At 40.5% G+C, this 275,358-nt stretch overlaps 7 protein-coding genes, 3 long non-coding RNA genes and 1 pseudogene across 19 annotated transcripts; 4 read left to right on the top strand and 7 right to left on the bottom strand.

The window, feature by feature from the left end:
• Window positions 1-331: 331 nt before the first annotated feature.
• Window positions 332-74,522, bottom strand: srrm3 (serine/arginine repetitive matrix 3). 2 transcript variants are annotated; one of them, XM_044371178.1, is made up of 14 exons: window positions 74,335-74,522; window positions 35,816-36,123; window positions 25,448-25,549; window positions 18,280-18,381; window positions 17,647-17,727; window positions 17,066-17,134; window positions 14,367-14,402; window positions 14,032-14,082; window positions 13,355-13,462; window positions 12,301-12,463; window positions 4,368-4,663; window positions 3,953-4,198; window positions 3,726-3,851; window positions 332-1,492 (listed from the first exon to the last, which is right to left on the bottom strand). In XM_044371178.1, exons 2-14 carry the CDS (start codon window positions 36,109-36,111, stop codon window positions 1,225-1,227), a joined length of 1,944 nt encoding a protein of 647 aa, XP_044227113.1. In that variant the 5' UTR covers window positions 36,112-36,123; window positions 74,335-74,522; the 3' UTR covers window positions 332-1,224. The 2 variants fall into 2 exon arrangements, with proteins under 2 accessions (XP_044227113.1, XP_044227112.1); XM_044371177.1 differs by lacking the exon at window positions 74,335-74,522 and adding an exon at window positions 58,350-58,516.
• Window positions 1,467-60,674, top strand: LOC122995810. Its single transcript, XR_006406860.1, has 5 exons — window positions 1,467-1,549; window positions 2,177-2,412; window positions 52,067-52,996; window positions 53,801-53,877; window positions 60,432-60,674. It is a non-coding gene; the product is annotated as an uncharacterized LOC122995810 (long non-coding RNA).
• A 1,608-nt stretch (window positions 74,523-76,130) lies between the features above and the next one.
• On the bottom strand, window positions 76,131-93,910 carry LOC122995976 (carbohydrate-responsive element-binding protein). Of its 5 annotated transcripts, none has more exons than XR_006406904.1 (17): window positions 93,379-93,910; window positions 90,939-91,045; window positions 90,727-90,809; window positions 90,421-90,510; window positions 90,287-90,328; window positions 86,943-87,117; window positions 85,445-85,525; window positions 81,587-81,738; window positions 80,849-81,461; window positions 80,694-80,767; window positions 79,815-80,085; window positions 78,951-79,066; window positions 78,729-78,866; window positions 78,364-78,491; window positions 77,874-77,997; window positions 76,550-76,674; window positions 76,131-76,457 (listed from the first exon to the last, which is right to left on the bottom strand). XR_006406904.1 is itself a non-coding variant. In XM_044371452.1 (17 exons), the coding sequence occupies exons 1-17, from the start codon at window positions 93,723-93,725 to the stop codon at window positions 76,294-76,296; spliced, it is 2,835 nt and encodes a 944-aa protein (XP_044227387.1). In that variant the 5' UTR covers window positions 93,726-93,909; the 3' UTR covers window positions 76,131-76,293. The 5 variants fall into 5 exon arrangements, 4 of the variants coding, with proteins under 4 accessions (XP_044227387.1, XP_044227389.1, XP_044227388.1 ...); XM_044371452.1 differs by having other exon boundaries at window positions 76,550-76,679; window positions 93,379-93,909; XM_044371454.1 differs by having other exon boundaries at window positions 76,550-76,679; window positions 78,729-78,851; window positions 93,379-93,909.
• Window positions 93,911-96,790: 2,880 nt separating this feature from the next.
• LOC122995207 (complement component 1, q subcomponent binding protein) lies at window positions 96,791-100,223 on the bottom strand. The gene is made up of 6 exons (XM_044370251.1): window positions 99,820-100,223; window positions 98,368-98,518; window positions 98,183-98,273; window positions 97,892-97,987; window positions 97,650-97,772; window positions 96,791-97,570 (listed from the first exon to the last, which is right to left on the bottom strand). Exons 1-6 carry the CDS (start codon window positions 100,070-100,072, stop codon window positions 97,421-97,423), a joined length of 864 nt encoding a protein of 287 aa, XP_044226186.1. The 5' UTR covers window positions 100,073-100,223; the 3' UTR covers window positions 96,791-97,420.
• Window positions 100,224-100,341: 118 nt separating this feature from the next.
• Window positions 100,342-102,753, top strand: LOC122995208. The gene is made up of 2 exons (XR_006406758.1): window positions 100,342-100,730; window positions 100,842-102,753. It is a non-coding gene; the product is annotated as an uncharacterized LOC122995208 (long non-coding RNA).
• Window positions 101,451-108,017, bottom strand: dhx33 (DEAH (Asp-Glu-Ala-His) box polypeptide 33). The gene is made up of 12 exons (XM_044370250.1): window positions 107,572-108,017; window positions 106,996-107,156; window positions 106,561-106,788; window positions 106,210-106,380; window positions 105,637-105,822; window positions 105,284-105,395; window positions 104,312-104,471; window positions 104,039-104,127; window positions 103,836-103,963; window positions 103,507-103,710; window positions 103,306-103,392; window positions 101,451-103,058 (listed from the first exon to the last, which is right to left on the bottom strand). Exons 1-12 carry the CDS (start codon window positions 107,780-107,782, stop codon window positions 102,750-102,752), a joined length of 2,046 nt encoding a protein of 681 aa, XP_044226185.1. The 5' UTR covers window positions 107,783-108,017; the 3' UTR covers window positions 101,451-102,749.
• Window positions 108,018-113,518: 5,501 nt separating this feature from the next.
• Window positions 113,519-134,888, top strand: p2rx1 (purinergic receptor P2X, ligand-gated ion channel, 1). 4 transcript variants are annotated; one of them, XM_044370063.1, is made up of 14 exons: window positions 113,519-113,596; window positions 122,962-123,106; window positions 127,629-127,700; window positions 128,066-128,135; window positions 129,359-129,446; window positions 129,650-129,730; window positions 130,109-130,250; window positions 130,430-130,575; window positions 133,127-133,217; window positions 133,311-133,376; window positions 133,476-133,571; window positions 133,966-134,055; window positions 134,199-134,243; window positions 134,369-134,888. In XM_044370063.1, the coding sequence occupies exons 2-14, from the start codon at window positions 123,029-123,031 to the stop codon at window positions 134,372-134,374; spliced, it is 1,071 nt and encodes a 356-aa protein (XP_044225998.1). In that variant the 5' UTR covers window positions 113,519-113,596; window positions 122,962-123,028; the 3' UTR covers window positions 134,375-134,888. The 4 variants fall into 4 exon arrangements, with proteins under 4 accessions (XP_044225998.1, XP_044225996.1, XP_044225995.1 ...); XM_044370061.1 differs by lacking the exon at window positions 113,519-113,596 and adding an exon at window positions 119,410-119,989 and having other exon boundaries at window positions 128,066-128,123; XM_044370060.1 differs by lacking the exon at window positions 113,519-113,596 and adding an exon at window positions 119,411-119,989.
• On the bottom strand, window positions 123,032-123,917 carry LOC122995082. The gene is made up of 3 exons (XR_006406718.1): window positions 123,592-123,917; window positions 123,222-123,294; window positions 123,032-123,122 (listed from the first exon to the last, which is right to left on the bottom strand). It is a non-coding gene; the product is annotated as an uncharacterized LOC122995082 (long non-coding RNA).
• A 65-nt stretch (window positions 134,889-134,953) lies between the features above and the next one.
• On the bottom strand, window positions 134,954-197,348 carry camkk1a (calcium/calmodulin-dependent protein kinase kinase 1, alpha a). Of its 2 annotated transcripts, none has more exons than XM_044370058.1 (16): window positions 196,922-197,348; window positions 174,906-175,350; window positions 169,183-169,230; window positions 167,176-167,229; window positions 158,863-158,914; window positions 157,765-157,898; window positions 154,028-154,064; window positions 153,623-153,644; window positions 151,671-151,759; window positions 149,161-149,360; window positions 147,849-147,902; window positions 147,541-147,614; window positions 145,419-145,506; window positions 143,610-143,738; window positions 141,408-141,511; window positions 134,954-139,029 (listed from the first exon to the last, which is right to left on the bottom strand). In XM_044370058.1, exons 2-16 carry the CDS (start codon window positions 175,236-175,238, stop codon window positions 138,957-138,959), a joined length of 1,491 nt encoding a protein of 496 aa, XP_044225993.1. In that variant the 5' UTR covers window positions 175,239-175,350; window positions 196,922-197,348; the 3' UTR covers window positions 134,954-138,956. The 2 variants fall into 2 exon arrangements, with proteins under 2 accessions (XP_044225993.1, XP_044225994.1); XM_044370059.1 differs by lacking the exon at window positions 196,922-197,348 and adding an exon at window positions 182,075-182,189.
• Window positions 189,451-192,112, top strand: LOC122995763 (annotated as a pseudogene).
• A 5,066-nt stretch (window positions 197,349-202,414) lies between the features above and the next one.
• On the bottom strand, window positions 202,415-252,954 carry atp2a3 (ATPase sarcoplasmic/endoplasmic reticulum Ca2+ transporting 3). Its single transcript, XM_044370301.1, has 21 exons — window positions 252,572-252,954; window positions 238,125-238,142; window positions 237,693-237,775; window positions 229,895-229,999; window positions 229,200-229,338; window positions 224,250-224,330; window positions 224,060-224,145; window positions 223,253-223,717; window positions 217,555-217,643; window positions 216,409-216,511; window positions 214,843-214,974; window positions 213,000-213,116; window positions 212,679-212,897; window positions 211,549-211,884; window positions 210,391-210,611; window positions 210,098-210,300; window positions 208,862-208,947; window positions 208,361-208,494; window positions 207,447-207,564; window positions 206,470-206,587; window positions 202,415-206,113 (listed from the first exon to the last, which is right to left on the bottom strand). The coding sequence occupies exons 1-21, from the start codon at window positions 252,687-252,689 to the stop codon at window positions 206,070-206,072; spliced, it is 3,015 nt and encodes a 1,004-aa protein (XP_044226236.1). The 5' UTR covers window positions 252,690-252,954; the 3' UTR covers window positions 202,415-206,069.
• Window positions 252,955-275,358: the final 22,404 nt, after the last annotated feature.

Raw genomic sequence — 275,358 nt, 5'->3', positions numbered from 1 at the left:
AATTAAACAATAAATAACCCAATAAATAAGAAATAAATACAGTGTATTCACAAATAGCTGTGGTCAACACAAACGTGTGCATGGAGACTTTTGCAGACAGTTTTCCTGTACAGTACCATACTGCAGCCTTAGTTGCAGGCTACAGTGGAGCACACATAAATAATTAACTCCTTGGTCATTGCAGAGGAGGTGCAAGTCACACACACTCACATGCGCACACACTCACACACACTCTCACCCATAACATCAGGATTAGCAGAATCAACATAATCATTTAAACAGGGAAGAGAGTAAAAGTACATAATATATCCCCCCCCCTCCCCACCCCTCGTCCCATTCACCTCTGTATGCAGGCGGCTGACATACTGTATAGGTCAGAGGGGAGCACAGATGCACCCTGGCACCTTTAATGACGGCCGGGTATTCTCCTACGAGCAGCAAGTCTCCCCTGATGCATCATGCTAAGTTGCCGTCAAACAAACCTCTTCAAACTATATGGAATATACAGTGCATAGTTTACAAAGCCAGAACTTAAAAGTTACATCTATACAGACAAACCTATACAATACAATTCTTATCATAAAAAAAGGTCCTTCTTTTTTGCTTCCTATTTCATCCGCCGACTTCTCTTTTGTTCTCACTTTTGTTGATCTGTGTGCTTCAATGAAACAGAAGTCTTTGGGAGATGATTACATGATGAGAAGGAAAAACAACAACAAAAAAAAAAAAGTCCAGTTTTCTGACATGTACAGTAAGCTGTTTACCGTTGATGTGTCCTCTTTTTGTCTTCTACTCAGCTCCTATTTTTAGGATATATACATTTATATAGTATATAGTTTTTATGTTTTTAATGGATTCATTTTTGGTTGCTTTGTGGAAGAAGAGAAAGAAAGTGCTAACATACAGCGAGATTTGTTCTTTGGGCTCTACCAAATTAATTTTTGACACATGATAACCCATTTCCTTGTATGTGAAGACATGAACAGTGACAGCCAATTTCATAGTAATGTGCTATATCAAAATACATTTCTCCTCTTTGATCCGGGCTCTGCATTAGAGAGAGATAATGGTCTAGGGGTCGAGGAGTTTGGGCCCCTGGACTGTACAGCAGTGTGGGCACTGTCGAGGGCTTGTTAGAAATACATAATGACTGAACCGGAGCACAGTAATTTTGAACTTCTCCTCTGCTTGTTTTTTTGTTTCCCTTTCTGTGCCGCGTTCCGCTCAGAAGCCGGGGCTGTCGTAGCTGCTGCGGCTGTAGTAACTGTGGTGGCTGCGGGAGCGGCTCCTGCTGCGACTCCAGCTCCGGCTCCGGCTCCAGCTTCGACTCCGGCTCCTGCTGTGGCTTCGGTTGTGGCTGCGGCTGTGGCTTCTGCTGCGACTATAGCTGCTGTAGCTGCGGCTACGGCTGCGACTGGACCGCGAGGGGCTGCTGTCGTCGCTGGACGACGAGGGACTGGGTCGGTAGTACGGGATCGGCCGCTTCCGGGCGCTGCGGAGACGAGAGGGAGGGTGTTAACATAGGACAAAGACAACAACTGTTTGACGAGTTAGTGTCAGCAGCATCTTCAGGCATTTATTTGATGCTGATGTCAACACACATGATGTATTAAGAAAAGATTTGGTTGGATGAGAGCAAATCAGTGTTAGGTTACAGAGGTGGTAGACTTATGATCAGTACAGGATCTGAAAGAGAGCAGTTATGTGGGTTAAAAAGTCCAAGCTGTCTAACCCCACACACACACACACACTACAGTTGCACACATACATATAGCAGAGAAATGCATGTGGTTAGTTTAAGCGCTTAGATTGCCTTGTTAATAGCCACCCTGGAAGTGCTTCCTGTAAGGTAATTAGCTGTTAGCGCCCAAAAGAACTTCTTCTTCACAGTGGAGGCCAACACCCAGGAAAATCAACATTCAACAGTGTGGATAGAGATGAACGCTATCAAGGTGTCCCTGCTGCTACAAGTCATTTCAGCAGCGCTGTAGATAACTCTTTAGCCTTGTATTCTACAATATATCTGCCATGGGAATCCACAGCCGGTGCAATAGAGAGATATGCACTTAAACAAACCTTGATAGCATTTTAATCTCTGTATCCCTGTGTTATAACATTAGCGCATAACCGTAGTGGGGTGTAGCTTTTAGAGTTGGTTTATTTGTGTAAATTTCAGGAAGGAGATGAATGAGGAGAGAGAGAGGACAGGGGAAAAGAAGAAACAGGAGGAGGCCACGTTTACTCTGGGGAGCTCTGATGGTTTTGCTGTTCAGCCAAGCTTCTGGAGTCAGACTAGCAGGGTCCTGCTGCACGGCAACTGTTACCAGGGTAACTAGCCAGCAGCTCAGTTCAGCAGCAGCATCCCGTTGTCTCGGCATCAGGACCTTTAGGACTGGAGTGGAAGATGACAAGGTACACACGTTTCACCCATGTCTATTTGCACTTGTATGAGAGAGCATAGAGGTGACACGGTGAGTCATCTTTAACACCACAGAAACACTTCACAGGGATGTGTGAGCTTTTCTTTTTATGTTTTTAATAATGAACTACAAGCCTCAAAGAAGTTTCTGTGGGGAAAAGATAAAATGATCAAATCATGAATAAGAAGCCAGTTCACTAATAAAATAGTTTTGTAGAAAGCTTAGATGACTGCAGATATGTTAAGTCTAATTCAAACATATTGTCATCAGCAGAGGATACCAAATACAGAACTGCAGACTTGTAAATGGTTGTAAAGAAATTCACTGATGAATGTTTAATGGCACACAATAAAATCAAACAAATCAGTAAATCAATACATAAAGATATCAAACAGACTAAATCAAGCAATGGAGATTAATTCAATACATATAATCCTTTCATTGTATTTCTGTTCATGATTTCTGTATTGACTTTATCTCCTTATGTACATTGTCTCAGGCTTACTCTGTTCTCTTATTTTAACTTCATGTTTCAAAAAGCAATATACTGTTATAATTGATGTTAATATCTAAATACATTAATATCTAACTAAATATGGAATTTATAAATGAGCTGAATTCACTGATGAATCTTACAATTCAGTTTTTAACGAGGGAAGTATTTAATTCCTATAGAAAATCAACATGGCTCAAGTCACGTATTTAGTTAATCTTCTAAGTTTTACATTTACAGACATTTAGTTCTGATACTATTGGTCATAGTTTTGTGATTTGTTTTCGCAAACTAAAAATTAACATCAGCCTCTATGTCTCTTGCCACCAGCTGTGTAATCACCACATCCATTTGCTCCGGCACGTTTTCAGTTTTACTTTGCACAAAAGATTTAATGGATCATAACATGGTTCTTAAAATTTCCCCTTGTGAGTTAGAGCAGGGACAACTCCCCTCATTTTATTGCGTTTGCTTGTCATTGTTGTAATTTGAAGTTATAACAGAACGACTTTTGCCCCATCATGAGTGCATAGCTGTAAAATTACGCTTAAAATTAAAATTGTGTTTTAAGTGCAGAGTGTAACCTACATTAAAGTGTGTCATATTTAAGTGCTGCTAATCCCAGACATAAAAAAGCTGAACATAAAATTCAAACCGGTCAGACTCACTATGACAGACTGACAGAGTCTCTCAGGGCAGCCTGCATTGCTCTGGTGCTCTGCTTGAGGAAGGTCCACATAAGTTGTGAATAAATATATGTCCAAATGGAAATCTTAAAAACATCAGGAGGTGTTTATGGACAGCTGTGTTACCTGGTGATCCTGCGCGCCTCCATGAAGCTGGGTGAATCTCTTCTCCTTTTGCGAATGGGTGAGTAGCTGCGAGAGCGGCGGCGAGCCCGGCTGTCGGTGTCGGAGCGGTTTGGACTGTCCCTCTCTCTGCGTGAAACACAGAACACCGTCAGAACAGGAACAACAAAGCACATGAGAATGAAAGCTAACTGTGATGCAGGAGGGGGGGGGGGGGGGGGGGGTCTCACCTGGAGTTGTTCTGTCTATTGTGTGGGGACTTTGCCTTGCTGGGGCCTCTGTCTCTGGAGGCAGAGGATGAACGCCCGCTGCTCCAGGAGCTGCTGCGCTGTCGGAGGTTCTGTTTGCTCCGTGTCTCCTCTTTCTTCTTGCCCGACGTGTGTGAGTGGCGTCCTGGAGATGCTGATGGGCTCCGGTGGTGCGCCTGCCCCCGACTAGAGCGGTGGTGACGTTTGGAAGAATGGCCACCTTTTGTCCTGGGGTAATTGGCAGAATTGTAAGTTTCTAAATGCAGGAAATGTCAAATAATTCTCTAACAATAATAATAATTTAACAGCTAGGCTAAAGTGGGAAATTCCAGCCGTGATAAGAGTCTGAAAATGTGGGCACCTACAGTGAGAGACAAATGAGGGTTTTTGTGCTTACTTTCTCTGGTGACGGGAGGTCCTCCCTCTGTGAGTGTGGTTATGCTGGGAGTGAGCCGAGTCGCTGCTGTTTGCAGGGGAGTGGGGGCTCTTATTCTGGCCTCTCTGGCTCCCTCTCCTCCCTGACGCCTGGGTTACGGAGCTCCCTACAGCTGTGTTCCTGCTGTCCACACTCCCAGCCTCTCCTGCTGTGCACATCTGTCCTGTTTGGCTCCTGCTGGGGGCGCTGTGGAGCTTGTGCTCTCTCAGCAGAGTGGACTGGATGCCTGCAGAGCCAGCAGTCAGGAGACGGAGCTTCTGTAGAGAAATGATGACCAACAAAGGAAAAAAAGAAAAAAAAAAAAGAAAAAAGGACATAAAGAGCATTAGAGTGTTTCCAGGTTGGTGATTGAGTGCTACGGTGTACTTGCCAAAAGAAGGTAAACATCTAAAAGAAAAAGATCTAGGTTTTCTCCATATGGCTTATAGATAGTCCTCTATGGTGCAGCGCATGCAATACTTGGCATGCAAAACCATAATGAGTTGAATAAATCATAATTGCAAAAACAAACAAACAAAAAAAAAACTAGGAAGAGGAGGAAGAGAGGGAAAAAATAAAAAAACTGTGAACCAAATAAGTTTAAGAGCAGAGGCAGAAAGTACAGAGCTACAGATTTTGTAGAGTAGAAAAAGAGGACTTCTTGAGTTTTTTAGTAATGGTTAAAAAAATGAAACAAAACAGAAAGAGAAGACAACTTGACGGAACATCACAGAAATGGAAGGAACAAAATAAAGATCACAATTATTGAATCAATCGAATCAGAAAACAAATCGTCTGCTACTCAATTTTCTCTTTCTGGATTTTTTTTTTCCTGAAGACAATTGCTGAGATGTGAACAGCGACCCATTTTCTTTGTTTTTTTTTAATGGTTACTCTTGTTTAACTCCCTTCTGGTTAACATCCACTTACCAATAAAGTGGTATTCCCTCCTTTAGTAGGTAAGGTATGAAGAAAAGGGAAAAGTGGGGCAACATAAGTGCATCATTAGATTCACAAAATGCAAGAGAAAAAGACACAAAACCCTTCCCTGCCAGTGACTCATGAGACAATGCATGGAAATCAATGGAAAAGAACTCAAAAGCAAAGAGGAAAACCACAATGTGCAGGGAATCCCTCACACAGAGAGTAAATCCTCTGGGCCCAGTCACCTTCCTAAACATCACAGAGCAACTGGCTGGTGAGAGTTAAAGGTGTTTTCTTAACCTTTTCTCTCTCTGTGAATTATCCTCCACACTTTTATTTCACTGCCTGACATGTTTACAGGGTAACTACCTCACATTTTTCTGGCTACAAACTCTTTGATACAGAACACTCAAAGTTGTTACAATAGCAAGTTTCTTTTAATGTACTTCCAGGGAGTTTTTGCTACATAACACCAGTGAGTGTTATGTTATTACTGAAATTGATTTGGGTTCATTTAATGGCAGTCAGGACTTATTTTGTGGGGGAATTGACTTTCATTTAACAGCCCTGAAAAAGCATTTAGTCAGTGAAATTGCATCTCACTGCTAAAACAATAAGAATGTGATTGGATCTTTTGGCAGATAAAGTGAAAAGCTGCTTTCAAAATCCTGAATAGACTAAATTATCTTGAAGCTAGCAGTTTTCAAATGATCACCGTCTGGAAGTATAAGGCAGGCTGTTTTTCTTATTGTCAAAAAATCTCATGAAGAGACCACAATTAACAATGAATTGATGCTACTGTGTGTATTTCTGGGTGCCGTAGAGCACAGAGTGGGTGACATGTTCCTTCATGAAAATGGGCACTACAGATACATTGTCAAGTACCAAATGTGTATTAATCTGCAGCTGAAAAAAGTCCCCAACAAATGAATGATTAACTCCTGTTGGAGTGATGTTTGATAAAATCTACACTGCCCAGCGGTTTTAGGAAATTACTGAGCTTTATCCCGAGCCACTAGCATGGCTCTAGGGATAGCAGTGTTATTCAGCCCACCACTTTGGTCCAGACAAAAATATCTTGACAACTATTGGATGAATTGCCATGAACTTGTACAGGCATTCATGGTCCAAAGACAATGGATCCTAATGACTTGGATGATCCCCAGACGTTTCTTCTAGCGCCACGGTGTGGTTGATATCTTGGGGAAATGTCTTGATAACTATTGGACGGATTACTATGAAATTTGATACACACATTTATTCCCCCCTCAGGATGAATTGTAATCACTTTGATGATCCCCTGACTTTTCATCTAGCGTCATCATCAGGTGAACATTTCAGTTTGTCCAATACTTTGGTTTCTTATCAAATACCTGTAAAACTCTTCACACTCACATCAGCCTGATCTGTACTTATTGATTAGTGCTAATTAGCAAATACTAGCATGCTTAGACACTAAACTAAGATCATGAACATGGTAAACATATATCAGCTAAACAATAGTATGTTAGCATTGTCATTGTAAGGATGTTTGCATGTTGATGTTAGCATTTAGCTCAAAGCGCTGCTGTGCCCTAAGAACAGCCTCACAGAACTGTTAGCATGACTGTAGACTCTTAGCCTTGTTAAAATAAATATTTTTTGTGAGTTTTTAAAATACTGCGTCTTCAACAGGAATGTATTGGCTTGAGACTGAGTGCCACAGACAAGATAAGGAAGGTGTAAAGTATTGACAGACAGAGTAACACATTTTTGGTCTTTTCAAATGATTTGTTGACAGTGAGAAAAAACATACTAACCTTATCCTTTAATCTGTGTATGGTGGAGTGAAAATATATTCCAAGTCTCCATTTTAAGCATCAACAAAAACAGAACTTGGATAAGTGATTAAATATGAGTTTAGGGACTGAAACCAGTGATGCACAGTTACAAACTGCTCATTTTAAGCAGGTCATAAAAAGAGGGCAAGTCTCCGAAAGGCGTTTTGTATGAAACCAAATACAGCTGGCTCTTCCGCATGCATTATCATGTGCTGTCTGAGCTGCTTCGTAATCTAAGGTACAGCAAAAGCACCGACTGATCCTTGCGGAGAGAAGAGCCATTCTCCGCTAGAGAGAAGACCACTAAAGCGGTATAATAAGAAAACACACAACCACTGGTGCTTATGACAGTTGTTAGAAACAGTCGTGGAAATCAATATGGTGAAAATCATAAGACGAATGTACTAATTCACCAACAAACAGAGAGATGCTGGACAAACAGGAATGCATTCTACCAAAACAGAAAGAAAAGAAAAGTGGAGAGAGAAATGGACCTGGAAGATAGAGCGGGATACTGGACTTCAGAATGAAGTTAAGGAGGAAAGAGAAAAACCAGAGCTCTAAGTAATCCAATCTTCAAGAGTCAAATCATAATTGATGAAGTAAATTAATTTGTTTGAAGACCACTGATAAACAACAGAAAGAGAGAGAGAGAAAGAAAGAGAGAAAGAGAGAGAAACATTGACGTCACTCAGGCTAGGGTGCTTGTCACATTCTCATCTGCATAAAGATCACGTGCGTAGGCAAAGCATTACCTACCTTCCATTTCAATCAGTGACACGTATGCAATATCAACAAAAAAAAGGAAAGAAAGAAAAAAAGAAAAAAGGAGAAAGGAATGTTCTCCGCAGCGAAATGGGAAAAAGACAATGACCTCTTTTAGTATCAAAGCTACATATTGTGTCCAGAGACTAAGGAGAAATAAACAAACCAAAAAGTAAAAAGAAAATAGGGGAGGAAAATAAAAAATCCAGATGGAATTCAAATCAAACTAAAATTAGAAACAAAGGATGAATCTATAAACTACATGATTTGCTTTGTCTTTTTCGCTTGTACAAATGCAGCCATATTTGTATCAAAACGGAGGGGTGGGGAGAGGGGGAGGAGGGGTAGAGGTAAGCGGATAGAGTTAATTATCATATTAGTGGACATCCATGTAGAGTAGAGTAGCTAGAAGGGAGGAGGGGGGGGCAGGAGGAGGGCATGCAGAGCTGGCAGATGTGAAAGATATGTGGGAAGAAAAATGCCAGGACAACAAGAGTGAGACGTGAGTCACACATGACACAGATGAACAGGTAGGAGAGGAGGAAGAGGAGGAGGAGGGGGGGAGAAGAGTGTCGGAAGGGGGGCAGTCACTGCTAAGATGGACAACTAGAGAGTCGGCACATTTGAAAGGGACCCCAGTCACATTCTGGCCTGGGTCTTCTTCAATAGCAGCACATCTCTACTCCTGTTTGGACGTCAGCTTTCTTCCAGGCAATTTATTTGGATTTATTTATTACCATAAACTCAGGTACAAATCTGCTGTTTAAACGTGATGAGGGAGCTTATATTCAAAATGGCTTGGGTCCCTTTAAAATAACAATCATGTTAATAAATGTGTGAGTGTTGTCCTAGTTCATTTAAAGAGTCCATGTACTAGTGTTTAAAGAGTTTGAAAACATCCATTAATAATGAGCAAGAGGACGAGCAGCCCAGTTTGGGACTGTCTCATCCACTGTGTGGGATGCAGAATTCCAGATGTTTCCGATGGAAGAGCTTTGGGAAGCAGCGGTGTGCTGCTCTTTTGTCAGAGGTGGGAAAGTTAATGGAACGTGTGTTTACCAAACCAACACATTTATCCTCCTATATAAAGCAGTCTCTCTTGAAAAAACAAAACATGGCCTTAGAAAACACTTTCGATAGAGCATAAATCTTTTCCTCATGTTACTTGTCTGTGTAAGGGTTCGAGCGCAGCATCCTCTCCGCCACATTCTGGTGCGCCAGGCCATAACGGGCTCATCACTGCTGCGTGTGGCTGGACAACAGTTAACACCCACTGCACGTATGATCAGTAAGTCCACAGTTGTTATGGATGTCTTCTGTCCTCCATTGGCCACAAGGGGCAGCAAAAGAAAGAAACTTGGACAAGCTGCACAAAACTAAGATTTTAACACACTGGACTCTAACTTTAATGACCGTGCTGCTACTAGAGAGAAATAGTCCTGTCTCTTGCCCTTGATTGCCTACACCATCACTCGATTACTTGTACTACTGCTTTCATCTGTATATACTCCATAGCATCTTTTTTTTTTTACTGTAAAACCTACCATTTATTTATATATACACTGGTTCCTTTATCTATTGTAAATTCTTTATCTGTAGTAGTTTTTCTTGTCTTTTGTTTTACCTTATATCTTTATTGGTTATCTAACTGTTATTGTGTATTATTACTTTTGCCTGCAGTACTGTCCTGAGCCTCATCTTAAGCATTTCATTGTACAGATGACATGTTATTCTGCACAAATGACAAATAGAGTTGAACTTTACACTTTATCAAAATTGTTTTCTGGCACCCTGTTTCAATTTTTTCAAGAAAGAAGTCTTCAAAGTTGAGGACTAACTTGTTAGTTTGTCTGATTAACATGCCCACCTCTGATAAAGAACAGCACCAAGCTTTTCCATGGGAAGCATCCTGGACTGTCTTGAGATGAAACAGTCCCAAATGGAGCTAGAGGACATCTACAGGAACACAAACTGAACCGAAACATTCGCTAAACCACACAACTGCTGCAGTAAAGTCAAACTTCAGTTGGATCCAGCATCTTTCACACATAACCATCCTCCTGTGCAAGGATATCTGTGTGAGGATTATTATGAAACAAATATTTCAGCTTTTGGTTGAGAGAGTGGCAACATCACCTTAGGCTAGAAAGATGCTGCTTAAAAAAAGAACCAGAGCCAATTATAACGCTCCTCTTTCACTACATCCCAACTGAATGGCTCATGATCAAACAGACCTCTCACTGGCCTGAACACACAGAGTAGAAACGAAAAAACGTCAGGGTCACAAAAGATACTGCCACCTAGAGGCAACATGCACATCAACATGGTAAAGTAAAGCAGTAGAGAGGAGCGTTTTTAACCCCTGGTGGTTTGGCAGGAGCTGTTGGACGCCTGGAGGAGAAGAGGATCTATCACTGAGCAGAGCATGTGTTTGAGAGAAAGACAACTGTATTGACAAGAAGAAACTATTACACATACCCAGTTAACCTACTTGGTCCAGTTCCAAAGCATTTGAGTGCTTTTTATGTAAACGAGACAGAGAGATTTGGGCATTTATTCATGGGTAAATACCACTTAAATCGATAAAGGGAAAAAAAGGAAACAGTAATGAATGAAACAAGCAGAGAGAGAGAGAGAGAGATCAGATGAGACCTCATAGTCACATGCAAGCTGGAGTAGAAAATAGAAGACAGCAGTGCTACTTCAGTTCTCTGGAGTGAGTGTTTACAGGGTGTTTGCAGCCCATTTAGGTGCTTATTCAGCAGGAAAAAAAAATTATTTCACAAGCAGTCCTTTTGGTCTAAGTAATGTCTATTGTTTTATCACAACATAATGGCTGTCATCCTACTGTACCTCCAATGATCCATTTACAGTATGGAAGAGAAAGGTTGTGTCTTTAATAGCAGAAAGTGATTTAAAACTCATCACAGGCAGTGTCTTTCAGAAAAGGTTATTTTCAAATCATCCAAAACAAACAAGGAAAAGTTCTCTGTTGAACAGAGAGGAGTATGTGTAGGATTTATAACACTCTATGCTTTAGGGAGACAGCATGCAGTGTTGTTTTTGATGTCAAGAGCAGTTGTAACCCATTTATTGCTCAGAGGGTCTCTGTTTTGACATAATATGGATTCTGTTCTGTCAGCTCAAGTACACGGTTGGCCCCAGCAGAAACAGCTGATATAGTACTTGGAATGGTGAGCTGCACCTTATTTTAGGCATATTTTGTTACAATTCATTTTGGCATGTTTGAATGCCAAAAGAAGACTTCTCTTTAAAGGTGCATTGTGTAGGATTTAGTGGCATCTGGTGGTGAGGTTGCAGATTGCAACCAAATGAATACCCCTCACCCTCTTGTTCAAGTGTGTAGGAGAACCTACGGTGGCTGCTACAAAGGCGAAAGGCCCTCTTTAGAGCTAGTGTTTGGTTTGTCCATTCTGGGCTACTGTAGAAAGAGTGGTGCAACATGGCGGGCTCCATGAAAGAGGACCCACTTCCTATGTAGATATAAAGGGCTCATTCCAAGGTAACGAAAACACGATTCTTACTTTCAGTTGATTATACACTAATTAATAGTCATACTTATGAATATTATATTATATTTCTGCCAAGTCCCTTCTGCTAGATGCCACTAAATTCTACACACTTCACCTTTAAGTAATTGGATTAGTTGGTTCAAGGAGGAATTGCAGATTGCTATCACTTTAAAGCAGGCTTCTTATCGTGACTCTGGCAACACTAATTAAGACTTTATCTGTGGTGTAACTTAGACGTTTTCATTCCTGACAGACACATTTTGCTTTGATATTTCTTCACGGACCTGGACCTTTGGGGGGGAGCAAATGTTTGAAGTAGTCATACCTGCACCTGGCTCAACTTTTTTATTTATTTTACGCCTCAGCAGGCACCCGCTCGGAAGAAACAACACATCTTTTGGCTCATTCATTTGGAAACAACGGGTGCCTGTGCGGCTCATATTTCCTTCCAAGGTATGGTATGCTAATGCTGTGCTCTGACTCAGAGCACATGTGCGGAACAGAAACTCTAGAACCTTCTTCTCTTTGCTCCCTCCCTCTGTTGCCGGTAAACAACAAGAACAAACAAAAAAACAAGATGGCAGAGGAGTCAAGGAGAACCAGAAACAAAGCAGTAGGAGCGGCAAGTTTTACACAAGACAAGAGTGTCGTTTAGACGTCAAAAATACTGTTATTAATAGTAAAAACTGGCCTACAACCTAAGAATAACTGATAAAGGAATGAAAACAAATCTTTCAATATCAAAGACGATGAGAATTCATGTCAACCAACACAAAGACCAAGTTATAACTCATTTGTAGACTGTGGTAGATACCATTGGAGTGGGTGGGGGGAGGGTGGGGGTGTGGGAGCAAAATAGAGGAGATTACATACATCGTGCCCCTTCTCGCCCTCGGCGTGGTTGAGTCTGCCGGCCTTGCCATTGCGGCTTCGTTGGGTGTGGTCCCCATTGTGCCAGGCGGTAGGACTGTTAGGGCCCGGAGACAGTGAGGTGCCGGACGCCTTTTGCCCATCTGTCTTGTGCTTGGAGTTCAGTCTGGAAGAGCAAAGCCACATAGCGACACAGTATGTAAACCGCGGACTGCCATCTACTACAGGTAATATACTGACTATGGACGAGTACCTCATACAAGCCCATTTCAAAAAATGCCAACTATCCTTTTAAGTCAAACTTGTCAACACGTTTAAAAAAGACAGAATAAGGTAAAGTAGGATGTTCCAACCAGCATCCATGAAAACTGAAACCAGGAAATTTCAGCTGATTTGAACACACCGATTTTAAAATGGAAAAGTAAGATCTTAGTATTCTGTGCAATATGAAACATCTTACAGTGCAACCAATATTTTTTTTCATCAAACTCTATATGAGTGCAGAGAGAGATATCACATTCGTTTAATGGGAGTTATTATAAGACATGCTGAGGAGCCCCATTTGTATCTTAATCTATCCCCAGAGGACTGAAAATAAATGAGAGAGAGACTGACAATCACCAGGGCAACCGCTCGACAGCCAGTAGAAAAATATCAGTGAAAACTAAGTATATGTGTGCACTGGGAGCGGCTGTGGCTCGGGAGGTAGAGCACGTCATCCATTAATCAGAAGGTCGGTGGTTCGATCACTAGCTCCTCCAATCCGCATGTTTAAGTGTCCTTGGGCAAGATACTGAACTCCAAATTGCTCCCACAAGAGTGTGTGTGAGTTAGCATTAGAAACATTATAATTTGGCTTTGGATAAAAAAGCGCCACAGTATATTGCTCCTGATGAGCAGGTTGGCACCTTACATGGTAGCATGTGTGGGTGAATGGGTGAATGTTGGCTTGAGTTGTAAAGAGTGGTCAGTAGTCTAGAAAAGCTTTATATAAATGCAGTTCATTTACCATCCAATTACTGTATACACATGTGTTTGTGTGTGTGGAGGGGTCTACCTGGTGGGAGATTTGGATGTGCTCCGAGTGGAGGACAGGGAGGCGCTACGGGAGCTACAGCAGCTGCCTTGACGCTGTGAACTCCTACTGGGGGTCTCACCAGGGGACCTGATAGATGACAACAAATTGACACACACACACACACATACAAAGCCGTGGGTATATACGTGTACATCACAGGGACACACATGCCACAGTGAGCTCAGTAGTCAATCTCATGATATGTAAAGCAATTCATGCACTGCCAAACACTTTCAATATATATTCTAATCAGTACAGGGTGCAATGTATGGCATGGGAATTGTGTTGAAGTCACACATAATGCTTATAAGATGCACTCACTGCTTTACACTCTTTAACATTCTCTGTGAGTCTGAGCTGAGATAATGGGTGTAAAATACCAATATAAATTTATGAGAGGCCAGACGTGATTCCAATTGTACTCATTGTTGAGAACTGAGACTATTGTTCACTGTTTGTTGTACTGTGTGCAGAAGAGAAATAGTGCTGAACCTAACACATAGTGTATTATGTACTTTCACTTTCTTTCATTGAATGTAATACTTTGTTATACTCTATATATAATGACAGAAACCAGACATATACAGTATTTTTTTCTGTCAGCTTAACATTAATGACATTAGAGATTTTCCAGAGAGTGATTCGATGTCTCTCACCTCTTTTTCTGTTTGTTCTTGTCTTTGTGTTTGTTCTTTGGGCTGCCCGATCTGAAACAAAAGTCATATGTAAGATAATGAAGATATGAACATTAAAGCATAGGTAATATGAATTCCCTTTGTAAAAAAAAAAAAAACAAAAAGAAAGAAAGAAAGAAAAAGAAGAAGCTCATTGTGCTCCATGCTCACCCACATGGATTGCATTGTATTTTGAACAAACAGTATGCAGATAGCAGTTTGGGTCAATAAGGGCACTTAGAAAACACAGCATAATGCTTTGATGTACACCTTTGTGAACAATGTTGTTAACTGTGGTGATCATATTTCACACACACCTGTATCTCCTCTTTTTCCTGGAGCCAGAGGCAGATCTACAAAAATAAAAACACCACAGTCATTGTAGTGATGATATCATGATAGCTACATCACATAATACTCTACTGAATCATTCCTATATGCTACAACTGGACCAGCTCCAAGAGGGATGTTTACTGAATTATCCAGATAACTTTTTCAGAATATATCTTCAACCAAGAAAACGTATTTTTGCATCAATCTATGTTGCAAATTATTCATATAACTTGGTAAACTTGCTTCGCGGAATAAATTATATGGAAGCAAAGGTGCTGTTTTAAAAATAAAAGAATCCAAAAGACTGAACACAAACACTTATCCGTGCTGTCACCAATCTGTGCGCCACTTTTGTCATATTTTTCCATATTCTTATTTCCCTATTTTCATACTCTCCAAAGAATATCAACTACATAAAGTCGGTGAAGGTGACTAAACCTCCAATGCAGTGTAGCTTAATTTAGCAGCAGTGTGTTTACACTGACTAAACAGATAATAGTTCATATTCTGGATGAAGTCATTTGGACTATTAATATCTGTGTACATTTGGATGAGAAATACATCTCCATGTTCTCATGCATTCTACAGCTACCAGTCAAAGTCTTGTCACAGAATATGAGCGTGTTCAAGTTACTGTGAACAGAAGGAGGATCGTGTATTTTCATGTGCCAACTCCTAAATGGAATATTTCAGCATGTATTTCTGCACTTTTAATGATGTGCATGTGAGCTCCCTCATTGCTAACCAATCTGAAACACATGTAGTGTAAATCCATATGTGCAGGGATGTCCACAGGGAGCTCTCACAGCCATTTTTCTCCAGTCGCTATTCTACAAGTGCTGGATGTCACGCTTATTTTTAAAAATGTCTGGCTGTAGAAGATGCTGCTCACCGCGACAAAGCAGGAATAATGAATGTCGATGCTGAGATTCCGTGGCAGTTCCCCTTTAACCACGCTCTGAGTATAATGACGGAGAGGACGGCCATTCCTCAGTCCTCAGTGTTCAACTGACACATCACCTCCGTATCACTTTCACCCTCAATGCAGTTTCCATGGTGATTAGTCAGACCGGTCTGTGAGAGTTGTTGCTATTTTCCTGAAGAGCCCTACATCTCCCCTGCTGTTTTACACACCTACAGCATGCAGTGGAGTGGGAGGGAGCGCCAGCGCAAAGTGCGATTCACTGTGGCTCACTGAAAGAGGAGTAATAAAGCTGTCACAGCAATGTATGTGGCTGATATGTGACTTAGAGCTGTGGCCTCAGTAGCAGCTCATGTTTCCCCACTGGAGGGAATCAACTGGGAACTATACAGTATATGAGGCGTTGTTCTGGAGAGCTCATTATTCTTCTCCTCTCTCTCTGAATCCCTCACCCCACTCTCTACTATAAGGACATGGATGGTACAGTGTATGCCCCCATGTGAGACGAATATGCATCCAAATGGGCATGAGCTCAAACTGGAGCTATAACTTTAAAGTGGTAAGAATTTTATCGGGGCAGAATCGCAGTGTCCCCCCCCCCTCCCACCCCGTGCTAAAATACACCTTAAAAGGGAGACTATCATCAAGGGAGGCTGTCTCTGGGGAGGAACCCTAGTTGCTGTTCCCCTCTGCCTCACCGATACATTATTCATACATCAACAGTACCTGCAATGCAGAGCAGCTTTGGTGTGAGGCTGGTAGGGAGGCGTGGGGTTGGGTGGGGATGAGGAGGAGAGAGGACGTGGGGGACTTGGATGTGCGTGGATGGATGAGAGGTGGGAAACAAGAGCGGGGCGGCGCACTGATGCTCAGCAATTTGGTGAGAGGCTCATTTTTCTTTTTTTCTTTTTTTTTTTTGCACGTCCCCATACAGGCTGGGTTATTAGAGCAACACATTTAGCCTCACTCCCCTCCGAGTCAGGCGGAGGACGGGAGAAATTGGAGGAGGAGGGCGCTCCACAATTGCTTATTGTCGTTATGATATCCGAAGGCATTGCACAAGTATTTGTTGATGAGCTCTTTCCCTATCGCCTCTTCCCTTCCGTAATTTTTTTCTTTTTGTCCTCCCATTCCCCTCTTCCCTTCCCTTTTCTTCGAATATTTCCTCCTTTACATCTTCCCCTTCTATTTATTCATGTCTTTCTTCCTTTCCTTCATCCCTTTCTTTTGTTTCTTGTCTATCTCTCTTTCCTTTTGTTCCTGTTTGCCTCTTAACTTTCTTACTTCCTTTTTCTGTCTTTCCTCCTTTCCATCTACCCTTCCTTTTCATTCCTGTCTTTCTTTCCTTCTTTCTTTCCTTTTGTTTCCTGTCGATCTTTCTTTCCACATTCTCTCCCTTTCTTCTATATCTCTTCTTTTCCTGTATTTCCTCCTTTCCTTCTTCCACTCCCTTTTCTTAATTCCTTCCTTCCTTTGCTTCTTTTCTGCCACGACAGGCGAACAAATACAGAAAACAATGTAACCAACACAGAGAATATGAAATATCATCCATAATAAAAGAAAAGGGCAACATCTCTCACTGTGCATCTGTTCATGTTATGTAGTTTATGTTCCCAATAAGTGAAACATAAAAAGTGTGTCTACATCTCTGAACATCCATAACCGTGAGTTGACTTGAAAAGTTGTTGATCTTTCTTGTGATGATATGTCGCTGACGACGCTCACACACACACACGTACAAACACACACACACACACTCACCTGTCGCGTTTGTGTTTCTTCCCACTCTTTTTCTTCTTCTCTCTGCGAGTGGGTGACGAGCTGCCAAACCTATTGACGGAGAGAAGGAGACACATTTGCCAGCCTCAGATTGCCACTAAATGTTGTGTTTTCATCATTGTGTTACATTAGATTACACCTCAGTGGGGATCATTGTTAACAAGGCTGTCATCCGATAGTAGCTCAGCAGATTTTTCTTACAGGCTCTTTATGCTCAATTCATCTCTCTGCCTTTCCCTTCTTTTCATTCTTCCTTCTCTTTAGCACCACTGTAACTTTCTCCTTCACACACTCTCTCAGTTTCTCACTCTCTCTGTTTCTTTTGCTGACCTCGTCAAAAGAAAACAGAAGATGAGACTGTGCTTCACTAATCACTCCCTACAGATTGTTTTTTCCCGTTCTCCACAATTGCAGTATCTGATGGCTTGTTCACAAAATTCACACCAAAATAATTGGAATCCCATTTCACAGAACTACAGTGTAATTATTCTGCCAACGAGCGTAGGGGGGGGGGAAAGGAGAAAAATTGAACCACTTCATCAACAGAGGCCACTTTCACTCACCGACTCCTTCGGCGACCAGATTTCTTCTTCTTCCTTTTCTTTGGACGAGGGGATGGAGAGCTGCTTGATTTCCTCTTCATTCTGAATTGGCCGCAGAAAAAGGAAAACAAGAGTGAGATTGAGGAGGAGAAAGGCAGAAATGATTTGCAAGTGATTGTTATTATAATAATCTTCAGAAAGAATGAAATTTAGATTATAGTTATTTGCTGTCGTGTCGATAACAAGCGATAAGTGTCTATTTTCTCATTTCCTTAATTCAGTCTGCAATAACACACAATATTCATGCAATATACCTTACAATGGAAACAGGAAATCACTTTCTGGGAAATTATACTTATTAAATCTCTACTGTGATGTGACAAATGCAGGAAGCAAAATCTAAATGACCATCTGCATTATGCTTTTCAAAACATACAGTAAATAATGAGTGGGTGTTTATCTCTGAGTGCATGCATTTTTATCCTGAGACCAGCTTTATGTTTATGGATATTATCAAAGTAAATACCCAAAGGCCATGTGAGGAGATGATAGATGGATGATTTAATTAACCACTTGAGGGGTGAAGAGCTGGTCAACACATCACCATAATACAGTGTGTGTGTGTGTGTGTGTGTGCTTAAAAATGTGTTTGACCTGTTGTCGCTGTGGTAATCATGGGAATAGTCTCCATCTTCATAGCCAACCAATTCAGGGTCCTCTTCATACTCGTCAGGCCGATAGTGCAGGTGGTTGACCCTGAAAACACAAGCTGAGGGTCAGAAATGTGGAATGTGTGTGTGTGTGTCAGCTCAATGAAAACAGCAGTGATTGAATTACTTTTATTAAACTTTCAAACTCCTTTGACTAGATCATTTGTGTAAAGAGATGAAAAGTAATATAACAGCGTATTTAATTACTGGATGCTACAATCATATTACACTGGGCTGCTGTGAACCATTAAAAGTCAGGAAAATAAGCAAGTGGCCATGGCGGGAAACAGAAAGGTGAAGTCGTGTAAAAACACAATTGTTGTTGTTATGGTGCCGAGCAGTGAGATTCAGCAAAGTAACTTTAAAAATACATCTGTCAATTCGCTTTTAACTCTTTCTCTTTCACTGTTTCTGTTTGTTCATTAAAACTGTGCCGCAGATTTTACACCTGCTTTTTTCGGATGTTAAATTCCAGACGTATACTCCTCTGCCACAGTGGTTAGTCTGCGGTGATAAATCAGGTGCTGGGGGTATTTGTATAAATTTCCATGCCCTTCCTCCCACATTTTGCGCCTCTGAACAGGAACGCCTTAAAATACATATTGCATGAGACCAAACACACAATTTTCAGTGGTGTCTCGTTGCGGTCCATCACACCAATTAATAACACCGCTTGGCTGTTTTTTTGCCTAAAACAGGGATGAAAATCCTTAGTAAATTGCTCAGGCTGATGGGAATGTCATTAGTTTTGCATCTGCTAGATGGAAAGTCAGAGGATCGCCAAAATTATCACAATTCATCCTGAGGGAGGCACAAATTACATGGCAAACCAACCAATAGTTGTTGAGATATTTAACTAAAAACAGAAATGTCAACCTAATGGTGGCACTCCATCAAAAAAATGTCAAAAAATGTTCATCCATATTGTAATGAGTAAAGACTTTGCTTAGCTCCACATCCGTCACCTAACTCATAGTACACCACCTAAGACTTGGGTGTACTATACTAACATTTCACCCCAGCAGTGAGGATCATCGTCTCTCATACTTACAGCTCAGCTTGTGGGATTCATATCTTCCTACTTATTTCTCACACATACTGTATTCTATATACAGACAGATGGCAGCAGCCTCCTCCCTAATCCTCCCTGCCTCACTACCTCCTTCCCTCTTATGTGGCCTCCTCTGATCCAGCAGATCTGACCTTGCTAGCTCCACAAGAGCTTAAGAAACTGATAGAAAAACATACCATTCTGATTATTTTGCCTCATGCAGTCCCATCTCTCTGACCTTAACTCTTCCTAGTATTGTTACAAACTCACAGTGGTGGAAGAAGTATTCAGATCCTTAAAGGTGGAGTGCAAAACTTTTGTCTCCCCCTTCTGGCAGTGAGAGTAATTACAAAAACACTGTTGACAAGTGCCTATGTCATAGACTCCACCGTAGCCTACTCTGTTGGTACTGTTGCGGCTGTAAAATGGTGGATAAATTGTTTTTGAGTGTCACAACCCCAACGAAATGACTCGTTTCGCTATCAGAATTTGATCCATTCGGTCCGATAACATTTGGAAAGTGTAGAAGAGCCACACATAATTAAATTATTTTATCCCCACTCAAGGTAGCAGAGAGCTAAGTCTAGCTCCTGTGCACATGCTCTGCCCAAAGAGCATGCACAGTATGCATTCATCCAGCCAGTGCAGGAATGTCAAACCCAACACCAGATTAAAAACTCTGAATGGTGTGAAATACAGAGAGATTTATCTGGTGGTGACAGACTTAATCAGCATTGTGTGAACTCGTTTGGCAAGGGCTTCAATGGAACAGACGTTCATTTATATGTAAATGCTTTGTTCCAAAATGATTGTAATGGTGAATTTCTACTCTACACGCACTCATGAATCATTAGCAATCAAAAAAATTGATTAAAATACTTTATTATGTGTAATTTTTCTGTCTATTCCAGTGGATGGAGAATTTGAACGTGAGAAACCACCTGCAGTAAAAATAACAATAAAAAGTCTTGAGAAACCTTTTTTTCAACAAAAAACATGAGTTCATTTATTTTACATGAATGGTCAACTCATATCAATGAATAAAGTGGTGCTTTAAAACATATGGCATATATATTTTGTATTATTCTAACAAACATTAAGATCGCCTGGCCATTCCAATGGACAGATTTAAAAAAAAAAGAATCCTGAGTAAAAGCTACAAATCTTTCATATGATATTTTGACAAGTTATGTAACATCTCATATTTACTCAGCACAAATTATGTACTTAAACAATATGATTAATAGATTAAACTGTGTCATACGCTTCCTCATTGCCTCACAATCGGCCATGCTTGCTAAAAAAGGGGTTAGTGGCTCTGTTGCACCCACATGATGTGGACCACTGTGATTGGCTTATAGACATCCTATCAAATACGGTAGGTCTGTGCATTTGGGTGGAGTCAGATGATAATAATCATAGTAATCATTGTAGTAGAGTAGAAAGTACAATATTTCCCTCTGAAATGTAGTGGAGTGGAAGTATAAAGTAGCATTAAGTACAAGTACCTCAAAATTTTACTGAAGTACAATACTTGAGTAAATGTACTTAATTACTTTCCACCACTGCAAACCCAACAGGTAGTACTCTAGTAGTTTTTACATAGAGATGCAGCATATAGAAGTACAGTAGACATAGAGGTTATTTGTATTAGAGTAACAATGACACAGACATAACCCTGATGACTACCCAAGCATCCTCCATTAGTAAAAGAAAGATAAAAACAGGCAGGGGTAATGAGATGAAGACGGCGCAGCAACACACAGACAAGAATTTAATAAAGCAAAGGAGAGCGCATTGCTAGTAAGGAGATCAAACACACATGGGGCCCACTATCAGAGCAAATTTTACATCGAATCAGGATAGAGAGGAGGGGCGGACAAAGTATGTGGTGTAAAGTATCTGCATGGAGAGTGTGTGTGGCGGGTTTGAACAGGGCACAGGACTGACGGTTTGTTAGGAAGAGACGAGGCAACAGAGCCCTTAATTGGCTGAGCACTACTGGGCACACAGGAATGCCAAATACCAGCCAAATAACTTTGCTTCACAATGACAGCCCTTTCTGCACACATACACACAGAAAAATGTGAGCTCCATACCAGCTCTGATGAATAAACTTGCATTACAAAAATCATGTTAATTTGAGTTCGAGTAACAAAAACAACAGTCTCAGCAATTGAGGAGAGAAGTAAACAACTGTAGGCGGTGAGGGTGTGACACAGTTCACATAAGAGTAGGAGTTTTAACTTGAACTCTATTAAGTTAGAATGTCGTGAACAGTAGACAAGATGGCATTTCAGATAAAGCAGTAGGTTAATGGCACTCAATTTATCAATGCAAAAAGGGAGAACATCACATTGGAAAGGGAACATTTTGAGTAATGATACAACTTGGGACAAACCTAAGAACTAGCTGAAACCTATAAAGACTGGACAAACCACACATAAAGATTGTTTCCAACAACCTGTTTTTTTAGTCTTTGACAGTCAGGAAGGAGTAATTACACTGGACAACACTATGAACCAATGGTCAGTAGACGACCCTGCAAATCCTGCAAGAACACCAACTATTGTGTGTGCTTATACCGGTACGTCTCCCTCGTGTAACACACAAGTGACATCATCGGTTGCCAATGTCAGTCGCGAATATCAAACATATTTAAACAAAAACTTTATGCGTATGACTAGCAGCGACTGGATTTGAAGACTTCAGATTAGAGTCTTTACATATCACGCACTATGTGATTTTATCTGCAGACTGTCAACACCAGCTGACCTGGACTGGGACAGATTTGCTCCAACTTGTTCCCAAATCATACAGTATTCATAATTGGCTCAGCAGACGCAATGTGTGTCCTTGCTGTAAGGTGTTTCAGTAAGCATGAGGAGTTTATTCTTTTAGATCATAGTGCTCTAAAGCTAAACTTATAAAGAAAATTCATAGGACAGTGACACACTTGCATTTGGCCTTTCAAAAATGACAAGTTGCTTTTTAGCTGCCAGTTTTTGTGCCTTTTTCATAGGACCCTGTAGGGTTGAGAATGTAGTGTACTGCCAAAAATAGCAATTAACAACAATTGAAATTATCTAGTGGCCCCCACGCTGAGTCATTAGCGATAAATCAACTAATTCCCCATCCTGTCCCTAATCTTTTAAATGATGACATCCTCCAATATGCCGGAGACATCTGTCCAGCCTGGTTGTGATCAAGACAGCGTCCCTGTTAGGCAGATGAGTGAGTATCCCTGTGTTTAATGGTGTGCTGGTGAGGCAGGAGGCTCTCCTAATTCAACCACTGTGCCTGGGACGTGGCAGTGATGGGCTATGGCCAAGACCCTCCTCAGGGCTGCAGCACAAAGCAATGCAGCTCATTCACATCCCCTCTCAGACAGTCACTCAGCCACCAAAGGCTTGGATATATTTCTATTGCTGCAGAGAGTTATAGTTTGTTATTCTGGGAGGAGGTAGGTGGAGGTCAGATTGATTACTCCTCAGTATGAGGGAGGGGGCAAGTCTCGTAGCTACTTTATGGTGGTCATATTAAGATGAAGGATTGACTGTGTTGGGAGTTTAAGCTGAGCTGATCAATTCTGTGATCACAGGGGAAAAAACCTTCATGTTCTGGATGCACACTGATTAGATATCTGCACTAGTCCAATAGTAGATCCATTTTTATTGAAATGAAATATATTCCTATTAGCTGATGAAGAGACGTCGGTCTCAGGCATTTCATCAGATATTGAATGGCTATGTAAAGCCAAGGGTCAGCTCCTCCATTGATCCCGCTCTGATCGGACAGCCTAGGTGTGTAAGTCTGAACGGCTCAGGAAGGCTTTACACGCTGCATTCCTTCTCTCACTCTGCGCTCCTATCCTTTCTGCAGGAAATCAATGTGGGACATCGGTAAACAGAGTTATGAGCTGGCACATCCATGCTTACTGCTGGCTGTTTATTGCTAGTGTGTAGGAGTATTAAGCTGCAGCTGAGGGGCCTAGCCTGTCAATAGTACCAGTCCCTGTGGAAAAGATGGCATCAGAATAAAACCTCCCAGCTGAGCAAACTCAAACACACTGAAGGCAGCAGTATATTTAAGGTTATGATGGAGCCTCCTATCATTTAGAAAATCTACATAAATATCTACATCTTTATATATCTACTGGGTTTCAGTTTCAGCATTTAGCTCAAAGCACAACTAAGTATAGCCTCACAGAGCCACTAGCATGGTTTTTGTTGCTTTAAATTGAGTAGCATCATTTTGTACCTAATTTAAACTGAGATTAATGGCTACTGGGAACATAATAAAATTATAGCAGCAGGGCTTGTGGTTCTTTATTTAACAGTGGTTTCTTACACATTTGTAACACCATTAAAAAAGTTCATTAAAAACAACAACTTGATTTGTTTGTTCTTCAGTTTTCTTTTTCAGTTACTAAAACCAACTTTGTTCAGGCAAGTCACGTAAATTTGCAATTCAATCAAAATATCTCATTTTAAAGCTAGTAAAATGAAAATTAAAAAAGAAATAAACCAGGGCCCTAGTTTCAGAGACGGGGAGCGCTGTGAGACAACCTAGCTATTAAAATGAGATCACATGCATGCTGTTTACTGTCACTAAGGCCCTCCTGAGCCCACGTTAACTGATGTGAGGGTCCCTGACTGTATTACCTATTAATGCGGGGCATTGCTTATTGCCCGTGGCAGTGAGTATCGAGGGAGTCGGTCAGTTAGGGCCTATAGCGTAGATTTGCCCCAAGGCCAACCCGCGGGTTAATTAAAACATGCTTGCTATCATATTCAGATTTAGGCACTTTACTTGTAAAATCACAGTGTTGGTCAGCGGGAGGTTGATTACTGCAGATAGAGGTCTGTAGTTTTGTGTGTGTGTGTGTGTAAGGCCTGGGTGAGTGCTGAGGATGGGGAGAGCTGGGGGGATAACAACTCTGCAAATTACAACCTTCTTCAATTTTCCACATCAAGGCCTTTCTGGAGAGGCAGTGTTGCAAAATTTGAGGCAAGCTCTGACATCCCAAATTGACTCAGAAGTGCCCTTGAGAGTGAACTAATGCGAAAAACAAAACAAACAGAACTTTCTGTATCTATATAATTTTCTCTCTCTGGGCCTCAAATGTTTCTTTCACTCATTCTACTGTACATAAGCATCCTCTATAACTCTGCAGCCTGCCTCCTCATTTCAGCGTGCGCTGGTTATATGTCAGATTGGCTGAGGTGCAGAGGAGGGAGAATCATTAGTCTGGTCTGTGAGACAGGAAGCATCAGCGTCATTACCAGTCATTAGTTCACAGACAGCAGGTCACATCGCCACCACCACACTGCCTATCGCAATCATTCACACATGCGGTATGATGGAGGGCTACCACGCCTACATCCTGCTGTTGTCGTTTCTCATGTTTTTGACAGCTGAGGCGGTGGCCCTTCTGAGTGTATGTGTCTCTTTCTGGGATCTGGACAGAGACTATACAACCATTAATCTCTTTTTGGTTTCTTTAATTCTATGCTGAGACGTTCTCCCTCCCACCTCTCGTTCAAAGCTAGAACGAGACTCAATACTAAACAAATTGACAATTATCATGCCAATCTTTGCCTCATTGGCTTCCAGCAGAGATTAGAATAGACTTTAAAATGTTACTGATTATTTTCAAAGCACCAGGGTTTAACAACTCCTTGTGTATACATCATCAGTCAAAAGCCAAGGATTCGAATTAAAATATATTGCACTTTTGCAATTATGGTCAATATTCTTTGTCTGCCTGAAGACATTATTAGGCTGGCAGACCATTTCTCATAACCTCTTTTAAAATCAATTTCTGCTTGCACTGATATTTATTTTTGTCTAGTTTGTTTAGTGTCATATATTTGTATTCATTTTTAATTAATTTATCTCTAAGGATACAAAACACTGTGTGTTTCCTAAAAAGTTGCTGAAAAAAACAGTGTGAGGGAAAAGCAAGGAGAGGGAGAAAATAAATGACAAAAAGGGAGGAAAGGTGTAAAACCATGCATATACATGTTACTGATATCAAACCTGATGTCTGGTAACTTACACTGGTTGTGTGTCTGAGCCTGCTCTGGTGATGACGCCCTCTTTGTCCATCAGCATTTGTCTGAATGTGCTCACTTTCTGTCGAATCTCTTCCTCTGTGTACCTGTGGATGGACATGAACACACATTCAGAGTTAACCAGAGATCATGTAAAAGCCTATGAACATACTGTGAATTCAAGCAGCAGCATTGACTGCAGCGGGGACGTCATCAGTCACATTTGCCATATGCAGTACAGAGTCTGATGACCGTCTCCTGATTGTGTTCTGACCGAAAATTACACTCAATCAAATGATGTATATTCTGATGACACACTGACGACTCTCCCAACCCCGGCGGGTTCCTTGTTCTGAACCTGACCGTGTGTAATGTTTTATCCCATGAGCGAGCACTGTAATTCGCTGAGTTGAGAGTAGCTGTTAGGGCAGCGTGGTGAGTTTCCAGCAAGCTGACAGAATACTGCGGACTGCTTCAGTGGCACACAGGAGAAATTACTGTGCCACATTGTAGATTTATATTCATATTTTCTCAATGAGAATATCTGTCTTTTTTCATTTTCAGGTACATTGTTGCTGTCAGTGGGTGCAACAGCAGAACATCAAAATAGTTTTATTGCGATTTGGTGCAGAACATAATGAATGTATCAAACACTCCCCCACACACAGTCTTTGAAACATACAGCTTTGGGCTCCCAGTTTGTGAATAACACAAGTAACAGCCTCTGACACAGGGTTGCCGCTGTGTGAGTGGTGAGAGCTCTGCAAGGGAGACCGTAATAATTCAACCAGTCTGCCTGAACAAGTGCGACTGAGAGAATGAAGTAACTTCTGTCCCGTTCTATTCTGCAGATTCTCAAAGGATTGATACGCAGGTCAGCTCATGGCGTCTTAAGTGTGCTGTATACCGAGCCGATCGGCTGGTGTATTCACGCCATCCCCACACCATCTCTACACATTCTGCTCTGGCTGTGGTAATGAGCTGTAATGAGCTACAGAGGCAGAGAAACATGAAGGATAGAGAGGAGGAGGAGGAGGAGGAGGAGGAGGAGAGAGGAGGGAAGGAGAGAATTAATAAAGCTGTGAAAGTGTGGCCAGGAGCCAGACATCACAGACTGACTGGAAGCCTCTACCATTAATGATATACTGTAATGTTGATATCAAATTCAACAACAGTGTGTGTGTGGAGTGTCTGGGATGTGGCAGTATGTTCAGATAGAGAATCACTACTTGTACCCAAATTTACAATGTATAGAGGACCAGAATTCTCAGAAAAGTATGTATACAAAAATATATTATTGATATAATAAACTACATATACAACTATATGGCCAAATGTATGTGGACACCCATATGTGCTTGTTAAACATATCATTCAAAAACCTATACTGCTATAACAGCCTCCAGTCTTCTAGGAAGGATTTGGGCAAGATTTTATGACCTGGCTGCAGAGCATCAGTGAGAGTGGGGACTGATGTTGGGTGATAAGGCCTGGCTCGCAGTCGGCATTCCAATTCACCCCAAAGGTGTTGGATGGGGCTGAGGTCAGGGCTCTGTGCAGGCCAGTCAGTTTCATCCACACCAAACTCAGACTATGTCTGCTCTAGCGTTTGGCAGGACCAAAAGCACCTGATCAATAAAAAAACAGTTTAATCTTTTCTTCGTTCTCTTTTTAGTTGGCAAACAACAAAGCTGCACGCTACAGCCAACATCTGGCAAGGAGTAGGACAGACACAACTTAGCTGACCAGGTTTTTATGTCATGGCCTGATACACTCTGGAGACTGCTTTCGGTAAAGCTCTGTTTTGGGGTGACAAAAACAACACTTTAGTCTGGATAGAGGGCTTAAACAGAGAGGAAGAAGTTTACAAATTTAACCAGCTTAGTAGAAAACTATTTCTGTATAGACTTGGCTTCATACAGCGGGGCACTGTCATGTTAAAACAGGAAAGGGCTGCCCTGGAACTGCTGCCACAAAGTTGCAAACACATTATTGTCTAACAGATAATTGTCCGTCTTTGAAACTAAAAGACCTACAGGAGCCCAAACCATGAAAAACAACACCACAACATGTGGGTTATTATAATTTTGGCCATGCAGTTCATTTTCCTTTTATGAATAAGAGTTAACATCTGGGACATGGGATCCACTTGCAATGGGTAAAAGAACAGGGGAACTGTCCATCACTCAGTGCTGAAACATACACTCATACTTAGCAACTGAGTTTCTCTCTTTAACTGCAGCTCATGGCAAGACCAATTCTACAAACTGGATTGTAAATTAACCAGAGACTCATTTCAGTGTGGAAATGGCATTTGTCTGAGGAGTGTTTGCTTTTCTCTGATTAAATAGAGCAGCTGATATCGTGTATTCTGAGCTGGGTGCTATCAGTGCATTGACAGTGCAGAGAAAGAGATTAGGGGAAGTGTGATGGAGAACTGAAATAGTTAGAAGATGGCCCAGCCAGTGTGACAGCACCATCAGGTCCTGCTGTAAGGCAATCTCTCAGCCCAGCAGCTGTCAACTCAGCACAATGGAGGCCACAAACACACACTTTATATTCATGGCTTTCCATGCATGGTGCGGCACCCATCACCATACGTTAGTTGCTTCCAAACAACTCCACAGCAGCCGCTGCATGCTTTCAGCTGTCTGTTGTGGATCGAAGAAGGGTGTACAATAGGTATAAGGTTAAGAAGGCTCAGAAAAGGAGACCCTTTTCAAACAGACGCCAGGGCTGTAGCATTCTCTCCTTCACATTATGCTGATGATGGTGAGGATGTCAGTGCCTGCAGCTATCTCTGTTGACACTCCAGCTAAAGCAAGGAAACAGGGGTGAGAACCTGTGAAGCTAAAGCCTCTGTTGACATATGACCCACAGAATCTCCTCCTCCTCTTTCTGCTTCTCTTTCTCCTCACCTTTGCTGTCTCTCTCTCTTTCTCTCTCCATCCTCCCACTGAATTGCTCGATTCTGAAGCTCAGCACAGCTTTTCAGAGTGAAGCACAGAAAGGCTGGGTTCTTTTTGATCAGTCTAGCCTACTAAACAAAGTCAGAGAATATAAACCCAGCAGTGGTGCCGCCTTAACAAAGAGCCTGGGGTTTAGAAGTGTGGGCCGGAAGAATCCCCCACAGCACTTGAATGCATGCAGGAACCTGGCGAATGGTTGGTGGGTTCACATACAGATAAAATCTATGGAGAAAAAGAGGTCTAAACAACTCTTTGTTTCATTGTGGCCAGACTTTTGAGTTGTGTTTAAAGAAGTTAGAAAGAAATCCATAGTGAGCGCTGAGTCAATCTGTGTAAATGGCTGCATATTGGATGTTTGTCAGAAGCTATTAGGATGAGTACACTGAAACAACACATCTCTCCTCTGCACATTTAAACTGAGCATGGCACTTGTGTATTTTCATTTATTTCGGTGTGTATGTGTGTGTGTGTATGTGTGTGTGTGAGCTGGGACTGTTCAGAGAGTTTAGCCGAGTGGAGCCAAATGGAAGCCATTTAGCCCAGGCCCATTGCCTGCAGCATGCAAAGTCCCAGTGATTTGGGGTGGAGAGAGAGACAGGGGATATTGATCAGAACGAGGGGCTCCCCGCCACCCCCAGCTGTGAAAAATCACCACGATTAAAGAACTTGATTGGAGTAATTAGACAGCTCCGAGCGCCCACAGATTCCCCCCATTAACTCACAATCCTGGAAAATGAATAGTTGTGGCCCAGAGACTGTCCTTACGCTGATAGTCATCGATTTGATGAGGACGCGCCTGAACGTGTGGGTGTGTGTTTGCGTGTGTGTGATGTCTCTGTGTTTGATGTCTGAGGAGCTTTTTCCACAAGTCGTCCCCTGGCAATGCTGCACACCTATGAAACGCTTCAGCCATCAATCCCACTGCAAAGAGTACACAGAGGCAAAGGGAGGCCAATGTAGTTAGTAAGATTGAATGGTGCTGGGAACACGGGAAGGCAAACCTGATCACCCCCACATTTCTATTTCAGGGGCAGAATTAAAACGACCTACCGAGTACCACAGCGAAATGGTTTAACTCTCAGGTGGAGAGGATTTTCAATTGATACACTTTACAGTCATAGATTTTCTGGTTAGATAACAGATAGTAGAGGGACCAGACAGAAAGAGTAGAAAAGAAAGTTCACCCGTCTCTCACTATATAAAGCCGCCCTTTTCACCTGCCCCACACTGTTAGCAGATCAATGGTTAGAGCAGCACAATCTGCACTGCCGCTGGCACTCTTTCTGATTGCTCATCTTCTCTAAGACCTCCTGTAACAACAGCATTTTAAGCCGTTCTGTCTAGAATGGGACTTGCTATATTGGCTTGACAATGTATAAAATGGGTCATTCTCCTGCTGAGATGCTTTCCCTCCCGTTTCCAGTCGTCTTTCAGGACACCGGCTAATCGTCTTATGTCTTCTGACGCAGGCTTTGGCTTGCAGGGAAACCTCTATCAGAGCAGAGATAGTTATTTGCTCTGGCCTCAGAGGCTCTAAGAGCATCTCTCTTAATAAGATCCCAGCTACTCACATCTCTTGCAATTCAAAAAGTCTCACTGCACATGTTACTAAAGTAATACCACAGCAGCAGCGACCAAAATGCAGCAATATAGCTCTCGGCTATAAAGCTATAAACTTCTTTCCAATTCAGCGCAGACTGTTCTGTCTTGAAAATGATTTGCTTTTACGTCCTTATAATGTGCAAATTCATTTATACATCCTTGTGTTGTGTTTTGTTTTTTGCTTGTGCCAGGCTACACCTCTCTGGTCTACTTTAAAACAACAGATACATTTTTCAATACACACATGCACATCTAATTTTTCTGCTTGGTGAAGCAGGAAGAGCAATATCTTCCTCTTCTTTAAAATACATTCACTGTTGCTGCTACATACAGTTTTATGCATGCATAAGGAAGGCTGAACACACATTTTATGGATGGACAATATCATCTGCCTCTTTGAAGCCAATCTTTGTCTGCGTGCATGCATGGCAACATATGTGAGGTGTATAAAGGGAGCCTTGCCCTGCCTGCAGTTTAGACTGACTAAGGCGCCATGAAGAGAGCTCATTAGAGAGCTGGAAAAAGGTTCAGACACCACAGGAGTTCAAATCATGCACGATCATTATGCCTCAATTAGCGTGGAAAAACACCCCTGAAATAGAGTCTGGACCCTTGGATGCAGAGCAGCACTTGAGCTTGAAATCAGTCAGTGAGCTGTGTTATCATGAGGTAGCCAAACTTGCAGAAAATTAGACGGTAAGCATTTGTTGAAACATTCAGTATATGTAACGTAATTTTGGATTTTGTTCCAATGCGCCCATAGAGCATGTGTACCAGAGAATTCTGCTGGCCGAGCCTGTTAACTTTAGCCCTCTGCTAACTTAAATGGGATAAAATAATTCAATCGTGCAGCTCTTCTAGACTTTCCAAATGTTATTGGACAGAATGGATCAAATTCTGAGAGTGAAAAGAGTCATTTTGCGGAGGTTGTGACACTCAAAAAAATATATCCACCGTTTTACAGCCGCTCCTTTTCACATGATTGTGCATGGTAAAAATGCTTTTTGGGCCCAAGGTGGATCTGAAAGTTGTAATTCCACAGTTTGGCCACTCTGTCAAATTGGCTTCAAAGCCCGGCACACTTCCTGGGTGCTTGTAAGAGACGTCTTCCACCACATACATGTACATTTGGCCTCTTCTTCTTCTGTTGAGTTTTACGGCGGTTGGCATCAATAAGTGTTGCGTTACCGCCATCTGCTGGACTGTCCATTGCCCCATCTTTTCCAGCAACGTTCCTGATTGTAGCTGCGTGTGAATAATGAAAATTACTAGCAGTACCTGAAAGATTATCCCAGTAATTTACCGGGAACTATGTGTGAAGGCTTTATATACATAAAAGGGTAATGTTCCCTGCAGCGGCGGAGCAGTGGATGCCCTGATGAATGGGGGATGCTGCCAGGCCTTGGATGGCTGAAATGAATAGACTCCTTTAATTGCTGAGCCCGTCTAATTGGCTCCCAGGGTGAGGCCATCACTCATGACAGACTATTTATCCTGGTCTTATCTCATGAGAAGAGCACAGCTGGGTCAGGGGGGTTGTATGCAAAGGGTGGGGGGGAGTGTCTGACGATCTGCCCCACCCCCGGCCTAATCCTTCACCGAGGCCTCAGTCAGGACAGGGACTCGGGGGGTGACGTGGAGGCCGAGCCCGCTGGTTTAAATCCACAACAAATGAAAACAGACTCCAGCCACCATCTTAATTGTGTCTAATGCCTGGCATCGCTCCCCCTCTCTGTCCCTGTGTTTCATCCCCCGCTCTATCCCTTAATCCTGCACACATGCACACACACTCTCTCATTTAAAGAGGCACATTAGAAATTGGAGAGGCAGGGGGAGATGTGCTGAGCCAAGCTGGCAAATGAGAGTCTGCTTTTATTATAGCTTAACAAGATGACTTGAGTCCGCCCAGAGGCTGAGTGGTCGCCGTCCTTCAAGTACAACGGTCTGCCAGCCAGGCCTGTGCAGTCTGATGAGTGAGTGGAGCTGGTCAGCACGGGTGTCTGGTCTCCTTGTATTCTGTCATCATTAGCTGAGCGGCTGCCTGCCTCTGCACTGTTCCACTAGACATCACGACTCTTTTACATTACTCTCAAACCAGGAGCAACTATGTCTACTGCAGGCCAGGAGATGAGGGACCTTGACAGATGGCAGCAGTGCACACCCCATATTCTCTCTTCTTTTTGTAAAGTCCAGCAGTTTCTGTTAAGCTACATCAATCTATCATAGTCCTGCAGTCTTAATGAGCACCCACTGCCTGACAAGTCCAGTCATGCTCAGGGAAGGAGGGACTGGGAGAAAAACGAGTGGAAGAAAAGGGAAGGGAAGTGTAATCATAGACTGTAAAAAAATAATGGACGTAGCCACCATGGACTGCCGTTTTGAAGCCTCAAGTTTGCATTTTGACTGTTGCCATCTTGGATTTTTGGAGCCAGAAGTGACCATATTTGGACAAGATGGTGGAGCTGACCCTAACGCTAGCTGCTAGCTTGGTTAGCACAGTGCATTTATAGTCTATGGTTAACTGTGATAATGGTAATTGCTAATTTTTGCTAATGAAAAACAGGTTTAAAACCATTAAATGTACCACAAAGTTTACTTACCATAAATACTGAATATCTGACTCCTTAGGGGGTCTTTTCGTAAAACCAAACGCTGAAGACTTTTTTAGGGAACCAAAATGCTACAATTAACCTTCATGAACTGAAACGCACACTTAAATAGCAGCAGCTACGCCTATATTCTGTGAATCTGGGCCATGGTTACACCATAGTTACGTTACCTGACCAACGTTGTTGCCGTGGTAGCAACTTGTCAATCACAAGGTAGCCACACTTTAAAGCATACCCTGCTTTATCATCTATTTTACTCTAAATGGGACCATAATTTGCAAAATGAACATCATGCTGTATTGAAGAAGTCTTTTAAACTAGCGATTGAGACCATAAACTCATTAGGAAAGTGTTTATTGAGGTAATGAATCAAGTGAGAAGTAAAGTCATTTTCTCATAGACTTCCATACAATACAATCAGACTTCTTTTTGGAACCAGTGGAGTCGCCCCCTGCTGGCTATTAGGGAGAATGCAGGTTTAACTTCACTTCACTTTTCAGACCTGGAGCTACCCGCTTGAGTGTAATCTATCTCCACCTTTAAAAAAAAAAAAAACCCAACAGGAGCACTGATTTAATTCATACCGTAAAATGGTACGATCAGTGGGGGAAGGTAATGACAGAGGCTTGGTGATATCATAGTAGGTATAACTGATTTTATTAGAAAGATTAAACAGTGTTCAAGTCACCTCTCGTATCAAGCTTTGATAATTAGCTTCCCCTTTATTCAATTAAATCACCCCTCCCTAATCTATTAAGGATTAGCTAGCTTTCTATAAATGACGAATGTGATGTGAATAAAATGTCACGAGGTATCAGTGGGAAAGTGAGCTTCACAGAACTCAGCATTAATTACAGTCTCAGCTAGCCTGGAGTTTGCCTGCGAGCTGTGGTTATTCAAGCAGCATTGTGTGTGTGTGTGTGTGTGTGTGTGTGTGTGTGTGTGTGCAGATCAGCCTGAGAGAAGCCCCAGGATTGTAGATTTGAGCCGACTGCAGTCACCATAGCGTTAGTATGCAATGAGCTCTTCCTAACTTTGTGCTGGAGGACACGTATCATGCTAATGAAACAGACTAAGCCGGGCTGGCCTGTGTTCTTCCTTGACTGTCTCTATGGCAACCTCACTAATAACCATTACTTGAGGATAAGGCCGTTAATGCAAAGTTCAAGTGTTGGCTGCAAATATGCAGCAACGTCAGGGATGAGTAATGGTGCATTGGTGACACGCACAAGATTGTGAAGCATAAAAGGTTGCTGCTGATGTATGAATCTGCATGTATCTCCATGTATGAACCCTGGAAATAGTGTTTGTGTATTTGTGTGCATGTGTAGCATTTTCATCTGTGAGGTGAAATGTGTGTCACAGATGAAGCTACATGGTGCAATGTTGGTTCTAGGGATTACTAGGATTTGTCGTTCCTACCTGCTCCAGTGGTGGAAGGAGTATTCAAATCCTTTACTTTAATACAGCAATGTAAAAATACAATGAAAATCCTACTTCAAAATATAGTTAAAGTATTAAAGTAAAAGCACTTGTATGGTCCCTCTGTGATGTATTATTATATATGACAGTTCTGATACACAAATACACTTTTAGGAATTTTTCTCTAATCTTTGATTTTTGGTGAAATATTGGATCATTTGAACATTTATGGAAATGAAAGCATGTGAGGAGTTTAGAGGGAAAAATCACTATTTGATGGAGCTGTTAACAACTCATAGACATCTGAAATGTGACCCCGACTACACACTGCTTTATGTAAGACGTCAAAAGCCAAAAAGGTTGGAAACCACTGGTTTCATCTTTAACAATGTGTTGTATTTTAAAAGCTTGTTATATTATATATTGTGTCAAATCTTCATCTGAAAAGAAACTAAAGCTGTCAAATAAATGTAGTGGAGTAGAAAGTACAATATTCTCCTTTGAATAGTGTATTGTATAGTAGTGGGGTGGAAGTATAAAGCAGCATAAAAGTACCTCAAAACTGTACTTAAGTACAGTACTCGAGTAAATAGTTACTTCCCACCAGTGCCTGCTCAAACCAGTAAGTCATTTTCATGTTTTTGCCAAACTATGTACACATGAAGAGAATTTATTCAAAAGCTTGAATTCATAAGATATGTAGACTTATTTTTAATCACAACGTTTCTGCATCCACTTCTTTCTCACAGTTTCAAAGGCCATATTCCCAGCACACCCTGGTTCCTGATCCGGCTAAATCCCACTGTTGGCTAGGGGATGGTGTAGAAACCTTTGTGTCACCTCTGGTACATGTAGTTTCCCAGCCTGCTTCTCTGCAAGCAGCCAACCAGCAAGCAGGAGTCACCGGAGCAGTGACAACATGATCCTTCACTGAGTTGCTGATTGTGAACACTGCCAATTATGTTAAATGGGGGACACCTGAACAAGCAGGAAGCACCCAGGTCTCTGCCAAAAAGGTCCCTGAAGTGTCCTGATGGTTCTCTCTGACTCTTCACCTAATATTGAACTGTGTCTTATTCTGGGAAACAATTATCTTAGGACCAGAGCATCACACTGACCTAATGTGCTATCTTCCAACCAAATGTATTTAATATACTCAGCTGTGGCCTTCCTATACCACCCACATGAGGACATTAAGTTTAATTTGTGGCAGATTTGTTCCTTACTGCTCTCTCCATCACATAATTATACGAGCATCATACAAGAATGCACTGCTTTGAAAGGAAAGGGAAAAAAAGACAGCTACCACAACTGATTCCAACCCATTTCCATACCATGCTGCTCCGAAGGGCCCAAACACAGCTGCTATGCACCATTTCTTAACAAAAACACCCCCCTTACACGCACCCTACACCCCTCTGCAGGGGCTTGTTTTTTTCTTCTTCCCAATATTGCAATGAAAATGACTTTTGGCAGGCAACAGATTTTGAATGTAATGTTTCGGTGCAGCTTGTGAACTCTACACCCCTACAGGTATATACCTGTCAATGTCAAGTTCTCTATTACACCGAGAAAGCTTTCATGGCTTGCACTCAAACTAGCTCCCCAATAACTGAATTGTAAAGAAAAGATAAACAACTACCATTCCTCTGAAAACAATAATGATAGTTGACATCAAACACCCAGTGCAACTGGAGTGCTTACTAGCTTGTTGAAACAATATTTATTCAGTGCACCTTAGAGGTTTTTGGGCTCATCCCATCTCACTTACCCCTGCTCTTCCATCATCTCTTGGAGCTCCATACATTTAAGCTCAACCCTCCTCTTCCTCTCATGGTCCAGGATCTCTCTGTATGGCTTTTTCACCAGGACTGGCTCCACTTTGGGCTCCTCATCCTCCTCTGTATCTGGCTGTCCTTCTTCAGTTTTAGCTTGTAGGACTGTGGTCGGCGTTGGCGTCGGCCCTCCTGATCCTGCAGCTGTTCCTGCTCCTGCTCCAGGGACCACCGGCTGGGCCATCCCGTTTGCACCATCCTTAGGAGATGGCACCCTCGCCGCATCGTACATGATGACTGTACTCTGTGGAGACACAGATGATGAAGAGAAATTGTCAGCTGAACACTAGGCAGTCCAATGAATTTTGGCAGTCTCATTTCATGTTAATGATTTAACGTCCAATTTTTCCAAGAACCCTCATTGGGGAGGATTTTGGTTGTCAGTTTAGTACTCAGTTCTATGCACTGCTTATAGTAGTGAGAGTGAGTTATTCTTATACACAAGGAACACATTTAGTAAAATAAAATAGAAATGTAGGATATTTTTCATCTTGAAGACTGAGTAGAATCCCATGAAGGACTCTTTATAGTCCCTGGACTCCCGTTTAACAACCACAAAGCTGCCAACAGACTACAAATCTTTCCACTCATACACACCCACATTTTGTCTGTACAAAACTGTATTTGGACGGACAGCAAGCCACAAACAGTTAGATACTAGACAATACACACCGAAAGGTGAGCCGTTTGTGATTTGATGTTAATATCTCTGGACAGGCTGCAGCGTTTCTGCCTGAGCTGAGCAGTACTCTTTGCAAACACACATACACATCATCATACTGTATACACGCGCACACACACACTTTGGATCATGAGTACATTTAGACATGCATTGCTAGCGACAGCGCTGGCAGCAATGTCTGCTCCATGAGTCAACAGCCCAGTAGCGCCCACAGGCAGGTTAGGGGGGAGACAGTGAGAGTTGAATTCCTCTATAAAACTCTCTCATCTCCTGGACCAAATTGAAGCTGTATACCGTGCATACATCATGACAGTGAAAGGAGGATGTGAGTGTTAGATGCTAAGCAGCTTAACAACACAGACTGGGAGACAACAGTAAAGAGTGTGGGAAGTGTTCATCTTTAAAACTGTATCAACCCTGAATGCATTCTTCATTTTTGACTTTTTTGACTTTTCAGTTTCTGGCTCGTTTGCTGATGAAATGATGAGGTTGACATTTTGGTGAATAAAAAGTCATCTTGTACAAGTGCTGCATGGACTGGGCTCTGATTAAGATGAATTGTCCTGTTAGGGCCAGCGTGAAACATGCGGGAAAAAAGGAAGGCCTTCACGTGCCCAGGAGCCTCGGCTGCCCAGCACCCCTCCTCTCCCTCTACAACTAATGGCTTCATTTTTCACCGAGGAGCCAAACGAGCCCAGCTGAGGCACTTCATCACTGTCGCACATAGCAAACCCAAGACAGGACGACACTGAGGCTGGACGGACAAACTTGCAGGACCACAGGCACATCTTATCCCTACTTATTTTATCTGACTATTGTGAGTGTGCAAGCAGCTTGTGCCATGCAGGAAGGCGGTTCTCTCTATTTGAGCTGGTTTCTGGAAGTCTTTGACTGGTTAATAGTGATATGCTTGTTTTTGAAGTGCTGCTTGCTGGTAAACGAGCCATGGATCCGTGCGTAGCGACACGGCTCTCGGCTGACAGAACAGGTGGCAGGACAGCAGGAGGCATCGTCACTGAATCTATTATACAGTAAATCAGCACTTGATATTCCGTGACAGCAGTCTCTCATCTGCACACGCTCATCACAAAGCAACACTGTAGAAGATTCCAGGGAGAAAGGCTCTCATCGATCAAAACAGACTTGAAATGACATTCAGGTAGACAGGAACACCACAAAGGCTTCCGGTATGAGCTTGGAATGAAGTAAATTTATACAACCTTGTTTTCTATTAATTAAGCCAGAATGTCAGAGCGGAAACATGATTCTTCCTGCTTCTTGACATTCCAGTTTGTTTTAATTAAACCAGCTGGTCAGTGGCTGTGAAAGCTTGAGCTGGACTGCTTAGGTCTGGATCTTTTAGCCAGAGGGGAGAACCACGGCTAATCACATTTGTGCCGGACATCATGTCTTGGCCACTGGGTCACTCCAGGTAAAAAACCCCCCACAATTTTCACCATGTGCACCCTTCCCAACATGAGAGGCCGTTTGAAATTCAGCTGTACCAAGCTTAAACAAAATGAAGATATCATCGGGAAATCTGTGGGCAAGGACCCTCCCATCTCAAATGAAATTCTCCACAACACCAGATGTGGGAGTCCAAAGCTGCAGGCCAAGCCTCAGTCTGTGTTAAATCCATGCTGTAACTATAGAGCCGTCTCATTATACTAATGCATCATTCCGCTGCCTTTCCTTTTGTTCCCAAGGGGAAGGGGGAGGGACGCAAAAAATCTGTTCTCTTTCAAGTTAAAACAACTAAATCATTTAATTGTGTAATGAAAAAAATCAGAGCAGAAAGGGAGACTTGTCAGCGAGCTGATAAGGCAGCAGAGCACACACTTTAATTGTGTGCGAGTCCTCTACAGGGACTGAAGGTTATCTTTAGCTACTGTATTAATGGTGGCGCCAACCTCCTCTGCTATTATTGCAAGGGCGTGTTAGACTGTCACATCCCAACAAACACTGTTTGTAATTAGTCATTATGCCCAGTGAAGTTGTCCTGCCGCATGCACTGAGTGTCACCATCAGTTATAAAATGTACTTGAACATTCAATATTCCATTTTGAAGCAATGACACTAATGGCCGTTAGAAATAAAAGAGCCATCACCTCGTTCCTTCTCTCCGTCGATTGAGTGAAGATGGTTCCAGTTGTCTGTTCTTAACCTTTGCCCGTGGTTTCCTACACTGTCTGCTTGATTGGATGCCGCTGCTGTGTCGGCACTGCAGCCTGTGTTCTGCTGACATCTCACCTTATGCAACAAAACAAGCCCGTAGAGTAAAATAACACCCAGTCAGAGTGAATGCGCCCTAACTAAATGTTGAAGGTTTGCTGTTATTTCCATACGAGCATCATGATCTCTTAAATACATGGTTTCTGGTAGCCCACACATGGCTGACTCATCTGATACATACCATAGATGGATTGCGTACTTAAAGCTCAATTAATAAGGATAACATTCACCGTGGCCACACAGTGAAAAAATCTTAGTGTCATTAGGAATCTAATGTTGCATTAGGCTAATGAGACATTAGAGAGGGGATTGCCTGGACTTGAGCCACAGTGTGATTATAGTGATTTTTATTTCCTTTTTTCCATGGGGGATTTTATCTAAATATACCATTATCAAGAAGTCAGTGGCGTCATTTGTACAATACTCTGTAGTCCCTGTGAGCTGCTCTCTTTTGGGATATTTGATTATTTTGCCTGCCTACCTCTTTAGACGGATAGATTACCGGCTGAACGCCTGCATCATCAGAAGCTAATTTACACAAGGAATCAACTTCAGAGGCTCCCAAATTGGGAGAAATGAAAGCAGAAAGCAGGTCAACGATTTCCTGTTTGTAATGAAATGATTCGGTTTGTAATATAATCCATCACCAACACAAATTGTACTGATGAGAAAAACCTATTTAACATATTTACTATGACGATATTTATATTGCAATTTGTTCTCATTTTGTTTTCATTTAATTGCAGTGAAATAAACATAATTCCCAGCTATGAAATGTAGCATCATAAACCAATTACTAGTGGTAGAAAGTGGTAGAAAGTAAATTTACTTGGAGGAAATGGGGCGCCTTGTTTCAGTTGTGTAGAAGTTGTTAGCAGCTATACAAAAGAGAAATTTAGCCTCTAAATTCTCTAAAGATGGTTTCATTTAAAGTCCTCCTCCACTCAAAAATGTGTTTTGCTTGTTGTTACTTCAGTTGGATGTTTGAACTTCACTATGCAGATCGATGTATGTGCAGAGTTTGACACTAGAAGGCTGTTTTCACATTCATCTGCTGAAGAGGGAAACCTAGGAGCCTGATTTATGACATCACATTATATACACTACTACATATACTGAGAACAGACTTTGCAGTGATGCATCCAGCAGTTAAACTTTTTAAATGAAATTTATTGTGTATTCATCGAGTCTGGATTTTTCAATGAGGAAGAAGGAGTCGATTTCATTTATAAAAATGTCTAATTAAGTAAATAGAAAAACCATATCAGACACAAACTATTATTCAGAGCAGAGTACTTTTATACTTTTATACTATATTTATACTTCTATACTTGAAACATGTCTGGAGGGGATCTTTAAATAACTGTTCGAGGCTCAACAAACTAAAACAAAGTATTTTATGAAAACAAAAGCTAAGATCAACAAATCTGTGTATCAGAAATGTGTGCTTTTTTCACTCTTTCCCAGCCATTTGAACATTTGGAGGAGCCTGACCCCTGGATTAGGAACCACTGGACAAAACTTAACTGTATACATAGTACCAGTCAAAAGTGTGGACACACCTTCCTATTCACTTGAATAAGTAAATGTGTGACTAGTACTGTATATAATGTATTTAATGTAACCCTCTGCTGCAGCTTTGCAAGGAACAATCAGGGGAAACAAAAGGGGGAATTTCGTACTTAACAGACTGTAACTTTGGAAGACAATGACTCGGTTTTGCTAACTCAGATTGCAGAAGCTTAATTTTAGCATCAGCTGAACTTTCATTCATTCATTTTTGCCCATAACGAGGGCTGTGGATTATGTTCCTCATCTCTCACAGTTTAGTCACGTTCCCAAGGAAATAGCTTCAGGCTCAGTATGGAAAGAAGGAAATGTTACACAACCAAGACCCATTTCCACGTGCATAGTGGCACACCAGTATTGTATTGAGACAGACCTGAACGTATCCTTTTAAATGCTACTTGTGTATTGATGCATCAAACAATCTAATAATATCAAACTGTATATGATAATATATCACGGGACGTTTTTCTGTGGAACCTGATACTTCAAGTGTATTTTGCTGAAAATACTTTTGTAACTGTACTTAAGTAGGATTTGAAAGAAGATTTTTATTTGTAATAGAATATTTTTAATTAATAATATTTAGTGGTATTTTTACAGAATTAAAGGATCTGAGTACTTTCTCCACCACTGCCAATTACAAGATGAAACATTGCAACTAGGTATCAACTATCAATACTTATAACTATCAATACAATCACTGTCAATGGTATCGAGGGGGGAAGAGTTTAGCAATGTACTACCGCATTGTGGAAAACATGCAGCTGAGTCTTTATACAATATGTTTTCACAGTGCAGTTTTTTACACAGTGAGTCTATGCAGCAGAGCACTTTCAGTACATAACATATGTATGGCCATCTGCACATTCAGTCTTGATAGACCTGTTAGTGTAAATACTGCAGATACAGCATTGGGAGAGAGAGAAAAGATTCAGTTTGTGATTTTTTTATTCTAAAAAATATTCTTTGCAGTTTTAAATGAATATTGGGTATCAGACACAAAGAGTTTAGGCTGGTGGTTGATTGCAGGCTGCTCTGTATTGATTTGTGTATCAACCATTACACTGACATAACATCAATAAGGAAGGTAAAGATGTCTCTTAAAGATGGTTGCATTACTGCTGGACACAGCAGCAATCCAGCTACTTTGCGGGAATAATTTTACTTCCATCTTATCTTGTTGAAAGGTTAATGGATCTGCCTTTGCAATTACAGTGTAAAAACACAAAAAACAACAGCGTGCTTCAATTTCTCTTGTGCCTAAGAAAATCTTAGACTTGTTTAAGTGAATTCCATTTCACCTGCCACACTCAGAAGAAAAAAGCAGAGAAACGGGACTGGTCTCTTTGGAGCCATTTACCTCACTTAAGGCCAGCTCTCTCTGCCTCTCTCTCCCACTCTCACCCTTTGCCCCTATATCATAGCATGCTAGGTCACTCTATGTTGTGCACAAAAGCTCCAATGATTGGATTTCACTCAGCTGTGGCTACAACTCCACCATGATTGTAGGGTGGCAGTAACAGGGGGCCTGACCTTGGTTGAGACTGGCAGAGTAGCTGACAAAACATCCTGGGTGGCTATCACTCAAACTTTTTCCTCCTTGTAGAACGAGAAATATTCTGAGTCAAAGTAGGTGTTCTGGATATACTTCACATGTCTTAGTAAGACCCAACTGTATCTGCTCTAACTGACTGTTGCCAACAGTGTTCACTAAAGTTCCCCCTCTCTCTCTGTCTCCTATCTCCCGCTCTACATCACACCTTTCCTCCAAAATAATCTGCCCTTCGGCTGGAAGCTTGTGTTTTGTTTTTATCACTTTGGCACCCAGAGGATGTGTTTAGCTCTCTCAAGGTCAGCTGTCTTCATTCCAGGCACGTTGGATTGCTGTTGGGTGCCGGAAAACAAGCAGCCTCACCTTTTTTTTCTTTTTAATCGTAGCCGGATAGAAGGTGCATACAAAATGAGCAGCAGAGGTCTGAGGAATGGTAATACAAAAGAGGGCAGAGCTAGTTGTGCACAGTGGCCTTGTTTGAAGTTTAAACAGGGGATCAAAAGTTTTGATGCCAAATTTCTCTCACTCTGCTGTATATAATGAATACGGTTGGATTTCTGTGATTAAGCATGCCACAGTGAGACATACTAAATACTATAATATCGATAAACTTTTATATTATGTCATATTATTTATTTTTATTATATATTTTACAGACAATTGAGACATATTTTCAACAAACAGCTGCCCTAGTTTGGTAAATTTATGCCCAGGCACAGCCCACTGTTTATCTGCCTTTATTAAAGAGACATTGGGTTAGAGTCAGACCCACAAAAGAATGAGTAGTTTCTGTGAAATGCTTCATTTACTTTGCTGTTGGTGCTTTAGGGAGCTGTAGCACTGAGCTCATAAGAGTGCAGCTTTAGTTGAGAGAGATTTCTGCTCTATTTGGGAGAAAGAGAAAGCTAAAGCAGAGGAGGGAACAATTTCTGGAGCCTAGTTGATGTCGCTGTGTTAAAGGATTCCAGTGATAGCATTTAAAACTGCAAATGGCTCCTCTCTCAGATGCAAAGCTCTGCAAAAAACTACACTTTCATGTGTCGAGCTACTAGCAAGAACCACTTTATGCATCATTTGGAGCCAAGCAGATAACGCAAACAGGATGATAAAATGGCTCGTATCAACATACTCTGAACTAATGAGTGGTATGAGAGAGATACAGCGTGAGCCGATGATACGAGAACAATTTTGGCCTTTGGTGGAGAAACATCCTTGGCAACCTCAGAGACACAGCGTGACAGAAATAAACCAACTCATGTCCCATTTTTGACAGAGAAATACTGCGAGTTACCACAGAGGAAGACAGAGCTGCTGTCTATAATGTAACATCTGGGCTCATCCTGGCACACAGTTCAGCTGTGGGTTGACAATCCAGAGGAACACACTTTCGAACTCAGAACAGGGCTTTGAATAGTTCACCCTCCCTTGCTCCTCCGGGATCAAACTGTGCTTTTTTTAATCTCTCTTCAGCTGGTTTACGTCTGCTCCAGCTGGCTAGTGGCACAACTACAGTCACACTGCTCAAACTCATAAATGCCACTGTGTTGCCATGTGTTGTGTTGCAGGGTCTCAGGGGAGAAGTGATTAGCATAGGACTGCTTCTGATGCAATTAGTGGGGTCACTGGCAGGCGAAAGATGAACTCAGGTCTATGATTCATTTCATTTCTTAGTTGCATTTTTTTATTTACACATGTAAAAAATTTTTAAAAGGATGCAATATATAATTTGCAAGGGAATGTGAAGGAGAATTGCCTAAAAACCCTCCAGGGGCTTGATAAGTGGCATTCTCCAGGCAGCATATTACAGGACATAATTACAGCAATGTAGAATACATAATTTGAATGTATCTATCAATAAGTTTAGACATAGTAAAAATGGAGACATGATGTAGCATAGCACTTAACAACGATGCATCCCATGAACACCCATCTATTACACAAGTATAATGAATCAGTGATAGTCACACACACACACGATCTTATGGTATCAGGATCTTTATGTGAATAGAAGACACTTGTGTTATCTGCAAATAATATTTTATACAGCTTGTCTGAGACATTGGGAGGTCATTAATATTTATCAAAAGTTGAGCCTTGTGGTACCCTGCAGAGTATGGGAAGAAAAGGAGAATTGGTTCAATTATAGGGTACAAACTGCTGTCTATCTTTAAGGTAACTGGTGAACCAGAGCAGTGCATTGTTTCCATTGTTCGATTAATCGTTGATAGACAAGCTTTTCAAGTACTTTTGATATATCAGGCAGGATGGAGATGGGTCTATAATGGTTGAAGACAGCTGGGTCATCAACACAGGAATAATCTTGGCTATTTTTAGTTCAAGAAGAACAATTCCCTTTTCCAATGAGAGATTGAAAATGTGAGATAGAGGTTTCACAATGTACTCATGAATGAATATCAGTAGTTTACTGTCAATGTTATCGTAACTTGGAGAAGAATCTTTTAGATTAATTAAGATCTCCCGAACCTCATCTTCTGTAACCAGTAAGAAATGAAAATGATCATTGATTAGAGAATTCATAAACTGAAGAGGACTATGGTTGCTAGTTGCCAGAGTTGGACCAAAAGCTATTGAAATTGTTGGCAATTAATTGTGGATCAGTGATAAGACCCCCATTAACCTTAAATTCATTAGGTAACTGCTTGCATTTTTTTGTTGTTGTTGTTGTTGAGGATTAATTGTTCTCCACAGAAGGGTCATGTCATTTTTGTGTTTCGATAATTCTACATTGCAGTAGTGTTTTTTTTAGCTCCTCTGATGATGTGGTTTAATTTATGTCTATAATTTTTTAAATTGGGCAAGATTAAATAGCGTTGGACTGAGAGGATATTTTTTGTACAGTCTATGTTTAGTATTCAAGGATTTCATTATGGTTCAAGTTATCTCCGGTTTGGTCAGTTTATGATGAGGTTTGGGAGACATCACTTCAAGGGGAAAACACAGATCAGAGGCCTGAGAGATACATTCTGAAAACAAAGTAAAAGCCTTTTGCTGATCTACAGACTGAAGGATATCTGTCCATGGATACTTACTGACTGCTAATCAGAACTTTGCTATATTTGCTCCATTAAAGGTTCTCTTATATTTAGGATATAGTGTAAATGTAGGCTTAATGTGTTCCTTGAATGTTATTAGAAAGATTGGACAATGATCAGCAATGTCCATGCACAGAACTCTGATTTCATGTTCTTACCCAACACATTTGTAAAGATATTGTCTATCGGGGTGGCAGAAGTCTCTGTCACTCTGGTTGGTACTGCAATCATAGGATGAAAATAATGAGAGTACATTGTGTCAATAAAGTCCTTAATTAAATCATTATTCTTGTACTTTATAATATTGACATTTAGATCATCCACAAAGTAGCCGTTTTTCCCTTATTTAGAAATAATATCAAGAACATTTGCTAAGTCAGCACTGAATACAGACAAAGTAGAGCCAGGTGGTCTATAGATACATGCAATAACGATCTGGCAGGTTTCAACAATCACAGCCTCAGCAGAAAGAGTGAAATACCTTTCAATGTCATGTCTTTCTTTATAGACCAGGCTAGGGTTGAGATATAAAGAGACACCACCACCCATTTGGTCTTCTCTGCATCTATATATATGCTTATACTGTAGTTGTTAAATTCATACAAATCAGCATTATCTTTAGTTTCAGTTAGCCCTGTTATATTGAAAGAGAAGTCAAGGTTGGTCAGACAAAAGCATAAAGTATCATAGTTTTTTGAGGCTGTGAACATTGATATGTAGAAGGAAAAAGTCACTTTTCATTTTTTGGAGGTCAACAGAGGATTTAAATTCATTCTCACGGCAATAATCAGATATTCCTAAAGAGACTTGTTTCAGTTGAGCAAAACAGATTGTGTTAGGGTTATTATTACATAAAATGTTCGATGTTGAGGAGTCCTGAGATTCACTTTCTGATTGTTGGAAAGTATTGGAATAGTGGTCTATTCAAATGTCCATTTGCTTGATCATATAAATCAGTGTATGCATGTAATAAGCCAAAAACTGATGTAGGGAAGTTTTGGTAAAAGGTGTCAGATTGCTTGGGTGGAGATGATGTCATACTAGTTTGGTAGGGAGAAAAAAACGTGTTAAAAAGTAGTCACCATATGTGTTGGGGTCCTGCTGGCACTGATTCACTCATATTGTGTGGTTTCTGTCATCTGCTGAGGCTTTTGTGGTTTAACTACCAGTCTGTTGTAGTTAATGACAGCATAATTTCCTTGTCCCCTGGCCTGTTTCATTGCTGGAATGAGGTCTGCTCTCTTCTTCCATAGCAATTCAGAGAAGTCCTCATTTACATAAGTTGTAGTGTTCTTGAGGTGAGCTCTTGCCTTGGCAAGTATGAGTTCTTTGTCTTCGTACCTTAAGAATTTCACAACAATTGGTCTTGCTTTTCCAGAGTTCTGTTTCACATTTTCAGTGCGGTGGCTTCTTTCAATTTCAATTTGAATTTCAATAGACTTAAGATCAATTTTCAGTTTGTTATCGAAAAAATTCTCAGACCCTCTGTTCAGTATCTGACTAAGACTTATAGCCATCATCCAGTATCATTGTTTCATCAATTCTGATTTTCTAAATAATTAATTTTGAATATGATGTCTTTGCAGAGTTCATACACTGAGAGGACAGAGACTGCAGTTGTGATTCAAATGAACCAACTTTCGTCTCCATCTCTCTCAAGTCATCAATTTGGACTTGAGAGAATTGAAGGCTGGATTTGGCCTCCTGTACCTCTTTAATGATTCCATCAGTTCTACTAGTTGTAGGTTCCAGGATCATCTCAGTGAAGGACATGAAATTCATTACTTGTCTGTTAAGCAACCACACAGAATAACTAACTACTGTTCCATCATCTCTCTCATGATCTCCATAGAGACACAGTCCTCATCATTAGTGATGTTTTTTATTACTGCTACGGGACATGCTTACCCGCTGTCGTGATGGATAGATTTTCAAAACTGAAGAGATCTCCTAGGGCCTTGTCGATCCAGATTGTCCTTGTCACTTGCTTAGTGCAAACGCTGAGCAGAATTCAGAGCCAGAACATAAAACATGTTCTGTCATCAAGATGATATCCCAACTAGAGTAGTAGAGGGGCATAGTTTATTACGGTATTTTTAACATAATTTACAATTTTTAAGTTTGGACACCTCACAGTTGTTGATCTTTAGTAATACTGTATAAATGATATGGTAGTGCAACTTGTGCTTTGAAAGTGAAAATACCTGAACTACTACTTGCTATTTTATATAACACAACCATTAAAGTAATACATCAAATGATTTCTTGTGTTCCATGTGTGAAGGAAACGCCTACATACATGAATGTGTCTGTTCTACAGAATCCTTATATGATGTCTCTATAGCATTTCAAACCTCCAAATCTGCCACACAGCCACTTCAGTTACAGAATAATAGCTCTGTTGTCCCGGGAGTACAATTTACATCAAAGTGAGCAGATCTCATTAAAAGTGCTGTCTGACTTTTCCTCCCAGAGTCACGTGTGAAGAAGACAGAACTTAAGTAAGTCATAAAACAAAAAGGTCAGGCTTTTCTTTGAGATATTCCAGTATAGTCCATGTTGAATGTATTAATGGATTCAGCCTCTATCATGTGTCCTTGCTTACTCAGCAGATACTAAAGAACTTAAGTTGCATTTCAGGTTTCATCTACTAGTTTGGCCTTTGTTCAATACAATAAGCTTCAATGTTCTTTTAGCCAACAAAGCAGTTTTTTTTCTCTGATACTACCACAGTGTGCTGTTGACAGTCTGCTGAAAATTGAACTGCAACAAAATGCTGCATGGTGTTGAAAGCCTCTCTCAAAACTCAGTTTGGAGTCTTATTGCATTTTGAGAATGAGAAGCAAAAGGGAGCGGAGGCAATACATTACCCTCTTTCTCTCTAGTGCAAGTGCAATTCAATTCCAGAAGGATAAAATGATGCTTGCACGACTTCAGTAAAACTTCTCCATGTGACTGTTCATCATACTCAGAGGGCAGCAGAAATTGGACAGTGAAATTTCAGGAAAAAAAAATCACCTTCTTTCATCCAAGGATAGAGATAAGAGCAATTTCCTCAACTGTGCCCTCTTTCCCTCCATGTTTCTTTCTCATGCTGCGAATGTCAGAGAGCCATCTGGAGATTACCCCGCCCCATGCACTCTCCATCCAAACCGACCATCCATTATAAAATTTATCAAACGTCCAGCAGACATGCGAGGTTTAAATGAGCTCATCACCACACCAGCAAGTACTTTTGGACAAATCAACATGGGCTCCAAACATCATTAATTTTATTCCATGTATTGCCCGTCTTTCTGAACTCTCATTCTCCAATGGCTAAACTCTTCACAAAACCCATCAGCTACAATTATTCACCCATGAATATTTCCATGAAATTATCACGTCCTGTATGTTGAGGATCGAAATGAGCTGCAACTTCTTGCTCAGTCAGAACGGGAAAGTTTTCACAAAGGTCTCTCAGAGAGGAAAGGATGCTGGAGCACTTCTACCTTAAAACATCCATGGCACGGTCAGCTTCAAAGAAAAACCCAATTTAAAAAGTTAGTAGGACCGGCCTGCTCTGGGTATAAGGTGGCTTAAAGTGGCTTTGAGGTTCCTCCTCAAAGGCTCACTGAGGAGTCATCAGGGTGAGCAGCCCCAGAGAAATGTACACTTTGGGTTCAGCAAAGACAAACACAAATGCACTTACGTCACAGGTGGCGTTTGCAGGTCAGGTTTTAGTCCATTATTTAAAAACTGCAGCGAAGAATTCTCATAATATTCCAGCGTGCTCCGCCTATTTAATCAGGCTTTAACACTGTATGCTTTGAGAGCATCAGAAGACATGGTGCTGGTACAGATGAAATATTTTTCTTATCCACTTGCCTGCTGTGTGTAGTGATTGAACCAGTCAAAGAGAGAGTTGGCTGAATAGAGTTGGTGCCTGCAGCAATCTGAAGCCAATCTCCAGACTGCTGCAGCAAAGAAATGAGGCTGTCCTCTCTTCCACCTGCCTGCGCTGCTGCTCTTTAATTGACACAGCACTCTGGAGCGCAGAGCGATCAGCTTCCTGATACAAAGTGATGCCTGTCAGTTAGCAGCAGACGTTCATTCCCTGACTGCAATCACCCCCGGACTGCAGGGACATCCCTCTGAGGCTTCTGCACTAAGAACATCCACTTCCACCCACTTTCATCCCACATAACAACGCCGACTAACAACCACCTTCGACCACTCATAGCAAAACAACAACAACAGAATTGCTCAAACTTTCCGACAATGCCCCTTTTCATTTCCCATCGGAATGTAAGTTGTCAGGAGTTTACAGAGGTGTTGTTTTCCTCTGTGCTGCCAAAGGGTTGATTCTAAATACAGGTTTGCCGCCTACACCTTTCCAGGATTGTAATCACCAGCAGCCAGCGGCCTTCAACTGCCATCACACAGCTTTATGCATAACAGAAATCATGCAGGCTGATGAGTCATGAGCTCAAACCTCTGGTTAATTACACAGGAGATTCAGGCTCTCTGTCACTTAGCTCCAGGCGAGTGAACCAAATGATGTTGTTATTAGTTCTCTACAAGGCTACACCCAGTTTTGTTTGTTTTAGTTCAAATGTTCCGACCCAAATGTTTCTGACTGATTAGTGGAAATGGAAAGAAAGCGATTCATGACATTTCTCATTTGTCAGTGCAAAATTGGCAGTTTGGAGCCATAGTGATTAGCATGATGACCTGATTATCATCAGGTAATTTCCTCCTTGACTAGAAATTCTTCATTTAGTAGAATTACTTAGTTACAAGCAGCTTAAGTTTAATCTCTGTTTGAAGTTTTAACAGTCTTACTCTGAGAAGGCACAAGGCAAAAGAAATCTTGTCGCGTTTATTGGTTTTGCTTCTCTGTTGCTTCAAAGAGCACTTTAACATCTACAATTATATCATGTAAAAGGACACACAGCTGGTTATTGAGACTCAAAGCCATTTTATGTTATAAATTATGAATTCTTCTGTTTAGATTAACCCCTTTGTACCAAAAAACCCCATGACCCCTTAAACTGTATAAAAATGCACAGTGTATCATTAAGAAAGCAACAAACCATGTATACAGAGCTGTGTTATAAATAGTGGTGAATATGAGCAGCAATTATAGTTATTTACTGAAATGGTAAAATGTTCAGGCAGCAGCCAGTCCATTTTAACTTCCTGTTATATAGTATGAGGGCTAAGTTTTTGCCATTTTACTGTTAAAATGAAAAGAATACATTTGCTGCTTGTGTTCTCAACATACACTAAAAGAATAAATGTGGTTATTAAAATATGATTGTCACCTTGTTATTTTCTCTCAGAGTATCAGAATTACTGCCTTTAAAAGTCCATAGTTATCATTCTTGGACAAGAATAAGACTCGGAGTCTACAGCTATGCTACCAGCTCTGTTTGGTACAGCGGTGCTTTGAGCTAAATACTAATATCAGCATGCTAGCTTTAGCAGGTATAATGGTTACCATGTTCACAATCTTAGTTTAGCATGGTAGCATGCTAATATTTGCCAAATACTGTAGTACTGAGTTTTGAAGGTATTTGACAAATTCAAATTTTGACCAGATGATTGAGCTACATTAAAAGTGAAAATATCACCAAAGGTATAACTGTTCATCCTGAAGGGGAACAGGTATGTCTGGCCTAAATTTCTTGACAAGACATTGTCAAGACATTTCACCAAAACGTAACACCAAAATGTCAATCTTATGCTGACACTAGAGGAAAAGTAAGGAAATCAACAAAGTTAATAGGCTTTGTCCTCTGGGGAGCATGAATGTCTGTTCAATATGTCACAGCATTCCATCCAATAGATGTTGAGATATTTTACACTGAAGACATGTCTGTAGGTTGATGGGCACAGGTGTTACTAATAACATTAATGATGGCTCCATTCTGTTAGTACTATTCTATAAGTACAAAGCCACTAAATGGAGTTCAGCTCTCACTCATTTTGTAATTCACACCTGTGTTTTTCCTACTGTGACATGTCAGAACATCTTCCATGACAAACACATGACAGAAGACACATCCACAGTTCAACATCCTTGCAGACTATTAAGATTGTAATACTCGTAATAATCTGCTGCTGGAAAATAACATATGTCTCCAAATGGAGCACAGCCAACAATTCATTTCAGTCCTTATTAAATCTGGCATGTTGATTGAGATGCCACATTTGTATTTATAGCTGCAGCCATATGTGCTATGTCCATATGTACCACTATCTCTTGTACGGACTAATTAGATGGTTTCTTGGCCCTCTAACTTGTTTACAACTTCAAATAATATCCAGTGAAGCAGGTGGAAGTCAATGTATTTGTGTATTGTTAGATATAAAACAATGACATATCAGAATAGATACAGAAACATCAATACATCAAACACAATCCTGTTAACATTTCCAGGCTGATGTATTTAGTGTGGTCAAAAACAGTCAATGAAAGCTGACTTTTGATTAGTAAAAAAAATACAAAGCTACATCATATGCATGTTAAAACATCTGGAGCCATCTCAGCACATAATGTTTTGTCATTGATTAAAACTGAACCTAGACTCATGACAGTGATAGACCCCTACTATAGACCCTGTGTACTGTGTACTATAAAGTATATTAAATTCTCATATTGTATTGTCCTCATTGGCTGCCCGGTCATGTCACAGCATTTATGATGGACAACAATGAACCTCCTATATGAACAGTGCTACACAGCCAGAGCTTAAAATAGTGGGAGGAAGAGGAAAGAAAAATTGGTGGTGGGTTTTAGGTTAGACAAGGGCAACCATACACCATCCATCAAAGGACAGTCTGTGAGGGTGCTGAAAAAGTGCTGTACTTGGCACCACAATCTCCAACATTTTTTAAAAAAGGAAAGAATATATCTCCCCTATATATAAAAAAGACAATCAGGAGGCCTGTAGGATTGAATACGACACTGACATGATGACAAGCAATATCCCATGACTATTGTTTATCACTGTACTAAAATTAAAACTATAACAGTAGCCATATTTATGCTTTGTGTGTGCTGCTACAGTAACTATTTATTCCCATCACCGAAATGCTATTCCTTTCATTTCAGGCATACACAAAGATCCCCCCGATGGTTGCTGTGGCCCTGCTCAGTGGGCGAATCAGACTTCATAAAAAGCATGAGCTATTGGCTTGTCCTCTGAGTCATGGCATTCACAGCTGTCAGCCAAGGGCTCTCGAGCCGTGAGCCTGCACGCAAATCAGATGCGGTTTTCTCTTCTTCCAACTCTCTAAAGACAGCTTAACACAAAAAGAGGAAAAAGAGAGAGATGAAAGCAGCTATTAAGAAGGTTAGGGCCACACTGGCTGAGGATCAGTGGGCCCACTGGCCAAAGATACAAAATTGCACAAGCACGACATACTGTATTATTGTCAGACTCTCTGGCTGCAGACGGTCCACCAGGCTGCTCCAGATAGAGAAAAAAGAGGATGATGGAGAAGCATACTGTGTGCTAAACGAGACAAAGACCGCACTTGAGAGAGAGGAATAAAAAGAGAAGAGGTTTTTTTTATTTGAGGTTCGCTACAGAAGATGGAACAATTTAATGGGAAAGAGAGGAAAAGCAAATGCCAGCTCAGGAGAAAAAAAGCGAATCAAAAGGAGAGTAAGAACAATCGTTTCCAATGGAACACATTCAGAGAACAAGATTTATTGCTCTTTGGAGTACTGTTGGAGTTGTATTGACGGGAGCAGTTTACCCAATGCCTTTTAAAATTAAACAACAACCTTCAAAGCTGCCTCCGTGCTATAGCTAGTTAATTGGATAACAGTGAGACAAGCCAGTAAGATGGGGACAAGTGCACGCTGCTGTAGACGCTCAGCGAGTCAAGGTGAGGCCGCAACACTGACAGCCTCATACAACATCGACGAGCCACTGAAGAAAGATTTGACGGCTGCTCACTTTCTAACAAGCTGAACTTGCATTTCCGCTTAATTAGAATGGTTTCTTAGTTGGAGAGCAGAGAAGCCTGAAGAGTGGTAAGATACAATAAACTCATTAGAATGAGCACTATATGATTCATTAGGCAGACACCTTTCATCAGCACATTTTTCAGCACAAATTCATTCCTTTACCTTCTCAAAGAACCATATGTGTTTGCAACTTTGAGCTCTTTAAGTACTTAACTTTTTTCTGCTGACAATATTCCAATGTATCCTATACAGTTTTACATTTTGAGCAAGTTTGAAAGGAAACCAATGGAAATCTAGAATGGCTTCACATTAACATTTTTAAACCAAAGGAGCATGCTAAATGGTGACCTGTGACGCACGGTTACGTAGTGGTGATTTGTAGTAACAGTCTAAAACATGCAAAAACTCCTGGCATGATCCTTTAAATCAGTGGTTCAAGCCTGCAAGATAAATCTGAGAGGTTGCAAGATGAGGAGAGGAAAGCAGAAAACATATTTTTAATAGATAAAAGATTTTTTCCTGGGAATTATTGGATAATTTGAATTCTAAAATGATCCAAACAAGGCAAATAAAATCAGTCTGTGGTTGAAATAGTAACACAACACCTGGTAGACATGTGAAACTAGTGACAAGGGGTGGAAAGTAGACGTTCTTTCATTTTGATGGGTCACAAGCCAAATTAGTTTGGAACCACTGCTTTAAATGATGAACTGCAATATTCTGTTATGTGTTAAAGGTTTGCATGTGGGACTGAACATGTAACCCCTCTGTGTTCAGCTGTAAAGTATAGCAGGGAATGTAAATATACAGTATAGTCCTTGACAAATCAATGGCAACAACAAATTCTAAATATTTTCCTTTATTGTTCAGCCTCTTCACCGCAACCCGCAATGAATGACTCTTTCATTTCTCCAAACACAGAGGCAGCCTCTCCTACAACAGCTCAGGTGAGTTACAATGGCAGGCTTCTGCCTCAGCGTGTCTCCAAGGCAACCCCGACATTCCATTTCAAATTAATTTGGACAGTAGCGCTTTTATAAATCGAGCACACTGCGGAAGCTTCATTCCATCTTCAAGAGAAAGGAAAGACACGGGGCAAAATGTGAGTCCATTATAAAGACTGCTCTGCACTATGTGTGGCTCGTGAAGTCATGAGGCAACTGTCTGAATGTAGCTGCATCTGTCATTTGTTTGATTGCGGTTGATTTGTTTTTTTTTTTGTGACCAAATCTTTTTATCTATTTTATTCTCCACAAGGTTTGCAGGCGTACATCAACAAGTAACCTCTGTCAATAACATAACATATAGGTATACCGAGGCACTGATAGACAGGTAAATAAATAGAACAAGGAGTAATAAAATAGAGAAAAGTAACAGAAAGCATACATCTGCACCTTAACCCTGACCTACCCTGTCATGGGTCTTTCTTTAAATTCCACAATAGATGCAGCTGTATTGAGCATAACATGGCTTGCCCTGTTCACCCTAGCAACAGAGAGCTCCATAGATAAAATCCTATTAAAGAGTGATTCCACTGATGAATAGAAATAGTAAGCGGTGGTTGCTACCTAACCTCCAACATCTTTTTAGTAACAGTGCATGTTGATAGCCACAGCTGTCTTTGAGTATGGTTAAAATTCTACCCGGAGTCTAAACCAAATGCTTCAGAGAGATGTATGTTATTTGTTCCCAGTCCACATTTGATTCAAATCACATAGGGTACAGTTTGGTGAAGTGGTTCTATTTATCATAAAACGCCGCTTTGGTGTCAAATAAGTTTGATATACATATGAAGTTCAGGTTTGTTAGTTTCTGGCCCAGTCTATAGATGATTCAGAGCAGTCTTTATTCAATATTGTTATTATCGCTAATGGGGTCTCTGTAACAAAGTGTGTAAATTCTGTAAATTAAAAGTGTAAATTGAAGAGACATGTCCTTTAGTCGATCGTGATAGTTTCTTAATTTAATCTACTACTGGATGAGTAATAGATTGCCTGTCACTTAAAATACTCGCAGCACGTAAAGCAGAACGTCATTGTAAATATAGAAAAAAGAAGTTGGATGACAATTTGTATGTTTCCCTCAAACCTTGAAAGCTTCTTAACCCAGTGTCATTCATAATGTTTGCTGAGCTGTATGTATTATTAGACCATTGAGGTAAGATAAAAATATTGTCCTCCATACTTTAATAAGCTTTTATAAAATATCGGTGTGTTAGCATGCCATTTAGATTTTCAATTATTTATCTTTTCTATTTTCTGCAAATTTTGAATTGCATACGCTATTATTAGACCATACTTCAGTCTACATTTTCTAACAGAAAGACCTGTAAACAAAATGTCATTCAGTGGAACTGCAGCTACCAAATTCCTCTTGACATTGAACCATGGAGTTTAAGTATTACCATTAAACCAATTTATTAAAGGACGAAAGGTAGCCTGGAAACGCAATTTAAAATTGGGTACTGACAGCCCTCCTGACTCCTTCTTTCTTTGTAGGTTGGCCAGTTTTATTTTTGGGTGTCTGCTGCTCCATAAAAATCTAGTAATTGATTGTGTTTGTTTGCCAATGACGTTAAAAATGCTGGTCTATTACTGGTGGTTCTTTTTGTAGTAAAAGTCCCTCAGTTTGAATCAGTAGTTCTCACCCGTGTGCTGGTCGAATGCTTGTAATAAACACAGGGTGTAACCTGTCAATTGAAATTCTCCAGAGATGACCAGCTTGACCTACTGTAAAGGTTTCTATTTCACGGCTGTCTGCTCGTGGATGTAATCATCTATAAGAATAAACATGGGTGTAATTTGTATGCATGCTCCAATTAGAGATGTCGGCTGGTGATATATAGATTGAGGCTCTGCTGCTGGCTGATTCCGGCCTCCACGACAATAATAGACCAAACACAGATAGGAGAGAGAACAAGTGTCACTGGGGGAGGCTTTTCAGGGAGTACACTGTGTCTCCTGTCACATACTGCCCTTCTCCTCACAAAGATAACACACACACACACACACACACACACAAATATACCTCTCTCCTCCTCCTTTCTGATCTCTCAACCCTCGTATACGTGTAGTTCATTCACAGCAGAGGGACAGGATTGAGAGTCCTGCACTGCGCCTTCTCCCCTCTCTGCATTCGTAGCGTGTACATACAGTATATTTCTACTCTGTATGTGTAGAGATTGAGGGGAAAAATGGAGGTCGTCCACCGGGACCGCACTGAGATTGCTGACAGGAACGCTGTCTGATGCTGCACCGCAGGAGAGTGATTAGGAAAGGTTTTGTCATTTTTCCCGATATTTTTGGGCCTCGGTTGGCATCTTTTTTTTTTTTTTTTTTTTTTCCCCTCCACAATCACTGACAGGACCACTGCCTGTCACGATAAGAAAACATTCTCTTCAAAGCAAGGAGACACCGTGATTAACTAACGTCAGAGGACAGATAGCTTCCACTGAATCAAGGTCAACTTGCAAAAAGCCCTGTTTTGACAGGATTTCTCAGTAATGGTTTTCACTGAAAAATGCAAAGCTTTAAATTGGATCTGCTTGTGCAGACAAAAACTACCAAAACGGTCACGGAAGGCAAACACAGATGAGGACGGAATTAATCTGGCACACATATTGACTGAAAATGGAAACTGTAGAAGACTGAGAGATAAAGACTCAGAGAGAATGTCAGACAGGAGGCCCCATGAAAGAGAAACTGATTGGCTGATTGATTGATGAAAAACTCAGTCAATAGACAGCTCACCCCTATCGTCTCTGATCTTCAGTGACCTCGAACAAAATCAAAAAAAAACACATGGTATGGTTCAGTTCACTGAGAGAAAAACAGGCCTTCTTCAGAAGATGAGAGAGGTGGGGACCAGGACAAACTGACAGATATGTCGCTGACAGTGATGATGACCATCTGTCATCGGCTCCTCACGCACCTCACTGCCCTGCAGAGAGGCACGCAGATGGGTGCACACGTGCATACACAACACGTACACACAGCTATCGACCCTGCAGCCGGGGAGATAGGAGCTTCAAAAAAACCAAAAAAACCAAAAAAAAAAAACATTTCAGCAGCTTCCCTCAGACTGTCAAGGTGAGATCGGTCACTCCTCCCTCCCCTTGCACAGTGTTGCTCCTGTGCTTTTACATCTCAATCTGCAGCGCTCCCATATTGGAGGCCATGCGTGAAGCGCCCCGGCTGTGGCAAAAGGGAGATAACATGAGACAAACCATAATGCCACAATGGACATCCCACCTCTCTCTGCCAGCTCGGATTTCACATCTCCTCTGGCCATCTGTCAGAAAGGACTACGTGCTAGAGGGCTATGAAGCTGCAGATATTCCAGCTTTAACGCAGGCTCTACCGCTCTGCCTCCAGAGACGATACATGCATGCATGTATGAATGCAGTAATGCCTTTGATGTCTCATGAAGGCTGTTTTTGTTTTGTGTTTTTTTGAGAGGGGGGAGGGTTCCAAAGCAATGTTTCTGGGCTAATCAGTGTTGAAATGTATTTACATGCCGGGGGAAGGAGCTGATATTGAGTAAAATCTTCAAAAAGCAGGGGTTTCTAATCTGCAAGCTGGGAGCAGGATTAAGGCACCTTTCAGAGGAGGCATCCTGCTATAATCCCCAGCCTCTGTACAAACAACAGTTTGTATATTCATACACAGATTGGGAAGTGGAAGCAGATGTGAATTGCCTCTGGGCACACAATGAACTGATGAATAAGAAAAAGTAACCAGTAAGGGACAGTGGAGGTGGTTATCTATCTTAGAATGAGCTAACTTTCATTACAAGAAGTTATTTTAAAGTTATTAAAACATCTTTTTATGGATGTAATCTGCAGTGGGGTGAGAAAATAGGCTTTTCAAGAAAACCACAATTCATTTTAATGGGTCATTCAGGGACTAATGAAGCTAATTTCCTCACTTCTCCATATCAGAGTTGCTGAACGTTAACACCAGTGAGAACTGCATTCATGTAGCATGACTGTTACTGTTGCTGTGTGGATTTTAATTTAGTTCCTCTCAGGGACCTGCGGTGATGTCGGGGGCTGGAGGTCACCTTCATCTAAGCCTATTTTAACATTTCAACTGAAGAACAAAAAGCCCCTTCCACACACAATACTGTTTTTTACACCATGATAACGATGCAAAGATTGTGATTCATACGGAAAATTAAAATTCATGCATCTGTGAAAGTACAAATCAAGGAGGTCTGTGGCTGAAAGCTGTTGTGACTTGAAATAAACCTTTTTTTTTTCAAGGGTTTTGTCACTCACACATGCACACAAACACACACACACGCACGCACAGAGTGACACTGATATAGAGCGTAGCCCAGCAAAGAGGAGTCCCTGGCCTATTTGCAGTAAAGCTATCTATCTTCACTGTCTGGAAGTCAAGTTGCACTGTCTGCTCACCTCTGCCATCCTCGTCTGCAAGCCTATACCTTGAGACAGGCTGCGGAGGATCTCCGGGGAGCCCGAGGACAGCAGCAGATCCAGCTTGTCAGCACTAGACACTGGAGTCTAGAGGAGCCAGCGGACTGAGAGTTGGCTGGAGAGAGGGTGGCTGGGACACAGTGAAAGTACTCGTAAAGGTCAGGTGAGCTGGCTGCTGCTCTTCCTCTGGGCTACCACTCGGCGCCTCAAAGGTCAGATGGAGCCCTCGGCAGCACTGGAGGTGTTATGAGAATACAAGAAATGTCACCAACACCAATACAGCTCCAGACAAAGTCGATACTGACACAGCTGCAGCTACACATAATGCTGGAGCCTTTGTTAGAAAGCCACTTCAATCAAGGTAGCGGGTAAAATGTTCTGTAGAGGACAAGTTGGAGGAATAGCACAAGATAGAGGCTGCTCCTCCTTCTGTTTATGCCAGACACAAGCACGGTAACCTGTTTGGCCATGCTGGTGTAAAAATAACCTAAATAATGAACAGCAGCAGGCCTCTTAGTGCTCTCAGTGGGCCAACTCAGAGCCCTCACCTCCTGTCCCACTCTCTCTCTCTCTCTGCCCTCCATTACGAGACAAAGTGAAGCTGACTGGATTCAAACATCTGCAACATTACTGAGTTAAAGTGAGACATTATAAGACAAAATGGCCAACCAGTTACAGTAACCCCCCGAGTGTCACATCCCTTCTGTGGTTCCCCATATGGACAGCGGCTATGATGGGCTTATTAATCCCCTGGGAAGTAGCGGACAGAGGATGAGTGTGTCCAGGCTTGCTGTAATATCCTCTGGCCAGGCACTGCGTCTCTCTGTGCACCGCCCGCCCCCACTCCCTCCACCATCGCCATCTGTTTCCTGCCCAGCACTCTGGCTTAAGTCCCTGTGGAGCCTCGGTCTCTTCTGCTCTTCTGGCTCGCTTTAAAAATTTGCCCCAATCAGCCGTTATGACATCTCATATACCGCACAGTGCCTCAAAATGCATAATCTCCAGGTTGGAATAGTAAACATACAGTAATATGATGTTTCTCAAGTGGTTAAAGTTGTTCTGAGTGACTGCGGATACATTTGATTATATCAGTATGAAAAAGCTTTATTAATTAGCTTTATTTTTCATTGAAACACTTTCAATAATAGAAAATTAGAAAACTAAATTCAGTTGTAATTGTTATTTTTTCGTAAAGCTGCAACTAACAGTTATTTTCATTATCAATTAATCTACTGATTATTTTCTCAATTAATCAATTTGTCTATAAAATATCAGTAAATAGTGAAAAATGTTATAATTTCTCTACATCTCAAGGTGTTGTTTTCCAGACCAACAGTCTAAAAGCCAAACATATTCAGTTTACTATCATGTATGACATATAAAAACATCAGATTCTCACATTTGAGAAGCTGGAAGCAGCCAGGTTTTGGTTTGACATTTTTCAAGATTATTCAATTATAAAAATAGTAGCAGATTCATTTTTTTCTCGACACCTCCGGTGAAGGTTTTGAGTTATAGTTCAGTTCAGTTTCACCCAGATCATATGTATCATACGGTACACAATCGCCAACACGATCGGGCCGTATCCTGCTTCTATCATATTCCCTACAGTAACTGTGTTTGTATTCTTTCATTCCCTTTGTGATTTGAGCGATGAAAAGAGGGTTTCCTTATTCTGTGTGGTTGCTGTTATTATGTAGTTTCACTCACAGAGCGGGGGATAGAGAGCGGGGATTTCTGTGAGCAGAGGGTTTGCAGTGGAAATTGTTTTGCTAGATGTGTGTTACAGGAAAGGAGAAGATAACTAAGCCTTTTTTTCAACTTGTTTCAAGACGTCCCCACTCTCCACAATCTCTACCGGCATTAGAAACTTGTAACTGTAGGTACAACATAACCTCTTGACACACAAGTATAAATCCAGATGAAGTTACTGTACTTATATAATACCTTTCTACAAAAACTGATTAAATGCATTGAAAACCTATAGAAAATTGGAAAAGTGTACACTATATACCAAGGCTCTGCTTAAAACTTAATAATTCTCTCACTCTCTCCCACTAGTCCCCTGGGGCCCCGTTTCCAATCCAGCATCACAGGGGGTCTGCTTTGGTCATTCCGGCTGCCTGGTGGTGAAGCCAGCACCCCGTAGATCCTCTCATCTCAACTCAGGATATTCCCTCAGAACTGCTCTTCAACAAATACACAGCCTCTATAGTCGACTTTATATAAAGTACATGCTTCAATAAATGTCTTTCTACCCTCCATCTAACCTGTGTTTTGGGACAAGCAAATGATATCACTTTACTGCAGTTGATATGACTTCCAAGGTGACACACACTTTGGTTTTTGGCACTTTTTTTTTTTTTTTGATGAGGCAGTTATTTAAAGTTATTGCCAGGATTCAAATGTTATATCTTTATGGCTTGCCTCAGATGAGATGATAAGTTCAGGGATCAGAGATGCACCCTGCAGTACTTGTGCATAATTTTAAATGAATTATGAATTATGCCTTTAATCTCAGGTGTGTTGCCTTATCCTTGTAGATTGAAGTACAAAAAAAACAGCAGTATGTAGCTACAGTAGTCTTACTGCCAGGAGCAGACCCACTGACCAATCAGAACTATGACTCAGGTTCCTCCCCATTTCAGTCAACCTGCAGCATGAGAAGAAGTTCAGTGTCAGATTCTTACCCTGAAGATAACTAGATCACAGATCCATTTCTGTCTTTACTCACTCACTCTAATCCTGTCCATCTCTCATATGTCCCACTTTCTGTTGGTAATCATATTTCTTGCCACTGAATAAATGAGCAACATCCTCACAAACCCTTCTCTGTTAACAAGTGCACAGCTGTCAATGCTAGAAGGCCAGGGTCCACTGCATTTAGTGCTTCGTAGCACCTTGAACCGTATATTCATCACTGAGCCGCATATAGGTTGAGTATAGAACTTTGCGTTGCTTTCTATCTGTCCCTGGTGAGCTGTGTGACCTCACACGCTTTCTGATTCACAGCGTGAGCTTTAAGGGAGCCTATAGGGTTCACGAGCCACAACTTTTATCTGCACGCCCCCCCAAGGAGGTAGATTCTCCTGTTTCTCCCTAATGGAAAAGGCATTGGGCATGAAATTTCCCCTGACAGCTGACTCCTTTAAACCCAGCAAAAGATCTGCTCTACACTGTGGGGTTAATCGATGGGGTTGGGGGACTGAGGATAGAATACAGATGAGAAACGGAGGCAGATGTGCAGATGAGGAGAGACACGTCCTTAGAGAAAACCTATATCCGTCTTTGACAGGGCTCTGAAAAATATACAGAAATGTGCTTCATGCTTGCTTTTCAAGCTTCAGGCCTGCAAATGGACATTTCTTATTGTAGAACAAAACAAAGACAAAAAATACCACCGGGGTGCTGAGCAGTTTGGAGACGACATTCATTCGGCCTCGGCTTGGCATCCACGGGCCACTTGCCCTCACTGAGCGAGTAAAGGTCGGACACTTTTCCTGCAGCGCAGCTCTGGAGGAGGGCAGGCTCATTTGAAAAACACACTATTCTGCACTAAAAGAGTACTTTCACAGTAATATGCAGTATTATGCAAAGCGTGCCGTGGTTGCTTGCATTTGTTGTTGAAATGTGTTTCTTTGAAAACATGCTGGATATTTTTTTTTTACTTTTGAGAGGAACAAATAGTGCCCTCCAACATTTTATACTAGTGGAGCTGACTTCATGTTTGAAAAGATCTCATTTATACCAAAATCCTTCTGCCTGTTAGATAAATATTTGTTGCCAGAAAGCCAATACAGAACTATCCAACTAGAAAAGAAATTACTCATAGCTAGGAAAAAACTTTTTATGAGCAATACACTGAATATTTTCACAGCTGATTCCCAAAAATCTGATGTTTGTGACTCTCTAAGAGACACATGTATATTTGTTTATGATCCTCCTTGTGAATCCTTGAACATATTATCTCTGCTATCAGAACATATAAGGTCTACAATGCTGATGTAAGAAAGCTATAAAGCCTGTAACTTCCTGTTGCTAAGAAAGCCGCTCCTCACAATAACAACCATTCAAGATGTGAGTCAACAAAAGCTCTTTTATGGGTGTTGGGAGGCTCAGAGATAGAAAGGCTGTCAGTGCATCTCTTTTATCAGATTGGTTAATATAAGTGGGTCCCTGTGGTAAATAGTGGCACTATATTGCCAGCGACAAATGCTCTGACTCAAACACAACAGCAATAGTAAAATGTCCCACTTTATCTCCATCTTCCGAGGCTCCTGCCTGCTATCGCGGCCCCTGTGACTTAACAAGAGCGAAAGGAGCGCCGCGCCTCAACAGCCTCTCAGCTCATACCTCTGAGTCCACCGCCGACAACGCACACGTTCCTAATTCTTCCAGCAAAGGTCCACAGGGAGCAATGAAGCCAAACATTCTCCCAAAAAGAAATTGGCAGCCAGGGTCCATAAATGTAAGCAGGCTCTCTGCTGTGTGAATTGCTGCTGGTCGCCGAGCTCTCAGAACAGCTGTTTCACTGTACGTGTGTCTTTGTCTGTTTTATTTGAGCTCTTTGCATTAGTGTCACCAGTTGGCATCGCTCATTATGAGGGCTGCATTACACCCTCTTCAGTCTAACGTTCGTATGCATATACAGTTGAACTTTTTTTTTTTTTTTGCGTTCTGCTTTAACAACAAAGTGAGGATTTCTGCTGCGGCTGCGGCCATAACTGGAAACTGATTTCATCCAGTTTAATCAGCCTTATTAGCATAAGACACTGAAAATGGCATAATTTTACTAATGACTGATGTGCAAATTCTACTGATTGCAAAAGTTTAAATTGCTTACTAAATCAAGGTTGGGAAACTGTGATAGTGGCATGGTAGCAAAAAAAAAGTCACTAGTCTAATCACTAGAGAGGAGCTGCTGCAGTTTGGGTGTGCATGTGTATGTAAGAGAGAGAGAGAGGATGGCACTGACTCATAACTGAAACATGCTCATAAAAGATCTTGAATTAAACTAAAAGCCTGTTAGAAACACGGTGATATACAATTTATGCAGGTGAGATGGATGCATTAAGACTAGTTCTGTTTTACAGATCACCATGATGTAAATTATTTCCTATTTTATCTTATTTAAGAATTTCATCTAAGTAATGTAAGACTTGAATCACGACTTTAACCAGCCATCAACTAACTGCTGGTGAATTCTGATCTGTGAAACAGTCAAATTAGTGAACTGCTGTACCTCCTGTTTTATAAAAGAGCACAACTCAGTGTTACTAAAAGTCTCTGGAACATTTTTAGAAGACCTAATCAGTCATGAACAGGAATTCAATATACTGTTGAATTCCTGCAGGCAAAGCCACAACCACCACCTGCAGGACTTCAATAGTATATTGCTCATTTTACAATTTTATTGTTCAGTTGTTACTAGCAGACTGTAGCTCCCTAATATATGACTATGAACACTTTGAGCAGGGAGTGGGGATGGAAAGAAATGTTGATTCAGCTACAGAATACAATTGTTTTATTTTATGATTTTCATAAAAGCATAATAGCTCCAGGATAGATTTTTTTTTTTTAGTCTGCAAATATGAGGCATGCAATTGTTGTTTTTACTGTTAATAAAGCTGCTGAAACTACTCTGAAGTTGAGCTGAAACAACACATATACTTCCTTTATTAAGAAGCGTGCACATATGGGGAAGCACAAAGCAACAAACAGAATAATGATGCAGCAGCTGAGCTTCAACCTCAAGCGGCATCTGCTCAGGTTCAAACCAAGTTCTGATGCAACTTCGGCGTGTAAGAGGTGAATCGAGCTGTTTGCAAATGCTGTAAAAGAAAAATAATGTATTGTGTTGATACAAAACACAGATTTTGACACTGAGGAAGAAGAAACACGCTGTTCTTATTGTGGAACTGAAACTGAATATTTGTATTTGTCTGGTTACTGCATTACATGGGTCAGTAGTTGCAGGTACAGATTTCTTTGTAAACCGGTAATCACTGCTAACATGTCGTCAAAGGTAATCTGGACAGAATCTTGCAGATGGTGGCAACAATTTTCCTCTCAGAGGTCTGATGAACAGGCCTCCCAAGCTGCCAATGCTTTCATTCTGCAAATTGGATACAATTAGTCTGACTAATTGCTTGTGGTTGCTTGATCAAAGTGGTGACAGAGATTTGGAGACATAAAAGGAGGTGACAGTATGAGATGTAGAGACGATGTCCGCTATTGACAGCAGTGATGTGTTACTTCGCCATGCCTAATGCACCCTTCAGCTGAGGAGACGCTTTAACGTGTCTGCAGAATACTCCGCTAACCAGCAGCACATCTGACATCAGTTCCCTCAACCAACGAGAAGACACAAAGCCTCTCACACTCTCCATTAACACCTAACGTTCATGACAGTAAGTGCGATTCCATCTACCTGTTTTTATGCGCATTTTCAATTAGTGCATTAAAAAAACCTGGTGGAGATGGATCTTGGACAGTTTTTTACACTTGGCTGAGGTGGAGAAATTGTATCGCTAAAAACAAACAGTGTAATGGAGACAGACTTAGCAAATAAATAATGACGTACTTAAAGCATGTGACTTAAATGTCACTCAAGCTTTCACTCCGCTGAAGAGATGAAAAAGTTGCACACGTTCCTCAAAATAATTCATTCACATTCCCATTTACACATGGTTTTCCACCATTTGAGCTTCTTTTAATTGCGTAATCTCATTGCATCCTCTTCTTCTGCAATGGTTTCATGACACTGGCCTGGAGAATTAGAGCTTCACATATCAGTAGTGGATAGAAACACACTTTAACACAATAAACTTGCACCACATGTGTATGGAAACTTGACTAATGTGCAGATTTAAAGGCGCAATGTTTTCTTGTAAACAAAAGTTATGTTTAAATTCAGTGTTACTCACTAAAACACTTTGTGTGTTTCCTTGAGCTCTAACAAACAATGTTGAATGCATTTCCTTACTCATAAAACATTTGCTAAACATTTGTTCACATTCATATTTATTAGCTTGCTGTCGTTCTTGCCTGTATCTGCTGGCGCGTTGCTGTGTTATTTGGCGCGCTACCACCACCTGTCTATCACTGGAGTAGAAGCCATTGGTAAGAATATGAATCATGTCATGTCCAAATGTACAACAACAAAAAAAAAAAATCAGGACCCACTCATACAAAAACTGCTCCATAGTGCTGCCACAAGTCAAAAACTCCACAGGGTACCTTTAAGTCAGAGCTTGATTCCCCATGAGACACACATGCTGCTGAAGGGCTCTTAGAATAAAATCATTTAATGTCGTATTAAGTGGCTATAAATGACAGTAAATGCATATGATACCTTCTTTATAACATTTTGAATGAAACACTACATGCTCCAACAACTGTAGACTAACCTGTTGTACTGCTTATTCTCAAAATAGGTTGTGGATTTTCCACTGAGAGAGTCTGTCAAGCAGGAGATAGAGCTCAGTGGATATTGCACATCAGTCCAATATCAGGTTTGGATTCACAGGCTGGGACTGTGCCTGACAGACACAGTCTGATACAGCTTCTATATAATTCACTATCCACTATTGATGTCCGTTACCTGTAAACTCTCTCTCAGAAGAGGCTAGTTACCATAGACACACTTGGGCTACCGTGCTGTGTGTGGGATACAGCCATGTTAGGCTTTATCAGCGTCTGCCTTTACACACTGGAAGCAGATGTTATGGATGTGATTTTACAAACAAGGGAGGTTCCCTGCCTTTCCTTTGTGTGTATCTATTGTGAGTGACTTGGTTCGCCCAGTTTATCTGGTGCATGCTGCCAAAAAAAACATTAGGAAATATTAATACAGCTGCCAGCGCTATGTCATCAGAACGGCGCCGTGCTGTGACAGAAATAAAGAGGGAATAGTTTCTCATACAGTTAGATGCTAAAAAACATCTTGCTTAAGGAAAGTGGTCCATGACTAAATTGGGAAGCGATCAAGGGAACATGACAATGACCTGTGCAATAAGCGCCCAGGTGCTGTTTGGCCAATAAGTTATGAGGGCAATCAAAGGTAAAGTAGGAGTCAAGCTGCTGTTAATAATACACACGCTGGTCCTCTAGTCTTTCTGTTTAACAGGTTATTATTTACCAAAGCCATTTGCTCATAAGTCTGTCTGTGAAGGCATCAGATGGATCATTGTCCAATCAGACACAAACAAAGGCAATAAATACAATGAGCTCTTGAGATACACACGATTTTACATAACCGTAGAGAGACAGCGTGATTGATTCATCCCCTGTCCCATAACAGCTGTATGACTCTGACAGGGAGGAGTGTGTTGATGAGCTCTAATTTTTGAACATTTTGACTATAAAGACAGAAATAACTCAAAACCAAGCACCCATATAGATTTTATACCGAGGCCAATCTACTAAATGCATCCACCAGTGCACCAGCTCTGAGCTGAGGATAAAGAGAGCAAACTGTTATTTTAGGTCTGGCCCGCTCTAAATAGCGGAAGGCGGTGCGGCGACTGCAGCAGGCAGGGCTGATATAAATTTCCAGTATGCTCTGCGAAGAAAAGATGGAAAAGGTCAGAGACTGCATTCATCTTTTCAGCACTGTTTTCGCTCACAGCATCACCTTTTCCTGCTTTTATTCCTCCGCATCCTTGGCCTTTTTCCCATCTCTCTGGGGTAAATAAATGGAACAGTGCCACGCGGCGCAGCTCAGCACTGATGACATTTTGTCATCTGCTGGTTTCACTCAGGATGAGCCATTGTCACTCATCACACGCACCCACTGACAGCACTGTTTATCCAGAGCAATTAAACTGATGTTTATTCAAAAGATTGTACGTGATCCAAATAAATGATATTGGAATTCGACATGATTCAAATAGACCGTTTAAATTGCGAGCAGAGGCTAGCAGCGGATTACAATAGTTTACCCTTGTAAATACTGATTTTAATGAGCGAGAGAGAGGTTAGTAATTCACCAAAAAAAGCCATTATTGAGGCTCTGTCTATTTCCTCATGTGAGAGCCGCTCCCTGAGTCATCATCTTATCTTTGCCCGATCCTCTCCACCACCTCACCCACTCAGGATTATGACAGCTCTGGATGGGCTGCTGAGAGGATCATTTCTCCCACTCTCTCTTTTATTCTTTATCTACTGCACCTATCGCTGCAATAAGACTCAGTAGGCTTTCGGGGGAGCGCTACGAAACAAAAATAATCATTTCCTAAACAACTAACACCTGCCTTCACGGCATGGGCGTATGCAACAAAGCATTTCTGTGTATTTTGCAACTGTGTGTCTGTAAATCTCTTGCGGCAGAGCTGAAGAGCTCAAGTTTGGCTTTCGGGTCCTAATTTAAATTTCGTCTTTTCTTTTGTGGCTTTTGGAGAAAGTAAACTTCTTCATTAAAACATACTTCAGTCAATAATGTCTCTACGGTTTTCACACACAGAGGTTAATTGGCTTATGTTTCTTTTTTGCCACGACATCACAAAAATCGGAAGCGCTGTTCTCCTGAAAAAACACTGCTGCTGTTGCAAACTAGCTTAAAACCAATCATGTTTTTATATAGGCCTAATTCTAGAGAAAAACATATATATTTAAATATATTTTACACGTTACCCTCTTTAAAACGATTATTTGACTTTAAAAACTGCAATATTGAATGATATTTTTTGCAGTAGAAAACAGAGTGTATTTTTCTCAGCTTGTATGTAGGGTGTTGTTTGCTTGGGAGGGTGTGTGTGTGTGTGTGTGTGTGTGTGTGTGTGTGTTTGTGTGTGTGTGTATTGGTTTTCTGGAGTCAGCATGGCAGATGGTTTTGTATTGAGGGTGTGTTGGGCGCAGCAGCTGCTCTCATTGCGCCTCACCATTCTTCTCACACACACACACGTAAACACACACGGCGCTCCTGAAAAGTACACCGAGATCACCTGATGGAACCAGACACTGATCCCCCCCCTCCCCCCCCCCCCTCCATTATTCATGAGCTGACCGAGAGGAGCAACATGACCACCCTAATATGCTGTAAATTCCTAACACAGAGCTCTCCCCGCATCGAGCGATCACTCTCTCCCGTGATTTCGTACTCACCTCAACAACGCCGCCGCACTTTCTCATGTCAAACACGCTGCTCGGCCTATGACATCATTTTCAAATTATGGGGGGGGGGGGGGGGGGGTGAAGGCTTAGCGATGAGCAGAGCGAATGCGGGAATAAAAATAAAGCATTTTTCACTGTTCTCATTCTCCCACCCCCCACCCCCCCCCATTCCTCTTTGTCTCAGTTTCTCTCTCTCTCTCTCTCTCTGTTTCTCTTCCCTCCCCTTCACCTCTCCTCTGAGGAGGGACTTCAAAGCATCTCTGAAGTCAGTGGGATAGAGGAAGGGGATCCCTAGGGGACAGCACCACACACACACACACACAGAGTCCAAAGATGGCTAACAAGCAGTCAAACAGTGGCCTTTGAGCAGTAACTGGGTGACAGCTTCAAACGGACCCGACTCGAAAAGAGCGCGGTCGTTTCTCATGACTGTTTGACTTCAATAATACGGTTTCATGTGCCTTTCTTTTTTTTATTTTTTATTGCCTAAACACACACACACTTAAACACACACACACTCATATGCATGCAAACTCCACATCTGACAGAAAACAAGATTCAAATGGATAATAATAAGACTACAATACTGTAGCACTTGAGTTTCACTATGAATGAAAAGTATGGTACAAATTAAATGTGTAATTATTATCATTATTGTTATTATTATTAATATGTAATTTAGTAATAATAGATCTGAGGAAACCAATGAATAAAACATTCTCTTATTTAACAATTACCAGCATGCAGAGGATAAAGTTCATTAGAAACACCCCTCAAACCCACAGAAAAAAAAAGTTGGGTTGAATAATTCAGTTTCAGTCCTTGATCTAAATGTTATCTAATGTTTTTCTGCCTCTTGATGAGGATGAATCTGGGGCTAAGCTCCCTTTGATCAGAAGATGAAGCAGGCGTTCTCTTGATCTTCCAAGTAGCTTAAATGCTTTCCACGGTGGGAGGCTGACCTCAAACCTGAAGTTACATTACAGACGGACAGAATTCCTATCCAAACTATCCAAAGAAGAACTCAATCACCTCTGAATGTCAAGTGGTGTGGTCTCAAGAGGACGTGAGAGGACGTGAGAGGAGAGGAGAGGAAGGCTCTAAACGGATGCCCAGTGTCGTGTTTAATCTTGGCATCTTTCTCAGCATACAAGAGAATGAGTCTGATTTGGTTATAAAGATGATTCATACTTTACACCTCCAATATTTGTTGTGGTTGCAGTGTGAGCTACCTCAGTCTCACAGGGATGCAGGACGGAACAAAAATAATACAACCTCCTGTGGTGAGTTGAGTATTGCCTCACCAAGCACTGGAAATAAAATATATAATGTAAATAAAATTGACACATACACACAAACACAATAATACTTCCACTGCAAGATTGTGAGAAATGGGATAAAACATCACAAGCAAACTCCAAGAAGTATCATCCAGTGAGTGTGTGTGTGTGTGCGTGTCTGTTTGTGTGTGTGTGTGTGTGCAGTCAAAGGAGGAGGATTAAAAACGGATGCGCTTTAACATGTGAAGAGTGGCACGCTATTTTGTCATCCTGAGCGCTTTGACACAGGCCCCGCTGAGAAGCCGGGAGCGGGGGTGGGTGCGGATTTGTTTACGGAGATAATTAATCTCAGGTAACCTTAAGACAGGAAGGTGCTGCATTGTGTCTGTGAGTGGGCTGCGGGTTACGAAGACTGCGACAACACCCCACAGCAACATAACAGCCTCTCAAGGACTGCAGCCGGCGTAGAGCGTGCCGGTGTATTGATCTCTATCAGCTGCTAATAATTCTTGAAGTACAAGATAGTTGGAGGTTACAGCATCAGGAGTGCCTGGCGGGAATAAATAAATCAAATAAATCTGTTTAAACCTATTTAAATGAAATGTTTTGTTCTGGGTTTTTTTTATTTTTTCAGGAACATCCTGATCACATTCACACAATTACACATTCAAGACCTGGAAGCTGCCCAGTACAACCACAGTGTGATCTGATCAGGGTTAAAGGCCTCGCTCAAGGACACCTCAGTGGTGGTAATGAGGGAGGGGCAAATGCTGCTTCTTCACCCAGATTTATCCTGCCGGGGTCAAAGGGATTGAACCGGTGACCTTCCAGTCACAAGCTCACTTCCCCGTCATTTAGGCCACCACTTCTGGCTGTGATGGCCTAAATGATCATATTATCAATGAGGACTGAGCCGTATTATCATCATGGGGAGCTGTGAAACATGTGCGAGTGATCATACTTTTATTTCTATAAGACTTGTTCTTGGTGTTATGTTTAAGTCAAAGTAAGTTAAAATAAATGTCACAAATATGGATCTAATTTTAAAAAAAAACTGAACAGATGGTAACAAATGAAGTGATCTCAAAATCATATGCAGATTTTCTAGCTTCTCCAACGTTCCTCCATCCAATTTTGAATCTAGTATCATGTGTTACGTCCATGTTGTAGCAGCCAGGCCTGTCTAGTGGAGTTAAATTTGACTTTCTGTACATTTCTATTTATTCATTTTGTCTTAGTTACAGTAAAGGGGAATATTCAGGAATTTGTTTATAATAATACGCAGTTATTTGCTTTGTTCAAGCATCTGTAAGAGATCATTTACAGTTAGTCATTATCGTTACCATCAATCACGAACACATTGTGACTACATAATGAGAAAAACAGAGAGCTACAAAATGGGAAAAACAAAAAACAAATAATTTAAAGGCAGTGCAGAAGACAACTAAGGGAACAAAAACAAATACGCTCCACAAATCCAAGTGATTACATCTGACATATTTAAGCTTCTTTTCAGTATGAAATATATGGAATATCTTTGTAATGCATGGGGAGGGGGTCTGATTGCTTCTTCAATCCCCTCCTCTGATCACCAGGATCAAACAAATAAAACACAAATCTTAAAGTTTCTTAAAAAGACACTTCACATCCACTCCGCCCAAATGATACGGAAGTAGAACTTGACTCTTTAGTTAGGACTACGCCCTAAGTGGATTTGGATTTGAGACAGGAACAGAGACTGACGAGCCTTTTAAATAAAACATAAAGGAATTACCACCTGCAGTGAAAGCATACAGCCCAGCTACAGTCCTCGCCCAGCAGGCTGAAGAGCAGATTCAAGGAGAATCAAACACTAATGTTTCAGGCTGATTTTCCTGTTTCTTGCAGATCTGAGTCTATCTGCCGTCGCTTTCTTTGAATAAGCGGAGACACCCCTGCTGTGCTCTAACATTGCAGCAATTTGTATGTGTGTTTTTTTTTCCAAAACACATAATCAGACCACATGGAGAGACGACGTCTGGCTATTGTGCTTTGACACTTGGTAAATGCTACCTGCCTGAAAGACTTCAGCCTGAAAAAAAAAGCTACCTTTTACCCCCCCATGCAAACTGTCCCCCCCCCCCCCCTCCAGGCTCCACCAACAGCGGCTTCGCCCTTCAGGAGAAGCTGAAGAAGACGGAAGTAGGACAGGAGGAGGAGCGGTGTGTGTCTGCCAGCGGGATGAGAGGAGAGGAGAGCGCAGGGAGGCATGCACTGACAGTGGCCGCATGTGGTGATGAGGGACAGCAAGGAGAGCCGCTGGAGATGCTGCAGAGAGAGGGGGCAGTGGTGTTTGGAGGGGGGGGGAGCGGGGGGTATCACGGCTCATCTATGAACAATGTGAATGTAGAGCAAGCACTAGACAGATGCTTTGTAGAGAAAGACGGCAGGGAGAAGATATAGCGGGAGTGATTGACATTTCTCTCACACCTCTATGAGCAGCCACATCCTAATACAAGCTAATCCCTCTATCAGCCTCTTACCTCACCTGGGCCTATCTCGCCAGCAGCAGCGCTCTGACAAAATGGAAGACTGCATTCCGAGATACACTCTGTATTTTTTTTCTTTTTAGTTTGCACAGTTGTGCTCAAGTCCCATGCAGCTGAGTATCTGGTCAGCGCTGTCACCGGCCTTGTCAGTCACAAAGCTCCTGCTGACTTTTTCCTTTTTAACTCAAGCAGCATGTCACAAACTGAGCGCTGATTACTGATTCACAAGGTCTTCATAAGGACTGAGACAAACAGGCGTTTGCTATGTCGGCATGAACTGCAGTAGTCGTTTTGTCACACAGCTGTGGAACATCATGCAATTTGCAGCAGCGCGATGTATTGAGGGGTTTTTGTCATCAATTGTGGCCGAAGCTAACGAATATCTGCAGAGTATTTTCTCAAATAATCAATTGATTGTTTGGTTTATAAATTAAAAATAGTTAAAAATCAACCACAATTAACCCGAAACCTCGGGGACGTCTTCAAATTGCTTGTTTTGTCTGATCAACAATCAAAAAAAAAGTTTACAGTGAAATAAAACGGAGAAAAGCAGAAAATCTTCACATTTGAGAAGCTGAAAAAAATTCTAAAAAGCAAAAAATGCTTCGGAAAATGATTCAAACGATGAGTTGATTATTGAAATAGATGCAGAGTAAGTGTCTGTAAATCTACTAATGGATTAATCGACTAATTCTTCCAGCTCTAGTATCAATATTTTGTGTCACAATATAAATGAATTTGTTAGGAGACGGGCCAGAGCCAGTCACCGGCACTAAAACTAAGGTTCCCCCTGCAGAGATTTACTGTGTGGAATCTACAATCTCCTCTTGAATCAATATATTCAAATAGAATATAAAATTTTGCTTTCATTTCTTTTGATATTTGTTACATATTATAGAATTAATTAATACAGTTGTTTCTTAGAGGGATGTCAGAGGATCTCATACAGCCTGGAAACACTGCAGAAGCATCACAGCAGACGAGTTCAATTTATGTTTTAATCTTTCAAAAAAAAAAAAAAAAAACCCAATAATTTACAAGATCTTCTCTTTCTCTTGCTGCTTTGATCAAAGTCTCAAATGAATCAGAAGCTGTAAATATTCCCTCAGTGCACAGTTTTGTGCAATATTTTCATATTTAGGAATAATTCACAGTTTGGCTGCTGGTGAGATCTGTCACTTTCAGTCCACCAGCACACAGAGGATTCACACATTGTTAATAAAATGACACCAAGTGAACCCTGCCAATTAGAAATAGATCATCAACATTACCTAAATAATGTGTCTGTGAAAAAGTAGATCTAATTTTACTTAATAATAAAACGGGTTAAAATAATACAGCCCTTACATTTGACTGACAAAACAGATGATTTCTCATCTTTTGTCTATTTACAAAAACACTCAAAGTGTTCAACACCAAGACCGTCCAGCTTATGACAAACCATCTGTGTACACAAAAGTCAGGTCTAATTTCTGCTTCTTTTAGTGAATCCAGTGTCAGATAACTATCACCTACATGTTTAGGTGAGACCAGCAATGCAAATATATTCCTGCTGATTCGTCAGGATGCAGCCTGTGTGTATTAAACACGGTGTGTAAACTGAGTGGAGGCGGTTTAACCAGACGATACAATTCACAAAAATGGAAACAAGATCCCAGTTACATTGATATTAAATGTCCCGCAGCTAGGTCAGGAGGGGGGGAGGAATAAAGAAACGGCAGCTGGCCACAGTGCAGCGACGGAAATCGACGAGTTATAAAACACCACCATCTGCAAAGCGAGGAGAGGCTGCCAGCACAAACACGGTCTCCGCACGGCGCTTCACTAATAAAGTGTCCCTCTTCATCCCTTATAAACCAACCGCAGGAGGAATTTATGAGACACAAACAAGACAAGAAGCTAACGTAAACACCGCCTTAATACGCTCATACAGTATTTATGAACCAGGAAAGGAGAGGGGAGCTGTTTCTTCTTCAGTGATGCCCGTTATTATCCCTGCCTCCACCAACTTGATCCTATTTGAGCTTCTTCTAAAACTCTTACCTTTTCTGCAGTCTTCTGCCTCGGAGGGGTGCGCGTTTCTAGCGGGTATTTTTCAGTATTTTGGAGTCGGGTCGGTGCTGGTGCTGATGTTGAGCCGCGTCTTGTGGTCCTCCTCGCTGCCTCCGCTCGGCTTGTGGTGCTGAAGTGGACAGCGCACCGCGGAGCTCCGGGAACAAAACCCCCCACATACTGCGCTTCTCCGGCCGGCTTGCAGCACAGCGCCCCCTGTCGCAGCGGAGGAGCGGCCGTTGTAGGGAACCACATGGAGTCAAGTGCACTGGGATAGCGTCACCTAGCGCAGGGATCCCCCCAATGTCTCTTATATGTAGGGTTTTGTCTTCAGTATGGATCTCATCTGTATGCCACACTTCAGTTTCTGTATCATTTGGAAGTCATATATACAAAAATGCCTTTTTCATAAAACACATTTTGACATGACACAGTAGGAAAAGCACAGGCAATAAATAATTACTCACTCACTCGCTCAAAAATGTATTTTTCTTCTTGTTCTTTCAGTTGGATGTCTGAGCTTCACTGTGAAGAATAATGTATGTCAGAGTTTGACACTAGAAAGCTGTTTTTTAAAATTCAGCTACTGAAAGTTTCTCTGTGCTAACCTTGAATCTGAGTTGAAAGTGTGAGTATGATTTGTGACATCACAACTAGTTTGCAAGCCAATCCTGGTCCAATAGGCGACTTTCCCAGGTGTGACATGGGAACTTGAAGTCTCCACTGAAGGAGATATTTTGCATCCAGCAGTTAAACTCTTTAAATGAAAAAAAAGCATATTTATAGGTTCTGGATCATTCAAGAGATGGAGAGGATGTTATTTTAAATGTTTTAACGCAGTAATTGCATCTTTTTTGTGGAAAAACCATATCGGACACACATTATTATTCCAAGCAATGTATTTTTATATGTCTTATAACATATCTGGAGAGGATCTTTAAATTAATGATGGTTGAATTCCCTTTAGCTGCTTCAGTTTCAGGGTTCTGGTAGTGTACATGCTGGCTCATTGTCACTCTTTCATGGCTTACTGAGACACTTGAATGGAACATAGCCAAAGTCTGCCTTGCAAAAGGTCTATATATTACTGCATTCAGGGATAATGTACTTTATGTAAATGTAAATTATATCAGTTGCATGGGCTTTTGACATAACTTCAGGTTTAGTTAACTTTTGCTCTTGTTGTAAGGTATGCCACAAGATGTTTCTTATGATTTAGTGTAAAATTGCACAAATAAAAAAATTCTAATTAAATCAGCTACCCTTACACATTATCATATAATGAGCAGATAAATGCATAATTTAACTATCTTTCATTTTACTGGGCACCCTCTGGACCCCCTTCAAGGAGCCCTGGTGGTCCGCAGACTCCACTTTGAGAATGGCTGCACATTATATCCTGAAATAACCCCTGACCTCTAAAGCTGTTAGTTTTTTCTTACTTTTTGGTGTGTAGTACAGCATAAGACAAGAGTGAGTTGTATTAGGACATACTGCGTTGGGTAAGTGTCAGTTATTGAAGGCAATAATGTATTATACACAAAAAACATAACCTGAGATGTCAAAGGAAATGAGAATAAATGGAGTTGTCAACTGATGTTACTGAATTATTTCAACAGAAAATTAAGCAATTCATCACAGTCACAGTGACGGACGCCTCCTTCCACTCGCTGCTTTACCAAGAAAATGATTGTGAGGCTCAGAAATTATTACAAGTGTATGTTACATGTATGTTCAACCTTGGTAAGAATTTAAGCATAGATCACATGCAGTTCCTATGATTTTTCTTTTGGGGTGTACATTCTTTTTGCAGCCGGTGAGTTTTATTGAAATGTGATTATGCATTATTAAAAGTCTTGGAGCTGAATGTTGAGTCTTTTTTTAATCATTCCACAGGCCCTCCCCTGGCTAAGCCTTGTGGTGGGTTTCCACTGAGTCTGTTCTTCACAGTCACATGGGGTGCATATTGTCCCGAGTGGCGGGATGTAAGGAGTGGTCCAGGGCAGCAGCGGGGTCACCCTGGGTGACAGCGAGGGTGGCCTGCTCTGGCAGTAGGCTGGGGTCTGTCAGGATGGCCGTAGTGGTACTCAGGAGACGGAGTGAACTCAGAACCACTGAGGGGAGACACAAATGACAGATTACAGCTAATGTAAAAGGACATATGGGATATACATTTTGTGCTTTAGGTCAGTTGTGCTGGACTCACTGGGTCTTAGGGAGGGCAGGGAGCAGTGTTGGTCCAGCCAGGACAGAGTGGATCTACACAGGTCCTCCACGCTGGCAGTGGACACCATTCCATTATAGGACTCGAAGAGTGGCTCGATGATGATACTGAACTGACACTGAGTTGAGGAAGGAAATCTGGCTCATTCAAATGTGACACCTGAGTTCATGAATTTTCTTCAAGAAAGTGTTTAAAGGACTTAAAGGAGAAAGTTATTCTATATCTTTTACCCTCTTTAATGCATTAGTATGTCTCTCAATACTTTCTGACTACCCTACCCCATCTGTGGAACGCAGCCCAATGCTCGTTTTTTCCTACTTAAGATGTAAATCTTTAAAATTGGTCATAATAATAACATTGTTTCATTTTTTAAAAGTTGTAAGTTTTCCTAAAACAGCTGAGCACTGTAGTTTTTAGCAAACAAACAGGAGTAAATAGTGCATTTGTTGGGAATTATTTTTGGCTGCAGATTAATACACATTAGGTGCACCAGTGAATATTTACAGCAGCAGGATGGTGTATGTGGAATCACTGATGTGTTTTTGGCAAAGAGGAATCAGGCTTTAGCTACACAATACCTGTTGTAGGATCTGTTTATTGTTGGTTTTGGTCTTTTCATGGGATTTGTTCACAATAGTTTCAGTCATAACGCTGCATATGAGTGGTTTTGGAAGCAGCAGTCAGCAAAAAACTGAATGTGTCAGTTCTGGTTGGTGAATAGCACTGGAGAACATAGGAAATGCTGCTATCTTGACTATGCAAAGAGAAAATATCCTCTTGGAAAACAGTTTGTTTTTAATTTAGAATATCATCAGTTAGATAAATGCACAATCTCTCGAAGGACCGTAGAAAACACTTTAATATTCAAGTAAAGAAAAGGCCCGAAGTGTTTTAATACAACACACAAAGATGATAAAATCAAGATCTAATCTTCCTATCTTGCCTGCAAGCTAAAGGCAGCAGTGACGGATTAGGTGACCATTAAGGAAAGAATTATGGATAAAATTTGCATAATATTTTTTTAATGCAACTGGCATTTGCAACACACAAGCATTTATTTTATCTGCTTGATTACACTGAAATGATGAATAATGTGCTTAGTATAAACTGAAACTGGCGTCTTGTACTTAAATCTACACAAAGTCCAGTTTGATTATAATTCTTGTTAAATATTTATGCAGAGTTCTGTAATATAACAATACCAAGACCTACTCTGAGTTTACCGACAGGATGTAGCGACAGGATTTTTTTGGTTTTGTTTAATGATGTGATGTTTTAACTTAATCTACAATCAAAACAAGGATACGATCCAGAACTTCCAGTTTTGTAGAGTCTGTGCCTGGACGTATTCTCTGAACTTCTGCCTCATGTGGTCGAAACGCTGTCGTGTGATGGGCACACCGGTGGCTGGTAGCTGCTGCTGGCACGCGCTGCGAAAAGAAACATAACGAGTCGACAACTGTAACAGATCTCGATCAGCGTGCATATTATTACAATGGATTAGTAGATAAACAGTATAGTACCGTAACATACTGTAACTGTGTGTGGATGGTTACCAGACCTCTGCTACTTTTTAAAAAACTGTCCATTGTGATTTCAATAATGTTATAGGATTACACATTCTGATATTAAATAAAATCTTAATATCATCCTGATAGAATGTGAAACCAACATATCCATCCAATCTTTGTGGACATGCATACACTCGCATCCATGCACACACACACACACACACACACACACACACACACACACACACACAGCATGCAGAGGTCAAGCCTAGCTAAAGGTCTCACTTGATGGCAGAGTTCAGGAGCTGGATCTCCTCTCTGAGTCTCTGAGCCTCTTCGTGCAGCTGAGCTCTCTCCTGCTGCATCTTACTGATGTACTCTCCAGTCTTCTGCAGAGTGGTGGCTTTGCTGATCTGTGCCAGCAGACAGAGGGATTACTACATGTAAGCCATACGCCGCAAATACTCACAAATATTCAGCATTACTGTGGTTAACATTCATAATGATGTTTCCTCGGCTGCATTTACATGTCACATAGTGTTTCAGATACACTGTGTATCTACTGAATTGCTTTTTGGTGATGTCTTCCGCCTTCACCTTTCAGTACATCAGTTTTTAATGCAGCTGCACATCCTTTCACACTACAGTACCTTTATGCTTGGCTGAGAGCTGAGTGTTGTCACAAGGTTATGTAAAGTGTCAAATCCCAGTTTGATGTTGAAACGCCTCTTCTGCTCAGCTGAGATATGAGTTATCCTCCTGGTCTCTGTTTGCTGCAGAGAGCTCAACTTAGAAATACGCACATCACACTGAGATTTACCCGCTAAGTCAACAATCAATATATGTAAATTAAATGAGACAGTATGTCCTACCTTACTCGATTCTATCTTTCCATGTCCTGAAAACCCTGAGTGTGGGGACTCGGGGTTGGAGGCTTTGTCTAAAGCGTTTGGTGGCGATGTTTGGCCTGGATGTTGTGGGAAATTGACTAAAAGAAAGAAAGATAACTATATATGATTATATATGCAGGGAAATTAAATGACCTCTACATTGACACAAAGTTTAAATCTTTCATGTACTCTTAAAACACCTCAGAATCTCTGCATATTCAACAGCTGCTGGCACACAAAAAGTAGAAACTAAAAAGATCTACGTGTTGCTGGAAGATGCTAACATTTTAGCATAAGCACTATACTTTGTGTTAAAAGACAAGGAGCATTGTTCGAATTAACAAAAGTGGCCTTTTAGTAATTTAAACTTGTGGTTTTCTATTTATGTTTTGGGCTGCAGATTCATAAACTTTACAAAGGATTCATCATTAACTGCAGAGTTCATGTAGCCAGACTTACTTTTAGAATCATTTGGGGTATAAAAAGCACACATATTCATCTGTTACACATTAATCTTTTGCAACTGGATACTCTTTTATTGAAAAGCACCTTCACTTATGATGTTGTTGCATTACACAAGCATATTTTACCATTGTCCTCCACGATGCTGTCAGGCCAAGCTGCCTGTCATTTATCGTTTACAAAAACCCAACATGGAGTAGTATGCTTAAGTGAGCATTGAACACTGGAGCCAACAGTCTACCAGGGATCATTCACATGGATCAGCTTATCATGTCACTGTTCCTTAAATATTATACAGTGTATTCCTTGACAATCATTCGACAATTAAAAGAAGACTTGATCCATGTATTTTGGAATTGTTTCACTGGAGCAAAATGAGCATACCGGTTAAGCTGTTCCTATCTGTGCCATAGAGCTGGACAGGTGATAGTTTCTCCGTCTTGGGAATGAGGAGGGTTGTGCCGGGGTGCGCTGAGCCGTGGGTGAGCAGGGCAGACACCGCCGAGCCTCTGGAGTTGTTGGCATGGGGTCCGCTGTGACCCAGGGTGGCACTCTGGCTGTGCAGTGGTGTCAACACTGGGATCCCTGCAGGCCAGACAGCTCCATGCTGCAGCTGGGATGAAGCTCCTCCAACACAAGTGCTGCTGCTTGACTGCTGAAAAACACACAACCTCTACTTAGATGTGTCATGACCCCCAGACGCTGTTAGACAAGTTAGTCAGCATTAAGCTTTCTGGTGTAAGAAGCTTATGTTTATGTAACGCTTTCACTTGAAAAATCATTAAGTTTGATAGTAGTTTTTCACAGAAAACTTCAGATAGGGTTCCACTAGACACTTTTATCAATGCAGCAACCCCGAGAGCCAACTTATATTTACGTTAGTTGAACAGCGGAGGCCATTAGAGTACAAAGAATCCACCGATTAGCTACAAGTATCAAACTTTTAAGATAATCTTTGACAGTTTAGCTAATGGAAGGTAATTTAATGTTCATACAGAAAACCAATAAAATACTTATTTATGGCAAGAGTTGGATAACAATAACAGGTAGAAATGGTAGAAAAATGTAGGTACAAGTGAAGAGGAGAAGAGAATCTAATGACTCTGCATTTCAACAGCCAAAAAAAAGAAAATGTTACATTTCACTCTGAACAAATGTGAAACTGGCTTGATGCAACTTTTAGTTACTCAATTATTTGTTGTAGAGATGCTGTGACAGGCTAGTTATCAACACTGCTGTTGTGAAACTGAAGAACAGGCTCACCAATGTGCTGGGAGATGATGACCTCTGACCTTTGGCTGCTACAAGAGAACTATCAAATCCAAGCGATGGCTTCCCTAAAAGCACAAAAACAAATTTTGCAATTTCTTTTAGATTAATAACTATCAAAGATAGAACTAAGGAGAGAATTGACTCACGTTGGTGGGCGCCTGAGGAGAGCAGTTTAGCCAGGCAGCTAGTGGGTGTAGGTGCAGTGGACGGGGCGCCAGACGGAGCCACAGAGGGACCAGCTGTCCTCACTCCTCCTGTCTTTTGCTTGTGCTTCCCTCTGACCCCTGTGGCGGACACCTGCTCTGGGACTGAGAAGCAGTGGGCCGCTGTGACAGAGGGCAGCGCTGCGTGGACCGGGTCAGACACTACAGCCGGGTAACTGAGAGAGTGGCAGGGAGTCTGAGGGTATGCGTCTCCTGTGTGAGGGTAACCATGAACCTGATGCACAGAGCCCTGGGCCCCCGTGGTGGAGGCGGTGTGAGTGATGACAGAAGAGGTCACACTGGTGGTTGTGTGGTAACCAAACTTGTGGCACGGCAGTGGGTACAAAAAGGGAATACTTGCAGAGGCTGGCTGCTCGATGCTGGTGGTGAACGCTATAGAAACAGGTGGATCAGGGAACGACTGATGTCCATATGGCATGTTCCCTGATATAATGCTGGATGTGTGGTATTCACCGCAATCCTGGCCTGGCCTGCTCTGGTCTGGCTGGGTATTGGATGAGGAGGGCTGAGACAAATTGTCAGACGCCAAATTGGGCTGCAAAAGAAAGTCTATTTTATTGACTGTGAAGTACTATGAGGTCCTACTGCAAATACCCAGAATACAGTACTTCTGTAGTAATACGTCTTACAAGCAGGTGGAGCTCTTAACATCAGCAGTACCTGAGTCAGCTGGGTGTCAATAAGTAGCTGAGGAGTTGTTACGACAGGGGAGGTAACTGGAGCAAACGCTACGCTGGATGAGTTCTCAAAATAGCCACAGTCAGCAAAACCAGTCTGCTCAGTTGGCTGGCCCCGGTAGTTCATAAAGATATCTGTGAAAACCACACAAACACTGTCAGTCATAAAAACACTTTGAACACTGATACTATTGAAAGATAGATTGTTTTGGAAAAGAGATGAAAGAGATTCCATATTCAAAACTGCAAAATCTACTTCTTCCTTTCCTTTATTTAACCGGTGACAATCTGGCCAAGAAGTTGGCAACGTTATGACATCAAACACAATACAAACAACATGAACAGGCAGAGAAATCATATTCTACTTAACCCAGATCATGTCTACATTGCTTGTTTACAAAAGCACAAGAGAGCTCTGCTGAAATCATGTAATCTACTGTACGATCACCTCCAGAAGTACCTCACCAGACTGGAGTTTTAGTCCATACTTTGACTGCAAATATTAGATGTTAATGTCTTTATTATAGTTGTCCCTCCTATACTAAAAAATAAATTGCTTGTTGTTACTTCTACTTGGATGTTTGAGCTTCATTGTGCAGAATGATGTTTGACACTAGAAGACTGTTTTAACATACATCTGCTGGAAGAGGAAAGTTTCTCTGTGCTCACCTTCAAACAAGTTTAGGACGTGTATCTACGAGCATTATTTGTGACATCACAACTAGTGTGGAGCTAATCGTGGTCCAGTATGCAACTTACATAAGTGTGATATGGAAACTTGAAACCTCCAGTGCACAAACACTGAGAATGGACTTTACAGTAGAGTAGGAAACATCTTGTGTCCAACGGTTAAACTTTTGAAATGAACAATAATATCAACATGTAATCTTAAGAGTTTCTAACAAGGTCATTTTGGGGGGTAATTAAACACACATTAAACATAAATTATAATTCCAAGAGAGCTATATCTATTCAGAATTTTGATTCTAAATGAAAGAAATACAAATACGCTGAAGATGCTTCAGTATTAGTTCCAAAGGCTAATGATGGTTGTCGGTATTAGACTTAATCCAAAGGTTCAGCTTTTTTGAAGAACACTTGTGACAAATGAAAGTCGATTAGTTTTAAGATTAGTACAGTATGTATGTTAATAGTATGTCATTTTTGCTACTTCAAATAACGTAACACCACACAAAATGCTGTCATTCTTTAACAGATGTGACTGAAAGTAACCTGAAATACAAAAACTGTCAGTCTGGTCATGGCTTGATTTCAGAAACTCAAACAACAAAACACAAAAAAAGCAGAGTATCAAAGCTATTTGCTTCGTATCTGCCAGGTCACATATTTCTGGAGCCATACTGGCAACTGACAGTGGCAAGCTGCCATCTGTGATTACAAACTGTTTCTCCACATCTGATATTAATGAGCGCAAAACAATCTTCAGCTAGTTAAACAGACAAACATTCACTCACTTGCTTCAAACTCCGAGACGTTGATTCCAGCATTAAAGAACTGAGAGTCTATCATCAACCACCACACCGAACTCAGCATGACACAAGCACAAGACTAAAAACACAAGGCTAAAATCTGGCACAGCCTGAAAATACATACCAGTATGTCTTTGTTGTCATCTCAGTGGAGGAAATTACTGGCACAACATGCTGCCTCAGACAGGTGATCTGTGTTTCCATTTAGGAAGATCACAGTGGAAGACTGTGCATAAATTAAACTGCTCTGACAGACACTCACTAACTCCCTGGACCTTGTGACCAAAAGAGAGGCAGACAGCTGATCCCTCAGGACCCTGCCAGTGCTGTGAGAACAAACAGTTACACACACACACACACACACACATATTACAGCATTGGGCAGCAGGTTGTCTGTGGGTTACAAAGGCTGACTTGTAGCCAGAGGGCTGCTAGATTGCTTCACTGAAAGTAACACAGAGGCCAAAACAGTCTCAGCCATTGTGCCCCTGAGCAAGGGACTAAACTCCAGCCTGCTTCCTCCCTGCTGTCTGTGTTTTGCTCCAGGCTAGCTGTTTGCTCTGAAAAGGCAAGCAGCCAAAACATTCCCTTTCACACACTAAGGGATGTATCAACATGTATTAACTAAAAAAACAACTCAGTCAGTGCTCAGAGACCGAACGCTGTTGCACCAAAACATATTCAGATTCGGTCAGCATCGATTTATTTTCTTTTTCTTTCAACCTGGATTAACTGTTTCTCTAACAGTTTTGGCAGTTTACTTAGGAATTCAGCTAAAGCAGCAGGTTTGGGGTGGAAGTAAAATGTGAAGCTTTCTTTAATGAAAGGTAAGTGACTTGAAATGTTTCCTCGGTTACACATTGAAAAGCCTACTGCTTCGTGTGGCCGTCCATCAAAATTGAGAACAAATGTACACTGAGAAACTGGCTCCAGTGCAACCTCAGCATCATTGTTACTCCATCACGCTGGGTTCAATCATGCAATTTTACAGTATCCTCCAAATTCCTTAAAAAAAACCCCCAAAGTATCTGGCTATGAATATAAATGCCATGACATTCTTGACTTTAAATATTTCATGCTAGTCTTTATGCATTCCCCAGCGTACTCTGTACAAATCACTCTCTAGCCTTGCACCTTTAGCCACAAGGACATGGATTTTTCTTCTGTCTACTACAACTAGTGTCTGGAGCATGCCCAACAAAAGCATTCATTTGAAATTGTGTTTCTGGCCACTGGATGAATGTAAGTCCAATATTCACTATGACAACAACACTATGAGAGTGGTAAGAGTGAACCAAAACTGTAAAGTTGTGAGCTGAAAAAACAAAGTACTGAGCTAAAAGTCACAAGCTCCGTGAAGCTGAGGGGAACTGAAGAGACTGATAATAATATTCTATAGGCTCGTAACTACGCCTGACCCCTTTCATATAGTCATTTGATCCATTGTTAACATGTTAATGATTTGCAGGAGTCTGTCTATATCTAGTGTTAAAGCCGATACTTCAGACAAACAAAGTCAACCTTCAGAATAAAGCAAATATTAAAATCCTCTCAGGTTATCATCAGAAGTCTCTTCTTCAGAACTTGGAACAAAGGTCAAGCATGTTTTTGGAGAAGGAAATTCCACCATCTCCCAGCCCATCCCTTTATTTCCCCTGGCCTCATAGGTGGTGCCAGAGCCAGGGATAGTGGTTAAATACAGTATCAGTCAAACGTTTACATCCTCTTCCACTTCCCCATTCTCTGGCTCAACCCTGTCTTTGACCACTGTTTAGCCTTTCGGGGCCAAATTATATATGCAGACACAGCACAAAGGAGTGTCACTCAAGAGCAGAATTTTTGACTCTGGCATTAAGAAAAATAATAAACACATAAAAAATACAACATAAAAGAATCTCTGCATTAAGTCATTTAATCTCAAAATCAGTTTCATGATCTAAAAACTTAATACCAGACTAGATTATTTCTATTTTGGCTTTTTGCAGTGTGTCTCAATGGGAAAATATCTATCAGAGAAGGTGTCTACAATTATGTTCTATTGAGAATGGAGACACTAAACTCCCAAACTGAAAATCTGACATGATTTTAAACCTGTGATACCTCTTCTCATGAATCTGTCAGTTGAGGCTTTTTCTGTCAGCTTTCAAATACATTTTTCTTCACTGAATCAAGCACACACATACCACACTGTCACTGAATAATTAACTACGTTGAAGACGAGCAGTTGAAACTGGATTGATACTGCAAGGAAGCAAAATCAATGGAGGATATTGATCTTCTGCCATTCTATGACAACATGAAGATCCCACTAGCACACAAAACAGACAGACAGACAGGCGGGTAGACAGTACCTGGTATATCCATGAAATCATCCAGGTTGGGCTGCAGAGGAGTCAGGCCTGGCTGGATCATATCAGCATTGCTAGTGTACGCTGACGATGAAAAGAACATAACATCAGACATGAGAGAGACAGAAATGTGGGAGTGCATCTGTCAATGTGTCATCTTTCTTCATAGGAAGTTTCCTTATTTGTTGGGCGGGTTGTTTTTGCTTCTCAACCCATGTGACCATCTACTGCTTTATGTGGCAAAACTGTGGCAGTGGGTCAAACATTAAAGCCCCTCAAAACTTTCAAATGTTTCAAATGATATTAAAGGAACATTTAGACATTTTAGGTAATACACTTATTAGATTTTTTACTGAGAGGTAGCTGAGAAGATAGATATCACTCTCATATCTGTCCCTTCAATATGAGGCTACAATCAGCAGCAGCTGGTTAGCATAGCTTAGCATAAGTGACCGCAAGACTCCAGGAAGTAACTGCAACCGGCAAAGAAACGTTACCCCTGTAAATCCCTGGATTGATGTTTTTATACAGTTTTTGTACTGATTAAACAAACGAGATACAACGTGTTGAGTCTTACTATCAAACAGAACGAGGCTAGCCTTTTCCAAATTTAAGTTAAGCTAAACTAACCGGCTGCCAGCCTTTTATTGAATAGACATAAATGAGAGTGGTTTCAATTATCTATTCTAACTCTCTGCAAGAGAGCCAATAAGTGCATTTCCCAAAATATCGAACTATCCCTTCAAATATTGATGACTAAATAAGCAACAACAAAATTTATGGCTCGGAACAAAACATTATTAGGTATTATTTATTTAGTTTGACAGTCAAAACCTCAACTTATCTGCTTCATCAGAACTATATGGGTGCAGTTTGGTCAGATTTGATTGACAGTGGCCTATAAACAACAATCCAACTTTCATCAAATTTGATATAAAATGTTGCTCAATCATGCTTGGATTATGGAAGTACGTAACATCACGTTTTTCCAACCGAATCCCCACTCACTTCAAACCAGAAAAAACAAATATTCTGTGTTCATGTGGGAGCCCATCATTCACAGAGACACTGATTCAGAAAATTGGTTTTCAGGGGTTTTAAAATGTTTCATATGACAGATTTCCAAAGTCTGGATTCTTACAATTCACTTTGTTACGGCAGATATTCTTATACGATAGATTATATCTGTCCTTAAGTCCTATCCTCTTGGCTACTGTTTATGACAGAGATGGTAGCTAGCAATAGGAGTTTTGACAATTATTTGATGAAAATGAAAATTAATTAGCCGAGGGAATTTTTCAGCCAAAAGATGCATCCAAATGATAAACATACAATAGAAATGAAGACATACAATGTTGTCATGTAGTCCTCAGGCTATCAGTTATCATCCTTATTATTAAGCATTTTTAATAATTTGATGTTGGATTTGTGACTGGTTTGAGACCAGTACAAAGTCAAAGTCTCAAAGTCATTCTGAGCATTCAGAGGACAGATTACTCACTGTTGTGGCTGTCACTGGCCCAGGGGCATGGCTTTTGTGTCATGGTGAACAGGGTGTCGGAGATGTCAGACAGAAGGCAGTCCAGGTCAAACATGTGGGCTTCAACCGGCGCAGCCTCAGGCTCCTGATACATCTGATTGGTCCATTTCTCCAGCTTGGCCTGGCAGATTTGACCCTGGAGCACATCAGCCAGATATTAAATCACCTAAAGGACCAACTTCTATGAAGTGACACATCAAGTCAATCCCTGATCTATCCATTAGAGGGCCCTCTGCAAAAAGAACTGAAAAGGCCCAAAGTGAGGCATGGATGGCATTTGGTTCTCCCCATCTACGTCCAGCTTTAGGTGTGCCATGGAGATGAAAAGGTAGTGGCTCCTAAAAAAATGTTATATTTGTTGCACTAAGAAATGCATGTAAAACACCAAAGAGCTAAATAATATAAGATACCGTTTTTTCAACAACTGAAAAATGAATGGATCCAGTTATGCTTTTAAATATGACAATGTCAACTCACTAAAAAAAAATATCAAAGCTGCATGAAAACATTTTACATCCACACACAAAATAAATATTGCATCTAGCCAGCCAGAAACATGTCATGTCAAATAGTTCCCAGTGCCTGTTCTCTTCTCAAATCCCAATAAAGAACTCACAGGAAATGAAGCTCCAGTCCTGGTCTCTTCCTTGTGTCTGAGATGCTTTGCTTCAGCCTGATCTTCTTGTCTTTACCCTCCACCTCTAAGTCTGAGGCCACATTTATAGGGAAGCCCAGATTGGACCAGGAACTGTTTTGATTACGTCTAAGCACACGACATCCCCTCTTATAATTTATTTATTTACCTCTCGATTTGTTTTCTTTGAGAGAGAATATAAGTGTGTACAAGTACAAATGAGGTAAGATTGGTGTGTGCATACGTGCGTGTGTGTGTGTGTGTGTGCAGTGCATGATGAAAAAGCAGTTTTGACATATTGTTCAAAAACACTAGCCCCTTACAAGTTATCATTATGGCAGCTTTGTTCATTTCTTTATTTTGATGTCTCACCATCAGTAAAGCAGCAGCCTTTTGTCCCTGACCTAATTCTGGCAGTCACATTCACGTGCGGACCTGAGGCCCCAATCAACACAACCTGCTGTTGCCTTGGTGAAGAAAGAAACATACATGCATATGAGCACCTTGCAATTTGTCACTTCCGATGGGCATTATTTACAATTTTTGAGCGGTTTCCTCCAACAAGGTGGTACATTACATTACTTTAGTTTAATGTGAAATAAACAGTGATAAAGTGAGATGAGATGAAAAGAAAAGAAATAAAATATGCAGAGATTAGTCAGGAGAGATACGATGAACAGAGATGAAAGATTAGATGAAATTAAATAACATTGGCAGAGATGAGATTTCAACGCCAACAGCCTCTTACTCTTGAGCCACACCATTACTTTGCACGTTGACTGTACACACACATATAAAAAGAGTCTACAACCATGCTAGTGGCTGTGTGAGGCTGTACTTAGGCACAGCAGTGTTTTAAGGTAAATGCTCAGCATGCTAACATGCTCACATTGACAATGCTAACATGCTGATACTTAGCAGGTTAAGTTTAACATCTTCATCACCTTATTTTAGCCTATTAGCATGCTGACATTTGCTAATAAGCACAACGTGCAGCTGAGGCTGATGGGAATGTCCTTAATTTTGCAGGTATTTGGTCATAAAACAAAGTATCAGACATATTAAAATCTGATAACAGCACTAGATGAAAAGTCAGGGAATCATCAAATTCTTTGGAATTCATCCTCTTGTGACATTGATTATGTGTAGCAAATTTCACAGCAATCCCTCAAATAGTTGTCAAGATATTTCACAGTCAGTCGATCACCAAAGTCAGTAGGATTCCTCCTCTGGGGAGCATGAATGCCTGTACAAAATTTCATGGCAATACATCCAATAGTTTTTTAGATATTTCAGTTTGGACCAAAGTGGTGGACCAACAGACTGACATTGGAATCCATAAAGCCACACCTCTAAAGATCAATGGTAATATTCCATAATTACCCATGTACAGACTTCTCATTAGTTGCACAGTCAACTCCCCCTCATGAAGCAGTTTCCCTGCTACTGCTTTTGTTTATGACTTGATTCTGTAGTCTGGTAGAACTTTGTCTCATTCTCAAACTGACAGCATAGAATTTAGTTTGAATCTGTAATAAATTTGCTCACAGAATGCTTCTAAAATATGATGCCTGGTGAAAGTTGATAAAGCTACTTTACCCACGCAAATCACAATGTTGAAGATTTTATGAGAATGGGGCTGTGGCTAAAATTATAGAGCCAATTAAATTTTAGATTGATGATAGATAGGGCTTTGAGAGCTGTAAACTGTCATTAAGTAGTGTGAAAGAAGTGTTCTTTCCCAGGCATTGGAAATAAACCGTTAGGAGAAAAGCAAGATAACACAGAGCATAAAAACCTTAGAGATCTTTGACCTGTCAAGTACTTGCTGATATGTACCCTTTCAAGTGCCGTGCAATGCATATCATTTGATTTACAGACTGACAGATTATCTTAGTTTGCAGCGGTCTTAATTTTGATCTCAGGTAAAGTCTGAGGTCAAAATGACTGAATTAAACAGCACAGTAAATGATGCTGGCGACGGTGAAAGAGGGAGTAGTGGGATGGCACAGTCACACGGTGGGCTGTGACTTGAGAGGGCACATGTCACATTCTCATGTGAATACTATTATGAATGAGGTGCTTCCCCAGGGTCCCTCCCTCTCCTTTCTCCCACCACCTTTGTTGGTTTCTGCTACTATGACGTCACTGTCGTACTCGCTGCCCCTCTGCTGCTCAACTTTCACAAAGCGCTGCTGGAAGTAGGTCAGATTTGATTAAATGACATTAAATTCTGCAGCTATTTCCCTTGAATAAAGATAAAGCCTGAGGAGCTGTTAGAGGTATTGTTGCTGCTGGCAAACAATATGTGTCAATTGCCTACAAATGTCAGGGCCATGACGCAAGTTGTTTTGCACGTTTCTGTTTCTTTCTTTTTTTTTTCCACTCTCTCTTTTCCTCTCTGGTTAACCAAGGGAGGCTACATCCACATGCTAAAAATAGCCGCTTGGACAACTTTGATGATCATATGGTCAGCTGCAACTGCATTCAAAAGTAAACAGTGCTAGCAGGTCACCAACACACACACACACACACACACACACTGAAGCCTGGGTCAGTCGGCCAACTTCAGCCCTCAAGGGTCAAAATCAATGTTTATGTGTTTCCAAAACCTATAGAAAGACAGACGATAGAGTACGACTAACACAGGACTTGAATCTTTTGGTCATACCTCTTGTAGCATTGATAAAATATCATCCTTCTTTTTCTGAAGCTGCAAAGGGAAAGAAGAGAAGAAGAAGTGTGGAGTTCGAATTAGAAATAAAAAATATATATACAGGAGATGAAATGTGTGTGAGTGCTCACCCTCTTCTTATAATAGATCCTCCACTTGTGATACTCCTTGATCACCACCTCGATCCTTCGCTTCCAGTAGCTGCCCTCTAATACGATTGCCTGTTGACATGAAGCAGAAATACCGAGCGTGAGACTTTCTGCACAGAGTAAATCATACACATGTTCAACCTCATCAGTTTGCAGTACAACAATCAACATAAAGGATGTTTTATTAACTGTCAGGTGGAACATTATGTTGTTGAAAAAGAACCCAGCTGGTGTTTCATTAACCTGATTTGATTAAAAATACCTTCCCCTACGACACAAATCACTCACTTCAGGCTTTCGGTGTGCATCTGCCTCAGAGCCCTCCAGCGGGCTGACAAACCCGCACACTGGGTTCTTCCTCTTCTCCACATCTAAACACAGCGGACACAGAGCGACAAAATCAACAGAACAAAGTGGATCTGTCTTCAATTTCTCTTTTATGTTTGGTCACTTAGGCGTCATTTTCTTAGTGGAGAGATGTTAAAGAGTGGTGGACTCACACTGAATGAACCAGGCTCTCCAGATCGCGTTGTTCAGACGGATCTTATCCCTCCACAGCAGCCGCAGACCCTTAAAAGACTTCCACTTGGGAGAGACAATCTTACCACTGCAAGAAAAAAAAACCCAAACAAAAACAATCATAGTTTTGTGGTTGTTTTGTCAAATTCTAAGAATACATCACTTATGACAATGATTAATGTTCATATCACTTCTTTTTTTTATTATTTATTTCATAAAAATACCCAATACACCCCTAAAAACAATGAAAGCGAGGAGCAGACATGCGGAAATGACTAGATAGTCTTTAGAAGAAACAGGACACAGTGGAAAAAAATGCCCCAGTTGGAAACCTGTCCTGATTTTGACTAACAGCGCCTAATCAGCTTATTCACCACTATGCTGCCAGGCTGTTTGCACTTTTTTCCAGTGTCCCTTGGCCTGCTGAGTGGTGAGAAAAGGCCTCCTAATGTGAGGTGCTCTGGGAGTTGCTAGGAAGCCTGGGGAATCATTTTCAACATGCTTTTAATGGAGTGACATCGCTGCATGTCACACACTCTAAAACAGCAGAGACAGCATATTACTGCAGGAAAAACCTATTAGGAAGAGAAACAATTAACTCCAGTCTGATTAATGACAAATACTGTGCAGCAGAGCAGCAGCGGTTTGCACAAATATGATAGTTAGTCCTATCTGCTGCACATAATACCGTACATATACACATCACTTTAATAAAAAACAGTCTCCAGTATTAATATGTTTTAGGTTCTTCTTCTTAGTGGTCTGTTTTATTGCTAATCATGTCTCGCTTAGGGTTTATTGTGCAACTCTCATCAAACTATAAAAAAATACAAAATTGGCACACGGTGACTGATAGGAAAGAATGTCTTCTTCAGGCCAAAGGTTGATGGTAACTCATATAAACAAGCTGTTGAAGCAGCGCTCAAGTTGGCTACACTTTATAATAAGGGTACAAAACATATACATAACTAATGCATGAGCTGTGATGATTTAATGAATGCAGGATGTATCATGAACTCCTGTTGCTCACCATTAACAAATGATCAAGTCACTATGACAGTATGTAATTAGTTAACACTTAAAAAATCATCAGTGTTGATTCACAGTAGCTTCGTACATTAATTGATATATCACCAAATTAGTATTCCAGTTACATAGTAAAGTGTGTTTCATAGCCATGCATCTGATCAGCCTTTATAAAGCAGATCAGCATTCTCATAGAATAAACTGGAGAAATTATATAAAAGGTTTAAAATCAAACTGGTAATCAGATGCAAACATCTACATGTTGCTGCATGATCCAATGGTCTTTATGCCACATTTACAAGCTAGCAACACTAGATAGATGTATTTACCTGCTCAGGCAGTATTATGCTTCATGTTTATACCCACAGTAACTGTGTTTACAGTCTTTCTAGTTTGGCGGTACACCAATTATTGTATAATAACTGTAATAACTGTAAATTAACATTCATTAATTGATGATCTACTGATAATAAATAATAATTTAATAAATAAATAATCACATGCAGTCACAGTGATAACATCATCTGTTAATGGTGAGAAACAGGAATTCATGATACATTCTGTATTAATCCATGCATTAAATAATCATAAGTCATGCATTAGTATGTTTTTCGTACCCTTATTGTAAAGTGTTACCCTGAAGCTACATCTTCTCAAGCACACAGTCTGCATTCAACTGTATCTTTAAAAAAAACACTCACTTTAACATAGCAGGGAATACAATTAAAGTGCATACTGGCATGTTAAATCTTTATAAAATAATAAATGTAAAGTTAAAGCAAAAGGCTACAATTTAACTTAAAGAACAGTAAATAAGGCAGGGGCATCTTTCCAGGGTCTTCTCTCCTTCCCTCAGTTATATTGTAATCTTTCCTGTGCTGCCAACTAGAATCAAAGTCCAGTTTTCAGTGAAGATTTTCTAAGCTGTTGTGCAAGAGACTGCAAAATCCCTCTTCCACACACCACTAGACCCTTACTATCAGTTTTAAGAGGGAAAACTCTTGAACAACATATACCTATACGTGGAGCTCTTTTTGTGCAGTGGTCTGTGGCTCTTAAAAACATATGTTAGCTACAGAAAAGGATCACTGCAGGGGGGAAAACAATCATCAGTTATAGCCTGCAGGTTCATTTTTAAATGTGCTTTTTAATTCTTAATCAAAAAACTTTCCTCTGAAAAGTCACCCTGGTTTCAAAGATTTTATACAGATGCATGTATAAGCTCCAAATAATGCACAACGGTTTTTGCAGCTGAATTGAAAGAGTGAACTGAAGGGAACACAACAGAAAATAAGGTTCACACCAATTTAAAGAGGGCAGATCTGCAAATGAAAAAGCAGCTAATCTGAGTTGAGGTGGGTTCATCCTGTCCCTGACGAGTTTATAGAGACCCACCTGTAGGCCAGGGACATGCACTCAAACAGGCGGGTCAGAGTGGGGTCGATGCTCAGGCTCCCGGAGCTAAGCGGGCCGTACCGGTACGTCTGGCACCACGTCCGGTTCACCGTGTCGAAGTCGTATCTGTGAGACCCCCCGCTCTTCCTCCTGCGCGGCGCGGTGTCGCTGTGGGGCGACGACACCATGAAGTGTCCGCTGTGGATGACCTGCGTGCAGGGGAAAGACCCGGCGGACGGTCCGCTACCAGTCACCCGAGCAGGTTCCCCCTCAGGCTCAGACTCTGAGTCTGAGGAGCCCTGGAGCTCGCTCTGTCCGGCTGAACCAACTTTCCCTTTGCCCTCCATACTGCGTTTTCATTCAGTGTTGACTATCCGCCAAACTGTGAACTTTCTCCTCAGCTGACGCCCCCTCCTCCTCTGTCTTCAATGAGTTTAATATTTCTTCAAAGAGCAGCCGCTTGGTGAAGCCAGTGAGGCCCCTCATCTGTCAGCTGAGACTCCGTCTCCCTCTGCAGCTCTGGATACAATATGTGTGCACTGTTGTGCAAGAGCACACTATCATTATGTCAACTCCCTATGGTGGTAAAGTCCTTAAGAGAAACCGATGAGGGCGGTAATAATTAATAGACCAATCGCAAAAGAAAATAATAATGATAATTATGTTAATTATAATAATGTCATTATTATTGGGACTTATTGTTTTTATTCTGACCGTTTCATAGTTCAGGTCGGCCTATTTGAATTTTTAATAATGGAATATATTGATATCGTACAGTAATTGCACAGTAGGTTATTGGCTAGGACAGGCTTCAGTTTTTAATTTCAAGGAGCCAGAGGTAGAAAGTATTGAAGTACTGTACTTAAGCTACAACTACTACTACTACTACTACTTCGCTTGAGTATTTCTGTATTTCTGTGTGCTACTTTATAGTCTCTACATTTCAGAGATTTATTTCAGAGATTTAAATTAATTTATATATGATCAGTTCATAAAATGATACATTGTTATATGTTAAACTAACTGGCTCACCAGTATGTAATTTTGTAATTATTAGCTCCAGCTTGACTATATTAAAATGCTGCAGTGTTTACACATTAATGCATTAGTAATAATGTTTCCATAATAAAAAAAAAGTTTTTATAATTTGTTTAGATTTTACAACACTGAATGATTGGGCGTTTATTTTGTCACTGATCATCAGAAAAGTCAAATAAGTGAAAAAAAAAGATCAAAGAATACATTTGCATAAGTATTCACAGCTGAATCATTTCATACTGGTGCAGTCAATTAGTTTTAGAAGTCACATAATTAAACACACCTGTATCTGGAAGGTCCAACTTTTGTTGAGTCACTGGTGGCAAAACCTACATCATGAAGATAAAGTAACACTCTGCGACAAGGTGATTGAAAAACACAAGTCACGGAATGGATCCAAGAATTTTCAAGCTATTGAACGTCCCTTGAAATACAGTTAAATCAATCCTTAAATGTTAAGGGTATGGCACAACCACAAATCTGCCTAGAGCAGACCATCCTCAAAGACTGAGTGAGTGTGCGAGGAGGAGATAAATGAGGGAGGTCACCAAGAGACCTGTAGTCTTGACTCTGAAGTAGTTCCAAGCTTCAGAGGCTCAGATTGGAGACTGTGCATGCAACAGCAGCTGCCTGGTACTTCACTATTTGCAGTTTTATGGGAGAATGGCAAAGAGAAATTCACTCTTTATAAAAAAAACAAGAGAAAAACTCATGACATCTCAGTTTTAGTTTGCCCGAAGGCTTGCGGGAAACTCTGAAATCTGAAAATATAGCCTTTTGTACACTGGATTAAACGTTACACTGCACATCATCATAAACATGAATCATGATGGTGGCAGCATCGTGCTGTGAGGATGCTTCTCTGCAGCAGGCCCTGACAGGTTTGTGAGAGTGGAGGTTAAAGTGAATGCGGCAAAATCCTGGGAAAACCTGATGTGGTCTGCAAGAAACCTGCAACTTTGGAGATTTGTTTTCCAGCATAACAATCAGCCCAGACATAAAGCCAAAGCTACACTTGAAAAACAACGTTAATGTAGTGATGTGGCCGAGTCAGAGTCCAGCTCTCAATCTAACCAAGAAAGAATTTGTGGCTGGACTTAGAAAGGCTGTTCTCTCACAATCCTCATGCAGCCTGACAGAGCTTGGAGCAAATTTGCAAACAAGAAAGGGGAAAAAATCCAGATGTGCAAAGCTGATGGGGAACTATTCCATATTTGTAATTAATTTAGCTCACTTTGTAGAGATCTGTTTTTACTTTGACATTAAAAATAAAAACACATTAAATCCCCTCCGTTTCAATGACATGAAACAATAAAACATGGAGACCCAAGGGGGTGAACACTTTCTGTGCTGCTTAACAACTGAAAAACTGTGGCTTAGATGCAACACTAGAATTTATATACTGTAAAATGTCCTCAGCTCAGTCACTTCATGTACTTAGGAAGGTTAAAAGATTAATAAGTCTGTCTTTTCTGTGGTTTCAATTTTTTGAGTATTGATCTCAGCTTTTACACACTTGTACCACAAGAAACTCATCTAATACAGATGTCTGGAAAAGATATTTTCCTCAGTCACTGAATCTTTGACTGTAGAAAGATGTAACTTATCCTTTGCTTTATACTTTAAACCACATTTAACAGAGAAAATGTTGCAAACTGAATGCTTGGAGAAGATAGTGGACTGGTACAGCACAATCTTCTTATAGTCATATAGAAATATTCTGCAGTTTTTTAAAAACTTGGTTTCCTTCAGACCTGAAACCCTGAAAACAAAGATGTTATCATTCCTCCTGTTCATACTGACCATCAGGGAATCCCTTCATAGTGCAGTTTTCCTTCTGCACAAAAATGTATTTAAAAGCTTCAATCGTAGAGATATCTTTCAACGTTCGTCTTTTTAGTCCCAGACTTTTTGTTACTATACTTCCACTGCAGCTCAACAGGGAAACACTGTCTGAGGAAACACCAAGAGGGAATTTGATGCTAAAAAGACTGTAAATGTGGCAGATATCCACTTGATATGACTAACTCAGATTGATGAAGCCTCATATAAGCTTCACATCAACTTTTACATTTTTGCACAAAATGATTTTGGCTCCATCACTTAAATTGAAAGCACATTTGAAGAGGATCTTTTAATAGCCAGTATGAACAGGGGGAATGATTACAGCGAGGAAAACCTGACTTTTAAGACACACCTGAAAAATTGTGAGCCTATCCCTTCATTTCAGATTGGGAAAAACTCATTCAATGTTTTTAATCAACTGTTTTAGTAATTTGGGCTCTAAATAAATGCAATATAGTCACCTCTGCATTTTCAGACACCATCAAAACATTAGTAATACCTGATGGTAATAAATAAAATAAGTCATCGATAAATATCAAAGAATTTTATTGGACACTGACCTTCCTTCATCTGAACATATGTTGGCGTATGCCATTCAACATCAGACTCCATGTATTATGGTCTGACAGTCAAATCAGTATTAATTAACATGAACTCTCTTGCCAGGCTGGCTAGAAGTAAGACTCGAAGCAGGGTTATCACGCTGTAAATCCAGAAGTTGTCATACATTAAAGTAAAGACTGATTTTGTAAACCTTATTATTTTTGGATTTTCTGATTTGATTTCACACCTTAAACTCTCCCTTTATTGGTTTGAGGATAGTTGAACATTCCAAAATACTGACTGGACCATATTTAACTGTTGCACTAAAGACGGGAACTCTAAAATTGAGAGACATCTCTTATGGTTTCTGCACACTGTCATGACCTGCATTATTTATTATTTTAAGTTACAGAAAAATATAGACATATTTCATTGAAGAGAACACACACGCAGCTTAGAATTAATGTGACGACTGCTGGCAGCACAGCTCACCGTCACAAACTAAAGCAAGTCATCATCAGTCTCTTGAGAGTGCCTAATGTTTCATTCAGTGCTGCAACATTTGCTTCAGTCTTAACTGGATCATCATACCTCCAACTTTTATCTCCTAAATATATTAGTTACATTTAACAAAACCCTGAAGGTCTTCCAGGAACTTGATGTACTCTTGATGCTCAACAGCGGTGCTCAGCTCCATCAGTTCATCAGCAAAGGTGTTGTCAACCCCCCGGTCAGCCAGGAAGTCCATCAGGTGGTCGTACAGGGCCTGAAAAACCACACATAAGTGAAGTTGTCTAATATATTGTCATGTGTAACAGCATGATTTTTAGCATCTCAAATCTTACCCAGTCGAGGGAGTCTGTGTTGAGTGTATAGCTGGTCTCCTTCCAATCTGTATCTCCCTCAGGCTGGAAACTGACTTCACGAATGGCAAAGATGTCGCTCTCTTCTCCTTCACCATGGCTTATCTAGAAAAGCGAATCCAGATTTTTTATTTATCTAAAAAACTTAATTATCTGGGATCAATGGCAGAGAAGTGCTGGTGATATCTGACATGTAAATGTTCAGTATTAATCTCTGTGCTTACCTCGTCTTCAGGGAAATGGCAGTCAAACACCAGGGAATGTTTTGCTGCCTGTTTCGTTACTTCAACAACAAAGTTGGGTGTTGACACAATTTCTGGCTGTACAGAGAAGCACAGTGCACATTATTAAAATGTTGCTTAAGGATTGTGTTTATCAGTTAATTTACTGCAGCTTTCATTTTCCAAGCCAAGTGCTTTTGCACTTCTATAAGATAAAAGGTTTTTGCAGAAACTCCATTCACATCATTACAATGACAGATGTGCATACATGTTAATAGGTATGATGTGGCTCACCTCCTCCCCTGCTGGCTTCTGCTGTCCTTGTTCTGCTTCTTCCTCAAAGTTAGGAGGAATGCTGTTATTGACATTGAATGTAACAGTGACTCTGTAAAAAGAGGACAGAACATAAGCTCATTTAGAGTACCACGTTGCTTCCAAACATTGGATCATTGTGGCACCACCAGCTGCTGCAGCCTTACTTTTCTCCAGCAACGTTCCTTGTGAGTTTAGCCTCGGTGCCGTTCATCTCCAGTTCCCATCCTCCAGACATTTTAGGAAGGGTTTTGGATTTCTGGATCTTCTTCTCCTCTTTGATTTCATCAAACAGGAACTCACCAAATGCTTTGTCACCTGTATGACAGAATATATATATATATATGAGAGACTATGCTGTAAATGATATCCTTCTGTAGTTGTAACTGCTCACAGAGAGCTTTCAAGCAACCTCTTCTCTCTGTCCAGCTGGGATGTCTACAACAAGGCTACACATTATATAACGTAAAACCCCATAATCTTTGCATCTGTAATCTTTGATATGTCATTGCATGTTACATAAATGCAACTTACATCATTATGATTGTTATGATTATTATAATTATAATAATCATAATAATAATTATTATTATGATTATTATTATTATTATTATAATACACTGCAAATACTGTTTACTGCTGTTGTACATTTCATCTCATTCACTTCAATTTCAAATTTAAACCTGTAGCAGCTCTTCTCACTGAGAATGTATTTCACATGTGTTTTTATTGTAATTTCTTTTTTTCAATATTTACTTAATTTTGTGTATGTTTTGACTGTTATGCACCACAATACCCAGGCCAATTCCTTGTATGTGCAAACCTAGTTGACATAAACCTGATTCTAATACAATGCTTGGTGTTCTTGGTTTGACAGTGTAGTCAAGTTTTTTTTCCAACAGCACTTATTCCCCTCTCATGTAAATGCATAACTTCTAACATGAGGACTGATGTTAGCTACTGCATCATGGGAGATTACTCCAACATCAACTACTCCTAGACTCCTCCACACACAAACACTAACATCATGATTAATTTCATTCATTCCTGGCAATTGAAAAAAGAAACTCAACTGCTATCAACCTGGTTTACACAGCCTCATCAGCCACTCTTAGTGACTGTGTTATTGCAACTGTTAACAAAATCTTTGGATGTTACAGATTCTCCACATAACTTGTCTTCAGTCTCACAGTGAATGACCTTCCAACCTCAACCTGGATACTGACCACGCTATTTCATCAGCCTCACAATCTGTCATTCATCTAATCTAAGACAACAAATTAGGATTCATTTAAACAACAGTTATTTACTCAATCCGTTGTGTTTTTGATTTTTTTTCCGGTGGTAACTGAACACATCGTTCAAGGTGAATTCTAGCTAACATTAACTAACACTAGCGAGAAGATGCAAACGCTTGTGTGTCGTAACTGTAAGAGCTGACTTCATTTCTGGCATATATAAAGCCTACATTACTTGTTTTAGTTAAGGCCCTTTAGAAATTAGAAAAGACACGTTTATGTGAATATCTGCCGCAAGATATCCTTTATACACATAGCTGCGGTAAAGTTACACCAGCTAAGCTAGCAGATTTAAATATGAACTTCTCAATCTTCCCTTACCTTCTGTGTGCAGTCCACCGCATCCACATGACACCGAGGGACTCAACACCTTTGAACTGAACAGTTTTGGTCTGTATCCTGACGAGGCTCCGTTGTTATTCAGCATCCAGAGAGACCGGGTGAAGGGCCGAATTGTTGCCGAACTAGGAGAGCGTAGTGTTGGGCAGCTGAGCGGCAGAGCTCGCGCTGTGGACGTGGTAGCTGTTGAGAGGCGGACAGCGGCTCCCACCGCACGGACAACTGACTTCAGCATGACAGTATAGAAATATTAAGGCGTGTAACAACACAATAAATTAATTTGACACCACACAACGACCAGCTAGCTCCCCGTTACTGTTGCTTCTCGTAGAACACGTGTGGAAGGACACATTGACCTGCCGTAACGATGACCTTTACACCGGAAGTAGTATTTTAAAACCGAAAGAAATGTAGCAAAAATGTTGCCTGTATCTTAAAAACAATATAAAATATGATAATATCTTACATTACACGAAAAAACAACTTATAAAGTGAATTATATATGTAAAAGGTACGGCGTAATAGTATGTCATATGGTCATAACCTTACCAACAGCGCCACCTGTGGTTTGATGAAGTTTTGACCTCAGTAGTGACTGGAAGGTTAAAGTTCTTACATCTGTCTGTCTTCCTCTGAAACATCACCACTGGTCCATGACTCCTTACATGTGATAGAAAATATTAATGCAGCATCTGTCCACAAGAGACGAGAAGACATGGAAAAACCTATTTTGGGTCAGCAAGCATCATGACAACAAGAACAAGCGTTTAATCATGAATGTTGCTGCTCCATCAAACCCAAAATCCATGACATTAAATCGGTTTCTGGGCAACAGTGGACATCCTGGAGGAAGGTTGCATCCCTCAAAGTGCAGCATGTTCTAGTGCAATGAGGTGAATAAGTTGCATCATTTAGACATAAACCCCTGTTGCCAGAAGATGAAGCTCTTTTCTCTCTGGTGACTCTCTGACTCTGGTCTCCTCTTTTCTTTTTTTTTCCCTCAGACATTTTTGACTTCTTTTGTTACACATTCCCTGCTAGATGCACTTAGCAACACCTGGCACACACTGCTGAAAACGTAAGTTGTCCTTTGTTCTAATAACACAAATCAGTTAAATAAACATAGAATGCAGATAATACATCTCAATGAGTTGCTCAGTGTAACCCAATCAATTCATGCACTAAAGTATAAACTGTCTGTTAATTCAGTTTTGCATAATTTGCACATATGTCAAATACAAGTAAATTACAATGTTCTAGACAAGGATAACTTGTATTCTACCTCATGCTTTCTGCAACATTCATAAGACTCCTCAACACTAATTTTGGCCACTTTCAGTTCTTTAACAGACACTCACAGATCTATGCGAAACCAAACAATGGGAAATTTTACTCTACACATGAAGACTTGTGCTCTGAGTCAGAAGCTGGGTTTTTATTAGAAATAATCCCAATAGTGATTATGTAAGAATATAACAAATCAAATATAATAATAATAATAATAATAAACCTATCAAAAGGTGTGTATTTAATCTTATAAACTTTAGAACAGTACATGCAGGTCTTCAATGGTCTACCTTTTATTTGTGAATGAAACAAAATCCTGGGCAGCATGATTTGAAAGAAATTTAATCACTGAACACACAACCTCTATGTAACACAGTCTGATGAATCTCTACCCAGATGCATTTGGCGTATGATGTTTTGAAAAGTTAGAAACTGTTTATGTAATTTATTCAGATGATATATATTGTACAGTCCTGAGTCCAGTGTAAAAAAAGACGAGAGAAGCATCCTTTCTATTCCTCAACATGTTGTGACTTACATTCTACAAAGTATGAAGGACCTGAGTGATCAGATCAGTAACTATAATCTCCATGCATTGCATACATCTGTGGTTAGTCTGTGTAGGGGCTGAATAAGGATTTGTGCAACATACAACAGCAAAGAGTAGAACCTGGAGACGCTGGCATGCTGCTTCTCCCGACGTGCATGTATTTGGGAAACTGGTGACACAGTCATAGATGTGAAAAAAAGGGGCATGCACATGCTAACAAGACGAGTGCAGACTAATTATCAAAGTGAAATCATGTCAGTGTGACATGTAAAAACATTTGAACTCAACTTTGGTGTTTTTCGTGTTTTCTTGTGATTACATAACATCATAGATTGAAACCAATCTAAAGTCCTTGCATATATAAAACCTTTTAAGACCCATTTGTATAAACCCAAAACTACAGGGAAGGAAAGTTTAGGTAAGGTAATATGATGGATGCAAAATAAAGATGTGATAAATCAGTTAACTCTTAAGCATTATTCAAATTAATGCTCAAACGAACCTACATTTGCTTTCTGGAACCACTTGTTAGAAGGTGCCTTAACAATAGAGTAGAATATTTTATGAACTTAACAAATGGAGAGTGATGTTTTGACTCTACTGACACTGCTTTGATTTAAGAAAGAATGAACAGATAAATCATATCAGCCCAAGTCATTGCTTATTTGAAGAACTGTGCTCCAGTGAGGTTATCTGTGCTGTTAAAATGCATGCAAATGGATGAAAGAGCTGAAGCATAACACCTTAGAAAAAAAAAATCTACTTTTTAGGTGTTAAAGAAGTGGCTGAACAGCATGGTGAGACACTATCAGGCAGAAGAAACACAGTTTATAAAATCTGAATTACAGTCTGGAGGAAGTCAAAGTTGTGAGGCCTCAATATGCAGATTCCTGCTGCAGTGACACATGCCAGATGTTTGTCAACTGGGAGGTAGTGAAATCCAAATGTTCTGTTCTGATTTGCACTTGTATGAAATCAATAAGTGTCTTTATCCAAATTCAATTAAGATACTCTTCAATTATTTCCAGTATTATCTTCCTAGGAGAGATGTACTTCAGTCCTGTTTCTCTATTGGTTAGCTCTTGGTGGGGTGCAGTTTGCGGCCAAAGTACTCTGGCGCTGCGTCCAGCAGCCAGTCGGCGTCCACCAGACAGAGGTCTCTCATGTAGCAGCGGGACGTGTGCAGCAGCTCATTGAAGACCACGTATGCTGGTTTGGCCTGGAAAAGGACGGAGGAAGGGTGGATGGCCACAGGCTGGTGGGTGTCCAGGGCTAAGTAGCTGCCGTCGTGTTGTAGCTCTGCGGCGTTGACGAACATCCCGTGGGCAAGGCAGCGACGAACGTTCCCCGTGTCCGCCCCGCATGACTCCAGCTTCAAATTCAGCTGGTGGATGAACAAGCAGAACAGGACACGTTTGCTTAAAATTTACAGCTGTGATCCGAAATGAGATCCTCTATTCCAAATCAACTGCAACACTTCACGACATTACACGATCTCCTTTAAACCTTGTTGTTTACAAGACTGTGCTCTTACTTTTGTGTACCATCATATCACAACCACGTGTATAGTGCATCATGTCTGTAAACAGATCATTCACAGTATTGACACATATAGATTTGCAGATGTTTACCTTAAGGCAGATTTCTTTGATTTGCGCTTGGACCTCTTTCACCAGACTCATGTTCCTGCTGTTGACAAAGTTCTCTCGACACCACTCCTTTAACAGCAGACGCACACCAGATTATAAAAGGTAGCTCAGCAGCACACATTGATTTATGCATTTTGTTTAGTCACATGTACTTTCCTTCCCTACTGAGCCCGCTGTACTCACCTTATTACCACCGACTTTCTTGAACGCTCTGTAGATGTTAAGGAGGGTCATGTGGTCTCCTTCGCTGGAGGTGAACTTCTTGCGTGCTGCGAGCACCTCTTCCCGCCGCGCCGGAGGGTTATAAAGCACAGTGTCCACTGACAGCAGAGACACGATGCTCAAAATCTCCTCGGAACAGGAGTAGTCGGGGGACAACAGGATGGTCTGTGAGACGGAGCAAACAAAGGCGGGGAAGTGTTACAAAAAAGATCAGAGCAGAACCCTAGAAAACGTTTAAAAAAAAAAAAGTATTTATTTATATAATTTTGTGCATTCCCAGCACGTTTTACCTTTGCATATCTCGGCTCTAGAGGGAAGCTTGCCATCTTCTTTCCCAGAGCAGTGAGGAGAACCTGCTCATCCTTCCTCTCCACCGCTCCCAGCAGCTCTAAATGCTCCACAGCAGAGCGAACAGCCTCTGGGATAAACACATCGGGTTACTATGGCCTTCAAACCAGACCAGAGGTGCACATTGATTCATAATCAATCTTACCTGGGGACGGCTTGGACATGAAATCAAAATTCATCACATCTGGAATCCCTAGAGCCATGAGCTGCAGCATCACACCAGCTAAGTTACACCTGCAGTTCACGCACACACACACACACACACACGCATACGCAGGGGAAAGAAAATAACAGAACAGGACATTCAATCACACTGACCTACATAAATCAGTATTTGGGAGAGAATCCCACTCCTGCAGATCAGCACATACTGAGCTTTATTATCTGTATGAAAAGAAAAAAAAAAAAAGCATCCTACCTCTGGATCTCAGGCACAGTCATAGGGATGAGGTTGTCGAATTCCTGCTCGGTGTAGAGACGATAGCAGAAGCCGGAGTCCTCCCTGCCAGCCCGGCCCGCTCGCTGCCATGCCTGCGCTTTAGAAACCCGCTGCACCGCCAGCACCTCCAGTCCGCTGTCTGAGAGTCACGCAGCACATGTTTAATGAGATGAGAGCAAAATAACTGAACAAAAAATATATTTTGCAGGGTGTAATTGCTTAATTTTACAGTTAGAAGCGGGATCACGGTGGTCGAGTTGGTTAAATTAATAAGTAGAGCATCAACTTGAGGTGTGCTGAGTAGTGTGGACATTCCAAAAGAAATAATGGCCTGTCTGTGATTAAAAACTTGCTGTGATTTAAACAGGCATTCATCATTATTAGCTGTCAATAGAATGCTGTGGGGCAGCAAAGTCTGAACGTAACACTGACATCACAATTAAGTTCATATGTTGAACTTATTAGCAAACAGTTGCTTATTTATACATCCAGCAGTTACAGAGCAACATTATTATTCATTTGGAGTCGTGTTTCTGTCCACTTGGTGAATGTAGGTCGAATATTAACTCTCTTTTAGCTCCGTTTTTGCTCTCTACCAACTCATGAAGGAAATATCTGGTTCTTTAGCCGCTAAAAGCTCCACTGTGTTCACCAGCTAGTTGCTAACTGGGTGTGTTTGCCGTATGGTAGCTGAGCAGGTAGTGTACAGTGGGTTTTTAGAGCTTTTTTGCAGAAAACAAACACTATGAAAAGTGCTGAGAGTAAAGTTGCAAACAGACAGCTAAACAATCATTTAAACTTGCTATAAAGCTCTGTAAAGCTGAGGGAAGCTGTAGGCGATGACTCTCATGTTACACATTATTTAATATATTGTTAATACAAAAAAATCAATTATAGCCACTTTGAACTTAATACTGATGTGTGTGTGTGTGTGTGTGTGTATCATCTCACCAGGATTGAAACGTTTGGCCTTCACCATCCCTGTATCTATGACGTATTTGATCCCAGAGATTGTAACTGATGTCTCAGCAATGTTGGTTGACAGAATAACTTTTCTACAACCCTGGAAAAAGGTAGAGAGGACAAACATTTTGCATGAGTTATACAATCATTTCAAACAATTAGGTAATGAAAAGAAAGAAATCTGACACTTGTGGCTTTAAAGACTAAAGTAAATCTTAAACAATACCAAACATGAACTGCAGTGCACAGAGACACGGGGCTATTTTTTCACAAACATGTCCCTTTGTCTACACTTATCTGTGGGAGATCTGTTTCTCCTGCATGTTTGTTGTTGCCTTTACCTTGGGAGCTGGCTGGAAGACCCTGAGCTGCTGCACCGGGGGCAGCGACGCATACAAAGGGATAACTACCATGGGACCACAACCGTCGGGAAGATGCTTTGCAATGTCCCGGCACGTTCTTGCCAGAGCCTCGATCTCCTCCTGGCCCGTCATGAAGACTAAGATATCATGGGACGGAGGTGCCTCCTGCACACAAACAAGAAGACTGTGTTCTGTTCCAGTGTCAGAAAGAATCATCACCACCACCTTCAACTAACAAATATCAGAGCACATGAGCATGCATGCAGGAGAGCTGTTTACCCACAGGTTTGTCTTCTTCATGATGCTAAGGGAGACAGTCTATGGTTTTTGACTTTGATTTAGATTGGATTAATTTAAATACACCTGACTGCACATGAGTGAGTAAACAAGAAAAACCATATTTGTCAGGCGCCTGTAGTGATGCAGTCTGCTCTATTTCTTCAGGACTGGTTAGCGTAGCATTTCCATTGCAACACAAAATACAGTATATCAGAAGAACTAAAACAACAATTTAAAAAATCTCTCTGGTTGAGGGCAAATATTGTGGACTACCTGATGGATCTGGAAAATGGAGACGAGAGCAGCCTGGAGATAGTCTGACTGGGACTGCTTAGTGTAGTAGATCTGAATGGGATGCTGCCTGCCCTCCAGGTACAGTACAGGAGACTTGTTGAAGTACTCGGAGAACAAGTCCACATCCATAGTGGCTGACATCACTATGACCTGTGCAGGTTACACAAAAGACAGAAGCTGTGAACAAAAAGAGATGCTTCAACAGATCCACACAGCAGAGGCAAAGTGAGTTTATAGGAATTAAAAAAGAGCAAACACTTTATCTCATGAGCAAATGCAGTGAAATAAAATATCTTATTGAAGCCAAGACAACCTCAACTGTCCTCCTACCTTCAGAGGAATCTTATTAAGCTCTCTGCGCCTGCGCTGAGCGGTCTTAACCACACCAAACAGCACGTCGGTGTGCACGGTGCGCTCATGAGCTTCATCCAGGACCACCACAGTATAGCGCAGCAGTAAGGGATCTCCGATGGCCTCTCGCAGCAGCATGCCATCTGTCATGAACTTCAGCTTTGTCTCAGGGGAGGTGACATCCTCAAAACGCACCGTGTACCCGACCTGAAAACAAGTTTGTTGATGTGCCATTATGTTAACAGCCCAGTAAGACTTGACATTTACAGTATATCAACTCAAATATCCATCACAAGGATGTAATGTATTGATGTAAAATGATTCAACACATATTAAGCACAAAGTTTATTACAACAACATACATAATGATAATGGTTATTATCAAGCTGTTCTATTGTGATCTACTGTGCGTACCAGCTTGCCAAGCTGAGTCCTCTTCTCTTCTGCCACCCTTCCTGCCAGTGAGATTGCAGCAACTCGACGCGGCTGAGTGATGGCAATGATGCCCTGTCGTCCGATGCCGGCCTCATACAGATACTGTGGGATCTGTGTGGTCTTCCCAGAGCCTGTCTCCCCTGGGTGAGAGAGAAGTTAGAAAGAGTTCAGGTATTACATTGTGAATCTGTGGAGTAGAAATGACATTTTCTGTGCAATATATTAACCAAGGTGTGATACAACTCACATATTTTGTTGGGAAAATATTTCGGGCTATGACATAAAATAGACTGACTGAGCACTTTAATGAGACCAGCAATGTTCCTGAGTGTATTTCATGTCATATATAAATATTTTATATGTCATATCATATATACATATGTGATTCACTTTAGAGTTTACCGCTGTGAATTAGAGACATGCTAAAGTACGTACAGATTAAAACTGAGCTGTAGTTTAACAGAGCTGACACTATGATTCAGTTTCTTTTAAACTGAGCGCTCCAACAGTGTCTACTGTTGTGGTAGCACATGTTAAGTGTAGCAGAGACTTTACCTATCAGAATAGCGCTGTGAAGCTGCCTCAGCTGGCTCAATAGTTGAGGTTTCGCCTGATGGATTGGAAGCTGTTTCCTCTGGACGTCTATCGGAGTGGCTGCATTTCCCTTTCTCGGCAGCAACATTCCAGGTTTATTCCTATCGAGGCGGAAAAAAACAGACCCCGGCTTGAATTTTTTAGCCGGAGGAGGTGCGGGGTCGTGGGGCATGGTCTAGAAAAAGTGACTCTGGTAGCAAAACCTTAGTGGCTTTTTCTTGAGAGTCTTTATTGTCAGAAAGAAACAAAAAAAAGTTTTTTTTTCATGCTCGCTGACGAACAAGCAGGCGTCACTGCAGTTGTTTTGCTATCTCTGCAAAAAACGTCCCCACGTGGTCAACTTCGGCGCAGTTGTTTGTCGTCATCAGTCCTTGTGAAATTTAACCCGAATCTCGACTGTCAGGCAGATCCGCCTGTAAACCATGAACGTAGATGCTATGGGATGAATATAATGTCATATTTTGAAACTGAAAAAGCTTCGAAAGATTGAAACTCGGTGTTTGAAAGCTTGAACTATATTAAAATATATTTTGCGAGAACTAAGTTTTGAAGGCTTGTATAATATTTTGATAGGCTGAAAAAACATTATTTTTTTAATTTGTTTTCCGTCTTCACAACTGCAGCACTCTTTTTACAGTGTTTCTCCATTATTTGTTTTTAAACATCTTTATTTTATTGACACAATCTGGCCATTACAATAACAAGTTGGCAAAAACGTACAAACTGTACAAATCCTAGACAGAGCTATTACAGCTTATTGTAATATAACACAAAGCAGTAGAAATAAGGAATAAATAAATAAAAGAGGGTCAGAGGTTTAATCAGAAATCAATATATGTATGTTTTTGTAAATATCCAAGACCTGTTTGGGTTTTTTTTTTTTTTTTTACATTTCATTGCTTTCTTAAAATGTATTAACTCATTCATGAAGACTGAGAACAGTGGTCTGACATCAACAAATCTGCATCTGTAGAATTATTGTTTATTTATAATAATCAAGCTATTGTACATCATTTCCATTTTTTGTCCTGCATTATAACTCCAAATTTAGTATCATTATATTCTAATTTGGCCAACTGAAAATCCTTTTCAGATATCCACTTTCGAAATGTTTCCAAAAAGATTTGGTATAATCACAAGCAAAGAATGAATTTTCTAAAGTTTTGATATCAGAATAACAAAACATAAAATTGTTTTTATCAGTGTTGAATCTTTGTCTTAGAAACTCATTACAAAGATAAATATCATTTATCATTTTAAAATGAGTTTCTTTAGCTTTCGGTGAAATAGGGAGAGCGAGGTATCTGGTTCTGATTATAATCTCTTTAGGATAATCTTTTCATAGAAAAGGGAAGAGTTTGAAGGTGTGGGAACCCTTTACAATTTTGTTTGTGCATTTTTTTTCTCCTTAAAATCGAGTTTGTCTGTATAAAGTGAAGGTATCTGTGGTACTAACACATCATAAAGCAACATGCCTGTCACCATATTCACCATTACTTGTGCAATTGCCTTGATAACCACGAAGTATTGATTTTTGTACACTTCACATTGAATTTATCAATTAATTAATTTTACTCCAGAAGATTCCCTCTTGAATCCATCAAATATAAAATAGACTAGATACCTCTCTCCACCAGTCACACTAACATAAAGATTTTCTTTTCAACAAGATACATCTGTTATTCCAGATTAGAGGACTGTGTGGAGTGAAATTGTGCTTATAAATCAGATTCCAGTATAGGAGGGCCTGCTGATGAAATTTAGACAGCATAATGTGCAGTATAGCACTACAGTTATCACATCTTAACAGAAAATCTATCCAACCACATTTATCAAATATTTAAGAGGGAATATTAAACCAGGATCCATCATTATTTTGTATTAATTGTTGAAAACATTTTAGTTTTATCATTCCATTCGTCGCCTCATAGTTGATCCCCTCCTCAATTTTAGTAATAAAAACACATATAAATAAAAACAATATAAATCTCTCTGTACACAGGAATTCAGTATAGACTCACTGTTCTTTATGCCAATACAGTTTTGGGTGAACAGACCGGTTGGAAGAGTTGTGACACTCTTTGATCTCACCGCCATGTGATCACATGGTTCATGTCAACCTGTCTGACACTCAGCAGCAGGGACTATATTTACAGCAAGTTTCTGGTCATATTAATGCATAACGTGCATTGATTACTGTTGTGTTCTATCATGTATATGTCTGCTACTTCATTATTATATTATTTACATTTATTTATATTACTTACTTTACACCACTAGGCGGTAGTATGGTAAAGCAGATATAGAGATGGCTACGATACTATACCATCTACTGAGGACTATTGTTTTACTTTACATTCAGCCTGTTGAAGCAAACAGCACCTGTTAAACACTCTGGCGTTCTTTTATTCATCAGCACACATTACAATTACTACGTTGGCGACACTATATTCAATATATATAATAGCCTTTCTGGGGAGTGGCAGAGACAGCATTAATCTGTTTTTCTGTGGTTAATTTTGAAAGGAAAATGTATTCATTTATAATATGTATTTATTTATTTTTCTCCTGCTTCTATGGTCAAAATTATTTACATCCTCATGTTATCTTATGTTAAGACATTCACATAAATATGCACACAAAGTGGATATCAATCATGCCAGCAGCTGCTCAGTTCAAGTTTGGTCAATAGTACAAAATATAGAGTACATGACAATCAATGGAATTCAACAAAATACCCATAATATGTCCAGGGAGCGGGTCCAGTCTGTTCCCCCACTCATGGTCTTCCACTCCTGTTGTTGGTAGTGCTATATCTGGGCTTTGCTGTCATGACTGCCACTCAAACCTCAGACTGGACACACACACACACACACACACACACACACACACACACACACACACACACACACACACACACATATATATATCCTGGAAAACAAAACAGGGAGATGGCCTTTTATGGAGTTGATCATGCTCTCTACAATAACACACATCTTATATCTCTTCTCCATCTCTTAACATTTCCATTCCACAGCATGCAAGCATCCTGCTGCAAGAGCTTTCATAGGCACCTCAGGATTTTACCACCTCAGTTTCAGAATGATTCGATTTTATTTTATTCTATTTTATTTTATCTAATTGCTAGATTCATTTTCCATTCTATTGTTAGATTCACCTTTATTATATTGTATTTATCTAATTGCTAGCCTTGTTCTGGAGCTATAGGCACCAAAGAATTTCACTGTACATTATACAGTGTATGATTGTGTATGTGACAATAAAACTTGATTTGATTTGAATATTTAGAGTTCACCCACCACAGTTTCAGAAATTTCTATGGGGAAACTTGGTATTTTAGTATAAATATTATATATATATAACATCTAACTTAAACTAAACTACACAGACAAAAATGAAGATTATGGATCAGAGGAGACAAGCAATGTTCAGCTGCTATGTTGCTACATGCTGGTTATATTGTACTGCCACCAACAATAAAGGTAAAGTAAGTTGGTGAAAACAGTGATTTCATGGTTTTTATGACTTTATGTTGAGATATTGACACACAAAACAAGTTTAAAATATTAATAGGAAGTTAATTAATTTAACAAGAAGTGCACCAGCAAAGTGCTTTTAGAATATCATTTTTTTAAACAATATTTTTATTATACTTTTTCCTCTGTCAAAATAATCAGCTGTGAGGCCTGCACAAATATTGGGAGGTGTTTGTTGAAAGTTTATTCATTGCTATTGCAAAACAAGACTTAGTTATCACTAGTTTTATTACATCCAAGATATAAGTGCTATTCAATTAACGTCATCATTATGTGATTAAAATTTCAACACAGTGCTTAAAAGCTATGTTACGGCTGTATGTGTTGCCTGTGATTTTTGTCTCCTTCCTCTCCTATCTATTGCTCCACCCAGGCCATCTACAATCAGTCCACAGGGAGGTGCACCTGGCCCAGGGACGAAGAGGTTAAATGTTCCATGTTCCTGTAGCAGTCAGAGGTCTCTTGATTGTGGACTGCTGGTCTTACCTCTCAGCCTGGAATTTTATGTTATTTATTATTATTCTGTTGCATTTTGATTGTTTATAGCACTTATTTAGTGTCCTTGTTGTTTTGTATCTCTTTCTTAATAAATCCCATGGCTTGGTTGTTTTTAAAAGGTGTTTTACTTTGTTAAAAGAGTTTTAAATTGGGTAAATGGTGGATTGTTGTTTGCCCCACAAGGCCGACCAAGGGTGGGGCGTAACAGCTGTGTTAACATATTAATATTGGATTAAAGTTATCTTTTTGTTATGACAGAAAACAGAGGCAAATCCTGCAAAGAAGTGGAAAATTACATTTGTACTAACCGTTCTGTCAAATGGTCTTTTCTCTCAGTCGACATCTACCCCAGCCTCTCCATCTCTCCACCAGCCTGGTCATTGATCCACCAGCCTCTCCACCGCTCCACTAATGTGTCAATAAATGCTGTCATTTCATCAACTTACCAGCAAGCCCATATGGGAAACACAGAAAATGAATGGGGTTCAATGCTAGAACTATACAATAGGCCTCAATCTGCATTCTTGTCTGTACTTGTGTTCAGGGACGTTGTAACTATTTTCTGGGAGGGGGCATGGACTACTTCACCCTTCGCACCGCTATCACTACTATCTTTCTCTCTCTCTCAAGCACGTAGCTGGCTCAGAGGGAGGTTTTGAAAAGAAATCAAATATCCACTTTTATGACATTGCCTTGAACCACAAGCCTAATTTGACCCCACCTACTAGCTAACCAGGTCAACGTGCGCACGCATCAAAGGTTCCTCTGTATGTATACGTCTATGTGACTACTTCAGACTGCATATATGTGTACATCATGTTAGTATGTGCCATTTACTGACTGCAGACATTTTCATTCATTATTTTGTATTTTATGAATGCACATATAGGCTACAGCATATGTTATATTAAACATTATTCACATGGGTCAACAGTTTTTCTTGCTAGGTTGCTAAGGAGCCCTTCTTGGCTAAGATGATGTGAATTACACTGGCCTGGCTATTTGTTTACATAGTTAAAGATGCATGAAGTGCTTTGAGCATGCTTATCTTTTCTGACAATCACATCACTAGGCTATAAAAGCATATATTCTCTACATTGTAAGGAAATATGAAAGACAGAAATTAAAGTCAGATAAATTTAAGCATCATTTCTTAATTAAAAAAAAAAAAAAGTTTTCTCAGCATCCTGCAGCCAGGCAGGATACCAAGAGCTCCATCATGGGATTTCCCCTTGGTGTTATGATTGCTGTGGCCAATTCCCTCTTTCCTCCCTAAGGTAGTAAACTCCCGGACAGTGAACCAAGTGATTGAAATCATCTCATTTCAATCGGAGTCAGCCTCTGCTGTGGGTGACATAGACCTACAGACATTGTGTCCAGTAATGGTGTTAAGGGCTTACTTGACACGCACGCAGTCCCTGAAACACTCACATTCACAGTTGTTTGTCTGTTATGGTGATAACAAATAAGGCTTTCCTGTATCTAAACAGTGTCTGTCTCACTGGGTGGTCGATACCATTTCTCGTGCCTACGACGGGCAGAACCTTCCTGTCCTTGGTAATCTTGTGGCACTCTACTAGAGGTATGGCCACTTCCTAGGCTGCTTTAAGAGGGGTATCTATTTTACAGAGTCAACGTGGCTGCATGGGCACCAATGGGTTCTGCTGTACTCTCAGCTGCTGGATGGAGAAGTGATGGTATGGAGTCCTCTGTTCCTTGCGACCCTGATGGTTTAAGTCATCCAAGGTGAAGACAGTGGTGACGGTCTGAGTGAGGTCAAAATAGATCGTAAACTATGGCTTCAACTATGGATCTATGAGACCAAACGATGACCGTCACCATCTCTTGTTGCTCAGAACTGGCTAAGGTGTTCCAGGCAAGAGGAAGAGGCATGTTCACTTGGATGCTCTACGGCGAGCCAACCTCCTGAGGTCAGTCACATGATTTTGTTGACATAAGGTCTTGAGGATAGGTAGAAGGATGGCATCATCCAAAGTGAAGACCATGGTGACGGTCATCATTCAGTCTCATACATCCATAGTTATAGCCATAACTTTCGTTTGTCATGCTGAACAGACGTCTCATCGCTGTCTGTCCTTTGACTGTCTAGTATGTATGTTAATTACAAAGCTTTTCAAGAACTATGGCTGGCTGATAATTTTAATATTTACATTAAAATACGATTTTGTGGATTAAATACTTATTGAGTCCGGTCTTATGGTCTTAAAAAAAAAAAACTGTTGCCCTACCAGGCTGTGAGTTTTACAGTAGGCTAAGATTAGCTAGCTAGCTAACACAGGTTAGCTGATGACAATGATAAAATTACTGAACAAAAAGCAAAGGCGACCCCTCAGTATCTGTAGTCAACAGCAGCTCCACGCCAGTTTACAAATGCTGGTAGTGAAAATGAAGATGTATTAGTGTCCTCCTTCAGAAACTGCTGTGGTGACTCAACTTCCGACAGAGCTTTGAGGGCCGCGGTCAAGCCAAGGCAGCAGTAGTAGAGCCAAAACCATCACTGCTCTGTAACCAGTCCAGCTTTAGTTTAGGACCTCCTACCTTATTAACATATGGACACAGAAATACAGAAATAATTGAATGAATAAATGTAGGAATAAATGAATGAATGTAGGGGAGACCAGGGACAGTTGTACCATGGGATGGCTGTAATACCTTGAATTCCTCCAATCAGAAACAAGCTACAGTGATTACACTCACTCTACGCATGCTCAGTAAGATTGATCTTCTTGCTTAAAAAAAAAGGAGCCACATTTAAAACTCCCAGAGAAAGTTACCAGCGAAAGTGTTTTTTTGAGGTAAAAATTTAACTTTTCTATCAGATGTATTTTTTGGATACTGTCCTGAGATCGAATGTCTAGAAATCCAAATAAGTATTATTAGAATCACTGTTTTGTAAGCTAAAAATAGAAATGGCTAACATGTGTCAAACTAGTCAGTCAAGCTAGTTCACATGAGGTGAAAAAATGGCTGGTGATACTGGGACAGTTGTAACGCCTTGTTACAATCATCCCTGAACCAAGTTTCATTTATATTTTAAAAACCTAAAGGCCTACATAAACTAGATAGATAGATAGATAGATAGATAGATAGATAGATAGATAGATAGATAGATAGATAGATAGATAGATAGATAGATAACAAATCAGTCAGTGGAAACACGTTTGGTTACAGCATGCTAAATATCAGACAAAGGAAGACAGACAGGGGAGTCCCACTTCCCTGTGTACAGGGACAGTTGTAACAGTGGAGTGACTGTATTTAAATCAATTTTGCAACCTGTACGTATTTCATAAAACCATGGGTGTGGTAATCTCAGTTCTAAAAAACAGTCTGCAATATGCACAACTTTCAAAATAAAGAATTGCTCTTTCAAAACTCAAGTTTCAACATTTCGCAATGGATGTGCACCAGTTTTCAGATCAACATTTAAAAGGTTTCAAACCTGGAAAACAAACTAATACACCAGGAGAGCAGTGACAAGTTTGAATCTCTGAAAATGTGTTGGAGAAACACTAAAGTGAGCTGCAGTTGCTCAAATACAAAATAGTGTTTGCAGAGATTTTTTTAACAGCCTATCAAAACATTATGCAAGCCTTCAAAACTTTCAATCTTGCAAAACCTTTTTTACTAGATTTCAAGCTTTCCAAAACTGAGTTTCAATCAGAAACTTTTTTCAAAGTCAGGCAGATTCACCTACAAACCTGAATGTATATGCAAGCTACTGATTTTGATTGTACAAGCAGGACTGTAAATTTAACTCACTAACATCTTTTTTGAGAAAACAAAACTGATTTGAAAAGTTTACCACTAAAATTGTGTGGGTTAAGTTATAAAAATAATTTTAGTCCCCAAACTACACCTCTGTGGAATTGCAGATATTATGACTGTGAGAAACAAATCACTGTTCAATAAGAAGTGGATGGAAAAGGAAAAATGGTCTGTGATGCACACACCAGCTGATGGAGGGCTTTTTATGTAATTTGAAGATTTTTGTCTAAAATAAGATTTCATGGGAGACCATAATGAGTTTTACAGTGTCTTCAATGTTATTCCCTCAGTCGATGGCTTTGATGGCCCATAATGGGTTTAAAGACCCTGTCGTGGAAAACTCTCCAGATAGGCCAATAACTCTTCAGGTCTCCCATAACATATTTGTTCCAAAAAACAAGATGATCCAAACTCTAAGATTTACTGTGTATCATTTGCAATACAAGTAAACCGAGGCTTGATCCATAGATCAAAAAACCTAAATGTAAGACTACAAGCTCCATTTTATGTAATCTGCTTAAACTCCCATTGTAGAGCCTATCTTATCTGGTTTTCTTGGACTCATCCTCATTTTACCAATTCCCGGAATCTCCCACCATTTCTTCCAAGATTCCCTTGTAAGCTCCTCCCCTGGTGATGTCACTTCCAGTGAAGCTCCTCCCACAATGTCATTATTGACTTTGACATTTTGGCATTGATGCAAATATGATCCTCTTTGGAAACAATGATGTCTCAAACTTCCCTATAACTAAACATAAGAATAGCCTGTAATTAATCAAATGTCATACGCAAATAATCAGACATCACGAGCACTGACCCTTCCATGACTCTTAATGATTAACTATCCTGTACACTGTCCCTGAGATAACACTGGAATGATTATTTATACAAGGAAATTTTTCCACCACAACCCCTCACGCAGAACCAAAAGAGCAAAAAAATCTGAACCAATTATTATATCAAACTGCCTATTCCACCAAAAGCTGGGAAATCCAGTTTAAAACTTTCCCCTCAGGGTAATTTCTGAGGCAGTGATTTGGAGGGGACAGAAACTGTTGCATTGGATCATATCATTGGTTTTATGGTTTTTATGGTTTGACAACTTTTGACTGGTACTGTACATGTCATTTTGGAGTCATCTTGAAAGCAAAGAACATTAACTGATCCTGAACATCACTATTATGTACTATATAAATACTGTATATAAATTCTAAATAAATAGTGTTGTCATTTCCTTTCATCCCTAAACTTGATGAAGAAATAAATTGCCAAAAGACTGCTGAATCTGACCATGAACTTAAGTCTGAATACCCCACTTCCTTTCGCGAAGGTCGCATCATTTCTCTTGCAAGACAAATGCGAAAAACATTCACAAGTTTGTTTAGGCTTGTCTGAATTGCTGTTATTCTCTGTTTACAGGGCTCCCTTAGAACTGATTAAACATATCTACAGCTGTTCAAAACACTGCAGCCTCACCAAAATTAGACTGAGTGAACATCTCAATCTCTACACTGGCTGCCTGTAAGCTATAAATTTAATTTTATGGTGCTTATCATTTTCAAATCACCTTGCTCAAGACTACGTCATTGACCTGCTCACAGTTTATGTTCCTAACAGATCACTACATTGTGCTGAATCTCTCACATTAACTGTTCCTCAGTCCGGGATTAAAGCCTACAGTGATGCTGCATTTAATTCATACAGCCTACAGATACTGGAGCAGTAACTTTGTAGAGTTGAGAATGTGCACCTCCTCTACAACTTTAAAAAAACAGATTTTCACTAGACGTTCATTATTTTTGTAATACATTGTATTGTATTTTTGTATGAAATCATCTATATGTATAAAGTTTTATTATCATAGCCATTTTCAACAATATTCTGTTGGTACAACAATCAATAACACCCTTGACAAACAACTAAAAACCTCTCGAGTGTTTTCAGGAAACATTTACAACTGGAAAACCTAGTTGGTTACAGTATTGAACACAAAGGCAAGAGGGATATGAGAATATTTCAATATCCCCAGTGAGAATTTTTCAAGCCTCAGGAATATATTATGATTGGAAATTAATGGCTCATGCATGATATAAGATTTTAGTAAGATGTTATTTAAAGGTATACTATGCAGGATTTTCCTTTAAAAAAATTATTATATTATATTTAATTGTTTATTTATAAAGTTTTATCTGATTTACAGCTTTGTTCTCGGCAGCACTTCTCACTCTTTTTATTCACTCTCTTCACTCCTGCTCGCTCAACCACTGCTTTTCTCTCTCTCTTGCTCTCTCTCGCTCTGGTCAAGCCGGGGAGGAGGGGCCAACTTTTTGACAGTGAAATGATGTCCTCATGTTCTTCTGTAATTAATAACAATTAGACATAGTATGTCAACAGTTCTGATTTAAGCATTTACATCTAGAGCCGGGGGAAAAAAGCGTCCTTGAGAAGCTCAGTATGTAACCTTCCCTTTATAATGCCCCAGGCAGTGCAGCAGACACCTACATAGCATCATATGATCATGGAGTATGATTCATCTAAAGATTCATCATTTTACAAGGTTTTTTTGGATTGCATTTACTCAAATCTCAGGAAGCAGTTCAAGTATCAACATGCTCTAGGTGGGAGGAAAGATTATTTAGCAATACACAGGAAATGAGGTAACTCAGGCTTCGTACCTTGCTACCCATCTACAGTAGAGAGGGTTTGATTTTCAAGGAACACGTGATTCATGAGTGTAATGATCTGACTGAGGAATGGGCTCATTTAATCATTTACTTGCTGCTATCCCACACTCTGTTGTTATCAGCTGAGATACCAACTCAAGCTTCAACTTCAGAGTGTGGAAAATATCAGTCCTGCACTCATACAGTAACATCTTATTATCTGGCATAAAATGTATAGTTTTATTTTGTAAAATGTCTAGACTGAAATATCTTAACAACTACAATAACATTTAGTACAGACATTCATGGTCCCCAAAGGATGAATCCTGCTGACTTACCCTGACTTTTCCTTTATCCCCACCAAGCGGGCTTAAACTTTTTGCTTGTCAAATACCTGCAAAACTAATGACATTCCCATCAACCTCAGCTGCACTTTGTGTTTAGTGCTGTTTAGCAGATGTTAACATGCTAACACCCCGATTTAGACATTTAGCTGAAAGTACTGCTGTTCATATAATACAGCCTTTTTCCCCCCCAAAATAGAATAATTTATCTCCCGTTGTCCCCTTAAAAATAACAGTTTGTGCCAGTTGGCACACATTACATTGTATCTACTCAGGCATTTTAGGTCATTATTTAGATTGTCATGCAGCCCCTTTTTACAATCCTTGTAAAATCCTAACAATCCCACCAAATCCTTGCAATCCTATCAGATTCTAGGCATGGCCATTTTGTGGCAATGTCCAATGTATATTCATATGTCTTTTGGAATAGGCTTTAATCAGATTTAGATTTGGATTTTAAACATGATTGCAAAATAAGATGTTCCGTTTACTAATCTCTGAAGATTAGAAAGAACTGCACATAAGTGACAAAAATATTTCTCTGATTGGAAACCTTTTATGTAATATTCTTAATATTTCAACTTGTTCATTCTGAAGTGGAATGACTCACTGTCATTATATTTGTGCCACTTCCTTTCCTCTAGGAATGAAGATTAGAAATGCAAAGCACCTCACAGAAGGAGAGACAGTGAATTGTTGAGTGGGTGAGAAACCCAAAACTGTTTCACTGTGTGTCCCCCACACAAAATAACGATAAAACATAAGAGGGCTTAATGTCTGCAAATGATGACACGAGAGTGCGCAAACAGGTTGAACTGTGGCATACTCACTGTGGGTTTGTGTTGAGCTTATGTTGTTTCTATCTCTGCCTAACAAGCAGGAAGAGAGTGTCAGTGGGAACGATAAGGTTTGATTGCACAAACAGGAGGAGGTCCAGTGCGTGTGTGGCAGCTGTTGAGTTATTTGAATTTGCAAGCAAGTCAAGACTGAATTTGAAAATGCCTTTTCACTCATTTAGTGCATTGTACTTAACAAAGGAGGGAAGAGAGATGCAGTGACAAGCCAGAAGATGCAATGATGAGGTGAATGGGAAGATCCACAAATGTGGCTGACTTAAGGAAGAGTGTGGAGAGAGAGAGAGAGAGAGAGAGAGAGAGAAAGAGAGAGAGAGGGAGGGGGAGAGAGAGAGACAGAGAGGCAGCGTAGGAGGGAGGAAGTTCTACAGTTCAGGACTTCTCATGAAGCGTGTCAGACGATACTCACGAGAAGAGGGAGAGGACCTTTGCCACTAGTGAGGAACGAGTTAGAGGAAATCAGGAGAAGTGGAGTCTGGGTGTTCCTATGCAAGCGGGATGAAGTGACCCTCCTCTCTGTGGGTCAGCCAACAGAAGATGAAGAGCCAAATCACCAACGCCCTCTCTGACTTCTTCTTTGAGTATGAGACCCCACGCCAGGTGCTGGTGAGGAACAGGAGAGTTGGGGTGGTGTGCCGTCTGATCCAGCTGGGAGTCCTGGCTTACATCATTGTGTAAGAGACAACACATTCATCCTTTTTTGCTTTTCAGAGGTAAAACAGGCAGAGCGGAATGTAGAGAGGTTTGTATTGTCTTGCGTGTGTCAGCTTGTTTGGTGAGACAGTGTATTGCAAAATTACCTCTTCCCATTGACCCTGCAAATTCCAACAACTTTCTTATCACTACGGATGTTAGTGCTGGCTGGAAGTGACGTTTTAATTTTGCACTGCATGACAAAAAAACATCATGTACATATCAAATTGTTAGAAAAACACAAGGCATTTTTAAATTGTTAAAGGTAAATTCTGAAGGGTGTTACCATGTGTTCGAGGTAAATACAGTTACTTGCCAGGTACTGTTGACACAGCAAACTGGCACAGCAAACTAAATATTATAATGACTGATGTCAGACTAGCAAGAACAGAACTCTGAGATCCAAGGACAGATAATTCTTATCATCTGCCCTTCTTCAAGTTGAGACAGAAATACAGCATGCTTGTTAACTTACGCACACTGAGCCACTCACCATCTCCACACACTTGCTTTGACATGTTGGATTTATTCACTGGAGACACATTCTCATGCAGTGGAAGCCTTTTTTTCATGTCACTTCACTTCGCAACATCTAGGTTTCTGTTGCTGCTAGTTTGAAATTACTCATGGACTGTTTGTTTGTTTGTATGTGTGTGTGTGTGTGTGTGTGTGATTTTTTTTTCTTCTACTGTGTCTGAGTGTGCACCTCTGAGCAGTAGAACCCGAGGAGCTGTGTGTGATGAACAGGCTGAGGCATATGCTAACACAGATAAGGATCAACTCTTGCCCAATTCACTGCCAAATGGCACACAGATATGTTACCTTCTGCTGGTGACCAGAAATGTGACAGAGAAAGACAAATTTAAGAATGTCTTGTCTGGCTAATGGCAAAGGTATTTTAAAGGAAAACAGGAAACATCAAGCAGATATTAAACTCAGTGGTTGGCTTCTTTTTGGGTCCATATCTTGTTGTAGCGCTTCTCAACAGTCTCCAGTCATCTCTGAATAACTTCATACTGATATGCTGATAATCATATCTTTGATTTCAAACTTTGACAAACCACAGCTGACTCCAACTATGGTTTTAGTTTGTACCAATAAGAAAGAAAGAAAGAAGAAAAGGGGAACAGCTGCAGTGTCTTTTAAAGGTTTGGTCTTGTGTCTTTTAATATCAAGGATCCCTGTGTATGACAGGGCTGCCTCCTTCCCCCTGTTACCTGCCTTTTGCAGCCATCAGGAAACATTGATGATGGGCATGAAAGGCGATGTGATTATGAAGCCGTCTATTTTCTCCTCTTCAGCAGTCAAGCGGCAGGCTGAAATGTCAGAGCAGCCTGTGTGTCCGGTGAACCACTGGTTGTCTTGTTAGGAATTTTAGATTTCATTTGAACCTCAAACTTGCCACAAATACATGTACTTTTTAACTTTAAATTTTTTGTGTGAAAAAAATATATGTATGAAATTAAATATATGAAAAATTACGCATTCTTGGCCACACACAGTTCAAGGAGTGCACATACAAGAAAGTGCTGTGCATAAATAAAAAATCCTACATGAAAGTATGTTAGTTGAAAGTAAATCTCTTAACAAAGTAAAAAAAAAGTGAATACAAATTGAATTGAGAACAGCAGCTCCAGCAAACCATAATGGCTTTTCTTTTAATTAATTCTTGACTTGTCACTTTTAAGTTGACAGAAAAGCCAATCCATTGTTTGCATTTCAAAATGATTAGTTGACGGTTGATTTTTAATTTTTTCATTCTAATTTGTCTTCATAAAAATAAAAAAACCCCACTAATCTCAGCGCCACAATATGGTGGGAAGAAAAGCCCTCAGCACATCAAGGAGCCTCCTCCCTGCCTCCCTCTGTCGCAGCAGATACAGATCTCACTTAGACTGCTGTTTTGGAAGTTCCTTCCATTATTTCATGCTCACGGGTTTCTTTATTCCATTAATGTGCTCTATTTTTCTCCCCTTCCCCTTCAGTGTAAGCCCTGACTTACATAATTTGATTTGCCTAACTGATAGAGGTTGCGGGTTTTAGCTCATTGTGCATACAGTGCCTTACTTTCACAGTATTCAGTTCTGAAAGATGCTTTTGTTCATCTGTTACTGTAAAGTGCTTTAATTTTCCGCTGCATGCATGCTGTCCTTTAGGCTCTCTGCCACATGCAAATAACATTGCATGTGTGTGCGTGTGTGAATGTGTGTGGACATATGCTATATTCTCTGTATGCACACAAGTTGTTGCCTCACTTCCTGGCCAGGCACACAGATTGAGCAACACAATTAAAAACTCCATTCTGTAGTGATAAACAAGTACCGAACCTGAGCATGAAGCCACTTTTTTCAGACACTTGTTCTTAATTTAGTCAACCCATCACAAACCTGGAATATTAAGATAAACTCTGTTTGGCATATGAAATAAAACTAATAGTAGATTTCACATAGTAGATAGATTTAACCCCCCAGGTTACATCTTTATAGATGATGACAATCAGTACTCTTAAGAGAGGACAGTTTTTATTTGTTTGCACTAATGAACATTCAAGCTGTTATCTTTGTGATATAGCATATATTTACTTTCTACTTGAGCTGCTTTCAATCACTTTCTTGGCAAACATGTAACAGTTTGCTGCAATGCTCTGATAACTAACATAGTTTGCAGCTCATAGGTTGTCTCATATTAGTAAATGTCTGTACTTTAAAATCTAAAATGTCACATTTGTCCTAGTGGTGGTAAAAGGACATAAGGCCACCATGACATTTCATAACCACAGTCACACGCACATGTGCCCCTGTGAGGTGTGCTGCTGGCATGTTGAATTGCTATGTAGAATGTCGACATCACCCGTATACATGCCCTTGCCTGTGGGGTTGGAGGGTTGGCTGGGGTGTAGCGGGGGTCTGACGTGCTGACAGACCTGACAAGATGCTTGCTGTATCCTGTACAGGTGGGTGTTCATCTACGAGAAAGGCTACCAGTCCACAGACACAGCAGTCAGCTCTGTCTTCACCAAAATGAAAGGAGTGGGCTACACCAATGTGAATGGAGCTGAGAGAGTCTGGGATGTGGCCGACTACGTCTTCCCACCGCAGGTTGGTGACTGGTTGGCTGAAACATTTTTATAGATGCAAGAACATTTAGTGTGTGCTCATCACATGAGTCCTAATTAGTAAAGAATTTGTTTTGTTCCCCATATAAGTCACTGACCATTTTTAGGATTATAGAACATTTGGGTCAGCGTCGATATGATGAAGTCAACATCCACATTCCATGAATCAAACTGTCAGAGTGAATGAACATCAGGCTGAGTCAGACAAGCAACGTCAAAACACTTTGCTCCCTAAAGAAAGTTGCTTGGCGGTCAGATGGTGACAAAGATCAAGGTTTAAAAACATCTGTGTTGGCTTGATTTTATGCCAGATCCAATCAATGACGACACATGAAATGTACACACAGATTGAAAGTTAATGCTGGGCCCTGGTTTTCATATGTGGATAACAAGGTTATCCAGATTAAAATGTTGATGATCTGACATAAGTCTGGAATATTTGGTTCTTTGAAGCTGCTTAAAATTCACCTGGAACTGTTGTCACAGCAACAAGTCCTTAAGCCCAAAGCTGCTAATGTGCAGGCTCATTGACAGTTAGCTGGATCATGACCAAGACATTTTAGGGTGAACCCCAAACATGAACTCATTTTCAGATATGAATGTCTACAGGATAAGAGTATGCATGTACATCCAAATCAAAGCGGGCAGGTGCTGAGCTGAACATGAACAAACAGTGAAAAAACAAAGAAACAGCTCACTGCAGGGCTCCAATGTCCACTAGAATTTATTGCACCAAATGCACACACCTTCATCAGACTCAAGTGACTCTTGAGTCTGATGAAGAGCAGGTCTGCTCGAAACGTCATTTGGTGCAATAAATATGTATATGTATGTTTTTTCACAGATACGAATGTCTCACACACTCATATTATGCATGGTAAATATACAACAAATAAAAGCTTGTGCAAAAAGGTATCAATCCAAATTTAGTTTGAGATACCCTGAGCAAAAGACATAAACTCAACTGTAAGATTCTGACCAGTGAAGCCACAACATATGACATTTCATTTGACATTTGATACATAAAAACCTATTAAATGACAAACTTCAGAACTCACTTGCTGAAGCATGTTACAGCAATTATAACTGCTCTTTTGGGGTGTGCTAATAAGGTTACATTTTCATAACAGACATATGATTATCACCAAAGTCCCTCATATGTTCAATGAGAAGAACTGTACCAATCATACACCCAACATCACTCACAGTGTGACCACATTCACTGTTAAGCACACATAAGGAGCACACATAAAAGTAGGCTTATGTCCAAGAATCTGTTACCCCCAGTGCATGCTGGGAGGGTTCCCAACATACCTACCTCATTTAACAGTGATCACATGATCAGTACTCAACCAATAATATGAATGTTGATCATGGCTTCAACTCTCTACTCATTTTCCCTCCGTTATTTAAGATAACTTCACTCAGGGTTCACAAATCAATCCTCAAACTGCATTCACAGATCCAAATTACCAAAATGAGTATTCACATTTGAAGAACAGGGCCCACGTTTGTAGATTTGATCCTGATCATAATCTGGCTTTGTCAACATCAAGGTGTCCCTGCAGTTCCCAAAAATCAGTGCGTGCATCCTGCAAAGAACTGAGCAAATGTCCTACCAAAAGGTAGGACCCAAACAAAGAAATAACAAAGACACAATGAAGATCATCATGTTTGCTTTGAGGCGAGGGTGTGGACCTTTTAATTCAGAGCAGGTTTGATTTAGTGTTGTAGCAAGCTGGGTTGCGTTAAGAGTTATTTGTTGCAACAGCAGCAGCACAACAGTTTTGCAGCACTTCCTGTCATGAGGGGATGATGCTAGTATTGGTGCACAGAACAACACTCATGGTTTGACATCTCTTACGACTCTTACATCGACTGACTTCCTGATGTCTAGACAGTGGCAGAGCCTACTGAACACTATAGCCCCAAAGTTCTGCCCCTGATTGCTGTGCATTTCCTCAGGCACACCAAAGCGGCAGAACATCTTGTTGACCAGGCATTCCACAGTAGTGGTGGCACTCTGGTCAGGAATGGCATACACTCCAGGCCACATGGTGAAGTAGTCCACACCAAAATGTACTGGTTACTATGATTGGAGGTGGGAAAAGAGCCCAGAATGTCAACACTCTCACACTCCATGGGGCCCCCCACCTGACACTGCTGCAGGGAAGCATGTGAGCACTGAATTGGACCTTTCTGGGCTGTGCTGGAATCACACAGATGAACGAAGAGTTCCACATCATACCGACACTGTGGCCAGTATTACCTAGATCACAGCCGGTACAAATTCTGTGACTCAAAAGTGCCCAGCCCCCATCGCACCGTGGACAAGCTGAAGGTCCTGGGGTTGCAACTGGCATGGAACCAGGAGCTTGAAAACATTATGCTGGCCCCTAGGAGGCTGCCAGTGGTGGTGGATGAGGCCATTTTGACTGGTGACGCTAGACCACTTGGAGTAGAGGGCCTTAGTCTCTGGGTCTAATGCTGAGACAGCTGCCCGTGCAGGTCATTGGCCCACCCCCCACCCAAATCTGGACCCAGGAGAGAATGGTTTGGTTCTGGTCATTGCAAAGCTATTGGGGGTCGATGTTCTAAACACCACTGTCATTTGCAAACTTCGTTCCTTCACAGTCAACTTTATTTGTTGTAACAGCAGCATGGCACAACAGTTTTACAACACCTGTCCAAGAGGGGGGAATGCCATTATTGGTGCATGAAACAACACTCGTGGTTTGAAACTCTGCTGACTCTGACAACGACTGAGGAACGCTAAATATGAAACAAACTGCTACAGTATTGGCTGAACATATTATACAACAAAATGACTTTATCAACATTAACTTACAGTTATTTTCTGTTTTAAGCTGTTTGTACAACTTCATGTAACACATTCCATCCCTTAAAACTGCAGGCAGTCAATCACAAATGTAACTAAATGTGCAGTCAGTAGTAGTGTTCCTCCGGGTGGCTAGCCCACAGGAAACAGTTTTTTTTTTGTGTATGGCTCCATGATTGGACAGTTGATTGTTTTTTATTTTTGCATGAACAGTGCATTTTCAAAAAAAGAAAAAGCTCCACATCATGAAAACCAATGACAGCACTTTACATTCAAAATCTGTAGGTTTAAGTTGCTCTCCTCTGGACAACACTGAAATACAATACACCTCTTCAGTTTGTTTTTTGTGTTGTCTTTTTAACATATGTTTTTCTTTTAATTATGACAGTAAATGCATAAAAGGAAGGAAATATGTATAATAATGTGTATTTTATTTAACTTTATTCAAATGTTTGATATGTTTTAAATGTTGTATATGTAAGAATTTTGAAGCAATTTACATGTATTAATCATTCTTTATTGCCAGCGAAGGGGGGGTGCAGGGGTGGGGGGCTCACTGACCAGGAGTGAGAGATGCTTTGCTGAAACACCGTGCAAAATACAATGTCAGAGATCTTTTATGTAATTATGAGCAGTGTAAATGAGGAAAAAGAATGCACACAAGCATGCAAGCGCGAGTAACAGGATTTTAACTACAGTTCACTTAACGGCCACAGGTGTCATTAATGAGAGGGAATTTCTTACAAATAGAACCTTTAATTTAGACATTTTAAACCTTCTATATATATCAACCACCAGTTTATCTTTAAGCTGAAATCCCTTTCTTTGTCAGGGAGTATTCCCCAGATGTTCTTTGTTTTACTAATTGAGTTCATCACTTTGATGGATGTTTTCATGTTGTAATGGTTTGGTTTTGGAGAAACTTAATCAAAGAGGTCATACTTCATGTTCAGAATGTGGCCACTGTGATAATGAAATAAATGGTCAGCAAGACCAAAATAGCATATTGTAGTATAGAATCCAGCATCTTATTTCCAGTGTAACATCATCAGTTATACCACGTCACATCAAGAGCATTCCCATAGACATAAAAGAGCTTAACCATGGTTAAAAAGTATATCAAACTATACTTAAATAATTTTAAGGCTCACTGATTAACGTGTAGTATCATGTTTGATTAATACATTTAAAAATAGGTTATGTGCTGGACTATTTCTTGAGCAGGAGCAGGGACTTCCTGGACATGTTAATTAGTGAGCTTTGGTGTGAGGGGCTGATAGGGTGGATTTTCTTACCTTTCGATAAAGCCAGGCTTGCCGTTTACAACTGTTTCCAGTCTTTATGCTAACCTAAGCACACTGGCTGCTGGCTGTAACTTTATATTTACTGTACAGATTGAAGAGTGCTATCGATCATCTCATCAAAGTGTTGAACTATTCCTTGAAGATGAAAACTATGGAGAAAACAACATGTTAGTTTTTGGGATAACAAAGATTTTGTTTGAAGGAGCAGGGTCATCAGTGGGCTACAACTGATTAATGTTTCACAGGCTAAACTTTAGCATGTTGCGTAACAACCACTGCATCCTCTATCATGTAATTTTATGGCATAGATACATCAGAATACAGAATTGTAAAACATTCCATCTTTTAATCCTAAACTTCAGGGAGACTCATCTTTTGTGGTGATGACTAACTACATTATAACTGAAGGTCAGAAGATGGGAAAGTGTCCAGAGGTATGTGAAAATTCTCCTTCTTCCTTACTTTTTCTCCCTCCCTGTTTTCTCCTTCTCCCTCTGACATATACACTTCCATAAATAGTAAAACAAAACGGAAATAGGGCCTCATTCCAAGACTGTTTCTGTAATTGGGTAATTTGTGTAGCTGTCAAATTGCAGAATACATTTCTGTAGTCATTATTGTACAAGGATTACTTTGTAATTTGTACTTTGCAGTTACTCTATGTTGCAGAATATCACAATAAATGCAAAACTTTATTTTCACTGTCATGTTGTTTTCATGTTCAAAATGTACTGGTTTCTTCAAATCCACATTCCTCAGTCATGTACATACACTGACCCTAATCCCTTGTTTATAACAGCTCCCAGGCAAACACAACTGCAGCTCAGGCGCTGACTGTGAAGGAGGGAGTTTCAAACGTACGGGACATGGTAAATCCTGACAGTGTGTGACCTCAGCAGGCCTCACTGAGTAACCGTCTGTCCACCTGTGACTTTTCTTATCCTGTTTTGTTTTGCTGGTGACTTAAGTCCTTCTGAAACTTCTTAAAGCCTTCTCAGACTTTGTGACGGTCACAGGACCACAATGTACTGAGGGAGGTAGTTGATCACGTCAGGTTATGTGGCAGTGTGTTTGCAAAATGGGCTGTGGCTCCTGAGAATTGCTGTAAGACTCACACAGTAGAAGCTAAAATACACCAGCTGTGACACCCAACTGTCACTGCTAAGGTAAACATTTAGATTTAAATGCCCTTGTCCAGCACTGAGAAAAAAAAAAAGATTAAAATCAACAGCCTAAGTCTTAGCAACCAAACAGTGTGGCGTGCATGTTCCTCATCATGGCTTGTTTATCGTTGAAGTAAAACCCTGCCTTAAGCAAGCAGACACATGCATGTAAATATAAGTACAGACGTTACAGTAACTTCTGTGTGTACGAGCTGACAAAAACCATAAGCACACAGAGACATTAAAAACAAATAGTCGTGCAGACGGGAGCTTTTTTAATAGGTCTACACATATACAACATTGTCTGCAAGTTCAAAGAGCAGTTATATAAATTTATTGTCCTCCATATGTCCCAGGGTTAAATTCTGAGCCTTTCATGTCCTCCGTGCCCCACATCGACTTCAATAAGACCATTGTTAGCCAAAGCTTTAGATCTGTCTGTTTCCGACCAGTCAAATTCACCTTGAGGTGCCAGTATCCCCTCAGAGGCGTTGTACTGTCACTACGCTTGTAGACAAGTAAACATGGGGGTTGCCCTGTGGCTACACAGACTGGTGGGCTCCAGTGAAAGGTCAGAGATTGAAGCTGAATGACCGAACCATTTGTGAACTCATCTAGCACATGATGGTAGGGACTGATACCAGTAAAGCTAATCACATGGAGAGAAATTATATGTTAGGATCAGGGAGAGATAAAGGAAATGGCTATTTCAGCGTTTGCTTTGCTTCCCTTCATATCTCTCCTGCTGCTGTTGATGCTAATTCAAGATAAGTGGATGAAAAGTGGGGGCAGAAAATGTTTAGAATAGCTTTAATGTTAAAGCCTGCATCCTCTCTTTCTTTCCTGCTCAAAATGCTAATTGTACTTCCTGATTCTTGTTCCAGTTTTAAAGTTTGTTCCTAATGATGATAGTGTGTTTCCATTTCAAGGGCAAATGACGGGAGTCTGTGTGAATACTACTAAGACCTGTGAGGTTTTGGCTTGGTGCCCTGTTGAGAATGACCACAACATCCCAGAGTATGTGGAAAAACTGAATCATTCAAGCTGCAAGCTCATACTGTCATGTAATGCGTGGGATTTTTGACTTTGTTACAAGTCTGTCCTGTCAAGTGTCTTATATAATTCTCTGTACATCAGAAATATCATTTGTGTTGATTTATGTTCCTCAACATACTGGATTTGATACTCACCCCTCTTCTCTTCACTTTATTTCCATCCAGCCCTCCTCTGTTGATGTCTGCAGAGAACTACACACTGTTCATCAAAAATTCTGTAACTTTCCCCTTATTTGGTGTCACAAGGTGATGAACCTTATTCATGTCAATGTCATTTTAGTTTGGCAGATGCTACAAAAGTGACCAAATCTAGATAATTTCATAAAAAATAAGACAGATTTTTGCATATGTTGCTACAACTCCTGAAAGTGTTGCCATACTTGAGGGTTTAAGTTTTTATGTGTAAAAGTGAAATGTTACACTTTTCCTTTAAAAGAGATGCAAAAATCTATAATATCTTTTCACTCGTTATAATTACTTTTTAAATCGACATAGATGAAGCTGAAGGATAAAGGAGGATTTTAGGTGTGCAAAGAAATCAGATAGTGTCAGTTGGCAATATTGTTGCACTGGCACAAATTTTACAGTATAACTTTGCTTCATAACGCCCAATTATGTTTTCAGGAGTAACCTGGTGGAGGGTATTAATAATACGTACATCAGACAATGCCTTCATCATCCAAAGACTGCTCCACTGTGTCCCATATTCAAACTGGGGGACATAGTTAAAGAGTCTGGCTTCAATTTTACAACAATAGCTAGAGAGGTAAGTACTTTGCATGAGATCTGTACGCAACACTGAATAGATAGGAATGATTTCCAGGTGGATATTCTATTTAATCAAAGCTGCACATGTATTGTCTTTAAGGGTTTATGGTTTCTTTTTTTTTTCTCTTGTTGTAATGAAGCGTTGCTTTCATGTATTATGTACTTGTGTCCTGACAGGGAGGGGCAATTGGTATTGTGGTTGACTGGACATGTAACTTTGATGTGGATGTAAAACACTGTAAACCAACATACAAGTTCCACGGTCTGTACGGAAACCCTGATGAGAAAGACAAAGCCAAAGCATCAGTGGGCTACAACTTCAGGTGTGTAAATATAACAGGTGTTATACTGCAGAAATACTTGCCCAGGTCTATGTTCTTTGTCTTAGCTATGATGCCTCAAGCAAACGTCTGATATTTTGGGACATCCTCTCTGGGCAAGGGTTCGATGAGAGAAGATTGATATTACTGTCAATTCAATATGAATCTGGAGCCTTCAGCCAGTTAGCTTAGCTTAGCATAAAGACTGGAAACAGGAGGAAATGGCTAGCATAGTGCTAGTACTGTAGCCCAAATATAAGGTGACCCTGATTATAAGATGCCCCTCCCTTTTCCAACAACTGTTTTGGAAAAATAACTTTTTGAATATAATTGACATCATAGTATAGTTACATACTCACACACTCTCCTACCAGGCTCTTGGAAGCAGTCAAAACTTATTTTCTCTGGCAGGTAGCATTTATACAATTGCCTGTTTGTGTTTTTGAGCTCCTTATCTGTGACAGTGGTATTTGGCAGCTTGACAAATTCCGTTCCTGCGGTAGAGATATCGGAAGACACTTTGAACTTGTTTGCACTCATCATGAATTTACTTTCTCCATGACAGAAAAACATGTTACATGAGCCTTCAGAAAAATCCTGCAGGTTAAACTGGACTAACGGCACACCTTTAGGGTTAACTGACTCTAACACACTCACTATAAACAGACTTTAAGACACTTGCTAGCCTAGCAACATTAAGGCTACAAACAACCCATAAAGCAACTCCCTGTAGGAGTCGGTTTTACACCGGGACTTTATCCATTCAAAAAGAATATCTGATGTTGTGAATACGTAATTGTCTAGCCGTCAGCGGAGTGTGTATGCAAATTAAGCTATAGACTAACATGTGTAAAAATATTCTCTGCGGTTAACTGATTTAAGGTCAACTGTTGACGTCCCTATTTTGGACTTTTTCCTCCCTGTTTCCACTTATTATGCTAAGCTAAGCTAACTGTATCCTGGCTGTAGCTCCACATTGAGCGTACACATATGAGAGTGGAATTGATCTTCTCGCCTAAGAAAAAAGAAATATGAAAGAAAAGAAATAATTTCAAAATGTCAAACTATTCCTTCGATGGAGGCATAGGCGTTACCAGGAAATCATGCTTGGAGAGGCAAAAAGTCAGCAATGGTGGGGTGGGGGCAATACATAATGTGTTGCTGTTTTTTGTTTTTTTTTACAATTATTTAAAGAAAGAAATAATTTTAAAAAATTACTTTGATGAAGCCATTTATATGATCACATTGATCTAATGATTTTTCAGTCTTAATTCTACTATATCTCATGTTGTAAATTGTTACATCATATCGCAGCATGTGATGCAACAGTATTAGCATTGTAAGGCATTTCAAAAATACAATTGAAGAAGAAGTTTCATGATGCACAGGATTAAAGAGCTCTGATAATCCAATGTTGCAGAATGCTGAGTTCTAACTGACCAGTCTGAAGTGTGCAGAGGCTGCAGATTAAACAACATATGTGTTCTGCTGCCTTCTGCATGGAGAATCTTTTCATACAGTATAAAGCAGCTGTGGACAACAGATACTGTCAGAATCAATCATATTAATTTATAAATCAATGCAGACTATGTTATTGCTTTAACCACATTAAACTTTATATTTTTTATGCCGATTTAAATGCGTCTATTGGCTGGGGAGAGTTTGATTAAATATACTGAGTGACATTGACATAGCATAGCAACACCAACAACTCGCTTTGCACTGCTTCATGTGAATAAACCCCCCCCCCCACACCTGTTGGTTCCTCTCCTACCACCTGTGCACCGTGCCTGCTGAGCTTGGCACCAAAGTTCACAGACAGGAAAAACAAATTCAGGAAACGGCCCCTTAATAGCGCCGCCTATGCATGGCGGTTTGATATTTACTGTCTCTTGTTGCCCGCTCTGGTAGGACTCAGTGTGTTCAGTCTATAGCAACAAAATATCAACACAAATACTGCTGGTGTTAATTTCTATTTTCATGTTAATTAATTTGTACGAGTATCACTCACTATATTTTCTATGGACTGGACTAAACTCAATGTTTGCTCATGATATTGGTCTGGTTCTGTTGAGCTTGTTGTTCTGAATACAGAATGCCTGAAGTTTATAATGTTTACTTGTCCTCAGTCAAACAGCTCAACCTGGTGCTCTCAGACTATAAATTGTTATTATTTTACTGTATGTAACCTGAGGGCAGTCGGCAGGTTTTCTGTTCTCAGATAGGCAAAGTCATTGGTATTATTTATACCTTACAAATTGACTCAGGGGTTGTTTACTATAATTGCATCAGCAACTTTACATACTATACTATTATACATATGCATATATGCATATACTATTATATATATACATACTATATTATTATACAAATGTTTATTGGTAACAATTAATTAGAACAATTTATTACATTCTAATAGGATATATTATGTGGGAAGTGTGTTGTTGTACAGGTTCTCTAGCAACAATCACAAATGGATAATAGGAAATATATAGGAAATGTAAAAATTTACCAAATGTTAAATTTACCAAATAATATCTGCGCCTGTTTGTAGGTATGCAAAGCATTATTTGGAGGACAAGGTTCCGAAAAGAACCCTTCTCAAGGTATTTGGCATCAGGGTCGATATCATTGTGCAATCGCTGGTAAGTCACATTTAATATTTTTGTTTATATGAATTTCCTACTTGAGAAACAGTCAAAGGGAAACTTGAATCATTAGCACTCTGTCCTTCACAGGCTAGAAAATTTGATATCATCCCAACATTGACAGCAATAGGCTCTGGAGTGGGCATTTTTGGAGTGGTATGTTGTAGCCTGACTAATACATGCAGTAACTGCTTATTGCTTATGATGTGTTGTGTATACAAACTAATATAAGTCTGATTTTTATAAAATTTTCAGGCAACTGTAGTCTGTGACTTGATGATGCTCTATATCCTGCCAAAAAGGGAATTTTACAAGAACATGAAATTCAAATACACAGACACACAAATACAGGTAAGCTCTATGCTGTATATAAACTTATGTAAATCTAGTGTAAATTTTGTTGTAATCAGATCCTATCAGTTTTTACACAAGATGGCAGCACAGAGACATATAACAATAACAGTCCAGGCAGACACAGAACAGACATCAACAAAATATTTAGAGGTGTACATTTATCTGAGCATCTTTTGGATGAATTTCAGTTCTTGTGAAGGAATGACATACATCAGAACTAGAAATCCCACTAGCACACAAGAGCAGTAACCATCAGCAACAATCTGTGTTCATTCCCTTAACATTCGTGACCAGTGCAGAACCATCCATGCTAAAAAGAAGATGAACTCCCCTCCTCATTCCACCCAGAGAGCTCTTTAACTGAAACAGGCAGGATATTTTGTATTTTCAGCATGACAGCGAGTCGCTCGGTTTAGACACAAGCGTCTATTACACCCTTGAAGCAAATGCAAGACAAGTCCAAGACACTGGCCAGTCCAACGTGAGTGCATATAGAAGTCTAGACAGTGGAGTAGACTTCCCATATGTATATTCTGTCATGTGATGATAAGGAGGATCCTTTTGCACATTACCCCAAGAGGTCTAAATGGCTCCTATCCTCTGGCTTTGACTTTTATCCTACAGGACCCTGATTCAGAGGAGGCTAGCACAGTGACTGATGCATCTAATGTAAGAGCTTCACATATAAGTCTTGCTTTAAGTATATCTATCTGTATCCTGTATGAGTCATTCTAAAATGAGCTCTGATGTGTTGACTGATTTTTTTTTTTTTTTTTACTGCTATTCCTGTGTAGAAGTGACCATGGAGCAAACTTGCAAGTCAATGGCCATGGTGTTTTGAAGTGTGCTGCACTGGAACCCTGCATTTGATCCTGCAAGACAACACACACACAAACACACACACAAACTCTAAAGGGACTCTGGGGACTGGAGAGGACACGGTTAAATGACAATGCTCCACGACCTTTATTTCTTATCAATGTTCCGGAGCATCTTTTACCAACATCCTTCCACTCATCCTGTAAAGCCACCCTGAGTAGGCCGCAGATAGAGTAGCTCAGCTGTATGTGTACTTTTTTTGGGTGGAGCTTGGTTTGCTTTTGTTTGGTCTTTTGGGTGTCTCCATATCTGTACAGGCGAAAGAACAGTGTCAGGCACGTCAATGCTCATAAATCATCGACAACTCATATTTTCCCTCTGTGACTGTCCTTGTCTAAACAAGAGACACACATAATGTGTGGATGTGCCACTGTCATTGATCCTGTATGCATTTTGTGATCAACGATCGAGTTCAATAAAACATGTACAGAAATATTACAGCTTTTTTCTTTTGTTTCAAGCAGTGAAACAAGAACACAGGCAAAAAAATATCAAAAGGATTCAGATTTTCTTTTTTTATTGTCTTTGATCATGTCTATGTGTACAAAAAGCATGCAAAAAATAGCTTCTTTATATATATTGGTACATATTTACAACTGCATTCCATAGGGATGTGCCATGCTTCTGTTTTTGTACGAGCAACTTGACACAGGCCAGTGAGTACATTCTGAGAAATGCACAAAACAACACGAGACAGACATCCAGAAACACAGTGACAGCAGGCACCTTCAACACAGACACCAGGACAGTCACATACAGTAAGATACATAGCAGCGACCCCATCTTCCCTGACTTACAGTAGTATTATGTACACTCTCCCATAGTCCTCTTTTGGATATAAGTATGACCCGAAATCATGAAAAATTAGTCCTGTCACTCATTTCCTGTGCCGTGACCGTGGAAACTGAACCCTGATTATTCTTGAAGCACAGCAGCAACAACAATAAGCCAGTACGCACTCAAGAGTGAGCACATCTCTGCCAAGGCTGCACAATCAAGTACATTTGATTTTTTTTATATATATATATATTAGAAAAGTATCAAATGTATTGGACTGCATCAACTGCTTCTGGATCAGGTTCTGCAACAAATAGTGACATGCAGAGTTTTGGAGAATATGTACAACCTGTAAGCATTAGGGCTTTCTACGAAGATGAATTGTGCTGCATTTCAAGAGTCATACAGGTGACCACAAAGTGACTTAAAAAACAAAACAAAAAGAAAACTCACCTTTTGGTTTTGCTAACCTTTTTTCAAAGCCATTCAGGCATTTAGTAAAGATTGGCAACAAGGAATCCAGGAGAAATTAAAATATACTGTAAAGGGCTTCATGAATGGCCACATAGGGGTGTCATCTGCCCCAAAAATGAAACTGTTCTTCCTTAGCCCATTGTCTAATTGATTAATTAATTAATTTAATGTGAATTGTGGATATTTTTTGAGACACACAAAAAAACAGGACAGGAAACATAACCATCCTGACAGATGTAATTATTAAGATTATAAAACTGTTAAATTACAGGTGTTTGAATGGCATAAAGAGACTGTCCTATAGTTGAGAGTTAAATGTTTCAGAGGGCATCCGATCGTCCTCATCACTGCGACTCTCAAGAAGATCCTGAGCACCTGCATGACACAAAGCTGCCAAATCAAGCTGCTCCTGTGCTCTGATCCCTGCTGATATATCAGGGTTTACAGTGTTTCACCATCATGCATCATTTCAGCAGTAATACCCAAAAGTGCCCTGCCCCAGTTTTACAACAATGGATATGGATATGCGCAACAAAAAAAAAAAACAAAAAAAACAAAACCACACACTTCAAAACCAATCTTGCCACTGCAGCTGTTACAGCATTTTGACACAGGAGAATAAGTTACTGGAAAATGGAAACGTATTTTCATTAGTAAAATTCTCTAAAAACCAAGTAGCAAAGCTGTGACATGCAGATTGATGCTCAAGAGTAAAGCATTAAAACATATAGTTACGCAGTAAATATGGTCTTTTACAGGTGAGCCACAATGATTCATCATAAACTGCACAATGTTGTACAGCTGACAGGTACCAGTAGTAGTATTATATGCAATCAAAATAAGTTTAATATGTATCAGTAAGTGGAAAAGTGCAATACAGTTTTTCAGTTTAAGTAGAACAACTAAAATACAGGTCAAAGGATGAGCGGCCTGAGAGCTCTTACAGCAGGGGAATGAGCCAGTAATGCACATAGGATAAAAACAACAATATTGCACCTCTGACACTGACAAACATCTGTACAAACACACAAATGTAAAGCTGGCAACACCTAGATAAAAAAATAATTCTCATAAGAGTGTTATGAGTGTTAAAGCAAATAAAACATAACAGACCATTTCATACTTTTTGGTTCAAACAGCCCTTCATTGAAGGTTACCCTGCAAACAGACATATTACTCCAACTCCCATTACTTTCACTTACATCATCCTCAGTGGAGAAAAGGAACAAAATAAAAGGATCATCAAACTGCATATATTGAAACATTACAGACAACTACACATTAAGATATTTACGTGTACTATACAAATAGATCTTTTACTGAACAATAAAATAAAATAAAAACAGATATAAAGCTTTACATTCTCCAGTACCCACTTGATAATAAATGAAAAAGCATTCATGATCTTTTTGCACTAAGTCCCTGTCTTTATGAGGATCCCTGTCTGTCCTCTCTGCTTCAGTTAGCATCCTTCACATGGAGAACACTGGGGACTAGATTAATAGAGGAAATGCAAATCGGTGCATTCCCCGTTTCTAATCAGCCACAATGTGGATGAAGTGGATGGGAAGTGTTGTTGTTGGCAGCCTGGGCCTAATCGTGACATTGAAACGCTCCCTTTCACTGCGGTTCAAGTGATCTCTGCCCATCGACATGCTGTCTCTTGCAGGATGACATGTCAGGCCAGCAGAGAGGAACAAAGAATCAAAATAGAGTTACATAAACATTTATCTGAGGCAGAGCTGCTGCGGAGGCAGAAATATTCTCAGTGATTTGAGTTGGCAAACCCAAAACAACCACAGATGTTTTTTAATAAAATGAATGGCAAACAAGAATCAAAAAAAAAAATCACAAAAATAATCATAATGAAGCTCTATGAGCTTGCACGGCTAGTTGAAACATCAAATGGTCAGCCAGGCAAACTATCTAGCCCGGATAACTTTGTATGAGTAGACTATTTTTTCTGCAAGAGCACTCACTGATGTCCAATGTGAACAATGAGATTATTTATGCCTTTAAATCAGCTCTGCAGCCAAGAATGATGCATGTTAAAGTCTAGTCTAGGAAGGGGGATGAGGGGGGTATAGTATAACAGCCGGAGTACTTTACAGTCATCTTCTCAGTCTGTTCACACTCGCCATCAAACAGCATACACTTTGAAATGCTCCAATTTCTGTCACAGTGACTTCACATCAAATCAAACAGTACAGTATGATATGAAAGGAAAGGGAAAGCATTAGAGAACAGAAATCATCAGACAAACAACACATAACAGAGCAGAAGAAAAAGTGTGAACTGACTTCTAACACGGAAATAATTACACATCACAGGGCGGGGGGGGGGCGGGGGGGGGGTAAAAAAAGTCACTTTGAAATGCGTTTAAGCAAAACTGATGCCCTTTCTGTGTGTGATCACCCTCAGACAGCTGGCTTCCTTTCCTTACTGAAGAGAAGAGAAAGTTCAACCAGTTGGGCCTGAAGACTGTGAAGGCAGCACAGGACGGACTTCATTACCAAGCTAAAAAAAGCCCCAAAAAACTTACAAATGGCACAGACACAAGAAAAGGACTGTGAGACGATAACACTGATAACACCTCGAGACAACTATGTACAATATTAAAATGACCGATCATTGGTCAGAAATCAAAAGCCCTGTAGTTCACCGAAGAGACAATATAGTGTCATTTACATGCTGAAGTCTGTGGTGATTATTGAAGAAGGGATTTGTTTCTCTTCGTCAGGCTGGTTATGACTGTAACATAACTATTCACCATGCATATACAGGTTAAAAAAAACAGTTTTTTTGCATCAGTGCAAAGCCAGCTGACAAACATGTTGTTGTCTTTTTCCTGCAACATTCGTTTGAACTGTTAACGATCCATTCCTTCCTCTTCCTCTTGTCGGTTCACTGGTGCCAGTCACAACTGTATGTGGTTGAGCAGTTAAAACAAGCAATGTTGTAGATCAAACTTAGTGCCCAGAATTTCAACATTGAAGAAGGTAATTTCAAGGAAATTGGGGTAAAAAAAAAAAAAAAAAAAAAAAAAAAGGTTACTCTGAGGCCGACAAGAAGCAAAAACTAAAGCAAGCCTGAGCGTAAAAGTCTGAACACGAGCAATATATCAGATTTAAAACCGTGAGTCTCTTCAGTGTATAGAACGAGAAGCCTGCAGTGTCACTGATTTGAAGGAAAAACATGGATGATGTGGTGGAGGTTAAGACAAAGCTCTGCTGATGGGAGAGTCATTAAGACTCATGATGAGGGCTCATCTTCATGCAGGTCCTCCAGCTCACCTTCTCTGGGTCCATCTCCTGTGCTGCTCTTTCTGAAAGACGACATAAAAGAGAGAAAGAAAGAAGAAGAAGTCAATACTTGCAGTTCTTTCTAGCATTTCAAGCTGGACAACCGCAGTGAGGACAGAGATCTAAATGATCAAACTATTGAGCTTATGCTTTATGACTCCAAATGCAGCAGGGAAGCTCTTTTCCCTTTTTTCCATGACATGATGAAATGTTAAAAACACAACAGGCTTTATCCATGTAACACAGCGTTGAATGACAGCAGCAGGGAGATGACAAAAATCTCTGAGATGACAGCTGGGGAAGGGGCTGCTCCGTCACCTCTCATGATGGGGGTAAGCAAGAGTCGAGGGGTCTAAGATGATGATGGGCTTAGAGGCTGGTACAGCAGATGTTGGACAGACAGCGTGCCACAAAGTGTTACCTGAGTGAGGGGTGCAGTTTTAAAGAGGGCCGGAAGGGCCACGAGTCCCTGCAGCAAAGTGGGAGAAAAGATGGAGAAGTCACAGGTGAAAGGGCAAAGGTCACCTTTGGAGGTGAAAGACATGGTGGCTGGTGGAGATGACCTCCCCCCTACACACCTCCTGACCATGAAGGTGCTTTTTGTAGATTTTTACACATCAATAAAAGTGCTGAAATGCCCAGTAAATGAATCAACCAACAGAATAGTAATCAATGGCAATTCTGATAATTGATTAAATGTTTAAGTCCTTAACTTACTGTTTCTAAAATGTGAGGAATTTGCCTGTTTTTCTGTTTCATACAAAATAAGCAAAATTAAAAAAGACATCATGTTATTTTTTGACATTTTTTTAAAGGGGCACTCCACCAATTTTACAAATAAAGTTGCATTTACTAGTAATGGAGATTAATACTCAGCCTGTGAAAACAGTTGTATTAAGTCTTCAGAGGGTCTGAAGGAGCTTTACCTTAACCCTGATGATGTCATAGTGAAGTCACAGGGTTCTCTTAGCTTGGCTTTTACTTCAGTACACATTTTTGACAGAAAGCCTGTGTTACAAACTAAGGGCATGAATTTTGAAAGACATCCTCATTACAAGGCAGGAATGCCACTTGATGCCATCAAGTTGCATTATGGGAAATGTAGGATCTAGCATTTTTGGATCTTGACTCATACTAGGGACTAAAGGTCAAGATAACTCAGGTTCAGCTGCTTTCATTTTGACCATTCTTTTTAAAATGTGTCTCTTGTGGAAGTGAAATATTAAATCACCCCTTTTAATGTTAAAGGAAACACTCATTATTTGTGTTGGCGCATATAACTAAATTTGATCTGCTAATTATCTTTCACCATCAGATAATTTGAAAGCTTTAGCAGCAGTTATGTTTTGAAGTAGAGCAGCATCTTGAGGCTGCCAGAGGCTTCCCGTGTTCTTAGCCCCCTATGTGTACATTAATAATGTCTCAAAATGAAAGTGGTTGAAGCAGATGCTAAAATGCTACAAGTTAGCCTTCAGGTTGCAGTTTAGGATCTTTTTCTTAGTCCTCCCATTAATCGACAACGTTTATGTTTTATGATGCCCAAGAACATGAAACAATGAGCCAGTCCTCAGACATCGCCTCAGTTTGTGAGTCCTGGATGTACAGGGTCAAGGTTTTTTCATGTCCAGCAGGGGGCAGTATTGTTTCAAACTCCCCTCAAATTCACATCTCTGAAAACACCTTCACCTTAGATAGCAGCTCTCTGCCTGCCTACAGTGTAACAAGAAACCTAGGACTAGATAGAGGAGCAATCATCTAACAAAACCGTCACAGCAAGAAATTAGAGTCTGCTCCACATTCAGAGCAACAGTGGTATATCTTCATGGCGAAGTCTGCTGGTCACATAACACAGATTCCTGTCCCAAGGGCACCTGCTGTACAGCAGGGAGCAGCTATAGATGCTCCAATTTGCCCTTGGCTGTATATGTGGAAACTGCACAGTGGGATAAGACAATTGGCCATTTCCCCTATGATGCTTTCAATCCATGTAACAGAAAAACCAAGGTCAGCCTGAGGCACTTTGGTGTATCTGTAACATTCTCCGTCATCCTGAATCCCTCTACCCTTGAAATCTAAAAGCAACACACAAAGAAACACTTATAAAAGCTGTAAGCTCCACTGCATACAATGAAAGAATGAATTATGGTGCTATGGCAACACAAAGCAGCAGCTGCTGCTGCAGAAATGAGTACTAGTTAACCTGATACAGCAGAAAGAGGAGACAGGAGTGAGGTAACAATCAATATCAAAATCTCAAGAAATCCTTGCAATAAGATTGGGCCTGTGTGGCGTTATTGGTTTATTTGGTTTTTATTTTCACGGATAAGATATGCAAGTGTTAAATGTGTGAGTGAGAGTTGAACATGGATGTGTGTGAGGCTGCTGGACCGTGTGGGCTTACATGAGCAGGCTGCCAGGTGCAGACATGGACCTCTCCTCTCTCCTGCTCGGGCACTCAAAGGGATTACTGAAGGAGCGCTTCCTCAGCATGGCTTTTACCAAGATCTGAAACATTCACAAACACAGGACGATAACAAAGACATGCAAAAGGTTCTTTTATTTTTTTGGAGTTTGTGGTTTGGCGCAGGAAATTAGATAGGTTCGTGTTTAGAGCTTCAGTGTGTGACTTGGTGACAGTTAATAGAGGTGGCAGAAAGATGGCTTTCGATGTAAAAATGCATCAAGTTGAACGTTGAACGTAGGAGAACCTACGGTGGCTGTGAAACTTGCAAAAAGCGCAAAAGGCCCTCTCTAGGGCCAGTGTTTGGTTTGTCCATTCTGGGCTACTGCAGAAATATGGAGGTGCAAAATGGCAGCCTCTGTGGAAGAGGACCTGCTCCCCATAGGTATAATGGGCTCATTCTAGGGTGACAAAAACACAACGATTGGTATTTACAGGTGATTATACACTAATTAAAACATACTTATGAATATTATATTCCATTTCTGCCATGCCAATGCTAGATGCCACTAAATTCTATACACTGCACCTTTAACTGGGACATCTAAGTGACACTGTGAAGAAACCTTGTCCTGAGGGTGAACAAGGCTGCCTTCTAAAATGTAAAATGACTCCTTTTTCTGCTCTGTGTTGCTCCTGTAATTTGTATTCTGTCGCAATTGGTTAACAGATGGTTGGAGTTAAGTTGCAGCTACTCTTGGGGCTTCACCTTCCCTGAAAATGATGAGTGTAAATGTATCAATAGGTGTGTGCGATATGATGATATTAGATTGTGAACACTTAAAATGTCTCCACAATCTGCCTTTAAAGAGAAATTGTTAGTATTGTGCTACAGTGCACATTGTATCAGTTCAGCTCCATGACAGAGCACAGTCTGCTAGCAGGAGGCTAACAGGTAACGGCACCAACATGGTGAGCTCCTTGCACCACATTTCCAATCTGCTGGTGAAATCTACAGCAGTTTCAATGTCCTGCTAGGAAGCTCATCTGCTGCACATCATGTTAAACTGACAGCTGAGCTGCAGGTAAACGCCACCATGTAGCGGTTAGCTCACCTGCTAACTGGTAGCACCAACTTCTGTCATGCTGCAAGCTAGCGTGATGTCAGCTTAGGTGTACTGTGTTGGTGCCTTTTTTTTTTTAATGGTGCACATCATGCTAGTTATCCAAAACAACACACTAACACTTCTACACAACATCAACTGTTTGCTTTTCAGCTGTGACATTAGTGTGGTTGAACCGTTACTTTGGTTTCACACTGCAATGTCCATTTTAAACAAGGCCAAATAGACTGTCCCTACTTTTTAATGCAGATTTGCATTTATTATTTATTTATGGAATTGTTTGTGTTTTAATTTAATTTTATGTCTTTCATGGGTGTTTTTATGTTGTTTGTGAGGCTCTATCCTAAGACCTCTATTATTATGTGATAGACAATAACATTTTTTGAATCTTCAGTACTGTTCAGTTACTTGCTTACAAAACAGTAACTCAACAACACATCTACCGCCTACCTGAACTCCCTCATTCAGGTCTACGCTCCCTCCTGCTCACTACACTCTGCCAAGGAAAGGCACCTGGCACCACAATAGGGCCCTAAGTCGCTAGCCAGACTCTTCTCTTCTATAGTTCCCTGGTGGTGGAACGAGTTACCAAACTCTGTTCAATCCACAGAGTCCTTCTCAATCTTTAAGAAAAGTCTAAAGACCCAGCTCTTTTGTGAACATCTCTGCACTTGATGGACTGAAGGAAGAGAAAGAAAAAAAAAATCTGCTTCTACGCACTCTATGCATTGTCTCTGTGCCCTGCCTGTTGGCACCTACATCCTATTGGACTCAAACTTAGCTTTATGGCACTTACTCATGTTGTTTTCTCCTGATAAGATCCCTGCTTGTGTTGTATCAGCTCTCAGATGTACGTCGCTTAGGATAAAAGCGCTAAAAAGTGATAAATGAAATTGTAAATTGTAAACTTGCAAAATATTCTTAAAAACCAACATGAAAAAGAATCGTGATAAGATCGTGGATCATGATCCTGCCTGAAAAAAATCGTGATATGGTATTTTTTGCCATATCTCCCATCCCTATGCATCAATATGACACACAAGAGCTTAGTAAAAGGAGGACACTTAGCGTTCCTTACCACTGCAGAGAGACTGGGAACAAACTTGACTGAGTTCTGGATGTCTTCCTCTGTCACCTCCACCACAGAGCAGTGCTCCTCCTCCAGAGGTAAGGGGTCAGTGCCTCCCTGGGTCACCCACTGGTCCATCTAAAAACACAAACACACAAAATATGTCATAATGATCATTTAGAGGGACTGTAAAAGCTCATATCTGTCTAATCTATGATCCACAGTCAGCAGTTTGCAGCTGAAGTCTGCAGGAAGCTTGACTCTCAACGACTTTGTGTACTGTTTCATGTTTAAAATATTCCAAAAGGTGATTACAGTTTTTATTCATCATGATTTATCCTTTGTCTTTCACTAAATGCATATTTTATATTGTTATTGAGCATTTTCTAAAGCAAGGCATATTTGCTTAGATTTATAAATGAGTATTTTCTAATTCTACCAGCCAGACAGCCATCTGTTTTGATTAATTTTAATATGCTTCAAAAACCCAAGGACTTGTTGTTGTTGTTGTTGTTGAGATATACTCCATCACAGCGACCAACCTGCCTGAGTTTGTTTTTGTCAAAGTTACTTCATTGATTTCACACATTGATTTAAAGTAGAGGGCTACCAAATACTGTTTATTTGTGTGTGTCTCTCAATACATTTCAACTCCCTCTCCCTCTAATCTCCAGCCCATCCATCCTACTCAAGATGTTTAAAAAAGAGGATACAAATACACCTTTATTTCTAAAAACAGCTGGGCACTGTAGTTTTTAAGAAATGTAGCTCAAACAGAGTTGATAGTGCGTTTGTTGGGAACTACTTTTAGCTGTGGATTTGGTGCACCAGTGAGTATTTACAGTAGCATGACATTTTATGTGGGAAGATAAAATACAATACCCATGTTAATCGCAATGAGGCAGCATGTCACCCAGTGCAACAGTGTGGCTCACTGATGTGTTTTTATTAGCTTTTGGAGCTCTATGGCTCAGAGAAATGAGCCTTAAAAAGTTTTGGATAAACAGGCAATATTTGTTAGTATTATCAATTCATTATTGGTGTCGGTCTTTTCAAGGGATTTGTTGAAAATATGACAAATATAGAATATCATTACTGATCCTTTTAAATCTCTGCAAATTTGGTATTGGTTAGGAACATGGCTGATATTTTAATAACATAACTTGAATGTGAAAACAAAAACATGCTTTAATTTGACAGCAAGTAAATATACAGTGTAGCACAGGGCTAAAACATCATATTGCTTTAAATTAAATTTAAATCAATTTACATTGATAAAATGTGACTTATAATTTTTTGTAACATTATAACTTCTCTGTGATATTTTGTTATCTAAAGGGTTTTGCTGAGCTGCATCATGCTACTCGTGTGTTTACACGAGGACATGCGTGATGCCCTGACAGCCTAATTATCTCTTGTTCCATAAACACAAACAGAGTCTCTGGTGAGAAAATGACTCACTAACACATGATCGGATTGTGTCATGGAAACACGGTGGGGAGTGGGGAATGTCATCTGTCCATGGCTGGTCTTGGACCTCCCTGCCCCTCGATCACTGGCTCAGTTTTAGCACAGTCCTCCATTGGGACAAACAGGTTTCACACAGCAGCGCAGCATGTCTAATAAACCCTATTGTATGTTCCACACTGAGGTCAGAGTCAGTCACTGGAGAGAAAAGCACAGTCCTGTTGTGTCTGAACACAAACAATGATATTCCTCTTGTTGTTATTGTGTTCCAGTAAGCTGCCTGCCATCCTGACAATAAGTAACTAATCCCATGGTCACATTTTACATCTGCTTTGTTCTCTGTGACGTTACCTTGATCTCAGGGAGGGTGATCCTGGTGTCTGGGTTCTTATCCAGCATCCGCAAGATCAGGGTCCTCAGCTCTTCACTGATCTTTGGTCTGCATAATGACACAGGAACATTTTTTGGAGACCAACTTCTTTGTGCACATGCAGAAAGTGATGACACTATAGATACTAAAGTCATCCATGACCCTATTTACACTGTACCAGGTTGTTTCATGCATTTGGAGCATCTTGATTATATCATATACTCTATATTAGATAAAAAGACAGTAGTAAGAAGTTCTCTCAGGCCACCTTTCACATAGAGCAGGTCTAGACTCTTAATTCATTAAGAACAGATTGAAATTTGATTTCCTACAGCAGTATTTCCACTTGAAAGAAGCTTATCGCCCCTCATCATAGGTTGCATATTGTGTCTATATGAGCAAAATTTAACCAAAGAATAATTTTTAGAGGCCATGAGAGGTAAAGCTAGGTTTATTTATAAAGTATTAATGAACTGATTTTTTGTAAGTCCCATAAGACAACCAGAACTCCCACACAGCATCATCACCTGGAGTAGAACCAGCTTTACAATCACGCAGAACAGTGCTAGTATCAGACATTTTCTGCTGCGCATTGACTGCCAAAGGAGGTATCTTCACTCTAATATGAATAACTTTTTTGTTTCACAGCTACCAGGTTTTTCAGCAGTGCAATGCATTTGAGCTTTCAGCTTTTTCAAGCAAAATTCATGTCAGATTTCTGCATTTTCAGCAATGCTTTGCGATTTATTTAAACTGTCACCATTCACATGCATTTTCTACAGGAGAAATGCGTTTTCTAGTTAATTTAATGAATACAGAGCTACAACTACAACTACAACTTGTGTGTGTGATACCTTACTAAAAACAAAACAAGGAACAAGTAACTTTTGGAGTGGAAGTTAAAAGTGACACTGCAGCATTATTTGCTGAACTAACAAGCAGCAGGATATTTATACTCTGTGCAGTCGACCATGGTGTTCACTGGAACCAGGGAACATTAAAGTATATTCCGTGCGCTGCCAGACAGAAAGTACACACAGGTTTCAATTTTCATTTCATTCTCAAGAATGCTTTTCACTTGCTAATCCCTCAACATGCTGAGTGCATGCTTAACTGAGCAGTGGAACGAACGACAGTGATGATGATGACCCATTGATAATTCTGGCACCTGTTCTTGTTACACGCCTATCTCCTAAAACTTTGTTGCTGTTATTGCAGTTGTTAAAAGCTTGCAGTGAAAGAAATAAGTGGCTTCTGAAGTCAGTGAAAGCAATTTATGAGACATTTTATCCTTCCAAAGTGCTCTGGACTTAACAATTTACTGTAAGTGAAGTCTGACATACTTGAAACACTGAGATAAAACTACTGATATCTACACAAACTACATTTACAGTAGCAGAAGTCATTCGTATGCCAGTAAAATATGTTTTTGTGCGCTCAGCCATTGATCATGATGACAGTGGTGACATTAAATTCACTACACTTATAGTATAATGATCCTATCAGTGCTGATAACACGGTGCTGCTGACGTTGATCGGTACAGCATGGAGATGATTCCATTAGGTGATGTGATATGACGTCGACGTTTAATGAACGAGCTTTCCACACAGCCACGGAGTCTCTTGAGCCCACTGGGGGAAGAAGCTCTTATCATCACCATTACGACATGCTGTCCTGACATATACTCTAGCTGCCACTCATAGCCCCTTCACATCTGCTGTGTTTATACTTCAGTTTGTTCCCTCAGTCTATCTCGTGTTCTCTCTCTGCCCTGTCAGCATTATTCACCCGAGATAATCTCCATCTTTTTACCTTTAAGGCGAAAGGAAGATGCTTATATCTGTCCATGCTGCTGATGCCCGTGTTAAGAGTTTTCAGAGCTTTTTTTTTTTTTTTTTTTAATCACATCCAGGTGACATTTACTATGTGCTGGCACCGACTGCTCTGCTTGGAAATTCATATTTCTGTTGGTGCAGTTTGTAACCGGAAAGAAAAGAAAACGTCTCTGTGACTGAGATGATCACATGACCACAGCTGTGGACATGGCTGCTGTCTTTTTTCATGAAGCGGAGGAGAGGAAAGGAGGCAGGAGATGGACTTACATTTCTGGGAAATCCACAGGCTTGGTCCTTATCTTATTGTGCAGAGCCAATATGTACTCATCAATAAACGGGCACTGCAGGTGGAGCAGAGGAAAGAGTGAAAAACACAAGGAAGGTACATTGAATTACTGCTGTGGCACAAAAAATCTGTATCCACAAAGACCACTGAGACAAAAAAAAACCCCAACCCAAAACAAAACAACAGCAGCAGTCAGCTTCTTGCACTCATTAAAATGAATGATGCCACAACACAGCTACTGTTGACCAGATGCTGATAAATAACAGAGACAGAAATCATGTGGACTTGCCTTCCCGAAGACGAAACAGTAGAGAGTGACTCCCATGGCCCACACATCCAGCGCCTTTAAAAAAAAAAGCAGCAGTCATGTTAAACGCAACATAATAGCAAACTTACATTTAAGGACAAGCTACACAAACACATTGACCTGCCTACTTTTATTTATGGGTTATTTTTTGGGGGACGTCTACAGTCAGATACCTCAAGGATGGATTTGTGTGATCAGATACTGTTCCATCTCCAGCTCTTTGTCTTCCTCTCAGCCTCTCTCTCTCTCTGTATGAATTACCAGCTCTGCTACAAATCCATTTCTTCTCCTTGATAGATATGAAATGACTAAACTAGTCTTCTAAACCTGCGCTATCTATCTCAATGCCATTTGTTATCAGACACAGCACCATATGACTAACATGGTCTAATGGCCTGATGCACCACTGGGACAACTGAAGGGTTTTAAGCGAAGTACTACATAAGTGTCAGATATTAAATATTTCACCACTGATTTACATCAAAACCACACCTGTTGCTACATAATGGACACAAAGCTCTCTGGTACATGGCTTGAACAAATCCATTTCAGGAAGATTACGGGACTAAGCAGAGAAAAAAAGGGGGTACTGAGGCTGTGAAAGCTTGAAGAAACAGCTGGCTGAAGCACTGGAATGGCTCTTTAATCCTAATAGCTTTTTGGCTGCAACCTAATATTCTCTTCCTGCCCCCTCTTTTATTGGACATGTAAGGTCCTTCCTTGAGCAAATCCAATACCTCAGCCTGCCATCGCTGATAACCACTGGAGGATGGAAAATGACCTGTACCGACTGAATAAGAATAGGAGATCAGGGTTCAGATCTAGAGCTGGATGAGGGGGTTCTTGGTTGTCAGTTGTTCATAAATCAGCTGGTAGGGTTTATTCACAAGCCTCAACAGATTTCACAGATTTCATTCAGTTGTAATAAAGAAAATTAATCAGATCAATCAAGTGGTGAGTTATCCTCCACAAACATGACTGATCATTGCTTTACTGAAAAAGTAGAAACCGTATAGTAAACATGAAGCCTTGATTCTGGTAATGCTGCTGTTTTCAGTAGAATTGCTGACTTCCTCTGGGAAAAAGACTGAAAATTACAATTTACTCCTTGGATTATAGCAGGCCAGCAAAGGTCTCAAAACTCATCTTGGTTTAATAGTTCTCATTTCAAATCATGTTCTTAAGCTGACACCTGTGGCTGCTCTAACTACAGCAGTTCAGTTCACCAAACTGAGGCACACTCACTGAATACAGATAAAGCAGAATGTAATATACTTATATAGAATTTACTCACTTTTCCGCTGAAGCTCTTGCGCTTGTCTGAGAGGGTCTCTGGGGCCATAAATGCAGGAGTGCCAGCTGTGCCGGACAACAAGGCATCGTTGCCCTCAAACTGGTTGCTGACCCCGAAGTCTGCTATCTTCACATGACCATCGTCTCCCAGTAACAAGTTAGAGGGCTTGATGTCCCGGTGGACGATCTTCTGGTAGTGCACTGAGGAGAAGAAAGAGGAAGTTAATCGTGAGGTTTTTAGAACTACAACTTCAGAGCTGCCATGATGCCACCAGATGAACTACATCCTGATGATTAAGGGACAAGCTGAAGTAGTACCTAAAACGGTTACCACTTCCTGATAAGTCATCCTCTAGAAAAGGGTTTATATGGTGCAACTAATAGCTTTATTAATGGTTAATAAATCATTTTCTTTTACTACAAAAGAACAGGTTGCCAGGTTCCCTTTGGCTGATGTTTATTCCTTCTATTTGGTAATAATGCAGTTATAAATGTTGATAATACATTCATAAATACTTTTTATGAACCTTTAAGTCTGCAGTTACACATGCTAATAATTTGTTAATGATTTGTTAATAAATGGATTTTGGTCCAGCTTCTCTGTAGGTTTTTTTGGAGGGTATGTGGTCTATTGGAGGGTCTTCTTGATGAACTAAAGAGCTAAAAAGACAAAGTGTTCTGCTGGAGGTTTACACCTAACATCAAGGGGATTTTTACAACCTTGCAACCTTTAATAATGGCTTATGACTGATCTTATTAGAAAGGGTACCTTATTAGAAAGTGGTGCTCTAAAATGTAAAGGATTTATTCTCTGAGGAAGCCTCAATGTGCCAAGTTCATGTCATGGCAATCTGCAAATTAGATTTTTGCATTTCTCTTTCTCAATTATCCTCTGGGGAGCATTATATCTACAACCAATTTCATGGAAACTGGGTCATTTGTTGGTGAGAAACCTCATCGTGAAGTGAAATGGTGCTAGATGAAAGGTCAGGGAACACCAAAATCATTAGTAATCATGCTGTGGGGCATCATGAATATCCCCAGCAAATGTGAGGTTTAATCTGCCATCAATTGTTAAGATTACTTGCAAGAAATCAGTAAGGACTAAACTGTTGCAGACACACCAACTGGCATTTTTTCCATCTAGTGTGTAATATGAACACAAACACTGCAATGAGCTGCATGTAAGTTGCACTATAAGAGAGCAGAGTGCATTTTTAAACTAAATAGTACAGACTCAGAGGGATCTCAAGTTTCTGCAAAACAGCATGTGGGAGAGGTCATGATTCTGACACTTAAGAAATCACTGCTTTGACCTCCGTCTGATTGCTGCAGCATAAGAATGATGAGAATACTGTGAGCTTCAGTTCATCTCAGACTGAAAGTTAAGTACATCTTTAAACCTTTATACTTAACAGCCGTCTGAAGCTAAGCTCTGGACACTTCACTGATTGGATAAGTGGTGCCTTCCTGTCTGAGGAGGTCTTATTAAACATGAGGTACTTGACTTATTAAAGGTCTTGGGAATTAAACATCCTCATTGCTAATAATACCCAAATTAAAAACACACATCGACAATGACCTAAGGAATTACTAGTAATATTTCACATTAGACTTCATCAAGAGCAAATCAACACACTGTTTACTTTGGGAATTTGCAGTCACCAGATTTTGTATATGAATACAGTCCAAGTGATGTTTTCTTCAGAGTCCAAGGTTGTACTTTTCAAGAAAGTCCACAATAAAAGCCAAATGGTTACAAAAAAGCTTTTCAATCAGAGGAGCCTTCTTCATCTGCCCTGCTAAATACCTATGAGCAGCAAATTTTATGTAGTCCACTCTGAACTGGACCTCCTTGGGATCAACAAAATATAAATAAGTATTTGACATGTTTCTGTTGCACATACTTACTGCTCTGTGTGGTGTAGGCTCTCAAACATGAAAATGTGAAAATACCAAAATTGAATTGCGATTGTTCCTATGAGTCTCTGCAGCCTTGTTTTCAAGATGGGCCGCAAGGCTCAGAAAGAGGCAGCATTGATCCCTAATCATTGGTCTCATAGCCTGGCGAAATTGATCTACTACAGCAAATGAGCACACAGCTTAAGAAAGACTTTCATTGAACAGAGGCTCGATGCTGATGAGGTGGACAGCAGCACAACTGCAGCCAGACCCTGAGGGCATGGAAACAGAGGGTCAAGGACACTCTGGCCCTTTGCACTTTTAGATAGAAAAGAGAAATCCTACCAGGCCATTCCATTTTTTAAAGAGTAATGACAGAGCAAAACAGAAAACCCTTAACGCTTTGAGTATCATAATGGGTACGATAAAGAGGGAAATCTTCTAGCCACTAGAAACACTTCCAAAACTGCATGCAGGAATTCATCTCTAAAATGTGTCTATTAGTTTCATTTTGAGCAACATTTCACATATATGTTTTATAAACTCAAAGACAGGCATACTTCTGCATCATTCTCCCCTGTATGCTGCCTCCATGCTAGAGATACTCACAGTACTCGATGCCCAGTATGACGTCTCTGAAGTATAACCTCGCCTGCTCCTCTGATAAAGGATTGTCTGCTGGCACCTCCATCACTGGACTGCAGATCCACGCAAGCAGACAGATAGTCAGGCAGTGTAGAAAACACACACAGACAGAGAGGCAGACAAATCCATTGATTATGTGTATCAGTTGTTTTATTAATTGCACTGACCAAGCGTCCTGATCAAACATCACTGATACTCAGCCTCTTACAGCACCAGAAACAGCTTAGTATTTGTTTGGATCAGTGTCAATAGATAAAATACTGTGTCACAAGTCCAAACAGCTTCTAGAAAGACAGTTGGGCTATAACTCTGTTGTATCCTCCAATCTTTCATTATGCATCAACATCAATATTAATATTCTACAATGCTGTTCTTCAGTTGCCTGGTTTAATTGTCCTTAAAAAAGAAATAAATTGATACTATTCCTACAGCTACTGTAGCTGCAATTCTTATACTACGTTTGTACTCTTCAGAGCTGCAACCATTATTCGATTAATCGATTAGTTGATTGAGTCGGTCAACAGAAATCTAATCTGTTAGTATTTTCATAATCAAATAGTCCTTTTAGTCATTTTTAAGCAAAAAGTCAAATGTGAGGATCTGATGATTGTCTTTGTCATATGTGATAGTAAACTGAATATCTTCGGTTTTTGGACTGTACTGACTGGACAGACAAAACAAGACATTCAAAGTCACCATTGGTTCTGAACATATATATATTTTTAAGTTAAATGTATATTTATATTAATTGTATATTTTTAAGTATTTTCTGACATTTTATAGATGCTCATGAAAATAATAGTTAGTTTGCAGCCCAAGTACACTTAGGCAGTGTAAATTTACCCAATGCTGTATTGCCAAAGGCTACCTAAGGGCCGCCAACTAATGATTAATCACTTGATTATTTTTTTCAATTGACTAATCCTTCCATAGTCTATAAAATGTAATAAAACTGTGGAAAAATCCAATTACAATTTACCGGAGCCCAAGGTCACATGCTCAATTTAATTAATTTAAACAGAGAAAAGAAATGAAAAACTAGCAGCAAAGCAGCTTGAAATTGGTGCCCAATTTAAACAATTAATCGATCTTCAAAATTTTGGGGAATTATTTTATGGCTCGACTAAAACCCACTTCAGCCTATAGTAGCAGTATTTGCTGTGATAATAACATAGTAGCAGTAAAATCAATCTAATATTAGTGACATTTGTACCATTGCAACATCAGTGATACAAATATAAGTATTGTTGTTAGATGTGGTAGAATCTGTTGTATTATTCCAAGCAGTATTAGTATTAGTAGCTGTAGTAGTAGAAGTAGAAGCAGTAGTAGTATTACCACCACTTTGAAATGCATCTTATGTATGTGAGAAGCAGTATAAAAGAAAAATAAATTATTACTAGTAGAACTCAGATCAATAGAACCTGTATTAATCACCTCAACTGTCTATCATCTTCCTGCCAGGAGCAACAAGAGAAAACAGTTGATCTCATTATGTAAAAGCTAACAAATAGAGCATATCTTCCAATTAAAAAGGAGGCTTATTTATGCAGTGTTATGTGACGTAACACCGGCTGCCCCCCTACCACCCCCATTTTCTTATAATAACAAAAGGTCTCAGATCATTAGATTATCACAGTTTTTTAGTGGTGTGGGAAGGAACAGCTCGTGCATCAGGCCTTGAAACATTTACAGGGATGACTGCTACCGATAATAGCTGTGAAAACCTAAGAACATTATGAAACCCTTTGAAGACTGGGATGGAACAAACACCCGCACTGTTTTAGCGAGGAGTAATGAAGAACAGCAGATACCGAGGGAGGGACAGTGGGATGAAGAAATGAGGAGGTGAAGGTAGAGGAACAGAAGGGATGAGCTTTAAATTATTTAAAAAAAAGGACATGTTCTCTACTCACCCCTTGCGCATCAGCTCAAACACTGTCAGAAAAAAAGAGAGAGATAGAAATATGAACACATGAAACCAAAGAACGCATTGACTCATTCATGCAAGTTTGACCACTGCCACTTTATTGTCAATAACACTAAATGTGCCACATTAAGCATGTACAGAGTTTGACGTGTCCCACTAACAGGCATGTTAACTGTGACCTGGCACTGCTGATGGAAGGTTTCTGCATAATGTGTGAGCCTTGGAGTGATGTGGAGGGAAGCCAGAAATGATCTGAATTATGAATAAGTTATATGAACACTTGTTGGTGGCATATGTGCCGAGTGCCAAAGGCTGCGAGAAGGCAGAAATAGGGTGAAAGGGAGAGAGAAAGGGGGATAAGATTTTGAAAAATAAAATATGGTCTGCATACCCATGTGAAGGTTGTCCTCTGCAGGATCATCCAGCACCTGCAACGTTAACATAACCATCATGAACGGAGACTTTCTAGTAACAGCACAAGTGGGTGTGAACTTCTTTTCTTTTTTCAGTGTATTATTTATTTCCTTTAACTTGCTGAAAGCAGTTTGCAAAAATGGTTTTACAAATGCAACCACAGAAATGAGACACACATACAAAAGGGTGTAGAGGTAGAGAAAAATGCAATCAAAATAACATGTAAAAACCATAAAAATTCATAATAAAAACAAAAACAAAAAGCTGCATAATTAGATAACATTCATTCTGGTCATTTCATGGGCCTAAGACATGATTTCTAATAAGTCGGTGCCATTTTTCAGTTTATAGGCAATTTTTACCATCTCATACACTGCCTTCAACCTCTCTAATACTTCCTGTCAAATTCTCCTGTAGAAGGTGGATCCTCGCTGATCTGTAACCAAAAGAATATTTAATACGTATGATTGTCTACAATCTCCGTGGATTACTCCCAGTACTGTTGTTTTAGGGTTCATTTGCAAAGTTCTTAAGCTTGGGACACGACCAAAAAACATGCAGGCAGATTATTTGTTCCTCCAGTAGTCTCCTGCTCCTACGGATTTATTTCCTGTTAAAAAATACCTGTTGATAATTTTCCAATTTTCCATATTCTTTTTGCATGTTTTTTGCATTGGTAATGACACATATTTTTTGTCATGTTCTCAGACTCCCTTTTATCTTTCATTTGCATACTGTCTTGTGCCATACTGGCAATAGCTTGATATAATTTTGTCGCTTATTTTTTATTAATTCCTCTATTCTGTTTATCAATTATGTATTCTTCAATAGGTGATGGTTGCCTTTGAAGTAAACATGACACTTCCTCACAGGAACATTCAAAAAGTTGACAGTTTGCATTCAGGGCCAAACATCGAAGAATTTAAAAGTCTCTCCTTCCTTGAAATGGACTAAAGCAGAGTTATAAATGAACTGTGATGACAGCAGCCTTGATATTTTAAAAACTGGTTGAAAACAACCTTTTGGCTTTTCTTTGTGCTCATGTGAAAGCTGCTCAGAATTCTTCACAGTTAGGACAGTTCCGCAACGATTTGTGCAAATCCGCAACTTTGCAGTCGATGGTTGGCTGTGTTAATGAAAACAGGTGTTCCCACTGGACTGCAAAGCCCGTGCTTTGCTCTGCAAGACAATCGCTCACAGCTCCAACAAACCACAGGATGCATGCATCTGTTTAAATACAACATCCTGGTGAATGTAAATGACCACAGTGAAGGTAAATGTCTGTCAGGGACACACAGTACTGGAAAAACAAGGGCAGGAAATCACCTCTAAAGCAACAGGAACACTATTTACTCACGTCAATTTTAACAGGCTGTGAATCAGTCAATAGGTGAATGTTTGCTCATACTGTCACTTAAATAAACACTGTTCTTTTTGCATTGCACATTGTTTTTCTCTCTTTGTTCAGAGTAAAAGTACAAAAAGCTATAAACAGTAAATGAGCTGTTGTTGTGCTGAAAGTGCAAACCATTAGCAACCTAGTAATTTTATTTGTAGCTGTTGACTAATGCAGCGACTAAGACGCATTAAAAGGGTTGATTTGATTGTTGATTTATAGGGAAATAGAAAAAACTGAGTTTGGGATTATAATAAAAGTGTTACTCTCATAACATCTGCATGACTTGGTGAATATTGGGGCAGTTATACTGTCTCTTCCCAGCCATCTGGGACAAATGGCCATATCATTTCCATCAGTTTTAATCTGTTCCACTTGGCGTGGGCTTTAATGTTTCAAAACGAGGGAAAAAAAAAAGTCTACCCATAATTAGATGGACTGGACTGCAGTCTCACAGGAATCAGTTGGATACTCATAATGAATGTGATCCCGACCAGAGCACAGCACAAGTAAATGGATGAACAGAGAGAGAGAGAGAGAAAGAGAGTGAAAGAGAGAGAGAGGCCACATATGCCCATTATGAGAGTGAGAGCGAGGGCGGACAAAGCGGGGAAGAGATGAGTGTGTGTGTGTGTGTGTTCACTGCTTGAGTGAGCACACAGGAGCAGAAGTACTTGACTTTTACTTAGAAACTAAAACTTTCTTAAAAACTAAACATATTTCTGGCACACTCTACACCCAAGCAAGCCAGACAGTTTTCCTACCGGCTGACTCCCTGAGCTTAACTCTCAACCATGGTGGCGGTGCCCCCGCCATCTGGCCAAGATTGAAAAACACTCTGATGATATCGCGAGGGAGCGGCGGGCATCTTGAGTCACGTCTTCCAAATCGGCTCTCATCTTTCATAAACAACCGCCTCTGTAGAGACTGAAAGTCTATCCATCTTCAAAATTTCACAACTCAGTTTGCCAGCGTTGGCTGTTGAGAATAAAAGAGTCCGTTTGTCAGGTGGAAGCTTTGCTTTCTCCAGAATATGTCACCTAAAAATCCTGAAGGTCCAGCAACAGAAGTGTGATAGATGTGCTGGAGGCTAAGCCTATCTCATTTCTCCCACCTGTTTCCTGGCAGCACAGAGTTTATCCAGCTTTTTGGTCTGACAGAAACTGATGTGACATAAATACAAAGCATGAGTCAGGGTATACAGCAAGAAAGGTTATCTGGAGACAACGCTGTAAGGGATAATCCTGACCACAATGAATTTAAAACCTGTTGTGGATGTCCACATGATGCTATCAGAGAGCCAGTTATGATGTGACACATATATCTACTGCAAGATACCATTCTTCTTCATTTAACTCCAAAGATGAACAAAAAAAGTTAAATGGAAAATAAAGTGTGGAAACACTGTCTATTGAAGAGGATGTATGTATACGGCGATTCATATAACAAGAATGAGAGTCCTCTCACAAGCTAGTGGCTCTGTGAGGCTGTGCGTTAAGCTAAATGCTAACGTCAGCATGCTAACATGCTCACAATGACCATGCTTATGTTTATGCTGATGTTTAGCAGGCAGAATGTTTACTTTGTTCAGCATTTTAGTAAAGTCTGTTAGCATGCTAACATTTGCTAATTAGCACTAAATACAAAGTACAGCTAATGGAAATGTCATTTGTTTTGCAGTTATTTTGTCAGAAACCAAAATATCAGACAAATTAAAATTTTGGCCTGATATGGTGCAAGATGAAAAATCCTGGGGTCACCAAATTTATTAGAATTCATCCTGAGGGGGCTATGAGCTTTCCAATTGCTGCAGAGGCTTTTTTTCATTAAAAACTACAAATGGTCAAACTCATGGTGGAGCAAGAAGAAAAGTTAGGGGATCACCAAAGTCTTTTCAATGCATCCTCTGGACAACATGGATTACTATACCAAGTTTCAAGAGTTTCCCAGTTGTTGGGACATTTCACTTAAAAGTAAAAATGTGAACCTAATAGTACACTAGAGAATAAGTCAGGGGATCATTAAAGTCAGCATATTTCATCCTTTGGGGATCATGAATATCTGTAAAAATTTTCACGGTAATCCATCCAATAGCTGATGAGCTATTTCAGTCTTTTCCATTATAAAATGTTTATTCAGAGAACCCTCATTGAACTCTAATGAGGTTAACATTGATTGCTGCCCAAACTGGCCAGATTCCAGGATCACTTCATTTGTGAGTGTAATAGTCACTGATGAACTGGTTGGATTCTGAATACAAAAGCAGCAACTACCTTTTTGTGTTCGAAAATAGCTATGAGACAGAAAACAACTCTCACCTCCACCAGCTTAACAATGTTGACATGGTCCAGTTTTTTAAGGATGGCAATCTCTTGGTATACCCTTTCCAGGGGTCCTAAGATTTTGGGCTGCTCTCCTTGGGCTGCCTTGGGTCCTCTTGGGGGCGGACGACCTGCAGACCACCACACAAACCACATACCATTTGAATAATGGATTCATTCAATCATGATTAGACTTGACAAGGAGTCAGGTACAGATTTTTCTCTATGTTATAATGTGAGCAACGAGAAAATTCCAGTTTTAAAAACTTGAAGGCATTCCAACTACAATTATTTTTAGACAAATGGCAGAGTGCCTGCACTGACATAAGAAAATATTTCACAGTTGAAAATTACTACTCTCAGTATCTGGGGCATTGAAGATGAGTTTTAAACCTGTTTTAAATGAGTGTCAGGGACACTAAGAATAAATGGGCTAATGATGTCATCACGGTTATCCCGACTTGGGCTTGAGACTTCACATTTTTAACAGAAAGTCTGCATTACAAACTGGGGGTGTGAGGTTTGTTAGAAGTAGGCTATTGGGTTGCATTATTGGAATTTTTTTTTTTACGTAAGAGTATCTTGACCTCTGCTGCATCCACTTTGAACATTCCCCCCCCCCCCCCCCCAACTTTATGCAATACTGAAGTGCAATACTAAATTGTGATCACTATTTTGAGAACTGTTTCCCTTCACATTATGAATAATTCTGCAATGCCCCTGCAATCTGGCACAGAGGATTTCACTTCTTTGTAGCTCTGGTAGCTGTCTCACACTGCTTTGAAAAGTCACACATCAATGTGAGACTTCTTTTGTAATATGGCACACTTTCACAGCAGTGTTTGTAACTGCAGCTGTGTTACTCCAGAGGTAACATCCTTTGTAAACACTGACACAGACAGTGATGTGCATGAGTGTCTGCAGGGTCATCTCTTACCTGTTTTGCTTTGTTTCGTGGAATTTTAGTTGTGGTTGTTCTTTTGTAACTGATCGTTGATAAGTTAAATCTGGATAGACACATTTTTCTCAGGTTTCCTGTTTAACGGAATAGAATCGGATAGAAATAATAATAGAATAGAATAAATTAGGACTTACGTGGAAAACCACACTGCTTCATTAATTTCTTCTTGGACACCACTTTCATGGCCTAGGAAAGTAGAAAGTAATTTAAGTCACATAGCGTGAACACATACAGGTAACAGTAAAGATAAGTCAAGAGAAACATTCATCAGTTAAGAAATAATAACCTATGTGAACATCAAAAATAAAATAAAATAAACAACTGGTTTATATGCAACATAAATGTACATGTAAACCATCTCAAAGCAGAGAACTTTATCATCAAATAATACAATAAAACACCTTGAAGATTTAACTAGAACCATCATTGCTGATACAACTTACAGCTGTGTCCTAACATGTGCCCACATCAAAGTGGTTTGTTATCTATGTTATTATCACTTGTGAAAGCTCAAGGGAGTATCTGAATAGATAGGTCTGAGGCAACTGAATCTTTTGTGGAAAAGAGACTCTATTGCTTTCTCAGGGACAACTGTGTGTGTGTGTGTGTGTGTGTATGTGTGTGTATAAGGGGGACCAACTCAAAGTTGTAATGATGTCTCTTATGCAAAGGGTGGAGAGAGTGTAAATAACATTAACTGCATATTAGACATTTCTGTAAAACACCAAAACTAATATTCTGTCAACATGACTTCCCTCATTATTAATTCATGGTAAGCTGGGACATTTTTTGGTGATGTACAGCTCAGTAGTTTCGTTTAACTGTGGTCGCCATGGCTATGACTGTGCAGAAACTAGGTTTGGCAAAAAAGCAGTTCCTCCCTGGAACACAGTTTCCATGGTGTACTGTCTGTGTGTGTATGTATGTGTACTTGTGGGATGGTGGTTAGTGTGGGGAAATAAAGCGTCTCTCAGCCACACAGTGATCAGATAGTTAAAAATTGTCCAGTAACATTCAGATTTATTGCAGTTTTCCGTTGCAGGCCTACAAGCACTTGACAGTAACATTAATCATGACCATGCTCTATGTTTGGAGTTCATTAAACTGTCTAGGATTGGTGGTGGAGCTCCAGTAAATAGCTGCCATCTCAAAAGCCAAATTCTCACTTTGTAGGCTGGTGTAGGTGTATCATTGCAGTTTTACTCACAGTTAATGAATTTGACTAAATATAAAACTGGGAAAGACTTTGGTAATAACTGTGGACACTGTGTAAAAGATACAGTCAAAAGGTAAAGTTGTGATTATGCGGTACTGGTGAGTGGTGTGTGATGTTGATCAAAGGCAGGCAAAAACAAGAAAGCCGCAAACATATTTTGCAGGAGGTGGAACTGAATTCTTCAGCACTCTAATCTGTAGACTAACACGTCTAGTTAGGAACATGCATCATGTAAACATGATATCGATTGATGTAATTAAGGTACTTCTACCTAATACTGAGGACCTCAATATTGGGTAAAAATCATAGCCTGTATATAAAAGATAAAAATGCTGGCGTTTAGTGGAAAACACAGCACGTACTCTTTTGTGTCTTATAATTAAGCACTATCTTAACACCTTATGTGAAAGCTTTGCTTCACAGTTACATGTGCCTGGGTTTTGTTTACTATATATGGTGATGATGATTCTCTGAGTGTTAATCTTTATCTGAAAATCTGGGTTCAGAACCATCTAAGGCGGGAAATGTCATGATATGATAAGAAACATGTTTGCTTTTCCTGGGTGTGTGTTTTTGTGTAGACTGCTGTATAAAAACTAGACCAAACAGAGAGGCTCTTGCTCTCAGCCTAAGGCATATTTTGTTACAGGCTGAAGCCCATTTGCAAGTGTTTTGAATAAATAACACAGAAAGACATTCTCTCTTTGTGAGTCTCTTATTGAATAGAAAATCGCCACTACAGGCGCTACCGTTAAAGTGGACATATCATGAACATTTCCAGGTCCATTTTTTTATTCTGGGGCTATGCTGGAATATCTTTGCATGATTTACAGTTCAACAATTCTTTATTTATCTTACACTTGCTCTTTATGCAGCCACTCAGTTCAGCCTCTGCCTGAAACAGGCTGTTTTAGCAGCTTTGAAGGCTATGTAAACAAACCATGAAACAAACAATAGTAGTAGAATTTCACTTCTTTTTCCTATTCTTGACTCAAAATGGAAACTTCTCAAATACATCCATACATGTTCGAGCCTGAATCTGATCTGAAATCTGCGATTGGACAACCTGTGGAACAACCTTAGCAACAACCTTAGCAACAAAGGCTACAGGACAGATGGCCATTTGTGGGTGAACAATCTGACGTCATCATGAGGAGGAAGGAGAGGTAACGTTACAAACATTGTGTTCAGAGCAGACTGAAGCTCTGGCTTTTGACTTGCAGGATGCGTTTTACATCCATTCACCTCAAGTTTTGGAACTTTGACCATGTTTAACATCCAACATCATAACGGTATAAAATAACCAAAAAAAAAAACCATGATATGTCCCCTTTAAGACTTCACTTTCGGTAAATGTGGCAACAGCAGTGATTATTTGTGGTAACAGGAAGTGCAGTTTTATACTAACACTCGTTGAACGGCTAAAGTGAAACTGCTGTATCAATTTATAATGCAGCCAAACAAACTCACATTGTTTTCATGAAGAAGTCATTCAATAATCATTGCTGAGCATGGTGCCAGTAGTTTCCCAAATAACAGGAGGACACAGTAAGAAAAGTTAGTTATCTTGGTGAGGAGTTAATGGTGTGCAGCCTGTTGCCTTCAACTCTTCAACGCTTCATATTCAATACTCCCTGCAATATCTAAAACTGATACATTGTCAAAAAAAGCCAAAATGACATCTTTTGTTGTTTCGTTTTGTCATGATGAACAATTGCTGTCAGTGGTAACCTCAAGAAAAAAAATACATTGCGTTTCCTGTGACTGCTACAGCGTTTCACCAGTTGAATGCTTTCAGTGTGAACTAGCAGCAGCAATAACCACAGCTCTGATATGGCTGTAGGAGAGTGAACATTAAACTGTGAAGCTGATATCAATGAGATAAAATTGAATTTTTTACATTTTACATTACAAATAAAGTTACATACAATAACGCTGGATTACATGCATGCATTGTTTCCTGTGAGTCCCTTGCATGTAGGCAATTTGAATCCAATGCAGGATTGGTGGACTCTACTATAATGAAAACTACAACATAATGAGGTAATTACATAATGTACGTACACTGAGTGGCTATTGCTGAAAAAATAAACCATAAACATTATAAAAAACAGCAACTTGATTTCATGAAAATTATAGCTTTAAAGGTCTTTCTATTCCAGCTTATATTGTGATTTAGTGGACGATATTACCAAACTAATTTGGAATTAATCAATCTGATTGCAGCACAGTAAACCTGGGGTTTTTGGGGCCCCTGACAGTTTGGGGCTCTGGGACAGTTGCCCACTTTCTCCTGGAAGTGACTTGGAGAGACAGACACTCATTAAGCAAATGAAAGAGAAGTAAATATCCTGCTCCCTCTTCTCAGAGCAAATATCTGCTAATAATTACCTCTTTCAAGTCATCGCTCCACCAATTTGAAATGTGTTTAGTGAATGCTGCGTGCCATTAGGCTTACTTAAGCCCCCTAAGGCTGATAAACTGCATCATCACAATTGGATGCCTGACAATCAAGTGGTGAGCTTGGTAATAATATGACACAGGACGCCACAACAAACACGTACACAATTTAGAGACCTTTAGTAATCTGCTGATGCGTTGGACAATAAAAACATGGTTCCAGCACTTGCTTGGAAATGACTTTCATGGTAATGGATAACATTGGTAAGAATTAGTCAACATATTATCATCATATTTTATTTTTATCACAAGCTTGTCAAGTCAAAAAAAAAAAAAACTCAGTGTATTTCTGAGAAGAGGCAGAGAAAAACCAATTAATTAAATCTAGGGTAGGTAATGTACTTTAGGAGCATTTTTTGCTATATTTGTTGAAATCATCTGTACATACTGACAGTAGTCAATAAACCAAATGCTCTGACTATAAAAAGAAATGAATCCAGTATGTGTGGCTGGTGAAGGCCTAAAAGAAGTCTTTCCAATCATTTCATTTGGCCTGAATGAACTGACAGTTTGGAGGCCAGGCGAGCAGTGGGATACCGATGGACAGAAAGTGACGGGACTGCATGAATTGCAGAAGGAGAGAAGAAAAATACGAGAATATCAACAGAAAGCAGAGTGAAAAGCAACGTGCGATCATCAGACTATTGCCTGTAGTGCAGGGGAAACAGCACATAATCTTAACAACAACGGCAGAGCGAGAGACTTTCAATGGAAGTGAACTCGGTTCCCAGAAGTGAAAAGCAGTGAAAGATTTTTATGCATCATGGAGCTTGTCGCTCTAGGACTCAGTTTGGAGCTACGGGTCCAGGTCCGGCTCTCTGACAGACTGGTGACTGAGGTGGTTTTAGAGACAGACAATGAAAGAGACGCGACGTCACTAGATTTCAAGCAGGGAGATGGGACACACATTACTTTTGTGGTGGACTTCAAACAGATGAGAGATGGTCCTGTTTACCATTGACTGTTTGCTAAAGGTTGTGCCTTGAGAGGAAGTTGAGTGTGTGTGAGTGAGTGCAGTAGCACACACTGTTGAGCTGCGTGCATGTATGAAGCGTGTGCATATGCCCATGCTCATCTGGTGGGAGGGGCTTAGGACAGAGAGCAGAGGGGGCTTTTTTTTTTTTTTTTTTGCCTTTTCCAGAACACTACCTACCCCAGTTTCAAAAGCTACAGCTTAATATAAAAACAAAATAATCCCAAAACTGTCATTTCTTTTTCACAAACCTTCACTGCCTTGTTATATTTTTTTAAAATACAAACCCTCAAGGATTTTCAAGCCTATAGGAATCAAGTAAACACAGATGAACTACTGGAGCACATTGTCTCTGCTGTGCAGTATCTGTGTGTGTGTGTGTGTGTGTGTGTGTGTGTGTGTGTGTGTGTGTGTGTGTATGTGTGTGTGCTAAAGCTGTGGAGGCAAAAATCCAATCCGTTCTGTGTGAAACCAACTCAAATTGCCAGGAAACAGAATCACCCTACCATGCCGTCATTACTCATCTCCTCCTCTCTTGATTCCTGTCATTGTTATTTCAGATAAGTCTGTCATTTGAGCCAAGCTGCAATAACCCGCAGTCTGTCCCGGCAGCTAACATTTTCTATCAGTGGCAACAATCAGCATCAAATACGAGCACAACATCTCAGGCTTCAGACTGGATGATTCTAACAAAATAAAAACATCTTTAAGGCTCAATTTTCTCCTGGGTTCGTTTATACTGCAACACCATCTCCTAGAAAATAGGCCCATATACTACTAATATGTTCAAAAATTATGTTCAAAAATGTTTTTTTTACTCTAGTTTGGGAATTGCTAAATTTATTTACTGCATGCTACTTGTAGGAACGTGGTCACGGTTGATGGTGGGTGTAAAAAGCACAGGACTTTGAAGCCAGAGACCCGGGTTTGCATACTGTGTCTTTTGTGCGGTTTAAGCAACAAAAGCACTTTGATTAAAGGAGAACTCCAGCAATTTAGAATTGCATTTCCATTACATTGGGGCTTTCACAATCCCTAGTACGGGTCATAGTCCAAAAATGTTAGAACCTACTGTATGACTCCCATAATACAACTTGATAGCATCATTTGTTAGACCACCATATGTCTCCTAAATACCCACTTCTTTCAAACCCTGCACCTACAGTTTGTAACGCAGCCTTTCTCTTAACTATTTGAAGTTTTAAAACACAAGCTGAGATAACCCTGATGCCCTTTTAAGGTCGGGGAAAGTTTAGGTTAAATGTGAATAAAGTGAACACCATGTGTGTCATGCCTCAAAATTACTTACTCTTTCCCAACCTTAAGCAAGTGCTGTGAGTGATTAAACATAACTAGAAAAAAGTCTTTTTATGCTTTAATTGCTACAAAAAAATTGTCGATTAATTGAGTAGTCCAATGTCAGAAATTTTATTGGCAACTATTATGATAATCAATAAATTGTTTAAGCCATTTTTTAGGCAAAAATGTCTGTATTTTCTTAGTTCCAGCTTCTTCAATGTGAGGATTTGCTTGTTTTCTCTGTTTTATTTAATTGTAAACTGAATATCTTTGGGTTTCAGACTGTTGGTTGATCAAAATAAGACATCTGATGACATGCAATGGGCATTTTTCACTTTTTTCTGACATTTTATAGACCAAACCATTATTTGATTTATTGAGGAAATATCTGCAGATTTATTTATAATGAAAATTATTAGTTAGTTGAAGCCCTACAGTATATCAAGAGTGGAAATTGCAGGGAAAAAAATGAAATATGTTGCAGATATATTCAGTATCAACATTTTGTGACTTACCAGATATGTTAATTAATGTTTCCTCATTATGTTGATAAAACACAATCCCGGTGGAATTTCTTACAAAACACACATGCTGTTGCAAATTAGTAGTAGGCATATATAAATGTAACTTATTTTTGCAAGGGTGGAAAGGGGGGCAAATATACACAGTTTTGTTTTGTATCACTAGTGCAGTGCCCGTTTAAAAGTTCCTGTTCAGAATGGGCCGACTGCTTGTCCTCCAGCCACTACTTCAATGCATAGAAAAATGAATACAGTTGATTTGAGGTATGAATGAGTATATACACCAACAACATGAAAGAAACTAACATTCTGTTATACACAGATGATATAAATTATAAGTACACTAATAGTTATAATATAGTAATAATAATAATAGTAACAAATATTATTTTCTCATTTTAAGTAAAATAAGGGCTACATTTAAAAATCATATTACGCTCTTATATTGTTTATTTTCTGTGCCTTTGGTTCAGATTTGAGTATGTTTGCTCCAAAGATTTATGCTTTGTCTATAGCAGTGCTTCACACAAGACAACCTGGTTTTGAACTGCCCATGGGAAGTATTTCCTTCCTTTTTTTCCGTGTCCATAATTGTGTTTTGGGATCTGAGTGATTGCAAAACACAGGTGACCTACGACCAACCATGTACCTGAATGCCTCTTGTGTAGACACAACGTTGCATGTGATGCTGCTGATCTGCTAAACATGCATAACTACAGTCATTGTGTATTGGGCTCTGACCACTTCTAAAACATGGGTGACCTAAGCTCAGCAATGTACCTGTGTAGTCACTTGCTGCTGCTGATCTGCTAAATGTGCTGCTCTCACTCGTGTCGCACCTCATCTCTGGTCTCTCCCTGACATGCTTGAGTCGGCAGAGCCCTGAAGCTCTTCCCTGCCCCTGCGCAGAGCAGAGTGGCTCATTGATCAATGGTTTAAGTTTATTAATATCAAATGTATCACTGCACTCCCTTTGTTCCACAGTCATACACCCGCCAAGTGTGGAATCAATCAGACGAATGGTTCAAGAGATACGCAAAGGACATACATACAGATATACTGACAGAGATTCCTTCCTTTAGTAGTTAGAGGTTTATGTTTACATTTAATGTGGTAATCGCTGCATCGTGCATATCGCTGCATGTCTGAGCAGCTCTGCAGGTCGGCATTGTTTGAAGCTGCATGTCATTATTCCACTCTAGAAGGAAAGTTTAAATAACACTCCCTTGTTATAATATTTCAATCATCTTATAGGGCTCACATGTGTCCTTACATAAACTCCTGGTGTTTACCATTCTGGTATTCTATCGGCACATTTACAAGCTCTCATTTGAATATTGGACTGTGTTTAGCTCTGAGCTTCCACTGGCTCCAGTTCAAAAGTACATCTTAAACCCATCCGAAGTTGGCAGCTTAACTCTATGTGACTCATCCAAACACTTTCCATTGTTGTTACTGTACAGGACAGCTTAGTTATGTTAAAACATCCACCAGCTTACAGTTGGAGGGGCTGAGGTTGCTTTTACAGGAACAAATCACCTTGATGGAAACATCTAAAATGACCTCATCTCAGCAGGCAAGCTCATATCCAGATTCCCCCTCGTGAACAGACGTCAAAGCAGCTACGTGATACACAAAGCAACAGCAGTGCTGCTTTGAAGATAGATAAAGTCTTAGATGCACTTTTAAGTGGCAGTAGAAGCCACTTCAGTTTCCAGGTTTCTTCCAGGACAACTGATGCAATTGGAGTGGATGAAACTCACAGCTAGGCACTGAGGTGGAAGAGAAGGGGAAAAAAAAAAAAATCAATAGCACTGGGGAGATCATGTAGAGCTCTTCTGTCTAGATAATACAGGCTGAGCGGCTTGATGAAAGCTCAAAGGAGAAGTGTGGCTGTGTGGCAGAGGGACTGAATTTCAGCTGTAAATCAGAAAGAAACATCAAGTTGCTGAGATGTAAAATGAGCGCACTGACTTACATAGTGTTTGTCATCATCCTCGTTGTAGGCAAGTTTGACCACACCGTAGGAGCCCTGCAACACAACAATATTCATTTCAATGTTTTACCCAGATTTTGTTGGTCAGAGCATTAAAACAAAGTAGATCATCACAAAACTGGTTCTGACATTAAGAGCGATTCATCTAACATTCCTAGAGCGTCACTTTGAGAACAGACAGCAGCACAATACTGACAGAGTGTTTTGAAGACAGCACCGTTTTCATTCAAAAACAACATTTCTGTTTTTTGGCAACACACAATGGCTCCTCCCACACACACTGCCCCAGGATGTGTGTTCACCATCATAGTCTGTTTTTCCCTTGATTTATTCTCTGGTGAGTGCAAACCAGTAACATTGCATTGCAAGCTGATCAAACTGTTGTACTGTTTAGAACTGGAATTAAATAAAGTCAGTTATATAACTGTAGATGTCATGGAAAACAAAATTTGGATGGATGTCCTGGACATCCATAAATGACTCAGTATTTATTTGCTCTTAGAAGAAATGTTGCCTTGCGCAATTATTAGAAAGACATGGAGAGACAAAAATTCATTTAAGGGCTTTAGTCGACACACATACGAGTCTGAATCCTTCCAAATTTATGTGACAAAGTTTTACAAAATGTCACAACAAATGGCTCTGCTTTCAGATAAAAATCATCAAAATCATTTATGTATCCCATGCAGATAATTCTCTACACTGCTTTATGTTAACACCTTAGCATTCTTCTGTTGCATGTTTTTTTTGATAGACGAGGTTTGATTGCACCTTTTCATTTATGACCACAAAATTGAGTATCCGCCCATATATATATATCAATCTGATACTCCTTTCGTCCTCTTTAAATCCACAAAGGTGTTATTTAAGCCCTTTTTGGCATTAAATGATGTAGGATTACTTCCTTACAGAGTTTACCAGTTTTTTTTACATCCATTTATAGATTCCCCACGTTACCCACAAAACTGCTCATCTGCAAATGTCGCTTTTTTTTAAATGCAAAACTTGACAGTGTGCTGTCAGATTTCTGGAAAGTTTCTCTGTAAAGTTGAAAATATTGAAGCTTACTGCCCTTCGACACACTGCTGCAGACTTTGAATTTTACCACTTCACTTTTTATTTACCTCCTTACTTTTTATAATATTGAATCTGTGTTGTTGGCTGGTATCTAAACAATACCAACACTGTGAGGCATCTCTGTTTCGTTAGCCAGGCTAGCATTGTGGCGCTCGGTATGGCAATGTTGGCCTGTTTGTCAGCCGGTCTGTTCATCAGTTTGGTCCAGACTGAAATATCTCAATATTTATTGGATGGATTGTCATCATATTTTGTGCAAACATTCATGTCCACCCCAGGATGCAATCACCTTAATAATTACTTAACTTTTCCTTTAGCACCATCATCAGGTCAACGTTTGTCCAAATCAAATTACATTCCCATCAGCCTTAGCTGCACTTTGTGTTTTGTGCATGTTTGCATGCTAACATGCTAAGCTAAGATGGTGAAGATGATAAATATTACCTGCTAAAGGTCAGCATGTTAGCATTGTCATTGTTTGTATTTAACTTAAAGCACCACTGTGCTTCAGTGAGCCGCTAGCATGGCTGTCTTGTTTGATATTTAGTATGTATTTACATATTTCTAGAAAAGGAGACTTTGAGCAACTACAAAAGAAGAGATAAGATATGAAATAACATTACAGGACTGTTTTGAACTAGGAGTGAAGTGTGTAGAGCTAAAACTGACTCAGTGGGGGAACAGGTGGTGTTCACCTGAATGGTCCCAAATACAAACCTTGTGCGCATCATAAGATATCTCACTTGTAAAATTCTCACACATCTTTTAGTGTGCACATGTTGTGAATGATTTTGGTGTCTATTTTCCATTTAAGGCGTAAATTGAGCAAAGGGACAATCTTCATCTCTGAGTTGCTTCCCAAACCACTCGAAATTGAACGGAGGCAAATGGCAGAAAAGCCGACAAACTCACCTTTCCAATCTCACTCTTTAGCTTATACTGGTTCAACTGGATACAGTCCTGTGAGGGGGACAGAAAAGATGAAGACATGAACTACTAAACGTAAACATGATGAGCGCTTTCATCATCTAAAGCAAAGAGAAACAGGACCGTCTTCATTGCAGGAACAAAATGTTCCCAATGTGTGTGTGCATGTATGTGTGTTGAAAGTCATTTATTTCTGAGATGTAGGTAGCGATGCAGTCTGTAGTTTCTGTTTACTGTCTGCAAGTCCATTAGAGTGCTACTGCTTAAATGGCTGATTTGCAGTTCCATAGCAACCACTGCTACAGCACGGAGTCAGCCAGGGGCACAGCCGAGCAGAGCAGACCACAGCAGGACAGAGATGCAAGGGGAGGGGATGCGGATGGAGGAGGGGGGCAAGAGGAGAGTTTGGTGGTGGTGGGGAGCATTTCAGCATTTCACGGGGGTGGGTTGAGGGGGGAGGTGGGGTGTGCACGGACAGCAAAGTCAATGAGCAGTAAGTGAGCAGTGATATGAGTGTGAAAGAGAACGAGATGGAGCTGTGGAGAAAATGGATTGAAAGCGGTTCCCTCTTAACAGTTCTGTGTGTGTGTTTGTGTGTGGGGTGTGTGTGGGGGGGGTGGGGGGTAGGACTGAAAGTACAGCACCAACTCACAGTGGTAGGGCAGGACTTTACTCGCCATCAGGCAAGGTATTTTAGAAAATGTGGTATTATATATCAGGTTACATAACATGCTGGTTATGTAGCTTGTACTGAGCATTACTGTTGGTGCTGCAGGAGATGTGAGGATTGGAGGGTTATGCACTGTCGGGTATGATGGTGTGAAGTACTGTGGGCAGGGATTATGACAAAGGGTGAGAGATGGAAAGAATAGACGATGTGGATATGATAGGTGCAGTAAGCAGCACTACTTTGAAAAGGATTGCTTTGATTGGTCGTGGAGAGATAAAGAGAGGAAGAAAATAGGGCGGTGAAGGATAAAAGGGAAGGCAAATGAGGGGAACTCAAAGAAAAGAGCAGTAGGAGGGATTGTCTGAGAGGACTTCCATTGGGTTCACAGTTTGCTGGCACATGCTCAGTGAGCACTGCACTGCAGTTAATACTCTGTCAAGGCTGATGGATAAAGAGAGAAAGCAGAAAGCCTTAAATACATCTGCCACACACGCACACGTACGCACACACGAGTCCAACTCAAATGCTTTGCTCGGCCACAATAAATCTTTAGAGGGATTTTTTTGGTCACACTGTCACGTTTGGCTATTGCTCAGTATGCAACGCACACATCTCTCCTCTCTGTTTCCCTTCACATCTGTACACTCACTTTATCCTCTATTCTGTTCCAAACTCTCCACATCATTAGTCAACACCCAATCAATATCACTGCATGACAGATAGATCACTGCCACTGTGCCATTCAAAATCAATGTCTGTGCATTTGATTGTTATGATGAATTATGTGCATGCCTAATGTACCTGCCTGCCTGAGGAAGGATGTAATGAAAACTGAACTTGTGCTTGATAGTATTTAAAGCCTGGAAGTGTAAAATAATTTCCTCAAAACTTGTCATTTTAAAATGCATTTTGATAGAATGGTATAAAAGCTGTGGCAACATGATAGAATGGCAGTAGAGGAGGAAGACCACTGCCGTACTTGACAAGAATCAAGAAGAACCACATCATTTACTGTACTAATGTACTGTGAAGACGACTAGACGCTAACATTCAGTTTTGCTCAAGGACTGGCCAATATTACTCATTTTCATTCTTCTGCAACTTGTATTAATACACAGTTAGTCAGATATAACAAATACAGTATAATGTACAAGGCTGTCCAATTTTCAGAGGCAACTTACAAAAAAGACAGAGTTATATCTAAATGGAGCGAACAGGTAATAAAAGCTATTGATAAGTCATTAATGCAAGCTTTAATAGCAGACACTCACAGTTCACTATCAGTTCACTGGTATATCAATTTAGAGTATCATCATGATGGTTTCTATTCCTTACTAACAAAGCAAGGAAAGGATTTCAGGTTAATCCATTTTTGTGTAAGAGCCTGCAAAGGAGATGCAGGCTGTGAATGCAAAGTGGCTTTGAATACGAAAACAAACAGACTCATCAGTAAGGAGCTGTAAAAATCTATTTTGCAAAATTGCAGTGTGTCCTCAGCAAGTACAGCTCGATTAGTTAGTAAGGAAATGTTCTGGTTCTTGAATGAATTTAATTAGTACGTCTTGTTTCTAGGTCTGTGTGTAGCTGTCCCTTCATGTCCCTTCCCTTTCTTTTCCTGTCAGGCTGTGGGATTCTTCACGCTTGTCTGCGATGACTTCAATGTAGACGGTTTCTAAACTAGCACTATCAGAGGCTCAGACATTCACCAGGTGCTCTGATATAGTTTCCTCTGTATTTCATCAATGGTATCTCAGTATTTAATCTTTATTTGCCCACTCTCTGCACATCTGAGCACACTCTAATGAAGATTCTTATCTTGTGAGGCCCTTCACAATAATTCCTCCATTTATTTCCTTGAAGGTTCATGGTGAGATCTCTCAGTAAAGGTCTCAGGTTCATCATTTTCATTTGATTCCCTGTGATTAATGGCTATATATTTTAACTTGACTTGATATCTTGTTTTGACACAAATCTTTACAGTATGCTCTTGAGTACAAATGCAAACATTCAACCATTTATTTAGGTAGTTTTCTCTGGATTTTCTTAATCCTTAATTTAAACAACAAAACAGTGATTGTGTCATAAAATTAATCCCACACTCCATGGTAAGAGGAAATTATAGACCTTATGTGTACAAAATAGAGTGATGGACAATAACAAATGTGATGAGAAAGTCATGAGTGAGAACCCAAAGAGTCTCACAGAGAAAAGAAAATAGAGGCTTATGTGCTTTGGTACAACCATTTGTGACAGTGTTATGCTGTTATGGATAATATAATGTGAAAGAGGTCACACAGTATTTTCCTGCGCAGCCTAGTTCGTTTAGGGCTACCCAAATTGTCTGGGAAGGACAATTTTTTGTCTATAATGAGGGTGGGGACATAACCTTCCCATCGTGGTAACTGCTGCTATATTAAGTAACAGCGAAGAAAGTCCTGTGTACCTGCCTGGACTGCAAAGAGGAACAAACTGAAATTCTACCTAGACAAACAAAAAAATATGTCAGCTACGGCTAAAAAACCCTCACTGCTCATTGCCTGGTACAGTATGTATTCCTCTCAGGCCATAAAAATGTCAAATGTCAAGAAAAGTTGCTGTCTCCCTCTCTCTCTATCTCTCTGCAGTGTGTTAAACTGAAGATCCAATGAGAGCAGAGAAATACAAGCAACATGAGTCCTTTTTATGGCTCAGTGCAAGAGCTGAAACTCCATTTTCAGATAGGAAAGGACACAGTGACAGGTCTGCGACTCTGTGGCAGCAATCTGTTAAATTCAGAGGGGTTCCACATCCTGGCGGATGTCATGAATTTTTAATGTTCACTCTGAATTGGAAAAAGTCAGAGGCAAATGGAGATTTGGGAGTCACCCACAGCCACATAATATTGTTAGTTTTCATGGGTTAGCACAAATAGACAGTTTATTTTTCCATGTTTTCAGCTGCATATTTTCTATGTGATATTTATTTAATGACATATTTGACAGTCATTTATAAGCTATCTGCATCTTCCGCCACAGATATTGTCAATACCACTCTCATATCTGTATGCTAAATATGACGCCAATGTGCAAGTACCTTAAAGCGCCACAGACGGCTGCTAGATGCTGCCTCCAACTGACTCCCATTCAAAAAGTGTCATCTTCTCTCTAGAAAGTAAATCATTTTTTTTCAATGAGTCATTATGGTCTCAATTGCTAAATTAGGGCCCTCTAATAAGTGCTGGTGGTCCTTTTGGAAATTATTGCTCTGTTAATAAGATTTGAAGACTCTCTATTTCACAGTATACAGAGTTTTTAAATCTCACATCAGGCATAACATTCCAACACTGGTGGTTCGACCATTAATCGTGTGGCTCTTCTAGACTTTCCATGTGTTATAGGACCGAATGGATCAGATTCTGATAATAAAACGACTCATTTCACAGGGGTTGTGTGATGCTCAAAACAATTTATCCACCGTTTTACAGCCGCAACAGTAGGTTACAGCCAGTGGTGTACTGGCCATCAGGCATACTGGGACAAATCCCAGTGGGCCAGTGGACCGTCAAAACATATCCATTTTTACCAGCCTTCGCTGTGTGCCTGTCATTCAGGGTGCACATGAGAGCGTGCTGCATGCCTGTGTCAGGCAATCACAGCCGAGCACCCACGTTTACTCTTGCTGCCAGAACAGGAAGACAAAAGTCCTGCACTCCAGCTTTAAGTAGCTAACATTAGCCTAAGTGTGCAGAGCTTGGTGTTCTCAGTAAGCTAGGTTGGTTCTGAGGTAGCGGGACGTGTTTCCACAGCATGAAAGGCAACACCTTGCACTCTTTATCTGGAAGGTCCTGGCTCCAAACGGAAAAGATGGCACCTGAACATAAATTGCAACTCTGGGCTTCATACTGGCTCCAATACAAACCAACAGGTGATGTCACACCTCGCTATGTCCATCTTTATCTACAGGCCATGGAACAAACCAGATATAATTAATGAGCTTTGGAAGGTGGATTTTGTCACCTTCAGGAAGGCTAGCTGTTTCCAGTGTTTGTGCTAAGCTAAACTAAGCTAACGGTCTCTTGGCTATGTCTTCACATTTAGCATACAGACATGAAAGTGGTCTAACTTAAATATTTCCTAAAATGTACTAAACTATTCCTTTAAGGCGCCTCAGGCATGACTAACTAAATGCAAAAACTGCTTACCCCAAAACAACATTTTAGAGGATCTAAAAAGTTAATACTATACAAAGTAGATCACTTATACAATCATCACTTACACCCAAGTACTGTAAGGAAGCACAGTAAGCACCCAAGAGGCATCACATAGCTTTGATTGTTGTAATTGTTAAAATGTATCCTGAAATACTGATTCAACACCAAAGTGTATCAAGTTTTGATGTGCTGTGTGCATCACTGTGGGTTTGTCAGCTCAATCCGGTCTCCCTGAGACCCTGGGAAACAAGAGACGAAGCATAAACTACAGCATGTAAAATACAATAGGAATGCTATATCATACTTTAAATCACTTATACAAACAGATATGCATGCACAAGAATTGCTCCACATGATTACCGTGGCAAATCATTAACTACTCTCACACACTCTCCTCACTTCTTTTATTATGTATCCAGCAGCACAGAATGCATTTCATGTCTGTCTGCGGAACACAGTGCTCTGACATGTCATTACGACACAAATCTGCTCACAGTGCAGAGCATAGAGTATCATATAGCTGCACATCCCTGACAGAAGCTGGGATAATGATGCATTAACATAAATCCACTAATACAGAGGCATGTTTCTATGATATGTGCCAATTGGGGACTAATGTATACACTTTCTCATGCTTCCTTCTTCCTGTCATGTGCTCCACAGGCTTTCTGCTTTTCTTCCTTTGGTGATACTGCAGAGGTATTGAGCTAAATGCTACTTTTATCTAGATATGACAATTGCTCTCATAAGCAGAATGAAGCTGCTTTCCCTCGGTTTGTGTTTTACTCCCTGCTATGGTACCATCTGCATATCTGGAACGGGAATGTGTTTTCTTATATAAATCCTCACCTGAGAGTCTGATATAGACACACGTTTAGATTCCACTGTTGGCCTGCGAGCCACCCGAGGGGAGATGTGTGTGTATCCTCGTCCAGGGCCTGAGGACAGGTAAGTGCCTCTCTCCTGCAGCGACAACTTCCTCCCGGACAGGTGAGGCCGCATCGGATGAGTCCTCCTTGCCTGGGCCCCGTCCTGCTGAGCCCCGCCGTTCCTCATGCCGTTGGTAGCTGAACCGCCGGGGTCTTTTGTCGTCATGGCAGCCATGGTGTCTGTGAGACTGCTGGTCTGTTCGTCAGAGTCGGGGTTCAGCCTCTCACAGCCAGGGTCACTGCTCATAGCCATGGCAGGAGGGGAGGTGGGAGCGGTGCAGAAGGTGAGAGTAATGGACAGCACCCACAGGCATCAACGTGACCTGGGCCAGCCTGCGGTCGCAGTGTTCAGGACAACACCAGAGCTGGAAACAGAGAGGGAGTGAAGCTGTCAGCTCAGTCAGCCATAGTAGGAAGAGCTGAACTACATACAGATCTGAATAAATAAAGAAATCATTCTTAATGGTTATCTGCTTCAAACAAACATCAAAATTACATTGAAATCCATCTAATAGTTTTCAAAATATTTCACTGAAAACCACAAATGTTAATGTGTTGGGCAGAAAGGGGAAGACCACAGTCATTAGGACCCATTGTCTGGGAGCCGATGATATCTAGACTGTATAATGGATATTGTGATGCTAGACTTAATAACATGACATCATCTTGGTCGTCATATCCACATTACAAACAATTTTCTTCTTCAGAATGGTCTTGTGTCTAAAAGCTATTTGTCACACACAAAATGTCACTTTATAACAACGTATAGATATACTGTATACGATAAAAGATATTGGCAGTATTAGACTTTGTCAATACTGCCAATGTCAATTAATTAATACATTTTCTAATACATGTGAATTAAAACCTTTGACTTCTATTCCAGATATTCAGCTGGACACGTACTGCAGCAAGAGTACCTGTGAGACAGAAGTTTAATTAAGCAGTCAGATGAAAATGAAAATGTCATCTGTGTGTGTGTGTGTGTGTGTGTGTGTGTGTGTGTGTGTGTGTGTGTGTGTGTGTGTGTGTGTGTGTGTGTGTGTGTGTGTGTGTGGGTGGGTGGTCTGGTGGGTCAAATTACCTACAGTAGACATGTACTCATAAATTGAAATAAATGTCCCCCTGATAAAACCCAAATGCTACAAAGCTAATTATGCTGTATGCCTTTGGTCATGGCTCTCTGTGTTCCCATTAGATGCTTGTGGGTGGACTGGCACACAAAGAAAAGCACATATAAAACCAGTGAAAGTATTGTGTGTGTGTGTGTGTGTGTGTGTGTGTGTGTGTACATACTGTATGTGTGTGTACGATCCAGACATTTAGAAGGATTTGTTTATTGTGTTTTTCACCCTTTCATCTTTAGTGAAAATCAAGTCAGCAGCAGATTGCCATAGACAGTGAATATCAAAGCTCTGTAATACATCTGGTTCCGGTTTTGTTCTGCAGATAGAAGAACTCAGATATGCAAAGTGAGTCCAGCCGAGCCATCCGAGGAAAAGAGCACATAAACCCCCAATCCTCAAGCAATATCCAGCAGGAATCAAGAGGAATAAGTGTGATGGCTGTATTCATCCCGAAGGAGCCACCTGGGTCTGTATATGTGCCATGCAAAGACACAGACTGAAGAGAAACAATGGAGACGAATCAGTTCTGTGAGCAGACAAAAAGTGTTTAGTAAATGGGCCATGTTTTGCTATTCCTAAAGTGTGTCAACAAGGTCGAACTTCATATTCAAAAATAACTGTGTACCACTTTGTCCAGGCGGGTCACACTCATTCATGCATCTCACAGCCATGGCTCAATACTGACCGCAGTGTAGTCTATCATATTTTTGCCATGCTGGCAACATGGCTCTAGAGATGGCAATGTTGGTCAGTCGGTCTGCCCAGACTTTGATCCTCTTATTTAGAAAATATATAAATAAGAGTTGGATGGATTGCCATGAAATTTTGGAAAGACATTCATAGTCCCTAGAGGATACATCCTACTGACTTTGGTGATAATTATTTGGTGACATTACCTCTAGTGCCACCATGAGGTTCACATTTGTGCTTGTGAGTGAAATGTCTCAACAACTAGATGGCGTGCCATTAGGGCTGGTCAATATATCGATATTTTGTCGTGAAATCGTGATTCTGTTTGCAAAACTCATGACATTCCCATCAACCTTGGCTGCATGTTGTGTTTAGCATTAATTAGCTACTGTTTTCTTATCCTATATTTACCCTAAAATACAACCCCCCCTCCCAGGTGGCACAGTCATGCCACCTGTTACATTGATATTATAAGAAGTGGTAACCTTACATGCTGGTGTTCTGTTGACAAAAGTGTAGGTTTCATCCAAACTGTTTGAGTGCAAAAATATTCATGAATTCTCTATTCATATAGGTATAATTACATGACTGTCACACTGAGCTTTGTGCGTGTCAGGAGGCAGAGCCACCAGTTGCCCATGACACACACAACCCATCATCATTTGCCCATTTCTATTTGCATATTTCAGATGACTATTATTCAAACTATGTAAATTCTGAGCACAGCCTTTTAACTGTTAGCAGCACGGGGGAAATGCATGACTCCTGACCCATTTAAGAAAAACAAAAAAAGAATTGTCATATTTTGCTAATTCTTATCGCAACCAGTGATTATCTGTCTCTTGAAACGGCTTTCTCTCCACTGCAGCGCCATTCAGCCCGTTGAATGTGTGAGTAATATCCTGGTAGAACTGGGAGGTGGAGGAGTGGCAGGGGTCTGGTTATTAACTTCAGCTGCACTGAGACTTTTGTTTACAGAAGCCGGTAAAAACACATTTTCATTATGGCGCACTATAGCTTTTTATTAGGTTGAATATTTTTATTCACATGATCATTATTGTGTCAACTGCATCCATCTGCCTTGTCGAACGAATGTTTGAGATGAAATTAAACTCTTTTGCCCTCTCTGTGTTACACAGCTGTGACATATTGTGATTGACGCGTTGATAGAGCAAGCTGCGGTTCTGTTAAATGTCGTCCTATAAAAGCCGCAAAACATCATTTATGAGTCATAACATATTTTTTGAATTTCCTTAAAGATCTAGTCTTTTTTTTTACCGTATACTATTTCTCAATCAAGTGATGGAAAGGTGTGTCCAAACTTTTGACTGGTACTGTATGTTCTGGAGCTGAGGAGGAGCAGTAATGGTGATTTCATTTTAACCTTCATAAACAACACCCACCTTAATTTCCACAGCAGGATTGAACAACTCAATGATATTTACATTCTTTAGTTATCTTAACTTTCTGTCGATGTTCTCCAAAAAAAAAAAAAAAAATATATTAATTTTTATATATGTCGAATTTGCAATCATTCCAAATGTCTAATCTCCATATTGCTACAACATTACTTCAGGAAAAGTCCAAAATTTCCTGTTTTTAAAACGAAATTCTTATTATACAATAATAATTTGTTGAATTGCATGTTTTGTATCCCTGCGAACTTTTAAAGATGAAGTAACGCAAAGTGACAAGACGTGATAAAGTCTAGATGTGCAACTGCTCAGTATTTTGCTGTTAATGGAAGCTATTAAGATGCTTTCTCTCAACAAAATATGGTGCTGCGATGGCATATTTCAATATTTCAAGCCCATATAATTGTGCAATATCTTTCTTTAATTAGGTAAACAAACTGAGGGGAAAAGAAAATAGATAGATTAAACCAGCGAGAGCCTGAGAACCGCATCTGAATATGAAGTGTTTTCAATAGCTGCCATCTTTCAACTAGTTCAGATGCAAAGAAGCTTGGGCAGAGCCAATTACAGTAAGAAGAGAGAGTGGGTTGTCAAGGGTGAACAAATGAATCCATTTGGCTCCATTAGTAAACCGCTTTCACTCTTAACCTGGCTTCTATTTGTCTCTCCCATCATTTTGTTGTGTGCAGAGAGCAAACAGAGACGTCCAAGGACAAAATCAAAATGAGATCCTTTATTTGCTGGCAAGAAAGTTTTTTACCTACTCTGAGGTCTTTGACACATTTCAAAGAGCAGGCATCTATAGAATGTATTCAACAGAGTGCTGAAACTCTCCCAGTTTGACTAATACAAGCAGCTGACCTTGCAGACCTACTGTGATTAATGTTGCCTGAAAGACACACACACATAACGATAGTATACAAGGAGACGTCCAGAGCAGATTGCATGGCTGTATGTTGAAAGCTTATGTTAGGTTCTCTCTCCTTTGACGAGAGGCAGCGGTGAATTTCTTCATCGTTTTCTTTCTCTTAAAAACTACTGTAGTCACTGACTGTTAAATTACATATTTTAAACGAGGTGTACCTCCTTGTTTGACGTGTCAGACTCAAAGACAATCAGCTTTGATTGTTCACTGATTACAAAGATGTCAGTGGAAGTAAATCTGCATTGCAATGATGTTAAAGCAAAACTGATTTTTTTTCTGCGCTTGCATAATATATGAAAAAAACTTGAAAGATGCAAAGCACCATTTTGTATGTGATGCTCTACATGTTAAGATCAGAGGAATGTGCTCATATGATTGTAGTGACAAACCTGATGTGGAACAAAGCTCATACTGATGGACAACATACGGTGGCCACATGCCTCTGTGCAAGAACAAGTAACCTCCTCTAGAGACTAGTGTGGAGACATACGGCCACCAGCTGACTTTGATCTTTTATGAATGTGTGCAATTATTTCAGGATTTAGAGACCAAAACAAGGTTTACCATCAGTTAATACAGTAGTTCAACAAACCCTGTATAAAAGGAAACAAGGATGCATTGGTAATCATTCAGTGATTGTGACAACATACATTGAAAGATAGTGAAACTGTAAGAAGTAATGTCTCTTGCATTTATTTTTGCTATTTGTCTGTGAGAAATCAAACTATGTGTCTCTGAATTTCGTGTAAAATGTGTGTGGAACATAAAGACTAACACACAGACCTGGAAAACAAACTGCTAAATAATCTAATCAAATGTCAGCTGATCAAAAGAGAAGTAATAGGCTATTTCTTATCTCAGGGTTGAAAGTATGAGCTGGATCTTTGAGCTTTGATCCTTCCTGCAAATGCAGGGACGTGTGAATGTTTACAGTCCAACACATGCTGACGCATCGCGGTCATAATCAAAAGTATAGCTCCACTGTTCACAGCATGACAAAAAAAAACACCCAAAGCTGATGAAGGACAAATGTTAGTCTAATTGAAGTGCACTGTAATCAAATTATCATCATCTGTACTATGAAATTAACTAAATAGACTATATAAGCACATTAGTGTCACAGTTTGACCAAAATAGATTTTTAAGGGAGACAGCAGCAGCCGATATAAATGCCACAAATGCAAAGCTTGTCTAGAATTGTGACCATTTAAATGTCTGGCCAACTGTAAAATAACAAGGGTTCAGTCTTTATACAATCAAGCATAATAAAACTCTCGATTTATATAATTCATTTAGGAAGTGAGCATCTTGTTAAAATACAATAAAGATAACACAACCTTACAGCGGGGTTTTACACACTACAGACACAACTGGCTCTTATCAGATATTTCATAAAAAAAAGCCAAAATCATTCCAAACTAATACATCAGTCTAAAGCTTCTTAATATCAAATCAGAGCTCATATACTACAGAGGGGTTTCCTTCCTGCAGCTCCACACTCCCCGGGCCCACAGGTTGATCAGGCCTTCTCTCCAGTCGCCTTCTCCTGTCACATTTCATCTTACTCAAACGAAGGATAGGTCACATTTACTGCTGAGGGGGGAAAAAACAGCGGTGAGGGAAAGCTGGAAAGCCCAGCGGGAACATCAACTGGCTGTTCCTGATGGATGATAGAGGCAGCCTAGGGAACAGCTTGCATTTGCATGGCTTTTGTGCGCATGCACACACATACACACACACACACACACCTGCCCACACAAACACGCCCACACACACTTGATTTTGTTTTTTGAATAAGGATTAAGGGAGACATTTCATCCCCCTGCGCGCACGCACACACACACACACACACACACACACAAGAATTAGCTTTTCCCATGTTCCTCCTGTTGTGGTAGCAAACAGTTGGCAGTGATTATGCCTCATCATCCTTGACTGAGTGAGCCTCATTCATATGGATCAGAGTGTACAGCTTCTTAAGAGCCTCTGGAAACAGTGAGGGAGCATAGTAATCAGCTATCAACTGTGATCAGGGGAAACTCTCAACACTTTGAACGTTGATGAATATATCTGATGTCAAAGATAACTTATTCTTAGAGGCAACAACAGACGAAGGGTGAAACATCAGTATCTTAAATGCCTCATCAGAGTCAGTGATATTCACTGTATCACACCAGCAGAGCTGAAAGCAGCACCAAGAGCACAACAGTGATTTCTAGACTTAGACTGAGATTTGTCTTTCAACAAAGTGAAAAGAATCTCTGGTGAGGTTTACATTCAAACTTAGAAAACACTCTCACTGGAATAAATTAAGCTCAATTAAAATAGTTTCTTTTGGTGTAAAAACATTCATGTTTTAATGAAAATTTAGCTGTGATTAGTGTGTGTTAAACATACTTAAATCAAAAACTACTGCAACAGTTTATGTATCAAGCACCAAAAGAAAAAACCTGGCTCACACAAAAAACTGACAGCACAGGATGTTCAAATCTGTCAACAAAACCACCTCCACAAAATCTTGCTTTAAACACAGAAGACCAAACACCATAACTGCAATGCTTTCCAGTAGCAAACACTTCCTTCCCTGCGTTCACCTGACACACACTAATCCCTGGAACTCTTTAATTCAATCCGCGGGATTAGCAGCCAGCTGTACGAGACACAACTAGCTGTAACCATAAACCTGTTAAACAAATACTTGTATCGTCAATCAATGTGACCTGATGGAGAAAGCAGGCAGCAGTGCCCCCCAGGCAAGACACCGCACACAGAGTCCATGAGCAGCGATCAATCTGACTGGACAGACAGACACTCTGGGACAACCCCAACCGAGTCCAGGGCCACCCTCGGGCACTAATAAACCCAGGATTACACAGGATGTAAGAGTGCTAACTGGCAAGTTGGATGAGCCAATTATTTCTCCTCTACTCACACTGACAATGAGTGTGCTGCTTCCAGCATGGCTGACCTTCCTGGAATCCTAGAAATGTCGCCTGACAATGGTCCCTCTAACAAGGACAGACCAGCCCAGGATCGCCCCCTCACCAGACGAAGGACAGATGAATACTGATCTGCAGATTTGTGTTGGAGAGGACTCTATATATTTCCAGGTGGGGCAGGGCCTGGATGGTGGCTCCACCCTCTGTCCTTGTGACACCGCTGTCCGGTGGCTGGACCTGCTACTGGTGATCATCTATTTTTAGAAAGGGGTTAGTAACCCTGGGCTGTGGAGGTAGTCCAGCAGAGATAGCCAGAAGGGTTGGAAGAGAATACAAAGCTTTAAATATCACAATGCTGGAAATCTGCAATGATGTGAACCTGCACTGTATTAATCTGTGGTTGCTGAAAATCAGAAGCCATCTATCTTTTCCCTTGGGAGTGATGTTCAGTGCCCTCTAAATCCTTCAGAGTGGAGGAATATCCCAGTGATCTCTAGACCTTCTCACTGCTGTTAGAAACCTGTGATCAGCTGGCCGGCAGGCTGCCAGGTCAGGCCTGATGCACTGAGACTGCTGCTTTACTCTCCTCTAACTGGCCAATTCAATATGCACCAAGCTGTGAGCTGTAGCTAGAAAACAAGTCAAGCTTTTCATTAAAGACTGAGCAATAAAAATGCACAATATATGAGCGAGAGCTGGACTGAATTTATAGGCACACATGATTTTTTTAAATCAGGAGTATTAAAGAGGATAAGATCAATACATGGATAAATATGTCCAGAGCTGACCGAGATTAAAGGAACACTGATAGCTTTGGATATAAACCAAAACTTTTAGACAGTAAGTAATCCAAAACTAGAACAATTGTCTCAAAGCTGACATTAATACATTCATTAAAGACATAACTTCCATTGATGCTACAGGTTCCATTTGTTCAGTTTTACGGATTTTATGGTTGATAATGAAAGTTTTCCAGCAAACTCAAAATACAGACACCAAGGATGTAATTTACACTGGGAATGGCAGGGCATGTATCCTTCACTTTTCAAAATGATATTTTTGTCCCCCTCACTTCTGTACTTTCAGATTGATTTTCTTAAGAAAATCTCTGTGAACCATGTCCCTCTTATTGTCCAGCTGCCAAAATCCAGACAAGAGAAAAGCAACAAGCTTACCGAGCAGCAGAGACTCCTATGAGGCCTTGTTTGTAGTGTTTTTTTAAGGCCTTGTGCAAGCTGAGAGGAAGACCTGCAGGCAGTAATCAGGGTTGAAAAAAAGTAGTAAAGTCCTTTGTAGTAAAGTCGCAAATATAATATTATAAAGTATCAGGTCTCAATCAAGGAAACTATAATTTTAAGTAGGATTAGTGTGTTAACAATACTTATATCTTATGGCAAGCACACATATACAGTATTTATATGAAAAGTTGTTTTTTTCTTTTTTGTTGAGTCCCTCGAATTCTGAAACCAAACCTACACCCTTGTCAGAAACTTGTTGTGTTTTCCAGTTTTTGTGTCTTCATATGCTTGCACTATACTAGGTTAGCAAGAAAGTACATCTCACACATGGCATGAAAGTGGTTTGCTTACCAAATACTCTGAAGAAATGTTGCTGTAGAACACGGTATCAAGATGATCTACATGAGGATCTGGCATACTAAGTGAACCCAGATGTTCTCCTAACACAGCACACAAGCACAGGTGTTTTTCCCTCAGAGTGTCTTTATGCACTTGTGTGTGTTTATGGTGTAACGAGTGTGACCTGACTCTGTGTGTGTGTGTGTGTGTGTGTGTGAAGTCCTGCAGGTGCAGATTATAGTATAGGTGTATAAAGCGTTGACGCGTCTAACAAGAGGATGTTCACGGCCTCTGACTGTGGATAATGATCTAATGAATACAATTAGTCGCATAATTACACTTGCTTTGTTATGGCCAGTTATTCTAAATGAGTACAGACTGCAGTCAGTAGTAATCTGACTTAACGCAGCCATTTCCTCTGCGACTTTACACTTTGACCCTCAACGTTTGTCACATGCAATCATCACTACCTTCTGTACTGTGTGAAGTGTGAGCTCCATCCTTAACTGTACAGTATTTCAGCACCATCACTGCCTGCAGGCTGAACAGCACTTTTCTCCAACATCTACAAACACCAAAACAAAATCTTTCTATTTTATCTCTTTTAAATGTGCATTTGGTGGTTTTTTAAAAAAAAAGCCTCAGAACAAACCTCTCAGAAACAAAGTCAGACTTGAGGTTGTGTTCTTTGTTTGGGGGAAGGTCACGGGCAGAGAACTAAAGAGGCATTGCCATTAGCAAGCTGCTGAAGCAGATGAAGCAAATGTTTAGCCCGGCAGCCCTTCAACGACTCACTCAGGATGATTATTAAATTATTTAATCATCATTTTCATTTGATTAACAGTTTAGTGCAAATCAAACCATCTGCAATAATATTTAATAAATTAAATTGCATATATGTCTTGATTCATATTGGCTCTTACAAAAGACTGCAGAAGACCAGCAATAACACACAATAAGTAGAGATTTCAAATCTTTTTTTGTTTTGTTTTTTACCACAAGAATGTTGTTTTGCAAGTGTTTGTTTTTGACATCACAAAATTACTTTATCGCCACAAATGTTGTGACGTCAGACCACTCCCTTGTTATTCAACCCACCATACAGGCCATGGGAACATAGAGCATCTAAAATTAATCAACTCCATATTTACAACAGTAAAAAATGTCTTGTAATGTAGCACACAACACTGCAGTTTCTCCATTTTAGAGGCTGACTTTTTACTTTAACTTTTAGTCAGCAATTACTGACTAATATCAGAGGCTTTTTTTCAACTGATGTACTAGTTTTTCTTCAGGGAGCATGAAGGGCAGATTCTTCTTGAGAAATACAAGAATTTAAGCCCTCTGAGCTGTGAGCTTCTTTCTCCCTTCATCAATAATGTTAGCTGCAGCATTGAAGAGTCTCTCATTCTCCACGCCGGTGCAAGCTACAAAGAGAAATATAGATGCAAGGAGCCAGGAGAGGGGAGCCAAGGTCGGTCGATTCTCCAGAACTGGATTGGATTTGAGGAATGGTTTGCGCACTAAAATAGGTTGCTTTCTTAAAAAGGAGAGCTCTGGTGTCAGCTGGCCCAGGGTCAGATTCTGCTTCTCCCTCCTCCAGGATTTCATCAAAAGACTACCGGGCTCTGCTCTTTCATGCAATTCCATCATCCACGCAGAGGGATATTTCTACCGGTCTATTGTACATAGACCTGAGCAGAAATAGTAGAGCATGTCATATAGAGAAGATGAAAAAGAGAGAACTGACAGCAGAGATTTTAGCAGAGGTTTAAGCTCCTTCTCTTTGGCTGGCAGAACTCACTGAAATCAAAAACCTGTCTTTGGAGCCGTGAGTGCTGATTCCTTCCCCAGCAACTCTGTCACTGCTAAGCACTAGCTCTGCCAAAGCCTCCTACACCATCACTGCACACAGAATTGAAAGTAAACTGAACTAAAGAAGGAAAAAACTTTTGGGGGGGAAATATCTTAAGGATATGGCTGTTGATTTTATATATTTTTCTTATTGTCAACAAATTGATCTTACTTACAGGTATTGTGTATGTATCCAAAGGCTAATATATCTTATTCCTCTGTGGTGTAGACCTCCATTGTTGTCCAAAAACTATTAAAAACACATCAGAGAGCCACACCACTGCACTGGGTGACATGCTCCTTCATTATGATGAGTATGCTCACGTTGGTTTGTTTAGAAACTGTTCCAAAGACTAATAACAGCGATCACGTTTTCAGTCTCCATAGAGTAGTTCCGTGGACAGCAGAGGCCACTGAGCATGTGCGGGAACGTTGTTTTGTTTACAGAGCTTCGCTAGTTTGTTATGCTACATATCACAACCTCTTGACTTTGTACTACATAAATCTGAGGGGTCATGAGATGATTAATGGGAGAGGAAAGAATAAAAACAAAGTTCTGATACACAAATCTGTTTTCAGTTTTTAGAATTTTCCTCTTTGATTTTTGGTGAAATATTGGATCGTTTGAACATTTATTGAAATGAAAGCATGTGAGAAGTTTAGAGGGAAAAAATCACTATTTGGTGGAGCTGTTAACAACTCATAGACATCTGAAATGTGACCCCGTGGTTAGAAACCACTGGTTTCATCTTTAACAATGTGTTGTATTTTAAAAGCTTGTTATATTATCCATTGTGTCAAATCTTTATCTGAAAAGTAACTAAAGCTGTCAAATAAATGTAGTGGAGTGGAAGAATAAAGTAGCATCAAATGGAAATACTCAAGTAAAGTACAAGCACTGTACCTCAAAATTGTACTTAAGTACAGTACTTGAATAAATGTACTAGTTACTTTCCACCACTGCCTTTGAGACACACTGTCTTACTTAAGATACAGAATATTATCAACTATTCTACATAGACCAGTAGTAAAAAAAGACCACAAATACACCAACAAATTGCAATAGTACATAATCAAAATACATAAAATAATTGCAACACATAGGAGTTGGCTCCTTAAGAATAAATTTACTGTTTTATCTCATTGGGAAGTCTCTGCTGCTATTACCTCTATGTAGTACACACATTCAACAACATGGACATGGAACTAATCCATTTCTCTTTAAATATAGAAGCAAGATTGTGTTGCACACCCCATTATATGCAACACAGACCTGGTCCTTGTGCAATAACTGCCCAATACTTCACAGAGTTTAACAAATCCACCCATGTATCACTGGCAACAGATGTGCACAAAGAAAATACCATCTGTTAATGCATATCTCATTACTCCTGTACATATCAGATAGTTGCCACATATGGGTTGTGTGAAAAACTACAAAAGCCCCTGTGAATGTGTGGGTGTTTACTTGAAATCACAGAGATAACAATTACTATTTTTAACTATCCACAATTTAAGCTAACAAAAAAAAAACTTCAATAATTTTCTGCACATTTTCATCTCCAAAAGGAAATTAAATAAAGTTTGAGTTAAACTTCAAAGAAAAACCATCCAGGGAGCCTGGTGGAGCAGAGGCTAACCTGGAAAGGACTATCTGCTGAACTTAACATTTGAGTACTTTGTTTCCTGTTACTGTGACAGAAAGATATGCACAATGGTCAAAGTATTACTTTTGTAAATAAAACAATGTATTGCATTGTGCTTACACTTTCTATCTGTTCTAAAAATCACTACATCAAGTTCTTGTAGTTTATTGCTTAAATTAAGAAGTTGTTAATTTTTCCAATAACTATCCCTAGTATTTGTAGAGAAAAAAAGAAAAGAAAGGATCTAATGATGAGTGCAGATAGAAGTATGTGTAATGTGGGATTATAAATAAAACACAGACACAACTGAAGGTGCATTCATTGTCTTTTTTTTTTTTCTCAATGATAGCGCTGTCCATGGTGATGTTATAGGCTTAGCAGAGGTCAGTCATATGCATTGTCATTGTTTTACAAGATCGGGCCCGGCGTCATGAGGGCTCTTGGGGCTTAGCCCCCTCAGTTGTAAGTTGTTTAAGCTTTATGTAGAAAAATAGCAAAAGCAACAAAATTATTAGCCGAGATACATGTGACTACCGCTTAGCTGTTGATTCAGAAGCATGGTTTGTTGTGTGTATGTGCCGCGCTGTGTACTGAACCGTAGCGGAGGAGATCGACAGAAAGACAGACGTGTTCGGTTTCTTAGCCTGCTTGCTTTTCGTGGTTGTAAATAGAATTTCTGGTTCTAATTCCATTTTCCCCCCATTGTAGCAACTGTCAGACAGAAGGGAAACGACAGGGAAGTGAAGGAATAGTCAATGAGAGAGAGAGAGAGAGAGAGAGAGAGAGAGAGAGAGATGCAAGCCGCAAACAGCAGTTTCTACGCGCCTCCGCTTGCTGATTTTGAGTGATTTTTGTGAGAGTTCTGATTAATAACCAGGTTAAAATGATTATTGTATGCCTATTCTTGTTTAACTTACATCTGGGTTAGTTAAAGTGTTACAGTCGCCTATCCCTCCAAAAATCTTTTGCCCTGTTGCTGATTTTTTGGTGTGTGTTTCGGGGGGAGAGATGGGGTTTGGCTGAGTTGAAGGCCCAGCTCTAATACTCATGGTTCACGATTGGTCTATACCCAATGGAGTCCACTGTGACAAGTGGCCACAGAGGAAAAGCTGCTGTCAAGATTTGTGGAAGAGTTTTGGACAGCACACAGACCAGCGTCTCTAGAGAAGGATGGGAAGCAGACTGACAGAACAGACACAAACTCAACCAGCCATCAATTATTTCAGTTAGCTCACCGGCCATATGGAAGTAACAGCAGAGCTCTGGGGACACATAGCAGAACAACATCTTGAGATACCAGGACACTGAAATATACAAGACATTTTATGAAAGAGATTTGAGGTCTAGTGACTGGTACATATTCAATGTTGAAGCTGACAGGGCTGGAAAATACCAGAGAACTGCTGCAGAGTCACTTTTGCTGATGTACCATGATACTGAACCTCAACAAAAATATTCTAGATGAGGGTGTAGTCAACCTTTCAGTTGGTTTAACAGCTCAATCAAGCAACAGAAACAAAATAAAGTAGCTGTATCGTTGTTTTTACTTTTATCTTCCTATAGCTTAGCCATGTTCTGCCAATAAACATTCTGATAAAAGAAACTGACTAGTGAAGGTTCCCAGTGGGTATCTCATTCATGCTGGTGTCTCTCATATACAGGCTAATGAGAATGGGGGAGAAGTGTAAGTGGGGTGGAGTGCAGGCTAGCATTTGGCTGAGGTTAACTGAAAGATCTGAGAACCCACAGAGACCTTAATGGTTGTGATTTGAATAATGAAGGCTAATACGCAGATACGGCTGTGCGCCTGGCACAGTATGAACTAATGAGGACCTGCAAATGTATTCATGTATCTGCTCTCTACAAAACACTGGAAAACATGTGTAACTGATGTGTCACACTTCAAGAGTTACACTTCAATAACTTAACAGAAAGAGAGGCAGAACAGCGCAGGTTGAAGGTATCGGTGGCCCTTTCCAATGCAAAGGCACCCCTTCCAACATCACCATCCAGGAAAGGAAGGCTGTGATGTCACTGAGCAAGGACCAAAACATCACCATCCTACCGGCTAATAAAGGACGATGTGGTCAGTGGTCCTAAACACAGCGGACTACCACACCAGGGTCACCACACTATTCAGTGACACTGATACATATGAAACACTGAGGCGAGATCCCTCCAGTGTATACAAGAATAAGGCCATGGAATGGTTACAACAGCAAGTATCGCTTGTATCATGGAGAAGCCATCCCATGCATGAATGTGCCCTCATTGTTTACATGCATTCCAACTATGGAGGTGGTGGAAACTGCAAGGAAACAACTGCTACATGACAACACCCTTAACAATAGAACCAACCTCAGCCCAGACCAGATTTGTGAACTGCTGGACTTCTGTCTGAACACCACCTATTTCCAGTACAACTGGGGGTTTTATAGACAAAAGCCTGGCTGTGCCATGGGCTCACCAGTATCTCCCATTGTAGACAACCTCTACATGGAGGTAGAAAGCAGAGCCCTGAACTCCTTCAGCGGAACAGTACCAAGCCACTGGTTTAGATATGTGGACGACACATGGGTCAAACAACAGCTTGGCCTTTTGGGACTGTGCTGTACACATTGAAGAGGACAGGAGCTTCATGTCTGCCAACACTCCTGATTTCCGTGGGAGTCTCCCTATTTTTAACCCTTTCAGCCATTGCGCTCCCAATTGCTAATTACTCCTGTTAATCTCCAGATGTCATAGTTTTTCCTTTTCGTTATTGCAACCTGTTTCTGGCACTGTACAGTGTGTGTGCGCAGCTGCTGTCTGCACAAACAGTCTTTCATCCTGTCCCCTGTCCTCCTCCCTCTGCTGCTGATGTGATTGACTGTCTGCAGGTACTGCTGGTGGAGAGAGCAGGTACTGGTTTGGCTACATACATCCAGCTTTCATTGTGATGCGCTGTGGTTGTGTAAAACATACCAGCGACACTGTGGGCAGAGCAGTTGAAAATAATCGCTTTTGTACAAGTTTATGCTTGTTGAACAAGCACTTTGATAAGCTAGGATATATCATGACCCTGCACCACTGAGCTGACAATGTACCAACAAGTGCCCAGGCTCAAGAGGAGGAACACAAACACCTGAAGAATGCACTTAAAGCCTTTGGATACCCTAACTGGACCTTTGTGAAAACAGCCACAAGATCCAGGAAGAACATCAACACTGCGGGTGGTGAAGAAAAGATACGCATCAACATCATCATTCCATACATGTCTGGAGTATCTGAGAAACTCAGGAGGATTTTCAACAAACACCACAGTCCTGTGTTTTTCAAACCCAGCAACACACTAAGACAGAAACTGGTCCACCCGAAAGGCTGTACAACCAAACACAAGGAAAGTAATCTAGTGTATGCAGTCCAGTGCAGTGAGGAAAGCACAGACTTGTATATCGGGGAAACTAAACAAACATTAAACAAAGGCATGGCTCATCACAGGAGGGCCAACTACTCAGGTCAAGACTCAGCATTTTACCTACACCTGAAAGCTAAGGGACACTCTTTTGAGGACAACAATGTACATATTTTGGATAGTTAGGATAGATGGTTTGAAAGAGGAGTGAAGGAGGCTATCTACATCAAAGTAGAGATACCATCCCTCAACAGAGGAGGTCTACGACTAGGGCTGAACGATAAATCATATTTTACCCCAACACTAGCTGCTAGCTGCTAGCTGGGTTAGTACAGTGCATTTACAATCTAGGGTTAACTGTGATAATGCTAATGCTAATTTTCGCTAACAAAAACAGGCTTAAAACCATTAAAACAAAATGCACTTACCAGAAAAAAACTAACATCCAACTCCTTAGAGGGTCTTTTAGTACAACCAAACAAGACTATTTTAGGGAACCAAAATGTTGCAATTAACCTTCATGAACTGAAAACACACTGAAATAGTGACAGCTATGGCTACATTTAGTCTATGAATCTGGGGTTATGCCATGTTTATGTTACATAACCAACGTTGCTGCCGTGGTAGCAACTTGTAAATCACAAGGTAGCCACACCCTAAAGCTTACCCTGCTTTATCATCTATTGTACTCTAAATGGGACCATAATTCACAAAATGAACATCATGCTGTATTGACAAAGACTTGAAACTAGTGATTGAGACCCTAAACTCACTAGGAAAGTGTTTATTGAGGTAATAAATCAAGTGAGAATGAGAGTCATTTTCTCATAGACTTCCATACAATCAGACTTCTTTTTGGAGCCAGTGGAGTCGCCCCCTGCTGGCCATTAGAGAGAATGTAGATTTAAGTCACTTCCGCATTGACCCAACTTTTAAGACCTGGAGCTACCCGCTTGTGTTTAATTCATATTCATTTAATTATTTAAGTTGTTTTCACACAGATATTTTTTATTTCAACACTGTATGGTAATAGATGTTTTTGTTGAGTTTAGAAGAAATTATTTTAAAAGGGAGCAGGGAAATTTAACTTTAATTTCTTATAGTTACAATACTTTATTTAAATTAATGTTCTGTTTAATTGGTTGGGTATTCATATGCAATTGGTTCAATAAAAGCATGTTTGAAATAATTTATTTCAATTCTTTTCTCAGTGAACATAGGCTATTCAATGTTTGGGGTCTTTGTTAGTAGTGTACCTATTAAAGCAGAAAGACATAGGAACTGCACACTTCAATATTTGTTTATTTATCACAAGTCATATCGTCATCACAATATTGAACAATGTTATCGCACATCGCAGACTTTCCTCATATCATGCCGCGCTATCTACAACACCACCTATCCCCCACCTACAACACTGTCCTTTCATCCCTTCCCAGGAGATTTAACAACCATTCACATTTGGCCTCATGCGGCAACTCCAGTCACTGTTGTTTACACTTGGCCCCAGGTCACTCCAACAACTCTAACAACTGTTGTTACAACAGCCAGGAGCACTAACGAACCAAGTGGTATCAATGACCTTGATAACCCCACAGACTCAGTTAGAACTGAAGAAGCCCCCTTGGATGAGAGGTGAAACGTCTTCAAGTATCTACAACCAAGTCCTCCTTGGACACACTTCAAGCTTCATAATTGTGTTCGTGTTATGTTTAGTGTAGAGGCGCTACTGGCATGGCACACCTGAATCTGTACAGTCGAGTGAATCGAGTTTGATCATTCTTGTAAGCTGTCCATTGTGAGCCTGGTAATGTGCCAGAAAGGAGTGCAACACTAAATCGGTGAAGCGCTCTTTAAGTGAAGGCCTGATTTCTGTGCACATAGACAAAATTTATAGGGTGCATTAGACCACTAACAAAAGGCTGAAGCCTGATTTGAAAAAAATGGGCTTTAGCTTACTGATGCGGTGCTTTAGTGCTCTTTTGACAGGCAACCCATCAACAGGAAACAGTGCATAAATCTGACTAGTCTGGATTCTCTCATACACAAAAACACATGGAAGATAAAAACACTTCACAAATATGGCAAGACCATCATTTCTAAAGCTTACGCATCACTCTTAAGCTGCTTTCTTTTGATCACCTCAACCCTAAAGGACAGCTTGCCTGTTTTACTGTTAAGTTGGTGTGTTGATTAACCCTGCAAGCACACAGTAGACTGAGTGCATGACAGCCGCGCTCCACAAAACACACTTTGGGAGCTTCCAGGAATTTGGTGGCTGATTCAACAGAGGAGGTGGCTGATGCTTCCAGCACTAGCTTTGTAAGTGAAACAGGTACAGCTGTTACTCTTTTCTCCCAGCTGCAACATGAAAGCTTGTCAGACATCAAATGAATCACGATAGATTCCACAGGGCCTAGCATCTCAACACTACAGACTGGAAAACACTCTTCAGCCGCACATTACGGGGAAACTATTCTGTGAGAGCATTTATAACGCTCTCCTGCAAACGCATTTTCAAAGACTAGGCCAAAACCTAGTACATGGCTGGACTGTGTATGGTCAATGTGTAAAATTGTGGCCAATTTCTTACAGGGATAGTCAGTGGTAGTGTCTAAAATGTGTTTTCTTGGATATTAAATGTTCATCTGCAATTTTCTGTAGTGGCCCCAGTAATATTTGCTGGTAAAGTGTACTGAAGTAGCATCACATGACATGGTTAAGCTATGTTTGAGTCAAAAAAAAGGGTATAAAAGCAGTTGAAAGAACAATACTTTACTTCAATACTCTCCACTTATACCTTGGGATGTTTGATTGGAAAGAGAACTTATTTTAATTCTAACTATTCTAATTACCTATCTGTGAACTCCCCCTGCTCTTTCATCTATTTCAGTCTGCGAGTGTCTCCCGTTTTTCACTCTGTATTGAGTGTTTTGTCAGAGTGATGGTTATTCGTGGTGCTTTAACTGTGCGCTCTCTCTCATGCCTCTATGTGTCTCTTTTCTGCCTCTTTCCCGGTCGAGAATTGTGGAGGCTGTGGTGGAAATTGTAAATTAAAGTTTTGACAGCATTTTGGGTGCAAATTAAGGAGGCTTATCTCTGCCTGGTTACCGCAGTTACAGTCAAATCAATCGCACCTGCAGAGCAGCCGCCCTACAGCTGAATAAGTCTCATGTTTTATCTGCAAGACTCGTGTTTTAATGCTGTTGTTCATTGTTTGTGATGTGAAAACGTCAGAGAAACAAAAAGTTTGCGTCCTGATATTAATACAGCTATAAAATCCAAACGCACCATGTAGTGTCGATCAGACTGGACGGTAGAGGAGGAGACGCAGAGACGCTGGTACATGGGTTTAGCCGACTTCGCTGCATTTAACACCGTAGCTGAGAGTGTCACAGCTTGGAGCAGAAAAAACAGTCACTCCGCATTGCGCTGCTGTCCTCTAATTCCATCATCTCGCACCAATTCCTTTTGAAGACCGATGCCCAATGAGGAAACTCCAACACTCAGCTGGCCGACCAATGGTGTAACTTCATCACTCACTCACTCATGGACAACCACGTTATAGAGCTGGTCTGTGGCTGGTCCAGCCAAAAAGAGTCATTAAAAGGTTTCGGTCATCCTACAAAAGACTTGAAGAAATTGAACTTCTCTTTCTGTTTTAATTATAGGCTGTCTTTTGGCGCACCATTTGTGAAAATTGTAACTCGTACCTTTAATGGATGTAACACAATTGACAAAGCATTACACTCCACCAATACCTGACCCCTGTAGGTCTAGGCTAGGCACTGTTTTTTTTTTTTTGTACACAAAGATGCATCCAGAGGTGCAGCCCCCCCCCCCCCCGATGGGGGATACATCAGGTTGGATACATGGAGAAATTACACACTGAACAAATATAAGGGTCTTTTGATTGGACTGCATCAAAGAAAAGGACTTCCTGCAGATTGCATAGAGCTCTGCAGTCATTTAGTCATCAGAATCAATTGGTATGATGACAAAAAATAGAAAATTGTTGCAATAAGAGAAGCAGCAGGACACAGCACTGTACACCAACCAGCACAGACGCTCCCTGTTTATTCTCTGACTCGCAGAATGAAGCTGTGCTTGATACAATATGAGCGAAAGATGTCCAGACTTCCATTTAAAATTGCTTATGACATTTATTAAATTCACCAATATCGTAATAACAATATACACATGAACCTGCACCAATTCACACATCTACTGCAAACACAAGTCAAGTGATTTCCCAGAGGGGCTGAAGGAGCTGCAAGCTGTTGACATGTCCTCTTTTTCAGTAGCTTGGCCAAAGCTCTGCTATGATTACCAGAGCCTACGTGAAGACGTGTTAAGGAGGTTACAGCCATCAACACATTTAACAAGAAAAAGTGGTCAGGAAAAACAGAAGTGATACTGCTGTTGCTTATTTACATCAGGCAAAAGACTTATCTCTGATGTAAAGCATGTAAACATAAGTCAAATTGACTAGAGGAAAATCCTAGAGCAGAGACATCAATATAATAATCAATATACACCTGGTCATTTTAGACATAGGATTCCTCAAAGGAAAAATCTATACTAAAAATAGTATCATACATTTCATCACACAGGTACAACAGGACAAAACACCAGCCAGCCACATGATGCTGGGTTGTTTAAATATGGACAATCTCTTAATCCTTCTTATATTATCTATTACAGCCCCATTTCTGGCATTTAACACTCATGAAGCTGCTACAAATATAACAAAGACACAAGAGGGAAGTTGGAACTGCTTAGCAGCAGCACTCCAGCCAATTCATCTTTCAGCCTGTGAGGATTTAAATCATATTCAAATCCAACAAACCAAAATTGAAACTGGTTTTCTCTTTGCTGAACAGACACTGTGCAGACACCATAAATTGCATTAAGAACAAAAGTGCAGACACTAATTTGTTACATGTCATTCATGAGCTCTCTGGCTGTGTTTCAAGGTGCAGTGCTAGAGGAGTCATTCATTTTTGAAGTCATCCTTCAAAAAAATTCAAAGGGGACTATTCAGCCCAGCGCCTCATGAATGAGGGATTAAACAACTTGTGAGCAGGGTGAAAGGAGCACCACTTGAGTCTGACATGAAGCCATATTACTTGTTTTCAGCAGACACCAAGTGGCTTTAGAGGAATGAGGAACCTGTAGAGACATACATTGGGTGCAATTTGTTTCTTTTTGTGGTTTTAAAACAAATGAAACCTGAGTAATTTTCTGCTGAATGACGTTATTTCACAATATAAATTATATATATATATATATATATATATATATATATATATATATATATAGATAGATAGATAGATAGATAGATAGATAGATAGATAGATAGATAGATAGATATAAACCTAAACAAAATCACAACTCTACAATTATAATCATAATGTCTATGCTGACAGGTCTGCCAGGGTTTCATTTTCATTGGGCCTGCAATTAACCATTATTCTAAATATATAGTAATCTTTGTTTTTTTAATTAAGTGATTGTTTTGTCCATAAAATATCAGACATTACTGAGGCATGCTCATCATGTTAAACCAACAGTAAACAACCCAAAGACATTGTATTCATAATGATTGATCAGACTAAAAAGAGACAAACGCTGCAAATCCTCACATTTGAGAAACTAGAACCTGAGACACCAGTTTTCATCAATAATCAGAAATGTTAATTAATTTTCTGTAGATGAATTACTGTAAATTGCAGTGCTGAGATGATTACAGTCTGTAATCATCTCAGCACTACTTATCATTCATCATGTCAGGCACCCTCAGTACTCTTATGCTCATGTGTGATCAAACTACACATCCCAAAATATCATTGGACTCAAAAACCAAAGAGAGCCAACAAAAAAGAAATCCTCTCAAATTATTGGGGACCACTTTGTCTCCCTCATAAGGTCCCTGGTGGGGCCCCGGGCCGCAGTTTGTAAAGCACTACGTTTGACCCAGCAGCAGCTGAAACCTGCACACATGCCCTACTGCTGTATGAAGCAACATCATTTTATGACAGGTGCATGACTGATACATGGCACACAATTGGCGCCGCGCGTGCACGCCGCATTTCAGTGCAGCCTCTTATTCCACGGGGGGCGTGCACGCGCGTGTGTAAAGCGCTTGAAAAAAAAAATCAAGAGCAACTGCAGAGGATTCAACATCCTGATGTGCCCGCGAGGGAGCAATTCACTCAACTACGGCACAACACTGAAACCCATCTGCATTGCACAAAAGAGCGTTGTTCTGCTTTACTTCCCCATATTTACATAACACAGACTGGCCCTGCGACAAATAACTACACGCTCATGCACTTCAAATGAGATGATCTTAAAAGTTTCGCTTACCTAAATGAGTGCTCGGGCGTGTGTGCGCGTTCTTCCAGTCAAAGGGATCCAAAGGGATGTCCCGTTTGGACGCACGGTGCCTGTTTGATTCACTCTATTTACAGCCGATTGTCAGTAGACACTAACAGAAAGGTTCCATTCAGGCTGATCTGCTAGATGTGAGGCAGGATCAGCTGCTGACCTGAGATGTGTCCCATGTTTTGCACGCCCTCTCTTCCGGAAAACACGGACAGACCAACCCACACTAAAACCCCTCTCCTGTGTTGAGTGAAGGCACAGGAGTGAAGACACCCAGCGGCTGGATTTATACAGCCCACAGCTGGCTATTGTTGCAGGGAGCGCTGCAATGTGCACACAGCGGCAAGAAAAGGGCTGACCATTAAACACTTTGACACACTGACTGGTTTGTCGCACAGCAAACGGATAACCATAACTTTTATTATTCGACAAGAAATGAATCCACGGGTCCTAAGATCCGCCCTGTTCCTGCAGCGTGACCAATACTGTGTCATTACTGTAAATACTATGTTCTACAGCACCACAATGTCATATTTACATGATAAAAATACAGCATTATACACGCAGCCAGTTCGATCATACGTATTATGACCACAGATGCTGCATGTGGAATTTCCTAGACTGCTCCCCTATTATGATTGGATTTAATAGACAGCGAGTTTATAGAGCAAAAGTACAGCTAGCGCCTCTACTGGCCATATTGCTGTATTCATTTTCCAATTGACAGAGCTCTAACAACTCAGTAATTAGTGCAGATAAGCAGAGCGGTCATTTCTGATTGTTGAGGCTAACAATCTAATTACTGACTCCACTGTAGTCAACCCTGAACATGTTGTAGGTAGTAAGTTCATCAGCTATGGGCATCAAAATCAGTTAAATTCCCACTAGATGCGTTTTTACCTTTACTTCCCCAAGATATGTTTGCTGAGCTGTGTCCTTCATATTCAGGAGTTAGAACATACGTTTACACTGAGGAGCTGCCCACTGAAATTTGTTGTCATCTCCCACTGTTAGACACTGAGCAGCTCCAGTGGAGCGACAGAGAGAGGAGATTGGATTTTAAGACATAAAAGGAAAACGTCACATTGCTGGGTGCAGGCATTCTTCCATGTGAGAGTGTGGTGCTCGTTTGATGTGACAGATACAAACTGTACGCTTAGAGCTTTATTGGTCATTTAGGAATATCCTGAGTTGAGATACCCTTTTCTGTCTTATGGTGATTTGATATGTAAACGTTTACATCAGTCTCCTATGACATAGAGTCTTTTCTTTACTCAAAAGTGTGTCTTTCTTTTTGTTCCTTCGGTTGGATGATGTTCTCTTCAGCGTGTGCAGAATGATGTATGTGCAGAGTTTGTTTTCACATTCATCTGCTGAAGAGGACATTTTCTTTGTCCTCACCTTAAATCTGAGTTTAGGGTGTGTACCTACCAGCAGGATTTGTGACATCACGACTGGTTTGGAAGCCAATAGACCTTTTTCATAGCAGATATTTTGACAGGTCAAAGCAGGAAAAACACAGGTGCAATTCATAACATTAATCATGGCTGAATCCCATTTAGTTTTTCCAAATTCAAGGCACCACTACGGTGCATGATGGTTCACCAGTATGGCTTCCTTGGATACTTGAGTGGAACTGAGCCATCGTTAATGTTATTAGTTCCACCTGTGCTTCTCCTGATGTGAAAAGTCAAACTGTTTGCTGTGAAAAAGGGTCTATCATGGTCCAGTATGCAACTTATACAAGTGTGATGTGGAAACTTGAAGCTTCCAGTGCACAAACACTGAGAATGGACTTGACATCTTGTGTCCAACAGTTAAAATTCTGAAATGAACAATATTTGCATATTCATAGATTCTGAATTTTTATTGAGGCAGAAGGAATAGATGTAATTTTAAGAATGTTTAACCCATTAATCACATTTTTTTTGTGGAAAAACCATATCAGACACAAATTATTATTCAAAGCAGAGCATTTTTTATGAGTCATAAAACATGTCTGGAGGGGATCTTTAAACGTCTAAGAACACACAGGACAGTGCTGCAGACCAGGCATCTGATCATTTTCAAATAACAAATGAAACATTCAACATTTCCCTTTTACTGTCCCTCCTCAGTTTTACACATCACTGGACCTTATCTAAGCTGTATGACAGCAGTGATGGATCATGCGAGAAAACACAATATCATATGGGAGAGCGTGATGGCTGAGGACAGACTATAATCTAACATACTATACGGCACATAATTGATGATTATGACACGTGGTTAAACCTCTCTTGGGGGAAAAAGGATGAATTGCGTGTCACTAACACACTGCCAATTCTAGCAAGCCTGTGTCAACATGATTCAGACTGAGTAGAATACATTTCATAATACCACAGAACCACTATCCCCCTCTAATTCCAACAACTACTGTTCCCCTTCTGAATGCTCTAATTGTGCCTTAATTGAGATGATGATGTAACACATAAACATTGTTATTTTTCCTCATCACAGCATGAAAAAAAAAAGTGAACCTGCTGTTCTTGGACACTTACACTTAAAACTGCATACCACTTTAAATGCTGCGCAGTATATCAGACTGTTTATAAGCTGTAAACTGCAGTAACTGGTTAGCCAAATAGGCAGTGGTTCTAGTGGGTGCTGTAGCCTTTGAGAGCACTCTTCCTGTCGAAGCCGTGGGGAAGTTCATAGCAAGTTCATTTAGTTTCTTGGCAACAGCTTCAGCCTCACAGCACAACACTGGCTGACGCCTGTGGGATAAGGGGCAGAATGTCCTCCCTCACAGCAAAATCACCCCCCAAATTTGAAAAAGTGTTTTCTAGCCTTTTCTCTCTCAAGGCAATTCTGTAGACATGTGTCCACATAGAGCTGCTGCACAGCGAGTAGCCTCTGCTTGTTCTCATATGAGTCATACAGCAAGCATACTGCGAGTCAACCTCAACGCAGCCTTGTATGTGCATAGTAAGACCAGTCACAGCTGACTAGTCTACTGTATCAAGGTTCTTCCTGCTTGTGTTAGAAGATCTTCAACAGAAGTGATGTATTTAATGACATCTTTAATGAAAGCCACGAAGCATTTTTCTATATTTTTTTTTTATAAAGGTGAACAATTCAGAAGAGATAGAAGCAGTAGTAGTAATGCATGAGTCATAGAGATGGAAAAACAGAACAGTCATAAAAATCATCATACGCCAAAGAACAATAAATTCACATTCTGTTTCCATGTTTCCATCTTCTTTCTGCAGACTATCCAGGATTCTTGACAGATTAAACAGCCACAAAGGCTTTCTTGTGCAGCTGACAAATTTGCAGCAGATTAACACTCTTTGCCTGCATTGTTTTATCATTACTTAGCTTTTTTTGTCATCCAACTCAGTTCAGCCTTTGTTTGTGCTTGTCATTTTAAACATGTTCCTGCAGTAAGCCCCTAGAGTCTTATTTCACCTGTACAATCTTGCCCTTTCTAGTTTCTTATCAGTGTTTCATCATGTAACAGCATACTCAGAATAATTATACATAGTCATTGCCAAATAAGTGCTTTATCACAGGCAGTTTTTATGCTAATATGCAGTATGAAAACAGCAACAGTTCTATGAGAGAAGCGGTTATTAAAAAAAAACCCTTATCTGATATGTTTCTGTGACTTAAGCAGAGCTCCCAGTTTAATCAGAGGAAGTCGTGCACCCTATAATTACACACAGTGTTTATGCTGATATGCAGTGTGAAATCAGTAACACAAAGACACAGCAGTTTGCAACATGTTTAAAATTTAGAAAAGGGGAACCAAATCTATTCCAACACCTCTGTTCCTCACCAAGGACGTGTGCAACCTTTCCGTTGCGTCAAGTTTTCCCAGCTGCAATCCTCGGCCTGTGTGTTTATGTGTGTTTCACTGGGACAGAGCCCCTGCTGACAACCCCTATCCTGCATCCCTCTGAGGCTCCAGGTGGAAATTGCGGGCTGATACTAATGAGATCCTCTTTTATTCTCCTTGCAGCCCTTGGGATCCCACCTTTACTCCAGGAACTTCCTCCAGAAAGGGTGTGTGTTATTCTCACATGTGAGATCTGAGGAAGCATGACAAAGCACTTATGGCTGTGTAGTTATAATTGGTAGTCAGACAGGCGAGTATATGTGTGTTTAGGCAGCCAGTTTAAATATCTAAATGCTAGATGCAGGTCCAACCAGTTCCCTCTTTGGCTGTCCTAATGAAGTGTGACCGAGAAGCTTCATTTCCTCCTCTTGAGCAAAGTTGTGTGTTGAGATTGCGCGAGACTCTTTATTACAGAACACAACCAGTTCACACTTCTTCTGCTTCAAACTTTGATTTTAGACATCCAATCATAGTTTGTAACTTTATACAGTACATACATGCAAGGTGATGTAACATCTCCCCCTGCTGGTCCAAAGGGTTCAATGCACACACTGTACTACAGGTTTTCTCCACTGATTTGATGAACTTGTGCAAACTGCAAATGCACAGATGCAGGCTTCAAATGCATTCACGCTTTTATGATTTAAGTTTCTCTTCACACATTTTTCTTTAAAACATGGAAAACATGGTTTGATAAACATTTCACACAAGTGCAGACTCTGAGTGAGTCTTCCCCTCACAATATCCTAAATCTGAATATGCAGAGGTACACAACTTTAGACTCTATGATCAGTATGAAAAAAGGCAGCCTGGGCAATGTGAGGTTTCCCTACATTGTAGTGCAGCAGTTCATGAGAGGATCCCATCCAACAGATTAAATGATCGCTCTTTCTGGTGAAAGTGAGTTTTTTTTCAGTTTGTCATGGGAAAATATATAAACTTTACAACTGAAATCTCATGTCCAGATCACACTCACATTCCTGTGATGATATCACATCACTGTAGCCATGCCAAGACCAGATTTGTCAAACAAACTATTATCTAATGTGTGTGACCAGGGAGAATTTTACAATAGCTATGGCTCATTGAAAAATGAAAGGCAAGATATGGAGCAGTAATGACTGCCTCAAATATTTTTGTTCATTATATTTTTTTGTTTTGTTTATCACCACTAAGTATTTGAAGGTCTGAACTTACGATCTGAAGCATTGTGTTTTTCTTGCAGTATTTTCTTTTAAGACAACAGTATGTGACTTTGTTGATAGCATGAAGAGCTTTGAGAACACCTCTGGAGCTTGGACTTGCTGTTTTGCAGTTTGGGTGTTTGTATCACCTATTCTCAGAATTAGGCCTTTTCTTTCTAACATGGCAAAAAAAAGAGAAAACAATATACAACACAAACAGTATTTTTCTGTTTCCCCTTAGTGGTTTACAGCCATTAGTTATTCAGGATAATCCATAAAACCTCACTGTAAACAGCTTCTTTTGGGATTATTTTTCTGCAGTAAAAAGAAGTTGCAAAGAAAACTGTTCACAGTGACAAAAGAAATCTCATATTTACAATGGTACATGAAAAAAAGAACACAACCTCTGAATAAATAACAAGATAAATAATCTTTATTTCCACGTCTTTGTCATTTATAAAATTATGTGTCCACAATTAATATTAACAAGGCAATACAGAGAATCCTTTTATTTTCTCAGAGGTGGAACTCAGGCTCTAGAGACTGTTTATTTGTCTGTATAGACAAAGAGAAAGGGAACTGTTGGTCAGATGTTACTGATATGAACTTGATCACTCCTTTACTGTCAGTAAGGATGGTTATTCTTCTATAGATGGTAAAAGACTTTGAGTACCATGCTGGGAGAGTCAAGCGACTTCCCAAAATGTCAGACCCAGAAGGATTGTCACGGGTCTCTAGAGCCTGCATCCACACCAAGCCCTTCAATGTACAGTCATAAAACTTCATAACCCAGGATTCATCACTGCTTATCGCTCAGTGTAAACCATACACAGTTCATTCACAAATTCTTGAACATTCTCACACCAGATAACTATCACTGACATGATCAGCGTCAATTAATTAGCGTAAGCATGATTCTTGTCTATCTTAAACATGATAACGTCATATTCTTTCCCTACAGTAAAAGACACAAAACCCCAGCAACTGTAAAAACCAAACGGGAACAATGAAGAAACAACCTTTCTATTCTACAAAAAAAAAAAGAGAGAGAGAGAGAGAGAGAGAGAGATCCTTAGATACCATGTGCTCAAAATAAAAATAAAAATGCTTTCTCGCAAGTCTGATGTTGGTAAGTACATTGATGTAAGTTATCAAAAAATTAAATATTATATACTGTATAGGTTATTATTACAGTAACAAGGTTCCATGCGATCTTATTCTCATCTTCTGTACAGAGTTGAGGATTCAGTAGTAAATAACAAGGCTATAGAGACCTATAGTGCCTGGTGGCCAGAGTGCCAGCATGTTACAGAGCCATGGAGACCTGGGACAGGGACAGGTGGTCTGCTGCTCTGGACAGAGGTGCCACATTCTCATGTTTTATGTTCAGTATAATTCAAATCAAGCCATTATTTACTTGAAACAAGATCCAGCTTCAGGTATGAAGTTAAAGGAATATTCCACCCTTAAATCTGATCACATTCGATGTTGTTGATGTGTTGTAATGAACTCTTTAGTGTACTTTCCCACAATCTGCTTCATTTACTTCTACTTAAGTTAGTGATTTTCGACTGTGCACTGCAAAGAATCATCTTTTACAAACCCCAGAGAACATGTGGCGCTGAAAATATCTGGACTTGGCAATGTCATGTCGTCCCAGTTTGGCCAGTTAATCCACTGGAGAACAATATGCTACCAAGCAACAAAAGAGATGGATACAGCTATGTGAGTAATAGCAGATTTGTTTGTTTAAGGGTGGATTTTCCTTTAGAATCTAAACCGTGCTTGTTGAAAGCAGGTCTGGAAGCAAGAAAAGGGAGGAAATTGTGTCAATAACTCAAAGTAAATTGAATTTAAAGAACATTTCAATCTCACAGATATCTTCAACAGTTGCCTTGAAGATCTCTGTGAACGAAACGTTGCTTTATTAAATTCATCAAAAGCAACTGACAAAGAGTGCAGATCCAATTTCCATTTCCTCTTCCCATAGACGTTTTTGGTCCAGCACCTTTTACAATAGTTTTTTTTTTGAATGTGCGCTCTCCTCTGTCCTATTTGGAAGCAACAAAAGACCGAAAACAACCACTGTGTCAGCCTGACCCAGTCTACAGAGCACCAGGGCCCACACAAAACCCATAATTAAGACTTAAAAGACACAATCCAAACCCCGTAGGTTCATTCAGTCAAATACATTATTATTTAGTCATTATAAAACAATACCCAAGTGAGTCGCTAAAGCACTGAGAGAGCAGGAGAAGCTGAGGGAGCCGCGCACAAAGCACAACAAAAAAGGGTTTCCTATTAAACAGGCCACACACCAGGTGGACATTCAGAGTCTTTAAGACCTCAAGTGATCAGTATGAATCAGTGTTCGGGCATGTATGAGTGAGAATGGTGGCTGTGGGTAAAAAGTTAATTAAAGGCTAGCTAGAAACATTCATTTTGACCACATTTTCAATGTGGAGGTGCAGTGGGCTGTATGTATAAGGCATGGATGTTTACTGTGCTTAATATATAAATGATTGATGACCGAGTGATGTAAGACTGAGACAATCAAGCAGTTCATTTGCCGTTCCTTAACTTACTTTAACTACATCTGTGCGATTCAAAAACTGAAAAGCCTACCAAGTCAAATTAGACCAATTAATTCAAGTAAGGCTAAATGCACACTCACCTACTGTAAGCGCTGGTGCAGGATTAGAAATAACTGAATAACTTAAAGGTAGATGAGATAATTATTCTGACCAGAATGTTATAAAGCATCACCCTCTTTTTCAAATCTACCTTTAATTCACTCAATGAAATAACTTGCTAGGATATCTGACAGCTGAAACTCCGATGGCAGCGCAGCAGATGGACATTAAAGTCAGGCCTAAGAGGACCAGCCAGGCGGACTGGCTGACAACTACACTGCTGATATGCTGGTTTGGTTGCTGTTTGACTTTTCACTTTTTTTTTTTTTTTTTTTCCTCTTTCCTTTTTTTTCAGTTTTGCTAAGTCTGCGAGCTGACCTCAGCTCCTCAAATAAAGAGCTGAAGGAAGCGGCCAAGCAGCGTAAAGCTATTCACACCTTTAGGCGGAGCAACATTTCCACACCCAACTCAAGAGCCCGACGTGTTGCCACCCGGGACCACAGCTGCCTCCTCAACAGAGAGCCAGAAAGAGAGACAGAGAGAGAGAGAGCAAGACGGGCAAGGGGAGACTAGTTGTGCGTAAAACACGATCAAACAGGAGTTAGACTTTGTATGTGGTGAGAGCAAAGATGAAGAGCGATGAAGGAGCAGCAGTGTGACCACATATACAATTGTGTTGTGCGGATGAGGCTGTGCTCCTACTGAGCTGGCTGGGATTCACTGCCAGTAGTGTGGGTGACAGAAACCTGGACAGTCTCAAGAGCCCGATGTTTTTCATCTTCCACATTATTTCTGGTGCTCTTCTTTCACCAGAGTGAATGCCAGTCTCTCTGTGGTCTTCTCCACGGCACGCTTCGCCCCTCAATCTCTCTTTCGGTCTCTGTGCTGATTTCAAACACCCGCCTCCCCTCCCCAGAAATCCCACCCAGTATTACCCACCTCTGTTCCCCTGTCCTCCCTCTCCTTCCCTCCCCAAAGTCCAGTCACTGCACCACTATGTTTGTATTGTACAGTCAAAAAAACAAAAAACAAAACAATGAGCAGAAATCTTTAAAAAGCAGAGCCCTGGGCAGTTTTATCTATTTTTTTCTGCGGTTGTTTTTTGCTCTCGCAACTATGACGACAGGCCTGCATCTGCCTGCTCTCACCCACACACACACACACACACACACACACACAAACACACACACGCAGCGCTCATTTACTCAGGCACTCGTACAAAGCCATGCTCGCAGGAACACGCATGCTCTCTTTTCTTGCACACCCGCTCTCATGTAAGCCCCGCTCATTTCTAGTGGTGGTGGTTGTTGTTGTTGTTGTCGGACATGCAGGAGTGGGGAATGAGGACAGGGGAGAAAAAAGGTTTCTAGCTCGTAAAGGGAAGAGGAGGGTAGGCGTGTGTCTAACTGTGTGAGTGTGTTGAGGGAGAGGTCTTAGTTCAGCTGCCATCTCCTCCGGTATTTCTTCTCCTCGTCACCTGCCAGGGGGATAAAAAAACAAGTGATTTAGAAAACAGCGACTAGTGCGATTAGTCTATAGCTGAGAGATTCTACGGGGGAGAGAAGAGGGCACTGAGAGGTTGGAAATAGAGTACCTTTTCACAGAAGGTGAGATAATAAGAATTTAGGCTGCATTAGAAATGCAGGAGAGAGAAAAAAAAAAGAGTAGAAAAGACTGGTCAGTAGACAGATAAAATCCTATTTAATTTCTAAAATCACAAGAACATTCACAGACTTTAAGAGATTTCACAAGCTTGAAACATTTCAGAGTCACAACATTAATTTTTAATGGGTGGTTCATTGGAAAACTGAAAAAGAAAAGGGTTCAGTGTACCTTCTAGATGGTTCCTGGAGATGTATTTCAGTGCCTCATCCAGGAGGATGACTGGGATGGAAATCTTCAGGACTACGATCCACTGGGACCAGCGCAGAGGGGTCACCTGGAAGATCAACTGGAGGATGGAGGCAATGAAAAAAAGTCAGAAACTCTTCTAATAGTGCATCAGATGGTAGACAGCATGTTTTCTCTCTAGCAAGTTTTTACTTTTATAATTGGACACAACATCATCTTTGCCTTCAGCTATTACATTGCACACACCACAAGTAAACAGACATTTTTTGCCCTGGGTTTTGCCTTTCAGGCAACATGCTGCTCAATCCTCTTGGCAGAAGATGTTGGTGCAGTAAGCAGCCTGTGAGGGAGACCGCAGACAGTCCATCCACCTCCTCTGCATTATCGGGCAAAAAAAATGTTCTATTCTGTTTTTATTTTCAGATAATTCTTCTAAAAAGATGCTACGACTGATCAACAATCACAGATAATGCTGTGTGCGAATAAAACATTATTTATTGAGTTTAAAGGTTGTGATGGTGTTTGGGATCTTGAGGAGGCAGCTGTATCTGAACTCCATGTGAACTGTAAGCCTTCTTGTGGACTTTTTAAATAGTTTGACTTTTTTTGTCAAACATTATTTATATAATATCATAATTTTATCTATCATCAAAGTATTAGGTCTTTATGAAGGATTAAGTGATTTTAGGGTTAGTGAATATCTATGTGAATATCAATTTACCTGGCATTTTTTGTTATACTCCCATTATTATGGAAAGCATGGTAATCAATTCAATCATATTTTGTTATTTGCAATAAAATTTGTATTGCATATGTAATTATTTATAGCTGCTGCACTTTTTTTTAAACCTCTGAATCCAAACCTATGCCCTCTGTGTGAGTATTATCAGCATGCATTTTTCACATCTCCACACAGATCCAAAGCAGAGTCTCCAACAGTCCCATAGAGGAATACTCACCGGCAGAGGCTCAACATAGAGGATGAAGAAGTGGAGGGAGAGAGAGAGGATGATGGCTCCCAGCAGCCAAATATTGACCCAAGGAGGCATCCTGATGAGCGACTGGTTCTCAGACAAACTGGCAGGGAGAAGGTTTAGTAGATCAAAATATGTTGACAATTCAGCTGCTCAACTTGACATTATGAACATACAAGGAAGTGATTCCATCAGGTTGTAAAGAACAAACGTGAAACATTCTGGCAAGCTCTCAGACTTTAAGATTTCATCAGTTTGATGTAGGAACATTACAGCTATTTTACAATTTAAAAAATTAGCTGACATTTAATTAAAGTGTAGCTAACATTCAGTGCATCATAACAACAGATCTCCCTTGTTATATCTGTGCTAGCAACCATGTAAACATGTGTGTCCCCCCGTCAGTTTTACTGGCTGTCTTGGCTTGGGATGAGTTCCATTTTCATTGGTCAGGCAGCCGATTATTTTAACCTTCCCTTTCTCAGATTCTTTCCTAAATGAGACATTAGTATTTGTTTCTATAGGGAGCTACTGACAGACTTGCTCCATGAGCAATTCTGGCAAAAACACACCAAGTTTTCCCTTCATACTGCTGTTCTTTTTATTTCCTGCATCCCCAAAAAAGCACGATTCCATTTCTTAAGATGTGTGGCTACACTTGATTCATGTGCCACATTCACCAAATGCAAAATATAAAATATATCGCCATTATAAACAGCAGAGAATAGAGTCGATGTGTTGTTTTTCCAGCATGCTGTTATCCCTCAGATGGCTCTGTTATGCCTTCTCAAAGGGAGCACTGTCTTGTTAGATGACAGTGTCTCTTCTGATTATAAATATCTGACAGCTGTGACATTTAAGGAGTGTTTACCCAGACATCGCAACAGAAGATGACTGACCTGTTGAGTGCGTTGAACATTTCGATAGTGACCAGCACAGACAGGGCCATGGTTGTGGGGTAACGGGATTCAAACACCTCGCAGTCTATACCCTCAAACATAGGGTTATCCCCAGTACACTGCATGAAGTGTCTCTGTAGAGAGAGACAGACAGGAGTTAGTGTTTGTGTGTACGTGTGTGCGCCTGCATGTATGTTGGCAGGATGTCACCAGGACCTCTGCGACCTGGTTTGATGGAACTCAGATCTGATGGGGGAACAGCTGCGGAACCTTGGCCTCGTTCCCACCCTGTGTGTAATCAAACCACATGGGTCTTCCTTTTCTATTTCTGTCCACTGATGGGATCGCCAAACATTACTGAGTCCAACAGCGGGGGATGTAAAGGAGGCTGGGAGCGGGTACATATCAAAACATAGGAAAAAAAACCCTATTCTCTGAGGACAGGACTGCTGCAGAAAAACATAGAGGACAGACAGAGCAGAACAATGTTTTACAACTCACCAGCTGATAGAAAGACACTTGTGGGCCTTCTTCATCAAACAGGTACCACCATGTGGCAGCACTCACTGTTCCAAGACCCACATATCCTACAAGAAAAACAGTCAGATTTGTCACAGATGGCTGTCCAGGAAACAGGATTTAAGTCAAATATTATAACTAAATATTTCTATAACTAGAAAGATACAGTATATAGTCTTCATTGTCCCAGGAGGAAAATGTATTTCTAAACTACCAGAGAATATAGGCTATAGATGGGTTTCCCAGGGACTGCACTGCATACACGGATGATATAAAGCAAACTAAAATGACTGAGAACTTATGTGGAGATTAAAATGAGGAGTGATTTTGTGCCTTGAACTGCACAAATCTAAAAGTACCGTGCATAAAATGTTCAATCCCATGCAGGAAACCTCCTTGTCCATAGCTTCATTAGCTATTTGCATACAGTGATCTGGTCAAAGCCCTGGATTTTAATAAGGTGGTGGATGGTTTTGTGCAAAAACTGGTGAGCAAAAACACCTGTTTTAAGGAAAGACTAACACTTTTACTGTGTGTTTATGGCAGTTCAATGAATTGTGCAAATGGTTTTCAGGCTCTGTGATCAATGCTTAGGGGAACAGCTTGATGTGCATTTAGAGCTTCAGTGTGTGACTTGGTGACAGCTGATAGAGGTGGCAGATTGATGGATTTGGATAGAAAATGCATCAAGTTGTTACACTTGTAATATTAGAAAAAAAAAATCACTAACAGGTGTGTAGAGTCTCTTTTCATGATCCCCTGCAGCTGATATATAATACTTAAATCCTGTACTGACAGTTTGCTATGAGTGGAGATTAGCCTGAACACACTGCAGGCATCTGAGTTAAAAGTTACACAGAGAGAAACATGAGACATCCAGCAACTAGTGTCTGGTATATTTTGATGGTAAATGGCAAGATTTTGATAATGTTAACATTGTTAACATTAATATTCAGAATGAGGGTGCATCTGTGCTCTAATGTTACTTAACTAACTCTCACTCTCATTATTATTGTTATAAGCTCCCATTTTCTCACTAGAATTAGAACTAGTTTTGGAAATGTGACTAATTTTTTTTTTTTAATAAACTGTCTGTTAACATATTTTCTACCTATGCTGTGCACACATCCTCAATTGTAACGTGAAACTATATTTAATATGTGTGACACAATCACACATTGATTTACAGTAGTTTAATCAGACCAGCACTAAGGCTACCTCCAATGGCCAGGTATCTGAAGAAGAGCCAGCCAGAGATGAGAGGCTCCTTTGAATTGCGGGGAGGTTTGTCCATGATGTCCAGGTCTGGGGGGTTAAAGCCCAGGGCAGTGGCAGGCAGGCCATCGGTCACCAGATTAACCCACAGCAGCTGGACTGGAATCAAAGCCTCAGGGAGACCCAGGATGGCTGTCAGGAAGATGCTGCAGAAGGACAGAGAGAAGACACACACATCAGCTGAGGACATCAGAGTAAAGGTGAAGACAGTATCTCAGTGTGTTTCTGTTCCTTACCAGACGACCTCTCCCACGTTTGAGGAGATGAGATATCTGATGAACTGCTTCATGTTGTTGTAGATGGCTCTGCCCTCCTCCACAGCAGCCACTATGGTGGAGAAGTTATCATCGGACAGCACCATCTCAGATGCAGACTTGGCCACGGCTGTGCCAGAGCCCATGGCAATGCCGATCTCTGCTTTCTTCAGGGCCGGGGCATCGTTCACACCATCTCCAGTCTGGGACGAGAAAAGATTGCTTGTGTCATTAGTACATCAGAAAACATGACTCACAGGACTGAATTTAAGTTCCTGGTTATGTGAACAATCGCAAAATATAACTGAAATAGATGCTATTCCAGTTTGATTGTAACCACACTAGTAGGCATTAGCATAAAGGACTAAGACCCATAAATTCATTAAACATCTAAAGAATAAAAGCTCAAATAACTTCTTAGGAGTTCACAAACTGATGTTTTATGGTATATTAAACAAGACAAAACCCAAATTTGTAATTTTTGTTACTACTGCTGCTTCAGCCGCGAGTTGTTGATTCTTAAAATATTGAGCACACATTATGTTTTTAGGGAAGATTATTCTTTAAATAGAGCCGAGTCTAACAAACTAACAATGATTGATAACTGCAATCTCATTAAGGAAAGTCTCATTATCGTTTCAGATCCAGACAGGATTAAGCTAAAGCTGAGCAAGTGAGATACAGATCCGTCATGGCAGGGCCTAAAGCGGCTTTGCACTGCGGTAAACGGTGGAGCGCGTCTGACAGGCAAATGGTGATACTGTTGTCTCCCTCTCTCCCTCCCACCCTCCCTCCCATCTTCCCCTCGGATCAATCCCTCTTCTGAGACGTGTGTCAGATAGGAAGCAGCAGAGCGGGCCGGAGATGACAGGTTTTGATAGCAGTGTCTGAGAGAGCAGCCTCAGAGAGACCTGGAACATGTCACGCCTCACTGACCTCTTCTTATCCATTCTTGACAAGTCATTCACATAACGCATGGTTGAAGGAAGGAGAAAATGCATTTTTTCTGCCTTGCGACAGGCATAAAGCAATATATGACAAAGGAAGTATACAGAGAAAAGGATATAAGGTTTAGAGTTACTTAGAGATGTGAGTTGATGAAACCATGTGAGCAACTAGAAATTCATCCCTTCTCCTCACCATGGCAGTAATCTCATCGAATGACTGCAGGTATCCGACAATCTTAGACTTGTGAGCTGGCTCAACGCGGGCGAAGCATCGTGCCCGTTTGACGGCTTCTCTCTGTGCCTCCGGTGGGAGATCATCAAACTCGCGGCCTGTGTAGGCCTTTCCTGTCACGTCCTCATCCTCAGAGAAGATGCCAATGCGTCTGCAGATGGCCACAGCTGTGCCCTTGTTGTCTCCTGTGATCATGATAACACGAATACCCGCCTCGTTGCACAGTTTCACTGAACCGATCACCTCCTTCCTGGGTGGGTCGAGCATGCCCACACAGCCAACAAAGGTGAGGCCCAGCTGAATAGAGAAAGGGGAAAAAAAGAGAGAGAAAGGGGTATTAAGTTACACAGGACTATATCTAAAAACAGAATCTCACTCCAATTCCAAAGAAATGGATTTCACCACTTGTGTTGCTGCTGTAAACAAACAGATTACTTCCAGCACAACAAAGGAAATGTTCCAAGGAAGAGCAACCAAGTGTAAAATGCTTTAAGTGCATAAAGGTTTAATCACTACTGTGATGTGAACAGAAGATAGACAGCAGCAAGAATGACAATAAAGGTGTAGCTGGACATTTGAGGAAATACACTTATTTACTTTGAGACAGTTAGCTTGTCTTAACTGTCTTACCTTCTAAGCTCACAAATTACCAGTAACAAGTTATATCTAGTTTGTTTAATCCATACAAAAACTATATTGTAAAAATGACAAGTTACCCCCCATAAAAATCACAACTTGGTTTGATTAAATAAAAAATGAGATGTATATCATATTAATTAGTAAGAAGAGGTGCTGGACGTGGATTTTTTTGGACAGAATCAGGCTGTTTCCCCTTGCTTCCAGTCTTTATGCTAAGCTAACCTAACTGTCACCTAGCTCCAGCTTCGTGTTTTTAATGGAGAGTGGTATCAATCATCTCATCTAACTTTCAGCAAGAAAGCAAATAAGCTTATTTTCCAAAATGTCAAACTATTCTGTTAAATGTCTGAAAAGGTGAGTCATTATTGTACAAAATGAAGATTTTTAATATGACCCTATTTGAGCAACTCCTAAGCTAAATATCAGATGTTACCACAGGTCAGGTCCCCTACCTCATACTCTGCAAACTTGCTGGAATTCTCCAAGTCCATGTCCTCTTTGCGTGGTGGGGTATCATGGGTGGCCAGCGCCAGGCAGCGCAGGGTGTCCCTGCCTGTCCCCCAGTCCCGGATCTTAGACAGCAGCTGCTCACGCAAGGCTGGTGTCAGTGTCACCCTCGCTGTTCCCACGCGCAAGTACTGGCAACGTTCAATCACGCTCTCCGGAGCACCCTGTGGGGAAAGAATAACATCAAAAAACAATAGAGCTCAAATGGCAATGATGATAATAAGTATTTCTATCTGTTTATTTGTGATTGTATGATTCATTCATGCCTTGATGAACATCTTGCTCTGGGAGCCCGGCTTGACGGGGGTGCAGTAGACAGACATGGACTTGCGGTCACGAGAGAACTCCAGGGTGAACTCCTTCTTCATCAACTGCCTGATCACCTGATGGATGAGCAAGAGGGAGAAAAGAGTAAAATGACAGACAGAAGAAGAAGAAAGTGACAAAGGGCCAGAGCTGGAGCTAAATAGCTGTATTTGTGGGCAGCTGTCAGGCTGGCAGCCGGTGGATGACAGAGGTTTGGCTGAGCTACTGACAGTTGAAGGATGCCTCTTTAGACCGAGCAATCAACTGCCTTGTCTGGATGTCTGGCTGGTGCTGTAGAGAGGCAGCAGCCAGATGTCTGTGTACAACAGGACTTAACATTAATGTAGCAAAAACTGAACTTGAAGTATATGGAAACCAATAGAAAAATACTAATGAGATGACAGACCAAAAACTGTATGAACACAAAATTCTATTACTGACATACTTTATTATCTGCATTTAGTGTGAGGTCTTGTTCTACCAGTAGGTGTCCTTCTAGTTCAGAGTCAGTGCTGATCCCAGAGTACACAGCTGAGAGGTTAACGCTGATAATGCTCTCTGCCCAACCAGACGGCTGTGATGTACACGCACGCTGTCAGGGGGCTTCAAACAACTGACGGATGTTCTAAAATCTGTCAATGTGACAAAGTTCTCCTCTCTATCTCTATCCAAAAGAAAGAGCAAAGGGAGTTTGTCTTGGCATGGCAGGCTAGGAATTATTCTCCCCCTCTCTGTTTTGTTTTCTACTTGTGTACACTCGGCAGACATGTGGAAAGTTAAGGTCATCTCATTTGAAATTACTCATCTAAAATTTGCTGAGCATGCATGTTATCATTTGTAAGCAATGTCCTGCATTTATCCACTAAGCAGATGCACTGGACCAGTTTTGAGGTTTGAATTTAAACCAGACATTCAATCAAACATGTGCTTCTCTACCCTTCTGTCACTCATCTCATCTGAGACTCCAAAGTGTTTGTCACTGACGAGCTTTGCTTTGCATGGAAGTGAGACCGACGGGGATTTCAATGACCTTTATCTGCAGTGGAGTGAGGCATGGTGGTGGCTGACTTGAACACAGTTGATGACAGGGCCCCTTGGCACTGAAACACCAACATCAGCTTAGTGATCTCATTGGCTGTTCAGACACCAAGACATACTCTCATGCACAGGTCGGAGTCAACACTTTCCACAAAGAACTGACATCTTCCTGAAGGGGAACGTACGCTTAATTTGTGCAAAATAGATCTAATCTCAAAGCAATGCTGCAGGCAGGAGTATTGGCTTTTTAAAAATCATATTCAAAATATTCTAGTGGCTGACGTTTGTTTAACTCATAACCAAACAATCAAAGGTTCACACCCTGTAATTAAATATGTGTGTCTGCCAACAACCTTGTGCTTATCGAACAGTTCTAGAGTAAGATACTGAAACCCGACCTGTGAGTCATTCTGGATAAGAGCCGAAACAATACTTTGATGTAAGATATCATCTTGCACAAATAGTTTTAAGCAGGGACACACTGGGTCATTATGTCGTCCCCTGTGCAGTGCGTAACCAGGCAGTGTACAGTATGGTGTAATGGGAGCGGTAATTACAGTCTCATTGGCATATTCATGCTGAGGAGTGTAAAGCCTGCAGCGAATATGCCAGTTACTGCATACAATGTGCTTGCTATAGATAAATGAATGAATATAATACATTTCAACAGACTTGGTTTAAAACACCTCTCAAACAACATTGATCGGACATCAATACAGAGACAAAGACACAGCAGGGTCACACACACCTGCACATGTGGCTTACCGAGTTGCAGGTCCCGGCACGCTCCACCTTGCTGAGTCCGGATACGTCAGTCTTAAAAACGTTCATCTTCTCTACCAAGGTGGTGAGAGCTGTCTCTGTGGCTTCACCCACCTTCTCATAAACCCCTTTGGCCTGGGAGAGAACAAAAATACTGTACATCAAAAACTTGGATTCAGATTTCAGTTTTTTATAGAAACAGAGTCGCAGTAAGCGTTTGAAGAGTGATTAGTCCCATTTGTCACAAGTCATTTAATTCAGACCCCTTTATGATGACATATTTTTTAGGTGAAATCTGAGGAGAAACAGATTCGCAACCAGACACCGCTTCAATTGTTAAACAGGGTTTCTGCAGTGTTTGCCAAATTAAATTTAAGACATTTAAGAATGCAATTTAAAACCTTTTCCTTTGTTATACTGGTCAGCTGCAGAGGAATGGTGGAAAACCAGTAGGGACAATAAGGCCTACAATTTTTTTTTCCAGAAACTTCTCAGTTGTATATAACAATAATTATTTGTAATATAATTTATCAATTACTGTCACCTGGACCCAGAAGCAGTTACAAATTAAACAAAACAAATTAAGTTAATTCATATTTTTGGACATTAAAGCTGCTGAGCTGTTGTAGCTAGCAGTAGTGACAGAGTTTGCTACAGGTCTGATGGCACTGACTGAAACTCCACAAAAAATGACATTCAAGACTTTGAAAACCTTCAAAGGCCTTTTTTGAGGGAACTGAATTCAGCTGTTTTTAAGACTTTTCAAGACCTGCAGATACCCAGTTAAATACGAACAATCATCTTTAAAATGACACAAGAATGACACTTGAGTGATCATGCTGTGAGCAGTTCTGCAGGTAATTCAGCTGCGCTTCTACAGACGTTTGAGTCATACATGTGAAGTGTTATTAAAGGTGTACCCTCGCCAGCTGAGATGCGGAGTAGGTGAGCTGAAGCGGTAATAGTGTACCACACATCATTTGTTTGTGTGACCGAGCACAGACAGCAATAAAACACCTCTCTCCCCTCGAGTGCTCATCTGTTCTGTCCCTCTCTCTTTCCTGGTCTAGCACACTTTGATCTCAGGCTCTTCATTCAAAAAAAAAAAAAAAAAAAAACATACAAAATTGGTGGTAAAACGACCATTTACGAGAAGAGAAACAGTTAGTCTGGGAGGATACATGGGAGTTGAGAAGTGTCTTATCCCTGGCCTCTCTCCTCAGCGTGGTTACCATGATACCATGGTGATGACAAAGAGGTGAGAAAAGCAATCCAAACCAGAGAAAAAGATCATACATTGGAATAAAATTAGCTCAGCTGCAGAAGAGAAGGCTCTCTGTAGTGTGTGTGTGTGTGTGTATATTCCAATGCTACCTTTTATAGAGTTATTGCAGTGTGTATATACATACTGGAAGTACACCATGAAATTTGCAAAGAAAGCGCACCTACACAATGCTGTATGTTTTACAGATGGGTCTATTTTGCATGGCAACTTAAAAATGATGTCAGTTAGGCAAATTGTACTTATGGAATCATCTGTATGTGAGTGTACGTGTGTGAGTTAATGACCTCATTGTAGTCCAGTGAGGAGTCATTGCACATGGAGCACACAGTAGCCAATTCCAAAAGTCCATCATAGTCTCCACACTGGATAGGCCTGTCTCCTTTCAGTCTGGAAGGAAAACATTCACATACACTCACATGAACGTCATTCACAACAGCAAAGCACAGGGGAAAACACTTCACAGTTCGCTACACCTCAGACACAGTAACCTCATCAATATTTATGAGCGGGGAAGGCGTTTAGTTGTTTAGCATTCCGAAGTTCACTGGAGAAACAGTGGTTGTACAGTAGTAAACAGTGTATGTGTGTGTGTGTGCGTGTGAGAGAGAGAGAGAGAGAGAGAGAGAGAGAGAGAGAGAGAGAGAGAGAGAGTGTTCCTGACAAGCAGTGCTGACTGCATGACAACCATGGATCCCTTCCCAGTAGAGACTGCAACCGTTGCTAGCGAAGCTCCCACACAATAACCCACACTCTGCTGTTATGAAATCGACAGGTTCATGCAGAGTCAGAATGCTGTACTCACCAAACAGCAAAATAAACAACATGCAAACCCAGTGACCTGTCATCTCCCACCTAATGACTAGCCACCTACCTGTATTCCTACACAAGCACATATTTATTTTTTTACTTTAGATTTTTAAAAACAGTAACTCTGACACGGCACAGATTAGGAAAATCTTACTTTAAGACCTTATGTTCAATTTATCTGCCAAAAATTCACCTTGCAACAAGTACAACCAGGAGAGTGTGTAGTCTTACGATTTTACATGATTGTTACTGCAAATGTATTTTTCTTCAACTAATATGCACACATCCAGGAATTGTTAACAACTTCCCTGGTTATCGCAGACATTGCCATAACAACCCATAAAGCAGAATTAGTCATATTTTTTGGGAATCATTAGCTCTGATATAACACATCCTGGACCACAGACCACATTGCACTTTGCTTGACTAAATCTATTTATATTATTCATTATCTTGTTTTAATGATAACAACTCAGAATTTCATCAAAGCCAGGAAGAAACGGAAAAGAGTGAAAATGTGTTAGAGTGTAAAATGCTTTGGTAAACCTTGGAGATCACACACACTTTTCATTTAATGAGGTATTATGTGAACAGACGTAACATCTTGGAACTGTGATACTCACACTTGTCCTTCAGGGGCATATGTAGAGCCAGTTATAGAGAATTCATGAAGGGAGCAGCTTGAATCTTCCACCTTGTCGGCAACAAACATCTGGAGAAGAGAGAAGGCAAAGACAAACAGAAGCAGTACAGTTAGCTGATTCGTCAGATCCAGGGTTGCTCTGTGTGTTGCGACTGCTCACCCTCAGACGAGAGGTAGTTGCCATTCCTCTACTCAAACTTTTTCCTTACTCTCATCGACCTCACAGTACCCTCCAGTGAGTCATCATTACAAAAGTATGTTGCCTGGGCAAGAATTCGTCAGACCCACACAAATATAAATATATATAAAAATATACCTATTGTTGCATGGTTTTCATCGTTAAATGAAACTCTTCAGTTTCAGTCAAGAAATCCCTCAAACTGAAAGCTTTTCCACCCTCAGATGACCAGCAGTGGCTACACTGTCACCCCTTTTCATTATTTCTTAGTGTTTCTGAACGCAGGCGACTTGGGAGCTGCACTGCTCACATGTCTTGATGTAAAGTTTCATCAATCACTCACACTGCCGTATACATTTCAGTCTACTGCTGGAAAACAAAGCGTAAGGAGAAAGATCTGAAGTCCCAGAGCTGTCCAAGGATTTGCTTTGTTGGCTGCTTTGTTGGCAAATCTTCCTCCTGAAATTCCCCCAGAAGGTTGGTTCACGATGCACTGCTGAAACTAATATATTGATAAAAACAAGTGTTGAAGCGAATGTTGAGGCTGGTGGTTTATAAAAATGAGATACAACACCGTTTCCAGTCCAAGGCCTCTCTGTGCTTCTAAACAGCTTATCTGACTGTTGTACACAATTTCACTATAGGCTAACTGACTGACCTTTATTAATTCATATTTTTTTAATATCTTGACACTTCAGTTCAGCAAACTGTAAACACGCGCACACACCAAGGGAAAACACCACTATGACCCAGCTTAGCTCTGTTTAAGAATCCATTAAATCCAGCTGATTGAAGAATTAATGAAGCAGCCATTTGGTTAAACTTGGTTTCCTTCTCAATTCTTCTGTTAGTGTGTGTGTGTGTGTGTGTGTGTGTCACTGACTTACCAGCATCCATCAATTTAAAATGGAACACTAAATCGATGGCAGACCTCAGATGAGAGGTAGTTGCTGTCCCTCTAGCACTTGAGCCTAAAAGGTACGTTTTAGCCTTTTAATGGAGTAATTATTCCCTAACAACTCTCTGCTGCAACAGGGTTATTACAATTAGTCTACTGATGTAGTCTAGTCTGGACAAGATGAAGCACAGTTATAAATAACTGTCATACTGAATCATGATTATAGTCTTTGTGAGATTATAGCTTTTGTGAGAACATGCATTTTGCATTTGTAATTTTTGACATCAAGACATTTTCCCTCTTTTACTTCAATAAACAGTTGCACTACTGGGGAGATTTGAAGTTGTAGCTTGTTCACATGCGTTTCATTCACCTGTCAGAACTTCTGTGACTTGAGGATTTGAATCAGTTTTACTGAAAAACAAAATATACAGATTTGAGAGAAAAAAAAAAGTGAGTACAATATTTGCATAAAAAGGTTATTATTTAATTTCTATTAAAGTCTGTTTAGGTTCAACCGGATTAAGAGTCTACAACCATGCTAGCGGCTCTGTGAGAGTGTAATTATTATGCTGCTAAATGCTAACATCAACATCCTTACAATAACAATGCTAATGCTGATGTTCAGCAGGTAAAATGTTTGTCATGCAAGTGTTTGGTCATAAAGTATTGAAGTATAAAGTATTCTACAAATTGAAATTTTGTCCAGGTGATATTGCTAGAGAAAAGTCTTAAAGGGGACATGAAATATGCATGTTTTGGCACTGGTAGTGCCCAAATGTATTAGAAAACCACCTTGCCTAAAATAAGATTTAAAAATGTTGTTAAAACCACAGATATGACAAATTTATTTTCGTAATTTCTACCTAGCTATCTAGCTAGTGAGCCACCACTTTGGAGTGACGTCATTGCATAAAAAAACCCAAAACAACAAAAACAAGTCAGGCCTCCAGTGGTTTCCTGGATGGACAGTCATGCGATCAACATTTTGGGTTGAAAAAGTAAGATACTGTTCTAAAAGTAAATTGTTGTGCCTTACATTGGTTTGGGATGACTACGTTTTTTTTTTTTTTTTTTTTTTTTTTTTAAATTGCACACGTGTGATACATTTTCGACAGTTGGGCCAAGTGAAGGAAAAGTCAGACATCCCATACACTAAAAAACTTCATTGCACGCATTGCAAGAAGAAGAAACAAGATGATGATGAGGAAAATAATGGAATTGGGGATAATGTCTGGGGATTATCTAACATTTGGAGTCTAAAGTGGAGTGTCTGAGGTGTGAGCCTGTCTGACTGCTATGGAAAACATGGTAAGAAATATTTCTTTGGAGGTTTGCGTCAACTGTGATGACCTTCTCTGGCTGAGGAATCAAATGATGTATGGTGTGGAATGACGTAGGCTAGGTGAATACTTTCGGGCCTGGGTGTTTATAATGGTTGTGGTCCATTTTCGTCACCTTCCCACCTCAAACTGAATTTCTGACAGTCATTTTGGCACAAATTCTATGGAAATCTTTAGGCTTGGGACATGTGTCGGACTGTGTGTCGGGGTAGGTGGGGAGGGGGGCAACAGGTGTTCATGAGTTCTGCTGTTAGGAGTAAAAGATGTGTTCAATTACTCTGCACTCTGTACCTCAATGCTAGATCCCACTAAATCCTATGCATTGCACCTTTAACCCTGTAAAACTCATTTGTCGACCTACATCCAGGAGCAATACAATAGCGGCCTCTTTTTGGACTTCTGTCCTGTGGATCCCAAATCTCCATCTTTCACCGTTTCTCCCATTGTATCTTTGGAACTCAGCCAGTCCAATCAACCCTATGATGTCACAGGTTATAGTACTGCAAAATGGTGGTACCCTTGCCACGAAAGACATAACAGGGTTGCTCTTTTCTTTTATATGTTTATTTTTGTCATGTTTGTTATATAATTGTTGATTAGAGTGGAAATCTTTTTAGCAAATCATGTTAACTTCATTGACTGTTTCATATCCACTTTAAGGTCACCAAAGTGATTATGATTCATTCTGTGGGGAACATGAATGTTTGTACCAAATTTCATGGCACTCCATCAAATAGTTGTTGAGACATTTCACGCAAACCCACAAATGTCAACCTCACAGTGGCGCTAGAGGAAGAGTCAGAAGGTCACCAAAGTCATTAGGAGTCATCCTCTGGAGACCATGAATACCTTTACTCAATTTTATGGAAATTCCTTTATCTTCCAACTGTCTTTACATTGCCATCCATAGAGCCGTACAGCTGGCATGACTAAAAAGGCACTTTAGACACAATGTTAAAGTACTTATTTTTTGACTGCTTGATTATGTCTATAATTTCTAAACTGCAACAGCAAAGGGGGTATGAAAAAAGTGATCCTAAAACTTCTATCAAATGTCTTACTGAACAGAACAGATTTACCCCATTATGCCCTGTATCATTGTTCACTAATTCTTCATTTAATTTTCAGATGTGTTGTCTGTGCTGATTTATGTAACTTTGAAAGCTTTACCCTTCTGTTCAATTCATAACTTCACAAAGGTCATTTGGCGCAGTAGTCTCTGCTCCACTATTCTATAAAAAAACAATGACCCCTCTGGGAACCAATAACTTCCACAAAAACACATACAGTACACACAAAGCAGGGACTGAGAAATATAATAAGGTTGTTCCATGGTCAGTTTTCTCTCACTATCTGATCCGCTGTGGTCTCCAAGGAAACAAGGCACAGTGTGATCCATGTGACTTAGTGGTAGTGGCACAAGTTTGTATTCTTCTACTCACTTCCTTTGAGCTTGTGTAGGGATGAATGGTGAGTAACCCTTTTAATGTGTGTATGTGTGCATGTGTGTATGTTTGAAGGGAAAAGGGAAGTACAGTGTTGGGACACGGAGGGGAATCCCTGGAAATCCTGCTGATATGGGGATACCCTTGAGGCCAGGGAGACACATGGTACTATCAGGGCCACTGGCTGGAGACCAGTCCAAGAATAAGCACAGATGGATAATCCTGGGCAAACATTCATGTGGGCATTTAAACCTTGACGCACGATAACCGTAAAAACAGACTCAGCCGTCTAATTATACAGCAAACATGACGAGGTATGAGTTACGCAACCACGAAAATGACTATCTCCAGGAAACACCATGACAAAAAAAACTGAAAAGCGGAAGTTTGATTTGTCTCTGTGAGCATATATAAGACCACCAGAGAGCTGACAACAGCAGGCCGGGGAGTAAAGGTGGAAGCAGAAGGTCAATATTTACCAGAGTTGGCCAGCCTCACTCTTTTTCTGTCTGGTAGGGTTTCAGGGTTGCGGTGAGATCACTTCTCCGTGTCCCTCCTACGAGAGGGAACTCCCTGCCACCACACATTAATCGTACAAATACTCCACGTCATCTGGAGGAGCAAAAGGGGGGTGGTGCTTATGCGACAAGAGCAAAGCATCTGTTGTGCAGGAAGTGCACAGTACTCCAATGCAAACTCCATTTTGAAACAGAAAGTAATTCACAAGGACAAAGAGGATTAGAAGATGGTTTGCAATTCACGAATAACTAATAAAAACTGTCCAGATTCTAATGGTACTGATCCCCTTTCAATAATCAATAAACTAATACATGAAATCCAGATATTCCATTGGAAATCACTGACATGGGCTGCCAACAATGTGATGTGACACTAGTCATGTCTGGGCATGGCTTAAGTGCTGCCTTACAGTCATACTGGCCAGTAACTCTGAGGTCATTAGCTGAGGTGAGAGGTGAGATGGAGGATGTAAGGACAAGAGGTGTTAACTGAGATTAGGTGTGTGTGTATGTGTGTAGAGCCAGGACGCTTAACAGGAGCCAAGACAAACAGCAGTGCTGACATTTACTCTGTGCTTGGAGCAACACACACAGACACACATACACAATGGGAAAGGGTGTGTGCTAGAACTAGTCCTGAATAGTTGTGGATACGATCTTTCAGTGTTTGTTGTCCAATGTAATTATATACACACTGTAAACCTACAGGATAGTTCAGGATATGGATCACTGTATTGTGTTTACTAAGGCGATTTGACATTTTAGAAACCTCCACTGTGTGACGCGATCTTGTGGTTTATTGCTCTGGGTGCTGCCAGGTCATGCCAGCCTGTACTACTCCACCAGCAGCTATCTCAAACCTGCCAAATGGAGGTAAACATTACACAACACCACAAGGATTTTCCATCCTTCTTTAAGCTCCACTTGCACGCCTTCAAGAAAAGAAAGAAAAGAAAAAAAACACACGAGGGGGAAAAAAAAAGAAAAATCTGAAAGATGGATAAACTGCAGAGATTGGCATAAATAATGAACAGCAAACCCTTGTAGATTTTACCCCCACAACACTTTCTCAAAGGAAACTCCCGGGAGCTTTTTATGAAGTGTCAATCAAATGACAGAATGTGGAAATTAAATGTTCAGGCTTGAGCTCCTGCCCTGGAACCAATTATGATGGGTTAAAGGAATGTGTGTTTACCTGATGAGCAGTAATGAATTAGTCAATAGGCTAACGTGTGTTCAAACAGTTAAATAGTCATTCAAACAAAAGCATGTTTTAGTATCCTGATTGCCACTTACTCTGCAAACAGACATCTGGTTGGTGGTGAGGGTGCCCGTCTTGTCAGAGCAGATAACAGAGGTGCAGCCCAGGGTCTCCACTGAGGGCAGGCTGCGAACAATGGCGTTCTTCTTGGCCATGCGACGTGTGCCGAGGGCCAGGCAGGTGGTGATGACAGCGGGTAGCCCCTCTGGTATGGCGGCCACAGCCAGGGCCACGGCGATCTTAAAGTAATAGATAGCCCCTCGCACCCAGGAGCCGCCGTGAACGGGGTCCCCAAAGTGGCCAATGTTGATGACCCACACAGCCACGCAGATCAGGGAGATGACCTTGGAGAGCTGCTGGCCAAACTCATCCAGCTTCTGCTGCAGTGGCGTCTTCTCTTGTTCTGTAGAGGCCATCTGATTACGGATCTTACCAATCTCGGTGGTGACGCCTGTAGCAACGACAATGCCTATGGCGCGGCCTGCAGCGATGTTGGTGCCCTGAGAGAAAAAAAAGACAAATGAGTGCAGAGGAAGTGAGGCAGAGAGAATTTCGCAAACTGGATATTGGAGAAGCTTGATTTTCATCTCTTCATAACCTAATCATAAATCTTACAACCTATAAAGCGAATTTCTATCAAATGGAGCAATGAAGCATAAATATATACACATTAAGCACTCTTTAGATCACTAGAGATGTGATATAACCTTTCTAAGAACTGCAGTAACTACGTCCGACTACGTGATTAAAAGTCAGGCTTGTATAGATTTGTCTATAATAACATCAATTCCTGATATGAAAGCAGAAGATAAACATCAGTGAGCTGCAGGGGATGCACTTACAGAAAACAGCATGTTCTTTTTATCTTGGTTGACAGCTCTGGGGTCAGGGACAGGGTCAGTGTGTTTGATGACGGACACGGACTCCCCTAAAGAAAAGATTGTACATTTTCAGAAACTAAGACTGTAGAATTTTTTGAATTCTTATTTGAAAGCCTTGAAGCAGGACTGTCTGATGTCTGATGAGAAATACCTGTGAGAATGGACTGGTCCACTCGCAGGGTGGTGGACTTTATAGAGGTCACCCTGATGTCAGCAGGAACCTTGTCACCAACTAAAACAAACAAACAAAACAAAAAAACAAGCTGGCATTAACAAATAATTAAACTGAAATCAAAATGTACAAGCCTACAGTCATGCTAGGAGCTCTGTGAGGTTGCACTTAGGCACAGCAGTGCTTTGAGTTAAGTGCTAGCATACTAAGATGCTCACAGTGACAATGCTAACATATTTAGCAGGTAATATTTACACTGTTAACCATTTTAGTTTAGTCAGTTAGCCAACATTTGCTAATTAGCACAAAACACAAAGTGCAGCTGATGCTGGTGTTGCAGTTTTGCAGGTATTTGGTCATAAACCAAAGTACTGGACAAATGGATATGATGGGGATAGATGAAAAAAGTCAAGGTTTTATTATAATTTATCCTCTAGGAACCTTGAATCTGTAGCAAATTTCATGGTCGTCCATAATAATTGCATGGCTAAAAATAAAGCACCATCCAACAGTCACAGCAATATAAAGAAAGCAGGACAGTGAAGAAGACAAGATGTATTTCTGATAAGTTTGCTGTCTGAACATGAGGCTTATGTTAAACCCCTCACGACAGTAAACGTATACCTGTTAGTGTAAAGCTTCAGGTGAACACTCAGTTACACCCTATTGAATGTTCATGTTCAAACAATAAATCCTTGAGCAAAGAAACATCACCAGGTTCAGCCCAGGCTCAAGTAGCAGCTGCAGGTAAACAACGGCTCAATATAACCTTGATGGAGTCACATTGCTGTTTTAAAATGATCGATCATTTCCTCTCCCTTTTGTTCTCTCCTCACGCTCTCCAAGTCTCTCTGATAAACCACTTCCTCACGCATGTCAGACAGAAACTACAGACGAGGCTTGTACTAAATCTACAAAATGCTTTTCATCTACTCCACCATAGTCTTACAGTCTGCTTATTAAGCCTGCATATTAAACTCATATTTCATAGCCAGAGCATTATAAGTGTCTAATGCCCCAAAACAAAATGGTTATTGCTTTCACTTTGTCAGAGACTGACAATGAACATTTAATGGAAATATTTTCATAATAGCAGGACAGCGCTAACTTGTGAAAAACTGATCATTTAATGTAGCAAAGACAACGTTCTCAGAGCAGATGAGTGGGAAATTGCTCCAAACATTCCTAACAAATGTAATATTCCTCACTTGTTTCTTTCCAGCATGACAGACAAGGAAAAACACCTTATCATTACTTTGTGGAGTAAGCGTCTCATTAATGCCAACTCAGAGTCCTCAGCCGTCAGTGCTTCTCAACGTTAATCACAACAAAAACAAGAACTCGCTGTGAATCTACCGTTGGGCTTTTCAACATGAGTAAGGTTGGACATCTTGTTGAATTTCTGCTTTTCCTTGCTCATGCACGGAAAGATGCTCAACAGGCAGTACATCTTTTCTATGAGCACTTCACTGAGAAAACTTTTCAAAGTGGTCTCACACTGTTAAGTTTCTGAGTGTTCAGTTCTTGATCTTTCTCCATTTTTCTCTGAGCTCCATCATCTCCTCTTGACATTTGCTCAATGTTGAGAGACTCGAGGGGAATTTTTCACTGCTTTTTCCTGACGGGAAAGGGGGGGGGGCGTGGACAAAAAATGGTGAGATAAAGAAACAGAGATGAAGAGACTGTACTGTATGCAGCTGAATAGCCTGTACTTCCATTTGCCTAGTTCTCTACATTTCTCTGTCTGACACCCATGGATTGTGAGAGAACAAGAGAGAGGGAGGTGGAGGGGGAGAGAAATGTGTGTTGTGTTTGTGTGGGAGATGGCTGGGGGCTACAAGTTCACTGTAGCAGGACTGGCCGAGAGCAGAAAAGAGAGGCTTTTCAAACGCCTACCCGCAGACTCCGGCTCTCCTATCAAACCTCCACTTTCTGCCACGGCCTCCCACAGACACTCTCCATCTGCTAGAGGAGGAATTTAAATCCTAATACAGCCACTTTGAGTTCAGATTTTTACATATAAGCAGTATTTTAAATAACAAGATGAGAAATTATTCTGACTGTTAGTGTTAATGCTTTGAGTCTCTGAAAAAAAAAAAAGTTAAAAATAATCATTGTATCTTGATATTCATTCACAAAATAGACTTAGTACATGTACGTCTGGTCAAAACAACAGTAGAAGTCAGCTGATTTGGCCAACCAGAGTTCTCCTTCCATTTGGTAAAACTGGACAAATTCAGAAGGTCTTGCATAATATACTGGCAAAGAGGTCTTCATTCACGTGCAGGATAACCGTGACTCGGCTTGGTGCAGGTTTCCATCTCTTCAGGTCCTGAGTAAACCCACTAGGAGTTCCTAACAACCTGACCACTGCAATCACTCCATTTAAAAAACCGAGGAAAGTTCCAGTGGAGGCACAAATCACAAACTGTGTCGTAACCGTGGCTGGCATCACCGGTAATGTACCTACAAGTAGGCAGGCGGGCAGCAGGGTTGGAAACTTGAGTAAATATATTTATGTTCTTTTCTCTCCTCAAAGGCATTTGTGGTCAACAGTGTCCTTTTCCGATACCTCCGTACAGTTTATTTTACGCCCTAGCATCAAGTTCCCATGGAACAACCAGCAGCTAATCTGAAGTACAGGAAAGCCTGGGAAATCACTGAAGGGAAGGAAAATATTAATTTGTTTTCTTTGTCATCATATCCTTACATGTTTCAGTCAGAAGGACTACACACGCTTCAACATCCCTGACACACATTTTTTAAGTGAGAAGAGCGTGCGGTACCTACTTCAGCTGTTTACCCCTGTTTAAAACTGCTTAGCAACAACATTATGTCAGACAGAACGAAGTGCTTAATATATGACTGCGTATATTTTACAAATATGCAGCAGAGTGCCTAATAACCACTATCACGCCACTTGTAAAAGTAAACTTTGACAGTAAATGCATTCCACACTTCAAACAAGCTTGGATTTCACCTTTGAATATTGCCTCGTCTTCAACAGTTTTGCACTTACTTCTAGGATCAGCCGTCTCTACTGGCTGTCGAAAGGAAATATACAGCACTAGAGGACAATTATAATGTAAATTAAATCTAAAATAAATCTAATGTTTAAAAAAATGCTTTTACTCTATCATCATAAACCTTTCAGAAATGTAATACTATCTACTATAATGCAGACTATGAGTGATGATAAAAGACGGTGTATACACTGAGCTTCGGTGGCTTTACTTCCGACTGTGTCCACATTTATAAGCTCTTCTAAATTCATTTTATTTTTGTTTTATTCATTTATTTGTTTGGGACACAGAAAGAGAATTTGCCTCAAAGCCTGATTCTCTTCTGTTGTCCTTGGCCAGTTGCTAAAAAAGGCATACTAAAATAGAATAAAAACAACACTGAGCATGTAAAAGTAGTGTTTTTCTTGTTGGGACGACCAACAAGAATCTACTTGCAGCTGCTGAGAGCCACCAATAATCTCAAAACCATTATTCAAACAGCAGATGGTTGATTTAAAGTCATATCTGTCTCCCCTCTCGCAGGTTGCCGTTAAACCTCAACCCCTTGTGAACTTCAGCGTCACAGAGATGAGCCACACGGAGCACGGACTGTTGTCATGGTGACACTGTTGGTGTTGACAGTGACGGTGATGGTAGTGGCGGTAGGTGGGGGTTGAGTGGAGTCATTTTGGTGCTTGCTACCTGTGTGGGCTTGTCTGTGTCTGGCTGTGTGCGCACACATGTGTGATGGAGGACTCGGGCTCTTACAAGCCCAAATTCCAAAGAAGTGCTATCTATCACATAAACACACACACACACACACACACACACACACACACACACACACACACACACACACACACAAAAGAGGCGTATGTCTCATATTCCCACACACACATAATTTGAACTCTGACTTCCTGTAAATGGCGAGGAAAACAATCTAGTAAATTTGATTTTTATAAAACTCGGCCGGTCTAAGAGGCCTTCAGTGATACTTATTTGGAGGGATGATTTCAATTTCATTTTAGAAACCTGAGACTGAACAGTGCCGAAGCTTCACTGTAACCAACGCAGCATGTATAATCCCTCTCTTTGCCTCTCCGTGCTGCGATTATGAATGAACGCTGTGGGCTCTCTCTCTCTCTCTCTCTCTCTCTCACACACACACTCACACAAACACACACAGACACACATCCTGAGCTCTCCCTCCTTTCCCTGCACATCACTCCGAGCTGTCTGAGGCGAATCACTAGCCATGCAAAGCCGAGGATTACACTCCCAAAACCAGTCGATGCTGACGGTGTCGTGATCTCCTTGGTGCCGCATGTGTGCACGCTTGCACATTAACACTGGCATACACAGATGTTCTGGAACCAGAGTGACAACAAGACTATTTTTAGACGAGGCTGCCCACACATGGGCGAGTTTACAGCAGGGGAATTGTGTGTGTATGTGCGTGTACGTGGGGGGGGAGTGAGTGTGAGTGAAGAGCTGACAAACATCCAGCAGCGTCCAGGTGGTGAGACTGAGAGCATGGAAAGCAAAGGGAAGGGGAAAGCTGTGGAAAATTAAACTGGGCCTTAAATACAAGGGGTGACCACAGCCACTTACACAGAACCACGCGCACATTACACATACACACACACACACACACACAAACACAGACACAACTGGATAGCAGCCCTGGCACCTGTACATCCAGAGAAAAGACTCTTATGTAATCTGCTCTGAGATATTCCAATAGTGTTTCCAGACTCATGAATGGGTGGCAAAGGCTGTGTGAGTGAGTGTTTCTGTGCATGTCGGTGGCAGCGGGAGCATACGGGCAGCTAGGTGATGGCAGTGAGAGTCTTCTGGAGGTAGACAACGTATAAATTAGTCTCAGTGAGTGACATTAAGAGCTTCATTGGGTGCAGCCACAGCTTACCTGCAACCTCCACTATGTCTCCTGGGACGATGTCTCTGGCTTTGATCCTCTGGACAGCCTTGCGGTTCATGCGGTACACCTTTCCCATCTCCGGTTCATACTCTTTCAGAGCCTCAATGGCATTCTCAGCATTCCGCTCCTGTGTAGAGAGATGAGGGGACAATTTTAAAAAATCTTGGTAACATACAATAGAAATTTTGGTTATGGTTTAAAGAGTGTGTCCTAACAGCAAGCAAGCATAAACTCAGAGCAATGCAACACGCCTTCTTTCCCAAAGTGTTGGTGTTGCCGTGTCATTATTTGTGAAGCTTGCATCAAAAATTCCTGCTTCCTCTTTAACAGAAAAGAACTGAAAGGACATTTTGCATGGGCTCCACAGTTTGTTTATGTTTTGACTTGTTGCACTGACATGACTGTTCAACTGTCGACAGCCTCATCCCGTTGCAATGTGCAATTTAAATGTACAGATGTTAAGGACACAATGTCACCTTGAATAGAGCACACGGATAAAGAGACGGTAAAGGTGAATGTGTTTACCCTGCGACAGCTGGTGGACAAGATGAATGGCATTCTTTAACTTTACTGAACAGGTCTTGTTGGCCTTTGCAACCATGTGAACATCAACTGAAAAGAGACTACATTACACATTTGCATGTACACTTTAAACAAAGGCACAGATGAAGAGCGTATCTCACCTGCCAGACCCCGATAACAGCGTTGGCGATGAGGATAAGAAGAATAACAATTGGCTCAACAAAGGCGGTGGTCGTCTCCTCTCCCTCCTCAAACAGAGCCAACACCTAGATGAACACAAAGTACATATAACCTTAGCAGACATGTTATACTGCAACTCTTTAACTCCTGTGGTAGCTCAATTATATACATATACATACAGGGGATGCTTGCTCTTAAACATGTTTGGTAGCAAAAATGCCTGAATGTTGGTGAAGGAAAATGTGGTGAAAGACAGAAGAGCAGCTCAGTTCCAGTGAGTGCGTGTTGTCTATAACAGTGGTTCCCAACCCTTTTTTGTATGAAGTACCCCCCCACAGCCTTATCAGATGAACTCAAGTACCCTTTCATCTGCACCACCTGTCATGTTACAAATGTGAAATGTAAAACTAGATGTTATTTAACGCTACTGATTGTATAAAAGTGTATATTGTCACAATAATATTTCATACAATTGAACTGTCAATGTTTAGGTCGGTATGGTCATGTTTGCAATCATACTACTACAATTTGGAGTGGCAAAAGACCATCTATTGCTTTTAGCTAGCTTTTATCCAATGCTTTAAGCTCACTAATTTAACTGTTTATCAATTACTTTTAACAAACTATTTATCCATCAGTTTTAACTATCTATTTAAACCATTTATCCATTAGTTTTATCTATCTATTTTACTAATTTTCCCATAACTGTCAGCTAATTATTTCAACCATTTATCCATAACTAGCTTTTTTCACAATTCAGTTTCAGCTTACTACTTCTAGTGTTTATTCAGTACTTTTAGCTATCTAGGCTATTTCAACATTTATACAGTACATTAGCTAATTATTTAAACCATTTACCCATTACTTTTAGCAAACTATTTGAACTGTTTATTCATTACTTTGATTATGCTATATCAAACATTTATCCATAACTTTTAGCTTTTTCACCATTTATCCAACAGTTTTATCTAACTACTTCAACTGCTTATCCATACTTTTAGCCTTTTCAACAAATGTATCCACTACCTTTAGCTAATTATTTAAATCATGAATAATTTATTTTAGCAAACTATTTAAACTGTTAATTCATTACTTTTAGCTAACTATTCCAACTATTTATCCAACTTTAAGCTAACTCTGCTTGCTAGCTAGTGTTAACTAGTTTTCACATACTTTCAATCATCACAACTCAGTGTTCAGGTGTTACAGCTGACTCAATATGTGGAATTTTAAAACTGAAATCCTAATTTCTATTAGTAGTTGTAGCTATTCTACTGTTTCTCCACATTCCCCCAAGCAATTGCAGCAGTACCCTGGCGTACCAGTACTCCTGGTTGGGAAGCACTGAACCCTTCTGACCTCCATAGCCAAGAGCAAGTGATAAAGGATGGCTGAAGTCAGGAGAAATGCACTCACAGCCTCTATTCACAACCCCAGCACTCAAAACACACAGGCATGGAAATGGCCGGAGAGGGTCCAGGCCTGTTGCACTGCAGTAAATACAGTTAAAGGCTGCAAACATTTAAGACTGGAAGTGACTGCAAGTGCAAGATACTAAAAAACACATTGATAACACAAGAAAAGCTAATATTTCTAACATCCAGCATGAAAGCCAGTGGCGGTGTGCCATCAAAACAAATATAATTAAATGATGCAGCTCTAATTAGTCTGATATGCCTTTCTCTACCCACTCACTAGACTTTGTTATTCATTTTAGTCTGTAAGTTTTAGTTTTTGCAAGTTCATTTATACTCAAAAATGGCCAAACCAAAATTAAAATAAATGAAGGATAGAATTTAAAAAATCATCCAGAAAGAAAATGCTCATATACACAACAAAAAACAAAGAAAGACAGAACCTTAAATGTTGGATAGCCTAGAGCAGTGAGACGATGCCTAAAATGACAGGGGCAATAAAAATAAATTAGATCCTGAAGGAAATGAGATCATTGGGGAAATAAAATCACTGGGATTACACCAAACGAACTGGGCTAATTTAAAACACTGTCATCTTAACAATACCCAGTTTTGTAGCATGGTTTAGATCCAGTGCACTGGAGCTCTTGGACGGTAGGAAAATCACACACAAATTAACATTTACATAAGGACCTTGTGTGATCTACTTCTCTCTGTGGTGCTGTGCTGCGAGTGGTTTGAATGGCAGGGCAGTTAGCTAAATGAGCCTGAAATTTGTTTTGATAAACTCATATGCTCATTTACTTGCATGTGAAAAGACAGAGGCAAGAATGTTTAGATATTGAAAGTGTGTACCACTTGATTTTCTGTCTGACCTTGTATGGAGTGTTTTTAGCACTAGTTGCTCCTATACTTAAACTGCTAATAACAGATTTTTGGCCACTTGGGGGCAGCAGAAACAAGTTGTAAACACTGACAATCGGTTTTTAAGTTGATATGGCGAACTTGTTAGGAAACAGTAGCCTTTGTCCACTACATGCTCCACTATGTTCACCAGAACTGGGTTGCACCATTGTATGCAAAAGTACAAACGTAGCCTAGTTTGAATGTAATTTCTAACTTAGTCTGGAGTTTATGTGTTACTAACATTTTAAGGGTTGCACCAGCTGAAATAGTTCAGATGTCATAATAGGTTGTTGAGCATAATAAAGATGCTCAACAAGCTATTTAAAACCAGCTCACTGGACAAAAAAGAAGGTATCAAGGACTTAACCAGCAAGCTCTGGGAACAGCTGTGCAAACTCCGGAGCGAAGAATATCTTCGACAGTAAAGAAGGAAGAAAGAGAAAAAGTGAGAGCAGTTTGTTAAAGACCCATACGGCTTCGTCAGGACTCTTCTCAGCCAACAAAAATCTGGTACACTATCCAACTCGAAGCCTGCGGGATGCACACAGCAACCCTTGCCAGGGTCAGGGACTAGGAGCTAGTGTTTGCAAACCTGGAAAACCATCATCTGAGCTGAATGTACAGGAGCCCACATGGCAGGTAATTCAAGACATCATCCGGAAAGCCAAAGCATAGCTGCCCCAGGCCCAAGCAGTATACCTTATAAAAGGTATGCATAAAAATGCCAAAAACTTCTCCAGAGGTTGTTGAAGATCATGAGAAAGACCTGGGCCAAAGGCACAATCCCACCAAGCTGGAAACTGGCAGAGGGATGCTTTGTTCCAAAGGAAGAGGGTTCTGCCACAATCTCCCAGTTTAGGACAATTTAGTATGATGCAGAACCATTACATCGACACATTCATCCAAAAAGGAGGTAAAATGAGATCTGCCCAAGCGCAAGATCTCATGGGCAGAGCTGTGGAGACTGGAGCCCTTCCATCTTTCCTTCCTCTTGTGATCCGTGTATGACACCCTTCCCTCGCCATCATATCTGCATACATGGGGGCAAACAGAGGACCCACCTTGCAAGCTCTGTGGTCAAAAGGGGACACTGGTAAACATACTGTCTGGGTGTAAAATATCTCTAACAAGGACGGTATAGGTGGTGCCATGATAAGGTGTTTCTGTCTTTTGCTGACACACTTGAGTGGGAGAGATGCAAGAAGGGGCCAGCTGGCATGGACTTGAAGAAGCCCATCACCTTCATCAAGGAGGGAGCCAGGCCTTTCTCAACCGAATGACCAAAGCCCAATCTGCTGCAAAATGCCAGGTCTTGGTAGATGAGGGTCGACATGGGAAGGAAGCTGCAGTTCCCAGAGGTGGTGGACACAATTCTCCATCAGGACATTGTATTGTGGTCAACCGAAGACCAGAAAATATGAGACAATGACTTTGTGAACAGCAGAGGGTATCAACGCCATTCTATCAACACTCAGATTGTGTATGATGCTGAATTTGTTATTACAAATTCTGTAATTTACAAAAGTACCACTGGTGGAGGAAGGGAATGCAGATGATGGAGGTGACATAGACATTCCCTTCGGCAACAAGGACCACCTACCGACTGAGGCTGCCACTATCCAGGCCTACCTTAGTGCATCCTACTTTGGATGAGCTGCAAATCAAAAGCCTCATATAAGAATAGGCATGAACAAAAATCGCTACCGCAATAAGTTTATTAAGTAGGGTTACTGTCTACAGCCTAATCCAACAGTATTAATAACAGCTGGCTGAATAAGATTTGTTGTGTCTTACATTCTTTTACTATCTAAAAATAATGTAACTGACAGAAAAGTTGGTTATTTGCTACGGTTCATGTGAAAGTGTGATGGTGTATCCCTGCGCTTTTAGATCTTCTTGTAGTTTGAATATTTCTATGTGCAATTTTATCTTTTCAAGCTCAATTTTTTTGTTTTTCTGCTTGTATCTTTTGTGTTTCCTGTGTGAGCTTCTCAATTTCAGCTGTAAAGAGTCGACATCTTAACGTATTAACATTCTCTTCTGTGCTGGGTGCAAGAGGCCTTCTGTTGCCTTTAGCATGCTTGGCTGGTGGTGGGTGGCTGCTGGACATATCCTGAGGGGACTGTGTAGGCTGACTGTTGTCTACATTCAGTCCAGTAAAGGTGGGCACTGGAGGTTGGAGGGATGCTGGTTCAAGCAGACATGCTTCTACAGGTGAAGGGAAAGGTGGTGCTGCTGTTGGTGGAAGGGCCAGAGCTGCTAGTGGGAGAGATGCTACTGAAACTGGTGCTGGAGGTTCTTCTGCTGTTCCAGTCTCAACCCCACATGAAATGCCAATCACTGTGGGGGAGTCCTTTCCAATAATGTCCAATACTAGCAATGAGTATGGCCCCATGTCTGGCTTTGGTCCACCTCCTGTTGGGACATTTTGTGGAAAGTCCTCAACTGCTTGCATTTTTAAGTCGCTCCACTTGTTCACATCTTTAATATCCCTGTGCTCCACTCCTTTTGCATTTATGGTGTTCGTGATGTCCTCCCATATTTGTTGTTTGCATTTATTGGTTACAAAGTTGTTAAATTTAGATTTCTTGGTCTATGGTCAGACATGGCCAAAATCCCTGAAACTGTCGACAAACTAACGTCAAAATAGCATAACAATATGTTACAGGGCTAGCAAAGCTGGTAACTTGACTAAACTTGACATTAGACACTAATATTATAGTGTTGGCAAGCAAAAAGTACAGTAGAACTGATGGGAACTGTGGAGTCAGGCAATAATTCTTTCTTTTTTCATCTCATGAGCAGATGCCTTTCAGAGACAAATAGTCATGTGATCCGTTGTAATTATAAAGACATTGACTAAAGACACTTTAAAGTCATACCTCACCAAGACTTCAAACTCAGAGGAAGGTGTCAAGTTGAACTATCATGAACGATAAGCCTACAATAAAAATCAAAACAAATGTTTTTGTATTTAAATGTTAAAAACACTTATTAAAAAGGACTGGCTCTAATAACATCTCTACAGAGATTGCAAATCTACTATACAATCTCTTATATTACTATACTTTTTACCACGTATCCATGCCCAGATATTGTATGATGACAGCTGAATAATAGTGGATTCTGCAAAATGTGTCAGAGATGGCAGTTACTCAATGTCAGCTGTTATAATGAGCAGTGAAGTACACCTATAGAAGATCATACAACAAAAAGCTCCCCAATGTAACACAGAAATGTCTTTACACTTATGATTATTATTTTATTATTTCATCAAATGCAGGTATGGGAACTAAAACTACAGCACACAAAAAAGCATCTGTGAGAGAAAAGGAGAGATAAAGTGGATCCATGTGTCCATGATCTGATGGAGCTCATCAGATGATAAAAGAGTATATTCTCTGCAGAGTATTGAGCACCAGAGTGTACGTCACACCAGCCTGAGCCTGGTCGATAGCTCATCATTCCCCATCATTTGGGACGGTAAATCTCCCCTCTGACTGAGCTGAGATTGGAGGGTAACAATGGCAGTCCTCTCAGTAAGGACGGTTCAAAGACACTTCACACAATCAGCACACATTCAGAGAGGGGTTTGAATACCTAACTCCTACTTTCACGGTGAATGGTTCAAATCGAGAGGAGTAGGATTTCTTTTGGGTTTTAGGACTTAATGAGGGAATCGGGTGGAAATTTAACTGCTTGCATCTGGCAATCTGAGACAATAACAAGGCCAGGCTCTAAAATGAAGCTCAGATTCCATGTTTGGGATTTTGAAATCAATGCTTCATCACCAAAATAAACCTCTCCTTACAGCTTTAAACATTGCACTCTTCACACCCCACATGCATAACGCTGAGACACATGCCGACAGATGGCCCATTATATATGAATGTCTCCAGAGTTTTGGAACAACACAGTGTTCAACAAAATGGGGAAAAAACATTAATTCATGTCACATTGATCAGGAAGAAACACCCATAAAGGTCGTCTATTGAAAAATGTACTGTAAACACAGGAGGCTTGAAATCCAATTCAACTGTCACTTGAGTTCTTAAGTACCTTCCTGTGCTCTACTGAACTCCACAACATTGACTCAACTTCATGTAGTGACATGGAAAAACACATAAAAGATTAGCCTTCTTTTTCCCTTAAACTCAAAGGGAGGAAGTGCCCTGATTGTTTCAGGTGGCTAGTGTGGCTTTCTGTGTGGTATTGCTGTATAAACCTCTATCGTACAGTTGGCTGACTATCAGTTTAAGAACAATAAAAATAGATAAATTATCCACAGAAATAACAAAAAATAATTGAGGCATAACTAAAGAGTTGACTCACTGAAGGGATTATGAATAAATTCTCCCTCTTGTTGTTTTTAACAAGGTCTCATATGAAGTAGCTCAACCTGACCTGTTTGCTCGATTATAAGAGTCACTCTTATGTCATGCAAAGGAGGCAGGAGAGTCTAATAATCTCAGTTTGAATATATTCAAAATAACAGACAAATGAGTTCCAGGTTAAGGTTTAACTTTCACTCCAGTTCGGTCCCTGATCACACTGGAGACATACAAGACAGCAATAGAAATAGAAATAGAAAATAGAAAAGTTAAAAAGGTTATACAGGACTATTTGAATATAATTTAATAATGGAGAAGCTCTGAAGATGCGTGATTAAATAAAAGTTGCTCGGGACTGTAATATGTCAGATCACAAAGAACTTTGCTTTAGTTACCGAGCTGAAACCACTCCAGGCAACGATGACATTGTAAGGCATAAGGGTCTGTGCGGCAGTGGAAAAGGGGCCGTGTTCCACTATAAACAACATTTTTAAAGCAAAAGCCTGATTTACATGAGGAAAAGTAAGTACACACTCCAAAGTCCTGCAGCTACAGCCCACGCCTGCACTCCAAGCCTCTCACTAACACATAACAACAGTTGGAGAAGATATATTGTGTCATATGCATTTTTAGAGCAATTTTCCTACACACTGAAATAGCAACAGCAATTCCACCCCGAGACACCAGGGACGTGCTGTAATAGATGGAAAAAAAGTTATTATGCAGTCAGGATTCCCCACTCCACCCCTCTCCGACCTTCACCACCCTCGGACTCCAACCAGGGTCACAATTTGAGGCACTGCAGCAGAGGGAGTTTTGATTGATAGTTTTGTTTCCAGTTCGGCACAAGTGCTCTGCCTGTTCCCCTCTCTGAAACCATATCAACACTGGATGGAAAAGCCTTTAATACACAAGTTTCCACATGAAAAGGGACCACAAACTAGGTTGAGCAGCGTTCTAACAGGGGCATAACGCTGCCTAAAGGATATGGAGCAGTCTATTAGGTGGCAATTTCCTGGCCAATGTCCAATGTGGGTCTCAAATCCCATCAGGTACGTTCGAAAATCAGGATTGAGAACAAATAAAATGAGGGCCAGTGGCATTTTAAATAGCTGGCTTGTACTTACAAAGGAGACGCAGGCAGCTAGCAGCAGGATCCTGACCAGGAGGTCCTCAAACTGCTCCACCACCAGCTCCCACAGGGACTTCCCTGCAATATGCATAGACAAATACACATCACACCATTATGTATCACACTCGATTTTAAGTTTGAGTCTCCTTCTGAAAGGAATCAAAGTGTGCACTTATACTGAAGGGTGGAGAGGATCTGTAAGATGTATTGACTTAAGTTTCCTTGCACTGATAAGGAGCCATAAAGTAAGACAACCCTCGTATTTACAGAAGAGTAAAGATGTGTGTCCATGGGTGGAAAGCTGCAGTAGTGTACACTCCCAAAGTTTACACCTCAGTCTACAGAAGAGAAAAGATCCTGGCTCTAGACATTTAATCAGGTAGTAAAGGGAGGAGGATCGTAGCACACTGGAAAAATCAATATTTACCTTCTTCAGCCGGGAGCTCTGTGGATGTCACACCACGCCGGTTGTAGAGGAATCGAATTGGCAGGGCCGGAGAGAATGGAGAGGGTCCGGGTGGAGGGGTGGGAGGAGAAAGACAAAGAGCAGTTAATACATTTGATTAACTCAGCCTGACTTTGAGATGCATGGACACGCACAAATTGCTCTGCAGAATCATTCCCCTTGGTTATGATGATTAAATGTTCAAAACAGGAAGGCAGCACAGTAACACTGTTGTTTTCAAGTTGAGGATTATGGTCTGCCCTAGTATTGTTACTGACATGAATAACTACCACTCTAACTCTTGGTTATGCTACTGAGACAAATAATTTTTTATAGATTCTCAACTCGCAATGTTCCAATTCCAGCATCAGTACTTTCAGTGTAGCTTCAGGCCTCCAACTCAACTGTATAATGCCTTTCAGAGATCATTGTGAACACAGACATCATGATAACAAACAGCACTGAGCTTCACAAGACCTACTCAAAGCCTTTGATAGCAGTATGATTGCTCTTCTTCTGTTCTTGTAAAGATGAACTTAATTCACTGATTCACTGGTTTCTAATCACTGTATTGCTCAGCTCTGTTATGTAATAGTAATATCATTTTCTAAACATGAGCAACTTTAATCTTATACACTTATTGAGCATCAAGGTTCCCATATCACTCAGTTTCAATTTAAAAGAAATCACATCTGATTTTAAAAAGGTTATGCTTCTACTGTGTGTTGCTAAAGGTTTTATGATGCGCCAGTTTTTCTTATACTCAAAAAAAGCTGCACCTCAACAAATGTAGCCTCACATGATACTTAAAAGGCCCCATGAAACGGAAGTTAAAGCGTCTTTAGCTTCTTTACTGTGACGTATTTCCCGGTAAAACGGAATATATGAGCAGTGTACAGTTACAAGAGGGATTTAAATGAAATCCTTTGCATTTGATTGGACTGCTAAAAGTGGGCAGGGCTTAGAGTTTAGCGCGATACTGAGCTGCAGAGGGAAACGGAGCTACAGAGGACTGTTGGCTCCACACACACCTCCTCACCTGTTGTTAGATCGGGGGAGGACGAGGGAGATGAATGAATTATATCTCAGTCAAATTATTTTGGAAATGAAAACAAAGTTTTTGCCCACTGATATCCAAACACACATCTCTTCCTGTCTCTCTACATATTGCTTTTAGCTACTACCCACAAACAGCGAAGTGCAGTTTTATATGACCGGTGTGGCTAGCTAGTCACTCAAAGTCATACTCATTCATTGGATGAACTTTTGTAAACACCCCTGAGTGCAGGATGGGTCATCAAAAATTGGAAACAGTTTTACAGGAAGAGAAAACACAGGGATTTGATGTAAAAATACTCTGATACTGATTTTTTGACATATCTGGCATATAACAAGAGATAAATGAACAATTAACACAGGTACACAGGAATAAAACTGGGAAAATGTATTTTTCATTTCATGGGGCCTTTACAATGTATGCAAACAAACCAACAAGTAGTGCTGAAATGATTTGTAGATCAGTCAATTAGTTGATTATTAGCAAAAGCAAAAGAACTAATCAGCAGAAATTTTGATAATTGTTTAAATAATTTATCGAGCAGAAATGATAAACATTTTTCATTCTTCTCAAATGTGAGAATTTGCTGACTTTTTTGGTCATATATCGATATAAATTTTTATGTCTTTTGGTTTGGACTGTTAGTCGGCAAAACAAGCAAATTATGCTAATGTCATTTTGCGCTCCAGGGATTTGGAGCATGGAATCTGAAACATTTTCACTTTTAAAATGTTTTTAGACTAAACAATTTATCAACAAAATTAATTAATCAATTTGTCAATTTGAGTCCTATCCCATCTTGGTATTAAGGTAACTTGTAATACCAAAAGTAACCTTTTAAACTTTTCCAGACAACACTTGTGAAGTCTGTATTAAAACAATAGTTACGCACCCATAAGAACAATGAAACAGAGTTTTCTTGCTGTAATCATTCCTCCTGTTCATACTGATTATTAGATTATCCCTTCATAATGCGCTTTCATTGTAAGTGATGGAGGACAAAATCCACAGTCCTCCTTTTGTGCAAAAATATGTTCAAAAGTTTATCTGAAGTTTATATGAGGCTTTAGCCATCCAAATTTGTCAAATCAAGTAAATATCTTAAGTTACAGTATTTTTAGTACAGAATACCCTCTTTGTGTTTCCTCAGACAGTGTTTCCCTGTTGAGCTGCAGTGGAAGGACAGTAACAAAAGAGGTAAGTTTGAGCTTAAAAAGCTGTAACTTTGGAAGATAATCACTTGATTTTTCTAATTTCGATGTTTGGATGACTGGTCCCTCATATTAATTTCAGATAAACTTTTAAATACATTCTTGCACAGAACAAGGACTGGGAATTTTTTCCCCTATCACTTACATTGAATGTGCATTAGGAAGGGATGTTTTAATAGTCATTATGAAATGCAGAAACAACTACAGCAAGCAAAATCTATTTAAATGTTCATAAGGGCACCTGACTATTGATTTAAGACAGACTTGAAAAATGTGAACTCGTCCTTTCATCAGAACTGTAATGATGTCATTAACATGCATGCTGCAGCCTCAGTCTCCAAACTGCTGGACGGAGTTTGTTTCAGTGCAGAGGCTGCTTCCTGCACTAAACTCTGTTTTTATGGCTGTACCATGGACCAGCCCTATAACCCCGGATGTCTGTCACTGACTGACCCACAGAGTGATGAAGTTACACCATTGGTCGGCCAGCCAACTATAGGAGTTTCCCCATTGGCCGTTGTTCTTTCAAAATGACTTGGCACGCAGTTTCAGTTATGTCCTAAGGGAGCGTTTACAGTGGAGCCCCGAGCACAGTCCCGAAATAAGTTTTAAAAACACACATATACCGACTGAAGCGTCTCACATGGAGGTTCCGACATTGACAGGAGCAACAGTCAGCAGATACAAATAGATGTGATGGCAAGCTCCCAAAAAACCAACTAAAGAATCGAAGCATGTCCATCTATTCTTTCATATCACCTTGTCATTTTTCATCTGCCTTTGGAGAGAAAAGCTGTGGGTTTTTTTTGGCATTTTGAGACAAACCGAGCATCTAATCCACTCAGATTTGATCTGAACAGAACACAACACCCACCAGACACATGAGTCACTGGTGTGAGTAGAAAACACATCAGTCATTTTCTAAAAACATTCCAATTGACAAGTACCGTTGATCAGTGTCATCACAATGAAACACAGGCGAGCTTAGTCACCACATTTGTCAGGCCCTCGTCAAGTCCAACGCAAAGCTATGACTGAACAGGTCCAATGTGGCAAACATCATCCATCTCGTCTGAAAAACTTGAAGAGTGATGATAACATATAACATGTCAGCACAACGTCTGCATGTTTGGAGTTATTTTTCATCAAAGTATTTGTGTTGTTATAATTTCTTTCTGGCAAAGGTGAGAGTTTTCACACATACTGGCGCTGGAGAGGTGAACACAAGAGAATGAATGCCTTGTACAAAATCTTACCTCACCACCTTTTTTCTTCAATTAGTGCCTTCAAAGAAATGCTATATATTATAATTTAAAAACTTAAATTACAGGATACATTACAAAATTATTAGGGAAAAGCAGCACAATTTAGAAGGCACAGTATGGGCTGTAACCTTAAATGACAGCAGCACACTCCCTTTGAGCGCAGTGGAAACCCCGTGTTTCTCCAGCATGTTTTGACCACGAGTATCAAACGTGACCCTGTGGAGAGAGGGGGCTGGAAAGAGGAAGGGCCATGACGTGAGCCCGCAGCCTCCTTCCAAAAACAAAAACCTTGCAGCCACTCTCATTACACATGCCGCTGGCGGGAAAGAGGAATTATTTCACATCATGACTTCTGGGATTGAAACTAATGTGCTTTTCTGTAGCCAAAAGACAGCAAAAGCAATCTGTGAGTTTGTCAGACTCTACCAATAGGGATAAAAACAAAAAGCTGTTAATTGTTGATAATTTCAAGTGGAATAACTCTGTTAAATTTAGTTTGTAATAAAACCAGCAGGAGTCAAACAGATTGTTGCAATCCAAATTTAAGAACACAAAGAGAGGGCTTCTTCTTCTTCTTTCCTTTCCCAAAGATTTGCTTTGAGGCTGTGTTAAAGCCTTTGATTTGATAATGCCTCCAGTCAAACCTGTTCATGATGAATCAGCTGAATATTATCAGTTTTGCTTAACCTCTTAAAACAACAACCTCTTTGGTAAGACTGATCCGTGAGCAAAAGTCGTATCTTGGTTCCATGGATGACCATTCTCGGCCTGTACAATAACAACTGGAGTCATTGTGAATTGCTTTTTAAACTTGTTGTCTGGAGGGTTTTCAGAGTTCAGCCTGGACATGGTTGAACTCACGGGGGACTTCTGGCTGCACTCTGCCAGCCACAGCAGAAATGTGGAGAAGTGGGTTCTGGTGTTTTCCATGCTCCACCAGTCTGACATAAGCCTGTTTCCCTATTACTGTGCCTCCCTGGTTGTATAATGTTTTTATGGCAGACAGGCTGGCTGCGAGTCGAGTGCTGGAGACAAAGACGGACTGACTAAAAGGACAAGACAGATGAAAGGGGAAAGAGAGAGGGAGGGAGAAGGCTGGAGGTGTTGAACGGGGTTCCCCGGCTTCCCTCTGCCAAGGATTCCCTCACAGTCATCTGGGCTGTGTCAACCCAAGGCTTGCCCAGGCGCATTCCTGACTACTGACTTCACCTCTCTCTGTGTCCCTACAGCGTGTCCCCACAGCACCTTCCCACAGCCCCTCCCCCCTCCTCCCTCCAGGCCCAGACAATGAATAAAAGAGCCTGTTTACACGCAGCAGAAAAGTGAGCAGCGGCGAGCAGAGGGGAGACACTTCCTGGAGACAGTTGCCAACAACAGCGGGGAACTGGTTTCTGTGTCCAGCGAGTCAGGAAGAAAAGCAGGAAACTGGCCATGTATCTATCTGAGCCGCAAAAAAACTGCAAGACCCTCTTACCTTCTCTTTCTAGTCTGACTGAGTCCATTAACAAATTATAGTCCGGATTATTAGAATCCCCAGTAAACATAACATCTGAGAGTGGTTAAGCAGTATTAACAAGAACGGCCTCTTGTGCAAACTACAAACATGAGAAAGTTTTCAGCAGTTACCATGGTGACTTGGCTCATGGCGGCTCCTTGAAAACGAGTGTTTCATGAAGTAATGTGCCAGTGTCTGTCAAAATTTACCAAGAATAACTGTTATGCAATCAGCAGGGCCTTGATACAGCACGCTCTGACTGCAGGCATCAAAAACCCCACACATCCTCATGTGAACAAACTCATTTCTGGCCTCCGCAGGTTGCTAATACACAGTTAGCATGAGTGGTAATATGCAGGCAATCAGACACACCTCCAAATAAATAGCAAGTAGCCAGCTGAGGTGTGTGTGTGAAGTGTGACCAGGAAGAATGGATGCATATACAATAGCAAGACTTGTGCTGCTTCAGTAAGTATCACCAACCATGAGAATGTAAAATAGACCTATAAATACCATGATGGTAACTCCTAATGACATAGTGTATTATAGCTTCCTATATCCGCTCACTCTCCTAATGGATTCTCCTCCGCATTGACCGTATCAAATGTGAGTTATAAATGTACCACATTCTCCTCCCTAACCTGATTATCTCTGCTACACAGAGGGCATTGCAGGTAACTGCAGAAGAGACGTCAGCAGTCCGTCAAAGTCAATGTTTCCTTCATTTACATAAATGTCAGTGGAGGGCTTCCCTTTTCTGAGGCAGTCATCCATGTCAAATGGGTAAGTGTCAGCTGCTATCTTTAGGCACCCCGCCGACCTCCCCACCCCTGGAAAGCCACCCTGAGGATCAGAGCAGGAGCAGAGGAGGAAGTGGTACCAAGTCACTAATCACTTCTCTGCAGCACAATGAAACAAGGACACAGAGAGAGACTAGACACGGAGTTACTCTTCAGTTATTACAGGACCTGAAACCTCTCTTTACTCAAACTATATATGTAAAAACATCACACTTGAGAGTGTAAAATAGGACAGAATAGGTTAAAAGTTGTTTCAATCTACAATAGATTTTCCCAATACACAGCAGTTGAATTAGTCTCAAGCTGCAGTAACATTTTCCCAACTAACATTAGGCAAATGTTTAAAACCTGCTGACACATTCAGACTCCCAAGCTCAAATGACTTTGACTTTTTAGCATTCTTTGGACAAAGAAAGAAAATAATGGTTTTCATTTCAGCAAGGCAAAGACTTACATTCCTGTACACTGGGAGAAAAAGGAGTACAGAGGAGCAAGATGTCCTGTGCAATACAACTACTATCTTTTTATCTGCTGTGTTTGATTAACAGATGAACCTATAATTCCTCCCATGCTGGAGACACACACAGCAAATACCATCGACTGTCAAAGCTTCACTGAGAATTCGTTTTGTGCGTCTCATCTCAGAGAGGCCGTCATGTCAAAAAGAAGAGAATCCATTTTAAAAGTGGAGATTTTATCTTTTCTAGTCAATTAAGACAGCAAATGACAAGGGATTCAGCTCAACGGCTGCTAAGGCTACCCATTGGCTAGACTGGCTCTGATGTCATCGAGCTGTGGTCAAGGAAAAAGAGACTGGATTTTTCCTTGTGATGTTAAACAGGATAATGAAAGCAGCATCACTCTCCTTTTCCTCCTGTGAGAGTATTTGGGGCATTTACCAGTGCATGTCAGTGACTGTACCTTGTATATTTTAGATGAATATTTTACTACATTTTTATTGTTTCCACAAACAGTGCAAAACAACATTTTTAACTATTTCCTCTTGAAATCAACTAATTTCGGATAAGAAAGTTTTGTTTTTCCACAACCATTTACACATTAGTTTATCTGAGTTGTGATAGACTGAAACTGCTGATGACTACCAAAGATAAGACATTTGTGTTTGTGCCTTTACTATCTGGTCTCTGACTACACACATATACTCCTCCTTGCATGGTAGATTTAGGTTTAAATAAACACTCTGAAATGCACCAAAAAAGTGCCTCACTCCTCTCACAGTACGATGAGTTCTATTGGCCGGTTACAGAGGAAAAGGAAAAGGGCCTGTCAACTGAGCAGGACATGCATGAGGTGATTAGCACAGAGCTGATATCTCGTCAGGGCTCGAAGCTTCCTCTTTAATGTCACAGCTGTGCAAAGAGCCATTTTTTGAACATCCCAAAAGGCTAGCAAGGAGGACGGCACCCAGACACCCAGTAGCCAATTGCAGGAGCTGAATGCTGTGAAAAATAGTCAGCAATCCCCAAACGGCAGACTGAAATATCCGTGTTAACACCATGCTATTTATAGGGTTTATTCTAGGTTTAGAAACCAGAGCGACATTTCCGTCCAATCAAATTTCTTGGTTGATACAGTACAACTTTACTGATCTGAGCCCATTTTTTGAAATGGTTAAAAAAATTACAATTCCATCTACTACGTGTGGATGTACATGCAGCTCTAAAATATGGTGTAACTTTTAGCGTGCCCATGCAGGATTACATTCCTCTTTAATGTGCCAAATATCATATTAAAGGATATGTCTGGTGATATACTATATTTTTCAATAACTAATGACAAGCCCAAAGCCAACAATTAAAATAAAAATTATATTAGATGAAAATTATAACGCATCAATGAGCCACACTGTTGTACAGACTGACATGTTGCATTGTGATAAACATGGACACTGTAGTTTATTTTCAGTTAACCACACATGCACCGCCCTGCTGCTGTAAATACTCACTAGTGCTCAAAATCTGTGACCGAAAATAGTTTCCATTTACTGTTGTTTGGGTAACATTTTGCTGTTTGAGCCCAGCTGTTTTGGGCTTTTTTGTTTGTTGTTTTTTTTGTTGTTGTTTTTTTAAATGAAAGTTTATATTTGTGACCTGATTTACATTTTCAGTAAGAACCAATGGGTTTTGGGCTGAGTGCCAGTGACAAGATAGATATTTTGATATTTTGAAATTTGCTTAAAAAGTGGAATTTCTGTGTAATTTTATTATAAATTATCTGCAGGGTAGTATTATCATTAAAAGTTAAATTCACAATTTAACATTTTAATGACTGTCTTTTTATCATGACAAAAGGCTTGTCAGTAAGGACCAGTCATAAGTGTTCAAAAGCACAAAAATGATCTTAAAAGTATCACAAATTATGCATTTTCATTAAACAAATAAAATGCACCCAGTGTCTTCCGATTCAATTCAATCAAATTCACTAATTTGTGATTAGTTTGAATTCATCATGAGGTAACTGTTTGAAGACAATATGCACTCAAATGAAAAAATAACAAAAATAATTTGGAATAAAATTACAGCAAATTGGCATTGGCATTATTAGTTAAAGTATTCACTATGACATGATTTAATAACCAGCAAGATGGGAAAAAAAAAAAAAAAAACATTTTCATGTCCCTTCATGTCATTTTCTGTTTTGAAGGCGTTCTTTTCATTGTTGCTTGTTTTCTTAAACCTGTCCCGGTGAAGCGGAACAGGTTTAACCATCAGATCCAAACACATGACTTATCTAATGTTTACTTATTTTTCCAGACATGTTATGAGCTACACACTTTACATGCAGCGCATTATACTGTTCACACAGCTCATCTCTGTGTGTACCATTATATGACCTTGTGTTCACTATGGTATACCTTAAAGGCAGCCACATACTATACAGCATATGATCTGTGTATACACAGCCCACTCCTTGAAACGCAAACACCTTTGAATACACATCTCTGACTGGGCCGCAATGTGGCAGGGCGTCCAGGCAGCAGATGACAGTGGCGGTGCGTTACAGTCCGGTGACTCAACATATCTCACCATAAGGGCATGATGGTGACTGACAGATGCAGAGGTGGGAGGGAAGAAGGCAAGACAAGTGACAAGCTAGAACAGGATCACAGCTCCTCTGAAGGCAGCTGGGCAGGCATACACAGAGCCCACTAGAACAGGGAAGTGACTCAACACCCCAAGGACTCCAAATTACTTTTCTACAACTTAACTCTCCTCTCTCAGCCCACATAACTCCAACACTGTTACCACAATTTAACTCTCAACTGGACAATTTCAGAACAAGTGACAGTTAAAGTGGAAGCCGACAAACCCTGCTTGAGGAGTGTATTGCAATGTGCACTCATGAGTGTGTCGGTGCAAAGGAGGAGGAGCAGGAAACTGCAGAATGTCTCTCATATTTCAAACGCAGGAGCGAGTAAGTCAGGCTGCTTTTATGTCAAGTTGCAGAACAGGAAGAGAAACAACACCTCGAGTGAGATCCCACTAGAGGAAGTTGTAATCATTATTTGTGGCAGAAACCTGAGGAAAATACAGTAACATTGCATAATTTACCAAGGATGGTATCACCCGATAATCAAAGTCAGATGTATTTGGGATTGCATCAGTGACAGGAAACAATACACCTTTTAAGTGCCAGAGAGTTACTGCATTTCCACTTCTGGAAAATATGCACACACATCTTGAATCAACAACAATAATTAATATTACTTAACGCAACTACAAGGAGTTTTTAAATGGTTATGAAACAGTCTCAATTTAATACTGATGCCTCTATATGACCTACAGTACATAAGCAAATGAGACCATCAGCAAGAAGACTTAGAATAACTATATAGATGTAGTTATTCTACCACTGGGTGGCGAAATCAGACGAAACAATTTACGGCACACAGACCAGGGGAGCCTATGTTTATATTACATGTAGCATTGTAGCATGAGGGATGTTACTAGGACAAGTAAAGTTAGTCCTCTTCTTGGCTTCCCAACTCATTTTAAAAAAGATAAGAGAAAAAGAGAGAGAGAGCGTGAGCGAGCTGAAAGCACGAGAGACAGAAATAGAGCGGTGGTGGTCGAGCGAGCTAGAGAGTGAATGAAGAGAGCGAGTGGCGGTAGCGAGAACAAAGCCGTGAATCAGATAAATAAAATGTTATTTTCTGATTGTTTCGTTATGTTCTAAAGCACAAATAAACAAGCCTAAACCTCCGCACAACCCGGCAAGAAGGTGCCGCATTGCCTGATTTGGTGTGAATGCAGCCTAACATGTAACCGAGGTGTATGAACGGTACTAAAATAAAGTTTACTTTGCTTCACAATTATTTACAATTATTAATCTTACATAGCCACAAACAGATACATTAGCTCATAGCTATGCATCCTACAAACAGCTGTGTTTAAAAAAGAAAAATAGTATTAAAAATAAGTTGCATCTTTCTTTCACTCGCTTCAATAACTAATGCCAGGAAATAGTGCTCATCTGTGGGAAATGCAGTCTTCATTCTGGGAAACACTACCACTTTTGTCCACAGGGGCTGCCAAGATCAACACAAAATGAACGTTCCTTGTAGTAACTTTAATGTAAATGGAATCATCAGAGGCTCGGTGGAGCTTGTGTGCAGAGTGCACTAAACAACAGATGAAAAAGAAGATAGGGTTGTCTTTATTGCCATCAGCAGATGTTGAGTAAATTGTCTTTCACATTGCTGAAAACTATGTCATATTCTGGCTGAAAGTCAACATATGAATTTAACATTGGACACTTGTGATGGTGCTAGGTTGTTTAACCTGAATATGTTGTGTAATTGTTCTCCTCTCCTGGAGGGAGTGTCAAGTGACATGATTACAGCCCTGACAGACTTTGAACGCTATTCAACCATGCAAAGTAATTTAAAGAGTCATTTGCTTTTATTAATAATGCCTTTTTATTCAACTATACTTTACAATTTTGAAGTCTGAAAGACTTAAGCTCTGACAGCATAATTTGCGAGATTATAAAGCACAAAATTCTCTTAAATGAAGAGAAGAATGGAGAAGATGAATCAATAAATTACTCCTCCTGTGAAAAAAAGCCCTTCCTCCCTCGACTCTCCTTCACTTGTGTGTCAGCTCCTCTGAAAATTGCTGCCTAGGTTACCCCCCCCCCCCCACTCCCCCCCCCAAAAAAAGAACAAAAAAACAAAGTTGATTGCTCATGGAGACAATATGCCCTTTCTCTGACACTTTCTAAAAATGAACGGACTGCGCCTTTGAAATCGGGGCTGTGAGTGCACAGGACACAATCACCAAGAACCACAAGCTGTAACAGCACAAACATTCTTTGTGCACCCACACACAGACAGCATGTGTGTGTGTGTGTGTGTGTGTGAGAGTGAGAGACACAAAGAGAGAGAGGCCTGTGACTTCCTCTACTACATCAAAACCAACTATTTCACAATGAAGGTGATAAACTGTCTTGTAAATGGAGGTGCTTGTAGTTCTTGACAGTAAATTAGCAAGGTTCTTGTAGCATATGTGTTTTTGTTTGTATGTTTAGGGAGCATATGAAGTTAGAAATAAAGGAGCCGCTAGTGGACCATAAATGGAAGCTGCGTCCTCTCTGCAACACAGACAGACTGCTTTGTAGAAAAGACTGTCCAGATGTGGTGGATAAGCTAATTTTCCAACATCTTAGAAAAGGGATCAGAAACTCTGACGCTGCCCGGTAGGGTTTCTCAGTCTCTCTGTTCCCTCTCACCTCTCTTTACTTACAGTACAGCGTGGCAATGAAAAGCAACATTTGATGTGTCATAAAAAGAACAAGATCAAATCAATAAGTTGAACTCGCCTGTTTAACAAAGCTTCCTAATTAGACAGGAGTGCTGAAACACTTGAGACATTCTGCCATTAAAGACAAATTAATGGGAAAACTCAGCCATCTATATTATGATAAGAATAAAAGGCCAAAACATCTGACCTCAAAGCAGTTTCATCACATTTCCACTGTCCAAGTTATCTTAAGAAGTAATGAGGCAAGACTAGAGCTGCAATGATTAGTCAATTATCAGAAAATTAATCTGCAACTATTTAGATAATTGTTTTTGTCATTATTTTAAGCAAAAAATGCCCTAAATTTTACTGGTTTCAGCTTCTCAAATCTGATGATTTATACTCTTATGATAGTAAACGGAACATCTTTGGGTTTTGGACTGTTGGTCGGATAAAACACCATCTGAAGACGTCACCTTTGAATATATTATAACAATCATTTTTCACTATTTTCTAAAAATGTGTATAGACCAAACCATTAATCAATTAATTGAGAAAATAACCAACAGATAGTGAAAATGATCATTAGTTGCAGCCTTAGGCAAGACACTCTCATCATGCTTTAATTGAGGGGGCAGCTAACAGACAGTTCTCAGATGAACCGTGTCTCTGGAATCCAGCTGTGGTTAAACCTCCTCTTCCATCCCAGAGATCCAGAGGCCGATCGAGTGTGAAAAACCTCACGCGCCCATTGGACACATGTCAGACATGTCATATTGTCCTGCCAGAGTGTCGGTGCCTCCTCCTGCGGACACTTGGAGCGGTGTGCTGATGGTGAAATGACAGCACATCATGTCAGCTCCCTCCCCCTCCCCGGTTGCCCTCTGAGACAAAACACTGTCCGAGGCTGTGTGAGCTCAGTCTCCAGCACAGTGGACATCTTGCTTGTGGACATGTCGATTTAGGTTAAAGATGCTACTGATAGTGACAGCCTCAGATGTAAACCCGGTGCATGCACGTCAGTGGGAGTGAGGTAATCATGCTATCCGCAAATTGCTTTGAACAGACACCCCCCAGCACTAAACACCAAAGCTCACACGGAGTCCTTGCATGCAGCTACAAAGTCTGTGGTTTCTGAGCAGAGGGGAAGGAGCCGTTTACCAGCCGTATATCACTTTGCAATGACATGTACTAAAATAGTAAACAAACCCGCGCCAATTTTAATGCAGTTTTTTCCCCCCTTTTTGGCTTGTGGAGTTGAGTGGATAACCCAATAACAGTCAGCCCCAACAAGGGAAAAGGGTATTCCCTCCCTCAAGTATTTATCTGTACGCGCTCACACAGGCAGGAAGTTCACAGCTAAAAGCGAAAGAGATGTTATCTGTGGCAAGACGTTGCTTTTTCCATGAAGTCATCACGAGCCCCTGGGTAAAGTGGCTGGGCTGCAACAAAAGGGCTACTGTCTGACTGGCACAATATGCCGCTCTACTCCACAGCTTGGCCACCCATGCAAATGACAGGAGGGAAAGGTGTGGTGATGTCAGGTCGGACATCAACACGAAAATACTCATCAAACACCGGCTGAGTGTAAAAAGATGATGAAGATTTCGGGAGGGCCTTCGTGTGAGAGAGCAGTTGCATGATCCACACTGCTCAACGGAAGCTGTATTTTCGCCTGAGAAATTAGTGATGCAAGAGCTTAGATTAGGGTTGAAACTATTGATTGCATTTTACTTTTTTTTTTTTTTTTTTTTTTTTTTTTTTTTTAAATCGATGTGTTATGAATTTTTATGAATTCTAGTCAGTAAAATGTGGGAAAAAACGACCCTTAACAGCTTCCCACAGCCTTGTTTTGTTCGACCAACAGTCCAAAACCCCAATCATAGTCAGTTTACGACCACATATGACAAAAAAAAGCAGAAAATCCTCTCATTTGCTCGGAAAATTACTGACACGAATCAATTTTCAAAAAAGTTGCCAATTACTTTTCTGTCAATCGACTTATTGATTAATCGGCTTATCATATCAGCTCTAAGTAAGACTTTGCTTGCTCTGTTGCTGTCGTGACAGTAGTTGGTGCCTCTGTGATCATTATCACTCTAAAATGATATTTTTAAAATGGGCTCACACATCATCTTCCCTCGGTTATCTTGTAATTTGAACTGGAAAGTATAAGCCACGTGGAGTATAACTGTTGAAAGTGAAAACAGGTTGTTCAAGATTTTCTGTTTCATTATCTTCACCACCTCATCTTCTTCCATTCCTGTAGCCTGATCCTGCCTGCTCTGCACTTCCTGATCTCTGCATGACAGCCAGGGATGTCTGCCCTCACACACCAACACACACATACACACACCAACACACACACACACAGCAGCAGCAGCAGCAGCAGTTGGTCAGTACTTGTCAGAGGAGGCTGCGGGGTTGTTTTCTGTGAGAATAACGCTTTCTTTAGGGAACTATATGCCGAGATCTGACATTAAGAGACCAGCAAAATTTTAAGAAAGTCGTTATGAGTGAATTATTTCAATCAGTCAGAGTTTATTTAAAATAGTTAACTTGCATCGATGCCTCCCCTGTCCAAATGTGCTAACTTTAACTGGTGCAATGTGCGCTGAATAATCTCAATAAAGGCATGTGCATCAATGAATGTGCCACTTATATTTCCACTGACTGTGCGCCAGAAGGAATATGATAGCGCACGATTTGCAGCAGCTTAATATAACGGCATTAGTTGGATTTCCTGATAAATCAATCGATTGGCTGCAATACGCACCAGCTCTGAACTGAAATTAAGAAGGTAAAAAATAAATAATGGTAGACTTATAAAAGTACTCACCGTTCGGTCCATATTTCTCAAGATTGATTTTGACTTGTTCCGGAGTCAGCCCATTGTTTTCGTTCACGCCGAAGTTGGCTAAAACTTCAGTCGCCGATTTAGTGTGCGCATTTTCCATCTTGGTGGACTGGGCTTAGATGATCAGATCGATGTGCATGTAGTTGAGTAACATCTATTGAGGCAATCGGAGGGTGCGCGGGGGGGTGAAAGAGCAGTAATTTCCACCGATGGACGTTCAGGCGGTTGGATGTCAGTCGGTCGGTCTGCGCTGTCACCTGTCCCCCCTGAAGAAAACCTCCGGATCCGCGGTAGAGACGTTGCTGTTGCTCTGTTGATCGACTGCTGCCGCTGCTACTTCATCTCCATCTGAAGGTGTGCAGTGTGTGTGCCGGGGAGGACCGCCTCCTCGCTGTTGAGCACTCCCTCCTGCGCTCTCATTGGCTGTGTGTACCTGAGCGGAGGGCTCAGCTGCCTCATGCGACGACCCCAAACACGCTGGTTTCAGAGCAAGACGCTTCAAACACCTGTCAATCCTCACTTATGCTGTAGTGCAGGTTGTGGGGTATAGTTAACGCTATCCTGTGACGTCATTTTATTGCTTCTTATAGGGACTTTTTTTTTTTTTTTTTTTAACTTGTAAACTTTAACAGTCAGCTGCACATCAGCGCCCCTGCAGCTGAAGGAGACAAGTGCCTTGCTCAAGGACACCACAGTGGTTTTCAAGCTCTCAGCAGCCAGACTGACAGTGCACAGAGATGCAGTGCTACCTGAATGTATGCACACAGCAGTGTGAGCAGCCCCGGGGCCAGTTGCACAAAGATTATGTTTATCTATTCTCAATTAGGACTGCTCTGAGAGTCTGATGTCAGACAGACAAACATGACCCTGACTAATTTTAAGCTTCAAAAGATAACAACTCTACCCCACTGGCTATTTTCCACCACAAAGTCGTCCTCGCAACTGACAAAAAAGAGAAAAACATGGCTTGTAATTTATGGTTCGTTATAGAGTCAGCAAGGAAATAATCACTTAAGATGTTTATATTTTTTTTATTTATGCCACAGTCTCACTCATCACTGGCAGTTGTATGCTTAAGTGAAGAGATGAGTAGCTTGACAAGAGTTTACCAACATTGAATTCTACCTAAGATAGTCAGCAATTAGAAACCCTGTCTAGTGTTTAGTACAAGTTGTTGTTTAGGTGACCCAAGTCATCTAAACAGGAGCTGTATTTAATGAAGCCAGAGGGCTAAAATGATGGCAGGAGGAACAATCCAAGTTTACCAAGTTCTTATTTCAAATAAAAATGTATTCATTTGTGAGTTTATCAACTGAAATAAGAAAGCAACATTAATTACAGCTAATTTTAAGGTGGAGTGCTCAGAGGAAACTTGTAGCCAATGTTAGCTGTTATGATCATGAGCTATAGTTAGTACAGACAAAGCAAGAAAACAGGTGGGCTTCTGTTCTGTCTTGTAGTCTAACTGTTTGGTAAAAGACAAATAATTATTTGTTTCTGTTATGTTTTTTTCTTATCTGGTTAAAATTTCTTGAAATTCTTCTTACTCCAAATGTGACTATGCAAATATTATTCAAATGTTTAACTACTAGGTACAAAATGTCTCCTACTTCACTGCAGTCAAATAAATGCAGTTGAATATGCAATGTACAACAAGAAAATACATGTAATATGAACACAATAAAATATGATGGTGATGTTCTGTCACCGGTGAAATGAGCTGGATGTTCTGTAGAGCGGCACAATAGCAGCTAAACAGAACGTCATGAACTCTGACAGCTGTGTTCTCCGGCCTTGCAGTCCTGCCAGACTGTTCTCTCAAGGAGACTTGGCAACAACATCCTTCTCAAGTCCATTCTTAGCTGTTCTGGTATTGAGAAACAGCCTCTGAGGCCTCAGGAACCAAGGTTGAATACCATTGCTTCAGAGGATGTTTGTCCAGTTAGAGGACAACTGGTTTGAGGTGAAAGTGGAATAAAACATGACTTTCCACCTCATATAAATTTCTCCCTCAGGAAGTAATTTCGGACCATTGGGATTACAGGTAAAGTCTCATATACACAGTTATTGATGTGTGACATGAATGAAAATAAGAATATAAAAGTACATTTTGTATTTTCTCAAAACCACCAAGTAACCACTTACTGGAAAGTGGTTACCTCATGGTCTATCAATAAGAAACATGTGATTTTAAAAAAGGAAAAATATGTCTTCATAAATGGGAAGGGTGCGGCACAAAAATCCAACTTCATTCCCTCAAGTGGTTGCTTAAAAACAAAAAGCCTTTAATAAATATGGTCTAATACACACAATTGTGTGATGGCACACAATGAATCCAAACCTACGCATATCTACAGGTGTGCAATATGTTGGTGTAATTTTACAGTAACCCATATTTAATGAAGGTTTTTTGTTTTTAACCATCCAGATGAGTGCAGGGAATGGGATTTTTTTCCTTTTTGAAATGACAAGAGCACCAGTGGATAAGAGACACCAGATGTGTTCCTGTTATCATTCTTTTTCTTAAGAAATATTACAGATAGTTGAACAGTCCTCTCTCCTCTGCTCCTGTTAGTCTGTAAAAACTTCACAATTTTCAAAATAACACTAGTGGCAATGCAGCACCCAGAGCAATTTGACATTTTAACCCAGTAATACTTTATTTTTCTTTTCCTGAGACATCATGATTGCATCCATGAAATTATTAATTTATGCTCAAAATTACATTTCATGTTTCTTGTGATTCAACAAACTCACTTCTTAGTAGTCTCTAGCTGCACTAGGGTCATTGCCAACATCCTCAACCAGAAATGCTCACAATTATTGCAGCAAACATCAAAATACCCTTTCATTGTGACTTCAAGCTCCCCATTATTCTGGCAGAAACAAATACAAGTCTACTCTCAGTGTACATAAACATATTATTTTGCATATCATTTACTAAGACCCCTCTGGGACTTGAACTTCCTGGAAAACTGTCACTTCCTGGAAAACAGTAAAGGTGACTTCATGCGGCATGGTATCGCCTGGAACTTGTTCTAACCAATAAAACCCTCACAAATCTGTGGACAATCCCGCCCCTCTGCTTCTATTGTCAAATCAAACTGCCTTTCTCACTCTAACCGATATCCCATTGGTTAAAACTTTTGAATGATAACCTCTTTTTATTTTGTGCTGCTTGGCTGCTTGTGGGACTGAACCTTATTCCTTGTGGTAACATGATGGTCCCCAAAGTGTCACCAGCTCCAGCCTATTATAAACCTGTTTTGTCAGTTAGAGAAAGATTGCTGTTGCTGTATAGATTATGAATGTGGAGGCCTTGTTTGGCTTTTAGGAGGAAAATCCGCTGTTTTTTTTAATGTAGAGGCTGAAGTTAAATGAATTTGCCCATTCATCGTTGACTGGGGAGGAATCAGCTAACTAAATGCAAGTAGGGAAACCAGTGCTCCAGATTTCCCTTCCATCACTTTATCCTGAGTGTAAGGTTACTGCAGCATAATCTCCCCACAGTATGCAGACACTGAAATGGGTCTACTGTTGGAGATCACAGGAGCTGGACTGGGACCTCGTTGGGCACAAAGTATAAAAGGAACAAGGTGCTCCAATTCTGTCCTCACTCACAGATGGCCTCTTCTCTCACAGAAAGAGAGAGAAAAAAGTGTATTTATATCTGGAGCTTACATAACTTTCAGAGCTGCTGTCTGGAGGATGGTACCATGAAGTTCTTGGATGCTAAGTGTCTACAAGTGCCCTCTCACTTCCTTTGGAGGTTCTGCTCGTGTCCTTGCCTTTGCATCAATATTCAGATCCAGAGATTTCTATTTTAAAAACCAGACCTCACTACAGCTATCCACACACCCCCAGCAGAGACTCGGGCTACAACCACAGGCTCCACTAATTCTGCTCGCTGCCCCCTCACATGCACAGTCAGTGAGATTATCGTTAGTCATCACCAGTATCGACTAATGTTTTGAAGTTTCCCTTCAGTTAGCAAGAACATTCACATCAGCCCTCATGGTGACATAAATTTTGAGAGAACCCCTCCGATGCCAAAGCTCTTATGAAAAGGAAATCCCCACCCTGACCCCCCTTTTTCTGGCTCGCTCCCTCTTTCCTTCAGTGGCACACACTGGGGGACTGTGCTAGTCTCAGCGCCAGTCACACAACATTTTCCACACAGCACTGTCAGCCTTCCAATTGCATTTGCCTTCCCTTTTGCTTGCAGCTTTCATTTGCATGAGGGAAATGAGTCGTGGCCTCCTGAGCATGAAGAAAAAAAAGAGATCTTTCCTTCCACCTTGCACATGATGCATCACACTACTGTACCTGCATCTGACACTAGAAATGCCTTTCACTGTTCAGCTGAACCTGATTTCAGAAAACATGATTATTTTGAATTTGACTCTGAAAAACAGCCACTCTTCATGTTTTCCAAAGAACTTGGTACATTTGAACTCTGCTGCCAGTATACAACAGATTGGAGTGTTAGGGACAAACAGCTGCTGCTGCCATTGACTTTGAATCAAGGAGGTGTGATATGAGTCAACCACAGTCTGGAGCAGCTGTACCTGACAAGCAGCCCAAGTGGCAAACCGACCCCGCCCAACCACCTCACCATTAATAAGCCTCTCCCCTCTTTTCCCCCCTTTCTCCTTTCCCTCTTTCCTTTTGGGGGGCTCTGCACATCTGTGAGAGAGTCATCATTTCACAGTCTGGCGCAGCAGGATGCCATGCAGCCTGTCAGCCCCAGGAAGAGAAGGGAAATGTTTTATGTCAGGGGAAAACGGTCTGCTTTTACACTGTCTTAATACCAACTCAACTCAATTTTTTAAATACAGTTCCCTCGTGATGTTTGAAATAGCAGTACAGGCCTTTGATATCTAGTATTTAAAAGGCAATAGGCATATTTTTAAGCATGAGAAAGAATTATAAATATACAGTAGTGTGCATCTGTGCAATTATCCTACTCAAGATGGATGGATATGTGGAAGATTAACCTGTTATTCATTCTTTGTAGTTTCTGCCCTTGCAGGTAGCTGGAGGAATTGCATCAATCTCCTCTATTGAGCTGTAAAGAAATCAACATATTTCCCCAAATCTGACCTGATGACCATCACTGTGAGCTGATGAGTCCACTAGAAGGGGGAGGAGGGGGGTCTATACAGCAGTAACTTTAATTATATTAATGTCACAAAATTAGCACACAGAAGCAACATTTTTTTTATGTCAAAGTGATATTTAACACCTTAAATTTGGCAACAATAGTGAGGCAAGTGCTCTCATTTTTTGCAATGGCATAATTTCGGAAAAGAGATGTAAATTGCACCATCATGGTTGTTAGTTCCCTGTTTGCACCCAGCTCACTGGGCAGTACAGTCTGTGTTGATGATATCACAGCCTTGCTAGTCCAGTCTCGACTGTGTGGTCTTCTAGAGAGTAGCTAGTGATTGCTACATTTGTTTGGGACAAAACTTTGTTTAAACAAGTGTGTAATCAGGATTTAAAGGTGTATGACCCATTGATGATTTTCTAAGCTATTAGGTAGTGACTCTATTTTTTTTTTAAATATAAAAACACATGAATAGAAAAAGAAAATATCTGTGCTTCTGCTGCATCCATTTTGATCCTTATTTAAAAACTGTCCAATCGTGATTCAGACAATGTTATAAGAGTGCAGTGCTAAATTGGTGGAGCACCCTATCAACTGACGCTGAAAGGGTGCTCTGGATAACATCCCTCTCAACAAATAAATCAGGTTTGTTATCTTTTGGTGGTACTGTAGCAGTTTTGATATAATTGTCAGGGTGTTTAAGTGAGTAATTTTGTCCCCTCCAACGTTGCTCAAATAAGCCATTTGAATTAATCAGAGCCATTCTAACAGTCTTGATTAATGTTGATATTTGTGTGTGATGTGATTAAACCACACAACCTTTGACAGCCCACTTTCTACACTTGTCACTATTCATTTACCGTTCTTTCCAAAACCAACACTTTAATTCAGAATAGGCAAGTCAGGCTCCAACACACACATACTGCACACACACACACACACACACTCACACACACAAACGCACATCGTCATCATCACCACATCCAGGCACACGGTTTGCTTCTCAATCATTTTTGGGCAGGATGAGTCACCGTGCGATGACGGGCTCATCCTGTCAATCAGGCAGTAATGGAATCAATGCTGCATATTCAAGCAATTACCCAAGTCACTGATGATGTGTGTAATAGGCCGCCCAGTGTAGGCCTGAACTGTACATTTGGTCCCCATCTCCCCACGCACATACACATACACACACACACACACACACACACACACACACACACACACACACACACACACACACACACACACACACACACACACACACACAGAGGAGTCTGGATTCTGGAAAGGACAAAATGGAAATGCTAATGACTTATCACCGGTATCAATATAACAGATCACTTGTTTGTCCCATCCACTGAAAGAGATTGTTGACTGTACAGTAGACAATACACAAAAAATGAACAGTAAACAATGTTGATAATTACTGTAATAAAGTAATTTTTCACAAAAAAAACACCAAAATTATTCAGGTACTATCTTCTGAAATGTGAGGATTTGCTTGTTATGTTTGATGTCAATGTTCATTGAATATTTTTCAGTTTCTGACAGCTGGTCAGATAAAATGAGTAATTTAAAACCATTACTGAAAGGCCTCTGGTATCTTGTAATGCACAAAGTATGTTATTAGTTTAACTTTTTGTAGACTAAACGAATAAAAAATCCAGTATACACACGTCCACATTCTTATTTTTTATACCCAATAAACCATGCTTTGCTTTTGTAGACCTTTAAAAATGTTTTACAGTAATGCTTTGGCAGTATTTTAGTTTCTTAGTCCTGATGCAATGTGAGACTGATATCTACATCACAGTCTCATAAATCTTCTATCTGTGTCTCAGAGCTCAGAGTCTCAGTATTCAGACGCTCACTGAATTGTCTGCTTTGTCTCATGTTTTTCTGATATGAAATCTATCGTTTCTTCGGACACCCTAGAAATAAAAATAAAAATCTTCTCACCTCGGTTGAAATCAACACCGATAACTTAAGACGTTGCAGAAATGATTAACTGGCACCAAACAGTTCAATCAATAACTATGAATCTGAGCAGCTATTGCTCTTAGTAAGAAGCCAAACACCCAAGAATCTAATTTTCTTATGTCACAAAGACGTACAGCTTTGAACTGCTCTTGGTAAGACAAACAGGAGAATGACTTTGTACATGTGGCATACAAAGTACATTAACATTGAAATGCACTTGAGTCTTTATAGCAGTAATAACCCATCTGAAGCAAAAAAGAAATGTATCCATACATTATCACTGTTAAATCCCCCAGTCACCTTTTCAGCCAGTTTGGATTTCTTGTCAAAATAATAGCGCTGTAAATCAGCATTAGTGCAGATTAAGAAGCAGGAGTGCTACAGACGGTGCTTCTCAAATACAAAATGCTGAACTGTCTTCAGGCAAAGGGAAGACAATGCTGAATAATAAATGACAGTGCTATTCCTCTGTCCAGGGGATGCATTGAATTAGTTATTTTGCATTCGGGAATTGCTCTTGCAGCTTGTCTTAGACTCTGGCCCGCTAATGCTATTAATAGCAGTCATGATCAACCTCTGAAAGCTCCTTCTATCTCCTTTCTAGCTCCTCAGTGTTAGCCAAAGGCTGCTGGTTTGACAGGTCATCTACACCAATTAACTCCCGCATGAAACGCTGTCAACAAGTGCGGAGGTCTCAGAACTTTGGGCTTTGACACGACATTACAGCTGCCGGTATAAATATCCAGACGGAGCGGTGATGAACTCATTCACAAGTCTGTCTGTGTGCTTTGAAGGGTGTCATCATCTCTGCTTCAGGAATGTCTGTTTTTGGGTATAAAAACAAAGGTGGCTGGAAGAATGTGAAATTTTTACAACATATTAAAAAAGTGATGGTTTGAAGAAGTAGACTTCTTGTAAGTCAGCTCTACTCTTGTGTTGGTCCCCTGCCTCCTCTAATCATTTCTCCACACTGATCATCACCAAGGACAGACTGGGCCATTAAAGAGGATCAAGTGCTGGGTCGTTCATTCCCCCAAGGGCTTTTATGTAAATTACCAATGAACATGCATCTCCACATCACAACAGACAGAGCACAACAACAACGGAGGCTGTCACTTCCTGTCAGACAGCTCCAATTACCAATCAGTGACCTGGGAAATAGACAGCGCAGCGGATGGAGGGGGAGCCAAGAGAGGAGCAGGTGATGCACAAAGCAATAATGTAAGATCCAAATGAATGAGAGCGCTGGGAGCTGCTGACTATATTTTCATATCAGATCCTTTGAAGGTGGGTAAACAGTTTAAGATGGTACACTCTCCACTTTGTCCTTCCATGTGCCGCCCTGTAACCAGTTTACCTTTGAGTGAAAATCAGTTTTTCCTCTATTGAAAAAGAGAAGGGAGGGCTGACTTCTCCTTCTGCCTGGTTAGCTGTCATTCATGATGTTAGCTGCAATTGGCATTCACATAGACAGTTGTTTGTACCTGCAAAATCACCCTGCAGATGCTTTAATAAGGTGCAGATGAAGCCTATAGCCCATGGAGGATGAAAATCATGCATTTACTCCTGTAAGACATGACTCAGGGCCTTTTGACACATATCCTCACATGCACTGTTCAGGCTTCCTAACAAGGAGGCAACTCTTATTAGTCTTTCCTTGCTCAAAGTCGCCATGGCATACAGGGAATCATGCTTGATCCAGCATCCCAGGGGAGATTTCTCTCTCAGTGTGTGTGTGTGTAGTGCTGTCCAGCAGTGACCTGTCTCTCCCTTCCCTCTGAACGTTTTTAATGAGGGACAGATGGCTCATCTCTGTCAGCACCTCTTCCATACATTATCTCTTTATCAGTCTACAGTGTTATAACGCAAAGCATAGCAGAGCGCTGAAGGCTTCATGACAAGAGCTCTGGCGGCAAAGTTTATGTCCACTCATATAGTCTCCCTCCCCACTGAAAGAATAGGGGTGTTAGATTTAGATTTCACTCAGAGAGGGCTTTTACGTTTCATGCAACACAACAAACACTGTCAGATGGAACTGATGGGCAAGGATAGTAACTCTTCAGTTTGAATATCAACACTTCCCCTTTTAGAAAAAATGTGTCACTTTATTCAAACGAGTTGAGAGAGACACACTTCCTCTCTTTGATTCCTGCCACCATGTCAACAAAATGAGGCTGAAAGTGCAGTGGCATTGTGGGACAGGTTGACACCAGCAACACCAGATTTTGTGACTAAGTTCCCCTGGGTCTGATTACATTTGTGTGACAGTAAGAATGAGTTTCTCCTGTCAGTTTAACCTAATGACCCCCAATGAAATATTAGACACAGAGGGTGTGCCATGTATATATTTCATTCTTTCTTTGAAACTTGACTCAAATCCCATTATGGAGTTAACCACGATCCTGTGTTCAAGCTGATCTGGAGGAACTGCTCAGTAAAACTCTGCCAATTATATATACATAAAAAGGACTAATTTGAGAGACGTATGGGTCAAAATTTTTAATAACGAATGAATAATGTGCTGTTAGTAACAGATTATGTGATCTACAGTGAAGCAGTTTATTCTACTATTGCAAAATTCTATAAATTGTTTGACTTAAACCTGTAATAGTTTTTTTGCCACTTGGGGGCAGCAGAAACAATCTGCGAACACAAAATTAACATATCACTTCTTTAAGATGATATGGCAAACTTGTTAGCAAACAGTTGCCTATCTACATATCCAGCAGACACGAGTCAACATCAGCATTCATTTGGAGTCATGTCTCTGGCCACCTAGGTAATGTAAGTCCAATATCCACTTTACTTTTAGCTATGTTGCACTCCAAAAACTCCTGAGGGAAATATAACACTCTTTATGCTCCACTATGTTCACTAGCTAGTCGCTAACTTTGTCTGTCTGCTGTTTGCTGCTGAGCAGGTGGTGTTTCGTCGGTTTTTGGTACTTTTCCACTAAAAACAGCTGCCTGCTAGAGCCAAAAACGACACAATGAGTGTGGTGACAGCGAACCAAAACAGTAAAGTTGCAGGCCGGAAAACCAAAACAATTAGCTTAAAATCACTAAAATGCTCTGTTAAGCTGAGGAGAACTGCAGAGTCGGATGATAATTCTCTGTGGGTTTAACACTAGTCATTTGCTCTGTTTTTATTATAAAAATGAATTGCAGTTGCTTTAAATACAGACAGAAATACTCATTTTAAATGGCTGAATTACCTTTAGGCCTAAAATATACAATAAAAGCAACAAATACAAAAAATACAGCTTGGCAGATTGAATATAAGATAATATATATACTGTCCCCATCTTCACCTTAAAGCAAATATGCTGATTTTGGGAATGTTCAGACATTTCAAATAGTCCACAAGCGTCTACATCTACATCCCAGGCAACTATATGCTGATAAATACTGTTATGCAAACACACTGTACAGCAGATGTCTTTCCAGCCAATATATTCACAACAGTTATGAGTTTTAACCACATTTGTGAGCTTTGTGTGCTGCCAGTCATGGCTTGAGAGTTTTACTGTAAGGGAAAGAATAACAGGAAGGGGAGGAGCGAGACTTGTCGGCAGGTGGGTCCAAGACACTGTCAAAAGCTGTTGGTGTTCTACTTGCACAATACGGATGAAAATAGCTACACTGTGGAAAGTGCAAACCAGTCTACTGTGATCACAATTCTGGACTTTGGAGAAATACTGAAGCGAACTGAGAGGTTCTTCATATAAAGAGCAGATTTAGTCTGCCAACTGTGCCTGTCAACAGTTAAAATGTATTTAAACTGTGAGATTAAAATGTCTTAAACATGTTAAACACTACAAGGAACATGGCACTGTAGGGTTGATGGCGTTACAACCACAATGGCCACCATCTGTTTTTGCTCTGCCCCTGAAGTGCTAAAGCTGTAATTTAGGCAACCAGTAGGCTTCCAGGTATAAAATGTAAATGCAGTGTGCCTTTAACGCACAAAGAACATAACACATAAACAAAAATAAACCCTCCCTCGTGGATTCAGGACAAACATGCAAATGAGGCAGACGACATGCAGCTCTCATCATGTCACACACACACGGCTGTCAAACAGGGAAGAAGCAAAGTGAAGTGTTTTAACAAACAAGTCAGTTTTAACAAAAGGGAAGTGATTTTGTGAAAGAAATAAAAGTCCAATTTGGATGAGGATATCAAAGAACCACTATGATAAAATGTTTAAAGCTAAACCACAAGAAACAATGTAACCATGTGACTGTTTTACTTTTATGAATAATTACAAATGAAGACAATACAATTTCTGAATAAATTTGAGTCTCTCTAATTTTATAAATTCTCCTAAAAGTGTTTTTTTTTTTTTTATCTAAACAACCCAGGTCTAACAGACTTTAGGTGAAAATGGTTTATCTGGTTGTCATAGATACAACCACTTTAAAAAAAAATCTCTGTGAATGCCATTGAAGCCATAGCAAATGATTGACAGAGAGGAAACCTCACTGCTTTAGACAAGTGCACGCCTGACAGACAAGCCAGCGGTTTGGCGTTTGTGCCGGGAGTGATAAAACATGCAGAGCAAATTTCAGGGGACACAGTTTATATTTTAGTAAACATCCAAAGTGAGTATCTACTTTGAGAGCCAGCTGCCTTATGAATATAAATGCTCTCTTGCATTGTTGCAGCAAATAAAACGTTTGCCTCATTTCATCAGCAGCCTCCTGAATGCATTATTCCTGCTTGCCTCTAACTTTCTTTGGATGGGTGTTTTGCGCTCCCTTCATTCAGATCATTGGTGTCCATGCATCTAATGTAAACAAATGGTTTGCCTCTGCAGATGTTTTTCGGTCCTATTAAGCTGCTTCTCTCATCGTTGATCTGAAACTGCAGTTTAAGCTCACTTTACTATCCAAGTCCTTCTATGGAAAGTTTTCATCACTTTGGCTAGTGTTATTGTTGTTTATCAGGAAATTTTCTCCAATCCCACATTACCTTCATAAACAGTTTGTTAGGATAATTCAACTCTAAATGAAAAAAGTCATTATTTTATAGTGCAGCTGTCCTTTCCAAGCCAAAACCCGAAAATACAACTTTTTTTACACATAGAATAATTATAAGTGCTATTACAGTCATCTTTTTCACCTTGTTTTTTACAATCAGTTCATTATGGAGCTGCACAGAAAAGTGCCAGGGAAACCTTTCTGTCTTGCCTTGTTATGACTTTAGAGCAGAGTCATGAATGTGAGTTTGCACTTGCTTCCGCTTCTCGATCCTGCCTGTCTGGTCATGCTCAGCTCATCCTCACATGGCCTTTTCCTCTCTTGCAACACCGACTGGATTCTCACCGAGAAATAGAGGACAGGGCAGATTATGCGGCCTTGTAATGCTTTAATGAGCTGTCACGCCATCATACTCAGGTGGATAATTAACCTTGATCATTTGTCATGTCATAATATCTGCGGGCCTCACTGTGGACTCACTCATTCAGCGTGTAATCTGCATGTCTCCCGGCTGCAGGTACGAGAAGATGGAGGAGAGGAAAAAGAAGAGATGAGGGGGAGGTGATTGTGATGGAGGTCAGAGATTAGGCCAGCGGATGTTGATTCCTCAGGGAGTGCTGGTCCTCTGGGAAGTCTCATTCTTTTTATAGTCTCAGCGGCCGGTCTGCAGGAGCCGCTGAGATCTCTGAAACTTCATCTCATCTTTTTGCCTTCCTTTGCCTGCTTTCTTTATCCATCTTTCTCCCTCTAAAAGAAAACCAACATAATGTTTGGATTAAACTATTTACAGTAAAGTACCTGTGAACTCCCCATGACTCTCCCTCATAGTGGCCATGAAGAGTTGTTCAAGTAAACACAGCACATGTCCTGACTCTCACATGCTGTTAGACTCCCCGGAGGAGGCAGCTTTGGGAGACTTACTGTTTATTTTACTGTTATTAGACATAAATGGCATTCATGACGCATCACTTGAGATTTATACAGCGATGAATACATTAACAGAACGTCTACAAGAGGAAGAATAAGCAGTCATCGGCAGTTATGTAAAGAAACGTGTAAATCACAAATGGAATGTGAGAAAAGACAGCAAACAGCTCACAGAAGTACCCGATGTGAACTGTGCGAGCATGTGTGCATGCATACTACACAAACACACGCACACACATACACACACACACACACAGGCTATGAGCACAGTGAGAGGCTGCATCTTGTCTGTGGGTGGGACAAGATGAGCAGACAGTCCAGCTTAACAAGCTGTGAGCTAGAGCTGCAGCTTTTAAGTAGAGAAACACAGAGGCGTTTCTCTCCCTTTCGGTTTTTACAGCTTACCTCCTGTCTCGCTTTCTATCTGTCAAACACACAAACACATCTGTAAATGCTGCAGTCCTCCATCAAATTCAATGACATCCTCCACTCTTTTTCCTAACATTTTGGTTGGCTGCACATCCCAAAGTGGGAGTTTTATTGCTACAGGGTCATGCACAGTATGAACTGGACTGCCTGTATGTTTTCAGCTTGTATTTGCTTTTGTGTCTTCCTTCTCCATGTAGTCTCTAGTCTGACTGTTGTAAGTGTCCATTGTGGATTGTTTGAGAGCAATCCTGCCGGCCACCAAAGGTCAACCGTGCCATCATCTTGTCATAAAATTGGTGGCTGTTTTTTGACAAAACGGGCTCAGCAGCAGAATTTCAAAAAGACTCAGTGAACACATATTGCTCACTGTGTTAACAGTGCTGAAAGACAAAGGTCATGATGAGGATACTTCTTCAGCTGGACTGGTCAGCCATGTTCTTGTAGACCGTCAAATGTTTGCAGCCCTCTAGTTTCCAACTTTAGAACATTTTTTGCTTTCTCTGCTAAGATAACAGAAGTTCTTGAGGATCTGATACCGAGATAAAGACAGACTCACACATACACACACACACACACACACACACACACACACACACACACACACACACACACACACACACACACACACTCAAAGAAAAGATCTCCTGTGAGAACAGGGTAAGCCTTGTATTTTTGGACAAGCTGACAGAGAACAAGGAAACTGTCGACATCAGGTTTTTCATAACGTGGTGCTTGCTCACATTAGTCAATGATTTACCCAAACAGCCATGAGTTTCTTTATTAATGGCTTTTCTTTTTCTGTGTCCAGTCTCAAAAAACAGGATCAAAGGGAATGTTCAGTTTACAAAATGTGAGGAATAGCACCAAAGACGTCATGGAAAGAAAAATAAAAGGCTGTATTTAATAGGCATGCTAATGCATTTCTTATAAGTAAAACCATGTCCTGCAGCACAAACAGGCAATTAAAATGAAAAGCGTACATTTTCTTCTATTGTTTTTGTTTGTTACTCGATACTGTAACACACTGAACTCAAATCTTTTATAATTATCAGAAGAGCAAGAAAATATGAATATCACAAATAAAACAGAGCTGCAGAGAAGTTTGTTCATTTTATTCTATTGTAATTATTGTTGAACTGCAGCTGATTGTTGTAGTTATGGTGATTGTTATGGGATCATTATTGCATTTATCATCAATGAACAAGTGTAGAATTACATTTCAGCTCATGCAAAATTGACAACTATTGACAACAATGATGTCAGCTCTTGGTGGTTAACCTCTAACATGCGCCTCAAATAGCAAACAAAACACTGCCAGCCTCAGCTTTTGGGACAATCAACAACCAGCTCCTCAAGTCAAAATGCTATATTTCTGACCTGCAAATGAAAAAAAACACTGTTGCACTTTTCCAAGCACCCAGAGAGAGAAGACATGTCGGACACTGTTCTTCAGCTAGCTGGTAAAATTGGCACTGAAAAAAATCAGTACAGACGAAATGTGGAGAACGGCCTGGCAGTGCAAGACCAGCACGGTGCTGATGACAGTGTTAACAAGCAGAACACCAGCAGGTTTATTCCTCCAGATGGGAAGTAGCTCAGGAAGCAGTTGTGTGTCTGATTAAGGGAGAAATTACTCATCAGTGGACCTGACAGTCATCTGGTGTGTAACACAGGTTCACCCTGCATGTATTCTAAACTTGTTGGAAACATAAACCTCTTAAGTAGGAATCGTTTTACACTCCGCCATATATGTTCAGTTAATATTAATGCTTGTTTACAGTGTCTGACAACTTATGTAACGCAATAAAAGGAAGGCATTAAGATATTCTCAAGAAAGTGTTGCATAATCAGATTTCAAAGCCTTCTTTTAAGACAGTCTTCAAATGTATTCACAGGTTCCCTCTCAAGATCAAGCATATAAGCACTCCAGCTTCTCCTTTTCTCACACATTATTATTCAGTCCTCTCATGTTTCCCACACTCCCTCTTTCTTCCCCTCTGCTTTATACCTGTGTGATCAGCAGCTCTGTGGATGTGTGAGTCTGCAAACTAGGCTCTGCAAAGTCTTCCAACAGCTTTACAAATCTGGCATGCATACAGGTAAGGGAACTGTTTGTTTGGTTCATATATGTGGAACTACACACCACATGGACACTCTAAGAGGTCTTTTCCTGGCCCCTTTGTGGTGGTGGATCAATATACACTTTGCTTCTGCATCTACATTGCAGATGCAAAATGAGATGCAATCACCATCGCCATTAGATGATTATCTTCCGTGGTGAGCTTCCATAGCTGGTTGTCCTTTGTGGTGTTGCAGCTACTAATCCCAACACTGAAATGCTGTTGTTACTGTTGTTCTTGTCATAGTTGAACTTCCATCACCCACGGTACCGAGCTCCATAAAGGCTCACACTTAGAGAAAAAAAAACATCTACTCACACATGATTTACTGACCTGCCATGTTTTCACAAGTGCATCATCAAACACTCGGTCACTGTACACATGACATACACCACCCACATGCGCAGTGCTAATGAAACATACAGAGTCATTCACTTTTCACACACAAACACACACATGACAAATGAATTTCTCTCTCTTGCCAATCTCTGTCCACCTCTCTATCACTCATGATGCTTGAAACCAACATGCATGATCGAGAAAGCTGCTGTCCATCTCCGGACTGCACCAGATTTCAAAGTTGGGTGAGAAAAAGGGCTGAGGTGTTAAAAGTTAGTAGGAGGTCTGATCACCTCTATAAGAGCTGCGCCGTGAAGCATTGAAGCCCCTGAGAATTGCTGCTGCCCACGTTACAGTCTTTAAATAAAACACTGCCCTGATTATACTGCTCTCTTCCCGGCACAGAGCTCAGTTTCAGACACATGCAGCAGAAGGCAGCCTACATGGCCTAGATGCAAAGCCCAGCTGAGTACAGTAAAACGCAGTATGATGCGATACAGCACGGGATGGCAAGTACAACAAAGAACTCAAACAAGAGCGAGAGCACTCAGATTACACTAAAGTGATCGCTGACTTGTCAGTGCTGCCACCTCCTCTACCAGACTCTGCCAGTGCAGTGAGATGATTTCACTTGTTTCCAATGCAAATCAAATGGTAGTTTTAAAAGTTCCTGAATTAATTCTCCAGTGTATTTGTGTTTGGTAAAATAGGCAAAGGTGCATTAAAATTAAGTCACCCAAGTCACTGGCAGATTTGGTTTTCTCTAGACTTCAGAAAAACACAATTTTAAAGGGGCACGCCACCAAATTTACACGTCAGCTTGTGTGTATCGTCTGTGGCTCTGCTTTGGCAAGCGAGTAAAAATGACCTGATGATGTCATCTTGACATCACAGTTAGCTCGGGCTTGAGACTTCAGACTAAAGATATTTTAGCCCCTTTTGACTATACTTTCAAAAATCTGTCTCTTGCACGCCCCCTCTATGGAAATGCAAAACATTATCGGAGTAGAGCACTCCTTTAAAAGCGTTAAGATGTGTAGTTTTTTTTTTTTTTAAATGAAGACAAAAGCATCTTTCATGAATATACCTGTTGACTGTTGTGGGCTCTGTGACAGGCCGCAGTCTGCAGGACATTAGGTGAAGGTTGGTCAACCTGAAACATGCACAGTATTTGCCTAACAAATGATAGCAAGCAGAGATGAACACTGGATGCAAACGAGGTTGAGATAATAGAGACTGGGGCTGCTTTCTGTGCGCCACACACTCTGTTAGTGTGTGCATCATGGCTGTTACCTAAGAAGGTAAAAAATGAGTTGGCATTATGATTCAGAGTAAATAAAAGATAAGTTAGGGGAGAATCTAAGCAGTACTTTCGCTCTCAAAACTCTTTTTTGGAAGCCATTAATGACACCTGTGGATGACAAGTTTTGGATTTAACCTTTTAGCCAAATTCAGAAATGTGTGCCTAAGTTAGTTGTCCCTATTGTGCAACCTTATAAAAACATTTTCTAGATTTATCTTCAACTAGCACTTAAAGATGGAGATAAGGAGAATTTTAAATAGCAACGTATGAAGACATATTAGGCTCTATTTTAGCTTTGGAGTTATCAGACTCTAATTTAGATGGTAATGAGCAAGTGCAGTGCTTTCATTATATGATTATGTCCTCAGATGAGGCAAAGCTATTGATGTGAAGTTGTCTTAGAAGCTGGCACAAGGCCACCTTTGCAATCAGGCATGAATTCTCCATATTAGCGCTCACTGAAAACAGGCTTGAAGCTCATTTGATGTGATAGCGATACAGCATGTCTAGTGGGAATAGATAACTTGGAAGATGTTAAGTTGTGTTAAAAGGAAGTTCAAAATAAAGACGTGTAGAAAGGAAGCTCCCCATCTTTACTACCTATTCTTGGACTCCATTATAGCATGTGTAATGGAAAATTTTTCCGTTTATGTGCGGGCTCTCACACAGGTGGCTTAGACACCCGACCCTTAAACGCCGTGACAAACCAGCTGCCTCTGACAGACAGCCAGAAAGCCGCTTGCTACAGTGTGAGTACATTTACTCCATTACACCCTCTCTCTCTCTCTCTCTCGCCTTCCTGGCTTTGTCACACACACTCTCAGACTCTCTGCAACAAAACGTGACCGTTTGGAAAAGGGAAATCCCAAAGAAATTATTGTCCAGGGTTATTTTTCCTTTCAGTTTTTTAATGATTTGTTTTCCAGAGTCATCCTTGCTGACTTTGAGATTTCCTATAATTTTCCAACTATTACAGTGAAAACAATTTAAGACCTTTTCCTTTAGTCATCTAAATCAAAAAAGATTTCCCCCTTCACAAAAAAACAAATTGTGTTTTTTGGACGAACATGCACATAATTGAACACACAAGCACATACACGCATACAGGCTCTCCTGCTCCAAGATCAAGTAATAATAGAGATGGCCATTAACTATTAACTAGCTCTTTTCATTTATGCTGAGGCTTCTTTGTCTGTCAAGGTCATTTGGCGAGAAAGGATATCAAGCCAGGAGGGCTCTATAAAAATGAGGGAATTAAAATATCATCTTTCACGGCAAGGCAATGACTCCACTGGACCGTCGACATTTGACCAGAATGAGTTCTAGTACAGTGAGCACTTCAAGAACATCACATTGTGCGGCAGGGCTACGAGTTAATGATAGAGTTACAAGTAGACCACTGCAGCACATTGCTGTGCATCAAAGTGTGACCTGAATCCGGGGCGAGTGGATGTGGAACAAGTGAGGCACGAGTTGCGGCACGTTGTTACATTTCGTCAGGTTTGATGAGTTTAAATTCCATGTCAGAGTGGAAAGCAGACGTATGTATGAAGTGGATATGCATATATACTGTATTTTAGGTTACATGTGCATGCACTAGCACACGTGTCTGACCTTTCCATTTAAACCAAGAGCACCTGAGCTAAAATAAATCGACGCAGGCTGCGAGTGACACACTTCTCATTCTGGCATGGGCTCCGACTTATGCACGTGTGGTGTATTTCCACTATAAAACACCCACTTAATAGACCAAGGCAAGGTCATTGATGATGTGAACAGCTTATTAACTTAATTAGATGCTTGGCTTGCACTATAACTACACTGTAGTAATACAAGGGTCCTTGGTGTCACATGGCTTGGATCATACATCTGATTTCCGCTTCTCTCGCCAACATGACGTGTCTCCATATCCATGTGTCCTCTCCTATAAATGAGAAAACATGCAGCTGAGTGTGTTAAAAGTTTGCAGTGCTTTGTGTGTCTTCATGTGTGTGGGTTTAAATCCCAAAATGTTGAAACTGACTGCAATGCTGTAGTAGCAACGACCTTGGAGATCAGAGGCTGGGATTCGATACTGCTTAATGTGCTCTTTGTCCCTTATTGTCTCTGTCTCCCTGCTTTATAAACCCCAGTGTGTGGATTTGTGGGTTAAGGAGTATCTTGCCAATCCCCTGAGCTCAGTTGAACAAGCTTTATCTCAGCAGGAGGCAGATCTCTAACAAAACACCCAACATTTGCTCAAAAGCATCTGTTTTGGATTCATGAAAGTGCACAGTGTTCATTTGTGCAGCTTCTGTACTTGTACGCTATAGAAGTTGGTGTACGTGTGTATGTAACACAGGCCATGCCCCTTCTTCTACATACATTTTTTACCAGTTAAGTATGTATTTAACCTAATAAGACCCTTTAGTCTGTGAATAACTGGAGACACATGTGGAAACTTGGTGTAATAATAGGACCCAAGCAGCTTATTCAATCCACCAACAAAGCTTCAGGATCAATGACTTGAATGTTTTCCCACGACTTACTGTATAAATCCCTGATGTTTGTAGCCGGACTTGTTTGTTCTGAAAGTATCTGTGTCGCAGGAGAGCCGGGGAGAATACAGAAAAGGGATGAAAAGAAGAGAGGAAGATAAAAGCAGAGAGAAAAGAGAGAGGGCGGCATGACAAAAGAGTAAAAGAGCAGAGAGGAGAGAGATGACTGAGAGAGACTGCTGTCCTCCAGGCGTGCAGGTTGGTAGGTTCACCTGGCGTGGGCAGCCGACTGCAGCGAGGAGACACACAACGAAGACTAATGGAGGGTTTATGATTCTCTACCTGTTCTCAGCTGTCTCTCAGCACCTGACAGCCTCCTACAAGAAATGGCATCATAACCATCAGGCCTCTTGTGTCACAGATGAGCAGCGAAGACAGAGGCGGGTAGAGACTACACAGCTGATGACACTGTATCCCGAGGATATTTCTCACTTGATCTTTGCTGCACTTGTTCCAAGCTTTGAGATGTTTTCCACCAGAAAGGAGGAAGCCTAATACACAAACTCAACTCTTACAGACATTTGTTTGAAAAACAAAAGGCGAAGCCAGTGACAGTCCATTTACGGTTTAAGAGTCACCATTGCCGTGTTTATGCTGGATGGAGAAAGGATCAACACAATGTAGGAGTTTGAAGCTGGTGAAATAACATTTGGCTCGGCTGTTAGACTATGATGTGAATAAAAAAAACACACTGCTCTCTCACAAGATTAAAGGAATGTTTCAACATTTTGAGAGATTGAGAGAGTGTCAAATGAGAAGATCAATACCGCTCTCGGCTTTTGCATTAAATATGAAGCTTCAGCCAGGAGACATGTTAGCTTAACTTAGCATAAAGACTGGACACAGCAGAAACAGCTAGCCTGACTCTGTCCGAAGGTTAAAAAATCTGCTTACCAGCACCCCTGCTTCATCCAAACATAAACACAAATGTAAAAACGACAAGTTGTGGTTTTTAGTGGGGGCATTTTGTGCAAGACTATTTCTTGGCCGGGAGCGGTGACTTCTTGTCACTGTGAGGGGCAAGAAACCAGCAGAGACTACAGGGAGTCACTGCATGTAAGCCAACTGTCCTCTAGCTTTAGCTTCATATGTAACACACAGAAAAGAGAGTGATATCAATCTTCTCATCCAAAGGCTGTATTATGCTAAAAAAGAACAAGTTTGTTTGGTGTTACGTCCGACCACATTGGAAACCAGATGTGTTAGCTGTTCCAAACAGCCCCATTTGAAGGTGGAATGAAAGGCTGCCTGTCACAGAGAGGAGTGAGATGTGTTAACCTCGGGTCAAACGCGGGGATATTGGTGCCTATTTTGGCATGTAGTCATGGTGTTGCACCCAGGTGTACACATGAAAAGCGTCAGAAATTGTTGTTCAAATCATGAGAAGAGGGCTAGAAAGAGAACCTCAAACCTTGCTTCCTTTTCCGATAGGTCCTCCAAATTAAATAACAAAATATGTCGGGCTTCGAAACCATCCGACAAGCAATAGTGATAGAATATACTGGCACCTTAACTCTCAGCTATAAGCATTATCTCCAAAAATGTTTAACTACTTCTTTCGACAAACCTTATCTCCATTAGTCAATCATTTTATTATGTTTCACACTATTTGCTGCTGCTATACCTCTGAGTCTGGAGATGGAGCGTCGTTCTAGAGGTGGTTTATGTATGAGTGAAACCTTAAAGTGACTATAATCAATATTTTTATAATGTATTAAATGAAAAAAATTATTTTCAGAGGCGTCACCCATAGTGATGAACCTACAGAGAATTATCACCCAACTCTCCAGCTTTTTTTAGCTTTACTGAGCTTTGTAGCAAGTTTCAGCTCATTGTTTAGCTGTCTGGCTGAAACTTTCCTGTTTAGGTTCGCTCTCAGCGTTCTCATAGCTTCATTTTTGAGCAGGCTGCTGTTTTTAATGAAAAAGCTCTAAAAACCCACTGTACACTACCTGCTCAGCACCAAACAGCAAACGGACACAGTTAGCTGTAGACTAGCTGGTTAACATAGTGGAGCATTTAGCAGCTAAAGAGCCAGATATTTCCTTCAGGGGTTGGTTGAGATCGAAAAGCTAAAAGTGAATATTGCACTCAGAATCATGAATAAGCAACTGTTTGCTAATAAGTTTGTCATATCAGCTTCACAAGTGAAGGTAATGTTGTGTTCACAATTTATTTCCTCCCCAATCTCCTCCTTATTTAATGTTTTTAGTATTGTTGATTTAATTACAATTTAATATTCATGTATGTGTTTAATAAGGGGGATTACTTCTCTCAGCAGAGTCTTAAATGCAGCTCTGATTGTTTGAGAGCTCCCTCAAACATCACAGCCTTTTCCACCAAATCTAACTGTATAATCACTTGCTATAATTGGTTAATTCCTTGACGTAAGTGTCTTTGGTGGAGCTGTAGTGACTGTCAGCTGGCTCACAATGATGAATGGATAAAAATCAGGCAACTAAACTTTGTTTTGGTGCTGTTGTTTCCAAAATAGCTAAGATTCATACAAGTATGTCATGAGAAGTTGAAGCTGAGGTTTGGTGATGTAGGCAGGCATCCAAAATCTCAACTGTTACTCACTGGCCCTGACCCAGAGTCAGTCAGTCAGTCTGTTATCTGATGTCCTAAAGCTAATTTGGCTATTAGTGACCACCAGTTGCTCGTCCGGGTCAGGCACAAACATACAGGCTTGATTGACACAGGCTCGGGGCACGGCAGGGCAGTCCATCTCCTCTCATCTCCATCACATTAGAACCACTATCTCCTTTTAGTCATACACAGCCCTCGTCCTAATGATCCAGATTAGTTAACAGACTTGGCACAACGGCTGTCATGTTGGAAGCCCCAGCTATCCATTATAGCCTAGTCCACCTTTTCCTGGTGCCACAGGTGGCTGTTCCAGTAACAGCCTGCCTCTAACCCAAATAGGAGACAGGCGAGAAATGAGATCAAAAACAGCAAGCTTCTCTCTCCCAGTGCAATCAGACAATAGCATGTGAGGAGCTGCTAAATATGGGTGTAGGGCTTTGGTGCGTCTTAT

This window comes from Thunnus albacares, chromosome 13 (assembly GCF_914725855.1).
Source record: "Thunnus albacares chromosome 13, fThuAlb1.1, whole genome shotgun sequence".
Taxonomy (NCBI): Eukaryota; Metazoa; Chordata; class Actinopteri; order Scombriformes; family Scombridae; genus Thunnus; species Thunnus albacares.
Note: the sequence above shows the minus strand (reverse complement) of the source record. Positions and strands in the feature narration are given on the sequence as shown.

Bases quoted from the DNA above. Each gene is read 5' to 3' on its own strand.
- dhx33 (XM_044370250.1), bottom strand. From the start codon at position 107,782: ATGCCCCACGACCCCGCACCTCCTCCGGCTAAAAAATTCAAGCCGGGG. The intron at 105,823-106,209 runs GTAGTCCACAAT...GTTTGTGTGCAG, and splicing joins CCATTTTCCAGATCCATCAG to GAGGCACCTCCGTCCCATGA. The intron at 104,472-105,283 runs GTGAGATGATAC...CGTGACTCTCAG, and splicing joins GGCCAAACGTTTCAATCCTG to ACAGCGGACTGGAGGTGCTG.
- LOC122995976 (XM_044371452.1), bottom strand. From the start codon at position 93,725: ATGGAGGGCAAAGGGAAAGTTGGTTCAGCCGGACAGAGCGAGCTCCAG. The intron at 87,118-90,286 runs GTATGACCAAAA...GATGTGCTCCAG, and splicing joins TTTTATCAATGCTACAAGAG to GGTCAAATCTGCCAGGCCAA. The intron at 80,086-80,693 runs GTGAGCCTGTTC...TGTGTTTTTCAG, and splicing joins CATCATCTCCCAGCACATTG to CAGTCAAGCAGCAGCACTTG.
- LOC122995207 (XM_044370251.1), bottom strand. From the start codon at position 100,072: ATGCTGAAGTCAGTTGTCCGTGCGGTGGGAGCCGCTGTCCGCCTCTCA. The intron at 98,519-99,819 runs GTAAGGGAAGAT...TCTGTCATACAG, and splicing joins CGGTGGACTGCACACAGAAG to GTGACAAAGCATTTGGTGAG. The intron at 98,274-98,367 runs GTAAGGCTGCAG...CTCTTTTTACAG, and splicing joins AGGAACGTTGCTGGAGAAAA to AGTCACTGTTACATTCAATG.
- atp2a3 (XM_044370301.1), bottom strand. From the start codon at position 252,689: ATGGAAAATGCGCACACTAAATCGGCGACTGAAGTTTTAGCCAACTTC. The intron at 230,000-237,692 runs GTAAGTACAAGC...GTGTTCATCTAG, and splicing joins TAGCTGCCTGCGTCTCCTTT to GTGTTGGCTCTGTTTGAGGA. The intron at 208,948-210,097 runs GTAGCCTTAGTG...TTTTTCTTGTAG, and splicing joins CAGATACCTGGCCATTGGAG to GATATGTGGGTCTTGGAACA.
- camkk1a (XM_044370058.1), bottom strand. From the start codon at position 175,238: ATGGCTATGAGCAGTGACCCTGGCTGTGAGAGGCTGAACCCCGACTCT. The intron at 169,231-174,905 runs GTGAGGATTTAT...TCCCCCTCACAG, and splicing joins TGTCTATATCAGACTCTCAG to GACTGTATCCAGTTGAACCA. The intron at 143,739-145,418 runs GTAACGTCACAG...TTGTGTTTTTAG, and splicing joins TCACCCTCCCTGAGATCAAG to ATGGACCAGTGGGTGACCCA.
- p2rx1 (XM_044370060.1), top strand. From the start codon at position 119,853: ATGAAGAGCCAAATCACCAACGCCCTCTCTGACTTCTTCTTTGAGTAT. The intron at 123,107-127,628 runs GTTGGTGACTGG...CCTAAACTTCAG, and splicing joins ACTACGTCTTCCCACCGCAG to GGAGACTCATCTTTTGTGGT. The intron at 129,447-129,649 runs GTATGTGGAAAA...ATTTCCATCCAG, and splicing joins AATGACCACAACATCCCAGA to CCCTCCTCTGTTGATGTCTG.
- srrm3 (XM_044371177.1), bottom strand. The intron at 14,403-17,065 runs GTGAGTGTGTGT...TTATTTTTGTAG, and splicing joins AAGAAACACAAACGCGACAG to ATCTGCCTCTGGCTCCAGGA. The intron at 12,464-13,354 runs GTAGACCCCTCC...TTGCTCTTCCAG, and splicing joins ACATCCAAATCTCCCACCAG to ACTGAACTCCAAGCACAAGA.